Raw genomic sequence first — 288,358 nt, 5'->3', positions numbered from 1 at the left:
ATCACAAGGGCAATTAAAGGTCAAACTAGCATGGAGCAGACCAGGGAAGGATGTCAGGTTTCCTTTCTGAAAGAACACCGATGAACCAGTTGGATTTTTCAGAAACACTCCATGCTCATTTTTGCCGATATCCATGTTGAAGATTCAAAAATGCTATTGTGTTATCAGTACAAAGTATTACAAGCAGTCAAGCAAGAAATAAAGATGAAGTTACCACAGTCAGACCAGATCACAGGGCTGCTCTGTCAATGGAGAGAGGTGACAGATGGTGATTTAACCTGAGGGGTCACTACACCTCAGGGGAGGTTAGAGGTTGAGGAGGACAGTTTTTTCTGGTAACCACAGCCAGTGTGGGAATTAACCCATGATGCTAATGTTACTCTGCATCACAAACTAACTGCCCAGACAACTAAACTAACTGACCCCCAAGTTGTGAGGTAGCAGAAAATGGATAAGCTTTTAATGCAAAGATGTATTTAGTCCATTTTAAATGGACTTTTTTTGGAACATTTCTAGCTCAGAGTAGCAGTTTACATTGTTGTGAGGATGGGAATAAATATAAATTTTACATTATAATTTTTAATCATATCTAATCAACAAGTCAAATATAACATTTGGAAATTGAATACTGTATAGAATTTAATATCTCAACACAGAATAGCTGAGTACGGCACAGTAGCTGATAAAATAATTAACATTGTGTGATAATTCCATGTAAGGTAATTTAACAGACACTCCAAAGTAGGGCCAAGGTATGGGGGTGGGGCTTGGAGGGGAGAGGGTGCTAACAAACCTGAGCAAGGGCTGGGTTGGGTCCTTTTGGTGACCATGAGAGTGAGTGAAGGGGCTTTATTTATGAACATGAGGATGGGAAGGGGAAGATAGCATATACACATGGGCAAGAGGAGGGGGATTTGCTCATGTGGGAAAACAGAGTTTCCTGGTGATAGTGACAGCAGCTGGATGGGGGTGAGGCAGAGATAAAATAAGACAAGAGTTAGCAAAAATTGCAGTGGATGATCAATTGAATGGGGGTGGGGGTGAGGTCAAGGTGATCGGAGTGGTGGTGAACACGGGTATCCTCATCGCAAGTTTGGAATCCTGGAAAGGGATAAAAAGGAAAAAGGATGAGCATGGTCGGTGGATGTATCATTGCATGGAGATAACAGCAAAGAGTGGAGAGGAAACAAACTGAGATCAGAAATGTTGGATTTGGAAGAATTCATCATCAGATACAAAGAAGACATTGTTACATGGAGATACAACAGAATCCTTACAGTAGTGAAATGTGAGGTACGACAATCCAGATCACTGTGGATGGCTGTCGGTTTATAATGTGTATTCATTGACAGCCCATCCCCAGAATTAGAGATAGAAGAATTAAAGAAGGTGAGGGAAGATGGAGAGATACAACACGTGAAGTTGAAAAGGATGATATTCAAAGTAAAGTTGATAACTCTTTCTAGATCTAGTTGTGTGACCAGAAATGAGACTGATCCAGCCATCACCATCATAGCAGGGGGAAAGAAAGGAGTTAAGAAAGGAGCATTTAAAAAGAAATTGAATTTGAAATGGAAATTGGAATTTGGAATTTTAAATATTTGAAAAGATGTTCCACATGACTCTCAAAAAGACAGACATGGCTTGGACCCATTTGGACACCCATAGCAACATTGTTTTCTCAAGGAGGTGACATGAATTTACACCAAAGGTGTTCAATGAGCGAATTGGTTCATCCAGGTCAAAGAAAGTGGTGGTGTTTGAAGACTTGACTGTCCTCCGTCAAGCCTTCAGGCTGTCCTGGTGGGGGTTGGTTGGGTAGAGACATTGGGATGTCCATGGTGAAGAGAAATCATTGAGGGCCAGACCACTGCAAACAATTCCCACTCTATCTCCACTCTCTGGTAATGGTGCAACAGGTACAGTATCACTGTGTGAAAAGCAACTGTACCACCTACTCTGTCACTATGTCATCATGGTGGTTACCTCCACCCCCAGCTGTTGCTGAAATGTAGAACTAAATTAGAAGATGCTGAAAATGCTCAGTGACTCAATTCTCTTCATTGGAATTGTTTAAGAATTGGAATAAAGGGATATATCAGCACATTTTTAAACTGGTCTCTGAATTTAGTCTGGGTCACAGCATAAATACAAGTGTTTGTACAGCAACTCAGGAGCTGCAACATGAATCCCAATTCCTGCACAAAACGATGTACATAAACAGATCGATAACCCAATAACCACATCCGCCTACATAACGTATAAACCATTAACATTGCCCACAACAGGATAAAGTTAGCTGAGATAACAAACAGCAAAATAATGGATTTCCTTCGATTCTCCATCTCTTGGTCTTTGGAACTCTCTGCACTGGTGTGAGCCCGGAGTCTCTGGCGGGCTCTGCTACTCATTAAAATGTGTCTGATGGTGAAAACATTGAGCAGTAGAATCAGGACAAATGGGACGGCTGGGGTTAGAATGTTATGGAGAAACTCAACTATTACCCAGATCCGAGAGAACAAAGTCACGAGTGTTACATCACAAAACCAGGGGTCATTCCTCAGTGAATATTGGCCCATTAACATAAAATACCAGAAAATATTCTTTAATAAGCTTAGGACAGTCACTGTTCCCAGAACCACGGCCGCTGTTTTCTCACTGCAATATTTATTTTTCAGCTTCTGGCAACAAATGGCCACAAATCGATCAAAGGTGAAAGTGACAGTGAACCAGACAGAACAGTCAGTGGCTGCATAAAGCAAGATAGCGTGGATATTACATATAGGAATAGTCTCCTGCAAGTTAATCTCAAAAACAATTGGAATATGCCTCAATATTAAATCGAGTATAACAACCAGTAGATCTGCCGCTGCCATGGCCACCAGATAACGGGTCACACATTTTGACAGACCACACTTCTTCTGAGATAGGATCACAATTGTCACAACGTTAACTGTGAGGAAGAGAAATAAACAGGGAAATTATTCATCAAGCTGAGTTCACATTTACCAATGTGACTGAGGATGAACTAAGATATTCAAATGTTTTACTCCAAATGGTGTTGTATTAAAATTATTGAACCTGTGACGGGGTTATCTGCAAATGTAAATGATCATTAAACAAAATTAATATTCGAGCTAAAATGAGTCATGTGAAGAAAAATTGGTTATAAGAGATTAGGTAAAATTCATTTCACAACTGACACATTTGTTCTTACTCCAGTAAAGAAGAGTGAGCAGGGGCAAGGAATAATAACAAAGTAAGCTTGAGAGCAGTTATAAAAACTGAGCAAAAGAGATATCTAATTAAACAGCAGGAGCAGAAAGGCTCAAGAGCAGCAGAGAGAGTAGGAACAATGTGAGATTAGCAGAGTTGGAAAGACCAGTGGTAAAGCAGGCCAAAGACCAGTGGTGAAAGGAGAACAAAGTGAGGCCAGAGAGCCACTAGAGGGTGGGGGAATATGGGAAAAAGCTGCAGTGGAAGAGGACCATGATTAAGGCTTATTTCGGAACATTTAAACACTGGCACTGAGAATCTTGGTAAGCCAAAACCATGGCCCAGACTCCAGGTTTATATTAATATTGCTCGGTGTTAAGGTTAGAATAGCTAAGAACTGATAATTAATGATATGAAAATACATACAAAAAGTAAACAAAAACTGGGACTGAGGGAAAATGTGTAAATGGGTATAAATCAATAAAATCTCTGGACAAAGAAACTGGGTGAGTCAAGTCGATAAGTGTGCACAGCTTATCCCTTGGCAAAGGGAAAGCAGGATATGCTCTTGCAACTGTTACTTCCAAGCTAAAGCAGGATAACATTTAAAATATTCTCAGAATTGGGGAGGATGGAGGAAGAAACAAACAGAAACATCAATTACTGGAGAAACTCAGCAAGTCTGGCAGCATCTGTGGAAAAAAGCAGAGTTAATATTTCGAATCCGGTGACTCTTCTTCAGGAGAGAGAAAGGTTTGGTTAATTTATTAACATTTGTGGATAAAACTGATGAGAAAGGTCTTCTGTTAAATGCATATGAGACTGAATCAGTCTTTTATAAACTTGGAAAACCATTCTATAGAGTGTGCAGAGTGAAAAAAGCAGACAATGTTCAAAATTGCAACAGTTCCATTTGGAGATATTTAACTGAGTGCTCACCTTTAAATTGAAGTAACTGATCACGGATAGACTCCTAACATTAACTGGAGTTAAACTTTCACAAAGAAACCTGCTTTTGGAAAATGTATCAACACCCTTTAAAAGCTCCTCACAAAATTCATAGAACATAGAAAAATACAGTGCAGTACAGGCCCTTTGGCCCTCAATGTTGCGCCGATCTAAGCCCACCTAACCTACACTAGCCCACTATCCTCCATATGTCTATCCAATGCCTGTTTAAATGCCCATAAAGAGGGAGAGTCCACCACTGCTACTGGCAGGGCATTCCATGAACTCACGACTCGCTGAGTAAAGAATCTACCCCTAACATCTGTCCTATACCTACCACCCCTTAATTTAAAGCTATGCCCCCTTGTAATAGCTGACTCCATACGTGGAAAAAGGTTCTCATGGTCAACCCTATCTAAACCCCTAATCATCTTGTACACCTCTATCAAGCCACCCCTAAACCTTCTTTTCTCCAATGAAAACAGCCCCAAGTGCCTCAGCCTTTCCTCATACGATCTTCCTAACATACCAGGCAACATCCAAAATCATTCCCTGTCGCTTTTTAGTGCAGGTTGGCCAAGGGAGAATTATGACAGGATTTCTCAGTCATGTGCCTGCTTGGCCTTTTCTGAGGGCAGGTACAAGTTCACCACATTTACTGAGAAGCTGGAGTCACAAATATACCAGATGGAGTAAGGATAGCAGTTTCCCTTCCCTGAAGGACATGAGTGAATCAGGTGGGCTTGTACAATAGTCAATGGTGGTGTCATGACATTCTCACTGAGAGCAGCTTTATAAATTTGAGATTTATTAATTACATTCATACTGGACCAGATGTCAGATGCCGGCTGGATCTCGAGACAACGAGTCTAGTGACGCTTACAAAGCACTCTCTCTACCCATTGTGTTACTGTATAGATGGGGCTGGAACCTTGGCCAGGGTAAGACATTGACTATGGCATGATTTCTTCCTTAATGCCAAATGTGAATGTATTTTTTTAAAAATTGTATTCATTTATGGTATGTGCACATCACTGGCAAGACTAACCTTTATTAAAGGGATGTTAAGGCTCAACCATGTTGCTGTGAATCTGCAGTCACATGTCAGTAAGCTTAGGTAAGGATAGCAGTTTCCTTCCTTAGGGCATTAGTTAAAGAGATGGATTTCTAACAATCATTGACAATGGTTTCATGGTCCTCATGAGGCTCTTGATTCCAGATTTTTATTAAATTCAAATTCCACCATCTGCTATGATTTAAACCCAGGTCCCCAGAACAGGAGGTGTTTTTTTCTGAAACCGACTTCAAAAGACAATGGAGTGCTTCATTTCCAACATTAACAGCCTTGGTTGTTGTTACTATTGCAAGTAGAAGTTACACATTCTGAAATCCAGGCACAAGCAGTTGGGACATTGGGCATATTGACAAACTTCCCAACAGCAAATATGAGACAAATTCCCCTCACCTGCTCGTTGGCCAGCCTGTTCTGTGTAAATAACATCAAAACAGGATTCCTCACATAGTTGAACACAGGCCCAGCTCAGAGGCTGTAACACACACACACAGCTCAAAGGTTCAACACAGACCCAGTTCAGAGAGTCTAACACAGGCCCAGCTCAGAGGCTCTGACACAGGCATTCAGTAAATAGGCATAGGGCAAGTTTCAAAGAGATGTATCAAAGCTGCTGCAATGGCTGGTTGATGTCACATTCAGAACTTAAGCCAGGCCCAAGCCCTGCACAGCGAGACGACCAAAGTACACTACATTGGAAGGGTTTGGCAGTGTGACTGACACCATTTCATAGAACCATATTTCCATAAATCCAGGGCAGGGTGCAGTATAGAACTGGAAATCACTGCCAATGGGAGATAGAGAGGAAGAGAAACTCTCTTAAAAAGGCAAATGAAGATGGAGACAAGATCAGCAGGATTGTAGGAAATGGCGAGGACAATGGAAGCAAGTGGATGAGTAAGGCCGTGAGAGATTCAAACACAGGAATGAGAATATTAAAATTTGACTGGGAACTACTATAGCTCATTGACCACAGGGATTGTGGATGAATGGCATTTGGCATGTGTGCTTGTAACTGGGAGGTAGCCTGGATAAGATTGGAAGAGTCAAGCCTATATTTAACAATACACTGATAACATTTTATGTTGGACGAGCAGTTTGGAGAGGTTCGGGTGGGTGATCTTAGAGAAGTTACAGTCAGCCAGATTGGGGATGGGGCGTCTATGGGGTGGAAATCAACTCAGGGTCAAAGGGATCCATCACGAGGTCACAAGTTTCTTTCATCCTCAGATATTGGTTAGGAGGGTAGTCAGGTTAACGGATAGGGACCAGAATTTATGACTGGGACAGAAGTTAATGGCTATGCTCATTCCAAAACATCAATAACAAGAATAGTAACACAGATAGACATGGTTCTCTGAGTCAATATCCAGTCATACAGACTTACCAGGGACACCGACAATAGCCAGGATGGGATAGTAACCTGCTTGAATGACCTGAAGTGTGTATCTGATCCGCCATTCTAATCGTATCCGATCCAGGGAGAGCATGTAGAGAGCTGAGTCTAGACCCCTGTCTATTGCTGGAATGTTCCTGTCCATCGTTCTCAGATTCTGATCTCTCCTTTGCCTGGGGCTACTGATTCCTGTTAATGCTGGAGGTGACAATTCCACTGATACAATGGGATAGCATGTTGAAAGATGGCCTTTTTAATGAGAAGAGGGAAACCCTCCAGTGACACCGTTCGGATCCATGGAGACTGACATTAATCACAGTCACTGAACAAACAGGTTCAGTAACCCCTTTCACTCCAACACTCTTTGTCCCATAATAAAGTGGAACAGTTACCTGGTCTGGATGGGATTTGAGGTTTGCTATGGCCCATGTTGTTCAATCCTCCTGGGTTATGGGAGTGGCGCCAGAGAACTGGAGAGTTGTAAATAGTCATTCTGTTTATAAAAATACAGTCACACAATCAAATACAAGGGTAGTCCACTCAGCCCATCCAGCCTGCTCCCTCATTCAATGAGATTATGGCTGCTCTGACTCTAACCTCCACTCCACATTCCTGCATAACCCACCTTAATTTTTCATTCCCTTGGGAATCAAGAATCGATCTACCCCTACCCTAAAATATTTAAACATTGTGTATCCACTGCCTTATGAGGAAGGGATGAAGAGATGGATAAAACCCTATAACAGTCAGTCTCGTATTAGTGAAACACTAGGGGAGCTGTTTTAACTTCTGCAATCTGGACCAATTTAGTTTGAGATTTAAAAAGCCATGAGTTAATTGTTAACAAGTAACAACGATATGATAATGTAAAGTACAGTCCAACTGACTTATCATAGAATGGAATCGTCCTAGGCTCCCAGCAATGTGGGCTATGGTGAGGTGAGCAGAAGAATTAGATTAGATTACATTACATTACAGTGTGGAAACAGGCCCTTCGGCCCAACAAGTCCACACCAACCCGCCGAAGTGCAACCCACTATTACCCCTACATTTACCCCTATACCTAACACTACGGGCAATTTAGCATGGCCAGTTCACCTGACCTGCACATCTTTGGACTGTGGGAGGAAACCGGAGCACCCAGAGGAAACCCACGCAGACACGGGGAGAATGCGCAAACTCCACACAGTCAGTCGCCTGAGGCGGGAATTGAACCCGGGTCTCTGGTGCTGTGAGGCAGCAGTGCTAACCACTGTGCCACCGTGCCGCCCAATTGGTGAAGATGGTCAGTGAGATCCATTTTGGTATCGAAATCATGTTGTCACATTTTGTCTGATTTTTTTTCAAGCAGTCTGGTGATATTCTAGGCAGTAGTGTGTTTCCAATTGATGCTCATCATTGCTTCTTCAATAGTTTGTTTACAGCCCAACTGACCATGGATTGTGTTGTTAGCAAACACACCATATAAAGTAGCTGCTAGGAAAACTCAACATAGGAACCAGAGTGGGGTTTTGTCAATTTCAACTCATTGCTCCCTCTAAAAGACCTCAATGATGGACACTGGGCACTGACCTTTCAGGAGTTGATACTTGGACTTAGGGAGTTAAATGGAGAGATTCCACAAATTAGGTCCATTTTCTCTAGGATGTAGAAGATTAACAGGTGATCTGATCAAATTCTTCAATATATTAACAAGAAAAGACAGGGTAGATAAAGAAAACCTCTTCCCATTGGTTATAGATTCTTGAACTATGGGGCATAATCTGAGAATTAGGGCCAGAGGTGATCAGAAGGAACTTTAGGGAGCACTGCCACACACAAAGGGTGGTTTATGTTTGGAAGTCTCATCCATTAATGATTTGAAGATGCCGGTGTTGGACTGGGGTGTACAAAGTTAAAAATCACACAACACAGGTTATAGTCCAACAGGTTCAATTGGAAGCACTAGCTTTCGGTGCGCTGCTCCTTCATCAGGTGGTTGTGCCTGATTAACCTGATGAACCACAACGACCTGATGAAGGAGCGGTGCTCCGAAAGCTAGTGCTTCCAATTGAACCTGTTGGACTATAACCTGGTGTTGTGTGATTTTTAACTTCATCCATTAATGGCAGTGGATACTGGCTCAGTTGTTAATTTTAAACTTGAGCTCCATAATTCGTTTGTTAAATAAAGGTATTAAGGGATATGGGCCAAAGGCAGGTTTCTGGAGTTAGGTCACAGTGCAGCCATGATATCAATGAATGGTGGAACAGACTTGAGGGACTGAATGGCCTACTGTTGTTCCTATGACCATCGGCTACATGCATCCCACATCCATGGACAACGGTCTCTGCCTCTAAGAACCCTCATGGTCCATCTCTGATCCACTTACAGGACACTTCTGCACTGCATTGCTGCACCTCAGGCTGGACTGGCAATTCTCATTGTAACACTACAGTAAGGACACTGTATGCTCAGCCCCAGCTTATGGATTGGGCCAGGCTCCATCTCTGGCTGTTTGCTCATTGTCATAAAACTCATTCACTCTGAGGGTACCTGCATGCTCCAGCATCCCTGCATTGGTTTTATCGTGCCTTGCTGTCTCAGCCACAGATGCCAGGTTCCTGCTGGCTTGCTGTGCCAGTAAGGCAGGAATCTTGCCACAATTGTCTTCAGACTTTTGACCAATAAAGGAGCTAGGCTTTGTTCAGGGGATCCCAGAACAATAAGGCCAGTCAGGATGACAGTGGATAGGCAATGGTAAACTTTCAAGGAATGCATGGGGGAACTGCAACAACTGTTTATTCCTGTCTGATACAAAGGCAAAATGGGTAAGAGAGCCAATCCATGGCTTACAAAGGAAATTAGAGATAGTATTGATCCAAGGAAGAAGCATACAGATTGGCCAATAAAAATAATAGGTCTGAGGATTGGGAACAGTTTAGAATTCATCAAAGAAGGACCAAGAGATTGATTAAGAAGGGTAAAATGCAGTACGAAAGTACGCTTGCAGGGAACATAAAGACTTACACTAAGAGTTTCTATGGATACGTGAAGAGAAAGAGGTTGGTGATGATAAATGCAGGTCACTACAGACAGAAACAGGGGAATGTGTGGATTTACAAAGGGGAAATCATTCCTGACAAATTGGGGACAAAGAAATGGCTGAGCAACTGAAGGCATACCTTACTTCTGTCTTCACAAAAAAGGACACAAATCAGATACCAGAGATGTTGGAGAATGCAAGATTTAGTGAGAGGGAAGAACTGAGGGAGATCAATATTAGTAGAGGAATGGTGCTGGATGAATTGAGGAGATTGAAACTGAGTAAATCCCCAGGGCCTGATAATCTACATCCCAGAGCACTTAAGGAAATAGTTCTAGAAATAGCAGAAGCTATTGTCAGTCATCTTCCAGGTTTCCACAGAATCTGGTACAGTCCCTGCAGATTGGAGGATAGCTAACGTCTCTCCAATATTCAAAAAGGGAGATAGCGAGAAACCAGGGAATTATAGACCAGTAAGCCTAACATCGGTAGTGGGGAAAATTCACAAATCCATTATCTAGGACTTTATATTGGACCAGTTAGAAAGCATTGGCAGAATCTGACAGATTCAGTGTGGATTTATGAAGGGAAATCATTCCTGACAAATCTGTTGGAATTCTATGAAGATGTAACTAATAGAGTTGACAAGGGAGATAGCATAGACTTGTAGCCTGTGAGATTGTGGGAACTTATCTTACTCAGCAGCCTTCTGTGCGTTCTGGAAGTCCAGATAAATAGTATCCATTGGCTTTCCTTGTCAAACCTGCTCGTTAATTCCTCAAAGAATTCTAGCAAATTTGTTAGGCATGACCACCTCTTGATTAAACCATGCTGAAGTTGCCCTATTTGATCTTGCACTTCCAAGTATTCAGAAATTTCATCTTTCACAATAGACTCCAAAATCTTACCAACGATTGAATTCGGGCTAATTGGCCTTTAATTTCCCATCTTCTGCCTTACTTCTTTCTTATAAAGAGGGTTTACATCCCTGATACCAGAAAGATCACTACTGAAGCCTCCACTATCTTTTCAGCTACATCCTTCCCAACTCTAGGGTATAGTCCATCTCGTCCAGGTGACCTATCCAACTTCAGATCTTTTGGCTTTTCTAGAGACAAGGAAACTGGAAATGTTGGAATCCAATATAGACAAGCAGGAGGCTGGAAGAGCACAGCAATCCAGGCAGCACCAGAAGGTGTTAAGTTGACATTTTGGGTACAACTCTTCTTCATGAATGGTGGTGGGGGTGGGGGGGGAACTGCAGATAAAAAGAGGGGGGATGGGTATGGGTGGCCAGGGTAGTGGAGTCGTGAAGTGGTGATAGGTGAATGCAGGTCGTAGATACGACTTGATAGGTTGATAGAGAAATGAATCCAGCCGGTAGCTTGATTGAGTGTCAGTCTGAGGGATGGAAGGGAGGAGGTGGGGCTGGAAAGATAGTCAGGGGATTGGTGGGAAGGTTATTTGAAATTGGAGAACTCAATATTGAGTCCCCGGGCTGTAGGATGAGATGTTGTTCCATCAATTTACAGTTGATTCACTGTGGAAATGGAGGAGACCGAGGAGTGACATATCAGAGAGGGAGTGGGAAGGGGAATTGATATGGGCAATGACCATGAGGTCAGACTTGCACTTACAGGCCCATCTGAGATGGTCAGTAAAATGTGCTCTTAGTTTATGATTGCTCTCACTGATGTAGAGAAGACCACATCTGGAGCACCAGATTGATTCAATTAGATTGGTAGAGGGGAAAGTGAACATCTGTCTCAACTAGAAGGGCTGTTTAGGGCTCTGGATTGAGGTGAGGGAAATGGTGTGTCAGCAGGTTTTGCACCTTTTACAGTTGCCGCGGAAGACAATGAGGTGTTCAGGAGAGGGTGGGGGTGAAGGGTTGATGGGGAAGGTGGCGTGAACCAATGATTGGTAATGGAAATGGTGTTGTAGAAGACAGAGAGGGGTAGGGAAGGGAATATATTCTTGGTGGTGGGGTCATGTTTGAGTTGGTGGAAGGAAGATGAAATTGCATTCAGAGACTGGTGGATGGAAAGTGAGGACAAGGGGATCCAGTCTTTTTTTATGTTTGGACAAGGTGTGGTTGAGAGCCATGGAGCAGGGAATGTAGGAGATAAGGTGTCTGGCTGTCTGGATAGCAAGGAGGGTGGAACGCGCTGGGATGCTTGGGAGTGGATGTGATAGAGATGGAGGAATTGGGAAAGTTGAGTTTTTGCAGGATTTGGAGTCAGAGAAGATGCAGTCCAGGTAGTTATGGGATTATTGGTGGGTTTATTGTAAATGTCAATCCATTTCTAATGGAGGTCGATACTGGCGCATCTGTATGAGTGACCACAGAACCAGTTTTTAATCTGACTCCAGCATTCGATTTTGAGCAAGTCACCAACTAGGCTGAGAATCTATACCAGGAATATTTACAGATTAAGAATGCAACTTCAATCCCAGTCTCTTGAAAAGCAACTGGGTCAGTTACCAGAGATTGCAGTGAAAGACTCTGATCCAAGCTTGATGGGACAAAATTGTTTGCAAGAGATTTGCCTGGATTGGCTTGATATATTTCAATTAGTAAATGGCTGCCTGGGCGAAGTCTGAATTAAATATCTTCAAAAAATGTCTCTGAACAATCAGAAGAGATGAGGCCACCTTGCATGTTGGCAATGACACAATTCTGTGAATCTGTAAGGTTTGCCTGGAGCCATTTAGCTTATAGGCCAAAGTACAGGCAGAAATCAGAAGGCTGGAAAGTGAAAGAATCATTAAACCTGTTTAAGTTGCAGAACGTACAGAGGCCTAAGATACTCAGTGGGATGGAGCTGCTGAATATTTTGCTTTAATATTGGGCAGCAAACATTAGAAATTGAACTATTCACTCCAATATGAGAACCTTGTTGCTTTTTCAAATTGGTTGACTATTGAGGCAAATTCCACCCACCCAGTAACATTGAAGGTGTTATTACGTTCACCTTTCCTTTCTTCAACCCCTATTTACACAAACAATGCAATTGTTTTATCCAGTCTTAAAATTTGGTTTCAATTTAGATGCTACTTTGGCTTTCAGTCATTTTCTGCTGAGGCGCCATTACCAGCAAATAATATTTTTCCACCATCGTTAGTGGATAGTGCTTTTTCTGGTTGGATTAAGTTAGGAATAAAAGCTGGGAGATATATGTTGTGGCATTTTTGCATCTTTTCAACAATTAGTTAATACGTTTTCACTTCCTAAAAGCCACTTCTCTGGATGCCTCCAAGTTTGCAGTTTTGTCCATACTTTATTTCAGATTTTCCCCACTCTTGCTAATGATTCTGATTTTGACAACTTTCTTGAATTGCTTTCTTCATTAAAGTGGGCTATTTCTGCTACTTATTCAAACATTCATAAAGTTTGCTCAGATTCACTTGATTCTAGTAAAGGTATCTGCGAGGCAGATCTGGAAGAAGTTAATCCTGGGGATGTATTGGATGAGATTTTACAAAAGGTGCAAAGTATTGTTTTATTCAAAGCAAGATTCTACACCGTGCCCACTAGACCAAAGCTCGACTTGCAAAAATATTTGAGGAGGTGTCTCCGTCCTGTGATCCGCATCAACAAACCCCAGTAAATTATATGCACATGTGCTGGCTTTGCTCTGCTTTAAGTAGTTATTGGACTGATATTTTTGACAGGAAAAGCGCAGCAGGTCAGGCAGCATCCAAGGAACAGGAGAATCGACGTTTCGGGCATAAGCCCTTCTTCAGGAATGAGGAAACTGTGCCCAGCAGGCTAAGATAAAAGGTAGGGAGGAGGGACTTGGGGGAGGGGCATTGGAAATGCGATAGGTGGAAAGAGGTCAAGGTGAGGGTGATAGGCCAGAGTGGGATGGGGACAGAGAAGTCAGGAAGAAGATTGCAGGTTAAGAAGGTGGTGCTGAGTTCGAGGGATTTGACTGAGACAAGGTGGGGGGAAGGGAAATGAGGAAACTGGAGAAATCTGAGTTCATCCCTTGTGGTTGGAGGGTTCCTAGGCGGAAGATGAGACGCTCTTCCTCCAACCGTCGTGTTGCTATGGTCTGGCGATGGAGGAGTCCAAGGACCTGCATCTCCTTGGTGGAGTGGGAGGGGGAGTTGAAGTGTTGAGCCACGGGGTGGTTGGGTTGGTTGGTCTGGGTGTCCCAGAGGTGTTCTCTGAACCGTTCCGCAAGTAGGTTGAGAGAACCGCCTACTTGCGGAACAGTTCAGAGAACACCTCTGGGACACCCGGACCAACCGACCCAACCACCCCATGGCTCAACACTTCAACTCCCCCTCCCACTCCACCAAGGAGATGCAGGTCCTTGGACTCCTCCATCGCCAGACCATAGCAACACGACGGTTGGAGGAAGAGCGTCTCATCTTCCGCCTAGGAACCCTCCAACCACAAGGGATGAACTCAGATTTTTCCAGTTTCCTCATTTCCCCTCCCCCCACCTTGTCTCAGTCAAATCCCTCGAACTCAGCACCGCCTTCCTAACCTGCAATCTTCTTCCTGACCTCTCCGCCCCCATCCCACTCCGGCCTATCACCCTCACCTTGACCTCCTTCCACCTATCGCATTTCCAACGCCCCTCCCCCAAGTCCCTCCTCCATACCTTTTATCTTAGCCTGCTGGGCACACTTTCCTCATTCCTGAAGAAGGGCTTATGCCCGAAACGTCGATTCTCCTGTTCCTTGGATGCTGCCTGACCTGCTGCGCTTTTCCAGCAACACATTTTCAGCTCTGATCCCTAGCATCTGCAGTCCTCACTTTCTCCTGATATTTTTGACACCTTATCTAAGCTATCTGGTGAAAGTTGTACTCCTGATGCTATTACCATATAAGATTGCATACAGTAAGGATGCATGTTTGGGGATAAATGTGTGTTATTCTGGCTTGCAAACAGTGACTAGTGGTACGCCTCAGGGATCGGTGTTGAGATCACAGTTATTTACAATTTATATTGATGATTTGGAGTTAGGGACCGCATGTACAGTGTCAAAGTTTGTAGATGACACTAAGATGAGTGGCAGAGCAAAGTGTGTAGAGGACTGTGAAACTTTGCAGAGGAACATAGATATATTGAATGAGTGGGCAAGAGTCTGGAAGATGGAATACAATGTTAGTAAATGTGAAGTCATTAATTTTGTCGGAGTAACAGTAAAAAATATTATTACGTGAATATTAAAAAGTTGCGGCATGCTGCTGTCCTTGTGCATGAATTACAGAGGGTTGGTCTGCAGGTACAACAAGCAAATAGGAAGCCAAACGGAATTTTTTCCTTCATTGCTAAAGGGATTGAGCTTAAAAGCAGAGAGGTAATGTTGCAGCTATATAGGGCACTGGTGAGGCCAAACCTGGAGTACTGTGTGCAGTTTTGGTCTCCTTACTTGAGAAAGGATGTACTGGCACTGGACAGGGTGCAGAGGGGGGTCACTAGGTTGATTCCAGAGTTGAGGGGGGTGGCTTATGAGGAGAGACTCAGTATACTGGGATTATATTCATCAGAATTCAGAAGAATGAGGGGGTGATCTTTTAGAAACATATAAAATTATGAAGGGAATCGATAAAATACAAGTAGAGAGGATGTTTCCACTGGCCGGTGAAACTAGGACAAGAGGGTATTGCCTCAAGATTAGAGGGAGCAGATTTCAGACTGAATTGAGAAGGAACCTCTTCACCCAGAGAGTGTTAATCTATGGAATTCCTTGCCCAGTGAAGTAGTTGACGCTACTCCAGTAAACAATTTCAAAGTTAAGATAGATTTTTTTTTAAATTACGGAATTAAGGGGTATGGTGAGAGCATGGGTAAGTGGAGCTGACTTCACAAAAAGATTAGCCATGATCTTATTGAGTGGCAGAGCAGACTCGAAGGACTGGACGGCCTATCCCTGCTCCTAGTTCTTATGTCGTTATGTGCTGCTTTGTTTGGGTGTCACTCTCTTTACCTAGTCGTTCTTCCTTGAAAAAAAGACCTGATAGTATTCACTCCCCTATTGGCCAGAAGAGTGATATTGTTGAAATAGAAATCCCTAATTCTGCCTACGCATACACACTAGGTTAGAGATGTGTTATACTTTCTTAAATTAGGAAACATTAGATTATCCTTATCTGGCTCCCCTAACAAATTTACAAGAATTTGCAACCTTTTTCTTTCATATGCTAAGGATGTTGTCTTTTTAACTGTTTCAGACTGAGGTAACTTGTGTTGTGGTGATCTTTTTCTCGTTTCTTACCTTTTCCTTTTGTTAATGCAGTTATCTTACTGCTGGTTTAATTTATTAGTTTATGTGCTTTTATATGTTTGTATTGATGATGGTCGCTTGTCATTTTTTTCTTTATATTTTTGGGGGAGATATGTGCCGTGGGGATGCTGGTTGGGGTTTTTGCTGTTTTTTAATGCTTGTGATTGCACCTTGCTTTGCTGCCATTTTTTGGAGAGAAATCAATTTTAAAAAGTTGCAGAATGGACAACATTGGTCATTCTGATTTTGAAGCCTGATGGGTCATTTCACTTTTGTGATGATTTTAAATGAACTGCAAATCATTTTTTTGCAAATGAATAAGCACTCAACCTCTTGCAGAGATGATTGATATGCAAGGTTGGCAGGGTGGCTGTCCTTCACAAAGCTGATTATAAGCAATGCTTAATTGCAGGTGTGGTTAAATGAGGATTCCCAGAGGTATGCTGCAATTAATACCCATAAGGACTTGTACAAATATACGAGACTGTCTGTTAAATTTTTCAGTGGGTGACAGAGAATATTTTTCAAGTTTTACGCTGCCATTTACTGAGATGATATCCTAATCAAATGGATGTAGCTCTAAGACATTTCTTTTTCTGATGCAGTATATGCATAAAACAGGAGAAAATATGTGTGTTCCAGACTTTTCAAGTCACCTACTTGGGTTGCAGCGTCGACAAGATCAGGTTACATCCATTGGAAGATAAAGTGAGTGTGATCAAAGATGAGCCGGCTCCTACATCTGTCTGTCTGGAAGCTTAAGTCTTTCCTTGGGCTGGTAAAATATTGTGGAAAATTCATGCATACCTGATATCTATTCTGGCATCTTTGAATCAATTCCTAACAGGGGATATATTGGCCTAATTGTATTACGACTGCACTGTTAACCCAGAGACCCAGAGAATGTTCTGCAGACCTCGGTTTGATTCCTGCCACGGCAGATGGCGAAATTTGAATTCAATAAATATCTGGAATGAAGAGTCTAATGATGGGACCAAGAGTGTCATCAGTCAGGGCATTGAGTATAGAAGTTGGAAAGTTTTGTTGCAGTTATACAGGATACTGGTGAGGCCACATTTGGACTACTGTGTTTAGTTTTGGTCACCTTGCTGTAGGAAGGATGTCATTAAACTGCAAAGAGTGCAGAAGAAATTTATAAAGATGTGACCAGGACTCAATGGTTTGAGTTTTAGGGAGTGGTTGGACAAGATAAGACTTTTTTCTTTCGAGCGAAGAAGATTGAGGGCGGACCTTTGTGATGATGCTGCTCCTTTAATAAAGTTATGTTATTCTTGTTTTTTTTTCAGAGAGTTTGTAAAAGACACAGACTCTGAAAAGTCTAAGGTTGAAGGTGTTAGGGCCAATTTGAATATAGTTAACAAATACTGCCTCAGGCAAAAGGCTTTTTAGTTGCAAAAAATATTTGTGCAACGAAAGGGGAGTGGTCCTTTCTCCGAGCTTGGCTTTTCTCTGGTTTGATTTGGTTTTTGGCAGTCTGGCTATTCGCTGAAAGCAGTCAGGCAGCTGGAGCTGCTGGACAAAGAAGCAGGTCCATGCTGATAGTCTCTATCTGACATCTCTCCTGGAAGAAACTGTGTTAGATTTTAACTTTTGTGTCAAGGGTTGTTTTTGGGGATTGTTGCAAGTATTTCAAACGGCATTATTATTTGGGATAATCTGTTTTTTTTTGGATAGGTTACGTTATTCTGTAAGTTATTCCAACCTCACAGAACCAATGTTGATTTCACCAGTTTCCTCATCTCCCTTCTTCCCACCTTATCCTAGATTCAACCCTCCATCTTGGCATCACCCTTTAGAACTGACCTACATGTCGATCTTCCTTCCCACCTATTTGCTCCCCCCCTCCACTCCGAACTATCACCTTTGCCCCCTTCCTTCATCTACCTATTGCATTCCTAGTTACCTTCCCCCCAGCCCCACCTCCTCCCATTTATCTCTCAGCCCTGTTGGGCACCAATCTCCCACACACAAAAAAAAATTCCTGATGAAGAGCTTGTTCGCGAAACTTCAACTCTCCTGTTCCTCAGATGCTGTGTGACTGGCTGTGTTTTTCCATCACTGCACTTTTGACTAAGTTATTCTGTATTCTGTTTTCTTTTATTTGTGTTTCATTCAATAATCTTGTAAATAAATTCTGTTTTGTCTAAAACTAAGTGGTTTGACCAACAGCACTTCTTCTCGAATATCCAATTTCCACTTATTTAAAACAACTGGGCTACTTTCTTGAAATGTTTTGACTGGGTCTAGCCTGATCCATATTAGACGTCTGTAAGATCATGAGAGTCATGGATATGGTGCTGCACACAGTCCTTTTCCCAGGGTTGGGGAATCGAGGACCAGAGGGCATCACTTTAATGTTAGAGGGGAAAGAATAAAAGGAAACCTGAGGGGCAACCTTTTTGCACAAAGGGTGATATACATACAGAATTAGCTGCCAGTGGAAGTGGTTGAGACAGGTACATTAACAATGTTTAAAAGGCATTTGGACAAATACATGGGTAGGAGAGGATTGGAAGGTATTGGGCCAAATGCAAAGAAATAGGGTTAGTGTGGATGGACATTTTGATCAGCATGGACCAATTTGGGCCAAAAGGCCTGTCTCCGTGCAGTGGAACTCTATAACTCTATAACTCTATGATTCTATAACTCTATGACTCTATAACTCTATGACTCTCTAACTCTATGACTCTATAACTCTATAACTCTATGACTCTATAACTCTATGACTCTCTAACTCTATAACTCTATAACTCTATGACTCTATGACTCTATAACTCTATAACTCTATGACTCTATGACTCTATGACTTTATGACTCTATGACTCTATGACTCTATGATGACCAAGAATCCATTGTCGATCATCAGGAAAAAAAATCATATCTCATTTGCTAATGTTCTTCATGGAAGGAGGCTGCCATCCTTACGTTGTATGCAACACCAGACTAAAACAATGTGGTTTACTCTATCCAGTCTGGGAAACTAGGCTCGCCGAGGCAGTGATGCCTTCGTCAGATGAATGAATAAAAACAATGGTCAGCCTTGGAAATAGCTGCATAGACAAGCACTGGCTTTCGCTGAAGTTAAGAAACAGCTGTCATCTCTCAGGTTTTGGCAGCTTATGATCCGAAGAATGATGCAATATTGACATGCAATGCTTCCTCGTGAGGCATCGGGATGGTGTGACCTCATAGGTGGCTCAGGAGAGAGCAATGCCTCATAGTGTGGCTAATGTAGAGAGTACATACACCTTTATAAAAAAAGAAGGATTGGCAGTCTTATTTGAATTAGGAAGTTCCATCAATACTTCCATGGAAAAAAAAACTTGTGATTATCATGGGCCACTAGCTCTATTTGGTCTGCTACCATCTGTAGCATTGGACTGCATTCAGTGGTGGGCTGTCGTATGAAAGGGTTCAATTATAATTTAGAATGCCATCTGGGAAGCTGAGTGATCAATACAAATGCATTGAACTGCCTCCCATTAGCAGATACCCCATTGTTGGTACCACCAATGGAAGAGTCCGTGGTGGTTTAAAATTTCTGGAGACATTGCCAGTCACTGCTAGCAATATCAATCTATTGCCCAAAGAGCAGTACTTAAATACTCTTCCCATGTGTGACAGGCAAAAGACAGGGAACTTACTCAGAAATTACTTAGACTAGCCACTCTATTTAATTCTTTAAACATCAATACTTCATATGAAACATACATTCATTACGACATTTATTTCTAACTAGATCTAAATTACCTTCAACTTTAACTGAGTCAGAGAAAATCACTGGAGATGCTGTAATCTGTACTGAAAGCAACAAATACTGGAGATCATAATGGTTCAGGCAGCGTCCATGGAAAGAGAGCAACCTAATGTTTCAAGTCTAGAGGAATCTTCAGATGGTATTCCCTCAGAATGATTGTCCTGAGCATAGGATATCATCAAATACTAGGTGAACTCCACCAGGCCTATGCAGGGGTCTCCAAAATGAATATGTTAGCACAACATCACATCTGGTGAACAGGCTTGGATGCAGATAGAGTCACGTTGTTGGGGCAGTGCCCAAAGTGTCAATAAGGAGAAAAGTTAATGCCAGTAGGTTCCCCAAATCCGTAGCAATGGCTGAAGAAATCTTGGACTTGTTCTTGTGTCGATTATACAGGTCACTTCATGGGTTCAGTGGTTTTAGCAATTGTAGGTGCCCACTCAAACTGCTTGGATGTACATTGGGTGCATTTGGCAATCATGGGAACGATGATAGAAAAAAAATTGAACATATCATTTTTCAACATGTAGAGTCCCAGAAGTATTGGTCACAGATCATGTGCCATTGTTGCCTGCAGGGAATTTGGCTATTTCTGAAAGAAAAATAGTATTAAGGACAGCTCCATACCAGCCATCAGCCATTGGCTCAGTAGAAAGTGTAGTTCAAACTTTGAAGAAACAATCTATGGCCTCACTAGATAGCAAGCTACAACAGTTCTTAATTGATTATAGGACCACCCTATCTGCAACAACAGGGAGACCACTTGCAGAGTTTCTCAATTGCAGGTTAAGCCCCAGGTTAAGTCTGATCCTTCCAGAACTGGGGGAGGGTGAAGTGGCATCAAGGACTCCAGTGCTGGATAATCCATCAACCGAGAGAGACAGTTGGATAGAGGGGATGAAGATGAAAGATGGTTGAAAGAATTACAGAACAGGCTCACATGGTTAAATGACATGGTCGACTCAAACTTAGGACCAGTGATGTTAAGGTTCAGGTAGGTGTGATGGTCCTGTACAAAGATGTGAACTATATGAAAGCCAAAGTTTCATGTACGGTAAGGGAGCAGAATATGCCCTGCCCCCGAGCAGTCAGAAAAGCTGCTGTAAGCAATGGGATCGCTCTCCACATCAAGTGTTGACGAGTCCTCTGAATCAGAATTGGACATAATGGATGTGGCCACATCAACACCTTTTCTACTGGAAAACAGGAGTGACATTCTACTGAGGTGTTCTTGATGTAAGAGACAAGCTCTGGTATGTTACATGCTGCCTGATTTAAATATGAGTCAGTGCAACCTGGCTGCATGCTTCTCCAAGAAAAACGGACCAGGTCTATGTTCTCAGACTGAGACGGAGTGGGATGCAATGATTGTCACAATGACCACCAGCCAAACCTTATAGAATATGAGTTTCTTGTTTGTGGCTGTTAACCTGGCCCAACAATGGAGTTCTGGCTGACAGAGGCAAAGCGTGAGTGTCAGGGAAACTGACACTTTGGTACCTGAATCTCAATGAAGCAGCACAAAAGTTAAGGACTGTTCATGTGTAAATAAAGGGTGAAAGGATACAGGTATGTGTGGAGTCATTTCAAATAGAGACAGACTTTCTGTTTCCTGAACTTTCATGGATCACACACCGAAACGTCCACCTGAACCCTTTGTTTTCCATCTTCTAAAGATCAGCTCTTGCCAGATACAAATTGATTCTTCTTTTGACTAAGGCATCCTGTTTACTGATTTTTTTTTTCTGATCAACACCTTTGAAGACTTTTTTGTTCCACTTGAGAGCAGTTGGGACTGATTCCAGGTCTCCTGGCTCAGATACAGGGACACTACAACATGACTATAAGAGGTCCACTTATCATATTGACAAAGATCAGGGCCTCTCAGTTTCATCAGCTGTGCCCATTCATTGACTATTTGAAATGACAAATCATTCCAATCGCATTCATGCCGCTCACAACACTCCTATCATTCATCACACGTTGTTCTTACATCTGACAATTATTCTCCAATGAGAAGAGTAGTTTACTGTAATCGACAATTCCTGCTGACTCACTTCATATCCATCAATTTCACCTATCGTGAAAAGCAAATGTTTTCTCCTTCAAGACTTTTATATCAGGTCCACCACAGACCAGCTGTATTACCAGAACCATTTAATTTTTGACCTGCCACTGTATTAAATTGAATAATTGAATACAGTGGATATTTCATATCCTTCATCACAGGTTCTCTGAACTTGGGCAGAGAAACTCCATAAATCAAAGAATTTGTGCAGTAAGTTAAATTGTCGAGCATATATGCAACATGTTTAAATGTATATCCACCATCACTATTCCAGTCATCGTCAATGTAATATAAAATGCACCAGACCCACAGACATATGAAATTGGCAGACATGGTGAAGAGTAACATCATTGAATTTCTTCTACTCTCCAGCTCTGGGTCCCTGTCATTCTCACCCTTGCTCTTACATCTCAATATCTTGCAGTCTCAATTTGCCACTAAAATTTGCCTGATTGTTAGTGTTGAGTAACATAATTAATACAAATGGGAGTCTTGGGGTTAAAACCTTCTCAAAAGTTTTATATCTTCTCCACACAGAGTCAGCAGAATATGCTTTTCTATTAGAACAACCCCATGTATGTTGTCAATGATCTTTGAATGTCTAAATCTAAAGTAGATGAGAACATTTTTTTAAACAGACAGAATGGTTGATGTCGCTAGAATCACAGTTGCAATTTTCTTGGTACAATACTTCAATTTCAGCTTCTGACAACAAATTGCAGTAAATCAATCAAAGGTGAAAGTGAGATTAAACCAAATGGAACAGTCAATGACTGCATGGCACAGGGTATAAAGAGCATTACACACAGGGTAATGTACAGGTATGTTGGTAGGAAATAATCATTGCTCACTTTTCTGAGTATGATCTCAAGAATAATGAACAGTGAATCTGCTGTAGCCATGGCAACAATGTAGCATCTGATACAGGTGGAGAGTCTGCACTTTTCTCGGGATGGGATCGCAATTGAAACTACATTAAATGGAAAAAAAAGAGAAATTTACTGGAGATTGTTGATAACACAACATTAGTGACTGCATCTGAAAAGTAACTGCTATACATCAATATCTCGAAATTCTGAGTTTGAAATCAGATAGACGTTAAATAATGCTAACCATGATTTTAGTGGCATCAGAACTCGGTAGATCAAATTTGTGGTGTGCAAAGAAGAGCCATTACTGGACCTGAAACTTTAATAATGTTTCTCTCTCCACAGGTAAAACAAAATCTGTTTAATTTCTGCAGAATTCTCTGTGTTTCTCTAAGACATCCACCATGACAGTATTTCATTTTCTCAAATCGTATATGACAGGTTTGTTTACGCAAAATGCCAGCAGGACACAAAACCTCAGTAAAATATTTGAATGAAGAATACAAAAAAGGAAATCACATTCTAAATTCAAATATCTCCCGAACAGGAGAGCCTCTTAGCAAATCAGACTGCTTTCTCACATTTTGGACACAGATGCTTCTGGGATCATTCCCTATAGCTAAGTAAACTGGTGACCAAGGGTTAGGGGTGAATAGATAATGTCAGTGTTAAGACAAGTTTAATGAAATTGCAAATGAAAACATGAAACGTGGGATAATTTCTTCTAAAATGATGGAACAATGAATAAATGAACAACATCGCAGGTTTAGTTTGCTCATTTCAATTTTACTTTCCACATCCAAGCATAAAACTATGGGTGTCAATTGTATTAAGAACAAGGAACAAAGAACAATTCAGCATAGAAACAGACCCTTCCACCCTCCAAAGCTGTGCTGACACATTTTGTGCTTTCGTAATAAACTTATCTTCAAATACAGGATCCATATCCCACAATTCCCCTTCACTTCATGGACTCGTCCAGATGTTTCTGGAATGTTGCTGTTGTTAACTTCCACCAGCTCCTCTGGCAGCATGTTCCCGGTACTCGATGTCTATTGTGTGGAAAGCCTGCCTCCTATATTTCTTTTAAACTGCCTGCCCCTACCCCAACCCCTGAACCTTGAACCTGTGTCCCCCAGAAATAGATCCGTTCACCTTTGGAAAAGGTCTCATACATTCCACTTTCATTCATGCCATTCACAATCTGAAAAAACCATCTTTCAGGACTGCCCTCAACCTCCTACATATCAGTGAAAGAAGATCCACTCTATCCAATTTTCTTTTTAGCTAAAATCCTCCAAAGAAGGCAACTTGCTGGCAAATCTTTTTTTAAAGATTCCCTACAGTGTGGAAACAGGCCCTTCGACTCAACAAGTCCACACTGACCCTCTGAAGAGCAACCCACCCAATTCCCCTACATTTACCCCTGACAAATGCACCTAACACTACGGGCAATTTAGCAATTTCAATTCACCTAACCTGCACATCTTTGGACTGTGGGAGGAAACTGGAGCACCCAGAGGAAACTCATGCAGACACGGGGAGAATGTGCAAACTCCACACAGACAGTTACCTGAGGCAGGAATTGAACCCAGGTCCCTGGCGCTGTGAGGCAGCAGTACTAACCACTGAGCCACCGTGCCGCCCTTTTCTACATCATCTCCAAAGCATCCACTGGCTTCAGGCAGGGTGGTAACCAGAACTGTATGCAATATTACAAGTGTGGCATAACTAAACTTCTGGAAAGCTGCTGCCCATAACTTACCTGTCCTTTTATATAATAACCTTTCCAAAAAAAGCAAGCATGAAAAAGGCCTTTTTTACTACCTTATCAACCTGTGTTGCTACCTTCAGTGATCTGTGGACCTGCACACCCAAATATCAGTGGTGAGAGTGAGGGAGCGGTGAGAGCAAGGATTAGCGGTTGTCAGGAAGGTAAATTTCCCTCTAAGTAAGACTTACTTTGAGAGTCAGCATCCTCCATTTTGTAGCAACAATGGGAGCTGTGTGAGTGAGGACCAGGGGCTACCAGGAAGGTAAATTTCATCTAAAAGAACTCACCTCGCGCATTAGCGGCATCCATTTTGCAGCAGCAGGAGGAGAAGTGAGAGTCTATGTTTATCTTCTTGATGCTGTCTTGGAATTCCTGTGATGATTGTACGGAGTGTTTGGATCCACTGCTAAGTTGTTTCAGTTTTTGTTGAAGTTCTTTTCCCATTTTATGTGATGGAGTTCGAGGGAGTGCTTAACGGGTCTAAGTGCTATGTCTGGTTGGTGTACTGTGGGTACATAGAATAGTACAGAGTAGGACAGGCCCATTGGCCCACGATGTTGTGCCGAGGATTAATCCGAATGTAAAGTAAAATAACTTAACCTACGCACCCCTCAATTCACTGTGATCCATGTGCATGTCCAGCTTAAATGTCTCTAATGACTTTGCATCCTCCACCACCGCTGACAACACATTCCATGCATTCACAACTCTCTGCGTAAAGAACCTTCCTCTGATGTCCCCTCTATACCTTCCTCCTAATATCTTAAATCTATGACCCTTCGTCCCACTCAATCCTGCCTTGGGGAAAAGTCTCTGGCTATTGACTCTATCCATTCCACTCATTATCTTGCATAACTCAATCAGGTCACCTCTCTTCCTCCTCCTCTCCAGAGAGAAAAATCCAAGCTCTCCAGTTCAGGCAGCATCCTGGTAAACCTTCTTTGCACCCTCTCCAAAGCCTCTGTATCTTTCCTATAGTAGGGCGACCAGAACTGGACACAGTATTCCAAGTGTGGTCTCACCAGGGACTTGTAGAGCTGTAGCAAAACCTCACAACTCTTAAATTCAATCCCCCCGTTAATGAAAGCCAAAACACCATATGCTTTCTTAACAAGGCAAAAGTGAGGACTGCAGATGCTGGAAACCAGAGTCTAGATTAGAGTGGTGCTAGAAAAAGCACAGCTGGTCAGGCAGCATCTGAGGAGCAGGAAAATCGACGTTTCGGGCAAAAGCCATCAGGAATGGAGGAAGGGCGTCTCCATGGTGGAGAGATAAATGGGGGTGTGGGGCTGGGGAGAAGGAAGCAAAGAGTACAATAGGTGAATGAGGGTGTGAATGGAGGTGATAGGTCAGAGATGAGGGTATAGCAGATAGGTGGGAAGGGAGATTGGCAGGTAGGACAGGTCATGAGGACGGTGCTGAGCTAGAAGTTAGGAACTGGGCTGAGGTGGTGGGAGGGGAAATGAGGAAGCTGGTGAAGTTTACATTGATGCCCTTGGGTTGAAGTTTTCTGAGGCAGAAGATGAGGCGTTCTTCCTCCAGGTGTCGGGTGGTGAGTGAGCAGCGGTGGAGGAGGCCCAGTACCTCATGTCCTCAGCAGAGTGGGAGGGGGAATTGAAATATTGGGCCATGGGGTGGTTGGGTTGATTGGTGTGCCTGTCCTGGAGATGTTCCCTAAAGTGCTCTGTGAGGAGGTGTCCAGTCTCCCTAAAGAAGAGGAGACTGCATCGGGAGTAACGGATACAATAAATGACATTGTTGGATATGCAGGTGAAACTTTGGATGTGGAAGGCTCCTTTGGGGCCTTGGATGGAGGTGAAGGAGGAGGTGAGGGTGCAGGTTTTGCAATTCCTGTGGTCTTGTCAAGAGAGGAGGAGAACTTCTTCAAGGTAGGCATCCTTGCAAGAGGATTTGCAGTAAGATTAAAATCAGCTTGGCAAAAGTGAGGACTGCAGATGCTGGAACCCTGGAGGCTCCCTGGCTCCATTCCTGATGAAGGGCTTTTGCCCGAAATGACGATTTTCCTGCTCCTCAGATGCTGCCTGACCTGCTGCTTTCTTAACAACCTTATCCACTTGGTTGGTTACTTTGATTAATCTATGTACTTGAACACCAAGATCCCTCTGTTCCTCCACACTGCCAAGAATCCTGTCTTTAATCCTATATTCACTATTTGAGTTCGACCTTCCAAAATGCATCAGTTTGCATTTATCCAAGTTGAACTCTATTTGCCATTTCTCAGCCCAGCTCTGCATCTTGTCTATGTCACACTGCAGCCTGCAATAGCCCTCGATACTATCAACAGCACCTTTAACCTTTGTGTCATCTGCAAATTTACTAACCCACCCCTAAAACTCCTCATCCAAGTCATTTATAAAAACTACAATGAGCAGAGGCCCAAGAACAGAGTCCTCCGGGACACCACTCAACACTGACCTCCAGGCAGAATTCTTTCCATCAACAACCACTCTCTGCCTTCTGTCAGTCAATCAATTCTGAATCCAGATAGCCAAATCTCCCAGTATCCCGTACTTCTTGACTTTATGAATGAGCCTATCATGGGGAACCTTATCAAATGCCTTGCTGAAGTCCATATACACCACATTCACTGCTCGGCCTTCATCAACCTGTCTTGTCACCTCCTCAAAGAACACAATAAGATTTGTGAGGCATGACCTGTCCCTCACAAAGCCTTGCTGACTGCCTTTAATCACGCTATGCTTTTCCAAATAGTCATAAATCCTATCCCTCAGGATTTTTTCCAAAATTTTGCTGACCACAAACATAAGACTGACTGGTCTGTAATTGCCAGGGATTTTCTTATTATGTTTCCTGAAAAGAGGAACAATATTTGCCTCCTTCCAATCCTCCAGTACGACTCCTGTGGAGAGTGAGGAGGCAAAGATCTTTGCCAGTGGCTTAGCAACCTCCTTTCTCGCTTCCCAGAGCAGCCTAGGATAAATCTGGTCTGGCCCTGGGGACTTATCAATCTTCATGTTTTCCAAACTTTCGAGCACATCAACTTCATCAATCTTGATCTGGTCAAACCTGTATCCCAGCTCCTCAAAGTTCTCATTCACAACAAGGTCCCTTTCCTTTGTGAAAACTGAAGCAAAAAACTCATTTAGGGCATCAATGGCTTTTGACTAAAACGTCGATTTTACTGCTCCTCGGATGCTGCCTGAACTGCTGTGCTTTTCTAGCACCACTAATCCAGAATCATTTAGGACTTCTCCTATCTGCTCAGACTCCATGCAAAAGTTCCTACGCTATCCCTGATCAGCCCTACCTTCTCCCTGATCATTCTCTTATTCCTCACGTATGAGTAAAATGCCTTTGGGTTCTCCCTAATCCTTCTTGCCAAGCCTTTATCATGCCCGCTCCTGGCTCTCCTCAGTCCATTTCTGAGCTCCTATCTAGCAAGCCTGTAATCCTCTAAAGCTGTGCTAGATCCTTGCTTCCTCCACCTTAAGTAAGCTGCCTTCTTCCTTTTGACGAGAAGCTCCTCTGTTCTCGTCATCCAAGGCTCCTTAATCTTACCCCTTCTTACTTGTCGCAGAGGAACAAATTCGTGCATCTTCGCAACAATTGCACCTTAAATAGTATCCACACATCTGCTGTGCCCTTTCTGTGAAACAATTGTTCCCAGTCTGTACTTCCCAACTCCTGTCTGATAGTGTCATAATTTCCTTTTCCCCAATTAAATATCTTCCCTCTGTAACTGCTCCTTTTCCTTTCCAAGGCTCTCCAAGGCAATGGTAAATATGGTAATCCAAAAAAAATCTGAGGGTTTCCGCTTTCTGTTGTTGCTTTCTGGTTTCATTCTTTGTAGGTCAATCCTTGTCCTTAGTGTGTCTTATTTTGTTGGTTCCACAGTGTGTTGTTTGTACCATTGGTTAGCTGTGGTGTGGGTGACACTCCCTCTGGAGGTAGGTGTCAGTATCTGCAAGGAGTTTCTCTGCTTTCTGAATCTCTTTGGTCTTGTCCATGATGACCGTCACTTTTGCCGTTGCCCGCTGGTATGATGATTATGTTCTTGTTCTTTTTGAGTGATGTTAGAGCTTCTCTCACTTTGCTGTTCAAGTTGTTCATTTGTGTTTTCTTTGTTAGTAGGGGTACACTGGTTTGTCTGACTGCTTGCTGTGCCTCTTTGGTTAGTCTGTTCCTTCTGAGCATACATTCTAGTGCAGCTTAGGAGTCTGTTGGTTTTTGTATCCCTGTGGTGGAAGTTGAGCTAGTATGGCTTTTTCTGTGCCTGAAAGCCATCTGTTGGAGAAGTTTCTTACCCGGGTGTCTGTTGTGTTGTCTTTCTGCTGTTGGTTAGCTTCGTCACTTTGTCTTGTCGTGCTGTTCTCTTTCAGTATGAACCACAGACTTCCTAGCTGGCCTGGAATTTACGCTCAGACCTAATGGACAAACTGAAGAGGCAGAGCAAGCAGTCAGACCAACCTTTGTTTTACTAACAAAGGTAAGGTAAATGAACAGGCTCAACACCATTGAGAGTAAAGCCCTAAAAACACTGAAAAATGACAAGAACATAATCATCGTACCAGCGAACAAGAGCAGAATGATGGTTATCACAGACAAGAGCGAATATGTTCGGGAAGCAGAGAAACTACTTGCAGATACCAGCACCTACCTCCAGAGGGAGTGTAACCCCCACACGACACCTAACCAACAGGGTAAATAATACACTGCAGAACCTGCAAAAAACAGACTAATAATCAGGAGTGACCTACAAAGGATGAAACAAGAAACAACAACACCCCGAGATTTTGTGGATTACACAAAGTACACAAACCAGACATACCACTTAGACACATGGAGGCACTCCCTCAAACTCCAGCACATAAACTAGCAAATGAACTTCAACATAAACTGAGTAACCCAAAAACTGCGTACAATGATCACCTCTACAGAGTATTCACCAAGAACAGATATCCCCATAACTTCATCCCTGGATGCCTAACAGACAAGCAACGCGACAAGGGCATGCCACGAACTAACTCACTAGCCACGCCACCTTATATAAAAATTGTCTCAGAACTGACAGCCAGATTTCTCCAACCACTTGGATCATGACAGTCTATAAGCTGACAGCCACGCTCAGCCGACAACTCACCAGGATAAAAGAGCCAATAGTCAGCATGTGCAAGACAAACGTAGTGTATAAGATTCCATGCAAAGCCTGCACGCAACAGTACACAGGACAAACAGGCAGATAACTAGCAATTCCCATCCACGAACACCAATTAATCACTAAATGCCAAGGCCACTGTCCCTAATAACCACACACACAGATGACAAGGGCTGCAAATTTGACTGGGGTAACATAGCGATCATGGATCAAGCTAAACAGCGGACAGCCAGTGAATTTCAAGAAACATGGCACTCATCCATGAACTGCATCAACAAAAACATACACGTACACCCAACATAGCAGCACTACAATGAACAACAGGAAGTGGCAACTGGAAGCTGCAGGAATGGAACCAAATAACTTCCAGAAGTCACATGACAGCAGCACTTCACAGGAGACTCCAAAGCTCTGAAAATGTCACAGAGAAAGGGAATGAAACGTCTGCAAATCACTGTCCCAGCTCGGCGAACACACCCACAACCACAACAACTGGTACCCGAGCCACAAATCTTTATGCAAGACATGAACAGGCTGGGATTGGCATCTAGTCACATACACAAACACTTGGAATCTCTCAGTTCAGATCAGCATTCACTCTCTCTGAAAGATATAGTACAGGCCTGCAACTTCGTAACGCTGTGCACCCTCAGAAAGATATTGAATAGACATTTTGCATCCGTACAGACAAGAGAAAGGTGTTTTTAAACTAAAGTAGATCATTTCTTGCAGTGAAAATGATAACCTTTTACCCAGCACTCATTTAAAACTGTCACTACAGCATCCACTTACAATGCCCGACAAACCCATCCACCTGGATGAAACTGCAGCTGTTTACTTTCCTTTCTGACTGACCGACCCTACATTTCACTGGAGTGCTATTAGAACCAACTTCTTTGCTTAATCTGGCACAGCCGCGTCTGGTGATCTGCCTGTTTTGTATCAAATTGCATCCTGGAATAAATAATCAAAAACAAGAAATCAGCAACATTTGAGCAAAGCATGTACCAAAGTTCACATTGTTACCACTTCATCTGATGCTGAACTAATAAGCATACAGTTCTAACATGCAGTCCTATATGAGCACGGATATCCTGCAAAATGGGGGTGACAGTCATGTGGAATATTAAATGGATACACAATGTCCTGTCATGATTTTAATAACAGGTTATCAATAAAGGGGGGAAGAAAATGACAGAAAAATGCAGGATTGTACTGAGCCTGTCCTGTGGCTTGGCAGGCTGTGATGAAATACTTCTGAGAAAATACAAATCAGAGGGGGACTGATAGCAACAGAACATAGAAACGTACAGTACAGCAAAAGGTCCTTCAGCCATTCATGTCTGTGCTGGCAATAATTCAATTTTAAACTAATTCCACCTTCCTGCACAGGATCCATATCCCTCTATTTCAGCCAGGACATGTCCCCATCCAAATGCCTCTTAAGTGTTACTATCATGTCTGCTATTGTCACGAGACCTTCTACGCATCTACCACACATTGCATGATAGAAGATCTTGCTCACACACTTGCTTTAAACGTTCTCCCTCTCACCTTGTCTGTGTCGCACAGTATTTGACATTTCCACCTTTGGAAAATTACTCTACCTCTGCACTCTATCCCTGCTTCTCATAATTTTATATACAAATCCTCCATGTCCTTCCTACAGTGTGAAAACCAGGACAGCAAACAATGCTCCAGTGCAGTCTAACTGTTCATTTAAAGTTGCCAATTGGCATAATTTGCCAACTTTTATATTTAATGGCCCAATTAATGAATGCAATCTTGCCATACACCCTGTACAGCACCTTACAGACATGTACACTTGTAGGGAGCTGTGTCCTAGCACTCTGAGATTGTGGGCGGCACGGTGGCACAGTGGTTAGCACTGCTGCCTTGCAGCGCCAGAGACCCGGGTTCAATTCCCGCCTCAGGTGACTGACTGTGTGGAGTTTGCACATTCTCCCCGTGTCTGCGTGGGTTTCCTCCGGGTGCTCCGGTTTCCTCCCACAGTCCAAAGATGTGCAGGTCAGGTGAATTGGCCATGCTAAATTGCCTGTAGTGTTAGGTAAGGGGTAAATGTAGGGGTATGGGTGGGTTGTGCTTCGGCGGGGCGGTGTGGACTTGTTGGGCCGAAGGGCCTGTTTCCACACTGTAAGTAATCTAATCTAATCCTTCTGTATATCAACGCTCCGAAGGATCCTGCCATTTATGGTATTATTTACTTTTGCATTTGATGTCCAAAAATAGAACATTGAAGATGGATCTGTACAGCACAGGAAAGGGTCCCTTAGCCCGCAAAGTTAGAATTGCTGAGGGGGAAATGGAGCGGATGGCCAAAAGACAGGGAAAGAGCAGGAAGGCAGTGCAGGTGTCCCCTGCAGTCATTTTACTCCAAACAGGAATACCATTTTGGATACTGCTGGGGGAAACGACTCACCAGGGGAAAGCAGCAGTAGCCAAGTTCATGGCACCGTAGCTGGCTCTGCTGTTCAGAAGAGGGGAGAAAGAGTGGAAGGGCTACAGTCATTGGGGATTAAATTGTAAAGGGAATAGGCAGGCGTTTCAGCAAACAAAAACGAGACTCCTTTATGGCATGTTGCCTCCCAGGTGCAAGGGTCGGGGACGTCTCAGATTGACTGCAGAACATTCTGAAAGGGGAGGCTGAACAGGCAATTGTCATGGTGCATTTACACACCAGTCATAGGGTAAAAAAACGGGATGAGGTCTCACTAGTAGAATTTTGGGACTTAGGAGCCAGACTATACAGTAGGACCTCAGAGGGACTAATCTCAGGATTGCTACCAGTGTCACATGCCAGTCAGAGTAGGAATGATAGAATAAGTAGGATGAATGAGTGGGCTGACAGATGGTGCATATGGGAGGGGTTCAGGTATTTGGGACATGGGGACTGGTTCTGGGGGAGGTCAGACTATTATAAATTGCAAGGTTTGTGAAGGTTTGTAGCTCAGGTTGAGGTTTAGGGTGTAGGTTTGCTCGCTGAGCTGTAGGTTTGGTATCCAGACGTTTCATTACCTGGCTAAGTAACATCATCAGTGGCGATCTCCAAGTGAAGCAAAGCTGTTGTCTCCTGCTTTCTATTTATATCTTTCTCCTGGATGGGGTTCCTGGGGTTTGTGGTGATGTCATTTTCTGTTTGTTTTCTGAGAGGTTGATAGATGGTATCTAGGTCTATGTGTTTGTTTATGGCGTTGTGGTTGGAGTGCCAGGCCTCTAGGAATTCTCTGGCATGTCTTTGCTTAGCTTGTCCCAGGATAGATGTGTTGTCCCAGTCGAAATGGTGTTTTTTTGTTTCATCTGTGTGTATGACAGGTGAAATTGTGAGACAAACTAAGAGGATAAAGGAAACATACATAAGGTCTAGACAACTGAAGACAGTCAAAGCTTTGGAAGTATAGTGGGAACGTAAGACTAATCTGAAACAAGGAGTAAAGAAGGCTAAAAGAGGTCATGAAATATCTTTAGCAAACAGGGTTAAGGAAAATCCCAAAGCCTTTATTCATATAGAAGGAGCAAGAGGGTAACGAGAGAAAGGGTTGGCCCACTCAATGACAAAGGAGGAAAGTTATACGTGGAGTCAGAGAAAATGGGTGAGAATCTTAATAAATAAATACTTTGCATCAGTATTCACCGAGGAGAGGGACATGTTGGGTATTGAGGTTCGGGATAGATGTTTGATAACTTGAGGTCAAGTCGGTATAAGGAGGGAGGAAGTTTTGACTATTCTAAAAGGCATGAAGGTGGATAAGTCCCCAGGTCTGGATGGGATCTATCTCAAGTTACTGAGGGAAGCCAGAGAGGGAATAGCTGGGGTGTTATCAGACATCGTTGCAGCATCTTTGAACACAGGTTAGATCCCGGAAGACTGGGGAATCGCTAATGTTATCCCCATGTTTAAGGAAGGTAGCAGGGGATAATCCAGGTAATTATAGACCAGTGAGCCTAACGTCGATGTTAGGGAACTGCTGGAGAAGGTACTGAAGAATAGGATCTATTCCCATTTCAAAGAAAATGAGCTGATCAGTAATAGGCAACATGGTTTAGTACAGGGAAGATCTTGTCTTACCAACTAAATAGAATTTTTCGAGGAAGTGATAAAGTTAATCAATGCGAGAAGGGCTGTAGATGTCACTTACGTGGGCTTCAGTGGCGCTTTTGATAAAGTTCCCTGTGTTAGGCTGATGGATAAAGTGAAGTCACATGGGTTCCAGGGTGTACTATCTAGATGGATTAAGAACTGGCTGGTCAAAAGGAGACAGAGACTAGTCATGGAAGGGCATTTCTCAAAATGGAGAACGGTGACCAGTGGTGTTCCACAGGCATTGGTGCTGGGATCACCGTTGTTTGTGATATACAGAAACAATCTGGAGGAAGGTACAGGTGGTCTGATTAGCAAGTTTGCAGATGATACTCAGATTGGTGGAGGAGCAGGTAGTGAAGGGGACTGTCAGAGAATACAGCAGAATATAGGTGGATTGGAGAGTTGGGCAGAGAAATAGCAGATGGAGTTCAATCCGGACAAATCCAAGGTGATGCATTTTGGAAGATCCAATTCAAGAGGGAACTATACAATAGCTTTGACAAAGGGTCAGTTAGACTCGAAACATCAGCTCTTTTCTGTCCTTACAGATGCTGCCAGACCTGCTGAGATTTTCCAGCATTTTCTCTTTTGGGAACTATACAGTAAATGGAAACATACTGGGGAAAATTGCTGTACAGAGAGCTCAATGTGTTAAAGTCCATTGTTCACTGAAGATGGTAACGTACGTCAATAGAGTGGTCAAGAGGGCATATGGTATGCTTTGCTTCATCGGACGGGGTATTGAGTTCAAGAATTACAGCTGTATGAGACTTTGGTTCAGCCACATTTGGAATATTGTGTACAGTTCTAATCGCCACATTACCAAAAGGATGTGGATGCTTTGGAGAGGGTGCAGAGGAGGTTCACCAGGATGTTGTCTGGTATGGAGGGTGCTAGCTCGGAAGAGAGGTTGAATAGATTAGGATTATTTTCATCAGAAAGTCAGAGCTTGATGGGGGACCTGATTGAGGTCTCCAAAACGCTAAGAGGTCTCAACAGGATGGATAGCAAGAAACTTTTTCCCAGAGTGGGGGCTCAATTACAAGAGGTCACGAGTTCAGAGTGATTGGGAAAGGTTTAAGGGAGATTAGTGTGGAATACTCGTGATGTAGAGGGTGGTGGGCGCTTGGAATGGGTTGCCAGTGGAGGTGGTAGAGGCAAGTATGACAGTGTGAATTAAGATGTATCTAGGCAGTTACATGAATTGGCAGGGAGCAGTGGGATACAGATCCTTAGGAAATAGGTGACATGTTTAGGTGGAGGATGTGGATCGATGCAGGCTTGGAGGGTCAAAGGGCATGTTCCTGTGCTGTAATTGTCTTTGTTCCTGCTGTTAAACTTGATGCCAGATTAAACAAATCATTTTTGCCTGCCATATCCTTTTATTCCCTGTGTATTGACATCTAAAAGACCTTTTAACACCCCTATCGTACCTACCTCCAACACCACCCCTGCACGAGCTTAAAAACTCCAACCACGTAAACAAAAATGAACGAACCCCGTCTCACCTTGAATACATGCTCCCCAGTATTAGACATTTCAGTTTAGAGAAAAATATTGCGACCATCAATCCCATTTTATATATTTCTGTCAAATCTCCCCTCAGCTTCTTCCACTCCAGAGAAATCAAGCTAAGTTTTTTAAGGTCTCCTGATAGCTCATACCGTCTAATCCAGACAGCATCCTGACAAATCTTTTTGCAGGGAGGAGAAAGTGAGGACTGCAGATGCTGGAGATTGGAGCTGAAAAATGTGTTGCTGGAAAAGCGCAGCAGGTCAGGCAGCATCCAAGGAGCAGGAGAATCGATGTTTCAGGCATAAGCCCTCCTTCAGGAAACCTTTCTGCATACTATCCAAAGACTCCACATCCTTTTGTAATGTGGCAACCAGAATTGAACGCAATGTTCTACGGGTGGCCTCTTCAGATGCAACAGATGGGTGATGGTCCAATACACATCACTCACATCCGAGTCAGAGACAGAAGAATTGGACCTGAGGTGAGAACATCCAAGGAAAGGCTACATGATAAGAATCAGGCCTTTGTCCCTGGAGCTAGAACCAGGTGGATTGCATTGACTATAAGATTTTTGCTTGGGCTTGTTAACCTGAACCAGACAGTCTTGCCTGATAGGTACATCCTGGAAATTTACAGAATCTCCTCATTCCACGGACTGGCTCTGAGCGAGGTCGGCAGCGTCCATATACTGTTTGGAAAGAAACGGTGACTTGCTGACTGGATACTGATCTTTTTTAGATTAGATTAGATTAGATTACTTACAGTATGGAAACAGGCTCTTCGGCCCAACAAGTCCATACCGACCCTACAAAGAGTAAGCCACCCAGACCCAGTCCACTACCCTATATTTACCCCTGACTAATGCACCTAAGCTATTGGCAATTTAGCATGGCCAATTAACCTGACCTGCACATCTTTGGATTGTGGGAGGAAACTGGAGTACCCGGAGGAAACCCACGCAGACACAGGGTGAACGTGCAAACTCCACACAGACAGTTGATCAAAGTTGGAATCGAACCCTGGTCTCTGGCACTGTGAGGCAACAGTGCTAACCACTGAGCCACCGTGTTGCAGTTATTTCACCCGTCTAAACATTTGTAATTATCAGGTGCCCATATCATATTGATTCACCTGTCTAAATATTAATAATTATCAGGCACATCTACCATTTTGTCTATGTTACCGACACAGAACATAGAACATTACAGCACACCACAGGCCCTTCAGCCCACGAAGTTGCACCAACCTGTGAAACCAATCTAAAGGCCATCAAATTTACACTATTCCATTTTCATCCATATGTTTATCCAATGGTCATTTAAATGCCATTAATGTTGGCAAGGCCACTACAATGGCAGACAGGACATTCCACACCCTTACTACTCTCTGAGTAAAGAACCTACCTCTGACATCTGTCTTATATCTATCACCCCTCAATTTAAAGCCATGTCCCCTCGTGCTAACCATCATATCCAAAAAAAGTTTTTTACTTTCCACCCTATCTAATCCTCTGATCACCTTGTGTGTCTCTATTAAGTCATCACTTAACCTTCTTCTCTCTAATAAAAACAGTGTCAAGGGCCTCAGCCTTTCCTTATAAGACCATCCATCCAGACCAGGCAACACCCAGGGAAATCTCCTCTGCACCCTTTCCAATGCTCCCACTTTCTTCCTACAATGCGACATTCAGAACTGTACACAATACTACAAGTGCGGCCGCACCAGAGATTTGTACAGCTGTAACATGACCCCATGGCTCCAAAACACAATCCCTCTACCAATAAAAGCTAACACACCGTACACTTTCTTAACAACTCTATCAACCTGGGTGGAAACTTTCAGGGATCCATGTACATGGTCACCGAGATCTCTCTGGTCATCCACATAACAAAGAATCTTACCACTAGCCCAGTATTCCATATTCCTGTTACTCCTTCCAAAGTGTAAGACCTCATGCTTTTCTACACAAAAATCCATTGGCCATCTCTCAGCTCAGCTCTGCAGCTTATCTATATCCCTCTGTAACCTGCAACGACCTTCTGCGTTGTCCACAACTCCATTGATTTTAGTGTCATCCACAAATTTATTAACACATCCTCCTACACCGTCTTCCAGATCAGGTGGGACTAGATTGGGTTGGGATATCTGGTCGGCATGGATGGGTTGGACTGAAGGGTCTGTTTCCATGCTGTACATCTCTCTGACTCTATGACTCTATGACAAATATCAGCGGCCCCAAAACAGATCCTTGCAGTACATGACAATTAACTGAACTCCAAGATAAACATTTCCCATCAACCACCACTCTCTATCTTCTTACAGCCAGCCAATTTCTGATCCAATCTGCTAAACTACCCACAATCCCTTGCCTCCACATTTTCTGCACACGCCTCCCTTTCTCAATCGTCATCAACCTAACATTCTACTAAATGTGTGGAATACCTATCATTCAGAACAGTTGCACCTTCTGCCAAAAGGGTTTCCATCGAAATTCATAGATTAAACATGATCTGTTTCCAACTTTGATTTGCATATTCTTCCTGATCTACAATGAAAGTCATTTCAGGAACATTTCAAGTCAACAATCTCGAAATATTTCCAAACCGATTCAGCCATGTTCATTTTCCTGTCTCATCTCCTGTCAACTCAAAAGAATTCCACTGTGTCAGAGACCCTACAGAGTAGAACACTGACCCTCAGCCATACATGGGATGGAACAGAAATGAATGACCATACCCACTAATCTGTCAAGATCACAGATGTATTGTACATTCACTGCATCATAACAACGACAAGAAAGCAGCATTAAGAGAGCAGTCTGACAAGATGACACTAATATGATGTGTTCAGGAAATATAATTAAGAGGGAAGAAGATAACAAAACTTAAATGAAAGAGAGGAAAACACATTGTTGCTCTCCATGTTTATAAAGAAATGCTCCTTGATGACCACAAACACGTACAGATGAAATTGGAGTAAAGACAAAGTAGTGAAGATTATAAAAGGGTGAAACAATGTTGGGTATATGTACCAGCAAGTCTCTAAGCAGCATTGCATTGAGTGAGGCCTCTGGTCACTAATTTCATGAACGTTCACTCTCTGGATATTCTCCAGTGTGTGACTCAGCTCGGGCCATGAATCCTGGTAACACGGCAAATGTGGAACTTCATTCAAGGCTTTCGAGGTTTGAATTAAAGTTTTACAAAATCCAACACCTGAACAATTGAGGAGTATTACCGACCACAGAGTTAGTGTTCTGTCAAAGTTGTGTTTCATGATGTCTCTGAAATATATGCTGTCCATCAAAGAATTACCAGATAATTGAATACAATAAAATAAAGAACTGCAGATACGAGGAGTCTGAATAGAAGAATAAAGGGAGACACAGCAGGTCTGGCAGCATCCTGAACAGGAACTGCATTAATGTTTCAGCTTCAGTGATTCTGCATGGAGTATTTCATGGACAACTCAACAGATAGCTCGTCATTATGCTGTAGTGCAGCACAAAGATTTTCCTGTTCACCATATTGAGCAATGAAAAGTTTTTTTCACTTAATCATATTTGTCGAAAATTATCTGCAGTCTGAACAACTGCTGCACTTTGATATTCTTTGAACAAATATTTAAATTTACATGTACATACCCATCCTATTGATTATATGAGTGATTAATTGTGCCTTAATCAGAGCTCAGAAACTCTTCTGATAAAGTCAGAATTCAGAACAATTTTACTTAACGATTTAGTGCAGCACAAGAATGAGATGTGAAAGATAACATTTCAGGTGTAAGTGTTTTCTGCTGTAGCCCGATATACCTGAAGGATTTTAATGCCTGGGTTCTGACAACAACATGCCGACCGATTTTCTCAGGGAAGGTATTTCAAACGAGAAGAAGATCAGTTTCAGGATGGACGGTGACATGAGAGAAACACCGTCTGTAGCTGAAGTTCACTTCTTATGTTTGAGCTGGAAAGAAATATCAAAATGATTCAAGAAACATAATCAAAACATGAACAGTGCAAAAAGGTACATTCAGTGTGTGAGTTGTGTTTTGGAGGATTGTATTTTGATGACTGAATAACGGTGAGTTTTAGAAACTTTGGCACATTGTCCGATTTGATGACCTGACTTGTTTAACAACTATCGGATCTTATATACCCGGGTGGAATATATGAATGGAGATTGTGGTGCTGGAAAAGCACAGCAGGTCAGGCAGCATCCGAGGAGCAGCAAAATCGATGTTTTGGGAAAAAGTCTTTCATCAGGAAGGGCTTTTGCCCGAAACGTTGATTTTCCTGTTCCTCGGATGTTCATTCTCAAAAATGCCCTTTTCCTTTCATTGCACACCCAGATGTTGGTTACAAAGGAGGTTTGCTCAAAGGAAGATCAATTATTTTCCAAAACAAACAGTGGATCCATTGAATCATTACGTTGTAGAAACAGGCCATTGGGCCCAACATGTCCACACTGACCACCTGAAGAGTATCCCACCTGACCCATTCCCCCACCCTACTATTCTACATTTACCACTGACTAATGTACCTAAACAATGCATCATTAACACCATGGGCAACTTAGCATAGCCGATTCACCTAACCTGCACAGCTTTGGACTATGGGAGGAAACCAAAACACCCAGAGGAAATCCATCCAGACAGTGTCCCACAGCTGGAATCAAATCCAACTCCCTGGTGCTGTGAGGTAGCAGTCCAAACCAATTAGGCACAGTGCCTCCCAAGGCTGACTCTTGTCTAACCATGGCAATGCAGCATTGAATGGACAGGCCAGTCTGCCGCATACTGTTTCTTGCTGGAGTGTGGTTATGTGTCCATTTGATGATAGCAAACTCATCAACTCATGAACAATATCCTTCCCAGCATGCAATTCACTAAGGTAGAAGACAGCAACAACCACCTCCCCTTCCTGGAGATAATGCTGGAACGCAAGGCCAGTGGGGAGCTCCAGACCAATGTATACTGGAAGGGCACCCACACAGAGGAAGTATTCAACTACAACAGCAACCATCCCAACACCCGCAAACAGAGCTGTATCAGACCATTGTTTAAGTGAGTCATAACACACTGCAGCACCCTGGAACTGTGCAAAGCAGAAGAAGAACACCCACACAACGTCTTCAGAAACAAGGTGTGTCCAAAAAGCGTACCGACATGACAGACCAAAACAGGAAGGCACAACACATCCGGACCCATTGGCCACATTGCCATACATTAATGACCTATCAGAAATGACCACCAGACTACTCCAATCTCTGGGCATCGTGGTAGCCCACAAACCAATGACCACACTACAACAGCTACTGACAATGAAAAAGGATCCCATACCCACATACAACAGGATCAAAGTTAGACACAATATACCACATAAAGATTACCAAAAGCTTTACATAGGGCAAATAGGAAGGAAATTAGCCACCAGGGTACACGGACACCAACCAGCCACCAAGAGATATGACCAGTTATCACTTTGACAGACACACGGATAATGAAGGACCCCAATTCGACATAAGATATACATGAATTTTGAAAGAGAGGGTTTGATTAGGTGTAGTCAGCGTGGCTTTGTGCATGGGTTATCAAATTTGTCAGAGTTCTTTGTTGAAGTGACCAGGATGGTTGATGAGGGTAGGGCCATAGAAGTGGTCTATGTGGATCTCACTAAGGAGTTTGATAAAGTTCCACATGGTGAGTTGGTCTGGAAGTTTACATCACGTGGAATCCAGGGGGCACTGGCAAATTGGATACACAATTGGTTGGATGGTCAGAAGCAGAGGGTATTAGTGGAAGAATGTTTGTCAGACTGGAGGCCTGTGAGTAGTGGTGTGCCTCAGTGGTCAGTGCTGGGCCTGTTGCTGTTTGTTATCTAGATCAATGATTTGAATGAGAGTGTACAAGGCATGATCAGTAAGTTTGCAGATGACACTAAAATATGCAATATCATCAACTGTTCTTTCAATTCCCGAGAGTTTGGAAACAAGCCTATTTGGCATAAGTCTACACCGACCCTCCAAAGAGTGACCCACCCAGATCCATTTCCCTACACTATAATCCTGTGTTTACTCCTAATTAATGCACCAAACCTACATAGTGAGGAATATTATCAGAAATTGCAGCAGCATCTTGATCAACTGAGCAAATGGGCTGAGAAAAGGCAAATGATTTTTAATATAAGTAAGTGTGATGTTGTATATTTTGGAACACCAAATCAAGGAAGGAGTTTCATGATGAATGGTAAGGCTTTAAGGGGTGTACTGGAACAGGGAAATTGGAGTTCAAGTGAGCAATTGTCTGAAAGTGGAGTCACAGATAGACATGGCAATGAGGAAGGCTTCTGGCACACTGGCCTTCATCAGGGCATTGAGTAGAGAAGTTGGGAAGTTATTTTGCAGTTTTACAGGACATTGGTTAGTCTGCACATGGAGTATTCGGTTCAGTTATGGTCACCTTGCCAAAGGAAGGATGTTATTAAACAGGAAAGAGTGCAGAGAAATGTACGATGCTGTTTCCAAGACTCAACGATCTGGTTTATAGGGAGAAGTGAGAACATTTTTCTTTGGAGCATAGAAGACTGAGAGAGGATCTTGTAGAACGATTCAAACAAGATCATGTGAGGCATGGATAGGGTGAATGCACTCAGTTTGGTTGGGGAATTGAGGATTAGAGGGCATCAGTTTAAGTTTCGAGTGGAAAGAAAAAAGGGATCCTTAGGGGCAAGTTTTATACACAGAGGGTGGTACACACATGGAATGAGTTACCAGTGGAAGTGTTTGAGGTGGGTACATTAACAACATTTAAAAAACATTTGGTCAATAACATGGATAGGAAAGGATGAGATGGACAAGGGTCCAGTGCAGGGAAATGGGCTGAGTATTGATGAGAATTTTGGTCAGCATGACCCAGTTTAGGCCAAAGGGTCTCTCTCCATCTGTAGGACTATATGACTCTGTGACTGTATAACTGGAACAACGTACCCATCCTGTGACACGCCAGTTACATTCACAGGAATTCCTGGAAGCCTGGCACCAAACCCGGAACTCCATGAACAAACATGTTGAGTTGGGTCCCATATACCAACCACTAAGAAACAGAACCAGCAGCAAAGCTGTAAATGACACGACCAACCCCAGCAGACCCGGACACTTCAACAGCAAACAGGACAGAACACCAATGCTTCACCGGAGGCTCACTGATTCTGTTCCCTAGAATGGTGAGGAAATGTCTGAGAACAAACTCGCCAGCTCAGTGAGCAAGTCAACAACCTCATCCACAACCTGAGCTACAAATTCCCATGAATGGAGAGTCTCGTGACTCTCCATCTAAACTAGAGAATGACCGTGAGAACATATTTCCTGACTTCTGTTGCCACAGATGAGTCCAAAACAGGTTTCTGCTTGGCCCTGGGCACTGGGTTTACTACTTTTCCTTTCTGGAAACTTCAACACGAGGGATGGAATGATCTCCTAATTCTGGAAATGTCAGGAATACCCAACATGGCTTTGTACCTGGGAAATCATGTCTCACAAACATTACTGAGATTCTTGAAGAGGTGACCATGAAGATACATGAAGGCAGAGCGGTAGACATTGTTTACATGGGCTTTAACAAGGTCTTCACCAAGGTTCTGCGTGGTAGACTGGTTAGAAATGTTCAACCACATGGGGTCTGTGGAGACCTTGCCAACTGGATCCAAAATTGGTTTGATTTTGGAGAAGGGATGGTGGTAAAGGGTTTTGGTTAAGACTGGAGGCCTATTACTAGCAGTGTGCTGCAAGGATCAGTGCTGGGTCGACAGTTGTTTGTCATTTATGAAAATGATTTGTATGAGAATATAGGAGAAATGGTTAGTAAGATTGTCAATGATACTGAAATTATTGATATATTGGACATTGAAAAAGGTTATCTAAGCATGCAACGTGATCTTGATCATCTTGTCTGGTGGGCTGATAAATAAAGGATGGAGTTTAATTTAGATAAATGTGTGGAGTTCCCTTTTGGTCAGATAAACCAGGGTAGGTTTACACAGTTTCAGGCGGGGCCTTTGTCTTTAGGTGGGAGTGGAAATATTTAAAACGGAACCACAAGTGGCAACTTTGTCACACAGAGGTTGGTGCGTGTGTGGAACGAGTTACCAGAGGAGGTGGTGGAGACAGGTACAGTTACAACATTTCAAAGGCATCCAGATGGGGACATGGATGGGAAAGGTTTAGAGTGACATGGGCCATACGCTGTCAAATGGGACTACCTCACCTTTTGAAAACCGGTTGGCAGGAACAAGTTGTCTGAAGGGTCTGTTTATGTGCTATATAACTCTTGTTAGACCGCATCAAGGCAGTCTCACTGTGGAGCATCCATGATGCTGAGGAGGTTGTGGATAGCACATTGCGTGATTTGGTCACACCACAGATTGGAATTGCTGAGGGAGACAGTGAATGTGTGACCAAAAGGCAGAGAATGTGCAGCTGTTCCCTGCAGTCATCTCCCTCCAAAACAGATATACCAGTTTGGATCCTGTTTGGGGAGATGGCTCACGAGGGGAGTGCAGCAGTTGCCAGAATCATGGCACCATGGCGGGCTCTGCAGTTAAGAAGGGCGGGAAAAAGTAAGGGTGGTAGATAGGTGGATCTGAGGCCGAAAACAGGACACCCGGATGGTATGTTGCCTCCAAGCCGCTTGGTTCAGGGATGTCACTGATCGTCTGCAGAGCATTCTGAAGGGGGAGAGTGAACATCCAGTTGTTGTGGTGCATATAAGCACCAATGATATAAGTAAAAAAAAAATTAGACGAGGTCCTGAAAGCAGAATTCAGGGAGCTAGGAAAGAAGTTAAAGAGGAGGGCAAGAGACGCTAAGACAAGCCAGGAAATGGGAATCCTGTGCCAACCGCCTAAGCACCACATACGAACAACTCCGGTTCCTGCACGAATGCCGAATACGGGCAACAGGACCTCAAAGGTAGTGATCTTGAGATTGCTACCAGTGCCACATGCTAGCCAGGATAGAAATGAAAGAATAGGCAGGATGAACATGTGGCTTGAGGGATGGCGTAGGAGGGAGGGGATCAGATTTGTGGCTCATTGGGACCAGGTCTGGGGAAGGTGGGACTATTACAAATAGGATGGTCTACACCTGAACCAGACTGGAACTCATGTCCTTGGGGAGTTTTTGCTACTGCTGTTGGGGAGGATTGAAACTAATGTGGCAGTGGGCTGGGACCAGAAGAGAAGACTAGTAAACAGTGAGGTGGAAACCAGAAACTGTAAGGAACAGGATCATGAAGTTGGCATTACCATGGGGAAACGTAGGCAGAGAGCGGATGATTGCAAAGGAACGGGTGGTCTGAAGTGCATATGCTTTAATGCAAGGAGTATAGTGGGTAAGGCAGACAAACTTAGGGCTTGGCTTGGTGCCTGGGAGTATGACATTATTGCGATCATAGAGGCTCAGTTGAAGCAAGGGCATAATTAGCAACTAAATGTTCCAGGATATAGGTGCTTCAGACACGATAGGGAGTGAAGTAAAAGGGGGGAGGGGAAGGAGTTGCATTGCTGATCAAGGATGATATCACGATTGTGCTTAAGGAGGAACAATGGAGGACTTGAGCAGTGCAGCATTATAGGTCAAGCTGAGAAATAAGAAGGGTGAAATTACATTGTTGGGGCTGTATTACCAGCCTCCCAACAGTGAGCATGAGGTTGAAGAACAATTAGGTAAACAGATTATGGGAAAATGTAGTGGCAACAGGATGGTGGTGATGGGAGATTTTAATTTTCCCAACATTGACCGGGATACACTTTGCATCAGAGGTCTGGATGGGGCAGAATTTGTAAGGAGCATCCAAGAAAGTTTTCTAGACTGGTATGTCAATAGTCCAACTAGAGAAGGGGCTATATTGGACCTGGTCTTGGGGAATGAGCCAGGCCAGGTGGTAGAAGTTGAAATGGGGGATTTCTTTGGGAACAGTGACCATAATTCTGTAAGTTTTATAATACTCGTAGACAAAGATGAGAGTAGTCCTAAAGGAAGAGTACAAAACTGGGCCAAGTCCAATTATATCAAATTTGGCAGGAGCTGGGAAATGTCGGTTGGGAGTAGCTATTTGAAGGGAAGTCCACATTTGATATGTGGGAGGCTTTCAAAGATAGGTTGAAGATAGTGCAGGATGGGCATGTCCCTTTGAAAACAAGGGATAGGAAAAGCAAGATTCGTGAACTGTGGATGACAGGAGAAATTGTGCAACTAGCCAAGAGGAAAAGGGAAGCATACATAAGGTCCAGGCAGCTAAGAACAGAACAGGCCCTGGAGGAATATCAGTGGAGTAGGACCAATCTTAAGTGAGGAATCACGCAGGCTAAAAGGGATCATGAAATAACTTTAGCGAGCAGAATCCCAAGGTCTTTTATTCGTATATAAGAAGCAAGAGGGTAACAAGAGGAAGGGTCATTCCATTAAAGGATAAGGAAGGAAGGAAGGCTGCGTGTTGAACCTGAGAAAATGGGTGAGATTCTCAATGATTACTTTGCATCAGTGTTCACAGAGGAGAGGGACATGATGAATGCTGAGATTAGAGATAGAAGTTTGTTTAATCTGGATCGCGTTGATGTAGGGAGGGTGAATGTGTTGGGCAGGCTAAAGGATATTAAGGTCGACAAATCCCCAGGACCAGATGGGATCTATCTCAGGTTGCTGAGGGAGGTCAAGAGAGGAAATAGTTGGGCCCTGACAGAAACCTTTGTAGCATCCTCAAATACATGTTAAGTACCGGAGGACTGTAGAGTTGCTAATGTTCAAGAAGGGTAGTAGGGATATTCCAGATAACTACAGACCAGTGAACCAAATGTCAGTGATGGGAAAGTTGCAGGAGAAGGTACTGAGGGAGAAGATTTCTTTATATTTGGAAGAGAAAGGGCTTTCTGCGTTAGACTACATGATTTTGTGGGGGGGAGATTGTGCCTTACCAACTTAATATTATTTGAAGAAGAGCCCAAGTTGATAGATGAAGGAAGGGCTGTTAATGTCATATACATTGACCTTAGTAAGGCATTTTATAAAGTTCCCCATGGTAAACTAATGGAGAAAGTGAAGTCACATATGCAGGGTGTCCTAGCTCAGTGACTAAAGAACTGGTTGAGTAACAGGTGACAGAGAGTAGTAGTTGGGAGTTTCTCAAAACGGAGAAAGGCGACCAGTGGAATTACACAGGGCCACTGTTTTTGTGATCTACATAAATGATCTGGAAGAGGGCATTGGTGGTCTGATCGATAAGTTTGCAGATAACACAAAGATTGGTGGAGTAGCAGAAAGCAAAGTTTGTGCGAAGATTTGTAGCTCGGGTGCTCGTTGCTGTGGTTCTGTTTGCCGAGCTGAAAGTTTTTGTTGCAAACGTTTCGTCCCCTGGCTAGGCGACATCATCAGTGCTTGGGAGTCTCCTGCGAAGCGCTTCTTTGATGTTTCCTCCGGTGTTTATAGTGGTCTGTCCCTGCCGCTTCCGGTTGTCAGTGTCAGCTGTCCGCTGTAGTGGTATGGTATATTGGGTCCAGGTCGATGTGTTTGTTGATGGAGTTTGTGGATGAATGCCATGCCTCTAGGAATTCCCTGGCTGTTCTCTGTCTGGCTTGCCCTATGATAGTAGTATTGTCCCAGTCGAATTCATGTTTCTTGTTGTCTGCATGCATGGCTACTAAGGATAGATGGTTGTGTCGTTTCGTGGCTAGTTGATGTTCATGTATGCGGATTGTTAGCTGTCTTCCTGTTTGTCCTATGTAGTGTTTTGTGCATTCCTTGCATGGTATTTTGTTCACGACATTCGTCTTGCTCATGTTGGGTATCGGGTCCTTCGTTCTGGTGAGTTGTTGTCTGAGCGTGGCTGTTGGTTTGTGTGCCGTTATGAGTCCTAGGGGTCGCAGTAGTCTGGCAGTCAGTTCCGAGATGCTCCTGATGTATGGTAGTGTGGCTAGTCCTTTTGGTTGTGGTATGTCCTCGTTCCGTGGTCTTTCTCTTAGGCATCTGTTGCATAGGGGACTGTCAAAGAATACAAGAAAATATAGATAGACTGGAGAGTTGGGCAGAGAATTAGCAGGTGGAGTTCCATGCAGGCATATGTAAGTGATGCATTTTGGAAGGTCCAATTCCAGAGCAAACTATACCTTAAATGGAAGAACCTTGGAAAAAATTGATGAGCAGAGAGATCTGTGAGTTCAGGTCTATTGTTCCCTGAAGGTGGCTGCACAGATGGATAGAGTGGTCAAGAAGGCGTATGGTATGCTTGCCTTCATCAGATGGGATATTGAGTATAAGAGTTGGCAGGTCATGTTAAAATTGTACAAGACTTTGGTTCGGCCAATTTAGAATACTGTTTATAGTTCTGGTCGCCACATTATCAAAAAGATGTGGACGCTGTGGGGAGGGTGCAGAGAAGGTTTACGAGGATGTTGCCTGGTATAGAAGGTGCTAGCTATGAAGAGTGGATGAGTAGGTTAAGATTGTTTTCATTTGAGAAAAGGAGATTGAGGGGGACCTGATTGAGTTCTACAAAATCATAAAAGGTATAGCCAGGAAGGATAGAGATAAGCTTTTATCCAGGGTGAGGGATTCAAGAATGATGTGTCACACATTCAAGGTGAGAAGAGAAAGCTTTAAGGGGGAATACATATGGAAAGTGCTTTACACAGAGGGTGGTAGGTGCCTGGAACGTGTTGCCAGCAGAGGTAGTAGAGGCAAGAAAGGAAATAGGGAAAACCCTGGGAACGAAGAGCCTATTCCTGGGCTGAAAATTTTCTTTGTTCTTTGCTCTTTGTTCTTTATAATCTATGATCTGGATACTGGCATCCAAACTAATGGAAACAATGTATAAGGTTACAATAACTGAATGCAATAATCCAATGATTTGCAGAGGTTGAACATTACCTCCATGCTTTCATGATTTATCCCTCTGTTTATAAACCTAACGATCCCCCAGCTCCCCGGTACCAATCCTGTGTTCAGAGAAGCCTGGAAAAGTTATTTTGATGGCATCACAATGTGCTCCCTTAACTCTTTCAACAATCCAGGCTGTATCCTGCCAGGGCCAGGTAATTTCTCACTGGGAGTGCTGCAGGCTTTTCGACTCCTCTTCATTAGCTGTGACTATAAATCCCAGCTGCTCAACACTCACATTTTCAACAAGACCAATGTCACCAATTAGCAATTAGTAATTAATTTAGTAAAGAATGAAGTAATGACCTTCTTTAGTATTTGCTTCAAGGAACATCTGAGCTGTTTCTTTGATATGGGCCACCTCTATCCTTCACTAATGTTTTGTTATTAAAACGTTCAAAGGACATTTTACTCTCTATGTTTACAGCAACCTGCCAGCTTACGACTTTTGATTCATCTTAGCCTTCTCTATTGTAGCCACAAGCTTTCTCCTGCTTTTGAGATTCTCTTTCTGATTTCTGTAGCTATTTTCTATTCTGGTTAGCAATACATGCCTCACCATTCATCTTCATTCTCCATTTTCATATCAACACCATTAGTCATCCAGGGTACTCTTGCTTTGGATAGCCGATATTTATTTCTCATTGGTGTGTACCAGCTTGTACGCGTTTCAACTCTCTTTTGGAAGATATCATTCTTCCTCCCCACAATAACTGATGCCACAGCAGCCCTTCCACATTTGCATACAGGACTGTCCTCTTGTAGATTCTCAGAATGGTAAGTTGGTGTTCTTATCCCTCCCTGGACCAGGCCTCTGTGATGGTACATCACAGTTCCATATGTAAAATTAAGCCTTTGGCATATTTCTATTAACTGTAACACAGCTGCCAGTAAAGGAGAGGCTACCCAGCCTTGTCTAACACGCATGAGACCACATGGCTGAAATGGATCTTGTTTGGTTCATTTTCTGTATGATTCTATGTTTCTTGTCAACTAAGACACTGTTAAATCTGCCCCTGTTGAAATCGTTAAGGCTCCCCCCAAACAGCACTAGGGAGTAAGGTTTTATTTTTGCTTCAGTCAATAAAAGTCTGAGTTTAAATCTCAGTGCAACTCTTGAATTTACATTAAAAACCGACTGTTTTCTACCTACTGCATAGAATTAAACACATGCATCTCAATGAAACAGATGAACTCAACAAAAATGGAAACATATGGTTTCAAAAGTTATAGGATAACCCTCATAATAACCAAACACACACGACTGATAAACACGACAGGAAACATGGAAAGACCCAAACAAGAACAAACGTGCTGGAGAACACAGAGCTTAGTATGAGGGAGGAGCTGAAGGAAATCAGAACATGTGGAAATGAAGTTGTGAACATGATGGGAATTGAAGGCTGATCATAGTGAGGGCAAGGTAGATCAGGGACAGAGGAGGGAACTTGTGCCCGGAATCGGAGGAGGTAGGGGAGGTCCTTAATTAATACTTTACTTCAATATTCACGAGTGAAAGAAACATTGTTGGTTGTGAGGGCAGTGTTGAACAGGCTGATATGCTCGAAGAGGTTGGTGTTTAAAAGGAGGATATGCTGGAATGCTTGAAAAACATATGGTAGACAAGTCCCCTGGACCAGACATGATTTACCCAATGTTACTGCAGGAAGATAGGAAGAGATTACTGCCCCTTTGGCGATGATCTATGTGTCTTCACTGCCCACTGGAGTAGTAACAGATGATTGAAGGGTAGCAAATGTAATTCCCTTGCTCAAGAAAGGAAATAGGGATAATCCTGGGAATTACAAACTAGTCAGTGTTATGTCAGTTGTGGGTAAATTATTGGAGAGGATTCTAAGAAACAGAATTTATGATTACTTGGAAAGCATAGCTTAATTAAAGATACTCAGCATGAGGGGCAGGTCATGCCTCAAAAGCCGTATTGAAGTATTTGAGGAGAAGACAAAACAAATGAATGAAGGCAGAGCAGTGAATGCGGTGTGTATAGATTCGAGCAAAGCATTTGATAAGGCTGTGTGGATACAGAATTGGCTCGCCCATAGAAACAGAGTTCGGTAGGTGATTGAAAGTATTGATCCTGGAGCTTCGTGCTCGTGGTATTCTGCAGGGATTGGTTCTGGGACCTCTGCTCTTTGTGATTTCTATAAGTGACTTAGATGAGGAAGTGGAAGGGTAGATTAGTAAGTTTGCTGATGACGCGATGGTTGATGGAGTGGTGGATACTGTGGAAGGCTGTTGCAGGTTGTAGAGGTGGGCTGATAATTGGCAGATGGGGTTTAATCTGGATAATTGTGAAGTGATTCATTTTGGAATGTCGAATTTGAATGCTAACTACACGGATAGAGGCAGGATTCTTGGCTGTGCGGAGTAACTGAAGGATCTTGGGGTCCATGTCCAGAGATCCCTCAAAGTTGCCACCCAAGTTGATTGGGTTGTTGAGAAGGCGTGTGCTGTTGGCTTTTATTAGCAGGCGGATTGAGTTTAAGCCGTGAGGTTACATTGCAGATCTACGAGACCTGATTAGACCACACTTTGAATATTGTGTTCAATTCTGGTTGCCTCATTATAGGAAAGGTATGGGAGCTCCATAGGATTCTGTCTGGACCGGAGGAGAAATTTCATGAAGAAAGGTTGAGAGAGCTAAGGCTTTTCTCATTAGAGCGAAGAAGTATATGAGGTGACTTGATGGAGGTGTGCAAGATGATGAAAGGCATAAATACAATGTGATGGACAAGGCCAAACCACTCAAAACATTCTTAAGCAGCCAGCTCAGACTGTAACTTTGAAATTTGTTTCAGTAAGTGTACAGTGAAAATCACCCAGAATACATTTGCGAGATTGACTACCACGTTAAAAACAGACAAAATTTATTCTCAAAATTATGCAATAAAAACAAAGAACAGAATAAAGAACCCCTGCAGAACTCAGTTTATCCAAGCTAGACTTAATTTTGCTGTTCCGAATACATACAGCAGTCCCAATAATCAAAGCCCCTTAGAATCAAGTATAAATGAATGGAACAAACGTTTATAGGTTGAAGTTAGAAGGGCAGAGAGCGAGAGAGAGTTTGTTTCCACACAGCTCAATTTTGAACTCCCAACCAGTTCTGAACTAAACTAAACAGCTCAACTAGAGAGCTAACCATTCCCCTTTCAATATGTAGGTCACTTCTGAAGCATGAGGTAAAAACAATGACTGCAGATGCTGGAAACCAGATTCTGGATCAGTGGTGCTGGAAGAGCACAGCAATTCAGGCAGCATCCGAGGTCTTTGGCAAAATCGACGTTTCGGGCAAAAGCCCTTCATCAGGAATAAAGGCAGAAAGTCTGAAGCATGGAGAGATAAGCTAGAGGAGGGTGGGGGTGGGGAGAGAGTAGCATAGAGTACAATAGGTCAGTGGGGGAGGAGATAAAGGTGATAGGTCAGGGAAAAGGGGGTGGAGTGGATAGGTGGAAAAGGAGCTGGGCAGGTCGGACAAGTCCGGACAAGTTGAGTTGCAGAAGGTTAGAAGCTAGGATGAGGTGGGGGAAGGGGAAATGAGGAAACTGTTGAAATCCACATTTATGCCCTGGGGTTGAAGTGTTCCGAGGCGGAAGATGAGGCGTTCTTCCTCCAGGCGTCTGGTGGTGAGGGAGCGGCGGTGGAGGAGGCCCAGCACCTCCATATCCTCGGCAGAATGGGAGGGGGAGTTGAAATGTTGAGCCACTGGCCGATTTGGTTGATTGATGCGGGTGTCTCTGAGATGTTCCCTAAAGCGCTCTGCTAGGAGGCGCCCAGTCTCCCCAATGTAGAGGAGACCGCATCGGGAGCAACGGATACAATAGATGATATTAGTGGATGTGCAGGTAAAACTTTGATGGATGTGGAAGGCTCCTTTAGGGCCTTGGATGGAGGTGAGGGAGGAGGTGTGGGCACAGGTTTTACAGTTCCTGCGGTGGCAGGGGAAAGTGCCAGGATGGGAGGGTGGGTCGTAGGGGGGCGTGGACCTGACCAGGTAGTCACGGAGGGAACGGTCTTTGCGGAAGGCGGAGAGGGGTGGGGAGGGAAATATATCCCTGGTGGTGGGGTCTGTTTGGAGGTGGCGGAAATGTCGGCGGATGATTTGGTTTATGCGAAGGTTGGTAGGGTGGAAGGTGAGCACCAGGGGCGTTCTGTCCTTGTTGCGGTTGGAGGGGTTGGGTCTGAGGGCGGAGGTGCGGGATGTGGATGAGATGCGTTGGAGGGCATCTTTAACCACGTGGGAAGGGAAATTGCGGTCTCTAAAGAAGGAGGCCATCTGGTGTGTTCTATGGTGGAACCGCTCCTCCTGGGAGCAGATACGGCGGAGGCGGAGGAATTGGGAATACGGGATGGCATTTTTGCAAGAGGTAGAGTGGGAAGAGGTGTAATCCAGGTAGCTGTGGGAGTCGGTGGGTTTGTAGAAAATGTCAGTGTCAAGTCGGTCGTCACTGATGGAGATGGAGAGGTCCAGGAAGGGGAGGGAGGTGTCAGAGATGGTCCAGGTAAATTTAAGGTCAGGGTGGAATGTGTTGGTGAAGTTGATGAATTGCTCAACCTCCTCGCGGGAGCACGAGGTGGCGCCAATGCAGTCATCAATGTAGCGGAGGAAGAGGTGGGGAGTGGTGCCGGTGTAACTACGGAAGATCAACTGCTCTACGTAGCCAACAAAGAGACAGGCATAGCTGGGGCCCATACGTGTGCCCATGGCTACCCCTTTGGTCTGGAGGAAGTGGGAGGATTCAAAGGAGAAATTGTTAAGTGTGAGGACCAGTTCAGCCAAACGAATGAGAGTGTCGGTGGAAGGGTACTGTTGGGAACGTCTGGAGAGGAAAAAACGGAGGGCTTGGAGGCCCTGGTCATGGCGGATGGAGGTGTAGAGGGATTGGATATCCATGGTGAAGATGAGGCGTTGGGGGCCAGGGAAACGGAAGTCTTGGAGGAGGTGGAGGGCATGGGTGGTGTCTCGAACATATGTGGGGAGTTCCTGGACTAGGGGGGATAGGACAGTGTCGAGGTAGGTAGAGATGAGTTCAGTGGGGCAGGAGCATGCTGAGACAATGGGTCGGCCAGGGTGGTCAGGCTTGTGGATCTTGGGAAGGAGGTAGAACCGGGCAGTGCGGGGTTCCCGGACTATGAGGTTGGAAGCTGTTGGTGGGAGATCTCCTGAGGTGATGAGGTTCTGTATGGTCTGGGAGATGATAGTTTGGTGATGGGGGGTGGGGTCATGGTCAAGGGGGCGGTAGGAAGAGGTGTCTTCGAGTTGGCGTTTGGCTTCAGCGGTGTAGAGGTCAGTGCGCCAGACTACCACTGCGCCACCTTTATCTGCTGGCTTGATGGTGAGGTCAGGATTGGAGCAGAGGGATTGGAGGGCCGCGCGTTGTGAGGGTGAGAGGTTGGAGTGGGGGAGCGGGGTCGACAGGTTGAGGCGGTTAATGTCCCGACGGCAGTTGGAAATGAAGAGGTCGAGGGCAGGTAATAGGCCAGCGCGGGGTGTCCAGGTGGATGCAGTGTGTTGGAGGTGGGCGAAGGGGTCCTCGGAAGGTGGGCGGGAATCCTGATTGTGAAAGTAAGCTCGGAGGCGGAGGCGACGGAAGAATTGTTCGATGTCACGGCGTGTATTAAATTCATTGATGCGTGGACGGAGGGGGACAAAGGTGAGTCCTTTGCTGAGGACTGATCGTTCGTCCTCCGTGAGGGGGAGGTCTGGGGGGATGGTGAAAACTCGGCAGGGCTGGGAGCTGGGATCTGGTGTGGGTGTAGAGCTGGGAGTGGGGTCGGAGCCAGTACCTGGAGTGGGTGTGATGGTGGGGGGAATGGGGGTAGAGTCATGAGCAGGGGTAGTGTTCCCCTCGGGGTTCTGGGGGGTGGGGATGGTGACAGTGGGGTCTGTGGGGGGCGTGTCAGCAGAATGCAGGTGAGTGGCGCTGGTGGGGGCAGAGGTGGTGGCAGACATGGCAGTAGGGGTGGCGGAAGTCACTGAGCGTGTGGCATCAGCGATGATGTGAGGGCCGGAAGTGGCTGTGGGAGTGGCCATGATGGGGGCAGAAGTGACATCATCAATCAGCGTGGGGGTGGTAGCTGCATCAGCCGCATGGCTAATGGTGTTTCCGAGGCCAGGGGAATCTTCTGGAATGTTTGAGGAGCGCTGGTTATGGAGGTGGGTAGATAAAAGTTTGTTGTACTTACAGTTTTTGATGTTTGAGATGGAATTGAAATACTGTTTGTTGAGAGTATGAATTCTCCTGAGGATGTAGTACAGAGTGGGTCCTTTGCAATTCTGAGAGAGTGTGGCCCTCAGCTGAGGCAGGGCAGACTGTAGAGAGGTTAGGTGCCGGCGCATTGCTGCAAGCGTGGAGCGGAGGATCTTGAAGGAGAACTGTTGCTGGTGTTTTTGAATCTGTAGTCTGTACTGTTTGTCCTGTTCGGGTCCGAACTCTGCTGGTTTAAAGGTGGTCCGGAGTCCGTGTGGGATGAGGTGGTTACGGAGACAGGCACTGAGGAAGCAAATGTGGCTGTGATAGCGAGTTTGTTTCAGAACATGGTTGAAGAGCTTCAGGGCTGAGGAAATGACCTGGGAGTTGCAGTGAGAGAGAGACTCCCTGAGATTCTTGTAGAGAGAGGAGGAAAACTTCTTCAAGGCAGGCATCCTTGCAAGAGGATTCGCAGTAGGGTTAAAATCAACGAGGTAAAAACAATGACTGCAGATGCTGGAAACCAGATTCTGGATCAGTGGTGCTGGAAGAGCACAGCAATTCAGGCAGCATCCGAGGTCTTTGGCAAAATCGACGTTTCGGGCAAAAGCCCTTCATCAGGAATAAAGGCAGAAAGTCTGAAGCATGGAGAGATAAGCTAGAGGAGGGTGGGGGTGGGGAGAGAGTAGCATAGAGTACAATAGGTCAGTGGGGGAGGAGATAAAGGTGATAGGTCAGGGAAAAGGGGGTGGAGTGGATAGGTGGAAAAGGAGCTGGGCAGGTCGGACAAGTCCGGACAAGTTGAGTTGCAGAAGGTTAGAAGCTAGGATGAGGTGGGGGAAGGGGAAATGAGGAAACTGTTGAAATCCACATTTATGCCCTGGGGTTGAAGTGTTCCGAGGCGGAAGATGAGGCGTTCTTCCTCCAGGCGTCTGGTGGTGAGGGAGCGGCGGTGGAGGAGGCCCAGCACCTCCATATCCTCGGCAGAATGGGAGGGGGAGTTGAAATGTTGAGCCACTGGCCGATTTGGTTGATTGATGCGGGTGTCTCTGAGATGTTCCCTAAAGCGCTCTGCTAGGAGGCGCCCAGTCTCCCCAATGTAGAGGAGACCGCATCGGGAGCAACGGATACAATAGATGATATTAGTGGATGTGCAGGTAAAACTTTGATGGATGTGGAAGGCTCCTTTAGGGCCTTGGATGGAGGTGAGGGAGGAGGTGTGGGCACAGGTTTTACAGTTCCTGCGGTGGCAGGGGAAAGTGCCAGGATGGGAGGGTGGGTCGTAGGGGGGCGTGGACCTGACCAGGTAGTCACGGAGGGAACGGTCTTTGCGGAAGGCGGAGAGGGGTGGGGAGGGAAATATATCCCTGGTGGTGGGGTCTGTTTGGAGGTGGCGGAAATGTCGGCGGATGATTTGGTTTATGCGAAGGTTGGTAGGGTGGAAGGTGAGCACCAGGGGCGTTCTGTCCTTGTTGCGGTTGGAGGGGTTGGGTCTGAGGGCGGAGGTGCGGGATGTGGATGAGATGCGTTGGAGGGCATCTTTAACCACGTGGGAAGGGAAATTGCGGTCTCTAAAGAAGGAGGCCATCTGGTGTGTTCTATGGTGGAACCGCTCCTCCTGGGAGCAGATACGGCGGAGGCGGAGGAATTGGGAATACGGGATGGCATTTTTGCAAGAGGTAGAGTGGGAAGAGGTGTAATCCAGGTAGCTGTGGGAGTCGGTGGGTTTGTAGAAAATGTCAGTGTCAAGTCGGTCGTCACTGATGGAGATGGAGAGGTCCAGGAAGGGGAGGGAGGTGTCAGAGATGGTCCAGGTAAATTTAAGGTCAGGGTGGAATGTGTTGGTGAAGTTGATGAATTGCTCAACCTCCTCGCGGGAGCACGAGGTGGCGCCAATGCAGTCATCAATGTAGCGGAGGAAGAGGTGGGGAGTGGTGCCGGTGTAACTACGGAAGATCAACTGCTCTACGTAGCCAACAAAGAGACAGGCATAGCTGGGGCCCATACGTGTGCCCATGGCTACCCCTTTGGTCTGGAGGAAGTGGGAGGATTCAAAGGAGAAATTGTTAAGTGTGAGGACCAGTTCAGCCAAACGAATGAGAGTGTCGGTGGAAGGGTACTGTTGGGAACGTCTGGAGAGGAAAAAACGGAGGGCTTGGAGGCCCTGGTCATGGCGGATGGAGGTGTAGAGGGATTGGATATCCATGGTGAAGATGAGGCGTTGGGGGCCAGGGAAACGGAAGTCTTGGAGGAGGTGGAGGGCATGGGTGGTGTCTCGAACATATGTGGGGAGTTCCTGGACTAGGGGGGATAGGACAGTGTCGAGGTAGGTAGAGATGAGTTCAGTGGGGCAGGAGCATGCTGAGACAATGGGTCGGCCAGGGTGGTCAGGCTTGTGGATCTTGGGAAGGAGGTAGAACCGGGCAGTGCGGGGTTCCCGGACTATGAGGTTGGAAGCTGTTGGTGGGAGATCTCCTGAGGTGATGAGGTTCTGTATGGTCTGGGAGATGATAGTTTGGTGATGGGGGGTGGGGTCATGGTCAAGGGGGCGGTAGGAAGAGGTGTCTTCGAGTTGGCGTTTGGCTTCAGCGGTGTAGAGGTCAGTGCGCCAGACTACCACTGCGCCACCTTTATCTGCTGGCTTGATGGTGAGGTCAGGATTGGAGCAGAGGGATTGGAGGGCCGCGCGTTGTGAGGGTGAGAGGTTGGAGTGGGGGAGCGGGGTCGACAGGTTGAGGCGGTTAATGTCCCGACGGCAGTTGGAAATGAAGAGGTCGAGGGCAGGTAATAGGCCAGCGCGGGGTGTCCAGGTGGATGCAGTGTGTTGGAGGTGGGCGAAGGGGTCCTCGGAAGGTGGGCGGGAATCCTGATTGTGAAAGTAAGCTCGGAGGCGGAGGCGACGGAAGAATTGTTCGATGTCACGGCGTGTATTAAATTCATTGATGCGTGGACGGAGGGGGACAAACCTCATAGTCCGGGAACCCCGCACTGCCCGGTTCTACCTCCTTCCCAAGATCCACAAGCCTGACCACCCTGGCCGACCCATTGTCTCAGCATGCTCCTGCCCCACTGAACTCATCTCTACCTACCTCGACACTGTCCTATCCCCCCTAGTCCAGGAACTCCCCACATATGTTCGAGACACCACCCATGCCCTCCACCTCCTCCAAGACTTCCGTTTCCCTGGCCCCCAACGCCTCATCTTCACCATGGATATCCAATCCCTCTACACCTCCATCCGCCATGACCAGGGCCTCCAAGCCCTCCGTTTTTTCCTCTCCAGACGTTCCCAACAGTACCCTTCCACCGACACTCTCATTCGTTTGGCTGAACTGGTCCTCACACTTAACAATTTCTCCTTTGAATCCTCCCACTTCCTCCAGACCAAAGGGGTAGCCATGGGCACACGTATGGGCCCCAGCTATGCCTGTCTCTTTGTTGGCTACGTAGAGCAGTTGATCTTCCGTAGTTACACCGGCACCACTCCCCACCTCTTCCTCCGCTACATTGATGACTGCATTGGCGCCACCTCGTGCTCCCGCGAGGAGGTTGAGCAATTCATCAACTTCACCAACACATTCCACCCTGACCTTAAATTTACCTGGACCATCTCTGACACCTCCCTCCCCTTCCTGGACCTCTCCATCTCCATCAGTGACGACCGACTTGACACTGACATTTTCTACAAACCCACCGACTCCCACAGCTACCTGGATTACACCTCTTCCCACTCTACCTCTTGCAAAAATGCCATCCCGTATTCCCAATTCCTCCGCCTCCGCCGTATCTGCTCCCAGGAGGAGCGGTTCCACCATAGAACACACCAGATGGCCTCCTTCTTTAGAGACCGCAATTTCCCTTCCCACGTGGTTAAAGATGCCCTCCAACGCATCTCATCCACATCCCGCACCTCCGCCCTCAGACCCAACCCCTCCAACCGCAACAAGGACAGAACGCCCCTGGTGCTCACCTTCCACCCTACCAACCTTCGCATAAACCAAATCATCCGCCGACATTTCCGCCACCTCCAAACAGACCCCACCACCAGGGATATATTTCCCTCCCCACCCCTCTCCGCCTTCCGCAAAGACCGTTCCCTCCGTGACTACCTGGTCAGGTCCACGCCCCCCTACGACCCACCCTCCCATCCTGGCACTTTCCCCTGCCACCGCAGGAACTGTAAAACCTGTGCCCACACCTCCTCCCTCACCTCCATCCAAGGCCCTAAAGGAGCCTTCCACATCCATCAAAGTTTTACCTGCACATCCACTAATATCATCTATTGTATCCGTTGCTCCCGATGCGGTCTCCTCTACATTGGGGAGACTGGGCGCCTCCTAGCAGAGCGCTTTAGGGAACATCTCAGAGACACCCGCATCAATCAACCAAATCGGCCAGTGGCTCAACATTTCAACTCCCCCTCCCATTCTGCCGAGGATATGGAGGTGCTGGGCCTCCTCCACCGCCGCTCCCTCACCACCAGACGCCTGGAGGAAGAACGCCTCATCTTCCGCCTCGGAACACTTCAACCCCAGGGCATAAATGTGGATTTCAACAGTTTCCTCATTTCCCCTTCCCCCACCTCATCCTAGCTTCTAACCTTCTGCAACTCAACTTGTCCGGACTTGTCCGACCTGCCCAGCTCCTTTTCCACCTATCCACTCCACCCCCTTTTCCCTGACCTATCACCTTTATCTCCTCCCCCACTGACCTATTGTACTCTATGCTACTCTCTCCCCACCCCCACCCTCCTCTAGCTTATCTCTCCATGCTTCAGACTTTCTGCCTTTATTCCTGATGAAGGGCTTTTGCCCGAAACGTCGATTTTGCCAAAGACCTCGGATGCTGCCTGAATTGCTGTGCTCTTCCAGCACCACTGATCCAGAATCTGGTTTCCAGCATCTGCAGTCATTGTTTTTACCTCGTTGATTTTAACCCTACTGCGAATCCTCTTGCAAGGATGCCTGCCTTGAAGAAGTTTTCCTCCTCTCTCTACAAGAATCTCAGGGAGTCTCTCTCTCACTGCAACTCCCAGGTCATTTCCTCAGCCCTGAAGCTCTTCAACCATGTTCTGAAACAAACTCGCTATCACAGCCACATTTGCTTCCTCAGTGCCTGTCTCCGTAACCACCTCATCCCACACGGACTCCGGACCACCTTTAAACCAGCAGAGTTCGGATCCGAACAGGACAAACAGTACAGACTACAGATTCAAAAACACCAGCAACAGTTCTCCTTCAAGATCCTCCGCTCCACGCTTGCAGCAATGCGCCGGCACCTAACCTCTCTACAGTCTGCCCTGCCTCAGCTGAGGGCCACACTCTCTCAGAATTGCAAAGGACCCACTCTGTACTACATCCTCAGGAGAATTCATACTCTCAACAAACAGTATTTCAATTCCATCTCAAACATCAAAAACTGTAAGTACAACAAACTTTTATCTACCCACCTCCATAACCAGCGCTCCTCAAACATTCCAGAAGATTCCCCTGGCCTCGGAAACACCATTAGCCATGCGGCTGATGCAGCTACCACCCCCACGCTGATTGATGATGTCACTTCTGCCCCCATCATGGCCACTCCCACAGCCACTTCCGGCCCTCACATCATCGCTGATGCCACACGCTCAGTGACTTCCGCCACCCCTACTGCCATGTCTGCCACCACCTCTGCCCCCACCAGCGCCACTCACCTGCATTCTGCTGACACGCCCCCCACAGACCCCACTGTCACCATCCCCACCCCCCAGAACCCCGAGGGGAACACTACCCCTGCTCATGACTCTACCCCCATTCCCCCCACCATCACACCCACTCCAGGTACTGGCTCCGACCCCACTCCCAGCTCTACACCCACACCAGATCCCAGCTCCCAGCCCTGCCGAGTTTTCACCATCCCCCCAGACCTCCCCCTCACGGAGGACGAACGATCAGTCCTCAGCAAAGGACTCACCTTTGTCCCCCTCCGTCCACGCATCAATGAATTTAATACACGCCGTGACATCGAACAATTCTTCCGTCGCCTCCGCCTCCGAGCTTACTTTCACAATCAGGATTCCCGCCCACCTTCCGAGGACCCCTTCGCCCACCTCCAACACACTGCATCCACCTGGACACCCCGCGCTGGCCTATTACCTGCCCTCGACCTCTTCATTTCCAACTGCCGTCGGGACATTAACCGCCTCAACCTGTCGACCCCGCTCCCCCACTCCAACCTCTCACCCTCACAACGCGCGGCCCTCCAATCCCTCTGCTCCAATCCTGACCTCACCATCAAGCCAGCAGATAAAGGTGGCGCAGTGGTAGTCTGGCGCACTGACCTCTACACCGCTGAAGCCAAACGCCAACTCGAAGACACCTCTTCCTACCGCCCCCTTGACCATGACCCCACCCCCCATCACCAAACTATCATCTCCCAGACCATACAGAACCTCATCACCTCAGGAGATCTCCCACCAACAGCTTCCAACCTCATAGTCCGGGAACCCCGCACTGCCCGGTTCTACCTCCTTCCCAAGATCCACAAGCCTGACCACCCTGGCCGACCCATTGTCTCAGCATGCTCCTGCCCCACTGAACTCATCTCTACCTACCTCGACACTGTCCTATCCCCCCTAGTCCAGGAACTCCCCACATATGTTCGAGACACCACCCATGCCCTCCACCTCCTCCAAGACTTCCGTTTCCCTGGCCCCCAACGCCTCATCTTCACCATGGATATCCAATCCCTCTACACCTCCATCCGCCATGACCAGGGCCTCCAAGCCCTCCGTTTTTTCCTCTCCAGACGTTCCCAACAGTACCCTTCCACCGACACTCTCATTCGTTTGGCTGAACTGGTCCTCACACTTAACAATTTCTCCTTTGAATCCTCCCACTTCCTCCAGACCAAAGGGGTAGCCATGGGCACACGTATGGGCCCCAGCTATGCCTGTCTCTTTGTTGGCTACGTAGAGCAGTTGATCTTCCGTAGTTACACCGGCACCACTCCCCACCTCTTCCTCCGCTACATTGATGACTGCATTGGCGCCACCTCGTGCTCCCGCGAGGAGGTTGAGCAATTCATCAACTTCACCAACACATTCCACCCTGACCTTAAATTTACCTGGACCATCTCTGACACCTCCCTCCCCTTCCTGGACCTCTCCATCTCCATCAGTGACGACCGACTTGACACTGACATTTTCTACAAACCCACCGACTCCCACAGCTACCTGGATTACACCTCTTCCCACTCTACCTCTTGCAAAAATGCCATCCCGTATTCCCAATTCCTCCGCCTCCGCCGTATCTGCTCCCAGGAGGAGCGGTTCCACCATAGAACACACCAGATGGCCTCCTTCTTTAGAGACCGCAATTTCCCTTCCCACGTGGTTAAAGATGCCCTCCAACGCATCTCATCCACATCCCGCACCTCCGCCCTCAGACCCAACCCCTCCAACCGCAACAAGGACAGAACGCCCCTGGTGCTCACCTTCCACCCTACCAACCTTCGCATAAACCAAATCATCCGCCGACATTTCCGCCACCTCCAAACAGACCCCACCACCAGGGATATATTTCCCTCCCCACCCCTCTCCGCCTTCCGCAAAGACCGTTCCCTCCGTGACTACCTGGTCAGGTCCACGCCCCCCTACGACCCACCCTCCCATCCTGGCACTTTCCCCTGCCACCGCAGGAACTGTAAAACCTGTGCCCACACCTCCTCCCTCACCTCCATCCAAGGCCCTAAAGGAGCCTTCCACATCCATCAAAGTTTTACCTGCACATCCACTAATATCATCTATTGTATCCGTTGCTCCCGATGCGGTCTCCTCTACATTGGGGAGACTGGGCGCCTCCTAGCAGAGCGCTTTAGGGAACATCTCAGAGACACCCGCATCAATCAACCAAATCGGCCAGTGGCTCAACATTTCAACTCCCCCTCCCATTCTGCCGAGGATATGGAGGTGCTGGGCCTCCTCCACCGCCGCTCCCTCACCACCAGACGCCTGGAGGAAGAACGCCTCATCTTCCGCCTCGGAACACTTCAACCCCAGGGCATAAATGTGGATTTCAACAGTTTCCTCATTTCCCCTTCCCCCACCTCATCCTAGCTTCTAACCTTCTGCAACTCAACTTGTCCGGACTTGTCCGACCTGCCCAGCTCCTTTTCCACCTATCCACTCCACCCCCTTTTCCCTGACCTATCACCTTTATCTCCTCCCCCACTGACCTATTGTACTCTATGCTACTCTCTCCCCACCCCCACCCTCCTCTAGCTTATCTCTCCATGCTTCAGACTTTCTGCCTTTATTCCTGATGAAGGGCTTTTGCCCGAAACGTCGATTTTGCCAAAGACCTCGGATGCTGCCTGAATTGCTGTGCTCTTCCAGCACCACTGATCCACTTCTGAAGCATGACTACTTTGGCCTGAAGTCTCACCTGTTAACACAGAAACAAAAAGTCCTCTCAATTCCCTTTAATCTCTGCAGCAAACCAGACTAATTGGCACCGAGAGCGGTTTGTTACCCCTCTGAAAAAAAGCAAGGACATAGTATCCTTGAGAAAAGGATACTTTAGAAAAAATGAAACTGGCTTTGTGAAAACAGTGCATAGCCAGAGACCTTTTTCAAGGGCTGAAATGGCTAGAACAAGGAGGCATAATTATAAAGAGATTACAAATATGTCAGAGGTCTGCTCTTTACACAGAGAGTGGTTGGTGCATGAAATGCACTGACAGTAGAGTCAGATTCATTCAGGACATTGAAGTGATTCTTGGAAAGGCACTTGGATGACAGTTGTTTGATCTGAGAGTAGGATAAAATGTCAGCACAACATTGAGGGCCAAAGGGCCTGTACTGTGCTGTACTGTTCTATGTTCCATGTAAATCTGCAGGACCTGGAAGTCAATAACTAAAAGCACATAAGGAAGTGACTCTATAAATCATGGATGCATTGGAGTTAATTTTCGAATATCTATTGATTCTGGAACAGTTCTTACATTCTAGAGCATCGATAATGTAGCTGCATTATTTAACAAGCATGTAAAGTCACAATACAAAGTTTTAAATCTTACAGACTGACAGCTGTAGTGGAGAAACTGTCAGAGTCTATGATAAAACATTAGTGGGCGGCACGGTGGCACAGTGGTTAGCACTGCTGCCTCACAGCGCCAGAGACCCGGGTTCAATTCCCGCCTCAGGCGACTGACTGTGTGGAGTTTGCACGTTCTCCCTGTGTCTGCGTGGGTTTCCTCTGGGTGCTCCGGTTTCCTCCCACAGTCCAAAGATGTGCAGGTCAGGTGAATTGGCCATGCTAAATTGCCCGTAGTGTTAGGTAAGGGGTAAATGTAGGGGTATGGGTGGGTTGCGCTTCGGCGGGGCGGTGTGGACTTGTTGGGCCGAAGGGCCTGTTTCCACACTGTAAGTAATCTAATTTGAGATGGAAGGATTGGAGAGAGTCAGGATGGATTTACAAAGAGGAAAACATGTTTGGCAAATCAACAAAAATTAGTTGTGAATGTGACTAAAAGTATTTGTCAGGGAGAAACATGGATGTGGTTTATTGGTACTGTCAGAAGGCTTTCCACAGAATCAAAAGTAAGACATTATTTGATTAAATTGAAAGTGTATTAGATTGGGGAATTGCCCTGACATGAATAACGAACTGGTTGGCTGACAGGGAATAAAGAAGAATTGTTACAATACAGGGATTGTAGGTGAAACCAAATCAAACTCACTGTCACTGGATTCACAAAACAGTAATCTTTGAAATTGCCTTAGTTTTCTGACCAGACTTTGTAAAGCACAGATTTTAAACACCAGAGTTATACATTAATCAATAAGAATTAATTCTAATTAAGACCATGAGTTTATTAGGACAAAGCTAAAGAACAAGGTAACTGAAATAATATGTACGATTAAAACCAAATCATGGTTGAAGTTATTCCCCCTCTCATACACAGACTGACGAAAAGGCACAATTGAAGCATAAGATTTTAATCGAATAAACCAAAAATTGGTAACTTCAATGTAAAAGTTTCAAACGATGGCTGTTTCATGTAATCTTTGATAATGAGTTGCTCACATGCAGAAAGTAATGTGTCTCAGTTTGAAGTCACTGTGCAGTGCAAAACTCCCGAAGGCTGTCCAGACACCCCCTGCTTCTACTTTTTATCTTTCAATGATTTAATAGATCAAAACTTTGAAAGTCTGTTTGACTGAACATTGAAAATAAAATTGAAAGTTTATAACCACTACTCCAATTTCTTGGACATTCAGATTTGGAAATGAAGGATCACAGTCACTGATTCATTGTAATAACGCGGAGTGGGCGAGTGTTTGCGGGAGAAAATCGATTTTAATATAGAGCTGGATGGACTCGTCCACACTCCTTGTACTTTCCAAACATTCTCCTTCACTTTTCGCGTCTAACGTTGTCTATGCCGTATTTCACCCACCTCCCCATCTTCCAAGTGTTGTCGTTTTATGAAGAAGAATCACTTGACTTGAAAATATGTTCTTTTCTGTCCACGCAGGCTGCCAGTCCCCCTGAGTATTGCAAGCATTTTGTTTCTTGTTTTTTTTTTTCCCCTTTATTGATTATTGCTTGCTTTGTTCACATAAGGGCATTCTTATAATTGTGCAACTTTTACTGTGTTTTACCCCGAAGAAGGTTAACTCAGAATACAACGGGATCTTGATCAGATGGTCCAAGGGGCTGACGAGTGCCAGATGGAATGTAATTTAGATAAATCTGAGGGGCTGCATTTTGGTAAGATAAATCAGGGCAGGACTTTTACACTTCATGATAAGTTCCTGGGATGTGTCACTGAACCAAGAGACCTTAGAGTGCAGGTTCGTAGTTCCTTGAAAGTGGAGTCGTAGGTAAGTAGGATAGTGAAGAAGGGGTTTGGTATGGTTGGCTTTATCGCACAGAGCATTGAATATAAATGTTGAGGCATCATGTTCTGGCTGTACAGGACTTTGGTGATGTCACTTTTGGAATTCATAGGTGCAATTCTGGTCTCCCGGTTGTAGGAAGGATGTTGTGAAACTTGAAAGGGTTCAGAAAAGATTGGCAAGTTTGTTGTCAGAGTTGGAGGGATTGAGTGAAAGTGAGAGGCTGAATAGTTTGGGGCTAGTTTCCTGCGAGAATCTGCGGCTGAGGAGTGACCTTATAGAGGTGAATAAGATCTTGAGGGCATGGATAGGGTAAAGAGACAAAGTCTTGCCCCCGGGATAGATTTTTCCCTAGTCCAACTTTAAGGTGGGAGGAGAAAGATTCGAAAGGGACCGAAAGGGCAACTTTTTCAAGCAGAGGGTAGCGCAAGTCTGGAATAAATGGACAGTGGAAGTGGAGGCTGGTAGAATTACAACATTTAAAAGACATCTGGATGGTGACATGAAAATGAAGTATTTAGAGAGATATAGGCCAAATGCGGCAAATGGGATGAGATATATTTTGGTAATCTGGTCATCAAGGACATGGTGGGCTAAAGGGTTTGTTTCTGTGCCATACGTCTCAATGACTCTAAGACTCTAGCATGTATTTTAAGGACAGGCTTGAACTATACCGGATCAAAGATCAGATGTCGTTGGGAATGGGATGGGGTGAGAAGAGTTGGTATGATGTTGAAAATGCCAGTGGTCCTTATTTCTCTGCCGTCTGATTGGATCAATGAGGTTTGCCCAGATCAGTGCTTGATTCCACTTGAAGGCTGAGCTACAAGATGAACAGAGAGACGATCTGATCTGAAAGGTACAGCTATCTGCAGTTATGTTTAACAAACCGGACCATATCCCACTCCAGCGGATGGATTAGACAGCCCACCAACATTGATTGGGTTGTGTTTGCTGCTGCAGAACTGTGATTCTGAGGTGAGCCCACAACAGGGAGGGATTTCTGTGAACAGCAAAGGATTCACAGCCTGCACAAGTCCCGAGCTGCTGTCTGATTCTGAGTTGGCACAGTCCCAAATTGAAGGCTCCAATCTGTACTGAGGGATGGAGATGCCACCAGACACTAACTGGAACGTGACATTGAAAGACACCAGATGTCAGCAAAAGGGGGATTTTGCAATGTACTGATTCCGAGCTAGCAAATTGGCATGATCTCCCCTCATTCGTCTGAATCCAGCAAAAAGTATTCCAACCTCGTCAACCTCTCCTCATACATCAGTCCCACCATCCGCTGGAATCAGCCTGGGAAACCTTCACTGAGCTCCCTCGAGAGCAAGAGCATCCTTCCTCAGAAAAGGAGACCACAACTGCACACAATACTCTGGGTGTGGCCTCACCAAGGCCCTGTATAACTGCAACAACACATCCCTGCTCCTGTACTCGAACCCTCTCACAATGAAGGCCAACATGCCATTTCCCTTCTTCACTGCTAGCTGCACCAGGATGCTTCCCTTCAGTGCCTGGAGCACAAGGACACTCCCCTCTCCCAATTTACAGCCATTCAGGGAGGAATCTGCCACCTTGTTTTTGCTTCCAAAGTGAATAACCTCAGAATTATCCATATTATACTGAATGTGCCATTGATTTGCCCACTCACCTTACTGGGCCAGTTCATTATTAAAGATCTCTGCGCCCTCATCACAGGTCACTCTCCCACCAAACTTGGTATCACCTGCAAACTTTGAGATTTTACATTTTGTTCCCTCATCCAAATCATTAATATATATAGAGAGAGAAAATTGTTGGGGTCTCAGCACTGATTCCAGTGGCACCCATAAAATTACTGACTGCCGATTTGAAAAAGACTCATTACTTCCTACTCTTTGTTTCCAAGCCTTCGTTTCTTCTCTGCCAACCAGTTTTCCATCCATCTCAATACACTTCCCATGTCCCATGCACTTTAAACTTGCACAATAATCTCTTCTGCAGGACTTTGTCAAGCGTGTTCTGAAAGTCCAAATATCTAATCAGCTGTCTTCCCCTTGTCAATTCTACTAGTTACATCTTCATAGAATTCCAAGAGATGTGTCAAGCATGATTTCCCCTTCGTAAATGCAGAACACCGGATTAAAGGCAGGATTCTTGGCAGTGTGGAGGAACAGAGGGATTTTGGGGTCCATGCCCATAGATCCCTCAAAGTTGTCACCCAAGTTGACAGGGTTGTTGAGAAGACGTATAGTGTGTTGGCCTTCATTACCGGGGGATTGAGTTTCAGACCTGCGAGGTTATGCCTCAGCTCCATAGAACGTAGGTAAGCACATGGTTGATGATGGGATAGTGTAGGGGGAACGAGCTGAAAATAGTTCACAGGTTGGCGCAACATTTGGGCTGAAGGGCTTTTCTATGCTGTATTGTTCTATGTTCTATGTTCTATGTTCTAAGACTACACTTGAAGGTAAAAAGGGAAATTGAAACACAGATTTCTTACAGGTAGGAGGGAACAACCTCTTCAAAAGAATTGAGAATACTGCCTTGTTAAGATATTTTATTCATTATTATTTCAGTTTCATTGTTGCTCTAAAATGTGTTTCTTCCCACAGATTACTGTCAGAACCGTGTGGATGCCACTTGAACTTTTCATTGCCTGCTTGAAAGTAAAGAACAGTGAGTGTGCGGACCTGAGGTTTGCAACCATTTGTTTAGTCAGAGACCTTGAGTCTTGTTTCAAGAAGCTTTGTTTTTCGTGAATTCACTGAGAGACTGCCCCACAGCCTCCACTGCCCCACCGCACTCTCTCGAATTGAAGATTCAGCCAAATGATACAAATAACTTGTTTAAATTCTGCACTTTACAACAGTTTAAGATAAAGATAAGCACAGTGCAGCTATCGCCTTGTTGCTCCAGGACAGAGAAACTAATCAGCTCAGGAAGCACCCCCAATAACAATCCCATGATATACTCGCTATATTTCGACAGATTATAATTACACAACCTCAGTCGTTAACTCCAGCTGAGAGCTAAAACAGCTTAAGGGTGGCAAGAAAATGGGACATATAGGATCAGTTATAGTCGGGTTGATACCAATCTCAGAATCGGGCCAAATTATTCCCTGCTGACTTCCCCTTCTACACGTCCTCAGAGTTATCGCGTCCGTCTGAAAAGGTTCGGCATATTAGCCATGCAGCAATTTCAGGCCAGCTAAAGGTTACAGGCCATAAAGGGATACCCCCTCCCCCCATGAATGGGTCGGCATATGGGCACATACCCAACAGCCAGCTTCTTTTCCCACTGTACAGGTGCTTTGATAGGCTGGATACAAGGAGGTATAATGGTCTATGGATCATTTAGTCACTTGATTCTTGGAACAGAGGGAAAGCTGTTTCTCTGAGCCGCACTCTCTGGCACCTGAGGCTTCTCTAAAAGCTGAACCCGAAACCCCAGGCACCAGAGCAAGGGGTTTTTCCCAGGGAGTACTACACAGGGAACATTACACTCTGCCTCCCCGAACCCTGGATTGACAAACCCAGTGTATCACACGAGAATTGTCAGTGATCTCAGTATGGGATTGGGAGCAATTCAAATCACATCTCTGCCTGACACATGTCTGGGAGTTGTCCCCTCCTTTCATGTACTTGTTGGAAAACCCTTTTAGTTCCCATATCTTCCCAGCACCGGATTCCTTGTGGGTCATGACCTCACATCCCCAAGACGAGCTACAAGAGAATCCTGGGAAATCCACCAGAAAGCGGAGGCTTCACTTCCAAGAACCAACATTGCGAAGTATCAGGTCCCCTTTTTGACCTCTTACTGCAGTGGAGGAAAGATGGTTAACGCTGCCCAGACCCTGACTCATCCCTTGTATATTCCGACTCAAAACAGCATTAGAGGGTGATACACATTGTATTCTGTCTTCATTACAGAACTGACGGGTACTTTTGGTACACCCTCCACAAGGCCGTACATCTCTAGGTTCAGTTGTTTGCAGGCTGAGGAGGCCCAGGAATTGCATCCCCAGATTTCTATCATTTGCTTTAGTAGTTGCTGATTTGGTGAGGTTCTGTATGTTACAGTTGGCCGTGTGCGCTCACACCTTATGTCCTTCCAATTTAACGGTAGTTTGTGTGGTCAGTAACACTTGATACGGTCCCTTCCACTTAGGAGAGGCAAAACCTTTATTAAGACACTTAACATACATGAATTTGCCAGGTCTAAAACTGCGTGTGTTTGACCCATGGTTTTGGGCATGGCCTCTATTATCTTTGAATGATTCCCCACGACCATTTCACTCAGGGCTTGGGTGTATTGTCTGGTTAACCCATCCATCCATATCATGTCTATTTTTGATGTTAGACAGAGGGGGTCAGGTACAAATAGTCAGGGGTCTTCCCATAAGAGTTTCAAACAAAGTGAGACCAGTGGTTCTATTAACCTGGTTTTGGAGGGTGTACAGGGTAATACGCAATGCTTCATGCCACTTTAGTCCAGATTCCTGGCATGTCATTGAACATTGCACACAAATCCCAATATTGCACACAGTGCTGTTCCTATTTTCCCAGTTAACTGGGTAACCCTGTCACTATTCATTGTCCTGGTAATCTAAATCAGGGCGTTATATCTTTCATAATACATTTACTACTTTCAGGTATCATTTCTTCTGGTGAGAAATGCCTCTATCCATTTAGGGAACCTCATTGGTGAAACCCTCTCATTCACTAACATAGAGGATGAAAGGTTTATGATAATCGAGTAAGCCCAATGCTGGGGCCTGTGTCAGAGTAGTCTGGAGTTCCTCAAATGCTCACTGCCACTCGGGGTCCAATCAATAGAATGAGGCTGAACCTTAAGGCTAACCTGAGGCAAAATCACATCCATGCACCAATATTCAGGCGAAAGTGAGGTCTGCAGATGCTGGAGATCAGAGCTGAAAATGTGTTGCTGGAAAAGCGCAGCAGGTCAGGCAGCATCCAGGGAACAGGAGAATCGACGTTTCGGGCATAAGCCCTTCTTCAGGAATCCTCCCTGAAGAAGGGCTTATGCCCGAAACGTCGATTCTCCTGTTCCCTGGATGCTGCCTGATCTGCTGCGCTTTTCCAGCAACACATTTTCAGCACCAATATTCAGGCACCCATTGGCTTCAATAGTTCACCACGCTGAGGAAAGATAGCATCTCCTGTTGTGTGGTGGGTCACGGGGCATTCACAACAGCAGCAACATGATCAGGATCCAGGTGCCAGGTCCCGTTCTCCAGGATGCAGCCGCGATATTGTACCGAGGAATGACATGTTTGTATCTTGGCAGCAGAAACACGGTGCCCACTGGGGGCTAAGTGGATCAACAAGGTCACAGAGTCCCACTGACAGTCAATGTGGGACCGTGAGGTGACGAGGAGGTCATCAGCATATTACAACACAGTGCTGCCCCAAGGCAGAGAGAGCTGAGGCAGATCCCTTCACCCTGTCACTGCACACACTGTCCGGCTTCCCATAGCTGAAGGCTATCCTCATGCAGTGGAATGGAGCAAAACACTGAGCAGTGTCACTGACAGTGGGACAAGCCGAATCCGGGGGAGGGGGGAGTGAGGAAAAGATGACATTGGTATCAGGGACGACCGGTGCCATGGGGATAATAATCTGATTTACTTCACGCAAATCCTGAACAAACCGCCACTCATTGTTCCTGCCCGGTATGGGAATTGGTAAAATGGGATTATGACAGGACTGTGAGTAGGACACAACACCCCCTGAGAGAGCAGACCATCAATAAAGGGTGAATGTCTATTTCAGCATCAGGGGACAGTCTATATTGACGTCCTCAAGGGAGGACTGCATCAGGACGGACAGGAACACGGTGCAGCGGAGGAGAAAGCACCAACACCACATGATTTTTATGGATTGTCCTCAGGGAAAAGGGAGGCGGATACTCGGAGCAGTGGGGCATATAGTCATGGGGTGAGGGTGGCTGATTACCAGCCAATAGAATTACCAGCCAATAGGCAGATGGGAGCCAGACACAACTGGCCTCATCAGAGAATACAGTAATCTGGAAGGTCCAGCAATGGGTCTCCCTTAGAGATTCACCACAGGACAATGAATGGATCATAGGACCAACTTCCTCAGGCCAATTTGGGGACCTTACAGACACAGTGATATGGGGCACTGAGGTGGGAGCCATCACAAACAAAGCTGATTGGACAGTATCAAGCTGTACTGAAGGAACTTGCCCACGTGACTGAAATTAACCTGCCCATTCAACTTCAGTGAACCTGACTAGGGCATTCCTGAAGAAGGGCTTATGCCCGAAACATCGATTCTCCTGATCCCTGGATGCTGCCTGAACTGCTGCGCTTTTCCAGCAACACATTTTCAGCAGTGAACCTGACTAGCCTAACCAAGGGGTTGTGAGGCTTGCATATAAGTCAGGGACCAGACAGTGGGTAAAATGGGCTGTGCAATGCATCATTATGGGAAAGCGGGATGTAAAGAGAAGGTGATAGAGGAAGCTTAAGCAGGGATCAGAACTTCCTTCTAAATCCACTATCAGGGGGTGCAGGAGAGGTTCACGGGGTTGTTCTGTAGTTGCCAGCAGTACAACAACGCCTGTGTGACAGGGTGAGAGCACTGCAACAGCAAACTCAGGGCCTACACCACAGTGTGATCAGGGAGCTCCAGGAACAGGCCCTGATCAGACCAGTGGATCGAAGCACCAAGTTTACACAGGGCTTGGTGACCCACCAGGGAAACAGCTGGGTTCTTGGCAATGACAAATGTCTCCCGGACCTGGAGCTGACCTATCTGAATGGGAGCAGGTTTGGAGAGCGATTCCACAATGTGAATTCAGGGTATACTGATAGCGGAGATGGAGGGGAGTACAGACAAAATACCCGCACTGGAATTGACTAAACCTTAACACGCTTCCCCTGAACATCAAGACCTTTTGTTATAAGATTAGTGATAGTGGAAAAACTGGCCCTTAGGACCCACAGAGCTCTTAACAAATAGACCTTGTTGGTCCATATTAGTGAGAGAGGTAATTACAGCCCCTCAATTCTGCTGTTGCCAAGGGAGATTGGTAAGTTTGAAAGTCTGAGCTATCTGGGGCTCAACGCAATTTTACAAAGTCTCTACCACCAAAGAATTGTTTCCTTCCAGAGGGACTCCCACAGATTATTCCCACATGTCCGTAAAACCGGCGATGAAATCAACACGGGGTTTCCCTTTTGCTTGAAGGCATTGAGTGACCTCCCTAAAGTCGCTCTGATGCCTGGTCCCATTCGAGCTGGTCTGCACAGCTCGGTTCTGGAGCCCCGGGGAATATTTCCCTGACCCCGCTGCTCCTCTGTGGATTCCTCTATCCAATCCACATTTTCCCTGGCTGGGACTGAAAAGGAATCCTTAACAGCCATCCAGACGGTGCCATGGCAACTTTGTGTTGGAACAGAACATCCCCAGGTAAGGGGTTATAAATTTGGCATGTTTGGACCAGCCAGTTATGGATGGAGATTGGCTTCTTTAATGGGTAAGCAGCCTCATCCATCATGCTTCTAACATCAGAGGGGGACCAAGGCTTCAGGACAGCTATATCACTGACCATCAGTTGGGGCAGTTGGGTGTTGGGAGCGATGGAACTAGAAGGTTTATTTGCATCAGAGACAGTGGAGAATATTCCAAATGCCATATTTGGGTGATGCATTTTAGTCTGACTGTGAGTCTGCACCGTAGTGAGTTGGATAGAATCAGGTGGGGCTGCAGGTAGGCCAGGAGTATGGACTATATCCGGGTCATGGGGAGGTTGAAGAGACTGGGGCTGCTGTTCTCGCACAGCTGCTGCCAGGAGGATGTTCTCCCTAACTGTATCCTCCTGAGAGTCAAGCTGGGAAATAGCCCCCTCGAGGCACTTGAAGGTGTCTCCTTCTGTGAACCAGCATCTTTCTTAGGTTTAGATTTGGGAGGTTGATGGCGCATAGCCACCTCTAACCATTTAACGAAGCAATGCATCATATAACATTTGTCCCAATTGGGATTGTCACCACCTTCCTGAATAATTCCTTGCCATTCCTTAATTTACTGAAATCAAAAGAGCCTCCATTGGGCCAACACCTGTGGGACCATCGATAAAGATCACTACAAAAAGGAATGACTTACCCGGAATCTCATGTTTCACGAGCACCGATGATCCTGGTGGAACAATGGGGTCTCCTACCTCTTGCTGCGATCTTATCACCTTACAATGTCTTTGTTGGCTTTTCCAGCTTTGGGCCATCTTCAGGGTGCCTCACATCCATGTTCCCAGCGAGGCACTGATTGCTGGCTCCATTTCCCATTTCCATAATCTACAAATAAAATGTCACCCACCAAGGAAGGAAAGAGAAAAGAAAACCTGTTACCTGTGCCCGCATGCACTAATATACTATAAGCACTCACTGGTATTTCTCTTCTGTCCACAAGTTCTCAAAGTCTCCAGATGGAAGTGAGGACTGCAGATGCTGGAGGTTAGGGTCAAGGGGCCTCATTCCTGATGAAGGGCTTTTGCTAGAAACATCGACTCTCCTGCTTCTCGGATGATGCCTGATCTGAAGTGTTTTTCCAAGGTAAAAACAATGACTGCAGATGCTGGAAACCAGATTCTGAATGAGTGGTGCTGGAAAAGCACAGCAGTTCAGGTAGCAACTGGGGAGCAGTAAAATCGATGTTTCAGGCAAAAGCCCTTCATCAGGAATACAGGCAGAGTGTCGGAAGGGTGGAGAGATAAATGAGAGGAGGGTAGGGGTGGGGAGAAAGTGGCATAGAGTACAATAAGTGAGTGAGGGAGGGGATAAAGGTGATAGGTCAGAGAGGAGGGTGGAGTGGATAGGTGGAAAAGAAAATGGGCAGGTAGGACAAGTCATGGGGACAGTGCTGAGCTGGAAGTTTGGAACTAGGGTGAGGTGGGGGAAGGGGAAATGAGGAAACTGTTGAAGTCCACATTGATGTCCTGGGGTTGAAGTGTTCCGAGGAGGAAGATGAGGCGTTCTTCCTCCAGGCGTCTGGTGGTAAGGAACGGCGGTGAAGGAGGCCCAGGACTTCCATGTCCTCAGCAGAGTGGGGGGGGCGGGGGGGGGGGGGAGGGGGGCGGGGGGGGGGGAGTTGAAATGTTGGGCCACGGGGCAGTGTGGTTGATTGGTGTGGGTGTCCCGGAGATGTTCCCTAAAGCGCTCTGCTAGGAGGCTCCAGTCTCCCCAATGTAGAGGAGACCGCATCGGGAGCAACGGATACAATAAATGATATTAGTGGATGTGCAGGTAAAACTTTGATGGATATGGAAGGCTCCTTTAGGGCCTTGGATAGAGGTGAGGGAGGAGGTGTGGGCGCAGGTTTTGCAATTCTTGCGGTAGCAGGGGAAGGTGCCAGGATGGGAGGGTGGGTTGTAGGGGGGCGTGGACCTGACCAGGTAGTCACGGAGGGAACGGTCTTTGCGGAAGGTGGAAAGGGGTGGGGAGGGAAATATATCCCTGGTGGTGGGGGTCTGTTTGGAGGTGGCGGAAATGTCGGCAGATGATTTGGTTTATGCCAAGGTTGGTAGGGTGGAAGGTGAGCACCAGGGGCGTTCTTTCCTTGTTACGGTTGGAGGGGTGGGGTCTGAGGGTGGAGGTGCGGGATGTGGACGAAATGCATTGGAGGGCATCTTTAACCACGTGGGAAGGGAAATTGCGGTCTCCAAAGAAGGAGGCCATCTGGTGTGTTCTGTGGTGGAACTGGTCCTCCTGGGAGCAGATATGGCGGAGGCAGAGGAATTGGGAATAGGGGATGGCATTTTTGCAGGAGCTGGGGTGGGAAGAAGTGTAATCCAGGTAGCTGTGGGAGTCAGTGGGTTTGTAAAAAATGTCGGTGTCAAGTCAGTTATCATTAATGGAGATGGAGAGATCCAAGAAGGGGAGGGAGGTGTCAGAGACGGTCCAGGTAAATTTAAGGTCAGGGTGGAATGTATTGGTGAAGTTGATGAATTGCTCAACCTCCTTGCGGGAGCACGAGGTGGCGCCGATGCAGTCATCAATGTAGCGGGGGAAGAGGTGGGTAGTGATGCCGGTGTAACTACGGAAGATGGACTGATCTAAGTAGCCAACAAAGAGACAGACACAGCTGGGGCCCATACAGGTGCCCATGGCTACCCCTTTGGTCTGGAGGAAGTGGGAGGATTTGAAGGAGAAATTGTTAAGGGTGAGAACTAGTTCAGCCAAACAATGGAAGGGTACTGTTGGGGACGTCGGGAGAGGAAGAAATGGAGGGCTTGGAGGCCCTAGTCATGGCAGATGGAGGTGTAAGGGATTGGATATCTATGATGAAGATGAGGCATTGGGGGCCGGGGAAACGGAAGTCTTGGAGGAGGTGGAGGGCGTGGGTGGTGTCTCAAATGTATGTGGGGAGTTCCAGACTAGGGGGGATAGGACAGTGTTGAGGTAGGTAAAGATGAGTTCACCACACTCTCATCTCCAAGTCTCCAGCCTATTTCAGTTGGGCACCAACCACTATATCCACTATTTTCTCATTTACTTTTGTTTTTTCGAATATCCACCCAATTATTTGTCTGTGAAACATTTGAAAATCTTTTAATTGGACTCAAACCAAATACAATTATTTTATACTTTTTCAATTATCTGAATTCTGAAATACGTTGCCCAGCCAATGACACAGCACAAAGTGTACTAAACCAGGTAACACTGATGGCATGGCGACTCAGTGGTTAGCACTGCTGCCTCAAAGCACCAGGGACCTGGGATTGATTCCAGCCTCAGGTGACTGTCTGTGTGGAGTTCACATATTCTCTCCGTGTCCGCCAGGTGGCTCAGTTTCCTCCAACAATCCAGAGATGTGAAGTTCAGGTGAATTGGTCATGCTAAACCGCCCATAGTCTTAGTTGCATTAGTCAGGGATACATAAAGGGTAGGGGAATGTATCTGAGTGGGTTACTCTTTGAAGGGTTGGTGTGGACTTGTTAGGCAAATGGCCTGTTTCTATATTGTAATCTAAATGTAACACTTTGGCAAAACAGCTAGCAGCAGGTGGGTTGCCATGAGACAAAAACAAGTTGAAATTTAGCCAATCAGTTTCAATTTTGCCCCAAGTTACCAAAATCCAATCAAGTTTGAATTTAGTATTTTAATAATATTAAAATCAATGAATTGATCCGATGTTTTGGACTACAAACAGGTCAGTTTTGAAAAGTTGAAAGAGAACTGCAAAAGATCAACAAACGTAGGCTGCCAACTCAAGACCTCGCTGAGAGGTATCTGTCCGTGGAAGGGGTTTGCACAGCAGAACATCGAAACTGACCTGCAGAAAATCGACAGAAGAAATTCGGCAATGCTGACTGGTTTCAAACATGATTTTTCTTTGTAATATTTAATGGGGATTTTTTTTATCAGACTAGTATTGAAGAATGGGAAGTAAAAGATAGGTTTAAGAGGAAGGAGTTGTAAATAGTTACTGGTTTTAATATTCTCTGTTGGACTTAAAGAATAAAGTTGTTAATTTTTACTTTAAATAGTAACCTCTGAGATAGTTCTTTGTCTCTAGAATTTTAACAGATTACAGCACTGGGCGATTTTTTCTGTGTTGCTGGGTTAGATTAGCAGAGGGGTTTACCCCGTGTTGTAACAAAGGCTACCATTCTATCACTACACTTGATGAATGAACAGATCATCCTGATGTGCAGAATTGTATCAAGTGCAATGAGGTATAACAAGGTTGTATTTATCAATAAAAATATATTAATTAAAACATATTAAATTAATATCATGTCTTTGTTGATCTGATTGTATTCATTACCTTTACTCGTTGACTCTTATGTCCAAAATAATGCTCTTCTGTTATAAATGTATCTGGGAGTTTGGCAGATGTTAAGAATTTATAGCAGCGTACATTCTCTCGGAATTTTACATTTAAGTTTGATGCCATTGGTTATGCAACATGACAGCACACTATTTTGTGAATAAAGGAGACGATGTTTTGCAGTAATATCCAGCTAATGTAACTGAAGTACCAGTTTGTAGCTGTAGGTGGCGGCCAGCAACAGAGTGATGGGACATCAGCAAACAGGCATTGCTCAGATATTGTGAAAATTAAATGCTGTTGGTTTACTCTGAGAACTTTCTCAATTTCAGCAGCAAAGCTTATATGACAGTGAGAACTAAATGTAATACAATGATGTTCCTGTGCAATGCTGTAGAGACTATACATGCACTCACACTCCTCTGGCCCTAAGCATAAATATTGGTTCAAATACTTATTTGAGGAATAATATTTATTCTTCATTTTGCAACAAATTTCTCTTTTTCTTTACTTCCCTGACTCACACAACAGTGCACCTTTTTACTATCAGCTGCATTTAGAGGTGCAATGTATTTTTGTTCATTCCTGGAGCGTGCTCGCTGAGCCAACATTGATTGCCCATCACGAGTTTTATTTAAATTCATTCCCAAGATGGGGATTGGCCGAATAGGCTCCCACTTATTGCCTACACGAGAAGAGGTTAACAGACCACCCCATTGCTGGAGGTTGGGATGACTTTTTCATCCACTAAAAGGCTTTTTCTGACAATTGATTCATGGTCATCGTTAGTCTCTTAATTGTAGATTCCTTTTAAATTGTATTCAAATTCCAACATCCACTGAATTGGAAACCAGTTCTCCAGAATACGATTTGTGTTCCTGGATTAACTGTTGTTTCCTTCTCTGAGACCACAATACGGATGTGGATGAAGATGCATAGGAGGCAATTAGACCTCTGTAAAACCACAATTAATTTATTCATTACTGAAAGCAAATAACACACCCTTTTAATGACTAGACATATAAATTACTGCCTTTCACCCTGATTTCTGCAAGTAAACCCAAACTTTTTAACCTGTGAATAAAACATAGAACATTTGGCCCTCGATGTTGCGCTAAAATGCGAAACCAATCTGAAGCCCATCTAACCTACACTATTCCATTCTCATCCATATGACTATTCAATGACCATTTAAATGCCCTTAAACTTGGCGGTTCTACTACTGTTGCAGGTAGTGCATTCCACACCACTACTACTCTGAGTAAAGAAGCGACCTCTGTCCTACGTCTATCACCCCTCAATTTGAAGCTACGTTCCCTCGTGCTAGCCATCATCATCTGAGGAAAAAGGCTCTCACTGTAGAACCTATGTAACACTCTAATTATCTTATATGTCTCTATTAAGATTTCTCTCAACCTTCTTCTCTCGAACGAAAACAGTCTCAAATCCCTCAATCTTTCCTCGTAAGATCTTCTCTCCATATGAGGCAATATCCGAGTAAATCTCCTCTGAACCCGTTCCAAAACTTCTGCATTCTTCCTATAATGTGGCAACCAGAATTATATGCAACACTTCAAGTGCGGCCGCAATAGAGTTTTATACAGCTGCAGCATGATGTGATGGCTCCGAAACTCAATCCCTCCACCAATAATACTAACACACCTTATGCCTTCTTCACAACCTTATCAACCTGGGAGGTAACTTTCAAGGATCTACCTGGATACTGAGATCTCGCTGCTCATCGACACTGCTAAGAAACTTATCATGAGCTCAGTATTCTTTATTCCTGTTACTCCTTCCAAGGTGTATCACCTTACACTTTTCCACATTAAACTCCATTTGCCACCTTTCAGCCCAGCTCTGTAGCTAATGTATGTCCCTCTGTAACCTGCAACAGCCTTCAACACAATCCACAACTCTATCGACCTTAGTGTCATCTGTAAATTAACTAACCCCTCCTTCCGTGTCCTCATCCAGGTCATTTATAAAAGTGACAAACAGCAGTGGCCCCAAAACAGATCCTTGCGGCACACCACTATTAATTCAACTCCAGGATGAATATTTCCCATCAACCACCACCCTCTGTCTTCTTTCAGTGAGCCGATTTCTGATCCAAATCGCTACATCACCCTCAATCCCAGGCCTCTGTATTCTGGACAATAGCGTACCGTGGGGAAACTTATCAAATGCCTGACTCAATTCCGTACACACCAGATCGACTGCATTACCTTCACCTACCTGTTTGGTTACCTTCTCAAAGAACTCAATAATATTTGTGAGGCACAACCTAACCTCCACAAAAATGTGTTGACCATTCCCTAATCAACTTATTCCTTTCTAAATAACTATACATTCCATCTCTTACAGCCTTGTCCAACACTTTACCCACAACTGAAGTAAGGCTCACTGGTCTATAATTACCAGAGTTTTCTCTGCTCGCCTTCTTGAACAAGGGAATAACATTTACTATCCTCCAGTCTTCTGGCGCTATTCCTAGGCAATGATGACATAAAGATCAAAGCCAAAGACAAGACAATCTTCTCTCTGGCTTTCCAGAGAATCCGAGGATAAGTCCCATCTGGCCCAGGACACTTCTCTGTTTTTACACTTTACACAATTGCTAATGCCTCCTCCTTATGAACCTCATTCCCATCTAATCTAATAGCCTGTATCTCAGTATTCTTCTTGTCTTTATTCAGTCTGAGTACTGGCCAAAATATTCATTTAGTGCTTCCCCTATTTCCTCTGACTCCATGCACAACTTTGTACGACTATCCTGATTGGTCTTAATCTTGCTCTAGTCATTCATTTATTCCTGACATACTTGTAGAACACCTTATGATGTCCTTGATCCTATCCACCAACTTCTCATGTCCCCTCCTGGCTCTTCTGAGGTCTCTCTATTGATCTTTCCTGGCTAACTTGTAACTATCGAGTGCCCTAACTAAGCCATCATATCTCATTCTAACATAAGCCTTCTTCTTCCATTTGACAAGCAATTCAACTTCCACGGTAAACTACAGTGCCCTCGCTGGACAATATCCTCCCTGCCTGACTGGCACATACTTATCAAGGACTGGCAATAGCTGTTCTTTGAACAAGCTCCACATTTCAATTGCGCCCAGCCCGTGCAGTTTCCTTCCCAACACGATGTATCCTAAATCATGCCTAGTTGCATCATAATTGCCTCTCTCCTAGCTATAACTCTTGCCCTACAGTATATGCCCAACTCTTTCCATCACTAAAGTAAATTTAACCAAATTGTGGTCGCTATCACCAAAGTGCTCACCTATCTCCAAATCTAACATCTGGCCAGGTTCATTCCCGGTACCAAATCAAATGTGGTCTCATCCCTCGTTGGCCTGTCCATATACTGTGTCAGGAAAAACTCCTGTACACATTGGACAAAAACTGACCCATCTAAAAGACTTGAACAGTAGTGTTCCCAGTCAATATTTAGAAAGTTAAAGATCCCATTACAACTACCCTGTCAATCTCGGTCCGATCAATGATCATTCTTGCTATCCTATCTTCCATATCTCTGGAACTATTCAGAGGCCAATAGAATAATACCCACCAGAGCGACCTCTCCTTTCCTTTTTCTAATCTCAGCCCATGCTACTTCAATAGACAAGTCCTCAAACATTCTTCAACAACACTAATACTGTCCTTGACTAACAATGCCAAACCCCTGACCATACCCATCACCCCTTTACCATTTTCTCTGTTCTTACTGAAAAATCTATATCCCGGAGCCTGCAACAACCATTCCAGTCCCTGTTCTACTCATGTCTCCGAAATGGCTACAGCATCGAAATCCCAGGTACCAATCCATGCTGAAAGTTCATCCACCTTATTCCGAATGCTCCTGGCACACTTTAAATTACGCACACTTTAAACCAACTTCTTGCTTGCCGGTGCCTTCTTGTGACTTTAAACCTTATTTCTGATCTCACTACTCTCAACCTCCTGTACACTCGAACTACAGTTTAGGTTCCCATTCTCCTGCTGAATTAGTTTAAAATCCCACGAGGAGCATTATCAAATATTACCCCCAGGATATTGGTATTCTTCTGGTTCAAGTGATGACTGTCCTGATCGTAGAGATCCCACCTAGCCCAGAAAGACACCCAGATATCCATGAATCCAAAACCCTCCCTCCTACACCATCCCTGTAGCCACGTGTTCACCTCCTCTCTCTCCGTATTCCTCACCTCACTAGTATGTGGCACGGGTAACAAACCAGAGATAACAAGTCTGTTGTTCTTGCTCCAAACTTCCACCCTACCTCCTTGAATTTCTCACTTAAATCCTCATCTCTTTTTCTACCTATGCCGTTAGTATCTATGTGGACCACGACTTGGGGCTGCTCCCTCTCTCCCTCAAGGATCCCGATAGTGTCCTCCCCCAACAGTGTCCAAAACGGTATACTTGTTATTGAGGGGATCCCTGCACTGCCTACCAGTTGCCTTTCCTACCCCTGACAGTAACCCATCAATCTTCTTCTTTTACCTGAGGTGTGACTACCTCCTTGCAACTCCTCTCAATAACACCCTCTGCCTCCCGAATGATCCAAAGATCATGCAGCTCCAGCTTGAGTTCCATAACACGGTTTTCAAGGAGCTCGATTTGGGTGCATTTCTCACAGATGAAATCAGCAGGGACACTAATGGTGATCCTTACCTCTCACATTCTGCAAGAGGAGCATTCAACTGCCCTAATCACCATTACCAATATTCTAAGTTCCCAACGAGACTACTGAATAATAGACAATAGACAATAGGTGCAGGAGTAGACCATTCTGCCCTTCGAGCCAGCACCACCATTCATTATGATCATGGCTGACCATCCACAATCTGTATCCTGTCCTGCCTTATCCCCATAACCCTTGATCCCACTATCATTAAGAGCTCTATCCAACTCTTTCTTGAAAGTATCCAGAGACTTGGCCTCCACAGTCTTCTGGGGCAGAGCATTCCATACACCACTACATAAATAAAAGAAACTAGTCACCTTACCAAGGCGTACAGAACTTTTTTCTGGTTAGAGGAGGAGGACGGGTGGGAGACACTCCCCGAGTAGGGTTTCGGTTAAAGCGAAAACCCGAATATAAACCCTCACTTACCCAGTAGTCCCGTGTCCGCTCCTGCTCGGTGTGCGCTCCTGCTCGGTGTGTGCTTCGCCGAGACAGAAGGTAAGTTATTATATATTTTAAACTTACATTTCTGTCGGGCCTCTGGTCCTCGCTGTCGTTCCTCCCACTCCAACTGCCACCAACAAAATGGAGTATGTGCACAGCTGGTCAGGCTAAAACTCTATCCAACGGCTTCACCAAGCCTCCAGACGTTGGATACCTTCTTTCACAATGTTAGTCTTCGAAATGATGTTGAGCAAGGGGATTTCTTCAAGCTCTTCCTACATGAGTCTCTGTGCCTTAACCAACATTTTTCATCCTTTTGATCCAAAGATTTACCTGAGGATCATCTCTATTGGGTTTGCTACATCCTCCAGGGAATCTCCAGACAGTGGTAAGCACACCTCCTTACAATGATTCACGCTCAACAGCATTATTTCAGTTGTGTTATCTGAAATGGCATTGAGATCATTGTACTTATCAAAATTATAGTCATAAAAATGAAAAGAGTTACAAATCAGTCTCATTCCATCGCAAATAATTTATTGTACACATTTCACATCTTGTAAGATTTACAGAACTTGAATACCAATGACAAATGAATGAATAGTCAGATATACCACAAAGCACTTATGTTTACATAATAAAAGCAAATTACTGCGGATGCTGGAATCTGAAACCAAAAGAGAAAATGCTGGAAAATCCTTCCTTTTTGATATCCTGAGGCTGCTGTAGTGACATAGTCGGTGCTTCTTATTAAGGCATACTTCAGAAATATTTGGTTATTCACTGGCAGGATAGACAATGAACTGTTCTCATCAGCCCTTCTGTGATCATGTCTTCTGAACGTGCCCAGTGATTTCCCCCTTGATGGTATTGAGACACGTCTACCACTCTTTTAGATATCTCTTGAACTGTAGCATGGATTGTGGGTTACTTAATCGTGTCCAGGTTCCTTGCCTATATTTACCCACATTATGAACTCGCATTACGGTGTTCTATAGGCCTCCAAAAATTTCCAGAGATGTAAAGGAAAGGATTGCAATGATGATTCTGGATAGGAGTGAAAGTAACAGGGTAGTTGTTATGGGTCTTTAACTTTCCAAATATTGACTGGAAACAATATAATTTGAGTACTTTAGATGGGTAATTTTTTGTCCAATGTGTGCAGGAGGGTTTCCTGACACAGTATGTAGATAGGCCAACAAGAGGCGAGGACACATTGGATTTGGTACTGGGTAATGAACCAGGCCAGGTGTTAGATTTGGAGGTAGGTGAGCACTTTGGTGATAATGATCATAATTCGGTTACATTTATTTTAGCGATGGAAAGGGATAGGTACATGTGGCAGGGCGAGAGTTATACCTGGAGGAAAGGCAATTATGAGGCAATTAGGTCAGCGTTAGGATGCACAGGATGTGGAAGAAAACTGCAGTGGTTGAGGACAATTTAAATGTGACTCTTGTTCAAGGAACAGCTACTGTGTGTCCTTGATAAGTATGTACCTGTCAGGCAGGGTAGAAGTGGTTGAAGAGGGAACTGTGGTTTATTAAAGAAGTTGAATCTCTTGTCAAGAGGAATAAGGAGGTTTTCGTAAAGATGAGGAATGAAGGGTCAATTAGGCGCTTGGGAGATACAAGTTCGTCAGGAAAGACCTAAAGAGAGAAGTAATAAGAGCCAGGAGGGGACACGAGAAGTCTTTCACAGGTAGGAACAAGAAAAACCCTTAAGCTTGCTATCGGTATGTCAGGAGTAAAATAATAACCTGAATATGATTAGGGTTGAAACATGCGGTGCTGGAAAAACACAGCAGGTCAGGCAGCATCCGAGGAGCAGGAGAATCGACGTTTCGGGCACAAGCCCTTCTTCAGGTGTCCCAAGCGGGCTGTGATAAAAGATGGGGGGAGGGAATTTGGGGGAAGGGCGCTGGGAATACGATAGGTGGAAGGAGGTGAGGGTGAGGGTGATAGGCCGGAGAGGGGGTGGGGGCGGAGAGGTCGGGAAGAAGATTGCAGGTCAAGAGGGCGGTGCTGAATCCGAGGGTTGGGACTGAGATAAGGTGGGGGGAGGGGAAATGAGGAAGCTGGAGAAATCTACATTCATCCCGTGTGGTTGGAGGGTTCCTAGGCGGAAGATGAGGCGCTCTTCTTCCAGGCGTCGTGTGGCCAGGGTCTGGTGATGGAGGAGGCCAAGGACCTGCATGTCATTGGCGGAGTGGGAGGGGGAGCTAAAGTGTTCAGCCACGGGGCGGTTGGGTTAGTTGGTGTGGCTGTCCCAGAGGTGTTCCCTGAAATGTTCCGCAAGTAGGCGGCCTGTCTCCCCAATGTAGAGGAGACCACATCGGGTGCAACGGATACAGTAATATGATTAGGGTCAGTCAAGGAATGTAGTGGGAAGCTGTGCATGGAATCCAAAGAGATAGGAGAGGTGCTAAATGAAGTTTTTTTTGTCAGAATTCAGACAGGAAAAGGCAATGTTGTCGATGGTAAGATTGAGATACAGGTTATTAGACTAGAGGGGATTGAGGAGAAAGTGAGGTCTGCAGATGCTGGAGATCAGAGCTGAAAATGTGTTGCTGGAAAAGCGCAGCAGGTCAGGCATCAAGCAGGGAACAGGAGAATCGACGTTTCGGTCATGGGGATTGAGATTCATAATGAGGAGGTGTTAGCAATTCTGGAAAGTGTGAAAATAGATAAGTCCCCTGGGGTGGATGGGAGTTATCTGAGGCGTCTCTGGGAAGGTAGCGATAAGATTGCAGAGCCTTTGGCTTTGATCTTAATGTCGCCATTTTCCACAGGAAAAGTGCCAGAAAACTGGAGGTTAGCAAATGGTGCCCCATTGTTCGTGAAGGGGAGTAGAGACAACCCTGGTTATTATAGACCAGTGAGCCTTACTTTGGTTGTGGGTCAAATGTTATAAGAGATAGAAATATAATAATCTCAAAAGGAATACTTTGATTAGGGATAGTCACCACGGTTTTGTGAAGGGGAGGTGGAGCTTCACAAACATTATTGGGTTCCTTGAGAAGGTGATCAAATGGTGGAAGAGGGTAAAGCAGTTGCTGTGGTGTATGTGGATTTCGGTAATGCATTTCATAAGGTTCCCCATGGTAGGCTATTGCACAAAATACAGAGGCATGGGATTGAGGGTGATTTAGCATTTTGGATCAGAAATTGGCAAGCTGTAAGAAGGCAGAGGGCGGTGGTGATGGGAAATGTTCATCCTGGATTTCAGTTCCGAGTGGTGTACTAGAAAGATCTATTTTGGGGCCACTGCTATTTGTCATTTTTATAAATGATCTGGATGAGGATACAGAAAGATGGGTTAGTAAATGTGTGGATGACACTAAAGTTGGTAGCATTGTGGACAATGCAGAAAGATGTTACAGGCTACGGAAGGACATTGATAAACTGTCGAGCTGGGCTGAGAGGTGGCAAATTGGGTTGAATACGGAAAAGTGTAAGGTGATTCATTTTGGAAGGAGCAACAGGAATAAAGAGTACTGGGCTGATGGTAAGATTCTTAGGAGTGTGGATGAGCAGAGAGATCTCAGTATCCATATACATAGATCCCTGAAAGTTTCCACCCAGACTGATAAGTTTGTTAAGAAGCTGTAAGATATGTTAAGTTAAAAATCACACAACACTAGGTTATAGTCAAACAGGTTTAATTGGAAACATTAGCTTTCAGGGCACTGCTCCTTCATCAGGTGGCTAGTTTTCTGTCTGTTTGTCCAATGCAGTGTTTGTTGCAGCTCTTACATGGTATTTTGTAAATGACATTCATTTTACTTGTTGTCTGTATGGGGTCTTTAAGTTCATTAACTGCTGTTTTAGTGAGTTGGTGAGTTTGTGGGCTACCATGATGCCAAAGGGTCTGCGTCGTCTGGCAGTCATTTCCAAGATGTTTGATGTAGGGGAGCGTGGTTACATTGGACAAACAGGCAGAAAACTAGCCACCAGGATAAATGAACATCAACGAACCACAAAACAACATGTCCCTCTCTCACTAGTATCCTTACATACAGATAAGGAAGGACACCACTTCGACTGGGACAACACACATATCCTAGGACAGCCAAACAGAGACATGCACAAGAATTCCTAGATGAACGGCATTCCAACTGGAAATCTATCAAGAAACACATTGATCTGGACCCCATTTACCACCCCCTGAGAAAAAGAACAAGAAATGACATCACCATAGGAAATGACATCATCACAGGAAATGGAATCACCAACCCAAGGAAACCCAAACATGTAAATAGAAAACAGGAAACACTGCAGAACTTCGTCTGGAGGATCACTGCAGATGTTACCGAGTATGGTGAAGAAATGGCTGAAAATGAACTTTGCAGCTCAGCGAGAAAACCTACATCCAGTGCTACAAGTCTTCTCAAATCAACTTAAACTACAAACCTTCTCAAAATTTGGAATTGTGTTCCGAGAGTAGAATGTCAAATACTCTGAGGCATATGTCTAAGGTCAAGATTAGAGTGGTATTGGAAAAGCACAGCAGGTAAGGCAGCATCCGAGGAGCAGAAAAATCAATGTTTCAGGCAAAAGCCCATCATTCCTGATGAAGGGCTTTTACCCAAAACGTCAATTTCCTGCTCCTTGGATGCTGCCTGACCAGCTGTGCTTTTCCATCACCACTCTAATCTTGGCTCTGATCTCCAGCATCTGCAGTCCTCACTTTCACCAATATGTCTAAGGTGACAGGGGAAACATTTGAATGAGATGTTTGAGATAAGTGTTTTCTTCACTTAGGGGATGGTAACTGCCTGGAAAGCATTGTGAGGTGTATTGATAAAACAGACGTGATGGCTATGTTTATGAACCATTTAGACAGATACATGACCAGGCAGGGAATAGAGAGATATAGACCACGTCCAAGCAGATGGGATTAGTTTGGAATGGCATCACTGTTGCCACAGACATGGAGAGCCAAAGGACCTGTTCCTGTGCTGCGCTGGTTTATTTTCTAAAATGACCTACAGCCGTTCAGTGACATCCCTGAACCAGGCACCAGGAGGAGGGTAATGGGGCGGAGATGGGAGTAGGGTGAGGGTGGCTGTGAGGGAGGTGTGTGTGACACTGTCCAGAAATGACTCTCTGGTCCCTTTATAAATGAAACAAATCTCTAAAGTATGACTTTCCTCTCCTTCTTTCTTCCCTCTTGTGTATTGGGCCCACAAAAATGCCATGAAATTATTTCCCATTGCTTTCCACTGCCCGGTCTGCTATATTCGGCAATCACTATATGGTCTGCTCACATTGATGGGGGAAACGGAGACTGTGTCAACATTTTGCAGGACATTGACTGTGCATCTGCCACTTCAAGACACCATCATGTTCTCTGACCAACATCACTGTCTCAGGTTTGCCACACTGATTCAGTTAAAACAAGCTTGGGATTCCTGCAGCATTCAGAATTCAATACCAAGTTCAATAATTTTAGGGCCTGAGCACCTTCTCCTCTGGCCTTCCCCTCACCCCCGATATGCTCAGCCTTGTCATCACATCGGCTGTTAGACAGCAATCCCACTGGTCCACATCAGCAACTATTGATCTTCCCAGACAAACCTCTACACATTCATGTGTCTGTCCAACTGATGTTCTCTCTCTGTATACTCCATCTCCACATGACATTTACACCTTCCATCTCCTGCCATACCTTCAGCATGCAAACCAACCTTTTCACGTTGTAATCAGTTCTGAAGAAGGGTCACTTGATTCAAAATGTTAGCACTGCATTCTCTCCACAAATGCTGCTAGTTTGCTGAGTTTTCCCAGAAATCTCTGCTTCTTTTTATGCTCCATCTATGACATGATTTATTTTCTTCACTGCATCCACATGACTACTGGATGGCCTCGAACTCAAATCATTGTTTTATCAGCTTTGAAGCTTCTCTATTCTAGCCATGTAACATTTATTCTTCCTGAAAGTATACTGTTTCTTTCTATTGATTCAATTTCATTTCTTCTAACAAGGCAACACTTCTCGTTCTGCACATTTGCCTCTCCCTGAGATGGGGTGTGTATTCTTGGACATTTAATTCCCCTCGCAGCAATGTCTCTGTGATGCCTGCAGCATTTTACCAGCCAATTTCAAAAGTGTTTACCTTGTTGCAAATACAGATACTGCATGCACATAGGTCTAACACACTCAAACCTGCATTGACCACCCCTCTTCTCATAGTTGTGCCTGAAGTTTGATTCCTGAATGTTCCCACCCTTTCTGTCCGTCTATTTGTTCTGGGAACTTTAATAATCTCCCCTAAAACTCCCTCCTGCTTTACCTAGTTTAAAGTCCTTGTGACACATATTTTGCCTTTGGACTGGGAGTCTGTTCCCAGATCAGTTCAGGTGGAGCCTGTCCCAGTGGTGCAGTCCCCTCCTGTCCCAACGTAGACAGCAGTGTCCCAGGAATGTGAATCCCTCTTTCCCACATCTGGCTATACCCATGTATTTACTTCCCTGATCATCTCACCTCTTGGGTATTTTACATGTTTTTTAGGTAATAGTCCAGTGATTATATCCCTTGAAGTCCTTTTTAAACAGATTTTGTTCCTAATTACCTAAGTACCTCTTGTATGTTCCTGCCTATGTTTTTGGTGCTAACAGGCACCATGATACGGCACGGTGACTCAGTGGTTAGCACTGGCGCCTCACAGCAAAAGGATCCTGCGTTCAGTTTCACCCTTGGGAATGTAAAGTTTTCATATTCTCTGCATGTCTGCGTGGGTCCCCTCTGGGTGTTCTGGTTTCTTCTCGCATTCCAAAGATGTGTACATGAGGTAGATTAGTGATGCTAATTTGTCCATTGTATCCAGGGATGTGTAAAATATGTGGATTAGACTATGGTGAATGCAGGGTTACAGGTTGGGGGAGTGTCAGGGTGCGATGCTCTTCTGAAGGTTAGTATGGACTCAATGGGCCAAATGGCGTGCTTCCACACTCTGCACATTCTATGATTCTGTGCATCAACTAAATCCTCCTGTTCGTTCTCCAGTATCCTCTCAGTTCCGCTCGTGTTGTGCTTCACAATGGCATCAGACAGACTGTCCCCCATCCGATCTTTTTCAGTGATTAAGTTGTTAGACAAGAAGTTATTGCCCATCTCTAACTCTCTGAGGGGGTTGTGAGGAGCAAACCACATTGCTGTATGTTTAGAGTCGCATGTAGTTCAGAAAAGGGAAGGATGGCATTTTCCTTCCTGAAATGAAGTTATTGAACTAAGTTAGATTCCCTACCGTATTGAAACAGGCCCTACAGTATTGAAACAGGCCCTACAGCCCAACAAGTCCACACCGACCATCCAAAGAGCAATCTAACCAGCCCCAGACCCATTCCCCTACCTTACATTTGCTCCTGACGAAAGCATCTAACGCTATGGGCAATTTAGCATGGTCAATTCACTAGGAAAGCACATCTTTGGATTGTTGGAGGAATCCCACGCAGACACAGGGAGAATGTGCAAACTCCACACAGACAGTCACCCCAGTACAGGAATTGAACCTGGGTCACTGGTGTTGTGAGACAGAAGTGATGACCACTGAGCCACTGTGCCACCCCAGCGATGCATATTATTTTCTGATAATTGGCAATGGGCTTCATCAGAACCTTAATTCCAGTTTTGTTTCAAATTGGATTTTGTTCACCATCTATCATGATGCGATTCAGACCCTGAAACTCAGAACATTACCTGGATCTTGTGAGTAATATTCTTTTGTTAATATCACTGGGCCACTCCCTCCTTATCTGTCGCCCAAAGGATGCAATCTGTCCTCCTAATTAAAACATTGCCAACCATTATCACTTTCATTGCTGCTCTCCCAGTTGAATGGCTTGGTTAACATCTGTACACTGCACAGTTTGGTTATACACTCTGCAGAGCACTTCCTCTTCTGCAGCGGCTATCTTTAAAATGGTGAGGGATGGTGTGAGGAATGTTAGAAACAGTAACTCCATTACGTTCCTGTACCGTTATGAGTATGAATAATTACCCATCCTTAGATCAGACTTGTCCAGTTGTAATGCATGGTTGCCAGTCAAATTAATTCCCCGTTCTAAATCTATTTCAACATCAGGGAATTAACCCAGCTGCTGCATTCTGTTTATTCAAACATTACGACAGAAATAATGTTGTAACCTCAAATCCCGAGAGAGACCATGCAAGTGATATAAAAAAAATCGTAAAATATCAGAATATGATTTACGTTGACACCCTGACACTTGAAGGAATGTATCATTTCTGATAGAAAATGCATCTTCCCATTCAGACAGTCAGGAACATATTCTATCTGATCCTTGGTATAATTGGCTTTCCTGGTAAGTGACTATAACCGTTGGGGGTTCTGCATAATTCTGAGTGAACTGGTTTCTGCCATTAAACAGTGATTGAGAATGTCGCTTGCTAATCTGTTGGAACTGTTGGAAGGACAGTAATTCAACAAAATATTTTTGTTAATTCAAATATCCTCTGTTCTAACTATTCATATATTGCTACATCAGAAAAGGAAGAGTTCAGTAAGGACGACAGGTTGAAGGAGTTAGAACTGTTCTTCCTGAAGGGAAGGAGGCAGAGGTGAGATTTGATTGTGATTTCCAAAATCGTGAGCCAGGTGTAAAGAACAGATATGAAGAAGCTGTTGTTGCTGGTGAAGTCAAAAGAAAAATGAGAGGGGAACAATTTAATGTATAATGTGGATTTTGATTGATGTTATAAGAAATTAGTTTTCACACAGGGCCACTCCTTCCTTATCTGTCGCCCAAAGATGCAATCTGTCCTCAGTAATTAGGGTAAAGTGTGTGGAAATGTAATGGAAACATGTTCAATCGAAGCGTTCAAAGGGGCACGGGATCATTATTTGGATTGAAATAGTTTGCAACATTCTGTAGGAGAGGCAGGGGATCGGTATCAGGGGAAGCTGCCAGTTTGAGCGGGCTGTGCAGACACAGACGGGTGAATGGTCTCCTCATGTGCAGTACCAATTCTGCAATTCTGTGACAGCCTCCTATTGAAGTGCTATTAGCTGGAGAGGTTCATACATTGCCTGTGGTTTTACTCTTGCTACAACTCTCCTTATTCCAAACCAACTTGGGAAGGCTGTGTGAGTCATCACAGTGCAGGGTTTTGTCCTGTTGAATGTGAAAGGACACTGTGAGGGAGAGTAAGACTGGAATCATCTTTCAGTGTAGAATATCACCGAGCGTGTGTCATCATCATTGTAAGGGCATGTCAACAAATGTCCATGGGTTCATGGCACTAACTGCCCGCTAACAATATCAGGAGTGAAGTAGACTCCCTGGAATAGAACTAATGCCCAGAGACTGTGTATTATCTCTAGTAATTAGTATTGAATATTTACAAGCATCGTCGTAGATCATCACACCTTCTCTGCAAGTTCAGCTCGACTTCGACTTATCTGGGATTGATTAATAATCCTTCCTGAACAAGGCCATGAAGTCCTTTCATTCATGGGTAGACACAGCTTTACCAAATATCTTTATGTGGAAGCACATCAATAATCATCAGATTTAATGTTATAATAGATACAAAAGTATGGGGAAAATACTGATTAAATATTCAAGCCAAGTAATTGCAGCACACAAACAGTTCATTCTGCATAACTCTGTTCTGTCTATCTTGAAGCTTCCTATATGAATGGACTGTTTTCTTCAAAGGCTGAGGTGTGACCTGATAGAAGTATATATTATGAGAGGCACACTTATATAAAATATTATGATTTATTTGAGTAGGATATTCACATAATCTTCTGCAGGGTGGAAATATCAAATACTGGAGGGTATAGTTTTACGTTGAAATGGCGACACGCTGAAGGATATGTGTGAACTAAATCATTTGTTTTGACAGAGAGAGCGCGAGGTGTCTGGAATGTGCTCCTGGGGAGATGATAGAAATAGATAAGATAACAATGTTTAAGCCTCATTTACACAGACACAAAGAAAAGCAGACAACAGAGGGTTATGGAGCATGTGCAGACAGATGGGATCTGTTTAGAATGACATCATGTTTGTCACAGAAAGATTGCCCATAAATTCCATTCCTGTGCTCTGCTCTTTTGCAATTTCAGGCATACCTTTCATTGGTTTGAGGCTTTGCCCATCCATTCAAAGGAGCTATTCAATGGACACAATCCACACCACGTTTCCCAACATTTTTTAATATCTCAGGTGCTGTGTGATCATTTAATAGAACATTGATACATGCTCCGAAATTCAATAGTTTTATGAAGTGAAGATGAGTACTGCATAAAGTAATCAAGGGGTATGTGCCTCCAAAGTCTGCATTATCATGATATCACGATCATCCTCAAGAATTGAAAACCAGTTCTTGGAGCATACCTTCACAGGTGTTAGAAGTTTAATCTTAAACATTTATTGTCTACACCCTGCTATCCGTTATGCACCAATCATCGTGTAATGTCCGAGAAAGCCGAGGGCCTGAAGCCTGACTGTGTTGTACTAAATTGGAAGGAAGGTTCCCTAATCCCAGAAATGATCCAAGAGGACGATGGTGATACCATCCCATCCCAGGGAATTTGTTCAACCTCAGCAGCTGTCTCTCAGTGACCTGCCTTTGGTTTCTTTATCACACTGCAGCTCTGCCTCCTGGGAGCAGCTGATTGGATATCCCATGTCAGGTGTGTCAGACTGAGAGTTGCACGCTTTGTAGCAATGTTGAGTTCATGTTTCAGATTCAATAAATTCTGCTCTGATTGGAGTTTGTGTGGTTTTACAAACTTTCATCAATTACTAAGAAACTGAATTGATTCTTATCCATAATTTATAATCATGTTTCCCTTTTCTCTCTCTTATAGTGAATTTAGTGGCCATCCTAATCTTGTCCAAGGGAAAATGCGGTGTTTCCCCTTGCACCACACGCTATTTGGTGGCAATGGCAACGACAGATCTACTGTTCATTATACTTGAGATTATAATGTACCGATTCAATAAGTACTTTTTCCCTCGGAATTTCCTGGACATTACCCCTGTTTGCAGTGTTCGTTATGCCCTCCGCCGTGCGGTCACAGATTGCTCTGTCTGGTTCACTGTCGCCTTTACTTTTGACCGTTTTATCGCCATTTGTTGCTCGAAGCTGAGATCAAAATATTGCAATGAGAAAACCGCAGTTGTGGTTCTAGCAACTAGTGGCATTCTGCTCTCGCTGAAAAATATTCCAATCTACTTTAGATTTAGGCCTTCTGAGATTTTCAACAATGTACCCTGGGAATATGTGAACACACGAGCGTATTATCGTGATCCTGTTTGGAGGGGATTTAAACGATTTGAAAAGGTTCTAACCCCAATACTCCCATTCATTTTAATTTTGCTGTTGAACACTCTAATTATCAGACACATTGTTGTAGCCAGTCGTGTTCGTAAAGTACTGATGGGTCAGAAACAGAGGCAGGATCACTCTGACACTGAGATGGAGAGCAGAAGGAAGGGTATGGTTTTACTGTTCGCCATATCTGGCAGCTTCATCATTCTGTGGCTGTGGTACCTCTTACATTATTTTGGAGTTCTAAATCACATGTTAGATGATGACTCTGAATATAGGTTTGAAAAAATTGCATACATGCTTCGGGATTTGGGTTCCTGCACAAATACTATTATTTACGTAGTGACACTGTCCAAGTTTCGGGAGAAAATTCGGAACACAGTGAAAGCTCTTTTCTCCTGAGTTCTTTAATGAGACCCGCAACAAAATCAATTGGGAGCAATGGGGGTTTAATGCTGATTGCTCGAAATCGGAAAGAAAATGCCTGGATGAGGAACTAAAAAAAATATTAGTTTTTGCAAGGTTTGTGAAGGTTTGTAGCTCAGGTTGAGGTTTAGGGTGTAGGTTAGCTTGCTGAGCTGTAGGTTTGATATCCAGACGTTTCATTACCTGGCTAGGTAACATCATCAGTGGCGACCTCCAAGTGAACCGAAGCTGTTGTCTCCTGCTTTCTATTTATATCTTTCTCCTGGATGGGTTTCCTGTGGTTTGTGGTGATGTCATTTCCTGTTCATTTTCTGAGGGGTTGATAGATGGTATCTAGATCTATGTGTTTGTCTATGGCGTTGTGGTTGGAGTGCCAGGCTCTAGGAATTCTCTGGCATGTCTTTGCTTAGCCTGTCCCAGGATAGATGTGTTGTCCCAGTCGAAATGGTGGTTTTTTTTCATCCGTGTGTAGGGCTATGAGTGAGAGAGGGTCGTGTCTTTTTGTGGCTAGCTGGTGTTCGTGTATCCTGGTGGCTAACTTTCTTCCTGTTTGGCCTACGTAGTGTTTGTGGCAGTCCTTGCATGGAATTTTGTAGACGACGTTGGTTTTGTCTGTGGGTTGTACTGGGTCTTTTAAGTTTGTTAGTTTTTGTTTGAGAGTGTTGGTTGGTTTGTGTGCTACTAGGATTCCGAGGGGTTCAAAGTTTGTGAGAAGATTTGTAGCTCGGGTGCTCGTTGTTGTGGTTCTGTTCGCCGAGCTGGGAATTTGTGTTGCAGACATTTCGTCCCCTGTCTAGGTGACATCCTCAGTGCTTGGGAGCCTCCTGTGAAGCGCTTCTGTGATCTTTCCTCCAGCATTTGTAATGGTTTGAATCTGCCACATCCGGTTGTCAGTTCCAGCTATCCGTTTCAGTGGCCTGTATATTGGGTCCAGGTCGATGTGCTTATTGATTGAATCTGCGGATGAGTGCCATGCCTCTAGGAATTCCCTGGCTGTTCTCTGTTTGGCTTGTCCTATAATAGTAGTGTTGTCCCAGTCAAATTCATGTTGCTTGTCATCTGCGTGTGTGGCTACTAAGGATAGCTGGTCATGTCATTTCGTGGCTAGTTGGTGTTCATGGATGCGGATCGTTAGCTGTCTTCCTGTTTGTCCTATGTAGTGTTTTGTGCAGCCCTTGCATGGGATTTTGTACACTACATTGGTTTTGCTCATACTGGGTATCGGGTCCTTCGTTCTGGTGAGTTGTTGTCTGAGAGTGGCTGTTGGTTTGTGTGCTGTTATGAGTCCTAGTGGTCGCAGTAGTCTGGCTGTCAGTTCAGAAATGCTCTTGAGGCATGGCACTCATCCACAGATTCAATCAATAAGCACATCGACCTGGACCCAATATACCGGCCACTGCAGCGGACAGCTGGAACTGACAACCGGAAGCGGCAGATTCAAACCACTACAAATACCGGAGGAAAGATCACAGAAGCGCTTCACAGGAGGCTCCCAAGCACTGAGGATGTCACCTAGACAGGGGACGAAACGTCTGCAACACAAATTCCCAGCTCGGTGAACAGGACCACAACAATTCAGAGGGGTCTTAGTAGCCTGGCTGTCACCAGACAGAACCACCATTTTGACTGGGACAACACATCTATCCTGGGACAGGCTAAGCAAAGACATGCCAGAGAATTCCTAGTGGCCTGGCACTCCAACCACAACACCATAAACAAACACATAGATCTAGATACCATCTATCAACCCCTCAGAAAACGAATAGGAAATGACATCACCACAAACCCCAGGAACCTCATCCAGGAGAAAGATATATATACTTGGAATAAAAACTGATTGGCAGAGAGGAAACACAGAGTAGGAATTAATGGATCCTTTTCAAATTGGCAGGTAGTAACTAGTGGGGTACCACAGGGATTGGTGCTAGGACCACAGCTATTCACAATATATACTAATGATGTGGATGAGGGAACAAAATGTAACATCTCAAAGTTTGCAGGGACTCCTACAGAGATGTCCTGGAGCTGAGATGACTGACCCTCGGCAACCATCTTCCTTTATGCCAGGCATGATTCTAACCACCAGAGAGTTTGCCCCGCTACCCATTGATTACAATTTTGCCAGCACTCATTATGCCATACGTGGTTGAATACAGCCTTGATGTCAAGGGCTGCCACTCTCACCTCACCTCTGGAATTCAGCTGTTTTGTCCATGTTTGAACCAAAGCTGGAATGAGATCAGGAGCTGAGTGACCCTGGTGGAACCCAAACTGGGCATCACTGAGCAGGTTATTGCTGAGCAGGTGCTGCTGGGTAGCACTGTTGATGACCCCTTCCATCACTTTACTGATAATGGAGAGTAGACTGTTTGGATGGTAATTGGCCAGGATGGATTTGTCCTGCGCTTTGTGTACAGGACATTCCTGGGCAATTTTCTACATTGTCGGGTCGATGCCAGTGTTGTAACTGTACTGGAACAGCTTGGCGAGGGGAGTGGCAAGTTGTGGAGCACAAGACTTCAGTGCTATTGCCAGCATGTTATCAGGGCCCATTGCCTTTGTAGTTTCCAGTGCCTACAACTGTTTCTTGATAACATGTGGAGTGAATCGAATTGGCTGGAGACTGTATCTGTGATACTGGGGATCATTGGAGGAGCCCGTGATGGATTCACCTCTAGGCACTTCTGACTGAAGGTTGCTGTGAATGTTTTAGCCTTACCTTTTGCACTGATACGCTGGGCTCCTCCATCATTGAGGATGAGGATATTTGTGGAGTCCCCTCCCGCAGTGAGTTGTTTAATTGTCCCCCACCATTCACAACTGGGGATCGCAGGACTGCAGAGCTTCGATCTGATGCGTTGGTTGTGGGATCACTTAGCTCTGTTTATTACTTGCTGCTTATGATGTTTGGCACACAAGTAGTCCTTTCTGGTGGCTTCACCAGCTTGACACCTCATTTTTAGGTATGCCTGAAGCTGCTCTTGTCATTAGATTAGATTAGATTAGATTAGATTACAGTGTGGAAACAGGCCCTTCGGCCCAACAAGTCCACACCGACCCGCCGAAGCGAAACCCACCCATACCCCTACATTTACCCCTTACCTAACACTACGGGCAGTTTAGTATGGCCAATTCACCTGACCCTGCACATCTTTGGACTGTGGGAGGAAACCGGAGCACCCGGAGGAAACCCACGCAGACACGGGGAGAACGTGCAAACTCCACACAGTCAGTCGCCTGAGGCGGGAATTGAACCCGGGTCTCTGGCGCTGTGAGGCAGCAGTGCTAACCACTGTGCCACCGTGCCGCCCACTCCTGCACTCTCCATTGAACCAGGGTTGATCCCCAGGCTTGATGGTAATGGTTGAGTGCGGGATATGCAGGTTACAGATTGTGCTGGAGTAAAATTCTGCTGCTTTTGATGGCCTAGCCTTGAGCTGCTAGACCAGTTCAAAGTCTGTCCCATTTAGCATAGTGATAGTGCCACACAACATGGGGAGGGTATTCTCAATGTGAAGGTGGGACTTGATCTCCAAAACGGTGTGTGGTGGTCACTCTTACCAATACTGTCATGGACAGATCCATCTGTAGCCATCAGATTGGTAATGATGAGGTCAAATATGTTTTTCTCTCCTGTTGATTCCCTTAACACCTGCTGCAGACCCAGTTTGGTAGCTGTGTCCTTTAGGACCTGACCAGCTCGATCAGTAGTACTGCTGCTGAGCCACTCTTGGTGGTGAACTTTGAAATTCCCCCACCCAGAGTACATTTTCTGGTCTTGCCATCTTCCATGCTTCCTCTAAGTGATGTTTAACATGGAGGAGTACCCATTCATCAGCTGAGGGAGGATGGTACCTGGTAATCAGCAGGAGGTATCCTTGCTCGTTTTAACTTGAAGCCACGAGACTTTGTGCGGTCCCAGAGTCAACGTTGAGGACTCCCAGAGCAACTTCCTCCTGACTATATCCCACTGTACCATCCCTTCTGCTGGGTCTGTCCCAGGATAGAACATATTCAGGGATGGTGATGGTGGGGTCTGGGACATTGTCTGGAAGGTTTGATTCCGTGAGTATGATTGTGTCAGATTGTTGCTTGACTAGTCTGGGAGACAGCTCCCCCAGTGTTGGCACCAGCCCCCAGATGTTAGTGAGGACGACTCTGCAGGGTCAACAGGCCTGTTTCTGCTGTTGTCCTTTCTGGTGCCCAGGTCAATGCCAGGTGATCCATACAGTTTCATTTCTCTGAGACATCGTAGCAATTGGTACAACTGAGTGGCTTGCGAGGCCATTTCAGAGGGCAGTTGAGAGTCAATCACATCACTGTGGGTCTGGAGTCACATGTAGACCAGACCAGGTGAGGATGGCAGATTCCTGTCTCTATTCCCAGAACCACAAATGCAGTGTGAGAGTGAGCCTAACAGGGCATTTGGAGAGAATAAATAGAACGGGTTGGAGACCAGCAAAAATGTCAGTGTGTCTGACAGTTTGGAGGGGGAGGGAGGAGGGTAGTGACAGTTTGGAGGGGAAGGGAGGAGGGTAGTGACAGTTTGGAGGGAAGGGAGGAGGGTAGTGACAGTTTGGAGGGAAGGGAGGAAGGTAGTGAAAGTTTGGAGGGGAAGGGTGGAGGATGGTGACAGTTTGGAGGGGAAGGGAGGAGGTTAGTGACAGTTTGGAGGGAAGGGAGGAGGGTAGTGAAAGTTTGGAGGGAAGGGAGGAAGGTAGTGAAAGTTTGGAGGGGAAGGGTGGAGGATGGTGACAGTTTGGAGGGGAAGGGAGGAGGTTAGTGACAGTTTGGAGGGAAGGGAGGAAGGTAGTGAAAGTTTGGAGGGGAAGGGAGGAGGGTAGTGACAGTTTTGAGGGAAAGGGAGGAGGGTAATGATAGTTTTGAGGGAAAGGGAGGAGGGTAGTGAAAGTTTGGAGGGGAAATGCATCATTAACTCTGAGGGTTATAGACTGTGATGTGCGTTGAAGCAGGGAGATGGTACAAGGTGGTTTTGAATAGCCAGTCTCCTGCCTACGGTATATACACTGCCCATGGGGAGACTGAATGTTAACGGTGTCCCACATCCACCAACACCAGACCCACTCCCACAGGCAAGGTCAGGAAACCCATCACAGAAGAGGAAGTCTCAATACAACACAGTGTGTCCAATTCTGGCCATCCCCCTTTCGGAGGGATGGGAAGGTTTTACAAAACAACACAATATCCTTTTATTGTCATGTGTCCTCCATTGGTGGAGCACACTGCAAAGTTTTTACAGTGTCTGCTGCCTTGTAGCAACATCTGAGATACAAGTCCCCAGGTACAATTCTTGGATACAGCGGAGGGAGAAAAGTAGATGCATTACTCAGCGTTGAAAATAAGTTAAAAACAGGACATCATTAAAGGGTTGACATTACAGTAAGGTCAGAAATTTCAAGTAGACATTATAGTGTAGCAGCTCAGCACAGGGTCTCCACACGTGGTCTGACCACCCACACCAGAGCCCACTCCAACAGCTGTCCCTGCCCCCCGCTCCAAGCCTCAGACCGCTCTGTACCAGCACTCAGCTGCTCCGAGGTAAGTGCCAGGATTGCCTCCCTCACACCAGACTCCACCCGGGACTCACCGCTCCCGGCATTCCGGAGCTCGTAGCCTGAACCAAGTATTTTTAGTGCTGGATGTTTAAATCTAACTCCAAATTAATGAACTCCACTGTTCCCTCTCTACCTTGCGTCCTAAAACTATCCCTATTAATATTCAGGTCGTTAAAATTCTTGCTATTGCTGCTGTATTATTCTGGTACTCCATTGAAATTTGAATGTTTCGTCTTCTCTCTCTCCCTGTCTGGAGACTGTTTGATTATCGTACACACTTAATAGTTTGTTTGCCCTTTTTCTGTTTCCAACTCTACCCATATGGCCTCATTTGATAATCCTTGCAAGATACCATCCCTCCTGATTGCTAGAGTGTGTGTAATGAATGGCTGTCAGTGAGAGCATTCCATTATGAAAGAGGAGAAATGTTGAGAGGACAGTTGATAGAGGACTTCACAATGATGCAGGGTGTGAGGAACAAAATATGGAGACACTATTCCATTTAGTAGAAGGATCCAAGATCCAAAGGGCACAGATATAAGCGGACTGACTAAAGAAATAATGGCAACATGATGGTAAAGTATTTGATGCTGATATGTTGTTAATCTGGCACACGGTCTGATAGAGGAGTAAAGGCAGATTCGATTGTGACATTCTCTCCCTCTCTCCCTCTCTCCCTCAGTAGGGAATGGGATCATTATCCGAAGAGAAAAGCATTTGAAAAATTACAGGCAAAGGATAGGCTAGTGGGACTGGCTAGCTTCATGTTGCAGAGGGCTGCATGCAAATGATGGGCCAAATGGTCTCCTTCTGTGCTATAACCAGATTGTGATTCTATTCACATCGACAGCTTGTTTCAGGAAACAATTCTAAAACACACTCGATTGCAATCTACAGAAACGCACCAGCTCATATTCACAGAGAAAAAAATTCCTTCCAGAACTCAATAAGAAATCTCTGTCTGTCTGACTAACTGGGTCACTCTCAGTCACATTCTCTATCATTCTCATTCTCTTTCTGTGTCCCTCTCTGTCTCTTTGTCTAACTCTTACATTATCTGTCTCATCTCTCACTCACACACACTCACTCACTCACACACACACTTTTTGTCTCTTGCAGCATCTTTCTCCTCCTTTCTCTCTCACTGTCTGTCTGTCTCTCTGACTTTCTCAATTTCTCACAATTTAGTTCCCTTTCTCTCCATCCGTCCATCTCTCTCCCTCACCCACTGACTTATTCTGAGTCTCTCACATGAGATTGTGTCTCATCTTAAATACAAGCTCTGCAATTGGAAGTTTTAGCTCATACACTATCACTTTCAAAACATCTTCAAAATTAAAACAAGGATGTTAGAAATTACAATGTTCTTGTCACATTAACAAAATATAGATCATTAATATATAAACACACACCCAGTATCTCAGCTATCTTCTATATTCTGGAATTTCCATTTTTCCAAGGCTGTCTCTTTAAATAGTTTCTTTGTGTCTGTTCCATCTCCTCAGGGTCACTTTGTTTTCAATCTCTCACTGAGTGATTGTTCAGCTGAAGCAGCTAAGGGGCTGATTAGCAGCTGATTAAAAGGGCCTGTGATTTAGTCCCTACCCTCCCCTTCACTGTTTGATCACACAGCACTGCCCTTTGATGTGAAGGGCAGTGCTTGTCACTGGCCACCCGGGTGTTTTCCTATCTTCCTGGTGGTGGAAATTGAATAAAGATTCGTGCACCTTGTGTCTTTCACTGTGTCTCACACCTGCACACACACACCATGGGTGCTGGGGAAAAAATAAGCACTACCGCACTTAGGTGGTAGTGTGGGGGTTAAAGGGGAAAAAAAAAATAAAAAAAAAATAAACAGGAGTTCATGCCTGGTGGAAAAAAAATAAAAGGGCCTGTGATTTAGTCCCTACCCTCCCCTTCACTGTTTTGATCACACAGCACTGCCCTTTGATGTGAAGGGCAGTGCTTGTCACTGGCCACCCGGGTGTTTTCCTATCTTCCTGGTGGTGGAAATTGAATAAAGATTGGTGCACTTTGTGTCTTTCACTGTGTCTCACAGCTGCACACACACACCATGGGTTCTGGGGATAAAATAAGCACTACCGCACTTAGGTGGTAGTGTGGGGGTTTAAAATAAAAAAAAAGTTAAAAAAGGTAAAAGGGCCTGTGATTTCGTCCCTACCCTCCCCTTCACTGTTTTGATCACACAGCACTGCCCTTTGATGTGAAGGGCAGTGTTTGTCACTGGCCACCCGGGTGTTTTCCTATCTTCCTGGTGGTGGAAATTGAATAAAGATTGGTGCACTTTGTGTCTTTCACTGTGTCTCACAGCTGCACACACACACCATGGGTTCTGGGGATAAAATAAGCACTACCGCACTTAGGTGGTAGTGTGGGGGTTAAATTTTTAAAAAATAATGTAAACAGGGATGTTGAAGGGCAGTGCTTGTCACTGGCCACCCGGGTGTTTTTCCTATCTTCCTGGTGGTGGAAAGAAAAAAAAACAAAAAAAAAGAGAAGAAAAAAAAAATAAAAGGGCCTGTGGGTCAGGAGCTGCCCTTTCAGTTCGGGAGGCTGTGTGGATAGACACCGCTCTGTAGCTGTGAGGGACAAGGACAACTAGTACAGAGAAGGGGGATTGCTAACAGATACAAGTCTAGCTTGCTCTTGGCAGGGGGAGAAACCTTCTCAATGTGGGTTTGAGCATCAAAGAAAATGTTCAGGCCCTTCCTCAGTCTGGGAAACCAGTGGAAGCTTGTTGGAGCAGCTTGTTCCTGGCCAACAGCTGGTGTCTACTCAAAATCATGTTTCTCCTTTCCTGTCTCTCTGCATTCCTACCAATCCTCCAATTTCTAGAGTGGTTTAAAAAAAAAGGTCTCCATCTGGGGAGGAAAGGAATTGCTTTATGAAAGTTAAAGACTCTGTCAGATGAATTAGGGATTAGAAGGAAGAGCAACTACTCCAAGTGTCTATTAATTACATTGAGGCACACTGCCTCACTGAGGCAAAGCAAAAATACTACTGGTTTTTGTTTAAGTCTAGTTGTGGGCGGCACGGTGGCACAGTGGTTAGCACTGCTGCCTCACAGCGCCAGAGACCCGGGTTCAATTCCCGCCTCAGGCGACTGACTGTGTGGAGTTTGCACGTTCTCCCCGTGTGTGTGTGGGTTTCCTCCGGGTGCTCCGGTTTCCTCCCACAGTCCAAGATGTGCAGGGTCAGGTGAATTGGCCATACTAAATTGCCCGTAGTGTTAGGTAAGGGGTAAATGTAGGGGTATGGGGTGGGTTTCGCTTCGGCGGGTCGGTGTGGACTTGTTGGGCCGAAGGGCCTGTTTCCACACTGTAATCTAATCTAAAAAAAAATCTAAAAAAGCTATCCATACCCAAATGCTCAGCACCATGTTGATGGCTACACTTGAACTAGCACTAGCTACACTGAAGTTACTTAATTCAGTCTGAACACATAAGGATTCTATTTATCCTTGGAATCTCTGCTCAGAAATCAGTTCTATGAGCATGTCTAGTCATGTGTTACTTGGAGTGAAGCCTGTCTATCTAATTATGTACTTGTCATGATGACCTTTAATTTTATTAATTATGCTTTGAAAGGAATGAATCAACATGAACTAACTGCTCTCAACAAATTCATTGTCAGACTGCGAGTGACTTTGATGTGAGAATGGAGTCAATCTTTACCAGACTGGGTAAAGATGGAATATACCCTTTGGAGGATATTGGGGAACTGATGGCTGTTCACGGTTCCATAGCTCCCTTGTTGTTGAACTCTAATGCCACCCAGCTGGCATTCTGTTCTTTGCCCTTTCAGTGGGGTTTGACAAAGATGGGCCACCTGTACTTCCCACTGTGATGCTGTAATTTCTTGGCAATCCTTATGCCTTTTAATCTGTGCATTTTTTCCAGCAGACTTTCATTTGAGAGAGATGGGACAGTCTCCATTGGTTTATGATGTCAATGTAACTTTTTAATATATGGTCTGCCTTGAGTCAGTGGTTTTCATGGATTATAAATTTAAGTCTTTGGAAGATCTCTTTAAAAACTGTATCAGTTCATGAATTGGAGACCATGTCTTTCTTAAAATAACCAATTCCAAACCCCTGCCTTTTCAAACTAACCGATTTGGTAGACTCTAACTCCCTTCAATGTCTTATGGTTAATAACAGATGTTCAAATCTGTACAGGGTTCTAGGGTTTCATGTTGCACCAATGTATGAGGGTTTTGCTCGGATTTCTCACATATTCCAACTTCTTTTAAAACCTTCAACTGAAGAAGCTCCTCTAACTTTCCCAAATTCCTTTCCATATAGAAATGGGAGGAGGCCTGGCCCACTCTGTTGATGGGAGATTCCAGGTTCTCCTGATTAATGATTGCAATGGGAATGTGTCACTCAGTCTCAGTCTCAGCATCCCAAGGCCACCATCCCTGTTCCTTGGGCAGATGATACCATCTGTTGTATCATGGGGAAGATGATAGACCACGTTTTGTAAAATTGCAAATATTTTGGTGATATGTTTGGATATTTTGAGATGTTTCTGTTTAAAATCGGATGGTACACCTGTCAAGAAGTCACCCCTCTTGTTAATCCCATTAGCTTGATGGTAAGATGTTTTTGTCCACATTTCCATCTCACACCTTCTTTGGTGAACTGTCCTCCTTCTCAAACTCACCCGTGACATTGACAATAACCACCAAACCTTTTCTGGAAGATAATGTCCAACTTTCTTCATCATTCATCATCAGCTCTTATCTAAGCTTCTACATACGTTTTCTAACCATATTTACCAACATGTTCATACAATTTCTCAACTATCTTTTAATGCCATTTAATTCTCATTTGTAACTGCAGGGCACCAGCTGGAGGTATGTGGAAGTGTTTCATATGGGACAGTACATCTCTGACAAGCCTTACTTCCTACAGACCATTAATGGCTCAGGGTTGTTCTAGTGGATTTAAATTACAAAGCAGAAGAATACTAATAAATCTGGAGGTCTTACTAATTATTTCTGTCTTTATCCACACTTTGGAGATTCCACTGTCCTTGAAGTATCTCACTTGCCTCCATTGCCTACAGCTATTACTAAATAGGCTCACCATTATCTTGTTCTTCCCCATCATCTACACCATCATCTGGTCATATTTCTTGAGGAGCCTTTCATTTTGCCAGCATCCTTAGAACTATTGCTATTGCTTTCTTTGCTGTATTGAAAGAAAATGTGGGTTACATTATCAATTGGCTTTTCCAAGGCTTCATGTTTATTTTCATTATTGCGACATTTGTATTTCCGATCTAGGAATCCCCAATCCAATGTGGCAAATGTAAAATTTCTTTGATAACTTGGAATAAGAGTGTAAAAGTTTGAGACGATTCCTTTGAAAACCAGATAGTAATACATCCTCGGGGTTATCTAAGTTTTTTAAAAAGTCGATTCATTGTCAGGTGTATGGCTGATGGTTTTAAGATTTTTTGTCCATTCTTTCAACATATCTTTCCACTTGACCCCGCCCAATGCCAATTCATGGATCTATTTGTGCTCTTAAATATTTTGTCAATTTCCCCAGGACAATGGATTGGGCCTGATTCTTGCCAATCTTCCAGTTCCTTTGACCTGTATGTATAAGGTCTATTTTTATAAAAGAAATGGAACCCTCCAGTTTTTGTGTTAATTGACAGTCTGGCAATCTCTCAAGTGTTGGACAATCTTCAAATTACACGCCCTACCCGAGTGGGTCTCACTGAGAAGTGCCGTATCATCAGCAAATGCCAGGGTCACATGGTGGATAAGATCATCTTTAAAATTCATAAAAATACCTGACTTCCCTCCCAACGTACTAAATCAATCCATAGCAATATTAAACAATAAGGGACAAAGGATACCCTGCTTTACGCTACAAGCTATGTTTATAAACTGTCTTGAAATTGTTGCCCTCTATCACTGTCATAATTTGTATGATGATTTATCATTGTATAAAATCCTCAGGCTACTCTGTAATGATATTTTAAAAATGTAATTTGTGCCCTGTCAAATCGAAGGCCTACAACTGCTAAATCTCTACTGTTTCTCTTTGTCCCATTAATACCATTTATTTACAATCTCCATATTTTCACTGCAACTAAGGGTTGTCCCAATGAAACCTTCCTGTCTCAGGGTAAGTTTAAGTACTATGTTGAGTCATTTTGCAATTTTTTTTTGTAAATATACAAAGCAGAAGTGGCCCTATAGTCACTGGTTGCCAGTTATTGGTGGTCTTGGGGACTAGCACTGTCCTCCCATTCTCTAGCATTTCTAGTGTAACATCAGTTTGGAGCCACAATGAAACCACAATGAAACTGGGCAGATGAGGACTATCAACCATATGAATGGACTCTCTCTCCTTTTAACATAATACCATCAGGTCCTGCCGCTGTTTTGGGATTCCTCTGCCAAATGGCATCTTCCATTTCCCTACTCCATAAGGTGATCAGTGAAAGTAATAGCTCCATACGACTTAAGTCACATAATAATATGAGCCTTATCATTTGGCACTGAGAGTTTATCCTGAAACACCTTTTTCTAATTCTACTTTAACAAGAAAGCAAAAATCTATTAACTGGTGCCCCATCATCTCTCTTGCTATTTGCTTATGTTTAGTTTTGTGCAAGAGCTGTGATCTTCTAAAACAGGCTTTCTTCACATATCATCATTGCACCCCATTATTATTACACATCTTCCTTACTTTATCTGGTCTGTACTGAGATAGTTAGGATGTGAGTGAAGAACAAAAATAGGGAATGGTGTGTCTCAATCAGCTGTTCACGAACAACAGACCCTGTCTCCGAGCTATAGAATTCCCATTACTAGTGAGGAATATCTCTGCTTGCTTTAATAGCTTTTCTAGTTTCTGATGTTTTGGGACACCATCTACATGTTCCACATGAGTACCAGTTATTTCTCCCTGGCACTGATCTTTAACTCTTCTAACATCCTCAACCACTAGGTTTACAGATACGACTCAATCAGGCACAACTTCTTTTAGCCAATGAAGAAACCTCCTTTTATCCAATACTTGCTTTGGATCTTTTACCCATTAACATTCCAGTTATCTGCTTATTAATCTGTTTACTTACTTTAAATTTAATTTCTAACTCTAAACTAAACTAACCTCATCCTCTGACCAGACACTATCTTTTCTACCCCCTTACTCCTCCTCAACCACAATACTAATCAATAACATACTAACACTGTTATGTCCGTTGGCCTAAACTACGCTTAGTACGAAAACTGATATCACATTAGAAGCATTCAAACCCTATATTTACAATCTCTTTACAAATTTTTCTACACTTTGTATAGTTACATGCTATGGCATGAAACTCCCCAAATCTCCCACACTTGGAACTTCTAACTGAAATCTTTGATTGTGTTTTTAACATGAGCTAAAAGCTCCCATTATAGGGAATGGTGTCTGATATCTATCATAATACATTCTATCTAGGACATAGAACATTGCAGTGCAGTACAGGCCCTTCAACCCTTGATGTTGCACTGACATGTGAAACCAATCTGAAGCCTATCTAACTTACATTATCGCTTTCTCATCCATATGCCTATCCTATGACCCTTTAAATGCCCTTAAAATTGGCAAGTCTATGACTGTTACAGGTTGTGTTTCACATCATACTACTGAGTAATACTCCCTCTGACATCTGTCTATATCTATCACCTCTCAGTTTAAAGCTATGCCCCCTTGTGCTGGCCGCCATGATCTGAGGAAAAAGGCTGTCCCTGTCCACCCTATCTAACCCTCTGATTATCTTGTATGTCTCAATTAAATCACCTCTCAACCACTTTCTCTCCAATGAAAACAGCCTCAAGTCCCTCAGCCTTTCCTCAGAAGACCTTCCCTCCATACCAGGCAACATCCCAGTAAATCTCCTCAGAACCCTTTCCAAAGCTTCCACATCCTTCCTATAATGCAGTGACCAGAACTGTACGCAATACTCCCAAGTGCAGCTGCACCAGAGGTTTGTACACCTGCAGCATGATCTACCATTCCAAAACTCAATCCTTCTTCCAATAAAAGCAAATACACCATATGCCTTCTTCACAACCCTATCAACCTAGGTGGCAAATGTCAGGGGTCTATGCACATGGACACAGATCTCTCTGCTCATCTACACTACCAAGAATCTTACCATTAGCCCAGTACTCTACATTCCTGTTACTCCTTCCAAATTAAATCACCTCACATTTTTCCACTTTGAACTCCACTTGCCACCTCTCAGCCCAGCTCTGCAGCTTATCTATTTCCTGTTTAACCTACAACATCCTTTGGCACTATCCGCACCTTTACTGACTTGAGTGTCATCCACAAATTTACTAACCTGTCCTTCTACACCCTCATCCAGGTCATTGATAAAAATGACAAACAGCAGTGGCCCCAAAACAGATCCTTGTGGTACATCACTTGTAACTGAACTCCAGGATGAACATTTCCCATCAACCACCACCCCCTGTCTTCTTTCAGTTCACCAATTTCTGATCCAAACCACGAAATCACCCTCCATTCCATGCCTCTGTATTTTGTGCAATAGCCTAAATAGGGAATTTTATCAAAATGCTTTACTGAAATCCATATACACCACATCAAGTGCTTTACCCTCATCCACCTGTTTGGTCACTTTCTCAAATAACTCAAGGTTTGTGAGGCATGAGCTACCCTTTACAAAAACCATGTTGACATTCCCTAATCAACTTATTCCTTTCTAGATGATTTATAAATCCTATCTCTTATAACCTTTTTCCAACACTTTGCCAACAACCACAGAACAGCACAGTGGAGGCCCTTCAGCCTTCAATGTTGCGCTGACCTGTGAAATCAATCTGAAGCTCATCTAACCGACATTATTCCATTCTTGTCTATATGCCCATCCAATGTCCATTTAAATGTCCCTAAAGTTAGCGAGTCTACTACCGAAGTAAGGCTCACTGGTCTATTATTACCAGGGTTATCTCTACTCCCCTTCTTGAACCAGGGGATAACATTTGCTATCCTCCAGTCTTCTGGCACTATTCCTGTAGACAATTTTGACATAAAGATCAAAGCCAAAGACTGGGCAATCTCCCTCCCTGGCTTCCCAGAGAATCCAGGATAAATTCCATCCAGCCCAGGGGACATCTATTTTTCACTTTCCAGAATTGCTAACACCTCCTCCTTGTGAACCTCAATCCCATCTAGTCTAGTAACCTGTATCTCAGTATTGTCCTCACCAACATTGTCTTTTTCTAGTGTGGGTACTGACGAAAAATATTCCTTTAGTGCTTCCCCATCTCTCCTGACTCTATGCACAACTTCCCATTATTTATCCTTGATTGGCCCTAATCTTACTCTAGTCATTCTTTTATTCCTGCTATACCCATAGAAAGCCTTATGGTTTTCCTTGATCCTATCCTCCAATGATTTTTCATGTGCCCTCTTGGCTCTTCTTAGCTCTCTCTTTTTAGATCTTTTCTGGCTAACCTGCAACTCTCAAGCACCCTAACTGAGCCTTCACATCTCATCCGCTGCCTCCTTCTTGACAAGAGATTCAACTTCCTTTGTAAGCCACTGCTCCTGCACTCGACAACTTTCTCCCTGCCTGACAGGTACATACCGATCAAGGAACAGCAGTTGTTGTTCAGTGAATAAGATCCACATTTCAATTGTGCCCATCCCCTGCAGCTTCCTTCCCCATCCTCAATACCCGAAATCTTTCATACTATCTATTGGATAATCCATGATTACCTTGTTTAAATTACTTCTATCCTGAGAAGGCAGGATGGATTTAAAAATCATGGGTGAATCTTTGCTTGAAGGTTGTCTTCTCTAAAACGTCTGTAGAATATTGGAGTCTGAACCTCCCAATACAGGGGCTAGCATACTGGGTTCCTCTACAACAGGGTTAATGTCACTCTCTGATCTATTCACTGACCTGATGGGCTTGCAACCTGGTATCAGCAACAGACACAAATCTGTGGGTCTCCAGCAGTCAGTTAGTGTTGAAATGGTAGTCATTTTTCTGGTGTGGTTAATATTTGTCACAATATCCCCAGCACAAGTGAGCTTACAGGGTGTGGCCAGGTATCTGTCCATCCGGAACTCGGGAGATTGACTAAATCTCCCATTATTTATTTAATAGCACCATCCAATGGCAGTGCCTACAGTCCACACGGGTCAACAGTGGATCGAGCCAGACCAAGCCAACCAGTTGTACCACAAACCTAAAGCCAGTAAAAAGACCAGTAAAACCAACTAAAAATAAGCAATAAGAGTTAAACAGGTACACTTGTCCACTGCCATTAACCAGGGGAACCATGAGGTACAACCAAACATCGTGAGATAAAAATCGGAACAAACACTCTCTCAACAGTGACTACACGAGCAAGGCTTCCGGGGAGACCCCATCCACAAATAAAGCCACAGTCACATCCCCTGCCATTCCCAAAATGGGTTTAGGAGAAAGTGAGGACTGCAGATGCTGGAGATCAGAGCTTAAAAATGTGTTGCTGGAAAAGTGCAGCAGGTCAGGCAGCATCAAAGGAGAAGGAGAATCGACATTTCGGGCATAAACCCTTCTTCTGAAGAAGGGCTTATGCCCGAAATGTCGATTCTCCTTCTCCTTTGATGCTGCCTGACCTGCTGCGCTTTTCCACCAAAATGGGTTTAGCCTACACTCCTGTTAGAGGGCAATTGCTGTGTGATTTAGAATATAAATCAGCAATTAGTTGAATAAATGATTTAGGGACACAAACCTTCTGAAGTTTTTAACACCAGCAGTTTGCGATGGAGTTGAAGGCTGTAGCCAGTTCCAAGACAATGGAAAGATCCTTTCTATTTCTCTGGGCTCCTTTTGAATATTTTGTAAGAAGGTTTTTGTAAGAACGACATAGATAGGAAGAGGGGTGGGGAGGTCATTCAGGAGCTCAGGGAGTTAGGCTAGGAGCTAAAAGCTAGGACGGACAGAGTCGTCATCTCTGGGTTGTTGCCGGTGCCACGTGACAGTGAGGCAACGAATAGGGAGAGAGTGCAGATGAACACGAGGCTGCAAGGATGGTGTAGGAGGGAGGGCTTCAGGTATTTGGACAATTGGACTGCATTCTGGGGAAGGTGGGACCTGTACAAGCAGGATGGGTTGCACCTGAACCAGAAGGGCACCAATATCCTGGGAGGTAGGTTTGCTAGCATTCTTCGGAGGGGTTTAAACCAATTTGGCAGGGAGATGGGATCCGGACTTGTAGTCCAGCAAGTAGGTTAGCTGTTTTTCAGGATGTCCAAGAATGTAGGGAGGCTATGGAGAAGGTAGCACTGACAGGGAATATTTGCGGACACAGAGATGGGTTCAAATGTGTATACTTCAACACAAGGAGGATCAGAAATAAGGTGGGTGAACTTAAGGCGTGGATCGGTACTTGGGACTATGATGTTGTGGCCATCACGGAAACATGGAAAGAAGATGGACAGGAGTGGTTGTTGGAGGTTCCTGGTTACAGATGTTTCAGTAAGATTGTGGGGGGTAAAAAAGGAGGGGGTGTGGCGTTGCTAATTAGAAATGGTATAACGGCTGCAGAAAGGCAGTTTGAGGGGGATCTGCCTTTGGAGGTAGTATGGGCTGAAGTCAGAAATAGGAAAGGAGCAGTCACCTTGTTGGGTGTTTACTATAGGCCCCCCAATAGCAACAGAGATGTGGAGAAACAGATTGGGAAACAGATTTTGGAAAGGTGCAGAAGCCACAGGGTAGTAGTCATGGACGATTTCAACTTCCCAAATATTGATTGGAAGCTCTTTAGATCAAGTAGATTGGATGGGGCGGTGTTTGTGCAGTGTGTCCAGGAAGCTTTTCTAACTCAGTATGTAGATTGTCCGACCAGAGGGGAGGCCATATTGGATTTGGTACTCAGTAACGAACCGGGACAAGTGATGGGCTTGTTAGTGGGTGAGCGTTTTGGTGATGGTGACCACAATTCTGTGACTTTCACCTTGGTTATGGAGAGATATAGGTGCGTGCAACAGGGTAGGTTTTACAATTGGGGGAAGGGTAAATACGATGCTGCAAGACAGGATCTGAGGAGCATAAATTGGGAGCACAGGCTGTCAGGGAAGGATGTCGTTGAAATGTGGAACTTTTTCAAGGAACAGATACGACGTGTCCTTGATATGTATGTACCTGTCAGGCAGGAAAGAGATGGTCGTGTGAGGGAACCTTGGTTGACGAGGGAGGTTGAATGCCTGGGAAGGAAGAAGAAGGAGGCTTACATAAGGTTGAGGAAACAGGGTTCAGACAGAGCATTGGAGGGATACAGGATAGCCAGGAGGGAGCTGAAGAAAGGGATTAGAAGAGCTACGAGAGGGCATGAAAAATCTTTGGCGGATAGGATCAAGGATAACCCCAAGGCATTTTATGCGTATGTGAGAAACATGAGAATGACGAGAACGAGGGTAGGTCCGATCAAGGACAGTAGTGGGAGACTGTGTATTGAGTCGGAAGAGATAGGAGAGGTCTTGAATGAGTACTTTTCTTCAGTATTTACAAATGAGGGACCGTATTGTTGAAGAGGAGAGTGTGAAACGGACTGGTAAGCTAGAATAGATACTTGTCAGGAAGGAAGATGTGTTAGGCATTTTGAAAAACTTGAGGATAGACAAGTCCCCCGGGCCTGAAGGGATATATCCTAGGATTATGTGGGAAGCAAGAGAGGAAATTGCAGAACCGTTGGCAATGATCTCTTCGTCTTCACTGTCAATGGGGGTGGTGCCAGGGGACTGGAGAGTGGCGAATGTTGTACCCCTGTTCAAAAAAGGGAATAGGGATAACCTTGGGAATTACAGGCCAGTTAGTCTTACTTCGGTGGTAGGCAAAGTAATGGAAAGGGTACTGAGTGATAGGATTTATGAGTATCTGGAAAGACACTGCTTGATTAGGGACAGCCAGCACGGATTTGAGGGGGGTAGGTCTTGCCTTACAAGTCTTATTGAATTCTTTGAGGAGGTGACCAAGCATGTGGGTGAGGGTAGAGCAGTGGATGTAGTGTACATGGATTTTAGTAAGGCATTTGATAAGGTTCCCCATGGTAGGCTTATGCGGAAAGTCAGGAGGCATAGGATAGTGGGAAGTTAGGCCAGTTGGATAGAGAACTGGCTAACCGGTCGAAGTCAGAGAGTGGTGGTAGATGGTAAATATTCAGCCTGGAGCCCAGTTACAAGTGGAGTTCCGCAGGGATCAGTTCCGGGTCCTCTGCTGTTTGTAATTTTTATTAATAACTTGGAAGACGGAGTCGAAGGGTGGGTTAGTAAATTTGCAGACGATACGAAGATTGGTGGAGTTGTGGATAGTGAGGAGGGCTGTTGTTGGCTGCAAAGGGACTTAGATATGATGCAGAACTGGGCTGAGGAGTGGCAGATGGAGTTCAACCCTGTCAAGTGTGAGGTTGTCCATTTTGGAAGGACAAATAAGAATGCGGAATACAGGGTTAACGGTAGGGTTCTTAGTAAGGTGGAGGAGCAGAGGGATCTTGGGGTCTATGTTCATAGATCTTTGAAAGTTGCCACTCAGGTGAATAGAGCTTGTAAGAAGGCTTATGGTGTATTAGCGTTCATTAGCAGAGGGATTGAATTCAAGAGTCGTGAGGTGATGTTGCAGCTGTACAGGACTTTGGTTAGGTCACATTTGGAGTACTGTGTGCAGTTCTGGTCGCCTCATTTTAGGAAAGATGTGGAAGCTTTGGAGAGGGTGCAGAGGAGATTTACCAGGATGTTGCCTGGAATGGAGAATAGGTCGTTAGAGGAAAGGTTGAGAGTGCTAGGCCTTTTCTCATTGGAACGGCGAAGGATGAGGGGTGACTTGATAGAGGTTTATAAGATGATCAGGGCAATAGATAGAGTAGACAGTCAGAGACTTTTTCCCTGGGTACAACAGTGTGTTACAAGGGGACATAAATTTAAGGTGAAGGGTGGAAGGTATAGGGGGGATGTCAGGGGTAGGTTCTTTACCCAGAAAGTGGTGGGGGCATGGAATGCGCTGCCTGTGGGAGTGGCAGAGTCAGAATCATTGGTGACCTTTAAGCGGCAATTGGATATGTACGTGGATAGGTGCTTAAGCTAGGACAAATGTTCGGCACAACATCGTGGGCCGAAGGGCCTGTTCTGTGCTGTATTGTTCTATGTTCTAAGGCTGTATTTCCATTACAGCCCAGTGTTGCTGCATTACAACCATTCTGTCTAAAATTCAAACTAACAGCCTGATTGAGCCTCCTCGCTAAACTCTCAGGAAAAAGCTTGTTAAAATCAGGCCAATAGTAATAGGTCTCTGTTTATCAATTACTTTAAGGCTGTCCTTGTCATCCAGTCATAGAGTCATAGAGATATACAGCATGGAAACAGATGCTTCGGTCCAACCCATCCATGCCGAACAGATATCCATACCAATCTAGTCCCACCTGCCAGCACCCGACCCACATCCCTCCAATCTCTTCGTATTCATATACCCATCTAAATGCCTCTTAAATGTTGCAATTGTACCAGCCTCCACCACTTCCTCTGGCAGCTCATTCCATACACGTACCACCCTCTGCGTGAAAAAGTTGCCCCTTTAGGTCTCTTTTATATCTTTCCCCTCTCACCCTAAACCTATGCCATCTAGTTCTGGACTCCCCCACCCCAGGGAAAAGACTTTGCCTATTTATCCTATCCATGCCCCTCATAATTTTATAAACCTCTAAGGTCACCCCTCAGCCTCCGATGCTCCAGGGAAAATAGCCCAGCCTGTTCAGCCTTTCCCTGTAGCTCAAATCCTTCAATCCTGGCAACATCCTCGTAAATCTTTTCTGAACCCTTTCAAGTTTCACAACATCCGATAGGAAGGAGACCAGAATTGCACGCAATATTCCAACAGTGGCCTATGTTCATATCCAAATCATTTATATAAATGACGAAAAGTAGTGGACCCAGCACCGATCCTTGTGGCACTCCAATGGTCACTGGCCTCCAGTCTGAAAAACAACCCTCCACCACCATCCTCTGTCTTCTCCCTTTGAGCCAGTTCTATATCCAAATGACTAGTTCTCCCTGTATTCCATGAGATCTAACCTTGCTAATCAGTCTCCCATGGGGAACCTTGTCGAACGCCTTACAGAAGTCCATGTAGATCACATCTACTACTCTGCCCTCATCAATCCTCTTTGTGACTTCTTCAAAAAACTCAATCAAGTTTGTGAGACATGATTTCCCACGCATGCCGAATTTTCTGCGCCACCTCAGGAAAAGATGCATTGTTATGCATTCTTGACTGTCACATCTATATAAGAAGCCCAGGACATGTTGTTGGCTATCGTCACTCCTAGGAACTTGATGTTCTCAACCTCTGCTCCTTTGATGTGGATGGGAGTGTGGTCTCCTCCTTTTCTTTCAGAAGTCAATGATCAGTTCTTTTCTTTTGCTGACATTGAGAGAGAAGTGGTTGCCATTGCACCATGGCACCAAACCCTCTATCATCTTCCTAGTCTTTGGAAGTAAAACAGTTCTATTTACCATTGAATCAGGTACCGCTCCTGATGATCAAGAGAGAACCTTGAGGTGAGCAGTGACTCTGTGAATGTTAATGGCCTCCAGGTTCATCCCATTGGGTCCTGGGACAAGTTTCGGATTGATCTCCTCAATCGCTGTCTTGATTTCACTTCTTTCTATGGGGCTCATCAGGAGCTTGATATTCTCCCTGATGGTATATGGCTAGAACTAACGTCTCAGCTTCATGATTGGGAATGGATCATTCCCCACTGTATACCCTTTCCAGCTCCTCACTGGGTAGAGGACAGAGGGGAACAGTCAGTGCCCCAGAGTTTACTGGGTACATTATCTCCTATTGTTATTCAGTATTTGAGTCTCTTTAATGGGATTTCTTAGCCAAATGTTTCCAGGCAACACTATTGATGTCCTCTTTCTGCCTTCTCTTACTAGTCCTCCGTGACCACCTTCCATGGTCTGCTTTCCTCCCTTTTCCCTGAAGTTGTTTCTCCTTGAGTCAATGATTCCATGTTCTGAGCCCCAGCTCTTGTTTCTGGGTCCTTTTTAACTGATTAATTCTTCTCCTGGAGTTAATTGTTCTTCAATATCTGTATGGGATTATAGGCAGGTCATTGAATAACCTCCTTAGCAACTCCAAGGTGTTTGATTTGCTGAACTGATTGCATACCTAAATTTTCTTCAATCATTTCCAAATGTCCTTCTGGAACAGGGTAGGGGCTAGAGCTCCATGGAGTTGTGAATTACTGGTTCAGTAACACTACCATTATACCACCATCGCCTCACCTGTCAGTCTAGGACAAGTAGATGGGCATTGACTGGGATCGGCATGCTGGGTAAATTCTCATGTACCACTGAGATGCTGCTGAGTCGTTTCCAGCCTGAGTCATACAGCACAGAAACTGACCCTTCGGTCCAACCCGTCCATACTGACCAGGTTTCCCGATCTGAACTTGTCCCACAGGCCTGCATTTGGCCCATATCCCTGTGAGCCTTCCCTATTCATGGACCTGTCTTTAAATGATGTATCTGCCTCTCCCACTCCCTCTGGCAGCTCATTCCATATGTGCACCAGCCTCTGAAAATAACGGAGATGCAAATGGAACATTGCTCTTCATTCCATTAAACTGATGGAACACTCCCGTGTTATACAAAGCAGATGGCTTTCTGAATAAAGCATCCTCTGAGCTATCGCAATATTAGACCACACTGACGACCAAGTGTGACCATGTTTAAAATCCTGTCGTCAGCTCTCCAGTGGGACTGACTTCAAAGTGAGTGGAGAGAGGCCAAGTACATACTTCAGGGCCACTGGGGTCTTCAATAGTGACCGTGCAGGATGGGGTTTTGTGACTGTGTCTGTAGACCAATTCCATTTTATAACAATCTCCATGTAATGCCTTTCCTAGTGGAAGGATTTGAAATTGAAATTCAAATTAATTTCTTGTAGTCAATGTTTGTTTTTTCTGGGATGTGGGTATTATTGAGAACACTGGTGTTTGTTACCACCCCTAATATCCCTCATCCAGTAAGCTGCTCAGTTCAATGTTGAAGTCTGTTCAGAGTCAGCCATGTTGCTGTTGATCTGGACTGTGGGTGGCATGGTGGCACAGTGGTCAGCACTGTTGCCTCACAGTGTCAGAGACCCAGGTTCAATTCCTGCCTCAGGCGATTGTCTGTGTGGACTTTGCACATGCTCTCCGTGTCTGCGTGGGTTTCCTCCGGGTGCTCCGGTTTCCTCCCACAGTCCAAAAATGTGCAAGTTAGGTGATTTGGCCGTGCTAAATTGCCTGTAGTGTTAGGTGAAGGGGTAAATGGATCTGGGTGGGTTGCGCTTCAGTGGGTCGGTATGGGCTTGTTGGGCCGAAGGGCCTGTTTCCACACTGTAGGTGATCTAATCTAATCTGGAGTCACATGCAGACCCAGACCAGGTAGAGACAGTAGATTGTTTTCCCTGGAAAGCTGTGTGTAAACTAGAGGCTTGCTGAACATTTGTTGTCTCGGTCCCCAGTCCTCAGACCAGCTTTACATTCCTGACTTGTCAGCTGAAAATCCATTGGCCTGCCAAGACACAGTATTTGAATCCATGTTCCCAGAGCAGTAGCTGAGCCTGCTGGGTTGCGAGTCCAGTGACACTGCCATCGTACCAGCATCATCCCCATCACTCCGCCCTCCCCTTCAAAATGAAGGAGGGTTCTACCTGAAATATTGACCTCTCCTCCTCCTCCTGATGCTCCCTGGCTTGCTGTGTTCCACCAGTCTACTGCTTGTCCACTTTCTCGTCAAAATGGCCATAAAATTGATGAACTGTATCTACTGCTTCCTGTAATGATTTGCTATCCAGTTGTCTGGTAAGCTCTTCAAATCTCTCATCTCATATGGCACTGCAACAAGTTTTATCTTGGAGGGTTTCAGTAACGTTTTGTACTGTTCAGGTTGCTTGCTGCACTGGTAAATTTGTTCTCAGATGTGATGTCACCATGCTAGGTATCATCAGTGAAAATTTGCAGTCAACCAAAGAAATTGCCTCAGATTTTTACAGAATGATGTTTATCAAAAGGCATAGAGCCATAGAGATGTACAGCATGGAAACAGACCCTTCGGTCCAACCCATCCATGCCGACCAGATATCCCAACCCAATCAAGTCCCACCTGCCAGCACCCGGCCCATATCCCTCCAAAGCCTTCCTATTCATATACCCATCCAAATGCCTCTTAAATGTTGCAGTTGTACCAGCCTCCACCACATCCTCTGGCAGGTCATTCCATACACGTACCACCCTCTTTGTGAAAAAGTTGCCCCTTTGATTTCTTTTATATCTTTCCCCTCTCACCCTAAACCTATGCCCTCTAGTTCTGGACTCCCCGACCCCAGGGAAAAGACTTTGTCTATTTATCCTATCCATGCCCCTCATAATTTTGTAAATCTCTATAAGGTTACCCCTCAGCCTCCGACGCTCCAGGGAAAACAGCCCAGCCTGTTCAGCCTCTCCCTGTAGCTCAGATCCTCCAACCCTGGCAACATCCTTGTAAATCTTTTCTGAACCCTTTCAAGTTTCACAACATCTTTCCGAGAGGAAGGTGATCAGAATTGCATGCAATATTCCAACAGTGGCCTAACCAATGTCCTGTACAACCACAACATGACCTCCCAACTCCTGTACTCAATACTCTGACCAATGAAGGAAAGCATACCAAACGCCTTCTTCTCTATCCTATCTACCTGCGACTCCACTTTCAAGGAGCTATGAACCTGCACTCCAAAGTCTCTGTGTTCAGCAACACTCCTTAGGATCTTACCATTAAGTGTATAAGTGCTGCTAAGATTTGCTTTCCCAAAATGCAGCACCTCGCATTTATCTGAATTAAACTCCATCTGCCACTTCTCAGCCCATTGTCCCATCTGGTCCAGATCCTGTTGTAATCTGAGGTAACCCTCTTCGCTGTCCACGACATCTCCAATTTTGGTGTCATCTGCAAACATACTAACTGTGCCTCTTATGCTCGCATCCAAATCATTTATGTAAGTGACAAAAAGTAGAGGACCCAGCACTGATCCTTGTGGCACTCCACTGGTCACAGGCCTCCAGTCTGAAAAACAACCCTCCACCACCACCCTCTGTCTTCTACCTTTGAGCCAGTTCTGTCTCCAAATGGCTAGTTCTCCCTTTATTCCATAAGATCTAACCTCGCTAATCAGTCTCCCATGGGGAACCTTGTCGAACGCCTTACTGAAGTCCATATAGATCACATCTACTGCTCTGCCCTCAACAATCTTCTTAGTTTTTTGAAGAAGTAACAAAATCAAGTTTGTGAGACATGATTTCCCACGCACAAAGCCATGTTGACTATCCCGAATCAGTCCTTGCCTTTCCAAATACCTGTACATCCTGTCCCTCAGGATTCCCTCCAACAACTTGCCCACCACCGAGGTCAGGCTCACCGGTCTATAGTTCCCTGGCTTGTCTTTTCCGCCCTTCTTAAACATTGGCACCACATTTGCCAACCTCCAGTCTTCTGGCACCTCACCTGTGACTATCGATGATACAAATATCTCAGCAAGAGGCCCAGCAATCACTTCTCTAACTTCCCACAGAGTTCTAGGGTACACCTGGTCAGGTCCTGGGGATTTATCCACCTTTAACCATTTCAAGACATCCAGCACTTCCTCCTCTGTAATCTAACATTTTGCAAAATGTCACCATCTATTTCCCTACAGTTTATAATCTTCCATTTCCTTTTCCACAGTAAATACTGATCATTTAGCATCTCCCCCATTTTCTGTGGCTCCACACAAAGGCAGCCTGCTGATCTTTGAGGGGCTGTATTCTCCCTAGTTACCCTTTTGTCCTTTAATATATTTTTAAAAACCCTTTGGATTCTCCTTAATTCTATTTGCCAAAGCTATCTCATGTCCCTGTTTTGCCCTCTTGATTTCCCTCTTAAGTATACTCCTACTTTCTTTATACTCGAAGGATTCACTCGATCTATCCTGTCTATACCTGACATATGCTTCCTTCTTTTTCTTAACCAAACCCTCAATTCCTTTAGTCATCCAGCATTCCCTATACCTACCAGCCTTCCCTTTCACCCTGACAGGAATATACTTTCTCTGGATTCTTGTTATCTCATTTCTGAAGGCTTCCCATTTTCCAGCCATCCCTTTACCTGCGAACATCTGCCTCCAATCAGCTTTCAAAAGTTCTTGCCTCATACCATCAAAATTGGCCTTTCTCTAATTTAGAACTTCAACTTTTAGATCTGGTCTATCCTTTTCCATCACTATTTTAAAACGAATAGAATTATGGTTGCTGGCCCCAAAGTGCTCCCCACTGACACCTCAGTCACCTGCCCTGCCTTATTTCCCAAGAGTAGGTCAAGTTTTGCACCTTCTCTAGTAGGTACATCCACATACTGAATCAGAAACATTTCTTGGAGAAATTCCTCTCCATCTAAACCTTTAACACTATGGCAGTCCCAGTCGATGTTTGGAAAGTTAAAATCCCCTACCATAACTACTCTATTATTCTTACAGATAGCTGAGATCTCCTTACAAGTTTGTTTCTCAAATTCCCTCTGACTATTGGGGGGGTCTATAATACAATCCCAATAATGTGATCATCCCTTTCTTATTTCTCAGTTCCACCCAAATAACTTCCCTGGATGTATTTCCGGGAATATCCTCCCTCAGCACAGCTGTAATGCTATCCCTTATCAAAAATGCCACTCCCCCTCCTCTCTTGCCTCCCTTTCTATCCTTCATGTAGCATTTGTATCCTGGAACATTAAGCTGCCAGTCCTACTCATCACTGAGCCATGTTTCTGTAATTGCTATGATACCCCAATTCAATGTTCCTAACTATGCCCTGAGTTCATCTGCCTTCCCTGTTAGGCCCCTTGCATTGAAATAAATGCAGTTTAATTTATTAGTCCTACCTTGTCCCTGCCTGCCCTGACTGTTTGACTCACTTCTGTTCTCAGCTGTACCTGTCTCAGATCGATCTCTTTCCTCACTATCTCCCTGGGTCGCACACCTCCCCACCTTACTAGTTTAAATCCTCCCAAGCAGTTCTCGCAAATTTCCCTGCCAGTGTATTAGCCCCCTTCTAATTTAGGTGCAATCCATCCTTCTTGTACAGGTCACTTCTACCCCAAAACAGATTCCAATGATCCAAAAATGTGAATCCTTCTCCCATACACCAGCTCCTTAGCCATGCATTCATCTGCTCTATCCTCCTATTCCTGCCCTCACTATATCGTAGCACTGGGAGTAATCCAGATATTACTACCCTTGAGGACCTCCTTTTTAAAATTCCTGCCTAACTCTCTGTAATCTCCCTTCAGAATCTCAGCCTTTGCCCTTCCAATGTCGTTGGTTCCAATGTGGACAATGACCTCCTGCTGGCCCCTCTCCCCGTGAGAACATTCTGCACCCTCTCTGATCTTAACGTTTCAGCAAAGGTTCTTTTTCTTTTGATCATAGAAATATCACAACTGCCAGGTGAAAGTAACATGAGTTGAGTTAATTTTCTAATGGCCTCTCATCCAAAATGGCTGCAAGCCAACGAAATTGGGGGCTGGGGGTTGGTGGAGGTTGTTGAAGAGCATGTTGGTGTATGTCTAGTGAAGAGTTGGAGCGTATCAATATTTTACCTGGAATAAAACCAATACTGTGAAGGGATCCACTGGAAGAGGAGGTTGTTCAGCCCATTGGCCAGTTCCTGGGGTTATCTCATCAATCTCGGTCCTTCTGAGGTTTATATTTTTTGACTTAGCATTTTCAAAAATTGGATCTGCTTCCAGCATTCCCTTTTCTGGCAAGTTCATTTTTTTATAAAAGGTTACTTTCAGAGGGATGGCAGTGAAGGCAGTGCAATGTTCCTCTTGCAACATGTTTGAGGTGAGGGATGCCATGGACGTCCCTGCTGATTACACTTGCAGGAAGTGCACCCATCTCCAGCTCCTCCAAGACCGTGTTAGGGAACTGGAACTGGAGTTGGATGAACTTAGGATCATTCGGGAGGCAGAGGGGGTCATAGATCGGAGCTTTAGGGAAGTAGTAACTCCAAAGATGGCAGATAGATGGGTGACAGTGAGGGGGACTGGGAGGAAGCAGCCAGTGCAGGGACCCCCTGCGGCCGTTCCCCTCAAGAACAAGTATACCGTTTTGGATACTTGTGGGGGGGGACGACTTACCAGGGGCAAGTAACGGGGCTCAGGCCTCAGGCACGGAGCCTGTCCCCGTTACTCAGAAAGGAAGGGTGGAGAAGAGCAGAGCAATAGTAATTGGGGACTCGATAGTTCGGGGCACAGATAGGAGGTTTTGTGGGAACGAGAGAGACTCACGTTGGTATGTTGCCTCCCAGGTGCAAGGGTACGTGATGTCTCTGATCGTGTTTTCCGGGTCCTTAAGGGGGAGGGGGAGCAGCCCGAAGTCGTGGTCCACATTGGCACCAATGACATAGGTAGGAGGAGCGCTGAGGATGTTAGGCAGGCTTTCAGGGAGCTAGGTTGGAAGCTCAGAGTTAGAACGAACAGAGTTGTTGTCTCTGGTTTGTTACCCGTGCCACGTGTTAGAGAGTCGAGGAATAGGGAGAGAGAACAGTTAAATGCGTGGCTACAGGGATGGTGCAGGAGGGAGGGATTCCGGTATTTGGATAACTGGGGTTCTTTCTGGGGAAGGTGGGACCTCTATAAACAGGATGGTCTACACCTGAACCTGAGGGGCACCAGTATCCTTGGTGGGAGGTTTGCTAGTGCTCTTGGGGGGGGGGGGGGTTAAACTAACTCTGCAGGGGCATGGGAACCCAGACTGTAGCTTTAGGGTGCAGGACCTGGAGTGTAGGGAGGTTAGGAACATGGCATCAATTTCAAAGGAGGGTGCCTGTAAACAGGAAAGTGGCTTGAAGTGTGTATACTTCAATGCAAGAAGTATACGAAATAAGGTAGGTGAACTTGCAGCGTGGGTTGGTACCTGGGACTTCGATGTTGTGGCTATTACGGAGACATGGGTAGAACAGGGACAGGATTGGCTGTTGCAGGTTCCAGGGTTTAAATGTTTTAGTAGGGTCAGAGGTGGGGGTAAAAGAGGGGGAGGTGTGGCATTGCTTGTCAAAGATAGTATTACAGCTGTGGAAAGGACGATGGATGAAGACTCGCCATCTGAGGTAGTTTGGGCTGAGGTTAGGAATAGGAAAGGTGAGCTCACCCTGTTAGGAGTTTTTTACAGGCCTCCTAATAGTCCTAGAAACGTAGAAGAAAGGATTGCGAGGATGATTCAAGAGAAGAGTGAAAGTAATAGGGAGGTTGTTATGGGGGACTTTAACTTTCCTGATATTAATTGGGAAAGCTATAGCTCAAGTTCGTTAGATGGGTCAGTGTTTGTCCAATGTGTGCAGGAGGGTTTCCTGACACAATATGTAGATAGGCCAACAAGAGGTGAGGCCATACTGGATTTGGTTCTGGGTAACGAACTAGGCCAGGTGTTAGAATTAGAGGTAGGTGAGCACTTTGGGGACAGTGACCACAATTCGGTGACTTTTACTCTAGTGATGGAGAGGGATAAGTGTGCACTACAGGGCAAGAGTTATAGATGGGGGCAGGGAAATTATGATGCTGTGAGGCATGACCTAGGATGTGTGGCCTGGAAAAGTAGGCTTCAAGGCAAGGGCGTAATTGATATGTGGAGCTTGTTCAAGGAGCAACTATTGAGTGTCCTTGATAAGTATGTGCCCATCAGGCAGGGAGGAAAGGGTCGTGTGAGGGAGCCGTGGTTTAATAAGGAATTGGAATCCCTTGTTAAATGGAAGAGGGAGGCCTATGTAAAGATGAGGCGTGAAGGTTCAATTGGGGCGATTGAGAGTTATAAGGTAGCCAGGAAGGACCTGAAGAGAGAGCTAAGAGCAGCAAGGAGGGGACATGAAAGGTCCTTAGTTGGTAGGATTAGGGAAAACCCTAAGGCTTTCTATAGGTATGTCAGGAATAAAAGAATGACTAGAGTAGGAATAGGTCCAGTCAAGGATAGTAGTGGGAAGTTGCGTGTGGAGGCTGAAGAGATTGGGGAGACACTGAATGAATACTTTTCGTCAGTATTCAATCAGGAACAGGACATTGTTGTCAATGTGAGTACTGAGTCACAATTAAGTAGAATGGATGGCTTTGAGGTATGTAGAGAAGAGCTGTTGGAAATTCTGGAAAGGGTGAAAATAGATAAGTCCCCTGGGCCTGATGGCATTTATCCTAGGATTCTCTGGGAAGCAAGGGAGGAGATTGCAGAGCCATTGGCCTTGATTTTTATGTCCTCGTTGTCTACAGGAGTAGTGCCAGAAGATTGGAGGCTAGCAAATGTGGTTCCCTTGTTCAAGAAGGGGAGTAGGGATAACCCTAGTAACTATAGGCCGGTGAGTCTCACTTCTGTTGTGGGCAAAATCTTAGAGAGAATTGTAAGGGATAGGATTTATGAACATCTGGATAGGAATAATGTGATCAAGGATAGTCAGCATGGTTTTGTGAAGGGCAGGTCGTGCCTCACAAACCTTATTGAATTCTTTGAGAAGGTGACTAAGGAGGTGGACGAGGGGAAAGCGGTAGATGTGGTGTATATGGATTTTAGTAAGGCGTTTGATAAGGTTCCCCATGGTAGACTACTGCAAAAAATACGGAGGTATGGCATTGAGGGTGAGTTGGAGGTTTGGATTAGGAGTTGGCTGGCTGGAAGAAGACAGAGGGTAGTAGTTGATGGCAAAGGTTCATCTTGGATTGCTGTCACTAGCAGTGTTCCGCAAGGATCTGTTTTGGGACCATTGCTTTTTGTCATTTTTATAAATGACCTGGAGGAGGGGTTTGAAGGTTGGGTGAGCAAGTTTGCGGATGATACGAAAGTCGGAGGAGTTGTAGACAGTGAGGAAGGATGTGGCAGGTTACAGCGGGATATAGATAAGCTGCAGAACTGGGCAGAAAGGTGGCAAATGGAGTTCAATGTAGCTAAGTGTGAGGTGATTCACTTTGGTAAGAGTAATAAAAAGATGGGGTACTGGGCTAACGGTCGGATACTTGGTAGTGTGGATGAGCAGAGGGATCTTGGTGTCCATGTACACAAATCTTTGAAAGTTTCCACCCAGGTAAATAGTGCGGTGAAGAAGGCATATGGCGTACTGGCTTTTATTGGTAGAGGAATTGAGTTCCGGAGTACTGAGGTCATGTTGCAGTTGTATAAGACTCTGGTGCGGCCACATCTGGAGTATTGTGTGCAGTTTTGGTCGCCATACTATAGGAAGGATGTGGAGGCACTGGAACGGGTGCAGAGGAGGTTTACCAGGATGTTGCCTGATATGGTAGAAAGATCGTATGAGGAAAGGCTGAGGCACTTGGGGTTGTTTTCATTGGAGAAAAGAAGGTTTAGGGGTGACTTGATAGAGGTGTATAAGATGATTAGGGGTTTAGATAGGGTCGACAGTGAGAATCTTTTTCCACGTATGGAGTCAGCTATTACAAGGGGGCATAGCTTTAAATTAAGGGGGGGTAGGTATAGGACAGATGTTAGGGGTAGGTTCTTTACTCAGCGAGTCGTGAGTTCATGGAATGCCCTGCCAGTAGCAGTGGTGGACTCTCCCTCATTATGGGCATTTAAGCGGGCATTGGATAGGCATATGGAGGATAGTGGGCTAGTGTAGGTTAGGTGGGCTTGGATTGGCGCAACATCGAGGGCCGAAGGGCCTGTACTGCGCTGTATTCTTCTATGTTCTATGTTCTATATCAATACTTGCTGAATTTAACATTTACTTTCTTTACTGAGCCCTTAAGTTATCAATATAATCTGTGTACCTCTTCAGATTTAAAAAAAAACTGGCCAATTATTTGTTGATGCAATTGAGAGCCAGTCCTCCTGTACCAGACTGGTTTGAGATCTAGACCATCTCTAGTAACATCCTCATCCAGCAGTTATGACCTGCTGAGAGACCTGTTGCTCATGTTGACAGATGGTTACAGCCCGTCACTTAACATCCTTCAGCAACATGTTGCTCCAGGAAGGTCAGGCTGTAGTAAAGGAGAGGCAGGTGATGCCGTGGGCACATCCCAGGCTAATAGAGGGAGCAGGGTCTTCCCCTGGTGACAGGGATATCCTCCCCCTGCAGGAAGTGGCACTACCTGGTCATGATAGTAGCTTCCTTTCCCCTGCCAACCTTAGGATTTGTCCCAACACCATCAGCCTGGGCAGGCTAGGGCCTAGTCATGGGAGCAGGATCCCGACACTGATTCCCACAGGATGGTGTTTGGAGCCGGTCATTCCAGAGCTTGTGTTTCCCCTGCCGGGGTTGGGAAGGCCGGGGCTGAGTCTGGATGTGTTGGGGGCACAAGGAGATACATCTGGGGGTAGCCTCTGTGTTTGGTTTTACTCTGCACCACCTTTTTGGCCTGACCTCCCCTCCCCCACCCTCACTAAAGGCTGCAGTACCAGTGACCTCAGGCTTGGGCCCTGTTTGTGGGTCTCCTGGTGTTACTCTAGGTGGCAGGGGGTTTGGGGGTGGCAGTGGCACTTGCAGCCCCTGGTGTAGCCTTGGTGACCTTCAGGGTGGGTGATTCCTCCTCCTATGCCCCACCTCCTTAAACAAGTGACACTGCACACAGTCCAGAAGGTGCAGTAGGCCGCCCCGTCATGGAGTGCAGTGAGGGGGCCATACCCCTGCCATCACAGGGAGCAGTGAGGGGGCCATACCCCTGCCATCACGGGGCGCAGTGAGGGGGCCATACCCCTGTCATCACGGAGCGTAGTGAGGGGGCCAGGGGTTGCACCCTCCCAAGCTAGGCAAATAAAGACCTGTCATTGGAAGGAGGTAAATGTGCTTCAAGGCCGGGTCCTTCAGCCCTTTGAGGAGCTGAAGGGGTGACAGGTTCATTGCCTTGAGGATAGCTGTGGTTCAGGGAAGGAGACTGAAGTGTGGGTGGGGGGGGGGCCACGGTTGGGGACAGTAACCAAGAGGCAGGGGGATGCCCATGCTGCCACACCCTCTGAGGGGTAGTAGTTTGGGTTTGTGGCAGCAGCACCAGTCCATACATAACAGGCCCAGGCAGAACAGAAAGGACACAGGGTCCTGTGTCAGCAGAGCCTATGCAGTAGTTTAGCCTGTGACAGTCCAGTCCAGCTGGTAGGCCCCAGGCAGCAGAGACAGGCCACAGGCAGTAGGAGCCCAGGGCAGGGCCTACGCAGTGGGACCAGCGACAGTGACAGCTCATGGTTGGTGCCCAGGGAGCAGCAGTACAGCCTTGTGTCAATGTCTCTGTCCCCTAGGAACTTCCCTCACAGGACAGTGTCTGTGGCCAGCCAGTCCAGAGAATGATGACACTCCTGTTTATGGTTATTTTATTTTGCTACCCCCACTCTGCTGCATAATGATAGGACTTATTTCTCTCTCAGCACAGCCTGTCGTGTGTAAGTGCAGGGTCTTGTAAAAACACATTTATTTTATGTGCACTCATCCACCATCAGGAAACCCCCATGTGTCAGGGAACTAGTAACTTGTGCAGCCTGGGAGGGGCAATGCTTATGTGAAAGAAGTGAGGAGGGGAGTAGGGACCGAGTTCAGATGGAATTGTGTACAGTTCACATCACTCCCTGTAGTGCACACCTCTCCCTAAATGCGTTGAGAGTGGGAGACACCAGTGCTCCTTCTCCAGGGACACCTGGGCACAAACGTAGGCACAGAACGGGCAGGCACTTGGCCCTAACGACCCCCTCCACGGCCTGCTGCCTGGACCTGTTTATGGCCAGTTTGACCAGGCCCAGGAGCAGGTCCACATGGAGATCCTCTGACCTACCCTCCCTGCTCCTCACCAAGTGCCCAAAGATCAGGAGCATGGGGCTGAGGTGCAACAAGAAACCAGAGTTCTTCAAACCACCTAAAGAATGTAAATGTGTTACACCCAATACACACATGGCCCACAGACTCCACAGCACCACAAAACAAAGTTGGGCTGGGAGGCTATTGTTGACGTTCTGAGACAGTGAACCAGAGAGAGTGAGACAGAGAGAGATGGTAAAATGGCTGTCAGTGTCTTTATTTGGAGAATTTGCTGTACAGGTTTCTGAGCAGAAGCTACAGCATTGAGTGGAAGGGGCTTTTGTAAACCAGGTCATAACAACAGCTCATTAATGGGCCTAACATTTATAAGAAGCCGTTATCAGTTCATTGAAATGATTTTCTTTGTGGTTTGTTTGTTTAATCTCCTAAAGAACTTCAAACTGACCCATTCAGACAGGGACTTGTCAAATCGGGTCTGTCAGTGATGTGGTTTAGACCAAACGTGTAAATGCTCTGCCAATGCCCCTCCTACATGCTCAAAGGGGTTTTACTGTGTTCGATGGTCACTCCTACCTGCTCTCTTTAGTTCCCTTTTATCACTATTGTTGCCACTGAAAACATTGATTCTTATCGAATGACGTTTCCCTGATTCAATTAATTCACTCCTTTTGTTCTTTCCTACCCTGTGGGCTTCTGCTGAACCCCATTAACTGTGGTAATGGGTTGTTTTAATTTGGTTTATCGTGTCAAAGTAAAATATATTACCAAACCGGGGATTTATGAATGAGACAGTGTTATAGTAGGGATTTATGAATGAGCAAATATAACGTGCTGGAGTGGTTTAGTGAAGAGACAGATAATTGCGAATCTCTCACTGTGAACCATTGCAACCTGCAGTTACATGGGACTGCTGTGTGTAACACCCTCCAACGCAGATCCTCGAAGGAAAAGGGAAGGAGCTCTCCACTGAGGATCTTCCCAGCCCCCCCCGGTGGGGAATAGACACACCAAGGCGTGTCTGGGATGTGGGTGGAGAAGTGGTGGACGGTGTGCAGCAGCAGTCTGTACATGGTCTGCCATTTTGTTTCTCTAAAAGACACAACATGTTTTGGAGGTGGCCCAGGTTGTTGGGTACAGGCTCCCAGAGTTAGGTACGGGATCCTGGGGCCAATGTGAAATTCCATCTGAGAAGGGGTACACGTAAATGATAGCCACTACCCCCTGACAGTGGGTGGGTCCAGACCATGATCAGGTCCTGGTAAAAGACAGGCAGTGTCCTGAGGGTGACCTCCAAGCCGTCACGGTCAATAAACAGGAGCAGCGTGTCGTTAAAAAAACGTTATCACCAGGGCTCACTGCCTGAATATGTATACATCTCCATTTCCTCATCAAAACTTTCCTTTTTAAGGTAGTAATGTTCTGGGATATGCTCAGATTCTGTGCATGCTTTTTGATAAAAATGCTTTATCTTTCCATCTTTGTAATTCAGTTAACTTCTCTGAATTAAAAATATCCTCAGGCAATACCTCCAATTGCCTGATTTTCCACTAGTGTTACAATCACAGAAGGCAGCCCTCCCAGCTGTATCATTGCCAAGGATAGACTGTGAGCAGAATTTCTCTATCACTACTCCCACCACTTCTATTCTCACTAGACTCTCCAACCTCCCCTGTTATATAATGGATCATTGCTTTGCTCTCCCCTCCTTGAATCCCTCACCTTACCAGCTTTCTGCCTATACTCCTCTTGAATGACATATCCTCTTATCTCTCCTCCAACGATTGAATTGCTTCTGCTTTCCATAAAATCTTGATTTCTTTACCTACACCACCACCTGGTACAAGGCAGTAAACTTTACCCACAAGCAAATTCTTCAAAAAAAGTTCAACAACTGCTGACCAGTCTGGTTTCCAGCTCTTTAGCTTCAGCAGTGCTTTGTTGCATCACTTTACCAAACCCTGACCCTGTTTTCTGACATCCATCTTACTGGTGCTTTCTTTTTAAACCACTGACACTGACTTTGTGTCCTCCTTTATTGCAGTAAAAACACGTGAAGTTTTCTTTTAAACTTCGTGGATGGATCCAAATATTTGTACCTGAGTTCCAAAAGTCAGCGCACGAATTTGGAATCTTAATCCAGTAGTTTTTTTGGGAATGCTGTAACACGTGGATGACAGTTTGGGCATTTGTTAATTGTGTTTGGACTTCATCCAACTTCAGTGTGATGAATGTCATATTTCTCAAACAACTTCTGGAAATCTCCTAGTTCATGATGGGTCTCACTGGTCTCTCCTGTATGTCCGTTAACTCTTAGCCTGTGCGAGCAGGAATGTGGGGATTGAATGATAAGGTAGTGTCTATGATATTGCTGGTGGAATCCCCATATTGATAGTCATCAAATGAGGATGTTATCCATGATTCTCCCTCAATGCTGAGAGAGATCTGTGTGACTTCCCTCTAGAGATCCTAGCTTCGAGAATGCAGTTTATATTGCTCTGTTTTAAAACCACAGACAGCATGTTCTTTAGGATGTACAGGTTAGCAGCAAACAATGGTATGGTTTATTTGTGAGTGCTCTCTGTCCATTGTCCCCTCTCTCTCTCCCATCACGTATGGGACGGTGTTATGGTAATCTATCCAATAACTTCCAATATTTTTTGACTTCAAAGGTCCTCAGACCAACTTTGTCCCATGGAATAATTGGAGTCCCAGGCCCCAAGCCCAGTGTCTCTCTGTCCCTGCAGCTGTCAGCAAACCACATCTTGGTGAGCTGTGACTGACTCTGAGAGATGTTAGCTGAAAAACGTGTTGCTGGAAAAGCGCAGCAGTCAGGCAGCATCCAAGGAGCAGGAGAATTGACGTTTCGGGCATAAGCCCTTCTTCAAAATTCCTGCTCCTTGGATGCTGCCTGACCTGCTGCGCTTTTCCAGCAACACATTTTTCAGCTCTGATCTCCAGCATCTGCAGTCCTCACTTTCTCCTTCTGAGAGATGTTAGTATGGGTTCTCTCTCAGAATGAATGTCCAAGCTGCTCATTACTAATCCAGGATGGCACCTTCCCTTGGTTCTCCCTCAGCTATTCAATCATCCAGTTCCTGTGTTTCCCTGCACAGGGGGCAGTTTTGATGCTCACCGTTATCCCTGATTGGGCCCTGGATGATCTGGTTACTTGTCTTGGTGTGACCCTCCAGTATGGTAACTAAGTGGTGGCTAGCCTATTCTTCGGCAGGAGTCGTTGCCGGATCACTGAGACGGTTGATTATTTGAACTTTTAATCCCCTTCTGGTTGATATCTTGAGCGCTGTGTTGCCTCCGGATGAAGAGCTGTTGTTGTGATCTGTCTAGAATTTACACTCTTCTGTCTGTGATGACTGGTGCTTCTATTTCCAGTTTTGTACTATCATGGTCTGTAGTTGGAGGTCTAATTTAACAGGCTTGTTTATGGCACCAGTGGATAAATACTAGGCCTTCAGGAATTCCTGAGCTTGTTTTTCTTTTTTGCCTGTCCCAGTATGGGAATGTTGTCCCAGTTGATTTTTTATTTGATTCATTTGTGGGACTTGGGCTTCATTGGCTGGCCAGCATTAATAGCCCGTTCCTATTTGCTCTTGAGAAGGTAGCGGTGTGTTGCCGCCTTGAACAGCTGCAGTGCATTTGCTGTGGGTTGACCCACAATGCCATTAGGGAGGGAATTCCAGGACTTTGACTCAATGACTGTCAAGGAGCGGCAGTATTTTTCCAAGTCAGGGTGGTGATTGGCTTGGAAAGGAATTTGCAAAGGATGTTGTTCCTGAGTACCAGCTGCCCTTGTCCTTCCAGATGAAAGTGGTTGTGGGTTTGGAAGGTGCTGTCTAAGGATCTTTGGTGAATTTCTGCAGTGCATCTTGTAGATAGTACACACTGCTGCTACCTAGCGCTGTTGGTGGAAGGATTGAATGTAGATGTGGTGTCAAGCTTCTTGTGTTGTTGGAGCTGCACCTCTCTCTAGGCAAGTGGGGAGTATTCCATCACTCTCCTGACTTGTGCCTTGTAGATTGTGGATAGTCTTCGGGGTGTCAGGAGTTGCGTTACTTATCGGAGTATTCCTAGTCTCTGACCTGCTCTGAGAACATAGAACATTACAGCATATTACAGGCCCTTTGGCCCTCCATGGTTTCACAGGTCGCAACAATCTAAAGCCCATCCATCCTACATTATTCCAACATCAACCATATGTTTATCCAATGGCCATTTAAAAGCCCTTAAAAGTTGGCAAGTCCACTACTGTTGCAGGCAGGGAATTCCACACCCTTACTACTGAGTAAAGAACCTGCCTTTGTCATCTGTCCTATATATATATATATCACCCCTCAGTTTAAAGCTATGTCCCCTTGTGCTACCTGTCACCTTCTGAGGAAAAAGGCTCACGGTGTCCACCCTATCCAACCCTCTGATCTTGTTTGCCTCTATTAAATCACCTCTTCACCACCTTCTCTCTAACGAAAACAGCCTCAAGTCCCTCAGCCTTTCATCATAAGACCTTCCCCTCCATACCAGGCAACATCCTCGTAAATTTCCTTTGCACCCTTTCCAATGCTTCCACATCCTTCCTATAATGTGGCTTGTTTGATTAGACAACAAGATAATGCAGAAGAGATTCAATAACTCATCTCATTTATTTTCTATTTCCCTTTGAATACACTCCACAAATGAAATATCCCACATAGTTTTTGCTATGTCCATGCATGTCAAATAACAATGTCCAAGTGTGGACAAGAAATCCGGAAGAATCTCCAGAACAGCTGGGGCACAGATTTAAATACCCCAAATGAACATGAATGCCCATCCCGCCCACATGTTTTGGGCTGAGGACAAACAACACATGGGCCAAACAGAAAGGGAACTTACTGCATATTGCAAATAAAAAGATAATAAGGTTCTGTGGAAATCAGAAGTATTTGCTGGTTCTGTCCCATCTCCCTGCATGTCTGAAGTCTACAGTGTTAAGTTGTCATGTAACAGGAGTCCTTGTAGCTTGTTTCAATCAGGCTGCCTTTGCCAACCTGCAGGCATGATCACTTCACACAACACCAGGTTATAGTCCAACAGGTTTATGTGGAAGAACTTGTTTTCTTGTAGACCTGCACTTGGTGTCCTTCATACGTCAATACACACTGCCAAAGGGAGAACTGGTTATTTTATTGCAAGCTGATGGTCGTATATTACGGTGGTGAGTTTCCTGCCCATTTGTCCTATGTAATGTTTCTCTCAGTTGCTGCATGGTGTTTTATATATTGCATTGGTCCTGCATGTTGTGAGTTTGGGGCCCTTTGTCCTGGATAGTAGCTGGTGAAGTGTGGCTGTTGGTTTTTGTGTACTTTCATTATTCCCAGACGATGCAGGAGTTTCATAATCAGTCCTGAGATGTTTCTAATATAGGGCAGGGGGGGTCACTGTGTTGGGGAGTACAGTGTCATCTTGGTGTTTGTCTGCTAGGCATCAGTGTATGAGGCTGTTACGTATCCATTGTTAGCGAAGACTTGTACAGCTGTTCCTCCTCTTCTCCCTGGTCTTCTGTTTCTGTATCTAATCCTCGAGCTCATTTGACTCATTGGATCAAGATCCTGAGTTCTTTTATTTTCCAAATTGTGGGGTGTGCCCATTGATACTCCTGCCCTGTCAGCAGTGGCCAGATCATTAAGGAGCTCCCTTCTCTTTTTGTCTATCAGCTGCTGGTCTGGGTTATCCCTCCTCTTTCGCTGTATGTCATCCCATTGTTCTATGGTTTAGGTGGAATGTCAGCATTTTAACCCACTCCAGTAACTGTATCCCTGATGTATCTCTTCTCCCTGGCATTAGCTGATGGTGAATATTGTGAAACAGGATTTTACCTGTGGATGTAATTACTTATCCATTGGGAAGGCTCGGGGTGTGAGTGTGTGTGTGGGTGGGACAAGCTGGGCGGAGCCTTCACTGCTGGTCTTAGCCAGTTTGGAGTGTCATACTAGAGGAATTCAACCTGCTGGAGTTTCCTTGGGGCATTGCCATTCTAACTCTGACCCCCCCCCCCCCCCCCCACCCCCCCCACCCCCCCCTCTGTCCTGGCTATGACCACTCCCAGACACCCATTCTCAAAGAAATCCCACCAAGTATCTGTGAGCCGCCCCACACTCCTACAACACAATGTGGGTCTCCCATTGGGCTTCCTGTGCACTATCAGCTTATGGTTACACCCAAATCCCACTGACTTTCACAGGGTGGACCTAGAGGATCCCATTTACACCCACCGCAGTATCTGGTGTGTTGTACCACATGTATCCTGAGTACAGCTTTATCCTTTATGTTCACGCTACATTTTGAGACACTCCTTATTATAAGGCATATAATACACAATAAACGCTCGAAGGGTTGTCTCATTGTTTCGAAGTCTCGGTTCCAGTGTACTGTCTTGTTATAAAAGAGTAATTTCTGTAAGTATCTTGGTCCACTATCTGACAATGGTGTTCTACTTTACATTACAGAATTGTTACGTTTTTCTAAATTGTTATCCATTCCTGGACTCCCTTTTTGTAAAACTAAAAACAAAACCCACAAGGGGTTCTAGAACAATTGTGCCCTGTGTGCAGGATGCAGTGGGATGGTTTATTAGACAACGTGCAGGGTGGCTCACCCTCCATATCTGGATTGTCTGAACTTTATTGGGCCATCCCCATTGGGAATGAGGAAAGGAGCTCCTGTCCCCTGTGTCTTTGGTGCTGCAGCCTCCCTGTTGATGACTCTGTATCCTGGGCAGTGGGGGAGGGGCTGGGCTGGGCTGTCACTGGGGAGGGAGTGCGTTACCCCACTCAGTCCCGGGGTATCCGGAGAGGGTTCATCGCAGTGGTCATCCCTGAGGTGTTGTTGGAACGACTCCTCATGAGGCCTGTACTGGGATATATTGTCTAAAAGCACATGGAAGGGACGATGAGAACTGCTCTTTGGGGAATTGGCCTTCATCTGACTGAGGTAGCAGCCCATTTTATTCGGATCCAGCAGGAGGTTATAGACACAGGGCCTGACTTCTTCAATAATGGAGCTGGATCCAGAAAATCTGGGAACATGGAAAGATTCAGGTTGGTACACTTGGAGCAAGACCTGTCCAACATCATCCGAAGAATGCACTTTCACATCAACCCGACTCTGGTTTTGTTAAGTCCCGATTCTAACAGCTGCAGCCATTTGTGTGGGCTTGATGTTTTCCAGGAGAGAGCAGGCAGCAGCTTACAGTACAAAGGAGTCGGAACCAGATTCTGACAGGTCCGCTCCCAGCAGGGGCTTCAACACCTTTGTCTCGGCCTGTCACTGGAAAGTGTGGCCTGGAGGGGGGTCCAGTTTCTGACCCACAAGAATACAAAGGGCAGTATTACATCCCATGTTGTGCTATTCTGTCCAGTTGATCATATGATGTCGGGAAGAAGAGGAGGAACTACAGCGGGACTTCAGAGAGCTAGGAAGAAGGCTGAAAAGCAGGACGTCCAAGGTGGTTATCTCCGGTTTGCTTCCAGTTCCTCGGACTGGTGTGGCCAGAAACAGGGAGATAATGGACTTGAACGTGTGGCTGGGGAACTGGTGCAGGAAGCAAGGATTTAAGTTCTTGGATCACTGGGGTATATTTTGTGGTAAGCATAAATTCTACAAGAGAGACGGTTTGCACCTTACTAGGTTAGGGATCAGCATTCTGGCAGGCAGGTTTTCTACTGCAACACCGCTACATTTAAACTAAGTAGCGGGGGGGAGGGAGGGGACAAACTGGATGTTTAAAAAGGAAATTGAAGGGAAAGTTAGAACAAGAGAAGTAAAGAAAGACAACTGTATCAATGAGGCAGAAAACTCGGAAAGGCATCACGCTGTAAGGTTAAGTGAAATAGGAGTTGATGGGAAGGGTGAGGGCAGTAACGAATTAAAAATACTATATATGAATGCACGAAGCATTAGACATAAGGTGGATGAGCTCGAGGCTCTTTTGGAAATTGGCAGATACGATATTGTGGGGATAACTGAGACGTGGCTTCAAGTGGACAGGGCCTGGGAAATGAATATTCAAGGCTACACGTGCTATCGTAAGGACAGACTGACGGGCAGAGGGGGTGGGGTGGCCTTGTTGGGAAGGGAGGATATTCAGTCCCTTGCGCGGGGGGACCTCGAGTCAGGGGATGTAGAGTCAGTGTGGATAGAGCTGCGAAATACTAAGGGTAAAAAGACCCTATTGGCAGTTATCTACAGGCCCCCAAACAGTAGTCTGGATGTCCGATGTAAGTTGAATCAGGAGCTGAAATTGGCCTGTCACAAAGATGTTACTATAATTGTTATGGGGGATTTTAACATGCAGGTAGACTGGGAGAATCAGGATGGTATTGGACCTCAAGAAAGAGACTTTGTGGAGTGCCTCAGAGATGGATTCTTAGAACAGCTGGTGCTGGAGCCGACCAGGGAGAAGGCAATTCTGGATCTGGTGTTGTGTAACGAACCAGAATTGGTCAAAGACCTCGAAGTGAAGGAGCCATTGGGAAGTAGTGACCATAATACATTAAGCTTCAATCTGCAATTTGAGAGGGAGAGGGTACAGTCGGAAGTGACAGTACTTCTGTTGAATAAAGGGAACTATGGAGCTATGAGGGAGGAGCTGGCCAAAGTTCAATGGTGCAATACCTTAGCAGGGATGACCGTGGAGGAACAATGGTGGATATTTCTGTGTATAATGCAGAAGATGCAGGATCAGTTCATTCCAAAAAGGAAGAACGATCCCAGGAGGAGGCATGGGCGGCCATGGCTGATGAGGGAAGTAAAGAAACATATAAAGTTAAAAGAGAAAAAGTATAACATAGCAAAGATAAGTGGGAAAACTGAGGACTGGGAAGCTTTTAAAGAGCAACAGAGGATTACTAAGAAGGAAATACGCAGAGGAAAAATGAGGTACGAAGGTAAACTGGCCAATAATATAAAGGAGGATAGTAAAAGCTTTTTAAGTATGTGCAAGGCAAAAAAATGGTTAGGACTAAAATTGGGCCCTTGAAGACAGAAACAGGGGAATATATTACAGGGAACAAAGAAATGGCAGAAGAATTAAATGGGTACTTCAGATCTGTGTTCACTGGGGAAGACACAAGCAATCTCCCTGAGGTAACAGTGGCTGAAGAACCTGAACTTAAGGGAATTTATATTTGCCAAGATTTGGTGTTGGAGAGACTGTTAGGTCTGAAGGTTGATAAGTCCCCGGGGCCTGATGGTCTCCATCCCAGGGTACTGAAGGAGGTGGCTCGAGAAATCGTGGATGCGTTGGTGATTATTTTCCAGAGTTCGATAGATTCGGGGTCGGTTCCTGAGGATTGGAGGGTGGCTAATGTTATACCACTTTTTAAGAAAGGTGGGAGAGAGAAAGCAGGAAATTATAGACCAATTAGTCTGACCTCAGTGGTGGGAAAGATGCTGGAGTCTATTATAAAGGATGAAATTACGGCACATCTGGATAGTAGTAACAGGATAGGACAGAGTCAGCATGGATTTATGAAGGGGAAATCATGCTTGTCTAATCTTCTTGAATTTTTTGACGATGTAACTCTACTGGACGAGGGAGATCCAGTAGATGTAGTGTACCTAGACTTTCAGAAAGCTTTTGATAAAGTCCCACACAGGAGGTTAGTGAGTAACATACAGGCGCATGGTATTGGGGGCAAAGTACTAGATTGGATTGAAAATTGGTTGGCTGATAGGAAACAAAGGGTAGTGATAAACGATTCCATTTCGGAATGGCAGGCAGTGACCAGTGGGGTACCGCAGGGATCCGTGCTGGGACCGTAGCTTTTTACAATATATGTTAATGATATAGAAGATGGTATCAGCAATAACATTAGCAAATTTGCTGATAATACAAAGCTGGGTGGCAGGGTGAAATGTGATGAGGATGTTAGGAGATTACAGGGTGACCTGGACAAGTTAGATGAGTGGGCAGATGCATGGCAGATGCAGTTTAATGTGGATAAATGTATGGTTATCCACTTTGGTGGCAAGAACAGGAAGGCAGACTACTACCTCAATGGAATCAATTTAGGTAAAGGGACAGTACAGAGAGATCTGGATGTTCTTGTACACCAGTCAATGAAGGCAAGCATGCAGGTACAGCAGGTAGTGAAGAAGGCTAATAGCATGCTGGCCTTCATAACAAGAAGAATTGAGTATAGAAGCAAAGAGGTACTTCTGCAACTGTACAGGGCCCTGGTGAGACCACACCTGGAGTACTGTGTGCAGTTCTGGTCTCCAAATTTGAGGAAAGACATTCTGGCTATTGAGGGAGTGCAGTGTAGGTTCAGGAGGTCAATTCCTGGAATGGCGGGATTACCTTACACTGAAAGACTGAAGCGACTGGGCTTGTATACCCTTGAGTTTAGAAGACTGAGAGGGGATCTGATTGAGACATATAAGATTGTGAAAAGATTGGAAACTCTGGCAGTAGAAAGCATGTTTCCGCTGATGGGTGAGTGCCGAACCAGAGGACACAGCTTAAAAATACAGGGTAGACCATTTAGGACAGAGATGAGGAGAAACTTCTTCACCCAGAGAGTGGTGGCTGTGTGGAATGCTCTGCCCCAGAGGGCAGTGGAGGCCCAGTCTCTGGATTCATTTAAGAAAGAGTTGGATAGAGCTCTCAAGGATAGTGGAATCAAGGGTTATGGAGATAAGGCAGGAAGAGGATACTGATTAGGAATGATCAGCCATGATTATATTGAATGGCGGTGCAGGCTCGAAGGGCTGAATGGCCTACTCCTGCACCGATTGTCTATTGTCTATATTAACTCCAAGAGTGTGGTTCATACATTTTACCAACCTACTGGATTGTGGGTGGTAGGCAACGTGAAATGTGAGTAACACCAACCAGAGGCGTGCCTTCCTGCATGAACTGGATGTGAAATGGGTACCCTGATCTGACTCTATGCTGTGAGGTAAGCACCATCTTGTAAATATTTGTCAGGACTTTGGCTGTGATCTTGGCAGTGTTTGTACGTGTGGGAAATGCTTTGACCCACTGAGTGAAGGTGTCAGAAATAACCAAGATGCAGTTAATGCCACCAGGACAGATGGGCAGGGAGCCAGTGTAGTCCATTTTGGAGGTTAGGCCAAGGTCCCTCTCCTGGTAATGTGTGCCAAGTATGCTTTATTACTATCACAGTGAGGGTTGGTCTCTGTACAATCAAGGCAGGTGTCAATGTAATGTCTGACTTTGTCTAACACAGACCACCAACATGAGGCTTAATTTTATCTCCAGGAGTGTCTCTGCCTTGGGGGCTGTGGGTATCATGGAACTGGGAGATAATTTGGTTGTGGACCCTAAAGGGATACTTATTCAGATGGAGGCCATTGTTTAGTGGAAGGTTAGTTTGCCAATGTTTGTATTTGTTGACTTACTTCCCCTGGGAGATCTGTTGGAAGTCAGGGTCAGAGCTTTGGACCACCTTGTGATCTTCAGTATTGGTCTGTTTAACAGAAATAGCTATTGGAGAGTCAGTGGCAGTGACTTCTAGCACAAAGGGGAGTCAGGATCCAGGATGTGTGGGGTTGGTGTCTGGGCCAAGCCTTGTTTACGTTCCAACACTGTCTGGCTGTGTTGCTCAGTCCAATTCCACGTGGTGTCCCTGTTTAACACGGGGAGCAGCCTTTGTTGTGAAGCCATCGATATGGCTGCAGCAATACCCAACCACTCTCAGCAAGGAGCACAGTGTGTGAGCATCTGTGGGTCAGGGTAATGTGGTGATGGTCCCGATGAGCTTCTGTTCAACCTGATGCTTACCATGAGCAATAGTGGTGCCTGAGGAGGAGACTTGTTTTCATGATCTGGGCCTTTTTTAGGGATTATCATTTGAAGCCTAAGGGGGGTAACATGGCCAATAATTCTGTCAATAATGTGAGGTGTTCTTCTTCTCTCTAATGGTGGTCTTTAATAGATCATCCATGTCCTGTATGAGGCAGTCTGGCTTAGAAAAGGATTCTAAACCTTTCTAAACGGCTGACAATGAACCTTCCAGCTCAGTGAGCAAACTTACTCAACCTGAGCTACAAACCTTCTCAAAACTCATTAAGGGCATTTAAATGGTCATTGGATAAACATACGACTGAAAATGGAATACTGTAGGTTAGGTGGGCTTCAGGTTGGTTTTACAGGTTGCCAAAACATTGAGGGCCGAACGGCCTGTACTGCTCTGTCATGTTCTATGTTTGATGCTCTATTCAGGTGCCTCTGTTGTCAGCCTTCTGCAGGGACCATTCCCTCCGTGAAAACATGGCCCCCTCCTTCATCACTCTCAACAGATCCCCACAGCCTCACTGCAGGTTCCCCTGTAACAACTGCCCATTAACTCCCTCTCTGTTCAGTGTCCATGATCCCACACATATCTTCTGCATCAAGCAGCATTTCATCTGCACTTCACTCGATCTGAATTCCCTGATAATAGTGTGGTCACCTCTACACTGGGCCTGGGTTTTGGACAGGTTTTAAAGGAACTCAGATCTGGATGATCAGGTCCAGGATCTGGATGGATTTGGAGAGGGTTGAACAGTTTTAGATAATGGAAGGTCCCAGCAGATTTAAACACACTTGTAGATTTAGTATCTTAAATGTCAAAAAACAAAATAAAACATAGTTAAGAAAACCTGTTTAATTTCTGATTCGATTAAAAGTGAGAGAAATGTCCATTTCAGTTAGTAAATGTATTCTGGGATGGAAGAAGTGACTTTGGGAGTTTTAAAAAAGGTGAACAAGGAAAAGGTGCTGCAATTCTAGACTTAGTGCTCGGAAACGAGCCGGGGCAGGTATCAGATCTTGTGGTGGGAGAGCATTTTGGTAATAGTGACCACAACTGCCTCACATTCTACATAGCTATGGAGAAGGAGGGGATTAGGCAAAAATGGGAGGATATTTAATTGGGGAAGAGGAAACTATGATGCGATTAGACATGAGTTGGGAAGCATGGACTGGGAGCAATTGTTCCACTATAGACATGTGGAGACTGTTTAAGGAACAGTTGTTGCGAGTGATGAATAAATATGTCCCTCTGAGACAGGCAAGAAGGGGTAAGATAAAGGAACCTTGGATGACGAGAGCGGTGGAGCTTCTCATCAAAAGGGAAAAGGTAGCTTACATAAGGTGGAGGAAGCTAGGGTCAAGCTCAACTCTACAGGATTACAGGCAGGCAAGGAAGGAGCTCAAAAATGGTCTGAGGAGAGCCAGGAGGGGGCACGAGAAAGGCTTGGCAGAACGGATTAGGAAGAACACAAAGGCATTTTACACCTTTGTGAGGAATAAGAGAATGGTCAAAGAAAGAGTAGGGCCGATCAGGGGTAGCATAGGGAATTTGTGTGTGAAGTCTGAGGAGGTAGAGGAAGCCCTAAATGAGTTTTTTGCTTCTGTCTTTACGAAAGAAACAAACTTTGTAGTGAATGAAACCTTTGAAGAGCAGGTGTGCATGCTGAAATGGATAGAGATAGAGGAAGCTGATGTGCTGAAAATTTTGTCAAACATTAAGATTGACAAGTCGCCAGGTCCGGACCAGATTTGTCCTCGGCTGCTTTGGGAAACGAGAAATGCAATTGCTTCGCCGCTTGCAAAGATCTTTTCATCCTCGCTCTCCACTGGAGTCGTACCTGAGGACTGGAGAGAGGCAAATGTAATTCCTCTCTTCAAGAAAGGAAATAGGGAAATCCCCGGCAATTACAGACCAGTCAGTCTTACGTCTGTCATCTGCAAGGTGTTAGAAAGGATTCTGAGGGATAGGATTTATGACCATCTGGAAGAGCATAGCTTGATTAAATGCAGTCAACACGGCTTTGTGAGGGGCAGGTCATGCCTCACAAACCTTATCGAGTTCTTTGAGGATGTGACTACAAACGTTGATGAGGGTCGAGCTGTGGATGTGGTGTATATGGACTTCAGCAAGGCATTTGATAAGGTTCCCCATGGTAGGCTCATTCAGAAGGTCAGGAGGAATGGGATTCAGGGGAACATAGCTGTCTGGATACAGAATTGGCTGGCCAACAGAAGACAGCGAGTGGTAGTAGAAGGAAAATATCCTGCCTGGAAGTCTGTGGTGAGTGGTGTTCCACAGGGCTCTGTTCTTGGGCCTCTACTCTTTGTAATTTTTATTAATGACTAGGATGAGGAGATTGAAGGATGGGTCAGCAAGTTTGCAGACGACACAAAGGTTGGATGTGTCGTTGACAGTATAGAGGACTGTTGTAGGCTGCAGCGGGACATTGACAGGATGCAGAGATGGGCTGAGAGGTGGCAGATGGAGTTCAACCTGGATAAATGCGAAGTGATGCATTTTGGAAGATCAAACTTGACAGTTGAGTACAGGATTAAAGACAGGATTCTTGGCAGTGTGGAGGAACAGCGGGATCTTGGTGTGCAGGTACATAGATCCCTTAAAATTGCCACCCAGGTGGACAGGGTTGTTAAAAAGCATATGGTGTTTTGGCTTTCATCAACAGGGGGATTGAGTTTAAGAGTCGTGAGATCTTGTTGCAGCTCTATAAAACTTTGGTTAGACCGCACTTGGAATACTGCATCCAGTTCTGGTCACCCTATTATAAGAAAGATGTGGATGCTTTGAAGAGGGTTCAGAGGAGGTAAACCAGGATGCTGCCTGGACTGGAGGCCTTTTTTTATGAGGAGAGGTTGACTGAGCTCGGACCATTTTCATTGGAGAAAAGGAGGAGAAGAGGGGACCTAATTGAGGTTTACAAGATAATGAGAGGCATCGATAGAGTCAGTAGCCAGAGACTATTTCCCAGGACAGAAATGACTAACACGAGGGGTCATAGTTTTAAGCTGGTTGGACAAAAGTATAGAGGGGATGTCAGAGGAGGGTTCTTTGCACAGAGAGGAGAAAGTGAGGTCTGCAGATGCTGGAGATCAAAGTTGAAACTTTATTGCTGGAACAGCACAGCAGGTCAGGCAGCATCCAGGGAACAGGAGATTCGACGTTTCGGGCACAGGCCCTTCTTCAGGAATCTTTGCACAGAGAGTTGTGAAAGCATGGAATGCGTTGCCAGCAGCAGTTGTGGAAGCAAGGTTATCGGGGACATTTAAGAGACTGCTGTTCATGCATATGGTCACAGACATTTGAGGGTGCATACATGAGAATCATTGGTCGGCACAACTTCGTGGGCTGAAGGGCCTGTTCTGTGCTGTACTGTTCTATGTTCTATGTTCTAATTGTCAGACAAGCTTGAGCTGGGGTTGCCTGGGTATCAGTATTCCAAATGTGGCCGAACCAAAGTCTTATACAACGGTAACATGACCTGCCAATTCTAGTACTCAATACTCTGTCTGATGAAGGAAATCATGCCATATGCCTTCTGGACCACTCTATCGACCAGCGTTGCCACTTTCCAGGAATAATGAACCTGAACACCCAGATCTCTCTGTACATCAATTTTCCCCAGGGCTTTTCCATTTACCATACAGTTCACTCTAGAATTGGATCTTCCAAAATGCATCACCTCGCATTTGCCCGGATTGAACTCCATCTGCCATTTCTCTGCCCAACTCTCCAACTTATCTATATTCCGCTGTATTCTCTGACAGTCCCCTTCACTGTCTGCTTATCTTAGTGTCATCTGCAAACTTGCTAATCAGACCACTTACACCTTCCTCCAGATCATTTACGTATATCACAAAAAACAGCGTTCCCAGCATGGATCCCTGTGGAACACCACTGGTCACAGTCCTCCACTTTGAGACACTCCCTTCCACTAGTACTCTGTCTCCTGTTGCCCAGCCAGTTCCCTGTCCATCTAGCTACCATACTCTGGATCCCTTGGACCTTTACTTTTACCATCAGCCGACCATCAGAAACCTTATCAAATGCCTTGATGAAGTCCATGTATATGACATCTAAAGCCCTTCCCTTGTGGCAGAGCTCGTGACAAGTTTGCAGCGCTGTCAGATGAGGGGTCAAGAGACTATGCAGATGTCAAACAGGCTGTTTTGAGTGCTTCTGAAGTGGGAACAGGCGTGTATAGACATAGGTTCAGAAACATAAAAAAGGAACCAGGTCAGACTGATGACAAGCTCGAAAGAATTAAACACAGCAATTTTGAGAGATGGTTGTGGTCTGAAAAATAGACAAGGCACATAAAGCTCTAAGAGATTATTCTGCTGGAGGAGTTGTAAAATCTCACTTGCAGAGATAGTAAGTGCCTATGTGGATGAACAGGAAGCTCTAAATGTGAGAGAAGTGGCAGAGATGACAGGTGAATATGCAATGGTGCACAAGGCAAAATTTATCTTCTGACAGGGATTTCATTCTCTGAGGCATAGAAATTGGGAGAAGGGGAGATCATTCACTACGAAACAAAGAGTGGATTACACTGGGAATAGTTCACCACAGATGAGAAACAAAACCCACGAGAGTGGGGAGCAGGTGAAAGGCCTCAGTTGTTTTCACTGTAATGGAGTGGGACACAGAAAGTTAGCATGCCAGTGATTTCAGAAGGGCACTGGGAGAAGGTGTGCTCACTGCCACGGGGTGGGACACATAGGTTCACAGTGCTGGTCATTGAAGAAAGGCACAGAGAGACAAGATGTGGTAAGAGAGGGGAAGTCAGTGGGATTAGTGGAAGGAGGAAAGGAAACCTCACGAGAAGTCAAGGAGCTGCAGGAAAATGCAGAGCCTAAGCAGGGGCTCCGTGATGAGTTTGTGGCCAGTCTCTACAAAACCTTCACCTCTGTGGGTAAAGTTTACTCCGGAAGAACAGCGAGGAGGACAGAAAGAAATTACCGTCTTAAGAGATATGGGATCAGGTCAGGCTCTAATACTAAGAGATGAAAATATTTGCACTCCTCTGAACACTCACCTGAGAGGATGATAATCTGTGGAATAGATGGACAGGAATTTAACGTTCCCCTGGGTCAGATCGGGGTGGAGAGCTCAAGAGTGGGGAAGTGGTAGTGGGAGTGATTGACAGTGTCAGTTCCAAGGTAACAGTTTGTTCTTGGAAACTGTACAGCAGGACCCAAGGTGAGAGGGATGCCTGTTGTGATGGAGAAGCTAAAGGAAAACCAGGGAACTGAGGAGTTAAAAGAACAATACCCTGGAATTATTTACTGCTATCTGATGTGCTGCAGATCCTTTCTGTGTCAGTGTCAGTCTCTGTCTATGTCCCATACAATGCAAGGAACAGGGAATTGTTCATTCCCACCTGCGCTAAACAGCTTGCGTGTGTCTCAGTGCCAGCTCTGTCCACGTCCAGTACACTGTAGGGAAGAGAGAGAGCCTCACTCCCAGCAGCTGCTGTTCAGCTCGTGTGTGTGTGTGTCTGTGTGTGTGTGTGTCTGTGTGTGTGTGTGTCTGTGTGTGTGTCTCAGTGTTACGCTTTGGATGTTGGTCTGGATCGAGCGTTTGGTGCTGGAAAAGCACAGCAGGTCAGGCAGCATCTGAGGAGCAGGGGAATCGATGTTTCAGGCATAAGCCCTTCATCAGGAATACATGTTGGATGTGTATATTAAGTAATAAAGACTGATTTATGCCCATCTGCTGCTTTACAGTGAATGTGCCATCTACGTTCACAATGCAAGAAGCATGAAGATTTTTAAAATATTGTTCCAGTTTCACCCCTCCTCTCTTCCAACATCCTCCTCAACCTAATTCCCATTGTCTCTCCCTGCCTTGCCCATCAGCCATGATGGTTGACTATTTCTGGGACAAATCCCTTGGCGTTCAACTAAGTAACAGTTTCTGCCATGGAACTGACCAGCTGCCATTTGTCTTTGGGTTTTGGACTTCTTTTAAACCAGATTACAAAGAAACGAGCTGCGACTTCAATATGAACCACAGTCCACCCATCAGTCTCGAAATGCAAACAATCGGGTGGTCAGGACAAGTCAGGGAACTATAGACCAGTGAGCTCGATGTTGGTGGGCAGCTGTTGGAGGGAATCCTGAGGGACAGGATTTTCATATATTTGGAAAGGCAAGGACTGATTAGGGATAGTCAACATGGTTTTGTGTGGGAACTCATGTCTCACAAACTTGATTGAGTTTTTTTGACGAAGTAACAAATAGGATTGATGCGGGCAGAACAGTAGATGTGATCTATGTGGACTTCAGTCAGGCATTCAACAAGGTTTCTCATGGTTAGCAAGGTTAGATCTCATGGAATACCTGGAGAACTAGCCATTTGGATGTAGAAGTGGCTTGAAGGTAGAAGACAGAGAGAGAGGGTGGTGGGGGAGGGTTGTTTTTCAGACTGAAGGCCTCTGACCAGTGAAGTGCCACAAAGACCGGTGCTGGGTTCACTACTTTGTCATTTATAGAAATGATTTGGACGTGAACATAGTAAGTTTGCAGATGACACCAAAATTGGAGGTGTAGTGGACAGCGAAGAAGGTTAATTCAGATTACAATGGGATATTGATCGGATGGGCCAATGGACTGAAGTGGTACATGGATTTTAGATAAACGTGAGGTGTTGCATTTTGGGAAGGCAAATTTTAGCAGGACTTATACACTTAATGGTAAGATCCTGGAGAGTATTGCTGAATAAAGAGACCTTGGTGTGCAGATTCAAAGCTCCTTGAAAGTAGAGTCTCAGGTGAATAGGAACGTGAAGGCAGTGTTTGGTATGCTTTCGTTTATTGGTCAGAGTATTGAGTACAGCAGTTGGAAGGTCATGTTGCAGCTGTCCAGGACATTGGTTAGGCCACTTTTTGAATATTGCGTGCAATTCTGGTCTCCTTCCTATCAGAACAATATTGTGAAACTTGAAAGGGTTCAGAAAAGATTTACAAGGATGTTGCCAGGGTTGGAGGATTTGACCTATAGGGAGAAGCTGAACAGGCTGGGGCTATTTTCCCTAGAGTGTTGGAGGCTGAGGAGTGACCTTATAGGTGTTGTTAAAAGCATGAGGGACATGGATCGGGCCAATAGACAAGGTCTTTTCCCTGAGGTGGGGGAGTCCAGAACTAGAGGGCTTAGCTTTTGGGTGAGAAGGGCAAGATTTCAAAGACACCTAAGGGGCAACTTTTCCACACAGAGGGTGGTGTATGTACAGAATGAGCTGCCAAAGGAAGTGGGGGAGGCTGGTACAATTGTAACATTTAAAAGGCATCTGGATGGGAATATGAATAGGAGGGGTTTGGAGGGATATGGTCCAGGTGCTGGCAAGTGCTACTAGACTAGGTTGGGATATCTGTATGGCATGGATGAATTAGTCCAAAGTGTCTGTTTCTGTGCTGTATGACTCTATGACTCTAATCATATGCTCCCTTTCCTTGTCAGTATTGTGCAGATCGATCAACAGAGGATGGTTAGATTCTTAATGTCTGAGAATATTCATTGCCCCATGTGTGTCTGGAATTTGACTTTCCCAGAATGAAGCCAATCCTCATTATTGTCAAGAGTGCACCCTATTTGGATGGGGACAGCTTCAGTCATGAGGAGTCACGAATGTTGCTGAACATTTTGCAATCATCAGCGAAAATGCTGATCCAGGCACATTATTGAGGGAACAGGCAAAAATGTTTGGGCTAACGACATTACCCTGAGGAGCTCCTGCAGAGATGACTTGGGAGTTCAGATGACCACCTTGAACGACCACAAGCATCTTCCTCTGCCAAGCACGGCTTTAGCCACTTGCCTGATTTTACTCTCTAACCTGTTTATCCACAACTGTCAGGATGCCTTGATGCAAAACTCAGGCAAATTTCATTCAACGTAAAGGGCAGTCACTCTCTCCTCACCTCTACAGTTCATCTCTTTTATCCATGTAGGTGCAGGGCCCTTAAAAAGGTCAGGAACAAAATGTGTCTGTCTGAACCTACTCTCACCGTCATTGAAGAGGTTATAGTTGAGTAGACACTACTTGCTAGCACCTGCTGATGACAGGACCATCAGTTGTGGATCAGTTCAGTGAATAACCAATAGGGCAACAATTAATGGAGTTAGATATTATTCACTTCGTGGTGATAGGACAAAGCCAGATTATTTGTCACACTTCCGCAGAGATGTCTGGTCTAACTGTTCTGGATGTTTGGTTCGAGATGCAGCTGGAAATGGAGCGCACATCTTTAGTCCCATTGTCGAAATGGTATTACTGCGTATAGCATTTGGAAGATTATATGCCAACTGGTGTTTCCTAATTTCTCCTTCAGTGAATAGAATTGACTGAACGCAGGGAGATACAATCCTGATGACCTCAGCAGAATGTAGAAGTGAACAAGTCACTATGCTGGTCCAGATCAAGGTGATTGCAAATTCTTCAGTGTGATCTTTTGTATTGATGTACAGAGTTCACAAAGTGACACTGTTTTTGAATTCTTCCATGGCAATAACTTCCTGCGTATTCTTAAAATCTTGTCCAGCAACTTTTACCTTCTTCCCACTTCAAAGATCACTCAGTTCATTCTTCCCAATTCTGCAGGTATTCCCTTTTCTCCATCACACATTTCTGAACTTGAGTGTATACAGCTTTCTGCAAAGAAGTTTAAATCTTTCTGAAAGAGATGAGTGCTCAAGAACTTTCCTTGTGAAACCAGGTCGTTTCAGCATAGCGTGACAACAGGAAGAGGAACTTCAAATTCATGGCATTTTCATTAATACACACAATGTTGTTTACTTGCTCACCGAGGTTAGGTATGAAGCAAATATTCCTCCCTGAATATATGACTGAAATCCTACAGGGTGTAAACTGACCATTTCTCTGAACAAGTCCACACCGGCCCTGCGAAGAGTTACCCAGCCTGATCCATCCCCCTCCCCCACCACTCTAGATTTACCCCTGACTCATGCACTGAACCTACACATCCCTGAATACTACAGGCAATTCAGCATGGCCAATTCACCGAACCTGCACACCCCTGAATACTACAGGCAATTCAGCATGGCCAATTCACCGAATCTGCACACCCCTGAATACTACAGGCAATTCAGCATGGCCAATTCACCGAACCTACACACCCCTGAATACTACAGGCAATTCGGCATGGCCAATTGGTTTGTGGGAAGAAACCCACAAAGACACCCACAATGTGCAAACTCCACAGAGACAGTCACCCAAGGCTGGAATCAAACCTGAGTCCCCGAGTGCTGTGAGACACTAGTGCAAACCACTGAGCCTCCGTGCTGCCCACAAAGGTGAAACGTTTGCTTATTTGGTTGGATAAAGCATTTTTTTCAAGATTATCCTCATCTTTCATGACCAAGGTGAGTTCATGTAAGTCGATACCTCTTGTTTCAGGACTATTTCCTCATGTTTCAATCTTTATCCTTTTTGTTTTAATTTGTCATTTCCAGATCAAACATGAAATTAACCTCTCTATTAATTCAAAAATGATTGTTTATTTTACATTTTAAAATTCTGTTTACTGCCTAACTAATTTTACCAAAGACTTAAAATCTCAGCTTGGAATTAAGACTCAAGTAATTTAACACCATCTTCTGTCTTAATAAAACAGAATTTCAGACAAGGAAATTAATTTTCATTGCAACTGCGCTGATACTGTCACTTTGAGATTATTTTTTTTGTTCTGTTTTGTTTTGAGGACAGGTGTAAGGCAGAGGCACTGACCTGATGACTGAAGTCATGATGTGGAGGTGCCAGTGTTGGCCTGGAGCGGACAACATTAAAAATCCCACAACACCAGGTTGTAGTGTTGCAGAATTGTATTTGGATTCTATTTTGTTCAATAACACACACAATCTGGAGCCAGTCAATATGTTCCTAACCCATGTGCAATTTTATAAATTCCTGTTTTGGAAATCAAACCAGTCTGACTCAACATTGGAGTACACATAGACTCTAACCCCATGTGCATCGTCTGAGCTGAGCTGTCATTTTTAAAATGTAAAACCTGAATTTATCTTAAGCATGTAACTTGAAAGGAGTTCTGGGATTTACATATTTATGAATTGAAACCTGCAACCCTTTCTAAAAGATGAAAGACTGTACAGCAATCTTGGTTTGTTCAATATATTGCATCAGTTGCATGGTCTTTGCTATAAATTCTGTGTTCTATGATCCTGCTCTACTAGCTCCCAGATGAAGGAGCAGCGCTCCGAAAGCTTGTGCTTCCAAATAAACCTGTTGGACTATCACCTGGTGCACTGTGATTTCTAACTCTGACTACTGAAGTCCACTTGAGTGAACAGCTGAGGAGGCCTTGGATTTATTTTAAATGCAGCCTGAACGTGTGTGCCCAGCGCTCTCAGAGCAGGATCTCTGGGTATCATCAGAATCGATTGGGATCTCAACAGAGTTGGAAGCTTCAGTGAATGTCTCCTGGCTGTTCCTCTCTCTGAAATTTCTCTTGATGTTTCTTTTTCCCTTCTGAAGTGGAGAATTCCATGTGAGAATCTGTGACTGAATTTTCCTATTTTTCCCAAGGGTGTGTTTATGGGACGTTACTATATTAGCATCATTAATTATAAATGGCTACTGTATTCATTATTCTGTGAAATTATGAGTTATGTTGCTCCAAATTTCTCTAAGACACAAGTGAAGTTAAAGAGTGTTTAAATAAATTGTATTTTGCTGAATGTTCAGTCCTTTAATCATTCACATTCCATCTCAAACAGCTGCTTCCGATTTGCCTTTAAAATAAGAACACCGTTGGCTTTCGGCTGTCCACTTCATATATTTTGAGGAGGTCTGGTCTGGGCCATAACCTAACCTTCAGATTCACATTTGGCGATTGTTGCACAGCAAAAACAAACATTCTCTCTGTGCAAAGCTCTGAGCATCAAATGGACGGGTGTTGACCCATCACTAAATGTATCAATAATCCATTTGAAATCATGTTTGCGTTCCAAACTGTTTCAGGGAACAAGAGAGATTTCAGAGCTGAATTAGCAGAGAGGCTGTTATGTAACTGGAATATCTCTGTTAGTGACCCAGAGTGTCACTACATAATTCTGGACACACATTCACATTTTACTGGAGCATGTACATAGAACATAGAATATTGCAGCGCAGAACAGGCCCTTCGGCCCTCTGTTGTGCTGACCTGTCAAACCAGTCTGAAGGCCAACTAACCTACACTATTCCATGTACGTCCAAATGCTTGTCCAATGACGACTTAAATGTACTTAAAGTTGGCGAATCTACTACCGTTGCAGGCAAAGCATTCCATACCCTTACTACTCTCTGTAGTGATTTAAAAAGAATAATAATTTAATGAAGATGATCGGGAATTTAAAGCGGGACTAATGGCGACAGTGTAATTATTGTCGATAGCCAATAAAAATCCCTGGTGTCCTAATTGGCTTGAGGGACTGGGATGCCCCATTCTAATCTGGGGAATGCAGATTCCAAACAATGGGGTTGATGTCACCGCTGGGCAGTTCCAGACAAGCGATCCATGTTCACCTCGCCCGAAATTCACTGCCAGCTATTAATTATTGATATTAAACAATGTTGCACCAAGTCACCATTCAATTCATATTTGTTGCCCAATAAATTGCACCTTGGGGATTGATAAAAAGAAGAATTGTAAATGTGTGAATAATTTGTTGCTTATATTAAAAATGGTGAACAAAGTAGAACAACAAAGGACAGATCAGATAAGGTGAGTTATGGATCTGGAGTTAAGACTGACAGTCACCATCCCTTGAGGAGGAAGGAAACTCATGGTAATACCAAATGTTGTTCGGGACACTGTGTTGGTATAAGAAATAGAATTTAAAAAAGCTTGTTTATGACTTTTTGGGAGCTCTGGTGAAAATGAGATGGAACTATGTTTTTAACGTGGAGGTGTTCATGGGAATCGAGTTCTGCTGCTTGAACACGGCATGGCGGCATGGTGGCACAGTGGTTAGCACTGCTGCCTCACAGCGCCAGAGACCTGGGTTCAATTTCCGCCTCAGGCGACTGACTGTGTGGAGTTTGCATGTTCTCCCTGTGTCTGCGTGGGTTTCCTCCGCGTGCTCCGGTTTCCTCCCACAGTCCAAAGATGTGCAGGTCAGGTGAATTGGCCATACTAAATTGTCCGTAGTGTTAGGTAAGGGATAAATGTAGGGGTATGGGTGGGTTGCGCTTCGGCGGGGCGGTGTGGACTTGTTGGGCCGAAGGGCCTGTTTCCACACTGTAAGTAATCTAATCTAATCTAATAAAGGGAAGGTGTGAGGCAGGCCTAAACAGAGCAGATATTTCAAAGGACCGTGGAAACCATATGTTAGGGGTCTATCAATGTAATAAAGTGAAATTCAGCCTGATGCTTTGAGATGGAAATTAATACTATCTGAGAAACTGAAATATGGGAGTTGGAGTCTCTATAGGAAGAGGTCGATTGTATGAACTCCTCCAGTGTGTAAGAGAGCTAGGAACAGGAATAAACTTCAAAGTTGTTTGAATATTTCAGCTCAGTGTGAAAGAAACATAATCTCACAGACATCACCAGTGGTGTACACGACGTAGATAAAAACACAGGATGGCGAGGCCAGGATAGAAACGATTTTACTGGAATGAAAGTGATTCGTAATCTCTCCAAACTTCCCAGTTCTGGAGGCCACACTTGAGGAACGGCTGAAGGGTTTCAGACAGTGCACAGAAAATGGGTCAAGGGTGAGGGCTGCATCAAGTTGGTGGGTTGGATAAGGACAATGTTTTGCCCAGAGGGAGGCGGAACTTGAGAGGAAGTGTGATAAAGATCTTCAAATCATGGAGTCTTCAAACATTCTAAATCAACAGAAAAACAAGACAAGGAGTCAAAATAAAATCACAACAATTTGGGGATTGAAGGAAGAAGCAAATAAATAAATTTTTTTATACGTTGTTTAAAATTTTTGTTTTCATTGGATGTGGCGTCATTGGCTGGGCCAACGTGTCTTACCCATTAGATGCGGGGGGCAGCACAGTGACACAGTGGTTAGCACTGCTGCCTCATAGTGCCAGAGACCTGGGTTCAATTCCCGCCTCAGGCAACAGTGTGTGGAGTTTGCACGTTCTCCCCGTGTCTGCGTGGGTTTCCTCCAGGTGCTCCGGTTTCTTCACACAGTCCAAAAATGTGCAGGTTAGGTGAATTGGCCATGCTAAATTGCCCGTAGTGTTAGGGGCAGGGGTAAATGTAGGGGAATGGATCTGGGTGGGTTGCTTTTCGGAGGGTCGGTGTGGACTTGATGGGCGTAAGGGCCTGTTTCCACATTGTAAGTGATCTGATCTAATCTAATCTAATTTAATCTAATCTAATCTAATCATTCTCCATTACCCAGAGGGCAGTCAATCACACAGTTATGGGACTGGAGTCACGTGTAGCCATAGACCAAGATGCCACAGCACATTTCCTTCCCTAATGGACAATAATGATGTGGAGATGCTGATGTTGGACTGCTGTGGGGAAAGTCAGACGACCCCAGGTTCTAGTCGAACAGATTTATTCAGAACCTCCCGCTTTGGGAACGCTGCTCCTACATCAGTTGAAGCGCTTCCTGTTGTGATTTGAAATAAATCTGTTGGATTATAACCTGGTGCCATGTGACTTTTGCCTTTGGACAGTAATGAAGAAGATGGGCTTTTCTGACATTCGGAACTTGTTTCCTGTTCAGTATTAGAACCTTAATCAATAGTTAAATAAAAATATAATTTCAAACCCCATGTTGATGCCATCCCTGTATTTAAATGCAGATCCCCACGAAAACATAAACTGGTTCTTTTGAGCAATAATCTAGTGACAATAACATTGTAAAGTCACCTCATGGCGTTATCTGAAATGAAGGGGCTGATAACATTCAGAGGCCAAATTCAATCAGAAGCCAATTCATTGACAGATAGAGGCAACAATGTCCCACAGGTCAATGGGGACGAGGAGGGGCCTGGTACTAATGAAGTTGTCCTTGCAGTGATTCGATAAACCTCATGAGAACATTGCGTTGCACCACCTCATCGCTAAACCTGTCCCATCAACAAGGAATAAGGCAACAATCGCAAGCTGTTTGCTCAAATGAGGCGAAAACAGGTTGAGCAATGTTGAAACCTCAGTGTCCCAGTGGATAACTTTTAGGGCATAAGATACATGCTCTGGAAATGAGGGTAATTCAGTGATTTGCCCATCGACACGAAGGGATAGAATAATTCATAACGAAAATGCATCGACCAATTCAGTTGGTCAGAAAAATATATTACCTGATGCTGGCGGTCATTGGGATACCTGGTAAGTGTCTGTAAACCATGAGGCTGCAGAATGATGTGCATGAGGTAATTCCTGTTCTTGCCCTGTGACTAACACTGGGACATGTTCAAGTCAAAGTTAACAATAGCTGATGTTAGAAATCAGACTTTAAAAAGGATGGTGTGGAATTACTCAACAGCTCGAGCTGCTTCCGTGACCGTGGAAATAGCTTGACATTCTCAAATGTCATCTGTCTCTTCATGTGGAGCTTGTTGTGCTATCTATATGGACGTAGTCAGGAATATCATTACATTAATGCTGTCATTGTGAATAACTTGTGTGAATTAATCTGTTGGCTCAACTGCCTGTATTTCAATTCTGTTCTCTGTTATAACATTTTATACTTTTTGGGATGTCATGCACGGTTAAATCAATGGTCCCTGTGTGAACCCATTCTTATTGGCCGCATTGAGTATGTTATAATTTTACCGAGTTCAGGCCCGAACGGGAATACAAACCTGACTGCAGTGACCCTCTGGGTTTCTGAAGGACAGTTCAGTCCAGGATGCTTTTCAGGGCAGGGCAGAAATGGACATTTCTTCCAAGTAGTGTTACTGTTGTACTCACTGCTGCTGCCTGAACTATTCCTCCACCAGGAAGCTGCCAATTTGGGGTCATGAGCAAGCTGATGTAATGATTTAAATATTATGTAAAATATTATATTTGCAAACATTTAGTATACCAGTTTTCCAGAGTTTGAGAGATTTCGCTTCCTTTATACAATTATTCATCTCGTTTACTGCACATGGCAGACACTCCATTTTCTCACAACTCTTTGAGTATAGGATTTATTTGAATTCATTCGAGGATTTCTGAGAGACTGTCTTTTATTGGTGAAATTCAAACTGGGCGCCCACAGTGTCGTCATTATGTTACCCCACATTCCATTTCTAAACACTTTGTTATTTATATTGTCTCTGATGGTTCATGACTAATGTCTCTCATATGCGCTGAACAGAAACACATCTAACAAAAAATGTCCTAATTTCTGCAATCTCTCAAATATAATTTGAATATGTGACCAGACCAATTACCATAACCCCACCATCCCAAACCTCTCAAAATATACTCCGGAGACAGCCTGAGCCGAACTCTTATTTATCTGAATGTAAGTGTAAGGCGCTCTATTCCAAATGTGGTTCAATCATTCGGCTTGAAGCAGAACACACATTTGTTTTATTTAACCATGTTATGAGGCTAATGAAATCAAGAACAGACATAATTTTAATTTTATTGAAATATTGAACAAAATAATCTATGACTTAACCGTAGCCGTGTCCTCATGCATTTTGTTTTAAATCTCACCCCTGTAGTCTTGGCTTTAATCGGGAAACTGTCAGTGATATCACATCTCAGTTCTGCTTTGTTCTGTTTCTCTTTGTACAGTTGATGTATTGGCAATTGTGGTTTTATCGCAGGGAAAGTGTGGCCTTTCTCCATGCATCACTCTGTACCTGGTTGCCATGGCAGCAGCGGATCTATTGGCAATAATCACTGATGTCATACTTAATCGAATCAATGACTATTATTTCCCATTAAATTTCCTGAGAATCTTTCCTGTATGCAGTGTTCGTTATGTCTTGCTCCGTGCAGCTATCGACTGTTCTGTCTGGTTCACTGTCTCTTTCACCTTTGACCGATTTGTAGCCATTTGTTACCAGAAGTTGAAAATGAGATATTGTAACATGAAAACTGCAGCCGTGGTTCTAGCAACAACAGGCACTCTGCTCTGTTTAAAAAATATTCCCATCTACTTCAGATTTAAACCTAAAATGATAATTGATAATGTACCATTTTTCTGCTCTAATAAGCGAAGTTATTTTACTGACCTGAGATGGATTGGATTTCGGAAGTTTGAAAAGGTTTTAACCCCATTGATACCATTCGGGTTAATTCTGTTCCTCAACATTCTGACAGTCAAACACATTTTCAAGGTCAGTCGAATCCGAAAGAGCCTAAAGTATCAAAACAAGGCCCCGGACCACAGTGACCCAGAGATGGGAAACAGAAGAAAGTCTGTGATTTTACTCTTCAGCATTTCGGGCAGTTTTATACTTCTTTGGTTAGTGTATATTTTATATATTTTTGGTGTCTCTTCTTACCTAGATAAGTATTCCTTCTATATCTTTGAAAATGTTGCCTATATGCTGCGGAACCTGAGCTGCTGCACAAACACATTTATTTACGTGGTGACTCAGGCCAAGTTCAGAGAGCAGTTAAAAAGTTCAGTAAAATGTTTGGTGACGTCGATTGTTAAATTCTTTATAAAAAGGTGCAAACCGACAGTTTCGGTTTCTTCAGCAGATCAGGGGAAAATTGTCAAATAGAAATTCTGAAAGATGACAGCTGGAGGTACAACCCAATGTCAACAACACTGACCATCCCACCTTCAGCTCAATCACATCGATCGTCTATTCTTCATACCTACTCAGGGAAAAAATAATTAAACTCAGTATGAAATCAAATATTCCATTCGTTGGGAATGTTGACTCAAATTATTATTCTCATTTTCGTATTATCGCTACTTCTGTTATTATAAACATGTCTTATTATTAACAGTAGTTATGGTCGGGGTTAGTGAGGATCGAGATGGCTGTGGATAAGGAAACATAATGATTTGAAAAATTTGAGCTGAGCATATTACTCATGGGGTGCACATCAGAGAGAATTCCCAGATTCTTGGACAGTCAAACTGTCAGTGGAGGAGATTTCTGTTCTCAAGTAATTCAGGGTTGAAACAGTGTCCCAGAGTTCGAATTCACAGATGCCAATCAAACTGTGGGCTGTGTGGAAAAGAACAGCCCAGTGTTTTTAATCCAGTGTATAATCTAGAGCTATATAACAACGTGCAACAAGGAATAAGGTGAAATTATGTAGCTGCTGTAATTACCTCACAACGTACTGAAGCTATCCAGCCAGTGACAGCCAGTTACTTTGTTGTCTCAACACTCTTGTCATGTGTGAATCTGAGAGAATTGAATTGAATTTATTGTCACGGGCACCGAGGCACAGTGAAATGCTTTGTCTTACGAGCAATAAAGGCAGATCACAGAGTTAAGTAGCATAGATAGTAAATAACAGGTAAACAGCAGCAAAAACAAAAACACAGGTACAGCTGAATGTTAAGAGTTTGTGAGTTCATTCAGTATTTGATCGAAGTAGGATAGAAACTGTTACGAAACCGGCTGGTGCCTGTGTTCAGGCTTCTGTACCTTCTCCCCGATGGGAGAGGCTGTAGAAAAACATTGCCAGGGTGGGATGGATCTTTGAGAATGATGGCAGCCTTTCCTTGACAGTGGGCCTGGGAGATGGATTCTATAGATGGGAGGTTGGCCTTTGTGATTGTCCAGGCCGAGTTCACCACTCTCTGTAACCGTCTCCGATCTTGAATGGTACAGTTACCAGAGTGATATACCCAGTCAAAATGCTTTTGATAGCACACCTATAAAAATTGGCAAGGGTATTCACCATCATGCCAAATTTCCTCTGCTGCCTGAGGAAGAAGAGATGTTAGATAGAACATGGAACAGTACAGCACAGAACAGGCCCTTCAGCCCATGATGTTGTGCCGACCATTGATCCTCATGTAAGGTAAACCTAATGTACGAACTCTCAAATTTCTGTGACCATATGCATGTCCAGCAATCTCTTAAATATCCCCAATGACCTCGCTTCCTCAACTGTTGGCAATGCATTCCATGCTCTTTCAACTCTCTGCATAAAGAACCTGCCTCTGATATCCCCTCTATACTTTCTGCCAAACAGCTTAAAACTATGACCCCTTGTGTTAACAATTTCTGCCCTGGGAAAAGGTCTCTGGCTATCGACTCTATCTATGCCTCTCATTATCTTGTACACCTCAATTAGGTCCCCTCTCTTCCTTTTTTCCAATGAAAAAAGTCCGAGCTCAGTCAACATCTCTTTATAAGATAAGTCTTCTATTCCAGGCAGCATCCTGGTAAACCTCCTCTGAACCCTCTCCAAAGCATCCACATCTTTCTTATAATAGGGCGAACAGAACTGGACACAGTATTCCAAGTGCGGTCTAACCAAAGTTTTATAAAGCTGCAACAAGATCTCACGGCTCTTAAATTCAATCCCCCTGTTAATGAAAGCCAAAACATCATATGCTTTCTTAACAACCCTGTCCACCTGGGTGGCAATTTTAAGGGATATATGAACCTGCACACTAAGATCCCGCTGTTCCTCCACACTGCCAAGAATCCTATCCTTAATCCTGTACTCAGCTTTCAATTTCGACATTCCAAAATGCATCACCTCGCATTTATCCAGGTTGAACTCCATCTGCCACCTCTCAGCCCATCTCTGCATCCTGTCAATGTCACGCTGCAGCCTACAACAGCCCTCTATACTGTCAACGACACCTCCAACCTTTGTGTCATCTGCAGACTTACTGACCCATCCTTCAATCCCCTCATCCAAGTCATTAATAAAAATTACAAAGAATAGAGGCCCAAGGACAGAGCCCTGTGGAACACCACTCAACACTGACTTCCAGGCAGAATATTTTCCTTCCACTCCCACTCGCAGTCTTCTGTCGACCAGCCAATTCTGTATCCAGACAGCTAAATTTCCCTGTATCCCATTCCTCCTGACCTTCTGAATGAGCCTTCCATGGGGAACCTATCAAATGCCTTACTGAAGTCCATATACAGCACACCCACTGCTCGACCCTCATCAACTTGTCCAGTAACATCCCCAAAGAACTCAAGATTTGTGAGGCATGACCTGCCCCTCTCAAAGGTAAAAACAATGACTGCAGATGCAGGAAACCAGATTCTGGATTAGTGGTGCTGGAAGAGCACAGCAGTTCAGGCAGCATCCAAGGAGCTTCGAAATCAATGTTTCGGGCAAAAGCCCTTCATCAGGAATAAAGGCAGTGAGCCTGGAGCATGGAGAGATAAGCTAGAGGAGGGTGGGGGTGGGGAGAAAGTAGCATAGAGTACAATAGGTGAGTGGGGGAGGGGATGAAGGTGATAGGTCAGGGAGGAGAGGGTGGAGTGGATAGGTGGAAAAGGAGATAGGCAGATAGGACAAGTCCGGACAAGTCATGGGGACAGTGCTGAGCTGAAAGTTTGGAACTAGGGTGAGGTGAGGGAAGGGGAAATGAGGAAACTGTTGAAGTCCACATTGATGCCCGGTGTTGAAGTGTTCCGAGGCGGAAGATGAACCCACCAACTCCCACAGCTACCTGGATTACACCTCTTCCCACCCTACCTCTTTCAAAAATGCCATCCCGTATTCCCAATTCCTCCACCTCCACCGGATCTGCTCCCAGGAGGACCAGTTCCACCACAGAACACACCAGATGGCCTCCTTCTTTAGAGACCGCAATTTCCATTCCCATTTGGTTAAAGATGCTCTCCAACGTATCTCGTCTACATCCTCCTCCCTCAGACCCCACCCCTCCAACCGTAACAAGGACAGAACGCCCCTGGTGCTCACCTTCCACCCTACCAATCTTCGCATAAACCAAATCATCCGCCGACATTTCCGCCACCTCCAAACAGACCCCACCACCAGGGATATATTTCCCTCCCCACCCCTTTGCGCCTTCCGCAAAGACCGTTCCCTCTGTGGTCAGGTCCACGCCCCCCTATATCCCACCCTCCCATCCTGGCATTTTCCCTTGCCACCGTAGGAACTGTAAAACCTGCGCCCACACCTCCTCCCTCACCTCTATCCAAGGCCCTAAAGGAGCCCTCCACATCCATCAAAGTTTTACTTGCACATCCACTAATATCATTTATTGTATCCGTTGCTCCCGATGCGGTCTCCTCAACATTGGGGAGACTGGGCGCCTCCTAGCAGAGCGCTTTAGGGGACATCTCCGGGACACCCGCACCAATCAACCACACCGCCCCATGGCCCAACATTTCAACTTCCCCTCCCACTCTGCCGAGGACATGGAGGTCCTGGGCCTCCTTCACCGCCGCTCCCTCACCACCAGACGCCTGGAGGAAGAATGCCTCATCTTCCGCCTCGGAACACTTCAACCCCAGGGGAATAATGTGGACTTCAATAGTTTCCTCATTTCCCCTTCCCCCACCTCACACTAGTTCCAAACTTCCAACTCAGCATTGTCCTCATGACTTGTCCGGACTTGTCCTATCTGCCTATCTCCTTTTTCACCTATCCGCTCCATCCTCTCCTCCCTGACCTATCACCTTCATCCCCTCCCCCACTAACCCATTGTACTCTATGCTACTTTCTCCCCATCCCCACCCTCCTCTAGCTTATCTCTCCACGCTTCAGGCTCTCTGCCTTTATTCCTGATGAAGGGCTTTTGCTCGAAATGTCGATTTTGAAGCTCCTTGGATGCTGCCTGAACTGCTGTGCTCTTCCAGCACCACTAATCCAGAACCTGCCCCTCTCAAAGCCGTGTTGACTGCATTTAATCAAGCCATGCTCTTCCAGATGTTCATAAATCCTACCACTCAGAATCCTTTCTAACACCTTGCAGACAACAGACGTGAGACTAACTGGATTGTAATTGCCAGGAATTTCCCTATTTCCTTTCTTGAAGAGAGGAATTACATTTGCCTCTCTCCAGTCCTCAGGTACGACTCCAGTGGAGAGCGAGGATGAAAAGATCTTTGCAAGCGGCGAAGCAATCACATTTCTCGCTTCCCAAAGCAGCCGAGGACAATCTGGTCTGGGCCTGGCGACTTGTCAATCTTAATGTTTGTCAAAATTTTCAGCACATCAGCTTCCTCAATCTCTATCCATTCCAGCGTGCTTACCTGCTCCTCAATGGTTTCATTCACTACAAGGTCCTTTTCTTTAGTAAAGACAGAAGCAAAAAACTCATTTAGGGCTTCCCCTACCTCCTCAGACTTCACACACTAATTCCCTATGCTATCCCTGATCGACCCTACTCTTTCTTTGATCATTCTATTATTCCTCACATAAGTGTAAAATGCCTTTGGATTCTCCCTAATCCTTCCTGCCAAGTCTTTCTTGTGCCCTCTCCTGGCTCTACTCAGACCATTTTTGAGCTCCTTCCTCGCCTGCCTGTAATCCTCTAGAGATGAGCTTGACCCTAGCATCCTCCACCTTACGTAAGCTGCCTTCTTTCTTTTGATGAGAAGCTCCACTGCTCTCGTCATCCAAGGTTCCTTTATCTTACCCCTTCTTGCCTGTCTCAGAGGAACACATTTATTCATCACTCGCAACAACTGTTCCTTAAACAGTCTCCACATGTCTATAGTGCCTTTACCATGGAACAATTGCTCCCAGTCCATGCTTCCCAACTCACGTCTGATAGAATCATAGTTTCCTTTTCCCCAATTAAATATCCTTCCATTGTGCTGGGCCTTTGTAACCAGTGCGTCCACATGGAGAGTCCAAGAAAGCTTGTTGTGGATGACCACTCCCAGGAGCTTGACACTCTCCACTCGCTCCACCTCTGTGCTGTTAATGTGTAGGGGGGGCATGAGTAACATCCTGCTGAAAGTCAGTAATGAGTTCCTTGGGTTTGCTGACATTGAGAGTTAGGCTGCTCTCAGTGCACCATTTTTCCAGGTGTTCCACCTCCCGTCTGTAGTCTGTTTCGTTGCCATCTGAGATTCGACCGACTATGGTGGTGTCACCAGCAAACTTGTGAATAGCATTAGTCTGTATTTGGCGACGCAGTCATGGGTATAGAGTGAGTACAGTAGGAGGCTGAGTACGCACCTCTGGGGGGCTCCAGTGTTGAGTGTTAGTGAGGATGAAATATTGTCCCCAATCTTCACTGATTGTGGCCTGTGGGTCAGGAAACTGAGGATCCAGTTGCAGAGAGTGGGGCTTAGTCCGAGATCACTAAGTTTAGTAATCAGTCTCGAGGGGATAATAGTGTTGAAGGCCGGACTGTAGTCAATGAGTAGGATTCTTACGTAGCTGTTCTTGGTGTCAAGATGTTCTCGGGAGGAGTGAAGGGCAAGTGATATGGCATCTGACATGGATCTGTTGGTCTAAAAGGCAAATTGGAATGGGTCAAGAGTAGTGGGGAGGCTGGAGTTGATTAATGCCATGACCAGCCTTTCAAAGCACTTCATGATCACCGAAGTTAGGGCCACTGGGCGGTAGTCATTGAGACAGGCTGCAAGTGCCTTCTTAGGCACAGAGATGATGTTGTCCCTCTTGGAACAGGCAGGGACAGTGGCCTGCTGCAGGGAGAGGTTGAAGATGTCTGAGAAGACCTCTGCTAGTTGATCTGCACATGCTCTGAGTGCACGGCCTGGTACTCTGTCTGGTCCTATTGCTTTCCTTGGATTCACACAAAGGAAAACTGATCTGACTCTGATGCGGTGACTGTTGGGCTAGATTCGTCAGAATAGGTGTTACCTCTCCGCCGAAATTCTGCTCAAAGCGAGCACAGAAGGCATTGAGACGATCCGGGAGGGATGTGTCGTTCTGCTATCTTGCACTGTCTCTTTTTAGAACCTGTGATGTCATTCAGTCCTTGCCATAGTTGCCGGGTGTCTGTCTGGGTCTCTAGTTTGGAGCGGTATTGGTCCTTGGTTGTCTTAATGGGTCTGCGAAGGTCATACTTGGATTCCTTATATTTAAGTGGATCTCCTGATCTGCTTGGACTCTTGTGAAAAACAGTATCTCACAAAGTGACTTAGATAATGTTACAATGTGTTACTCTAAATCCTCTGCTCAGGAAAACTAAAACACTCAGAAAAACTCATCTCACCTCACAATCTGTTAAATGTGAGAGTGAAGGAAAGAAAACCGCTTGATTTCCACAGCTTAAAGAAAATAACAGTTTATTTTTTCTAATTCTAACAGTGGATACTAATAAAAAAAATGCTTTTAACAGACCCAAGCTCCCTCTGTTGTTCAGTAATCACTGTCTGATCCCAACTCTATAAAAATACTACTGCAATAACACAATTCTTAAACATTAAATCAACTTAATCTCTCCAAATCCATCCAATTCCTTCTGCTGTCTTCCTTCTGTCCATCCCAATCTGCTGTATTCCTCTGTCCTTCCAAATTACGGTTTTCTCCCTGGGCTGTCAGCTTTGAGGTTTTTTTTCTCTTTTCCGACCAGTGCCTTTGTGTAAAATTCCTTGGTCTCTGTAATAGATGGGGCCTTCTGGGGGATTTCGTTTGAAGCTTTGAGAACCTGTTTCAGATGAAATGTACTCTCTGGTTTGATGAGCAGTTCCCTCTCATTAATTTTCAAAATGTCCTTCCTTTCCATATCCCCAACATCGTACCCTCTCATTGGTCTGATGTCATCAATACTATAAAATGTAAATTCAATTGGTTTTTTGCATCCTGGGCATAATTATGAATTGGTTAAATTCAAATCCGGTTACCTTCACATCAAAACACCCCCCCCCAAGCTGATTGACACATATTATCAATGTCGAGCCCTCTCTGCACCCGTCAGCTAGTCACAGACACATGTGATGTTACAATCTCTCAGCTCATAAAGGACAACTCTCTCTTCAAGTGACCACGCACTCTTTCGACATGGTAACAAGAATAACAGGTCACCCACAGGTCGATGCTCAGTTTCCATCAGAATTTAGGTCTCAGTGCTCTCTGTATTCACAGTTGGCAATATGTGAAGGTGTCGTTATTAGCCTGGGGTGGGAAAAGGCCAAAGTTACACAATATCAGCCGATAGTCCAATAGGTTTAATTGAAATCCCAAGTGTTTGAAGAGTTACCCTGTTGTTAGGTGCAGTGAGACAGAAGCACACAGCCACACCATTTATAAGCAGAGAGATTAATGACCAGAGAGAACAAAAGATCAGACAAATGGGGTGAGTGACGTGTTGAGAGGCTGAATAATGGACATCTGCATTTGATCAAGAGCATCACGCCCTGTAAGAAAAATATCAACAGGTGGAATACAAGTGGAAGGCTGACCGATGTACCCATTAAATGAGGTAGAGAGATAATTAAAAAATAACGTGATGCTGGAGACGAATAAAATAACTGGAATAACACAATAAGTAGGAGAGTCTCATGTGAATGTTTTAAGCAATGTAGTAAGTCATTAAAAACTGTACAGATCAAACAATTTATGAAGATGCTGGTGTCAAAATAGGACAGTAAGGAAGATTTTACAAATACAGCGCAGTCTGGTAGTGTCATGTGTATCGCAACATGAACCCAGGACCACAGTTGAGGCTGCCTTCATGGGTACATAATCTTAGCTGTCAGTTTCTGCTCAGCGATTCTATGTTGTTGTGTAAATCAAAGTTCTCAGCCGAGGGCTCAATTTCTGTCCCACGGACAAAGTGTCTGCCCCACTGGTCTTATGTTAGACACAGGGGAATTCGTAAGGCAAATGAGGTTTAGGGAATTCTTCCACAAACTGAAAGATGTCAGCAGTGAGCCCAATGAGGGAACCAATGAACCGGAACAGTTGATGGAGAGATCCATGGCGCAGCCACTAAAGAAGAAAGAGTTGAATTGGACCCCTGCAGAAGGCCCTCTGCCCTCGGCTCGCCATGTCTGCTCAATCAGCCTGGAGATGTGGTAAAGCCAGATTCATCAGCTGCACTCACAAGGCAGTGCAGAATGTCACCGACGCACAACACAACGCCATCCATGCTCTCATGGCCAGACGCAACATTGTTTTCAAACCAGCGGAAAAAGGAGGAGCCACCATCATACATAATAGAATGGATTACTGCACAGAAGCATAGCGACCAGTGTACACCCAGGAACACGACAGACAACTACCTACTGAACCAAGCAAAGAACACACACATCAACTCAATGAACTGATCAAGACCTTAGACCCAGATCTTCAGAGTATCCTCTACACTCTCGTCCTTCATACTTCTCACATCGAGACCTCTCCTGCCATCTGAAGACACACAAAGCCAACACACCTGGTCAGCCAGTCGGATCAGGCAATAGGACACTGTGTGAGACCCTTTCTGGTGATGCCGAGGCCATCTTGAAACCCATTGTATGATGAACTTCCAGCTTCTGTCACAACACGATAGAGTTCCGAGAGAAATTCACCATCCACAGACCAGTGATACCAGGAACATTCCTCATCCTAATGGACGCTTCAGCGCTCTGAACCAGCATCCCCCACGGCAACGGCATTGCTGCAACAGCTCAGTACTCAACACCATTAACTGCTAATTTCCAAACCCATCCTACAACTCATCTGCTTCATCCTCGATCACTGTATCTTCACCTTCGATAACCAGTTCTTTAACCAGACACACGGAACAGCCAATAGAGGTTGGATCTGCACCCCAATATGCCAATATTTTCAGGCACAAGTTCAAGTGAGAATTCTTGGCTGCACAGGACCTCCATACAACGCTGTCCACCAGCTACATCGACGACATTTTCTTCCTACGGACTCATGGTAAGGAATACCGAAAGGGCTGCACAGTGATATCAGCAAGTTTCATCACAACCATCAGACTTACCATGAACTGCTCTTCAGAATTGGTACTGTTTTTAGATGCACGCATATCCAGAAAGGACAAACACCTCAGGACCTCACTCTACTCCAAGCCGATGGGTTCTGCATTTCTCCAGTTTCTACCCTCAGGGTGTTAAAGAAGCAATTCCCTACAGACAAGCCATACACATGCATAGCATATGAACAGATGAGGAGGAACGTGACGGATGGATAAAGGTTTTAAAGGACACCCTCAATACCATGAGACACAACGCTCAACTCATTGATTGCCAGTTCCGACTTGCCAAAACGAAAATGACCTCCTCAGAAGACAGACACAGAATACATCACATCAAGTACCTTTCATCATCCAGTACATCCCCAGAGTAGAGAAGCTACACCATGTGTATATCACAGCCTTCAACATGTCATCAATGACAACGAGCATCTTGTCAAAGCCATCCCTACACTGCCACTTCTCATCTTTAAACACCCACAAAACCTCAAACAGACTATCGTTCACCTCAAACTACCTAGCTTTCAGGAGAACATTGAACAAAACACCACACAACCCTGTCATAGCAACCACTGCAAAGCATGTCAGATCATCAACATCACACGTGTTAACACCACCGCCACATACACTGCAAGTACTCATGTGTCTCAGTCAATGCTGTCTATCTCTCACGTGCAGACAAGGTGCCCCTTCATCAAGTGGTTGTGCACTCTGAAAGCCAGTGCTTCCAATTGAACCTGTTGGACTATAACCTGGTGTTGTGTGATTTTTAACTTTGTCCACCCAGTCCAACACCAGCATCTTCAAATCAAAACAAGGGCACAGTATCCTTAAGAAAAGGAGCAGCTTTGTGACATATCCCCCTTAAAAAAAAATCAAGCTCCAAAAATCTGACAAAAAACTGGATGGTAGCTGAAACACACAGACACATGATACTAACTACACCCCTGCAAACATACACAGGCACATGCAAATTCAGGGCTGGGGCACACCCTGCACTGAACACCTCCGTGTCTCATTCGAGTCTCGATAACGCATCAGCAATCCCGTTTTCGCGACCTGCCACATGCACAATTGCCAAATGGAAGGGCTGCAGCAACAAGCTCCATTGAAACAATCTGAATTTCTCCACAAATGGCAATGGCTGATGATCAGTGAATACGATTGTCTCAGATACGTTGCTGGTAATATAGACACTGAAATGTTATAATGGCAACACCAAGCTCAAAGTCTCTTTATCCACCGTTGAATATTTCTGTTGAACGTTCAACTTCCTGGAAAAATACCCAATGGGTCTTTCTATTCCCCCATCGTCCTCCTGGAGGAGCACCGCACCGACACCCACATCACTGACATCGATAGGCACCTTCAAAGGCTTCACGTAAACAGGTGTGGCTAACACTGGGGCAGTGGCTAACACAGAACTTAGGCTGTCAAATGCCTTTTGACAGTCTGCTGTCCACTGAAACTTGCCCTTTATTGAACAACTCAGTGAATGGATGATCCACACTGCCAAAATTTGATACAATCCACTCAAACCCAGTAATGGTCGTGCTGCTCCTGTTGTCAATGCTGTGGGAAATTTCCCAATTACTTTTGTTTTCACATCCCGTGGGGCCATTTGTCCGTGTCCAGTAACATGGCCCAGGAAGGTGACATGGACTTTGGCAAATTCACCTTTAGCTCGGATTACCACCAAGCCTGCCTTCTGAAGTCAACCGAACAAGTCTGATAAAACTGTAAATGTTCCTTCCATGAGTGACTAAAAATCACCAGGTCACCATGGCAGGTTAGTGTCGAGGAGAAGTGGGCAGAAGTGAATCAGATTGTGTTGCCGGGACCGTACAGACAGGAAGTGTTACAGGTAGCATCAGGAGGCGGTCACCTAGGTGTGAGGAAGACTCAGGCTAAGATCCAAAATCATTTCTATTGGCCTGGGCTGCACAAGGATGGTAATAAATTTTGCCGTACCTGTCCTTCTTGCCAAATGGTAGGGAAGCCACAGGCAGTAATAAAACCAGCGACTTTGTTGCTAATTCCTGCATTCGAAGAATCTTTGGCACGGGTTATCATTGATTGTGTAAGTCCTCTTCCTAAAACTAAAAGTGGGAACCAGAGCTTTCTAACCAGAATGGATGTGTCCACCAGATTTCTGGAGGCAATTCCATTGTGGAGTATTTAGGCCAAAAGGGTGGGAGAGGAGTTAGCAGCTTTTCTTTACGGGGTACGGGCTACCCAGAGAGATTCAGTCAGACCAAGAGTCTAATTTTAATACTAGGCTGTTTAAAGAAGTCATGGACAGCTTAGACATACAGCACTTTAAATAAAGTGCATACCATCCTGAATCCCAGGGAGCTTTGGAAAGGTGGCTTCAGACCTTGAAGACCATGTTAAGAGCATACTGTCAGCCAGGGCTCCCTGATTGGAACAGGTTAACAGCCCCAATCAGGGAACTCCTATTCTATGAAATCCACCTGGCTGACCTTGTTACAATCACTACACTCCCTAGAACCCAAATTAGGGCCTCAGTTTTCTATTATATTTATTAATGACTGACAGTAATCCCTCAGTCATACTCTTTAAATAAAATTTGTTTTTAAAGCTTACAAAAAGATATCAAAATATTCAGGTTTGAGATGAAGGCCAATGAACCTGTTGGACTATAACCTGGTGTTCTGTGATTTTTAATATTGTACACAACAGTCCAACACTGGGACCTCCAATCATGTCCTGTTTGTGTCTGTGTTGGAGATTTTAATAAGCTATCCTGAATTACCCACCCATGAGTTAAACACATTGATCAGGACTTTGGATCCAGTCCTTCAGAGTTCCCTACGTGCCCTCATCCCACGTACTTCTCATGTAGGCGACTTCTACTGCTTTCCAAAGGTACACAAAGCCAACACACTAGGATGTCCTATCGTATCGGGCAATGGGACCCTGTGTGACAATCTGTCCAGCTATGTTGAAGGCAACTTGAAACCCATTGTAAAGGGGATCCCCAGCTTCTGTCGCGACGCTACGGATTTCTTACAGAAACTCAGCATCCACAGACCAGTTGAACCTGAAACATTCCTCGTCACAATGGATGTTTCAGCACTCTACACCAGCATCCCCCACAATGATGGCATCGTGGCAACAGCCTCAGTACTCAACACCAACAACTGCTCATCTCCGAGCACCATCCTCCAACTCATCTGCTTTATCCTCGATCACAACGTCTTCACCTTTGACAACCAGTTCTTCATCCAGACACATGGAACAGTCATGGGAACCAAATTTTCACCCCAATATGCCAACATCTTCATGCACAGATTCGAGCAAGACATCTTCTCTATGCAGGATCTCCAACCAACATTGTACACCAGGTACATTGATGACATTTTCTTCCTCTGGACCCACGGCGAGGAGTCAATGATAAAACTACACAGTGACATCAACAAGTTTCATCCCACCATCAAACTCACCATGGACTACTCTCGACTGTCTGTCTCATTCTTGGACACATGCATCTCCATCAAGGACGGACACCTCAGCACCACACTCTACCGCAAACCCACAGACAACCTCACAATGCGACACTTCTCCAGCTTCCACCCAAAACATATTAAAACAGCCATCCCCTATGGACAAGCCCTACACATACACCGGATCTGCTCAGATGAGGAGGAACGTGAAGGGCACCTGGAAGTACTCAGGAATGCCTTCACAAGAACGGGGTATGATGCCCAACTCATAGACTGCCAGTTCCGACGTGCCACAGCAAGGAACTGTAACGACCTCCTCAGGAGACAGACATGTGCTGCAACTGACAGGGTACCCTTCGTTGTTCAGTATTTCCCAGGAGCTGAAAAACAACGCCATGTTCTTCGTGACCTGCAACACATTATCAATGAGGATGAGCACCTCGCCAAGACCTTCCCCACACCTCCACTGCTCACCTTTAAACAACCACCAAGCCTCAAACAGATCATTGTTCGTAGCAAGCTCCCCGGTTCTCAGGACAATTCCATACAACCCTGTCACGGTAGATGCTGCAAAACATGTCAGAGTGTGGACATAGATACCACCATTACACGTGGAGACACCTCCCACCTTGTACGTGGCAGGTACTCATGTGACTCAACCAACGTTGTCTATCTTATACGTTGCAAGTAAGGATGCCCTGGGGTATGGTACATTGGGGAAACCAAGCAAAGGCTACGACAACGGATAAATGGGCACCGCACAACAATCAACAGACAGGAGGGTTCCCTCCCAGTTGGGGAACACTTCAGTGGTCCAGGACATTCGATCTCGGACCTTCGGGTGACCATCCTCCAAGGTGGACTTCGGGACAGACAGCAGCGAAAAGTGGCCGAGCAGAGGTTGATAGCTAAGTTCAGTACCCATAGGGAGGGCCTCAATCGGGACCTTGGGTTCATGTCACATTACAGGTGATCACCATTGCACTATACACACACACACACAGATATTCCTACACACACACACACACACAGGCACTCCTATACACACATACACACGGACACACATATACACAGACATGCACACAGACACTCACACATACCCTTATAGACACACACACTCCCACATTCACACATGCACCCCCTCACAGACTTAAGACACTCTGCACTCACCACACACACACACATAAGACACTCTCACACTCACAACTCCCAACCCAGACAGACACACACACAGAGACAGACAAAGACCCACATGCACACACATATTTTGTGGGGTGAATTTGTACTTGCAGAGTTACATTGTACTTTGCTCAAAAATTGCATGAATTAATGTAAAAGTCTGTTTTTTTAGATTAGAATCAATCTAAACATCATGGTATAGACAGAGAACACAGGGAGCTAACACCTTCAACATATTGTCTAGCTATCACCCATTGCTAACAGCTAACCTGAGAATGCAACTTTTAAAAAAAGGTTTTGTGATTTACACATGAAAGGAGTGAAACTATCATGGTATTCAAACAGATGAAAGACTCAACAGACAATCCAGGTGTTTTTCAATGTATTTCAGTTACATCAACTGTAAATTTTTGCTATAAATTCTGTGCCTTATAATTGTGTCCTCGACAATCACCTGATGAAGGAGCAGCGCTCCAAAAGCTAGTGCTTCCAATTAAACCTGTTGGACTATAACCTGGTGTTGTGTGATTTTTAACTTTGTGCACCCCAGTCCAACACCGGGACCTCCAAACCATGTCCTGTTTGTGTCTGTGCTGGAGATTTTAATAACCTATCCTGAGTTCTGCACTCTTCCCTCTTCCTTTGATTCGTGTTCTCTAATTTCCCCTATAACTGAGCTCCCCCCGCCCCCCCCACTAACTTACAGCATGGTGGCAAACAGTGTGGAGTCCATTTAGTGGAATCCTACACACTGGCAGTAGTGGAGCGCTGAAGATTTCTTCAGGCTCAGCTTTAAGAAGGCTGCAAGTGCAGACAGACCGCAGCTGAAAGAGCTGAACATTAGAGAACCATTACAGAATAACCGTGTGACAAGATTCTACAAGGCGAAAACAACAGCTGAGGATTAAAGAAAAGAGCATTTCAGCCCTCACAGTTGAGTTTAAAACCCTGTCTACAGCCCTACTTATGTGATTCACTCGGTCTCTGGTCCCTCCGGACCAGCTCCTTTCTTTCCCAAAACCGATGCCAATGTCTCAATTCTACCAGATTCTCCCACACCAATTTTTGAGCCATGCATCTACCTGCTTAATCTTATCAACCCTGTGCTAATTAACTCATGGCTCAGGTAGTAATCCAGAGACTGCTACCTTTTTGGTCTTATTATTTAGTTTAGCTCCTAGCTGTTAATACTACCTTAGCAGACTGTCTGCCCCAGTGTTATCTATGTCATTGGTACTACATGGACCACAAACACTGGATCTTTACCCGCCCACGTGCAGCCCAGATGAGCTATCCCAGACCCAAGCTCTAGGCAGGGAACACAACCTTCAGGATTCTCAATCCTGGTCACAGAGAACAGTGTCTATGCCTTTACCTGTACTATCTCCAATTACAATAATATTTCTCTTCTCTTCCTCCACTTGAATGGCTCCCTGCACTGTGGTGCTGCAGTCAGCTCATTCTCCCTGCGGTCCCTATTCCCGTCCACACACAGGGAACAAACATCTTGAACCTGGTTGACAAGGACAGGGGCTGAGGCTTCTGCAACTCTACCTCCTGGATCCCTCAACCTGTCTCACGCACAGCCACATTCTCCTATCCCTGATTACATCCCGCTTTTCAGCTCTTTCCTAACTTTCTACACTCACTCTGCAGGACCTCATCCCTCTTTTTACCTATGTCATTGGTACCAATGTGCACAATGACCTCTGGCTTCATACCCTCCCCCTTAAGAATTTCGTGCAACAATTCAGAGATGTCCTTGACCCTGAAACCAAGGAGGGAACATACCATCCTGGAATCTCAAACGCGATTACAGAAATGCCCGCGTGTGCCCCAACTAGCGAGTCTCCCATCACTGTCACTTGTCTGGATCTTGACAGACCCTGTTTTACAATAGAGCCAGTTGTGGTGTTACAAATCCAGCTGCTGCTGTTATACTCCCCTCTGAGGCCAGCCTCCTCAGCAATATCCAAAATGGTGTACCTGTTAGTAGGGTCTACCACACACTCTGCCCACTGTATGCTCCTCAGTGTGTCCAACTGCTGCTCCAACTGAACAATGTGGTCTGTGAGGAGCTGCAGCCTGTCACACTTCCTGCAAACATAGTCGTTAGGGCCACTGGACTGCTTCCTGATCTCCCACGTCTGGCAGGGGGAGCACACCATTGACCTAACTACTAGATTGGATGGGATTGAGGTTAACAAGGAGAAGGTGTTAGCAGTTCTGGAAAGTATAAAAATAGGTAAGACTCCTGAGCTGGATGGGATTAATCCTAGGATTCTCTGGGAAGCCTGGGTGGAGATTGGCACTGATCTTTATGTCATCATTGTCTACAGGAATAGTGCCAGAAGACTGGATGACAGCAAATGTCGTTCCCTTGTTCAATAAGGGGAGTAGAGACAACCCTGGAAATCACAGACCTGTGAGCCTCAGTTTGGTTGTGGGTGAAGTATTGGAAAGGTTATAAGAGATAGGATTTATAATCATCTAGAAAGGAATAGGTTGATCAGGGATAGTCAACACATTTTGTGAAGGGTAGGTCATGCCTCACAAAACTTATTCAGTTCTTTGAAAAGGTGACCAAACAGGTGGAGGGAGTAAAGCAGTTGATGTGGTGTATATGGATTTTGGTAAGGTGTTTGATAATGTTCCCCATGGTAGGAACTACAGAGGCATGGGATTGAGAGTGATTTAGCAGTTTGGATCAGAAATTGGCTAACTAAAAGATGACAGATAGTGGTGATTGATTGGAAATATTTATCCTGAAGTTCAGTTACTAGTGGTGTACCGAAAGGATCTATAGATAGAATAGAATTAATAGAAGAATACAGCGCAGTACAGGCCCTTTGGCCCTCGATGTTGCGCCGATCCAAGCCCACCTAACCTATACTAACCCACTATCCTCCATATACCTATCCAATGCCCGCTTAAATGCCCATAAAGAGGGAGAGTCCACCACTGCTACTGGCAGGGCATTCCATGAACTTACGACTCGCTGAGTGAAGAACCTACCCCTAACTTCAGTCCTATATCTACCCCCCCTTAATTTAAAGCTATGCCCCCTTGTAATACCCGACTCCATACGCGGGAAAAGGTTCACACTGTCAACCCTATCTAACCCCCTAATCATCTTGTACACCTCAATCAAGTCACCCCTAAACCTTCTTTTCTCTAATGAAAACAGCCCCAAGTGTCTCAGTCTTTCCTCATACGATCTTCCTTCCATACCAGGCAACATCCTGGTAAACCTCCTCTGCACCCGTTCCAGTGCCTCCACATCCTTCCTATAGTATGGCGACCAAAACTGCACACAATATTCCAGATGCGGCCGCACCAGAGTCTTATACAACTGCATCATGACCTCAGGACTCCGGAACTCAATTCCTCTACCAATAAAAGTACGCCATATGCCTTCCTCACTGCACTATTTACCTGGGTGGCAACTTTGAGAGATCTGTGTACATGGACACCAAGATCCCTCTGCTCATCCACACTACCAAGTATCCGACCATTAGCCCAGTACCCCATCTTTTTGTTATTCTTCCCAAAGTGAATCACCTCACACTTAGCTACATTGAATTCCATTTGCCACCTTTCTGCCCAGCTCTGCAGCTTCTCTATATCCTGCTGTAACCTGCCACATCCTTCCTCACTGTCAACAACTCCTCCGACTTTCGTATCATCCGCAAACTTGCTCACCCAACCTTCTAACCCCTCTTCCAGGTCATTTATAAAAATGACAAACAGCAATGGTCCCAAAACAGATCCTTGCGGAACACCGCTAGTGACGGCACTCCATGAAGAAACTTTGCCATCAACTACTACCCTCTGTCTTCTTCCATCCAGCCAATTCCTAATCCAAACCTCCAACTCACCCTCAATGCCATATCTCCGTATTTTCTGCAGTAGCCTACCATGGGGAACCTTATCAAATGCCTTACTAAAATCCATATATACCACATCTACCGCTTTCCCCTCATCAACCTCCTTCGTCACCTTTTCAAAGAATTCAATAAGGTTTGTGAGGCACGACCTGCCCTTCACAAAACCATGCTGACTATCCTTGATCACATTATTCCTATCCAGATGTGCATAAATCCTATCCCTTACAATTGTCTCTAAGACTTTGCCCACAACAGAAGTGAGACTCACCGGCCTATAGTTACTAGGGTTATCCCTACTCCCCTTTTTGAACAAGGGAACCACATTTGCTATCCTCCAGTCTTCTGGCACTACTCCAGTAGACAAAGAGGACATAAAAATCAAGGCCAATGGCTCTGCAATCTCCTCCCTTGCTTCCCAGAGAATCCTAGGATAAATGCCATCAGGCCCAGGGGACTTATCTATTTTCACCTTTTCCAGGATTTCCAACACCTCTTCTCTACATACCTCAAAGCCATCCATTCTACTTATTTGTGACTCAGTATTCACATCGACGACAATGCCCTGTTCCTGAGTAAATACTGAAGAAAAGTATTCATTCAGTGTCTCCCCAATCTCTTCCGCCTCCACACGCAACTTCCCACTACTATCCTTGACTGGACCTATTCCTACCCTAGTCATTCTTTTATTCCTAACATACCTATAGAAAGCCTTAGGGTTTTCCCTAATCCTACCGACTAAGGACCTTTCATGTCCCCTCCTTGTTGCTCTTAGCTCTCTCTTCAGGTCCTTCCTGGCTACCCTATAACTCTCAATTGCCCCAATTGAACCTTCACGTCTCATCTTGAGATAGGCCGCCCTCTTCCATTTAACAAGGGATTCCAATTCCTTATTAAACCACGGCTCCCTCGCACGACCCTTTCCTCCCTGCCTGACAGGTACATAATTATCAAGGACACTCAATAGTTGCTCCTTGAACAAGCTCCACATATCATTTACACTCTTGCCTTGGAGTCTACTTTTCCAAGCCACACATCCTAAGTCATGCCTCACCGCATCATAATTTCCCTGACCCCAGCTATAACTCTTGCCCTGTAGTACACACTTATCCCTCTCCATCACGAGAGTAAAAATCACCGAATTATGGTCACTATCCCCAAAGTGCTCACCTACCTCTAATTCTAACACCTGGCCTGGTTCGTTACCCAGAACCAAATCCAGTATGGCCTCACCTCTTGTTGGCCTGTCTACATATTGTGTCAGGAAACTCTCCTGCACACATTGAACAAACACTGACCCATCTAACGAACTTGAGCTATAGCTTTCCCAATCAATATCAGGAAAGTTAAAGTCCCCCATAACAACCACCCTATTACTGTCACTTATCTCCTGAATCACCTTCCCTATCCTTTCTTCAATGATTCTAGGACTATTAGGAGGCCTGTAAAAAACTCCTAACAGGGTGAGCTCACCTTTCCTATTCCTAACCTCAGCCCAAACTACCTCAGATGGCAAGTCCTCATCCATCGTCCTTTCCACCACTGTAATACTATCTTTGACAAGCAATGCCACACCTCCCCCTCTTTTACCCCCACCTCTGACCCTACTAAAACATTTAAATCCTGGAACCTGCAACAGCCAATCCTGTCCCTGTTCTAGCCATGTCTCCGTAATAGCCACAACATCGAAGTCCCAGGTACCAACCCACGCTGCAAGTTCACCTACCTTATTTCGTATACTTCTTGCATTGAAGTATACACACTTCAAGCCACTTTCCTGTTTACAGGCACCCTCCTTGGAAATTGATGCCATGTTCCTAACCTCCCTACACATCTGTTTTGGATCCACTGTAGTTTGTCATTTTTATAAATGGATGAGGGCATAGAAGGATGGGTTAGTAAATTTGTGGATACGTTAAGGTTGGTAGAATTGTGAATAGTTCTGAAGGATGTTGCAGGTTACAGAGGGACATAGATAAGCTGCAGAGCTGGGCTGAGAGGTGGCAAAAGGAGTTTAAAGTGCAAAAGTGTGAGGTGATTCACTTTGGAAGGAGTAAGAGGAATACACGGTACTGAGCTAATGGTAAGATTCTTGGTCGTGTCAATGAGTAGAGAGATCTCGGTGTCCAGGTACATAGATCCTTGAAAGTTGCCACCAGGGTTGATAGGGTTGTGAAGAAGGCATATGGTGTGTTCGCTTTTATTGGTAGAGGGATTAAATTTTGGAACCATGAGGTCATGCTGCAGTTGTACAAAATTCTGGTGTGGCTGCACTTTGAATATTGTGTAGAGCTCTGGTTACTGCATTATAGGAAGGATGTGGAAGCTTTGGAATGGATTCTGAACTTATTTACTAGGATGTTGCCTGGTATGGAGGGAAGGTCTTATGAGGAAAGGCTGAGGGACTGGAGACTGTTTTTGTTAGAGGCAAGAAGGTTGAGAGGTAACTTAATTGAGACATATAAGATAATCAGATTTGGAGATGCTGGTGTTGGACTGGGATGTACAAAGTTAAAAATCACACAACACCAGGTTATAGTCCAACAGGTTTAATTGGAAGCACACTAGCTTTCGGAGCGACGTTCCTTCATCAGGTGATTGTGGAGGGCTCGATCGTAACACAGAATTTATAGCAAAAATTTACAGTGTTACGATCGAGCCCTCCACAATCACCTGATGAAGGAGCGTCGCTCCGAAAGGTAGTGTGCTTCCAATTAAACCTGTTGGACTATAACATGGTGTTGTGTGATTTTTAACTAAGATAATCAGAGGGTTAGATAGGGTGGACAGTGAGAGCCTTTTTCTTCAGATGTTGATCGTTATCATGAGGGGACATAGCTTTAAACTGAGGGATGATAGAAATAGGACTGATGTCAGAGCTAGGTTCTTTACTCAGAGGTAGTCAGGACGTGGAATGCACTGTCTGTAGACTCACCATCTTTAAGGGCATTTACATGGTTATTGGATAGGTACATGGACGAGAATGGAATAGTGTAGGTTAGATGGGCTTTTGATTGGTTTCACTGGGTCAGCGCAACATTGAGGGCCGAAGGGCCTGTGCTGCGCTGTAAGGTTCTATGTTCTATAAATAGCTCAGCCATTAATGGGTTAAAAGTAACCCTTTTTCAGATGGGTTTGATCCAGTTTCAGTTCAAGTTTGCTTCCCCTAATGGTGACCTGTTATTTGACTCCGTGCTCTATGCCTCAGCACACACCTTCCCCTTTACTGGGTCACTGCCTGTTTCTGTCTTCCCCTTCAGCCCTTTGCTACATTCCCCTGGGACCTTCATTTGTTGAAGGTACAGGCTGTGATGGGTAAAAATGGTAAAGTCATCATTATCCAGAGGACCGTAGGACTGCTCTCCCATTAGGGAGAGAAGACTGGTGATGACTTTAATCTAAAGGACACTATGCCTCAAATAAGGTTCTAGCTTGAGTCAACAGCTTGTTCATGGTGACCTTAGCTGGGACAGGAATTGAACAGGATGGTGGTCAGTCAGCTCAGTTGGTTGGACAGCTTGTTTATGATGCACAGTGGGTTCAATTCCTGTTCCAGCTGCCATTGTGTTTGTGCTCACAGGGAACTGCCAATGTTATGGTAGGGGTCCATTGCATGAAGAAGAGAGAGTTCAGCTTGCCTCCCTGCCAACCTTCTACTGTGAATCAGAGTCAATACACTGAGATTGGAATGAAAGAATCATGACATCCAGCCTCCGGCTGCTGAGCCACTCACAGAACACGAAATGTGGGCCTTGGATAGTTTGCCAATTGGAAGGAAAAGGTTGATCTGGTCATTATCACATTGCTGAGTGTAGAAGCTTGTTGCTGGCAAATTAGCTGTCACACTTTCTACTTTATAAAACTGCTTAATTGACTGCAAAATATTTTGGTACATCCTAACGTGGTGAAACAAATTAAAGGCTTTCTCGACCTGACTGTATTTTGGCTGCATTTCAAATTAAAGTGCAGTGGAGGTTACACATTGAGTTTCATTTGAAGACTGGAGACTGGGAGAGCTCTTCCTGATCCTCAGGTCGGGGTATTATATGGAACAGTTTCAGTGTGTCAACTGCAGGTTATTTAGATGTAGAATGAAGCAAGATGAGCCGCAGTGTGGGTTAAGTCTTGTTCTGTCATCAAACCTCCTTTCATCTGTACAGCAGCTGATTGTCGTTAAAACAATGAACATTTCCTCTTCAATGCTGCACATTGTATCTTTCAATAAATTCAACTGTGAGCAGGATTGAATAATTACAGAGTCTTCTGGTACTTTTGTTTAAACATTATAACCAGACTTTATAACTGAACACTTGGTAGGGTGAGGCAATGACATTAGTAAAGAAACATAGTCAACAACTTGGGGCATGGGCTGGGAGGGATTACTGAGCAAATATGGGGGAACTAGATTAACACGTGTTGAGACACAAGGACAGACTGAGTGATAATCTGAGAGAGTTTTATTTACATCACTTGAAATACATTTGGTAATACAAGATGATGGGGCAGAGGTTACTAAATGACAGAATTCGGAAGCTGGATTAACATCCTTACAATAAACTAACTGTTATCCACTCTCATAGACTCTGTTGTGCAACTAATTTGTCTCCTTGCTCACTCAGGATGTTTTGGTAGGGGGAGTGATGGAGCCCTTTGTTTTCAGTTTTGCTTGAGAGTGAGTTACTGAAAGTTTGTACAATTGGTTGTGGTGAGTAATGAGTTAGAAAGTTAGTGACTGAGAATAGACTGTGGTGGGCAGGATTGTCAATCCTTATTGCATGAGAGAAAAATTTCAATTTTTCCCTCAATCCCGGGACAGGTGAACAAACTTCAGAAAGCAAAGGTCAGTTCTGAAGAAGGGTCATTAGACCCGAAACATTAACTCTGCTTTCTCTCTCCAGATGCTGCCAGACCTGCTGAGTTTTTGATTCTCATTTCTAGCATCTGCAGTTCTTTGTTCTTTTATCAGAAAGAAAAGGTTTTGGCACAACAGATACAGTGAGTGGAATGAGGGCCAGGTGGATATTGTTGAGTATGAGATCCCTGATTGGGAGCCCTGGCTGACAAATATAAACAGAAGTCTCTGAGATCCTCCTCTTTATAGGGACTGGCTCTGAGCGAGCTGGTCAGAGTCCATGTACTTTGCATATGTAAACAAAGGGTGACTTGGTGATGGGATACCGACCTCTGGGATTTATTTCAAACTGAAAACATGAATTTCAGATGAAAAAGTTCCAAAGCAGTAAACCAATAATTGAATTAACAAATAAATAATAAAAATGGCCATGAAAAAGTGCCAACGTAGAACTCAGATTTTTTTTCTTTTCAATTAACAAGCAGACTTACAAAGAGATCCCCAGAATAGGCCCAAGTCCTGATCCCAAAGAAGGGGAAAGAGTGTAGCCAGGGAGTTGGGCTATTTTACACTAATCTTTGTTCACTTTCATTGATGCACACTCTGAGCTAGCCTTGGAAGAATTCAGATGATAATGGGGATTGAAAGTGGGTTAATTTGGGGTTTCTCCCCTGCTGTGTAGATTGGGTTCTTGAGAAGGGAGGAAGAGGAAGGAAAGGTTGTGAGTGCTTGGATCACTCTAATTTTCAAGGTTCACACACTTTTTCCTTCTCGTGTGCACATTCTTCCCTCTCCCTCCCTCCTTCTCACTCTCTTGTTCTCTCATTCCCATATACTGCCAAATTTCCTGTTCCTTCCTTTCTCCTCCTCCCAACACACATATACATGCCCTCAATGTCCCTCCTTCCCTTTCCTGCATCCACCCTTTCTCCCTCATCCATATACTCTCTGTCCATCACACATACCCTCTATCTTGCTCTCCCCTACTCACACACACATACTCTCTCACCCTCACTCCAACAGATATATTCTCTCTCTTCCTCACTCACTATCTCCCATATACAGGAGGTCATGCTAGAAAATGCAAGCTTTAACTCTGCAACAGTATCCCCTAAACCCCCTGCCCTTCAGATCTCGGTAGATGAGATGGAAAGGGTGCTGATGTAGGAGGGAAACTATGATGCACTAATCTTTGCAGAAATAAGTAGGAGTGACAGTGCACACTTAATGGAAAATACAGTGGCTCAACAGAAAGACCGAAGGGTGCAAACATAGAACTTAAATATTTTGAGTGGAAATTCAATAAAGTCACACAAATGGCCCATCACTATTTCTGGTTTCATTGATAGGGTTATAGTGTACAAGAATAAACAATTAATGGTATATTGCAGAAAGTGTAACAATATTATGGATACCCCATTATGTACGTTTAAACTATGATAGATGTATAGATTTTTAAAGATGATGCCATTCCCGTAAACTATAGTTATGGGATGATATTGGAAATATTGGGATCCGATCAATCAGAGCTGTAAAGGTTAGGAAAGATTTAATAAGGGTATTTAAAATTATAAAAACTTTGTTCAGATGAAGAGGTAAAGACTGTTTCTTTCCTGAGTTAGATGGTAAGATATTCCTTTTTGGGTTAGGAGCTCAAATTTAGCTCGGTACTGTAAAGAGCAGTCACCAATCAACGGTCCAGAGGGTATGCTGACTGTCCAGTGAAGGATGTGGCTGGGCTTTCAAAGCCGGAGGAACTGTGAGACCTAGCAGTACAGAAATACTGAGTCAGTATGGGGGTGGCACGGTGGCTCAGTGGTTAGCACTGCTGCCTCACACCTCCAGGGCCCTGGGTTCGATTCAACCCTCTGGTCACTCTCTGTGTAGAGTTTGCACATTCTCCCCATGTCAGTGTGGGTTTCCTCTGATAATCCAAAGATGTGCAGGCTAGGTGGATTAGCTATGGGAAATGCAGGGTAACAGGGATGGGGGTGGGTCTGAGTGGGATGCTTTTTGGAGGTTTGCTATGGGCTGAATGGCCTGCTTCCACACTGTAGGGAGTCTATGAGAAGGAGCTGCACCCTGCCATGGCAATGTAAGGGAGAGACAGGTAGCTTTCTACTTGAAGCATTCTCTCAGCATTTATAGAAGGTTTCCATTAAAGAAAATGGGCACAGCAACCAGCTCAATATTGTGGAGGGAAACCTGCAGCCACTGGGGCACCTCAGGCTGGCTGGACTGGCAATCTGCCACCTCCAGACCATCTCCAGACAGGCAGCTCAAACGCTATCCATGCCCTCTGGGTAAGGGGGGAAAAGGGTGTGGTAGAGAGTGACTACACACAGACTGAAACATTTCTCTGAGGCGTCTCTGATCAATCCTTTTCACTCTCCTTTTAGTTACATTCACTGCTTGCTGCTTCAGAACAGGTCGCCATTCCAACCATGACTCAGCCTTTCGGGAAGTGGCTCAGGTTTAGGCTATTGCTGGAAAGATGGCACACCACCTCAATGATGTGATAATAAACCCACACATTCACTTCTTTGCCCACTGCCATATCAGGGCAGAGTGTGAACAAAGGGATTTCTTTGCACAGACGGGTCGGACCTCTGCTGTACATCCCTATGACTCTATAACTGACCAATGTCAATGTCCATGTTCCACATGAGCCTATTCCCAGGCTCCTTCATCTCACCCGATCAATGTCTCCTTGTATTCCTTCTCCCTCATGTGTTTATCTAGCTTTCCTCTTCGATGCAGCAACGTTATTCACCTCATGCATCCCCTCTGGTGGTGAGTTCCACATTCTAACCACTGTAAGTAAAGGTGTTACATCAATAAAAATAAATGCAAGCTCCGATGGCTTCATTGAGTTATACAACTGCTCAGAAAACATAGCTTAAGGGAGGATGGAGTGGGTGTAAGAAGGATTATAATAAACCTACATCCATAAATAAAGGTATGTGGTGTGAACTCAAAAATAATAGCATTGGCTTTCCATGTGATTTCACCTGATCGAGACTTAAAACCTCCCACAAACATCACAAAGGAACTGAAACCCCCAAATGAAACTGGAAATTAGGAAACTGAAATGCTGCTTGTGATGAACATAAATGGGAGATAAAAAGGGCAAATATTGATTTTTTTGTCACTGACTGGAAGGGTATTTATGAGGGATCTGTCGGTGTGATCTGTAAGAGTGGAATTTATTGGTAGCATTGAATGTCAAAGGCAGATCATTAAATTCCCTTTTGTTGAAGATTGGTACTCAGATGGTATAAATGTTACAAGCCTTACAGATCACACACACAGATCCCTCATTAATATCCCGGGGCATTGACCAAAAGCTGGGCCAGCCACATACATATCATAGCTCCAGCAGCAAGTTGGGAATTCGATCACAACTGACTCACCTCTGACTCCCAATGTTACCACCATCAACAAGGCACAAGTTGAGCATGTGTTTGAGTGCTCTCTACTTGTCTTGATCACTGTCACTCCAGCAACATTTAATAGCTTGGTACCTCAGGGCAAAGCAGATCATTTCATTGATAACCTATTCTTCAACTTAAACTTTTATTCTCTCCACCATCAGCATAATGTGGCTGGAGTGTGTTCCATGTGCTCAATGCACTGCAAAGCTCTCCACGCCTCTTCCTAGAAATACTTATGAAGCCCACAATCTCTACATCCAAGAAGGACAAGAATGTGTCCAGTTCTTGCTTCTTTGGCCATGACCTGCTTCAATGATGTGAATGGTGGTGAACATTGCACCAGCATCAGTGGACATCCCCACTTCTGACCTTATGATAGAGGAAAGATCATTGATGAAGCAGATGGTTGGTCTGAGGACAGTCCCAGAGGAACTCCTCTGGTGTTGTCCCTGGACTGAGCTGAGTGACAGCCAGCCATCGCATCTCCAACCAGAGAAAGTTATGCCCTGATTCCTCCTGATTTCGGTTTGGACAGGGCACTTTGTGCCAGCTTTGGCAAATGGCACCTTAGCATCAACACAGTCACCCTCAGGTCACATCCAGAACATCGGGGACTAGATTGGATTTGTCCTGCTTCCTGCAAATAACAGGACATGAAGATGGCCAACAATCCACATTGCCCAAATGATGTGACAATTGAACCTATACTGAAAATTGTTCTGAATTAAACAATGTAGGATAATGTGTAAGTCCCGTTATGCTAATCAATACTACACAATATCAGTGATGCCTGTGAGAGGCGACATTTTCAAAATTCAGATTGAGTCTGCAAGATTTTAAGAATGTTGTTCCCTAATTATTGAAGCACAAAGTGTAAATAGTTAATAAATGTTGCTCACCAGAATGAGCAACTTGTTTCTCTCTCCAACCTCAGTAATAATAGGTTTATAGAATGATTACAAAACAGACAGATCTCACTACAAATGATATTCGATTAATCATTGGTAAGGCCTTATTTAAAGGTTTGATATGGTGTCTTTATTCTCTGCTGTTGTTTGTGAGGCAAGGATTCAAATTCATTTTTTAAAGAAAACCTTCTGACTTTGCCCCACAACCTGAAGTCTGAAAGTATTTCAGAATAAAGGTGTTCCTCACATGAAAGACGAAGGGAGCACGAGTCACTAACCATGGGGGAGGGAGGGTACTCGATCAGGGATATGCAGTGGGACAGAGTGCCTAAAAGCAGGTTATGGTGATGGGAAGCCTGGCACAGAGAGAGGCTGTGTGGCATGGTTTAGTGACAGCAGGCTTGAAAGTAACCATGCAGGTAGGAGCTAGTGAGCTGACAGGAAGGCAGGAAGTGGGCCTGTGAACGAAATGAAACATTCTGAAAATGTAAACATTTTAGAGGATACTGCAGCTCCACATTGGAAGGAATTTGAAAAATACTGCCACCTGTAAAAGCAGCACGGAGATAGAGAAAATAATTTGCATTTATCAGGTAACTTTCAGAACAATGTAAATATATTTGTTGTACAGTTACTTCTTTGCTGGAGATAATAGGTCAGCCAATTTGTGCAAAGCAATGTCCCCCAAACAGCAATGTAATCATTTGTTGGCTGAGAACTTCCAGGTTCCTCTTTGAATAGCTCCATGGTAACCATTACTTACCCAAGGGGAGATGAGACCTGGCCTTGACTTTCTTCTGAAAGACAGCAGCTCCAACAGTCAGCACTCCCTCAGGTTTTTGAGCCTTGACTCTGTGCTCATATCTCTGGAGAGAGATTTGAACTCATGACCTTTTGGCTCAGAGATGTGAATGCTGTCTACTGGGCCACAGCTACGAATACAAGATCACTACAGACAGTGGACACTTACAGAATTGAAATTCCAAGAGTGTGATTTATGTCATAGGTGTGCCCAATTTGTCACAGTGGGTGTGAGAAAGTGCACATCGATACACCTTATGTAGAACTAATCCATCTCATGTAGCATTGCCACGTGAAATTAAATCCAAGTGTGGTCTTTAACTGAAGTCGGGTTATCAGTGAACTACAATTCACTCAAAGAATACAGATAGAGTTCAGTCCCTACTCTGGGCCGGAGCCTTTTTCTGTGCTGTAGATTTCTATGACTCTTTAAAGTCTGCCCTTTTGCCACAGGCAGGAGAGTATCATGATATGGTCAAGTTTGTGTTGACATTTTGCATTGTAAATGTTGACATCAAAATTCCCAGGACAGTAGGTTTTCAGGAGAGCAGTGTTTCTGTGTCAAATATTATCAGGAAAATTAACCTATCATCTATTGGGATCTGGAACCATTTGGTAAAGGATCGTAGGTCTGGCAGTGCCAGGACAAGAGATACAGGTTTCGTACTGTTTGGAGTGTCACGGTACAGATTCTCCAGAATGATACCAGGGCTTAAAGATGAATTTTGGTGCAGTTTAATCAAGGATAAGAATTTGAAGGAGGACTTCAAAACAATGGAAAATAATCTGAGGCTTGGAGCTAGGCCAGTGGGAACAGGTTATGAATTTTCACACAGAGGAAGAGAAGAGAAAGTCACACTCCCACAAGGTGCAGGATGTCAACTGAATTCTAAGACTTTAAGTGGTTCGTTTTTGTTAGTTAAGAATATTAAGGTATATGGTTCAAACACAAGGAAATAGAACTAAGATACACATTAACCACAAAGTAACTGAAAGGAGATGAAAGACAGCCTTCTGCTCCTATTGGGCGAATCACATGTCCTTGGTGGAGTGGGAGGGGGAGTTACAGTATTGGGTCACAGGGCAGTGGGGGTGGTTCCGGTGTCACAGAGATGTTCTCTGAAATGTTCCGCAATTTGCCGTCCTGTCTCCCTAATGTAGAGGAGACCACAACGGGTGCAACGGACACAGTAGATGAGTTATGTGGAAGTTACAGGTAAATTTCTGTTAGATGTGGAAGGCTTCTTTGGGGGCTTGAATGGAGGTGAGGGGGGAGGTGAGGGGGGAGGTGTGGGCGCACGTTTTGCACTTCTTGCGTTGGCAGGGAAAGGTGCTGGGAGTGGGTACATTCTTTTAAGTCTGATATGGTGGAGAATGAGCATTTGTTGAGTGTGTGAATTCTCCTGAGGATGTAAAAGAGCAGAGGTCCTTTGTAGGTCTGGGAGAGCGTGGACCTGAGCTGTGGCAGTGCTGACTGAAGGGAGTGTCGGTGGCAGTGCATGGCTGTGAGTGTGGACCGGAGGATCTGCAAGGAGAACCATTTCTGGAGGGTTTGGATTTGTAGCAGGTACTGGTCACCCTGGTCAGGTCCAAATCGTGTTGGTCTGAATGTGATCCGGAGTCCATGCGGTCCAGGCACTGATGAAGGAGATGTGGCTGTGCTGGTGAGTCTGCTTCAGGAAGTGGCTGAAGAGCTTCAGGGCAGAGGAGATGACCTGGGGGGGAGGGGGGTGGTGGGGGGGGGGGGGGGGGGGGGGGGGGGTTGTGCAGTGAGAGAGAAGCAGTGAAGACAGAGGAGGAGAACTTCTTCAAGGTAGGCATCCTTGGAAGAGGCTTCGCAGTTAAGGTTAAAATCAACTCGGAGAAATACATTCTTTTACGTCCCATAAGGTGGAGAAGAAGCGTTTGTTGAGTGTGTGAATTCTTCCTGGAAACCACTTTTAGAAACATTGCCTCAAGTGAATTCCAAGGTCAAAATGTCCCAGTTAGTAGTTACATTTCCTTGTGATGCTGTAGGTAGCATTCCAGAAAAAAATATAAAGGTTAATAACATCATGAGGGGCACAGATAAGCTGAATAGCAAAGGTCTTTTCCCAAGGATAGCGGAGTTCAAAACTCGAGGGCAGAGGTTTAAGGTGGGAGGGAAAAGATTTGAAAGGGACCTGAGGAGTAACGTTTTTGCAGACAGGGTGAACCGTGTATGGAATGAACTTCCAGAGGAAGTGATAGATACAGGTACAGTTCTAACATTTAAAAGACATTTGGACAGGTACACAATAAGAAAGGTTCAGAGCGATATGGGCCAGAGGCAGGCAAATGGGACTAGTTTAGTTTGGGAAACCTGAGTGGATGGGTTGGGCCGAAGGATGTGTTTCCATGATTCCCTGATTCTAATTCCTGTCTAATTGTGGTCGGGCTGAAAAGACTGCCACTAGAAGACCTCTTGTCCGCGGAGAGTTCATTGGTAGAGCACCATCTGCTGCTTAATAGTTTTACGCTTGGAAATTTTAAACAGCATATTTGCCACCTAATTACTTTTAAATTTGATATTAATGATGGTTTGCTGCCTTTGTAGGTCTTGGCTCTGATCATGCTGGTTCTTCCTGGTTGATCTTCCTTGCCCCTCTTTCCCTGAATTTGGGGGCAATGCCCTAAATCCTGTTTGTCCCAGCCTGTAATTTGGTCTTATTCATTCCTGGGATGTGGGCATCATCGGCTGGGCCAGCATGTGTTGCCCATCCCTAATTTCTCTCAAACTGTGTGGCTTCATCGAGCCACTTCAGAGGATGGTTAAGAATCAATTGCATTGCTGTGGGTCTGGAGTCACATGTAGACCAGAACAGGTAAGGACGGCAGATTTCCTTCCTCACAGGACATTAGTGACCCCAACGGATTTATCCATCATTTGTTACATGGTCACTATTAGACTAGCTTTAAATTCCAACTTATTTTTATTGAATTCAAATTTCATCATCTGTGATGGTAGGATTCAAACCCAGGATCCCAGCACAATGTATCTGGGTTTCTGGATTACTACCGCAGTAGCATTACCAGAACATCACCACCTCCCATCATCCTCTCATCCTGAATACTGACTCCCCGTGTATTGCTGTGAGTGGCTTTTGTTCCCAGGTTGCCCAAGCTCATGGCTGCAAACTTCCCTTTCATTGGTTTACTTTCGAGACAGTCCCTCATTTATCTGAATATTTTGACATCACCATTCCTAGTCAGAATGAAAAGGACTGGAACATTCCCAACAAAAGGGAAGGTGATGGCCGTGAGGTATTATCGCTGGATTGTAGATCCAGGGGAAGGTTGGGGGCTCAGGTTCAAATCCCATCAGGGAAGATGGTGGAAATTGAATTCAATAAAAATCTGGAATTAAGAGTCTAATGATGACCATGAATCCATTGTTGATTGTCAGGAAAAACCTATTTAGTTCACTAATGTCTGATAGAGAAGGAATCTGCCATCCTTACCTGGTCTGGGCAATAAATTCTGGCCTTACCATTGACACCCTCATCCTGTGAATGAATAAAGAGAATTACATCTGGAGACCTCCCTGCTGTGAATGCTTGGATTGGTTTTACACCGGTATTTACCGAACTATCCTGTCCTCACTGCATTTGGTTGCAGAAATAAATCTCCTTTTTTTGGGTAATTCCTGGGAAAGGTTTGGTCATAGGTTTTATTTATTCTCGTGTGTAGCAGAGACCCTGCTGTCCGATAAACTGCTTGCTATACCCATCCTGCTCCAAAATCTGGCTGACATGATATTAATAATCTTCAAAGATGATAGTCCAACTCTTCATCTCTTCAGAGAGAAAAAGAGACAGAATAATAAAAATGAATAAAACAAGAATAACAAAATATAATAATAAATTTCCTTCTATGTGTTACACAAGGACATAGTCAGAGATTGGTGGGGGATGCTCATTTCAGGAATGAAGAGGGAAGGAAGAGGTAGAATTTAGTAAAAGAAGAGAGACTGGGGTAAGGTTTACTGAATACACTGGTGACAGAATGAGATTAACATTTAGGGAAAGACAGCACTCATCAAAAGGAACATCACAAGCGAACTATTTTGTACGTTACAATATTACATCTACACACATGATAACTTGCTATGTTTTCATTCATATTGAACGCTACCCATAGAGACTTGTTACATTGTCACTATTCCATCCCCCGACTTCAGGCTGACATCTCAATTTAGCATCTCCCTCAGGCTGGAATACAAAACTTCCAGGCCCAAACTGACTGTTTCTCTGCACTGCCATAACCGTCACTAACCAACTGAATAATAATATTCAAATACAAACAAATAAGCTATGATTTTGAAACAAGGCCTTGCACCAGTGTGCTCGATTGGAAATATCCTCACACTAAAACCTTGCTTAATCTGAAGAGAGTATTTGCTCTTCAGGAGGCCCTGGGCAATGTCACAGGAGGTTTTGTGGTGCTTTATTAAAACCCTGACATCTGCACACAATTCTAGCCCATGAAGCTGCACTGTTATAATTCAACTTGTCACATCTGCATATCAACTTGTTTAATTATATAAAGTTTCATGCCCAGATTTGTAATGGAACTTTTCACTATGTAACTGAACAAACTGACAACCAAGTTACATTGACTGAGATTTTCTCCATTAATTGCTCAAACTTAATTTTTAAACATTCTTGTGAAACCATTTGATGCATTTATTTTGTCCAGTGTTGAAACTTTGCAAATAAATATTACATATTTCACAATAACTTAGTCTTTGAGAATTCATGTTTGTGAGTGACACCATTCAATTGCTAGAGTTCTTGGTTCTGATTATACTGTTATAATTTAAATTCAGAGCTGTTAAAGGTCCACCTGCAGAAATAACTGGTAAAACTAACTGGAAAGGTATCCCACATAATCAACCAGTCCATGTGACAGTTTCTTAAAGTTCTCAATATCAGAAATGAGTTATTAAAAATTTACTTTCCATTCTTTCTCAGGGTAGGATACAGCAACAATCTCATTGATGTTTCCCCTTGGCCTTCAACTACCTTTCTCAATTATAGTGTCCTTCTGCAATCACTTTGTTTTACATCACCCCAGTTCCCCAATCCATTCAGTGCCAAGTCACTTTGTTACACAAAGTGGCTCAGTGGTTAGCACTGCTGCCTCACAGCGCCAGGGACCTGGGTTCAATTCTCATCCTGGGCAAATGTCTGTGTGGAGTTTGCACATTCTCCCCATGTCTGCGTGGGTTTCCTCTGGGTGCTCTGGTTAGGTGAATTGGCCATGCTAAATTGCCCCATAGTGTTAAGGGTAAACGTAGGGGAATGGGTCTGGGTGTGTTGCTCTTCGGAGAGTCGGTATTTACTTGTTGGGCCGAAGGGCCTATTTCCACACTGTAGGAAATCTAATCACATTCTGCTCATTCCATCTTTGGTTGACTCCCATTTGACCAACATTTACAGTTATTCCTCTGTTTCCACGAGGATTTCTGGGAACTCCCACAAATGAGGAAATTTCAGAGTGCGGAGCTCTTTTAAAACAAAGTTCAAAACAGGTTAAAAATTGTGAGCAGATGCTGAAATTTGTGGATACCTTTCTCGGTGTGAGAGGTGAATTGATGATTCGTGATTTTGTGGATACTGAGGATTTACTGTATAGAGTCATAGAGATGTACAGCATGGGAAGAGACCCTTCAGTCCAACCCGTCCATGCCGACCAGATATCCCAACCCAATCTAGTCCCACCTGCGAGCACCCGGCCTATATCCCTCCAAACCCTTCCTATTCATATACCCATCCAGATGCCTCTTAAATGTTGTAATTGTACCAGCCTCCACCACATCCTCTGGCAGCTCATTCCATACACGTACCACCCTCTGTGTGAAAAAGTTGTCTCTTAGGTCTCTTTTATATCTTTCCCCTCTCGCCCTAAACCTATGTCCTCTAGTTCTGGACTCCCCGACCCCAGGGAAAAGACTTTGTCTATTTATCCTATCCATGCCCCTCATAATTTTGTGAACCTCTATAAGGTCACCCCTCAGCCTCCGACGCTTCAGGGAAAACAGCCCCAGCCTTTTCAGCCTCTCCCTGTAGCTCAGATCCTCCAACCCTGGCAACATCCTTGTAAATCTTTTTTGAACCTTTTCAAGTTTCACAACATCTTTCCAATAGGAAGGAGACCAGAATTGCATGCAATATTCCAACAGTGGCCTAACCAATGTCCGGTACAGCCGCAACATGACCTCCCAACTCCTGTACGCAGTACTCTGACCAATAAAGGAAAGCATACCAAATGCCTTCTTCACTATCCTATCTACCTGTGCCTCCACTTTCAAGGAGCTATGAACCTGCACTCCAAGGTCTCTTTGTTCACCAACACTCCCTAGTATATCTCAAACAACACCACTAAAAAGCTATAATTAAGGGAAAATACTATGGATGCTGTAAATCTGAAGCGAACAGGGAATTCTGGAGAAACTCAACAGGTCTGGCAGAATCTGGGGACAGCGAAACAGAGTTAATATTTAAGAAAAAGAATTAAGAATAGGTCAGGTATAGACAGCAGGGATCGAGTGAATCCTTACAAGAGTATAAAGGCAGTAGGAGTTTACTTAAGTGAGAAATCAGGAGGGCAAAAACGGACATGAGGTAGAAATTAGGGCTAAGGGGAATCCAAAGGAATTTTATAAATATATTAGGGACAAAAGGGTAATTAGGGATAGAATAGGACCCCTCAAAGATCAGCAAGGTGGCCTATGTGTGGAGCTGGAGGAGATGGGGGAGATACTAAACGAGTATTTTGCATAAGTGTTTACTATGGAGAAGGACATGGAAGATATAGAATGTGGGGAAATAGATGGTGACATCTTGTAAAATGTCCATATTACAGAGGAGGAGGTGCTGGATGTTTTGAATCGCATAAAAGTGGATAAATCCCCAGGACCTGATCAAGTGTACCCGAGAACTCTGTGGGAAGCCGGGGAAGTGATTGCTGGGACCCTTGCTGAGATATTTGTATCATCGATAGTCACAGGTGAGGTGCTGGAAGACTGGAGGTTGGCTAACGTGGTGCCAGTGTTTAAGAAGGGTGGTAAGGACAAGCCAGGGGACTATAGACTAGTGAGCCTGACATTGTTGGTGGGCATGTTGTTGGAGGGAATCCTGTGGAACAGGATTTGCATGTATTTGGAAAGGCAAAGACTGATTAGGGATAGTCAGCATGGCTTTGTGCGTGGGATTTCATGTCTCACGAACTTAAATGTGAAGTGCTGCATTTTGGAAAAGCAAATCAGGGTAGGACCTAAACACTTAAAGGAATGATGAAGGGCTTTTTGTCCAAAACATCGATTTTCCTGCTCCTCGGATGCTGCCTGACCTGCTGTGCTTTTCCAGCACCATTCTGATCTAGACTCTGATCTCCAGCATCTGCAGTCCACACTTTTACCTAAAGTGACCTTGGAGTACGGGTTCATAATTCCTTGAAAGTGGAGTCGCAGGTAGATAGGAAAGTGAAGGAGGTGTTTGATCTGCTTTCCTTTATTGGTCAGAGCATTGACTATAGGAGTTGGGAGATTGTCTTGCGGACGTATGGGATATTGGTTAGGTCACTGTTGGAATATTGTGTACAATTCTGATCTTCTTCCTATCAGAACGATGTTGTGAAACTTGAAAGGGTTCAGAAAAGATTCACAAGGATGTTGCCAGTTGGAGGATTTGAGCTACAGGGAGAGGCTGAATAGGCTGGGGCTGTTTTCCCTGGAGTATCAGAGGCTGAGGGGTGACCTTATAAAGGTTTACAAAATCATGAGGGGCATGGATAGGATAAGTAGACAAGGTCTTCTCCCTGGGGTGGGGAGTCCAGAGCTAGAGGGCATAGGTTTAGATTGAGAGAGGAATGATTTAAAAGAGATCTAAAGGGCAATTTTTTCATGGAGGGGGTGGTATGTGTATGGAATTGGCTGCCAGAGGAAGTGGTGGAGGCTAATACAATTGCAACATTTAAAAAGCATCTGGGTGGGTATATGAATAGGAAAGGTTTAGAGGGATATGATCTAAGTGCAGAGGCAAGTGGGACTAGATTGGGTTAGGATATCTGGTTGACATGGACGAGTTGGACTGAAGGGTCTGTTTCTGAGCTGTACATCTCTATGACTGTAGTATAATAAAGTTATTGCAATTACCTAGTTCCACCATGATGGCATCACTCCTTACATTTTTAAAAAGTAAAATGATGTGATTTATTGTGATGCTGTTCATTTACTTGAGTTGCCATTGAGGTGTACAGCATGGAAATAAACCCTTCGGTCCAACTCGTCTACACCGACCAGGTTCCCCAAACTAAACGTGTCCCATTTGCCTGCATTTGTCCCATATCCCTCTAACCCTTTTCTATTCATGTCCTGGTCCAAATGTCTTTTAAATGTTCTAACTGTACCTGCATCGCCCACTTTCTCTGGCTGTTCATTTCACACACCAACCATCCTCTTTGTGAAAATGTTGTCCCTCAGATCCCTTTCAAATCTTTCTCCTCTCATCTAAAACATGTGCCCTTTAGATTTGAAGGCCCTACCCAAGGGGACTGATTTGACACTTGAAACAGTCATGTTGAGAATACACCAGATAGAAGTGTCACAAGATTTCTTCACATGGATTCAGACAGTCAGTAAAGGCCCTTCAGCCCAACGAGTCTGTACCGACATAACTACCACTCAGAGTGCACTAATCTTAATTTCCTCCATTTGTCCCATATCCTTGAATGTTATGATACTTCAGGTGCTCATCCAAATATTTATTTAAAGGTTGTAATGTTCCGACCTCCATTGCCTTCCCAGGCAGTGCATTCCAGATTCCCAGCACTCACTGAGTGAAACGGTTTTTCCCAAAATTCCTCTGAATCTCCTGCCCCTTAAAACTATGCCCCTTATGATTGATCCCCTCAGCCAAGGGGAACAGCTGCTCTCTACCTTCCTGTTCATATCCCCCATGATCTTATGCACCTCAATCGTGTCCTCCATCAGGCTTCTCTGCTTTTAAGAAAATAATCCAAGCCCATCTAATCCCTCCTTAGAGCTCAATTTCTCCATCCCAGGCAACATCCTGGTGAACCTCCTCTGTACCCCCTCTCGTGCTATCATATCCTTCCTGTAGTGAGGTGACCAGAACGGCACACATTGGCCTAATCGATGCTGTGTACAATTCCAATATTACTTTCTTGCTCTGATGCCATGGCTGATGAAAGCAAGTGTCCCGTGGGCCTTCTTATCCTATTCATGTGCTCTGCCACCTTCAGGGATCTGTGAATAATTACCCTCAGATCCCTCTATTTCTCTTAGCTCCCCAGTGTCCTGCCATTCATTAAATATTCCCTCATCTTGTGTCTTCTTCCAAAACACATTCCCTTGTACTTATCAGAGTTAAACACCATCTGGTCTGCTCATCTGATCAACCCATCGATATCTTCTTTACAATTAACCACTTTACCAATCTTGGTGTCGTCCAGAGCAACATCTGTTTTTCTCAGTATTAATTGCAGGATGTTTGACAGAAGCTTTTAATGGAATGGAACTCCCTGAGGGAATGTTAAATATTGTCTGTTGATATTGTATGGAATTTGATGAGTGGACATCGTGGACATTGGGTGAATGGCTATGGAGGAATCACGTGTGCATGGAGTAAGGAGTCGGGAGGGGAGATTTCTGGAGCTTTTAAATAATGTCAGGCATCATGTTCCAGTTGTGAAAGCTGTGGGGGTGGGGGAGGGGATCTCTGCACCCCTACTCCTCCAATGGCTCACAAACTGCATCGGAAACCCAAACTCTGAGGGAAAACAACCAGAAATATCATGGGAAACTTCACACTGCAGTTGGGAGGGTGGTTTGTGAGCTGTGAGAGCTCTGACTGGGAGAATGGTCCTCCAAGAGAAAAATCCAGCTGACTCAAAACATAAAAATGCACAAAACATTCAAAACAGCACAGAAAAGGTGTATCATGGATAGTAATTTACATTCTTGTTTTAACTCAATTTATTTCTCATCATTATATTAAAATTTTAATTATCTTTCTGGAGAATGGTTTGTCTTCTTGTGTGTTCTACCTTCTAGATCACCCCAACTCCCAACAAGTGATTAAACTGCACTGCTGTCCCAGACTCTGTGACACACCTGCTTTGCTCTCATTCAGCCATCGACAGTGTTGTTACCCAGTCTCCTTCTGCATCCTGCCCTGTCTTGACTGTGCTGTTAGCCTCTCTCCCTTTCTGTGTTGCAGTGCCTTTCCTTTTACCGAGTTTCTTACCATTGTCTGCTACCCATTGGCTCAGTCTTTGGCTGCTGCTGTGGTTCCATCTCATTCAGTCTCTCTTTGCTGTACCACCTGCCTGCTCTTTCTGCTCAAAGTTTCCCTTCTCATTCAGTTACTTAGTACTGTGCTAGCTGCTGGGTCTTCTGTGTTGTACAGTTTCTCTTTGCTCTGTGTTTTGCTTGGCCCCTTTCTATTAGCTTCCATGTACTTCTGAACATTCAGCCTCTCTTTACTGGACTCTCTGCTTACTCTGCCTGTGTGTGTTACAGCTCCATTTCTACTAGTTAGCCTCTCTTTGCTCTGCTGTCTGCTTACTCTCTTTCTGTTGTCTGCAGCATTGTTTTGGCCACTGGATTTCTCTCTGCTATGTTCTCTGCTTTTCCTGCCTCTGTGCGCACTCTCCTGGATATGCTGACTGTGTGCTCTGCCTCTGTCTGGTGGAGGAAGCCTCCCCCCTTTGTTTCTGAATCCTTTCTTTCTTTGGTGGTGTGGACTGTCAATTGACAGTCAGGTGAACTATCCAGTAAATATACCAGATAGAGAAAAAAGGTATCGAGTATGCCATGTGACCGTGTTGACACCGTACTGTATTGGAGAGAAAGAACTGGAGCAAAAGGTGTTAGTTACTGTCCCACAGAGTGAGGAATCAAATCCAGATGGTGTGAATTTTGATGTGCCTCAAAATAGATTAAAAAGTGAAGAAGTCCTTGAGGAGTGGGATAGGTCAGTGAGCTATCTGCCTCAGGAGCATAGAATGCAGTTGAAAGATTTGTTATTCCCCTTTAAGGACATATGTAAGAATCAGATTGGGAGGACTAATGCTATTGTACATGAAGTAGACGTAGGGAATACTGCTCCGATAAAACAACATCCCTCTCAACTTCATCCTTTCAATGCCATACAGGTTCAGGTGGAGGTGAAGGCCATGCTTGACCAGTTATCGTTGAACCGAGCCAGAGTGAGTGGAGTTCACCAATCGCCTTAGTTCCCAAACTAGACGGGACTCAACGATTCTGTCTCGATTCTTGGAAGGTCAATCCCATTACAAAATCGGAATCATATCAAGTTCCTAGTTTTGAGAACTGTATCATGAAAGTTGGACAAGCCAGTTACATCACCAAGTTGGAATTACTGTGGGGTTACTGGCAGGTACCTTTATCAAAGACAGCGAAAGTAAGTTTTGCATTTGTAACCCCAAATGGCCTATATCAGTTTAAGGTGTTGCCCCTTGGAATGAAGAACACACCCACCATATTCCAAAGACTCAGGAACAGGGTTGTGGCTGGGTTAACAAACTGTGCAGTCTATTTGGACGATGTAGTGATCTTTAGTAAGTCCTAGAAAGATCACATGGTACAGTTAGCAGGGCTCTTTGAATGATTAAGAGAAGCAAAACTGGTGACAAACTTAAATAAAACTGAATTCACAAAAGCAGAGGTGACATTCTTGGGACATAACATCGGTCATGGAAGGTTGACCCCACAGAAAGATGAAGGCCATCGAGGAATTTCCATGACCAACTTTGAGATTTGAGGTGCTTCGGTTTTTCGGACTCAGTAGATTCTATCGGAAGTTTGCTCCAAATTTCAGCAGTGTAGTGGCACCGTTAACTCATTTGCTGAAGAAGAACACAAAGTTTCGGTGGACAGAACAATGTCAGGAGCCAATCAACCATTTGAAAGTAATATTAGTCACCAAACCAGTTTTAATTAGATAAAACTTTTCAAAACCTTTTAAAGTCACCATTGATGCTCGTGACCTAAGAGTTGGAGCTGTACCCCTCCAGGAAGATGAGGATGGGATTGAGCTGCCAGTTGGTTACTTTTCAAAGAAGATCAACATCCACCAGAGGAAAGACTCCGCAACCGAAAATGAGCTATTGGGTTGGTGCTGACCTTACAGCGGTTTAATGTGTATGTCACAAACAATGTGTTGGAGGCAGTTGTGTACACGGATCACATTCCACTTACCTTCTTAGAATACTTCAAAGACAAAAATATAAGAGTATTTCGTTGGAGTCTTGTTTTACAGACTTTTAATTTAAAAATTGTATATTGCGGGTTGTAAGAATGTAATTGCAGATGCATTATCACTGATCTAACTGATAATGTTGGGATGAGATTTGTATTTATCCAGTGTTTTGTATGGTATATATATTTGTGTATATAGGAAGAACTTAAGGTGAACTTAGATGAAAGTTATCTGTATTTTATGGTAATGTGTTTAAAAAATAGAGAAAAAAAGAAGCCTTTAATTTTATTCTGATGGTTGCTTTTATTCTTTGGGGGAGGTGTTATGAAGGTGGAGATCTCTACTGTACCTTTAAGAAGAGTTGAAAGACTTAGCAAGCACAGAAGTATTGGAAAATATAAAATGTTACATTTGGTCCAGCAGCTCGCAGTTCCTGCGTTGCTTTGAGACAAAAAAAAATCACATTCAGCCAATCAGTTTGAATTATGCCCCAAGATACTAAACTCCAATCAAGTTTGAATTTGGTATTTTGACAATATTGAAACCAATGAAACAATCAATGCTTAGGAGTATAAATATTAAACAAATTGAACAGTTGGAGGAGAACTGCCAAGTCACCAGCATGTACAGACTGCCTGAGAAATGGCTCTCTTTAAGGTACCTTTATCTATCAACGACCTGTGAAACATAATTCCTAAGAAGAAAATCTACAGAGGAGGATAGAAAGAGAAGATTCAACAGCTGGCTGGTTTTAAAAATTGAATATTCGATAAATCATAATCATGGTTTTTATTGGACTAGTTTTGTAGTGAGGAATATAAAAGACAGGTTGGAGAAAGGAGTTGTAAATAATTGTCAGTTCATTTTTCTCTGAGAGACATTTACGTAAAAATAAAGTTATTAATTTTTACTTTAAATAGTGACTTTTGTGAATAATTCCTTGCCTCTTGAATTTTAACAGATTACAGCATGGGTTAAATAATTTCTGGGCTGCAGGTTTAAATTAGCAGGGGGGGAGTTTACCCCATGTCATAACACTCCAAATGACCAGCAAGGTACCTTCCAATTTAATATCCATGCTATCCTTCCATTCATTTATTAATAATCAAGACTATTTCTCACAATTCTTCTTCCAAAAAAGGTTTACTGCCTGTTCACAAGAGGCCATGGTGGCACGGTGCCTCAGTGGTTAGCACAGTTGTCTCACAGCACCAGGGACCCAGGTTCGATTCCAGCCTCGGGTGATTGTCTGTGTGGAGTTTGCACATTCTCCCCGTGTCTGCATGGGTTTCCTCCGGGTGCTCCGGTTTCCGCCCAAAGATGTGCAGGTTAGGTGAATTGGCCAAGCTAAATTGCCCCTCGGGTCCAGGGATGTGCAGGTTTTATGCATTAGTCAGGGAGAGTGGATCTGAGTGGGTTGCTTTTCGGAGGGTCAGTGTGGACTAGTTGGGCTGAAGGGCCTGTTTCCACACTGTAGGAGTTCAATGAGGCCACATCCCAGGTCCCTAGTACAGAGGGTACAGAATCAAGACTAAAATGTTATAAAAATAGTATAATAAAATGTTTAAATAAAAAAATTACAGTCATTAGCAACATATCTAGAATGTCCACATTGACTTATTTCAGATTTTAGAAAATTTAATCAGCTAATGTCATGTTCTAAAATTTAAAAAGTACCGACAGCATCGTCAGATATTTTGGCTGTTGGTCTGTCTGTTAATACCCAACGATTAGATTCCCTACAGTATGGAAACAGCCCTTCAGCCCAACAAGTCCACACTGACCCTCTGAAAGGTAACCCACCCAGACCCATTTACCACTGACTAATGTACCTCACACTGTGGGCAATTTAGCATGGCCAATTCACCTAACCTGTACATTTCTGGACTGTGGGAGGAAACCGGAGCACCCGGAGGAAACCCACATAAACACGGTAAGAACTCCACACAGTCATCCGAGCTTGGAATCGAACTCGGGTCCCTGGCATTGTGAAGCAGCAGTGCCAACCACTGAGCCACAATGCTGCCCTATGATGCAATTTTCCAAAGAGTGACCTTACTTTCGTAACTTCTGCTGTATTATAATAAATTAATCCTTTTTGAAATGTCAGTAATACATTCCATTTGAACATCTATGTGAATTCATGCCTCCATACTACTCAGAAAGAGCAGTGTGATCCCAACAATTAGACTTGCCTTACTCCGAGGCAAGCTTTTCAAGTAAAAATATAAAGTTAAAAATCAAGTGGTAGTGATGCAGGAGCAGTGCTCCGAAAGCTAGTGTGCTTCCAATTAAACCTGTTGGACTATAACCTGGTGTTGTGTGATTTTTAACTTTGTACACCCCAGTCCAACACCGGCATCTCCACATCACTAGTCAAAATGTTTCAGTGCCAGGGCTTTGCATGAAGAACACAGAGAGTCTCACTTTCCTTTCACGTTTCTTCTCTTGCTCTGCTACCTACACTTTCCCTCATGTTGCTCTAATTTCTAATGCCAAATGGATGTTAAAAAGCTCAATCTGTATAAAAGTCAATCAAACTTGTCAAGTCATTCTGATTTTGCAATTCAAGAATAATAAAAATGGTGCAAAAAAACCCCAAAAATAACCAAGTTCTATAATTGAGAGATCGGCGTTGAATAAATGGCTGAGAAATTGCACTATCAATTAAGAATAACAAACAGACTTGAACATTCCAAAATGAATAAAATATGGTTAGGTTTGTATTCAGAAAATTGGATTGTCCTAATAAGTGCACACTAGCTAAAATTCAGTCTGTATCAAAATTACTCAAATTCCACTCAGTGAATAGAAAACTTTTTTTAAAAACTGTAAAAGAAGTTAAAATTAATCAGAAACACTTGAGTAAAACCTCCTGTGGACAATAAACATAAGACAAGTTGGTAATAAAACTATGAAACTATCCCGTATGAAACTAGACAGTGACCAAAGCAGAGTTGACAGAAATAAAACAGTCCACACCCAAAGTGTCTTTGACGCTGCATTCAAAAAACAAGTGAAAGCAATTTAAAGCGTGCTGAAAAGCCGGAGTCGCTGAAGGTTAGATTTAAACGACTGGAATTCAAGTTTACCCCTCATTAATCTCACAGATTTTAAAAGATACAAAACCGAGAAATAAAAATTCTAAAGGTTAAGGCCAGACAGGAAATGAATATTTTAATTTCAGTGAGAACAAGCTAAGTTGTAAATTTAGAGAGAAAAGATTAATCATGTCATTTCTTAAAATAAAAAAGGACAAAATCAAAAATGAAAAAGTGTCATTAACCTGATAAATTTGAAAATAAACTAAAAAGTGATATAACAGATAATGATTAGAATTATCAGGTCAATCTGTACATTGCAGAAGCTGAATTGTATAAAAATAACAATAAAGTCAAAATCACTGCTTCACTGGCTATCATAATCATAATTAAATATTTAGAATAAATGACATATTTGCATGTTAAACTATCTGAAAGGGTCAGGAATAGGGTCAAGAAACAAAAAAAAATCCATATCACAGGAATGGTGTCAGAAGACTGGAGGGTACCAAATGTTGTCCCCTTGTTCAAGGAGGGCAGTAGAGACAACCCTGGGAATTATAGACCAGTGAGCATTAGTTCGGTTGCGTGTAAAGTGTTGGAAAAGGTTATAAGAGTTAGGATTTATAATCATCTAGAAAGGAATAAGTTGATTAGGGATAGTCAACACAGTTTTGTGAAGGCTAGGTCATGCCTCACAAACCTTACTCAGTTTTTTGAGAAGGTGACCAAACAGGTGGGTGAGGGTAAAGCAGTTGATGTGGTGTATGTGGATTTCAGGAAGGTGTTTGATAAGGTTCCCCACAATAGGCTACTGCAAAAGATACAGAGGTATGGGATTGAGGGTGATTTAGTGGTTTGGATCTGAAATCGGCGAGCTGAAAGAAGACAGAGGGTGGTAGTTGATGAGAAATGTTCATCCTGGAGTTCAGTTACTAGTGGTGTACCACAAGGATCTGTTTTGAGGCCACTGCTGTTTGTCAGTTTTATATACGACCTGAATGAGGCGAGAGAAGGATGGGTTAGGAAATTTGTGGATGACACGAAGGTTGGTAGAGTTGTGGATATTGCAGATGGATGTTGTAGGTTCCAGAGGGACATGGATAAGCTGCAGAGCTGGACTGAGAGGTGGCAAATAGAGTTTACTGTGGAAACGTGTAAGGTGATTCACTCAGGAGTAACAGGAATGCAGAGTAGTTGGCTAATAGTAAGATTCTTGGCTGTGTAGATGAGCAGAGAGATTGTGGTGTCCATGTGCATAGATCCATGAAAGTTGCTACTCAGATTGATAGGGTTGTTAAGAATTCATACAGTATGTTATGAGTTATGTTTTATGAGTAGAGGGATTGAGTTTCAGAACCATGAGGTCATTCTGCAGTTATACAAAATTCTGGTGCAGCTGCACTTGGAGTATTGCGTACAGTCCTGGTCACTGCATTATAGGAAGGATGTGCAAGCTTTGGAAAGAGTTCAGAGGAGATTTACTGGATGTTGCCTGATATGGAGGGAAGGTCTTCTGAGGAAAGGCTGAGGGAACTGAGGCTGTTTTCTTTGGAGACAAGAGGTTGAGCGGTGACTTAATTGAGACATATAAGATGACCAGAGGGTTAGATAGGGTGTACAGTGAAAGCCTTTTTCCTCAGATGGTGATGACTAGAACTAGGGGACATAGCTTTAAATTGTAGGTTAGATGGACTTCAGATTGGTCTCACAGGTCAGTGCAACACCAAGTGCTGAAGGGCCTGTACTGTCCTGTAATGTTCTATATTCTAACCATGAATACTGGCTGAAATGCTGACATCTTAATTCCACAGCAGAAGATGCATCTCCCGCAAAATCCAAATATCGTTCAAATTCACCCCCACATCTCCATCAGCTTTCTCAGAAAGTCAAAAATGTGAACAAAATTTAGTTCAAAAGTGACTGCATTCCTGGAAATAAAAGATTAGTTTATCCTATTTGGAAATTAACTCTGGCCAGAAAATGAAATTCCAAATGTGATAAAATCAAATTCCAAGAGATAAATTGAACCAATGTTTCCACTCTAATCTCTTTTAATGAACCTATCCTGGCAGATACAGATGTAAATTAGTGCAAAAATTCCTTCAAAAGGGAAAAAAACATGAAACATGCACGATCAAAACTTATAAAAGGCCCAGAAAACATATTAAAATCAACAAGGATTTCCAAAATGTCGACTTAAATCAAAACATTCCCAGATCAGGAGTTCCAGGGGACAGAAAAAACAAAGATTACATAAGACCACAAGTAATCACTAATGAACAAAAAGTACATTCAAAATAGACCACAAAGAGTTAACACTTCACAGCAAGTCTCTCTCTCTCTGTCTCTCTCTCTCTCTCTCTATCTCTCTCTCTGTCTCTCTCTCTCTCTCCATCTCTCGGTTCCCTTCGCCGAATGGAAGAATTCATACTTTCTGCCAATTGTTTTATTCAATCTCAATTAAATGTGCCATCAGGTGGCAGTGGCTTCTCAGTTTATTCTGTCCATTTCACCCTTTTTTTTGAATAAGTCATAGTTTTGGAATCATTTCCCCATGCATGTCTCTCACATGCACACTATCACAATCATTCAATGATTCAAACAGAGTGTCCTTTAAAATGTCAATTAAAATTTAGCAAGTTGCTCAATTCATGCAAAAGGATTTAACGAATGTCCAATTTATCTGAGGGGTTTCCAAACACCAGGAATCATTTTCCTGATCAGATATCATCTCATACATAGTTGAAAGGGAGAAGTCTTTCCAACTGCATCGAGGGACTGTCCTGTTGTAGCTTATGACTCCGTGCTCAACAAAATAAAAATCAACCGGCCTTGTCCTCCTTTCTCTATAACCTCATAACTTCAACCGATCATATTAACCCAACGGAATGTCTCATATCTCATAATTTCCACTGGCCATATTAACACAACTGAGTGAGAAAATTACTTAGACTCCCTTCCATTTTCAATTATCTAAAAGGTTCTCCTGGCCATATCTGATAGTCAGTTCTCTGTGTGGAACACAGAAACGCCAGGTCACCCCACAGTAAACAAAGAGACATTTCAGCCGGACACATAAACAAAAAGTCTCACATTTCAAACGGCCATATTAAACAAAACATATCAAATTTCAACAGATGATATTAAACAAAAACAGAATCGACTTAAAGTTACCGAAAACTGACGGACCAAATGGTCCTTTTTATCCCTTCAAGGTACAAGTCTCACTCGGCAAGGGGCAGATCATCTCTTGGGACACAAAGACTGGTCTGAAGGTAAAATACCTAAGGGTCCCCACCTCAGGGTTGAGTCTGACACAAACTTTCAGTTGTTTAATCAGCCTAGAGAAATGTTCCCTATGTTGGGAACCGAGTCACGGCACCAGATGTGAACTTGGGAATTTTCCGACCACTCAGAGTTTGCAAAGGAGCACTCTTGTATTGTTAGCAAGCCAGCTGAGAGATCAATAGGCAAAAAGACTAGGTTATCAATCAGATATGACTGATAGGTTATCTCTAATTCTCAGGGAAAGAGGCAGCATAATTTATACCCAATCATATCATTTTTCTCCAATTCCCACCGTATAATGTTTAATTAGATTCTCATGAGGTAATTAATACATTAGTGTTGTTTTGCATGTAAAATAAACAATCCTGTAAATGTGGTGTTATTGTGTCACTGAGATAATACCGAGGTTACAATCTGTATGACGTTATAGCGACTGTCTGGGAAACAGGCAGTTACTTCATTATGCCAAGATTCATCCATTCCTTATTCCATTCTCGTGGTCACTGTGCTTGGCCATTTTAACAGGCAAGTTATTATTGTGAAAAGGAGACTTACAAAATGGAGGATTTTAGCTATTATTTCCCTAAACATCATCACTCTCACACGTATTAGACAAGGCTGAACAAACAGCAAAGATGCTCATTGAAGCAAGGGGTAGAGAGCTAAAGAAGAGGAGTTGAAAAGCCTGCAGCACTCCCAGTGAGAAATTACCTGGCCCTGGCGGGATACAGCCTGGATTGCTGAAGGAATGGAGGGAGCAAATTGCAGGGTCATTGAAAGAAATTCTCCAGGATTCTCTGAACGCAGGATTAGTGCCAGGGAACTGGAGGATTGCAAATGGGACACCATTGTTTCAGAAAGGAGCAAAGATTAATACAGCAACTTATATACATGTTATCTTGGCATCAATAGTGGGATGAAAATGTGTTGCTGGAAAAGCGCAGCAGGTCAGGCAGCATCCAAGGAGCAGGAGAATCGACGTTATGCCCGAAACATTTTCAGCTCTGATCTCCAGCATCTGCAGTCCTCACTTTCTCCTCCATCAATAGTGGGAGAATATAATAGAGAATATAATACGGACTAAGGCAAATACCCACTGGATAAAAATAAGTTAATACCAGATAGACAACATGGCTTTGTCAAGAGCAGGTCATGTCCAGAAAGAAACTTGAGTTCGTTGATGAGGTGACACAGGCAGAGAATGAGAGTACTCCTGTGGATGTTGTATATTGGAACTTTCAAATAGCATTTGATGCCACACAGCAGGATGGTTCCCAAATTAGAAATGTCTGGGATTGAGTCCTCGGCAGCACGGAATAGAAGTTGGCGAAATGAGAAGATACAGGGTGGGGCTGTAGGTGGGCATTTTCCAGTTTGGAGATGAGTTGAAATGAGTGTTTCCCAGGGATTGGTATTCAGACCCTTGTCTCATCTGATTGAGAGATGGGTGTTGTTGCAAACTCTCCAAATGTGTCGATGATACCACGATAGGGAGAATGGTGAATTGTGAGAATAGAGTCATGCAGCATGGAACAGACCCTTCGGCCCACCCAGCCCATGCTGACCATGTTCCCAAACTAAACCAGTTCCACCTGCCATATTAAGGCCCATATTGCTCCAATGCTTTCTTATTCAGGAACTTATCGAAACCGATCAACTCCATTGGTCCACGACAAGTTGGTCAAAACGCAAATGAATGTCAATGCTGAGAAATGTGAGGGAGTGTATTTTGGTCCAATAAATACAGACAGAAACCACAGGCTCAATGTCACAATTTTGTGGGGAATACAGGAGCTGAGGGACTGAGGGGACCATGTGCATAATTCTATGAAGGTTATCCGGCAAGTGGCAAGAGCAGGTAATAAGGCTTATCGGATCGTTGGGTTTATAAACACAGGGATAGAACATGAAAGCACGGGAGTAATACTACACCCTGGCAAATTATTGGTCAGACTACAATTGGATTATTGTATTCAGTTGCTGGAACCTTATACATTGTTTCCACGAGTTTGTCTGTCAGTATCTGGATGATAGATTACAGAGTTATACAGCACGTACACTGAATCTTCAGTATAACTTGCCCATGCCGACCAGATTTCATAAAGTGCAGCAGTCACATTTGACAGCGTATGGCCCATGTCACTCTAAACCTTTCCCATCCATGTCCCCATCTGGATGCCTTTTAATGTTGTAACTGTACCTGTCTCCACCACCTCCTCTGGGAGCTCGTTCCACACACGCACCAACTTCTGTGTGAAAAGATTGCAGCTCGAGTTCTGTTTTAAATATTTCCCCCTCACCTAAAGACAAAGGCCCTGCCTGAAACTGTGTAAACCTACCCTGGTTTATCAGAGCAAAATGGAACTCCTCACATTTATCTAAATCAAACTCCATCTGCTATTTATCGGCCCACCAGCCCAGTTGATCAAGATCATGATGTTTGCTTAGATAACCTCCTTCACTGTCCATTTTACCATTAATTTCGGTGTCATGTACAAACCTACTAACTATGTCTCTGAAATTCATATAACATAATTTACTGCCAGGCGCAGACCTCCAGTCTTAACCAAAATCCTCTACCACCACCCCGTCTCCTACAATCAAACCAATTTTGTATCCAGTTGGCAAGGTCTCCATAGACCCCATGTGATTGAACATTCCTAACCAGTCTACCACGCAGAACCTTGACAAATATCTTGCTAAAGCCCATGTAAACAATGTCTACTGCTCTGCCTTCATGTATTTCCTTGACCACCTCTTCAAGAATCACAATAAGGTTTGTGAGACATGATTTCCCAGGTACAAAGCCATGTTGGGTATTCCTGACGTTTCCAGAATTAGGAGATCATTCCAACCCTCGTGTTGAAGTTTCCAGAAAGGAAAAATAGTAAACACAGTGCCCAGGGCCAAGCAGAAACCTGTTTTGGACTCATCTGTGGCAACAGAAGTCAGGAAATATGTTCTCACAGTCATTCTTGAGTTTAGATGCAGAGTCACGAGACAATAGTAATAGGGTGGTTGTTATGGGGGACTTTATGGGGGCCAGGTGTTAGAATTGGAGGTAGGTGAGCACTTTGGGGACAGTGACCACAATTCGGTGACTTTTACTCTAGTGATGGAGAGGGATAAGTGTGCACTACAGGGCAAGAGTTATAGCTGGGGGCAGGGAAATTATGATGCAGTGAGGCATGACCTAGGATGCGTGGCTTGGAAAGGTAGGCTTCAAGGCATGGGCACAATTGAGATGTGGAGCTTATTCAAGGAGCAACTATTGAGTGTCCTTGATAAGTATGTACCTGTCAGGCAGGGAGGAAAGGGTCGTGTGAGGGAGCCGTGGTTTAAAAAGGAATTGGAATCCCTTGTTAAATGGAAGTGGGCGGCCGATGTAAAGATGAGGCGTGAAGGTTCAATTGGGGCAATTGAGAGTTATAAGGTAGCCAGGAAGGACCTGAAGAGAGAGCTAAGAGCAGCAAGGAAGGGGACATGAAAAGTCCTTAGTTGGTAGGATTAGGGAAAACCCTAAGGCTTTCTATAGGTATGTCAGGAATAAAAGAATGACTAGGGTAGGAATAGGTCCAGTCAAGGATAGTAGTGGGAAGTTGCGTGTGGAGCCTGAAGAGATTGGGGAGACACTGAATGAATACTTTTCATCAGTATTCACTCAGGAACAGGACATTTTTGCCGATGTGAATATTGAGTCACAATTAATTAGAATGGACGGCTTTGAGGTATGTAGGGAAGAGGTGTTGGAAATTCTGGACAGGGTGAAAATAGATAAGTCCCCTGGGCCTGATGGCATTTATCCTAGGATTCTCTGGGAAGTAAGGGAGGAGATTGCAGAGCCATTGGCCTTGATTTTTATGTCCTCGTTGTCTACAGGAATAGTGCCAGTAGACTGGAGGATAGCAAATGTGGTTCCCTTGTTCAAGAAGGGGAGTAGGGATAACCCTAGTAACTATAGGCCGGTGAGTCTCACTTCTGTTGTGGGCAAAGTCTTAGAGAGAATTGTAAGGGATAGGATTTATGAACATCTGGATAGGAATAATGTGATCAAGGATAGTCAGCATGGTTTTGTGAAGGGCAGGTCGTGCCTCACAAACCTTATTAAATTCTTTGAGAAGGTGACTAAGGAGGTAGACGAGGGTAAAGCGGTAGATGTGGTGTATATGGATTTTAGTAAGGCGTTTGATAAGGTTCCCCATGGTAGGCTACTGCAAAAAATACGGAGGTATGGCATTGAGGGTGAGTTGGAGGTTTGGATTAGGAATTGGCTGGCTGGAAGAAGACAGAGGGTAGTAGTTGATGGTAAAGGTTCATCTTGGAGTGCAGTTACTAGCTGTATTCCGCAAGGATCTGTTTTGGGACCATTGCTGTTTGTCATTTTTATAAATGACCTGGAGGAGGGGCTAGAAGGTTGGGTGAGCAAGTTTGCGGATGATACGAAAGTCGGTGGAGTTGTTGACAGTGAGGAAGGATGTGTCAGGTTACAGCGGGATATAGATAAGTTTCAGAGCTGGGCAGAAAGGTGGCAAATGGAGTTCAATGTAGGTAAGTGTGAGGTGATTCACTTTGGTAAGAGGAACAAAAAGACGGGGTACTGGGCTAATGGTCGGATACTTGGTAGTGTGGATGAGCAGAGGGATCTTGGTGTCCATGTACACAGATCTCTGAAAGTTGCCACCCAGGTAAATAGTGCGGTGAAGAAGGCATATAACGTACTGGCTTTTATTGGTAGAGGAATTGAGGTCCGGAATCCTGAGGTCAAGTTGCAGTTGTATAAGACTCTGGTGCGGCCTGGAGTATTGTGTGCAGTTTTGGTCGCCATACTATTGGAAGGATGTGGAGGCACTGGAACGGGTGCAGAGGAGGTTTACCAGGATGTTGCCTGGTATGGTAGGAAGATCGTATGAGGAGAGGCTGAGGCGCTTGGGTCTGTTTTCATTGGAGAAAAGAAGGTTTAGGGGTGACTTGATAGAGGTATACAAGATGATTAGGGGTTTAGATAGGGTTGACCATGAGAACCTTTTTCCACGTATGGAGTCAGCTATTACGAGGGGCCATAGCTTTAAATTAAGGTGTGGTAGGTATAGGAAAGATGTTAAGGGTAGATTCTTTACTCAGCGAGTCGTGAGTTCATGGAATGCCCTGCCAGTAGCAATGGTGGACTCTCCCTCTTTATGGGCATTTAAACGGGCATTGGATAGGCATATGGAGGATAGTGGGCTAGTGTAGGTTAGGTGGGCTTGGATCGGCGCAACATTGAGGGCCAAAGGCCCTGTACTGCACTGTATTTTTCTCTGTTCTATGTTCTATGTTCTAACCTCTGATCACAGTATTCATGGGAATTTGTAGCTCAGGTTGTGGATGAGGTTGTTGACTTGCTCACTGAGCTGGCGAGTTTGTTCTCAGACATTTCCTCACCATTCTAGGGAACAGAATCAGTGAGCCTCCGGTGAAGCATTGGTGTTCTGTCCTGTTTGCTGTTTAAGTGTCCGGGTCTGCTGGGGTTGGTCGTGTCATTTACAGCTTTGCTGCTGGTTCTGTTTCTTAGTGGTTGGTATATGGGACCCAACTCGACATGTTTGTTCATGGAGTTCCGGGTTCAGTGCCAGGCTTCCAGGAATTCCTGTGAATGTAACTGGCATGTCACAGGATGGATACGTTGTTCCAGTTATACAGCCATAGAGTTATATAGTCCTACAGAATGGAGAGAGACCCTTTGGCCTAAACTGGGTCATGCTGACCAAAATTCTCATCAATACTCAGCCCATTTCCCTGCACTGGACCCTTGTCCATCTCATCCTTTCCTATCCATGTTTTTGACCAAGTGCCTTTTAAATGTTGTTACTGTACCCACCTCACACACTTCCGCTCATTCCATGTGTGTACCACCCTCTGTTGCCTCTCAGGGTCCCTTTTATTCTTTCCCCTCGAAACTTCAACTGATGCCCTCTAGTCCTCGATTCCCCAACCCTGGGGGAAACAACCTGATGCATTCACTATATTCATGCCTCTTATGATCCTGCATAAGACCCTTCTAAAAGATCCCCCCCTCACTCTACTACGCTCCAAAGATAAACGTTTTAGCTTGTCTAACCTCTCCCTGTAACTCAGACCGTTGGATCTTGGCAACAGCTTCGTACATTTCTTCTGCACTTTTTCCTCTTTCATAATATCGTTCTGACAGCACGGTAACCAAAACTGAACACAATACTCCAAGTGCGGCCTCACCAATGTCCTATAAAACTGCAACATAACTTCCCAACTTCAGTACTCAATGCCCTGACTGATGAAGGTCAGTGTGCCTAAAGCTTTCTTCTCTGCCCTGTCTGCCTGGGACTCCACTTTCAGAGAGCCATGTACCTGAACTCCAAGGTCCCTCTGTTCCACTACACACCTTAAGGCCCTACCATTCACTGCAAAACCCCTTCCTTCATTTTATTCTCTTAGATGCAAGACCTCATACTTATCTGTATTAAACTTCATTTGCCATTTCTCAGGCCACTTCCCCAGCTTATCAAGGACCTTCTGCAATTTCTGATAACATTCCTCACTGTTGATGATATTGTCTATTTTATTATCATCTGCAAACTTACTAATCATGTCTTTACATTCTTATTCAAATTATTGATGGAGATAACAAACAGTAATGGGTCCAGCACTGAACCCTGAGGCATTCCGCTAGTCACAGGCCTCCAGTCTGACAAACATCCTTCCACTATTACCCTCTGCTTCCTACTATCAAACCAATTGTGTATCCAATTTGCCAGCTCCCCCTGGATTCCATGCGACCTAACCTTCCAGAGCAGCCTACCATGTGGAACCTTATCAAAGGCCTTTCTGAGATCCACATAGACTACTTCTTCTACCCTTCCCTCATCAACCGTCCTGGTCACTCCTTCAAAGAACTCTAACAAATTTGTGAGGCTTGATCATCCAGCCACAATGCTATGCTGAATACTCCTAATCAAACCCTCTCTTTCCAAATACATGTATATCTTATGTTGAATTGGAGTCCTTCATTGTCTGTGCGTATGTCCAAGTGATAACTGGTCATATCTCTTGGTGGCTGGTTGGTGTTCGTGTACCCTGGTGGCTAATTTCCTTCATGTTTGCCCGATGTAGTGCTTTTGACAGTCTTTATGTGGTATTTTGTCTCTAATGCTGGTCCTGTTGTTTGTGGGTATGGGATCCTTTCTCATTGTCAGTAGCTGTTGTAGTGTGGGCCACCATGACACCCAGAGATCGGAGTGGTCTGGTGGTCATTTCTGATGGGTCATTGATGTATGGCAATGTGGCCAATGGGTTCGGATGTGTTGTGCCTTCCTGTTCTGGTCTGTCATGTCGGTGTTCTTTTTGGGAACCCCTTGTTTCCGAAGACGTTGTGTGGGTGTTCTTCTTCTGCATTGCAGAGTTCCAGGGTGCTGCAGTGTGTTATGACTCACTTAAACAATGGTCTGATACAGCTCTGTTTGTGGGTGTGGGAATGGTTGCTGTTGTAGTTGAATACTCACTCTGTGTGGGTGCCCTTCCAGTATACATTGGTCTGGAGCTCCTCCTGGCCTTGCGTTCCAGCATTATCTCCAGGAAGGGGAGGTGGTTGTTGCTGTCTTCTACCTTAGTGAATTGCATGCTGGGAAGGATATTGTTTGTGAGTTGATGGGTTTCCTTGGCAACAAATGGACAGATAACCACACTCCAGCAAGAAACAATATGTGGCAGACTGGCCTGTCCATCCTATACTGCATTGACATAGTTAGACAAGAGTCAGCCAGTGGCTCAGTATTTAGCACCTGCTGAGAATGAAAATAACACAAACATCATCATTCATAACTTGTTTATAAAATTAGTATATCATATTAAAATACAGAAAGTGCAAGAGTAATGAACAATTAATATCTGAACTTTGGTCTAGGTTTGGCTGACAACCAACTTATCTAACTATATAAGAGGGCTGGAATATTCTTTGATGATCTAATTGGTTAATTGGCAATGTTTCATTCCAAATAGCCTGACGTTACATTGATATATTCCACCCGGGTACATCGGACCTGATAGTCATTAAATATGTCAGGTCACCAAATCGGACAATGTGCCCACGTTTCTGAAACTCAGCCTTTTTCAATCATCACAATAGAGCCCTCCAAAACACAAATCACAAACTGACTGTATTGTACCTTTCCAACACTGTTTGTGTTTTGATTGTTTGTTGAATCATTTTGATATTTCTTTTCAGCTCAAACACAAGAAGTGAACTTCAGCTACAGACGGTGTTTCTCTCATGTCACCGTCCATCCTGAAACTGATGTGGAGATGCTGGTGTTGGACTGGGGTGTACAAAGTGAAAAACCACACAACACCAGGTTATATCCAACAGGTTTAATTGGAAGCTCTAGCTTTCGGAGCGTCGCTCCTTCATCATGACAACCACCTGATGAAGGAGCGACGCTCTGAAAGCTAGAGCTTCCAATTAAACCTGTTGGATATAACCTGGTATTGTGTGGTTTTTAACTTTGTCCATCCTGAAACTGATCTTCTTCTGGTTTGAAATACCTTCCCTGAGAAAATCGGTCGGCATGTTGTTGTCAGAACCCAGGCATTAAAATCCTTCAGGTATATCGGGCTACAGCAGAAAACACTTACACCTGAAATGTTATCCTTCACATCTCATTCTTGTGCTGCGTTAAATCGCTCTGTAAAACTGTCCTGAATTCTGACTTTGTAGAAATGATTTAATCCAAAAGAGATACTGAGCTCTGATTAAGGCAACATTAATCGATCAGATAATCAAGAGGAAGTGTATGTAAACATAGATTTAAATATTTATTTCAAGAAGATCAAAGCACAGCAGTTGTTCAGACTGCACGTAGTTTTTGAGTGATATCATTAAGTAAAAAAATACTTTTCATTTCTCAATATGGTGAACAGGAAAATCTTTGTGCTGAGTTGGCCATGAGATACTCCATGCAGAATCACTGTCTCTGAAACATTAATGCAGTTCCTGTTCAGGATGCTGCCAGACCTGCTGTGTCTCCCTTTATTATTCCATTCAGACTCCCCGGATCTGCAGTTCTTTATTTTATTGTATTTAATTATATGGTGATTCCTTGATGGACAGTATACATTTCAGAGACATCATGAAACATGGCTTTGATTTGACAGAACATTAACTCTGTGGTCGGTAATACTCCTCAGTGGTTCAGGCATTGGGTTTTGTAAAACTTTCATTCAAACTTCGAAAGCCTTGAATGAAGATCCACATTTGGCTCAAAGTTGCCGTGTTGCCCCAGAATTCATGGCCCGAGCTGAGTCACACACTGGAGAATATCCAGAGAATGAACATTCGTGAAATTAGTGACCAGAGGCCTCACTCAATGCAATGCTGCTTAGAGACTTGATGGTACATAAACCCAACATTGTTCCACCCTTTTATAATCTTCACTACTTTGTCTTTCCCCCAGTTTCACCTGAACACATTTGCGGTGATGAAAGAGCGTTTCTTTATAAATATGGAAAGCAACAATGGGTGGTCTTTCCTTCCATTGATGTTTTCTTCTTCCCTTGTCAGATTAGCGGGTTTGATCATTCATTTCTGTTCCGTCCTGTGTACGGCTGAGGATCAATGTTCAACTCTGTGAGAATTCTTTTGAGTGGACAGGAGATGGAAAATGAACCTGGCTGAATCTGTCCGGAAATATTTCAAGATTGTTGAAATTAAATGTTCATGAAATAACTTTCTTTATGGATAATGATACCTTTGCAAATCAAAGACAGAAACAGATTGTGTCTCATCAGCGAATATCGATGGAATGCATTTTTGTCAGAATGTGCAACTATTCTGCATGATAGATATTCCACACGTTTGCAAGAACAATAAGTTGCTAACCAATGAGAAAGGCAGGATGAGATCGACAAAATGGGAACTGAAGAATCAATATGATAGGTGTGCCTGATAATTATAAATATTTAGACAGGTGAAGTAACTCCAACGAGACTGGTACCCAGTCAGCAAGTCACCTTTCCTTTACACGTGTACGGTACATGGAGTCTGCCTCCCTCTCGCAGAGCCAGGCCCTGGAATGAGGCGATTTTCTGAATCTCCTGGATGTACCTATTAGCCAGGGCTCTCTGGCCCAGGGGAACAAGCCCAGGCAAAGATCTCATTGTCAATGAAATCCACCTGGCCCCAGTCCCAGGGATGGAGGCCTGTTCCTCATCATGTAGCTTCTCCTGGGATGTTCTCACCTCAGGTCCAATTCTTCTGTCTCTGACTCGGACACGAGGGGCGTGTATCGGACTGTACCACATCTGTTGTATCTTAAGAGGCCACAGTTAGAGCTTTGCATTCAGTTCTATATGCCACATTACAAAAGGGAAGTGGAGGCTTTGGAGAGAGTGCAGAAGAGGTTTGCCAGGATGCTGTCTGGATTAGAGGGGATGAACTATAAGGAAAGACTAGAAAACTTAGGTTGCTTTCTCTGGAGTGGCAGAAGCTGAGGGGAGATTTGATAGAAATATATAAGATTATGGGATGTACAGATAGGATTGATGGTCACATTATTTGCCTCTGAATTGAAATGTCTAATACTGGGGAGCATGCATTCAAGGTGAGAGAGGGTTAGTTCAAGATCTTTCTACACAGAGAGTGGTTGGAGACCTAAACGCACGGCCAGGGGTGGTGATGGAGACAGGTACGATCGGGATGTTTAAGGATCTTTTAGATATAAGTATGCATGAATATGCAAGGAATGGAGGGCTATGGCAGGCAGAAATGATTAGTTTAATTTGGCATCAAGTTTAACACAACTTTCTGGGCTGAAGGGCCCATTCCTGTGCTGTACAGTTCCATGTTCTGTGTTCTATTTTTGGAGGTCAAATGCAAAAGGAAATAATACAGTAGATGGCAGGATCCTTCGGAGTATTGATATACAGAGGGATCTCGGAGTGCCAGGATACAGCTCCCTACAAGTGGAAGTACATGTCGATAAGGTGCTGTAGAGGGTGTATGGCATGCCTGTGTTCATTCATTGGCACATTGAATAGAAAAGTTGGCAAGTCATGCCGGTTGGCAGCTGTAAGTAAACAGTTAGGTTCCAGTGCAGTTGGGAATGCTGTTCTGGTTATCCCACGGTAGGCAGGACGTGGAGGCTTCGTGTGTAACATTATGAGAAGCAGGAATGGAGTGCAGAGTCGGAGTCATGTTTCGAGGATGGAGATGTCAAATACAAGGTTTTATTGATAAGGTGAGAGGGAGAAAGTTTAAAGGAAGTGTGTGAGGCAACAGTTTCTTTCCTGCGATATGTGGTAGATGCCTAGGAGGTCCCGGGATAGCAGCAGACGTGAAAGTAACGCCTGAGAGACATTTAGATGGGGATGTGCCCAGGCTGGAAGAGAGGGAAATGGGTCCTGTGCAGCCAGATGGAATTAGATTAACATTGAATTATTGTCAGCAGAGACATGATTGGCTGAAGGGCCTTTTGCTGTACTGTGCTATGTGCTAGTATGACCACACTAATTTGATTTTTTTAAGAAAACTTTCATCCCAGCCTGCCAAGTCAGACGACTGCCTCAGTGCAATCCTGTATTTTTCTGTCTTTTTTTTCCCTTTATTAGAGTCAAAGAATCCTCGAGATATACAGCCTGGAAACAGACCCTTTGTTCCAACTCGTCAATGCTGAACAGATATCCTAACCTAATCGAGTTCCATTTGCCAGCACTTGGCCCATCTCTCTCAAACCCTTCCTATTCATATACCCACCCAGATGCTTTTTATTGTCCCAGCCTCCACCACTTCCTCTGGCAGCCTCATTCCATACATGCACTACCCTCTGCATTAAAAGGTTGTCCCTCAGGTCCCTTTTAAATCTTTCCACTCTCACCCTAAACTTATGCCCTCTAGTTCTGGTCACCCTCACCCAGGGAAAAGACCTTGTCTATTTACCCTCACATGCCCCTCAATATGTTATAAACCTCTCTCAGCTCACCCCTCAGCCTCCAACGCTCCAGGGAAAACCCTCCAACCCCCAACCCCCAGCAACATCCTGGTAAATCTATTATGAGAGAGAAGTCAATATTTCAGGTGGAATCGATCTTCAGTCCTGAAGAAGGGTGAATACCCGAAATGCTAACTTCTCCACCTGCTGATGCTGCCTGGCTGGCTGTGTTCTCCCAGCCTCCTGCTTGTCTACTTTGGATTCCAGCATCTGCCATTTTCTTTCTCTCTAATGAATGGCAGAAAGGACCCGACGGGCCGAGTGGCCAAACTTCTGCTCCAATGGCCTTGTGATCTGAGGTTTCTGTGGATCATTTCAGTCCCAGGCTCAAGGAGCTGCAGCGCTCACTGGGAGCAAAGCTCATAGAATCCCTACAGTGTGGAAACAGGCCCTTCGGCCCGACAAGTCCACACTGACCCTCCGAAGAGTAACCCGCCCAGACTCAATCTCCTAATCTATTATTCTACATTTACCCTCTGACTAATACACCACAACTACACATCCCTGAACATTACGGGACAATTTAGCTTGGATAATTCACCCTAACCTGCACATCTTTGGACTGTGGGAGAAAACAGGGACACCCAGAGGAAAGCCACGCAGACATGGGGGGGAGAACATGCAAACTCCACACAAAGAGTCACCCTGAGGGTGGGATCGAACCCAGGTCCCTGGTGCCGTGAGACAGCGGGGCTAACCATTGAGCCACCATGCTGCCCCTGAGCCACCGTGGGGTGGGGGTGGGGGGTTGGGTGAAGGAGGGGTTGGGGGGTCAGTCCGGTAGAAAACTAAAAAAGCCCACCGACTCTCCCACTGCATCCACTGTCTTGTTAAACTGTTATTAAAACCATGCCAGGACATCTTGTTCTTGTTTAATGTTCCACATGACTGTCAGCCCCATTTTCAGGATACCTGGGCTCGGACATGACTGTATATTAGAGGCGTATGCTTATTACTTCAGCATCAGATGAAGTGGTAACAAGGTGAAGTTTGGTCCATTCTGTGTGTACATGTTACTGGTATGGACTAGGCCAGACCACTCAAAACATTCTGAAGCAGGCAACCCAGAACAGAACCTTTCAATTTGTTTCGGTTGGTGTACAGTGACAATTACCCGGAGTAAGTTCACTCAGTTGACTACCAGGTTTCAAAACAGGAAAAAATGTATTCACAAAATTACACAATGCAACACATAGAACAGAATAAAGAACCCCTTCAGAACTCAGTCTATCCAAACTAAACTTAATTAGGATGCTCCGAACATACACAACAGTTCCAATATGCAAAACAGCTTTAAAACTTGGTAAAAATGGAACCAATGCTTACAGAAAAGCAGAAAGAGAGAGAGCGAGAGTTTTCGCAGCCTATTTCCACACAGCTGAGTTCCTAACTAGTTCTGGACTGAACTACTCAGCTAGAGAGCTGGCCACTGCCCTATCATTATACAGGTCATTTCTAAAACATGACCACTTTGGCCTGAAGTCTCATCTGTTGACACATAAACAAAAAGGCCTCTCAATACTCTTTAATCTCTGGATCAAACCAGTCGAATTATAACCAGGAGCTATTTATAACTCTTCTGAATAAAACCAAGGACACAGTATCCTTGGGAAAGGCAACAGCTTTTAGAGAAATGGACCAGCTTTGTGACGTTGCTGATTTATTGTTTTCGATTATTTATTCCAGGATGCAGTTTGATACAAAACAGGCAGATCACCAGACGTGGCTGTGCCAGAGTAAGCAAAGAAGTTGGTTCTAATAGCACTCCAGTGAAATGTAGGGTCGGTCAGTCAGAAAGGAAAGCAAACAGCTGCAGTTTCATCCAGGTGGATGGGTTTATAAAGGGATGCTGTAGCGACAGAGTTTGAGACAGGTGCTGAGTAAAACGTTAACATTTTCACTGCAAGAAATGATCTACTCTAGTTCAAAAACACCATTCTCTTGTCTGTACAGATGCAAAATGTCTGCTTAACATCTTTCTGAGGCTGCACAGTGTTATGAAGTTGAAGGTATTAATCATGTCTCACGAACTTGATTGAGTGTTTTGAAGAAGTAACAATGGAGATTGATGAGGGCAGAGCGGTAGATGTGAACTATATGGACTTCAGTAAGGCATTCAAGCAGTTTCCCCATGGGAGACTGGTTAGCAAGGTTAGATCTCATGGAAAACAGGGAGAACTAGCCATTTGGATACAGAACTGGCTCAAAAGTAGAAGACAGAGGGTTGTGGTAAAAGGTTGTTTTTCAGACTGGAAGCCTATGACCAGCAGATTGCCACAAGGATTGGTGCTGGGTCCACCTTTTCATCATTTATATAAATGATTTGGATGTGAACATATGAGGTATCAGCAATTTTGCAGATGACACCAAAATTGGAGGTGTAGTGGACAGCAAAGAAGACGACCTCAGAGTACAATGGAATCTTGATAAGATGGGACAATGGGCTGAAGAGTGGCTGATGCATTTTAACTTAGATAAATGTGAGGTGCTTCAATGTGGGAAAGCAAATCAGAGCAGGACTTATTGACTTAATGGTAAGGTCCTAGGGAGTGTTGCTGAACAAAGAGACATTGGAGTGCAGGTTCATAGCTCCTTGAAAGTAGAATTGCAGTTAGATCGGATGATGAGGAAAGTGTTTGGTATGCTTGACCAGAGTACTGAGTACGGGAGTTGGGAGATCATGTTGTGGTTGTACAGGACACTGGTTAGGGCACTTTTGGAATGTGTGCAATTCTGATCCCCTTCCTATTGGAAGGATGTTGTGAAACTTGAAAGGGTTATGGAAAGTTTTACAAGGATGTTTCCAGGATTGGAGGATTTGAGCAGTAGGGAGAGGTTGAATAGGCTGGGATTGTTTTCCCTGGAGTGTCAGAGGTGACCTTGTAGAGTTTTATAAAATCATGAGGGGCATGGATAGGATAAATAGACAAAGTCTCTTCCCTGGGGTGGAGGATTCCAGAACTAGAGGGCATAGGTTTAGGGTGAGAGGGTAAAGATATAAAAGAGACCTAAGGGGCAACATTTTCACACAGAGGGTGGTAGGTGTATGGAATGAGCTGCCAGAGGAAGTGGTGGAGCCTGGTACAATTGAAACATTTAAAAGGCATCTGGAGGGGTATATGAATAAGAATGTTTTGGAGGGATATGGGCCAAGTACTGGCAGGAGGGTCTGGATTGGGTTGGGATATGTGGTAGGCATGGACAAGTTGGACCGAAGGGTCTGTTTCCATGCTGTACATCTCTGTGACTCTGCAATTCTGTATGTGCTATATCTTTCAGAGAGAGTGAATGCTGATCTGAACTGAGAGATTCCGAGTGTTTGTGTATGTGACTAGATGCCAATCCCAGCCTGTTCATGGCTTGTGTAAAGATTTGTGACTTGGGTGCCACTTGTTGTGGCTGTGGGTGTGCTCACCGAGATGGGACGGTGATTTGCAGATGTTTCGTTCCCTGTCTCGGTGACCTTTTCAGTGCTTTTGGAGTCTCCTGTGAAGTGCTGCTGTCATGTGTCTTCTGGAAGTTATTTGGTTCCATTCCTGCAGCTTCCAGATGCCATTCCAGTTGTTCATTGCAGTGCCGGTGTATTGGGTGTATGTCTATGTGTTTGTTGATGGAGTTCATGGATGAGTGCCATGCTTCTAGAAATTCTCTGGCTATCCTCTGTTTAGCTTGTCCTATGATCATTGTGTTATTGGAGTCGAGTTTGCAGTCTTTGTCATCTGTGTGTCTGGTTACTGGGGACAGTAGTCATGGCGTTTAGTGCTTGGTGGTGTTTGTGGATGTGGATTGCTAGTTTTCTGCCTGTTTGTCCTACACAGTGTTGTGTGCAGGCTTGGCATGGAATTCTGTAAGTTACATTTGTCTTGCACATGATGGGTAGAGGCTCCTTTGTCCTGGTGAGTTGTTGATTGGGCGTGGCTGTCAGTTTATGCCCTGTCATGAATCTGAGTGGTTGAAGAATTCTGGCTGACAGTTCTGAGGTGTTTTTTATAAAGTGTAGCGTGGCTAGTGGGTTAGTTCATGGCCGTGTTGCGTTGTTTGTCTGTTAAGCATCTTTGGATGAAGTGTTATGAAGGTGTAAGGGGTTTTGTATCTTTAAGAGAGTTGAAGGACTTAGCAAGCACACAGACAGCTGGAGAATTTACAATGTGACATGTGGTCCAGCAGCTAGCAGTACCTAGGTTGCCATGAGACAAAAAAAAAACAAATTCAAATTCGGCCAATTTTAACTATGCTCTAAATACCAATCTCCAATCAATTTTGAATTTAGTATTTTGACAACATTAACACAACTGAAATGGTCCGATACTTTGGGGTATCAAACCGAAACAAAAATTGAACAGTTGGAGGAGAACTGCCAAAAGACCAACAAATGTAGGCTGCTGGTGAGAACTCTCTGAGAAGGACCTGTCCAGAGAAGGAGTTTGCACAGAGAAAACCATCAACACTGACCTGGAGAACAAATCTACAGAGGAAGGTACAAGGAGAAGATCCAGCTGTTGGCTGGTTTTGAAATTTGAATTTTCCGGTAAATCTGAATCGGGGGTTTATCGGATTAATATTGTAGAGGGGAAGGTAAAAGATGGGTTAGAGAAAGGAGTTGAAACTGGTTGTTAATTAATTATTCTCTGTTAGACTTTTAAAAAATAACCTTCTTAATTTTTACTTTAAATAGTGATTTTTGGGAATAGTTCCTTGCCTCTCAAATTTTAATAGATTACGGCAGGGATTGAATCATTTTGGTGTTGCAGGTTTAACTTAACAGGGACGGAGCGGGGCTAACCCTTGTAGTAACAGAAGGTACAGGGATATCTGCTCTTGGGGAATACTCTGTCGAGGTGTTCTTCTTCTTCCCTTGGTGGATGGGGAGCGCTGCGTTGTGTTGTAGCCCTTTTGAAGAGGGTCCTAATGCAGCTTTGTTTGTGTGTGTTCGGCTGGTTGTGGTTGTAGTTCAGGACGTGGTCAGTGTGTGTGCCTTTCCTGGATAGGTTTATGGTGCATTCACCGTTCTGTGTTCTTTCTAACATCACATCCAGGAACGGCAGTTGATAGTTATCTTTTCCCTCTCTCATAAATCTGACCCTTGAGTATGGGATGGATAATCCGGTGTGGGTGCTCGATTTCTGTTGTCTTCATGATAAAAGTGCAGTGAATGTATCTGATCCAGAATTTGGGTTGGATTTGTTGGAGAGCTGTTTGTTCCAGTCTCATTGCTTCTGCTGTCAGCCCAGAGGTGTCCCATTGATCTGTTCATATTTTTGGTTGTTGAAAGTGAAGTGTGTCATCAAGCACAGGTCTAGTAGTTTGAGTGTGCACCATAAAGTCATACAGTTGTACAGCACAGAAACAGACCCTTCGGTCCACCTCGTCCATGCCAACCAGACATCCCAACCAAATTTCGTCTCACTTGCCAGCACCTGGCCCATATCCCTCCAAACCCTTCCCAGTTATATACCCATCCAGATCCCTTGTAATTGTACCAGCCTCCACCACATTCTCTGGCAGCTCATTCCACACACCAACCACCCTCTGTGTGAAACAATTGCCCCTGAGGCCTCTCTTTTACATCTCTCCCCTCTCACCCTAAACCTATGCCTTCTAATTCTGGATTCCCCCACCCCAGGGAAAAGACTTTGTCTATTTATCCTATCCATGCCTCTATAAGGCCGCCCCTCAGCCTCTGACGCTCCAGGGAAAACAGACCCAGCCTGTTCAGCTTTTCCCTGTAGCTCAAATCCTCCAACCCTGGCAACATCCTTGTAAATCTTTTCTGAACCCTTTCAGGTTTCACAACATCTTTCCAATAGGAAGGAGACCAGAATTGCATGCAATATTCCAACAGGGGCCTAACCAATGTCCTGTACAGCCACAACATGACCTCCCAACTCCTGTACTCAGTACTCTGACCAATAAAGGAAAGCATATCAAACACCTTCTTCACTATCCTATCTACCTGTGACTCCACTTTCAAGGAGCTATGAACCTGCACTCCAAGGTCTCTTCATTCAATAATACTTCCTAGGACCTTACCATTAAGTGTATAAGTCCTGCTAAGATTTGCTTTCCCAAAATGCAGCACCTCACATTTATTTAAGTTAAACTGCATCAGCTCCTTCTCAGCCCATTGACCCATCTGATCAAAATCCTGTTGTAACCTGAGGTAACCTTCTTCGCTGTCCACTACACCTTTAATTATGGTGTCATCAGCAAACTTACTAACTATACCTCTTATGCACACATCCAAATCATTTACGTAAATGATGAAAAGTAGTGGACCCAGCACCGATCCTTGTGGAACTCCACTGGTCACAGGCCTCCAGTCTGAAAAACAACCCTCCATCACCATCCACTGTCTTCTACCTTTGGTTAAGAAAAAGAAGGAAGCATACATCAGGTATAGACAAGATAGATCGAGTGATTCCTTAGAGTAATAAGGTAGTAAGAGTATATTTAAGAGGGAAGTCAGAAGGACATAAAAGGGACATGAGATAGCTTTGGCAAATAGAGTTAAGGAGAATCCAAAGGGTTTTTACAAATACATTAAGGACCAAAAGGTAACTAGGGAGAGAATAGGGCCTCTCAGATATCCTTGTTGATAGGTTTCCCATCATGTCTGTTCTGTTTGTCCAGGAGTTTGGCGATTGTCTCTCTGGCTAGAAGGCAGAAGTGAGGACTGCAGATGCTGGAAACCAGAGTTTAGATTAGTGTGGTGCTGGGAAAGCACAGCAGGTCAGGCAGCACCCGAAGAGCAGGCAAATCGACGTCTCGGGCAAAAGCCCTTCATCCTGATGTCGGGCTTTTGCCCGAAACATCGATTCTCCTGCTCCTCGGATGCTGCCTGACCTGCTGTGCTTTTCCAGCATCTCTCTGGCTAGGGTTATGTCAGTTGAAGTGAACAGTGCCGTTATATCCAAAGAGACCATTGCTTCACCCTTGTCTATGTTTAAGTTCTTGATGTTGTTTCGGAATTCCTGTGATGATTGTACGGAGTATTTGGATCCGCTGATAAGATGTTTCAGATTTTGTTGAAGTCCTTTTGCCATTTTATGTGATGGAGTTTGAGAGAGTGCCTCAATAGGTCTAAGTGAGATGACTGGTTGGTGTACTTTGGGTAATCCAGAAAATCTTGGGGTGTTATTGCTTTCTGGTTTCATCCTTTGTCGGTCAATTCTGGTTATGAGTCTGTTTTTTGTTGGTTTTGTAGTGTGTTGTTTATTCTATTGGTTACTGTGGTGTGAGGTCACACTCCCTCTGGAGGTAGGTGTCAGTATCTGCAAGTAGTTTCTCTGCTCTCTGAATATATTCGGTCTGGTCCAAGATAACTGGCATTCTTACCCGGGTGTCTGTCGTGTTGTCTTCTCTGCTTTGGTGAGCTTTGTCATTTTGTCTTGTCGTGCCGTTTTCTTTCTCTATAGACATAATTGTTCATTCTGAGTGATTGTCGGGTGTCTCTAATTTTGTTTGTGTCCATCGTGTGATAGCGTTTGGTAGATAGACTGTCCCGTTCTGTCACTTCCGCCTGAGAATCTTCTATCTTTCAGAAACGACTCCTCTCAATCTTCCAAACTCCAGCTCCAGTGGATTACTGTTGGTCATAAACTGATGTTACACACAATAGGAAACCCTTCTGCTAATTAAACAAAACACACAGAAAAGCTCACCATGCCTCCTCATCTGTTAAAGTAGGAGTGACAGAGAATTAGGTAAAAACAAGGACTGCAGATGCTGGAAACCAGAGTCTAGATTAGAGTGGTACTGGAAAAGTACAGCAGGTCAGGCAGCATCCGAGGAGCAGGCAAATCGACGTTTCGGGCAAAGGCCCTTCATCAGGAATAGAGGCAGGAAGCCTGCAGAGTGGAGAGATAAATGAGAGGAGGGTGGGGTTGGGGAGAAAGTATCATAGAGTACAATAGGTGAGTGGGGGTGGGGATGGAGGTGATAGGTCAGAGAGGAGGGTGGAGTGGATAGGTGGAAAGGAAGACAGGCAGATCGGACAGGTCATGAGGGTGGTGCTGAGCTGGAAGGTTGGAGCTGGGGTGAGGACGGGAACGGGTCATGAGGGTGGTGCTGAGCTGGAAGGTTGGAGCTGGGGTGAGGACGGGAACGGGTCATGAGGGTGGTGCTGAGCTGGAAGGTTGGAGCTGGGGTGAGGGGGGGAGGGGAAATTAGGAAACTGGTGAAATCCAGAGAACTCCCCAAGTTCCACTGTTGAAAGGAAAAAATATCAATTTTATTCTTTAACTCTAAACATGAACATTAAAGAACAACTACTTGCAACTTTATACCCCCTTTCTCTTAAAGGTTTATTATTTACCTCTCACTCTGTAATAATATACTGATCCAATAAAAGCCCCGAATAAAATTACAGCAACTTAATTTTCAAAACCAGGCAGTGGCTGTGGTCTCCAGTGTCCGTCTTCCTCTGTTTGTAGATCATCTTGAATCATCTTCACTCTTCTGCTGCACAGATATTTCTCATGAAAATGGTATCTTTGAGTGTTTTTCATGTAGTCTCTCAATAGCCGTTGGCGCTCTCTCTCTCTGGCTAACTTACAAAATGTCAGATTATTTATACCCCAAACATCATTCATCTCAGTGGTTTGATGCTGTCAAAACAATTCAAAATTCAAAATTGATAGGGATTTAGTATCCTGGGACATAGTTTGTGAAAACATTTGTAGCTCGGGTGCTCGTTGTTGTGGTTCTGTTCACCGAGCTGGGAATTTGTGTTGCAGACGTTTCGACCCCTGTCTAGGTGACATCCTCAGTGCTTGGGAGCCTCCTGTGAAGCGCTTCTGTAATCTTTCCTCCGGCATTTATAGTGGTTTGAATCTGCCGCTTCTGGTTGTCAGTTCCAGCTGTCCGCTGCAGTGGTTGGTATATTGGGTCCAGGTCGATGTGCTTATTGATTGAATCTGTGGATGAGTGCCATGCCTCTAGGAATTCCCTGGCTGTTCTCTGTTTGGCTTGTCCTATAATAGTAGTGTTGTCCCAGTCGAACTCATGTTGCTTGTCATCTGTATGTGTGGCTACTAAGGATAGTTGGTCGTGTCGTTTCGTGGCTAGTTGGTGTTCATGGATACGGATCGTTAGCTGTCTTCCTGTTTGTCCGATGTAGTGTTTTGTGCAGTCCTTGCATGGGATTTTGTACACTACATTGTACACATGAGCAAAACCAATGTAGTGTACAAAATCCCATGCAAGGACTGCACAAAACTCTACATAGGACAAACAGGAAGACAGCTAACGATCTGCATCCATGAACACCAACTAGCCACGAAACGACATGACCTGCTATCTTTAGTAGCCACACACGCAGATGACAAGCAACATGAATTCAACTGGGACAACACTACGATAATAAGACAAGCCAAACAGAGAACAGCCAGGGAATTCCGAGAGGCATGGCACTCATCCACAGATTCAATCAATAAGCACATCGACCTGGACCCAATATACCGGCCACTGCAGCGGACAGCTGGAACTGACAACCGGAGGCGGTAGAGACAAACCACTATAAATGCTGGAGGAAACATCACAGAAGCGCTTCACAGGAGGCTCCCAAGCACTGAGGATGTCACCTAGACAGGGGACGAAACGTCTGCAACACAAATTCCCAGCTCGGCGAACAGAACCACAACAACATCCTGGGACATAATTTAAACTCGAGAGTGTGGTACTGGAAAAGCACAGCTGGTCAGGCAGTATCCGAGGAGCAGGAGAATTGATGATTCCCTTGTTCCTCGGATGCTGCCTGACCGGAGGTGCTTTTCCAGCGCCACACTCTCGACTCTGATCTCCAGCATCTGCACTCCTCATTTCCTCCTAGAATAATTTAAACAGATTGGTTAAATTCAAAGTGTGGTCTAAACAACTGAGGTATAGTTTACAGCCAAATGTTACATATTTTCAATTTTCCGGTATATTCTGAGACTGCTAGTCAGTCACATGACAGCTGCCTGCACATTCTCACTGCCAAAGCAGTTTCACTCTCTCTTAATGGTAGACTCCATGCTTTCAACTTCATAACACCACCCCCTTAAGAAAGAAATGAAGCATTATAAAGAAAAGATTGTTTCATTTTCCCCTGATTCTTAACCCAATTACAATGAAATACATACAATATATGTACAAAACATCAGTATCTGTTCAATCTTATCTATACTTTATCTGTTAAATTCTCGATAATGTATCTGCTGTCACATTCTTACAACCCGCGACATGTACAATGTATAAATTAAAAGTCTGTAACACAGGACCCCAATGAAATGGTCTCATTTGCTTGTCTTTAAATCATTCCAAGAATGTAAGAGGATTGTGATCTGTGCACCCAACCGTCTCCGACACATTGTCATGACATTAACATTAAAACGTTGTAAGGCCAGTACCAAGCTCAATAGTTCCTTTGCAATCAGAGAGTATTTTCTCTGGTGGGTATTGAGTTTCTTTGAAAAGTAACCGACTGGCAGTTTAATTCCATCATCACCTTCCTGTAGCAGTTCCAACTCCTATGTCACTAACATTGATGGCAGTTTGAAGGGTTTCAAAACGGTTGGTGTCGCTGAAACTGGTGCGGTGGTTAATACTGCTTTCAAATAGTCCAATGCCTCCTGGCATTGTTCTGTCCACCAAAATGTTGTCTTCTCCTTCAGCAAATCTGTTAACGGTGAGACTACACTGGTGAAGGTTGGAACAAACTTCCAGGAAAATCCGCTTCATCCACAAATCGAAGCATCTCTTTCTTCAAGGTTGGTCGTGGAAATTCCTCGGTATCCTTCATCTTTGTGTTCCTTCGGCTCAATCTTCCATTACCAATGTTATTCCCAAGAACATCACCTTTGCCTTTGCTCATCCTGTTTTCTGTAAGTTTATTATCAGTTTTGCTTCTGAGAACTGTTCAAAGAGCTCTGCCAACTGTACCATGTGATCGTTCCATGACTCACTAAAAATCACTACACCATCCGGACAGACTGCACAGTTTGTTAACCCACCTTTCCAATGTCTGTTCCTGAGTCTTTGGGATGTGGTGGGTGCGTTCTTTATTCCAAAGGACATCACTTTGAATTGATGTAGCCCATGTGGGGTTACAAACGCAGACATTTATTTCACTGTCACTGATAAAGGTACCTGCCAATACCACGCAGTAAGTCTAACTTTGTGATGTAACTGGTTTGCCCAACTTTCTCTATACTGTCCTCCAATCTTGGTCCTGGGTTCGAGTCTGATTTTGTTACAGCGTTGACCTTCCAATAATCCACACAGAATTATTGAGTCCCGTCGGGTTTGGGAAGTTAGGCGATTGGTGATCTCCACTCACTCTGACTCAGTTCGATGATATCCTCATTGAGGATCTCATGCACCTCCTTCTAGACCTGTGTGTCTTTGAAAGGATTAAGTCTGTAGGGGTGTTGTTTTATCGGAACAGCATTCCCTACATCTACCTCACGTACAATAGCATTAGTCCTCCCCATCTTATTCCTGCATATGTCCTCATACTGCTGCAAAAAGCCTTTCAGCTGGGTTCTTTGCTCCTGAGACACAGCTCACTAACCTATCCCACTCCTCAAAGACTCCCTCATTCTTTAATGTAATTTGAGAAACATCAAACTCCCCGACATCTGGATTGGATTCCGCACTCTGTGGGACAGTAACTAATACCTGTTCCTCCACTTCCTTCTCTCTATTATCATAAGGTTTCAACATCTTCACATGACAGACCCGATACAGATTGTTTTTCCGATCCAGCATCTTTCCCAGATAGTTTACCTGGCTCAGCTTTTGCTCAATTTGATCAGGACCGTTAAATCTTGCTTTGGAAGGATCTCTGATCACTCGTGACAATATTAATAAGTCATCCCAACGGGAAAACATCCAAATTTCAGAATGTTCACTGACACCTGCTTCATTCTACACTGTGCCCTCTTCAGGTGCTGTTTCGCTAACTCACCAACCTGATTTCCTCCCTCCCTCACCTCCGATACATAATCCAAGTGCGAGATCTCGACTTTGCTCCTGTCAGATTCTCTTTAATTAATTTCAAAGACCCTGTCACATCACATCCAAATATAAACATAAAGGATTTAATCTGAGTAGATTCATTTGGGGTATCTCTAATGGAGAACAATACAAATGGGATACCTTTATCCCAATCATTCGGGTCATCCTGACAGGATGGTCTTCCCATGATCTTCAGGGTGTAATGACACCTTTCTACAGCTCCCTGGGATTCAGGGGGATACACACTTGATTTAAAATGCTGTCTGCCGAAGCTGTCAATGACTTCCTTCAGCAGCCTGAGAGACAAAAAAAACCCCGCGGATGCTGGAATCCAAAACAGACAGGCAGGAGGCTGGAAGGACACAGCAAGCCAGGCAACATCAGCAGGAGGAGAGTCAATGTTCCAGATATAACTCTTCTTCAGGACTCGGGGTCGGTGTGGGAGGAGCTGCAGATAAGTGGTGAAGATAGGTAGAGGGTATGAGCTGGTTTTGTCAATGGGAGGAATGAATCGGTTGGGGGCAGGGAGCATTGGAAGGGAGGGGTGAGGCTGGGAAGGGATTTGGGGGATGAGAAGGGAGGTTATTTGAAATTGGAGAACTCAATATTGAGTCCTCCAGGCTGTAGGCTGCCGAGGTGGAAGATGAGGTGTTGTTCCTCCAATTTGCACTGTGGTTCATTGCCACAATGGAAGAGGTCATGTTTGAAAGGGAGTGGTTGTGGGAATTGAAATGGGTGGTGACCGGGAGGTCCGGTTGGCCTCTGTGGGCCAAGCTGTGATGCTCGGTGAACAGAATGCCTAAGTTTACATTCGGTCACCCCGATGTAGAGAAGACCACATCGGGAGCACCTGATGCAGTAAACTAGTCTGGAAGAGAGGCAGGTGAATCTTTGTCTCACCTGGAAGGAGTGTTTGTGGCCCTGGATGGAGGTGAGGGGGCTGGTGTGCCAACTGGTTTGGCATCTTTTCTGGTTGCAGGAGAAGGTACCTGGGGGTTCGGGGGGGGGGGGTCGGTGGGGGGAGTGGGCACAAACCCAGGATTGCTGAAGGCAGAGAGGGGTGGGGGAGGGGAAGATGTGCTTGGTGGTGGGGTCTAGGTGGAGTTGGCGGAACTGTTTAAGGATGATGTGTTAGATGCGGAGACTGGTGGGTGAGGATAAGGGGACTCTGTCTTTATTGCAATAGGGGGTGTTTGGACCAGTGGAACAGGGAATGGAGATGGTGTGGAGGAGGACTGTCTGGATAACGAAGGGAGGAAAGTCACTTTGTTCAAAATATGTGGATATCTGGGATGCTCGCGTGCGGAATGTCTCCTCGTCAGACCACATGCTGCAGACGCACAGGAATTTGGAGAATGGGATGGAGGGCACTGGGTGGGAGGGGGAGTACTCCAGGTAGTTATGGGAGTCTGTGGGTTTGTCACTGGAGTCTGTCACCGGAGATGGAAATGGTGAGGTCAAGAAAGGGGAGGGAGTTGAGATGGACCGAGTGAGTTTGAGGGCAGGGTGGAAGTTGTGGGTGAAGTTGATGAGCTGGTCCGGTTCAGCCTGGGTGCAGGACGCTGCACCGATGCAGTCACCGATGTAACGGTGGAAGAGTTGAGGCACAGTGCCTGTGTAGGTACTGAAGAGGAACTGTTCGACCATAACTCGGGTGAAAGGGTCTTCGGGCTGTGGGAATTGGCAACAAAGGTGCTGGTTTTATTACCGCCTGTAGCTTCCCTACCATTTGCCGTGTATGACACGTACAGTAAAAGTTAACCACATCCTTGTGCATTCCAGGCCAATAGAAATGTTTTTGTACCTTAGCCTGAGTCTTCCATACACCTGGGTGACCTCCTCCTGGTAATTCGTGTGCTACCCCTCCCCCCGTGTCACTTCCTGTCTGTATGCTCCCAGCAACACAATCTGGAGCACTTTGGTCCATTTCTTCTGCACTAACCTGCCGTGGTCTCCATTTTCATCTTGAAGATAATGACCCTCAGGAATAGTCTCTGCCTCCTTTTCGGAGTGTGCATCAACTTTTATTGCCTTGTCTTTCTGCTGTAAGTCTGTAAGTCCGTTAGCCTTTCAGGACCAAACACTTCTGCCTGACCCTCTGTCTGTCCAGGTTTGTCCTGCACCGTTACGTCAAACAGGGGGTCTGCTCACTGAACCTCAACTCCTTCATCTTGCTCTTTAGTTTTTGCTTCGTGCTGTGACTTATGACAGTGGGATCTTGTTACTCCACAGTCTGGGAAAATTCCAGGATATTTTTTCTTTTAATTCCTCAGTTCCCTGGTCTTCCTTGGATTTCTCTACAACAAGGAATCTCACTCCCACCCTGGATCCTACTACATTGTTCCCAAAAACAAACTGGATTTGTAGCTCGGGTGCTCGTTGTTGTGGTTGTGTTCGCCGAGCTGGAAGTTTTTGTTGCAAACGTTTCGTCCCCTGTCTAGGTGACATCCTCAGTGCTTGGGAGCCTCCTGTGAAGCGCTTCTGTGGTGTTTCCTCCGGCATTTATAGTGGCCTCTCCCTGCCTCTTCCGGTTGTCAGTTTCAGCTGTCCGCTGTAGTGGCCGGTATATTGGGTCCAAGTCGATGTGTTTGTTGATGGAGTTTGTGGATGAGTGCCATGCTTCTAGGAATTCCCTGGCTGTTCTTTGTTTGGCTTGCCCTATAATGGTAGTGTTGTCCCAGTCGAATTCATTTTGCTTGTCGTCTGCTTGTGTGGCTCCTCAGGATAGCTGGTCGTGTTGTTTCGTGGCTAGTTAATGTTCATGTATGCGGATTGTTAGCTGACTTCCTGTTTGTCCTATATAGTGTTTTGTGCAGTCCTTGCATGGGATTTTGTACACTACATTAGTTTTGCTCATGCTGGGTATCGGGTCCTTCGTCCTGGTGAGTTGTTGTCTGAGGGTGGCTGTTGGTTTGTGTGCTGTTATAAGTCCTAGGGGTCGCAGTAGTCTGGCTGTCAGTTCTGAAATGCTCCTGATGTATGGTAGTGTGGCTAGTCCTGTGGCTAGACCTGGACCCAATATACCGGCCACTACAGCGGACAGCTGAAACTGACAACCGCAAGCGGCAGGGACAGGCTACTATAAATGCCGGAGGAAACACCAAAGAAGCGCTTCACAGGAGGCTCCCAAGCACTGAGGATGTCACCTAGACAGGGGACGAAATGTCTGCAACACAAATTTCCAGCTCGGCGAACAGAACCAAAACAAACTGGATTCCTGGAACTGATGCTCTGTCAATCACTCCCACTGTAACTTCCCCAGTCTAGAGTTGGCACTCCAACCTGATCTTACATAGGGGAAGGTATGGACGTTAATTCTGGCAGTTATGTAGTTAACTTAGTGCTACAATGTATGCCCGGGATCATTCTGCAGGGCTCCAGTAACAGATAATGGTAGAGCATTGTGATTGGTTAGTTAAATCACTGGGAGATGAGTTAATGCTGAAGATGATGGTGTTGTAATGTGACAGGGTAAATGTGATGGAGGGAACTAGTGTGGCAGACGACGATCAGATTAGAAAGGCAAAGCAAGCCAGTGTGATTGGGGATGCTAATGCTATCAGATAGACATGGGAAGGATAACTGTATGAATTGCAGGAGATCAAAGAGACTGTGGGGAGTCAGGAAAACATTTTGCTGGCTCCCACAGTTTTAATTTTGCAAGATTAAGGTTTAATTTCATGAAGGGTTTTTTGCATTTCCCGGTAATTTTTTAAATAGAACATTGAGTAATTCTTCCACAACAAACGCTAAATTTCTGTCCATCTGTACCACAACTTAGCATTCTGTTGGGTAACAGGTCAGACAGAGTGCAAATAAGTTCATCTCTTAATATTAGGGACTGGTTAAATTCTGTATCTCTCAAAATTATAACTTCTTTCCTTTCTCCCTCATTCTTCGTGAGTAATCTTTACCCACAGAGGTGAATCCTTTATCGAGATCAGACAGTAGCTCCATACCCAGCCCCTGTGTATGCTGTGCACTCTCCTGCACTCCTCAAATTGTTTTGAGTTTCCTTTACTACTTTCACTAATGCCACTGGCTCAGCCTCTTTTCCCACAATGCCTTTCTTTACTGACCAGCACTGTGACTGGCTATGTCCCACTTTACCACAAGGAAACACATGAGGCCTTTCACCTCCTTTCCACCCTCTTTTAACCGGTGGTAAACAATTCCCAGTGTTCTCTACTCTGTTGTAGTGTAGGACCTCCCCTTCTCCCAATTTCTCACCCTCACAGATGGAATTCTTGCTGGAAGCTAAACATTGCCTCATGCACCAATGTATATTCATCCGCCATCTCTGCTGCTCGACTCAATTCTTGAATTTTCTGTTCATCCACGTGAATTCTTATTACCTCAGGAGGGAGCTTTTAAATTCCTCTTGCTGAATAATCTCTCTTATAGCCTCATAAGTCTTATCTATTTTAAAAAATTACCGTGTTTAATACTTTCAAAGTCAACATAAGTCTGACCTGGTTCTTTCTTTGTGTTTCTGAATCACTGTCTATATGCTGCTGGTACCAATTCATAAGCATTCAAAACAGCTTGTTTGACATCTGTATAATCTCTTGACCCCTCATCTGTCCGTGCTGCAAGTACCTCACTCGCTCTGCCGACCAGCTCAGTCTGAACCAGCATTACCCACAAGTCCTCTGACCACTCCATCTGAGAGCCAATTTTTCAAATGAAATGAAGGAGGCTTCGACACCGTTCTCATCAAAATGTGACAGAGTTTTAACATATTTATATATATCACAACCTCCTCATTTCATCTCCATCCTGTTCACTTGACTTTCCTGACGAAATCACAACTTCTGAAGTTCAAATTCTCTCTCCTTTTCTCTTTCTCACTTTCTTTTTTCTTTCTCACTTTCTTCTCTCTCTTTGCTCAGCTAAGAACTTCTCTCCCTTTTCTCCTGTCTCTCGTCTTTTTCCTCTCTCTTTTTACTCTGTCCCTCTTTCTTCTCTCTCTCTTTCTCTCTCCCTTTGTTTATTGTCGAGCTACATTTTCTTCAATTGTGCGTTATGTTTTTCTAACTGTACTGCACTTGTCTATTTCTCTGACACACCTACGTGCTTGAGTAACAAACTCTCAATTCCAGCTTTACTTTTGTCTTTTGTTAAACCCAATTCTAACTCTTTGCTAATTTGAAAAGTAAGGTCTTTTTTTCTTTCAATCTAAACTTTCTTGGCAAATTTGGGAATCAAACCCAGAACCTCTTCAGTAATTTTAAGAGTCATTTCTCTCACTTTTAATTTAACCAGCCACAAGTAACTGACATGAAACTAATTGTTTCACCTACATTTCATTTAAAGATCTAGGACACTGTTCCGCATGTGTTTAAATCTGATGGGATCTTTTACTCCAAATCTGTTCAAATCCATCCAAATCTCAGACTGGATCTGTCTAAACCTCTCCAAATCATGGACCAGACCCCTAAAACCGATATGACATGGTGGGAAACCCTCCTGCAAATTCAACTCGATGCTCAGAAAAGCTCACCTTGCACTGCTGCCTCACAGCGCCAGAGACCCAGGTTCAATTCCCGCCTCAGGCGACTCTCTGTGTGGAGTTTGCACATTCTCCCCGTGTTGTGTGGGTTTCCTTGGGTGCTCCAGTTTCCTCCCACAATCCAAAAATGTGCAGGTTAGGTGAATTGGCCATGCTAAATTGCCTGTAGTGTTATGTGTAGGGGTAAATATAGGGGAATGTGTCTGGGTGGGTTACGCTTCGGCGGGTCAGTGCGGACTTGTTGGGCCGAAGGGCCTGTTTCCACACTAAGTAATCTAAGAATCCTAATTTGTTAAAGGGGGAGTGTCAGAGAACTCCCCAAATTCCACAATTTAAAGAAAAATCTTTTCCATTCTATTCTTTGATTCTAAAAAATAACATTAACCAACAACTATTTCCAACTCTGCACCTCCTTCCTATTAAAGGCTTGTTATTGATCTCCCACCCTATAATAAAATACTGATCCAATAACACCACCTGTTAAAATCACAAGAAATTAATTTTCAAATCCAGACAGTGGCTGTGGTCTCCAGTGTCTGTCTTCCTCTGTTTGGAGATCACCCCTGGGTCGTCTTCAGTTCTCTGCTGCAAAAGTATTTCAGATGAAAAAGGTCTCTTTGATATAGTGTGTTTTTCAGGCAGTCTCTCAATGGCCATTGGTGCTCTCTCTCTCTGACTAACTTTCAAAATGCCGCTTATTTATGTCCCAAACATCATTGATTGTTGTCAAAACAGTAACATGCAAATTGGATTGAGTTTTAGTTTCCTGGAGCATAATTTAAACTGACTTGTTAAGTTCAAATGGTGGTCAAAACAACGGAATTATCCATTTCACAGCCAAATGTTACATATTTTCAAATGTCTAATACACTGAGACTGCTCGTCAGTGACATGACAGTTCACTGTGCATTCTGACTGCAAGCAAACTTCACTCTCTCTTAAAGGTACAGTACATACCTTCAACTCCATAACACTGAACTGAGCGCAATGTATGAATATTGTCACAACATGATGAGTTTAGGGCCTAGAATTCTGCCAATGACATACAAATGATACCAATAATGATAGGAATGATGACAATCATAACTGTGGTAATTATGATCATAATAACGGTAGTAAGAATGATACTAACAATGGCGATAACAAGAATTGTCCCAAGAGGCTCTCTGATAGCGAGCAGAATTTGCTTTTGCAAGAATATGTTGTTCTTTCTGAATAGAGATGAGGAGCTGACAAGTCAAACATTGCAGTTGGAGGATGGACTGTACACATGATTTTCCTCCCAGTGCTGCAGGGTCTGTCATTCCCACCCGCTGGACTCTTTCTGATCACTTCTTCAAAGCTTAGCTTATTTAAGCCACTCACCATGTTTTCCGTGACTAATTTCTGCCATTCTCGTACCTGTAGGTCACAAGATTAAATGTATTTGATTGTCCTATTGATCTTTTTCCTCCTCACTGACTTGAGGTGCCCCGGGTGTCAGCTTTCATAACGGCTCTCTTCAACATCCAGCTAATGCTGTGAGTTTATTTCCAACTGTCCATTCCAACGTAACTGCTCACACAGTCAATAATTATAATTTACTCATTCCTCCTCCAGGCATTTTCTTTCCGGTTTATAGCAATCAGCATTAGTCCCCCATTGCTCCCAAAGGATTTTGCTGCAGGTCCCATTGAACAACTCAGGAGAAAAGAACTTTCACCGTGTTCCTAATTTTCTCCTGAAACTTGGACAGTGTCACTACGTAAATAATAGTATTTGTGCAGGAACCTAAATCCCGAAGCATGTATGCAATTTCTTCAAACCTATATTCAGAGTCATCATCTAACAAATGCTTTAAAACTCCAAAATAATCTAAGAGGTACCACAGCCACAGAATGATGAAGCTGCCAGATATGGTGAACAGTAAAACCATACCCTTCCTTCTGCTCTCCATCTCAGTGTCAGAGTGATCCTGCCTCTGTTTCTGACCCATCAGTACTTTACGAACACGGCTGGCTACAACAATGTGTCTGATAGTTAGAGTGTTCAACAGCAAAATTAAAACGAATGGGAGCATTGGGGTTAGAACCTTTTCAAATCGTTTAAATCCCCTCCATACAGGATCACGATAATACACTCGTGTGTTCACACATGCCCAGGGTATATTGTTGAAAATCTCAGAAGGCCTAAATCTAAAGTAGATTGGAATATTCTTCAGCGAGAGCAGAATGCCACTAGTTGCTAGAACCACAACTGCGGTTTTCTCATTGCAATATTTTGATCTCAGCTTCGAGCAACAAATGGCGATAAAACGGTCAAAAGTAAAGGCGACAGTGAACCAGACAGAGCAATCTGTGACCGCACGGCGGAGGGCATAACGAACACTGCACACAGGGGTAATGTCCAGGAAATTCCAAGGGAAAAAGTACTTATTGAATCGGTACATTATAATCTCAAGTATAATGAACAGTAGATCTGTCGCTGCCATTGCCACCAAATAGCGTGTGGTGCAAGGGGAAACACCACATTTTTCCTTGGACAAGATCAGAATAGCCACTAAATTCACTATAAGAGAGAGAAAAGGAAAAAGAGATTAGAAATTATTGATCAAAGTCAATTCCATTTCTTAGTAATTGATGAATGTTTAGAAGGCCACACAAACTCTGATCAGAGCAGAATTTATTGAATCTGAAACATGAACTCAACATTGCTACAAAGCGTGCAACTCTCAGTCTGAAACATCTGACATGGGATATCCAATCAGCTGCTCCCAGGAGGCAGAGCTGCAGTGTGATGAAGAAACCAAAGGCAGGTCACTGAGAGACACCTACTGAGGTTGAACAAATTCCCTGGGATGGGATGTTATCACCATTGTCCTCTTGGATCATTTCTGGGATTAGGGAACCTTCCTTCCAATTATGTACAACACAGTCAGGCTTCAGGCCCTTAGCTTTCTCGGACATTACACGATGATTGGTGCATAACGGATAGAAGGGTGTAGACAATTAATGTTTAAGATTAAACTTCCAACACCTGTGAAGGTATGCTCCAAGAACTGGTTTTCAATTCGAGAGGGCGATCAATAAACAGAATGAAATTTCACAATGACACAGACTTTGGGGAGCACAAACCTTGATTATATTATGCAATACTTGTCTTCACCTCATAAAACTATCGACGTTTGGAGCATGTATTCGGTATCATGATCACACCGTGCCTGAGACGTTTAAAAAAATTGCTGGGAAACTTGGAGTGGATTGTGTCCATTGAATAGCTCCTCAAACCAATGAAAGGTATGTCTGAAATTGCAATAGAGTAGATCACAGGAACTGGATCTATGGGTAACCACAGCGCAATTCTGAACAAATCCCAACTGTCTGCACATGCTCCATAACCCTCTGCCATCTGCCTGTCTCTGTGTCTGTGTAAATGCATCTTAAACATTGTTATCTTATCTATTTCTATCACCTCCCCAGCAGAACATTCCAGGCACCGAGCACCCTCTCTGTAAAAAACAAGTGATTTAGTTCACACAGATCCTCTAGAGATTCACCACTTCAGCGTCAAACTATGTGCTCGACTTTTTGACATTTCCACCCTGCAGACGATATTGTGACTATCTACCTCACATAAAATCATAAAATAATTTGTAATGGTGTTTCTCATAATATATACTTCCATCAGGTCACACCTCAGCCTTCAACGAACACAGTCCATTCATGGAGGAGGTTTCAAGACTGACAGAGCAGAGTTTTGCCGAATGAACAGTTTGTGTGCTCGAACTCCTTGGCTCGAATATTTAATCAGTATTTTCCCAATGTTTTTGTATCTGCGATAACATTAAATCTGATGATTATCGATGTGCTTCCACATAAGGATACTTGGTAAAGCTGTGTCTACCCACGAATGAAAGGACTTCATGGCCTTGCTCAGGAAGGATTAGTAATCAATCCCAGATAGGTCTAAGCCAAACTGAGCTCACAGAGAAGGTACGATGATCGAGGAGGATGCCTATAATTATTCAATACTAATTACTGGAGATAATACATCATCTCTGGGGCACAGAGATGCGTTCTATTCCAGGGAGTCTACTTCACTCCCGATATTGTTAGCGGGCAGTTAATGCCATGAACCCATGGACATTTGTTGACATGCCCTTACAATGATGATGACACACGCTCGGTGATATTCTACACTGAAAGATGATTCCAGTCTTACTCTCCCTCACAGTGTCCTTTCACATTCAACAGGACAAAACCCTGCACTGTGATGACTCACACAGCCTTCCCAAGTTGGTTTGGAATAAGGAGAGTTGTAGCAAGAGTAAAACCACAGGCAATGTATGAACCTCTCCAGCTAATAGCACTTCAATAGGAGGCTGTCACAGAATTGCAGAATTGGTACTGCACATGAGGAGACCATTCACCCGTCTGTGTCTGCACAGCCCACTCAAGCTGGCAGCTTCCCCTGATACCGATCCCCTGCCTCTCCTACAGAATGTTGCCCACTATTCCAATCCAAATAATGATCCCGTGCCCCTTTGAACGCTTCGATTGAACATGTTTCCACTATATTTCCAGACACTTTACCCTAATTACTGACCGTGTGAAAAAGCTTGTCTTACAAATCAATCATAACCCACATTACACATTAAATTGTTCCCCTCTCATTTTTCTTTTGATGTCACCAGCAACAACATCTTCTTCATATCTGTTCTTTACAGCTGGCTCATGAGTTTGGAAATCACTATCAAATCTCATCTCTGCCTCCTTCCCTTCACGGAGAGCAGTTCTAACATCCTCAACCTATCATGACTGAACTTTTCCTTTTCTGGTATGGGCTTATACAGAGCATTTAGAGCAGAGGATATTTGAATTAATGAAAATGTTTTGTTGACGAGCTGTCCTTCCAACAGTTCCATCAGATTAGCAAGTGATGTTCTCAATCACAGTTTAATGGCAGAAACCAGCTCACTCAGAATTATGCAGAACCCCCAACGGTTATAGTCACTTACCAGGAAGGCCAATTATACCAAGGATCAGATAGAATATGTTCCTGACTGTCTGAATGGGACGATGCATTTTTTTATCAGAAACGATACATTCCTTCAAGTGTCAGTGTATCACCGTAAATCATATCCTGATATGATACAATCTCTTTTTATATCACCTGCCTGGTCTCTCTCAGGATCTGAGGGGACTGCACTCTTTCTGATGTAATGTTTGAATAAACAGAATGCAGCAGCTGGGTTAATTCCCTGATGTTGAAATATATTTAGAACGGGGAATTAATTTGACTGTCAACCAAACATTGCAACAGGACAAGTCTGATCTAAGAATGAATAATTATTCATACCCGTAACCGTGTTGGAAAGTAATGGAGTTACTGTTTCTAACATTGCTCACACCATCCCTCACCATTTTAGAGATGGCCGCTGCAGACGAGGAAGTGCTCTGCGGCGTGCATCATCAAACTATGCAGTGTATTGTTGTAAACCCAGCCATTGGACTGGGAGAGCACCAATGAAAGTGATAATGGTTGGTAATGCTATAATTAGGAGGACAGATAGCATCCTTTGAGTGACAGATAACAGGGGGGGAGGGGGGGGGGGGTAGTGGCCCAGTGGTATTATCAAAAAGAATATTACTCACAAGACCCAGGTAATGTTCCGAGTTTCAGGGTCTGAGTCTCCTCATGACAGATGGTGAACAAAATGCAATTTAATAAACCCTGGAATTAAGGGTCTAATGCTGCCCATTGCTGATTGTCAGGAAATAATATCCATCGAGTTCAATAACTTCCTTTCGGGAAGGAAACTGCTATCCTTACCGTTTCTGACCTACATGCGAGTCCAGACACACAGCAATGTGGTTTACTCCTAACAGCCCTCTCAGCAATTAGGGATGGACAATCAATTCTTTCCGAGCCACTGAATCATTAAAAAAATCAGATGGGGACCTGTGTGTCTGATGCCACTGTGAAGCACAACACGAGTGGAATTGAGAGGATACTGGTGAGGGAACAGGAGGGTTTCATTGTTGGACAGAATCATAGAATATGCAGAGTGTGTAAGCAGGCCATTCAGCCCATTGAGTCTACACTGACCTTCAGAAGAGCATCACTCACAGACTCACCCCATTCCTGTAACCACACAATCCCCATAGGCTAATCCAACTATCTTACATATTAAGGGATACAGTGAGCAAATTAGCATTGCCAATCTACCTCACGTTCGCATCTTTGGACTGTGGGAGGAAACCAGAACACCCAGAGGGACCCACGGAGACACACGGAGACTGTACAAACTCCACACCCCGAAGGTTGAAATCGAATGCAGGGTCCTAGCGCTGTGAGGCACTACTGAGTGACCGTGCTGTATCATGGTGCCTGTTAACACTAACTACATAGGCAGGAACAGGCAAGAGGTACTGTTTGGGGAACCTCAGTAATTAGGAACAAAATCTGTTTAAAAAGGACTTCAAGGAATGTAATCGCTGAATTATTACCAGAAAATGTGTAAAATGCTAAAGACGTGAGAAGATGAGGGAAGTAAACACATGGGTGAAGGAGTGATGTGGGAAAGAGGGATTCACATTCGTGGGACATTGATGTCTTCATTGGGACAGCTTGAGACTGCACCATTTGGACGGGCTCCACCTGAACTGATCTGGGACATAAGGATGTAAGCACCAGGAGCAGGAGTAGGCCGTCCGGCCCTTCGAGCCTGCTCCAACATTTAATAAGGTCATGGCTGATCTATTTGTGGGCTCAGAACCACTTACCCACACTCTCACTGTGTCCCTTAATTCCTTTAGGTTTTCAAAATAAAAAAATCTACCTTCGCTTTAAAAACGTTTACTCAACCAGCATCAACTGCTTCCCTGGGCAAGCAATTCCATAGATTAACACTCTCTGGGTGAAGAGGTTCCCCTAATCTTGAGGCAATATCCTCTTGTCCTAGTTTCACCGGCCAGTGGAAACATCCTCTCTATTCCTATCTTAACCATTCCCTAAGATACACCCGCATTCTTCTGAATTCCAATGAATATAATCCCAATTTACTCAGTCTCTCCTCATAAACCAACTCCCCCCCCCCCCAAAACTCCGGAACCAACCTAGTGACCCCCCTCTGCACCAACCCCAGTGCCAGAACATCCTTTCTCAAGTAAGGAGACCCAAAGTGCACACAGTCCTCCAGGGGTGGCCTCACCAGCACCTTGTACAGCTACAACATAACCTTCCTGCTTTTAAACTCAATCCCTTTCGCAATGAAGGACAAAATTCCATTTGCCTTCCTAATTCCCTGTTGTACCTGCAGACCAACCCTCTGTGATTCACACACAAGACACCCAGGTCCCTCTGCACAGCAGCATGCTGCAATTTATTACTGTTCAATTTATAATCCTTGTTCCTGTTACTCCTCCCAAAATGGATGACTGCACATTTACCAACATTGTATTCCATCTGCAGAATCTTTGTCCACTCACTCAATGTATCTGTGTTGGAAGATCGAACATTACCAGCGCAGTACAGGCCCTTCGGTCCTCGATGTTTTGCTGACCTGTGGAACCAATCTGAAGCCCATCTATCCTACACTATTCCATTCTTGTCCACATGCCCATCGAATGACCATTTAAATGCCCTTAAAGTTGGCGAGTTTGGCTACTGTTGCAGGCAGTGCATTCCATGCCCCTCCTACTCTGAGTATAGAACCGACCTTGGAGATCTCACCTATATCGATCACCCCTCAATTTAAAGCTATGTCCCTTCATTCTAGCCAGCGTCATCTGAGGAAAAAGACTCTCACTGTCCAAACTATCTAACCCTCTGATTATCTTATATGTCTCAATCAAGTCACCTCTTAACCTTCTTCTCTCTAACAAAACAGCCTCAAAGTCCCTCAGGCAAAAGTGCAGATGTTGGAAACCAGAGTCTCGATTAGAGTGGTGCTGGAAAAGCACAGCCAGGTCAGGCAGCATCCAAGGAGCAGGAAACTCGAAGTTTTGGGCAAAAGCCCTTCATCAGGAATGAAGGCGGGGAGCCTCCAGGGTGGAGAGATAAATGAGAAAGGGGTGGGGGTGGGGAGAAGGTAGCAAAGAGCACAATATGTGGATGGGGGTGGGGATGAAGGTGATAGGTCAGAGAGGAGGGTGGAGAGGATAGATGGGAAGGAAGATTGGCATGTAGGACAGGTCATGAGGACGGTGCTGAGCTGGGTGCTATTGCTATTCTATCGACCTATTGTGCTCTTTGCTACCTTCTCCCCACCCCCACCCCTTTCTCATTTATCTCTCCACCCTGGAGGCTCCCTACCTTCATTCCTGATGAAGGGCTTTTCCCCAAAACGTCGAGTTTCCTGCTCCTCGGATCCTGCCTAGTCTCCAGTCGCTCAGCTTTTTCTCATAAGACATTTCCTCCAGACCAGGCAGCATCTTAGTAAATCTGCTCTGAACCTTTTCCGAAGCTTCCACATCCTTCCTATAGTGCGGTGACCAGAACTGTGTGTAAAACTCCAAATGTGGCCGTACCAGAGTTTTGCACAGCTGCAGCATGATCCCATGGTTCCAAACCTCAATCCCTCTGTCAATACAAGATCACACACCGTGTGCCTTCTTCATGATCCTCTCAACCCGAGTGGCAACATTCAGGGATCTGTCTGCCTGGACACTGAGATCTTGCTGCTAATCTACACGACCAAGAATCTTACTGTTAGCCCAGTACGCTGCATTCCTGTTACTCCTTCCAAAGTGAATTACCTTACACTTTTTCGCATTAAGCTCCATTTGCCACCTCTCAGCCCAGCTCTGCAGCTTTTGTGAGTCCCTCAGCACAGTGGTTAGCACTGCTGCCTCACAGCGCCAGAGACCCGGGTTCAATTCCCTCCTCAGGCGACTAACTGTGTGGAGTTTGCACGTTCTCCCCGTGTCTGCGTGGGTTTCCTCCGGGTGCTCCAGTTTCCTCCCACAGTCCAAAGATGTGCAGGTCAGGTGAATTGGCCATGCTAAATTGCCCGTAGTGTTAGGTAAGGGGTAAACGTAAGTGAATGGGTGGGTTGCGCTTCAGCGGGGCGGTGTGGACTTGTTGGGCCGAAGAGCCTGTTTCCACACTGTAAGTAATCTGATCTAATCTAAACCTGCAATATCCTTCAGTACTATTCACAACTCGACTGACCTTTGTGTCATCTGCAAATTTACTAACCCATCCTTCTATGCCCTGATTCAGCAAGGTTCCCCATGGGAAACTGATTAGCAAGGTTAGATCTCATGGAATAAAGAGAGAACTAGCCATTTGGATTCAGAACTGGCTCAAAGGTAGAAGACAGAGGGTGGTGGTGGAGGGTTGTTTTTCAGACTGGTGGCCTGTGACCAGTGGAGTGCCACAAGGATCGGTGCTGGGCCTCTACCTTTTTTCATTTACTTAAATGATTTGGATGTGAGCATAAGAGGTACAGTTAGTAAGTTTGTAGATGACACTAAAATTGGAGGTGTAGTGGACAGCGAAGAAGGTTACCTCAGATTACAACAGGATCTGGACCAGATGGGCCAATGGGCTGAGAAATGGCAGATGGAGTTTAATTCAGATAAATGCGAGGTGCTGCATTTTGGGAAAGCAAATCTTAGCAGGACTTATACACTTAATGGAAAGGACCTAGGGAGTGTTGCTGAACAAAGAGACCTTGGAGTGCAGGATCATAGATCCTTGAAAGTGGAGTTGCAGGTAGATAGGATAGTGAAGGCAGTGTTTGGTATGCTTTCCTTTATTGGTCAGAGTATTGAGTACAGGAGTTGGGAGGTCATGTTGCGGCTGTACAGGACATTGGTTAGGCCACTGTTGGAAAATTGCGTGCAATTCTGGTCTCCTTCCTATCGGAAAGATATTGTGAAATTTGAAAGGGTTCAGAAAAGATTTACGAGGATGTTGCCAGGTTTGGAGGATTTGAGCTACAGGGAGAGGCTGAACAGGCTGGGGCTGTTTTCCCTGAAGCATCGGAGGCTGAGGGGTGACCTTATAGAAGTTTATAAAATTATGAGGCGCATGGATAGGGTAAATAGACAAAGTCTTTTCCCTGAAACATGAGAGTCCAGAACTAGAGGACATAGGTTTAGGGTGAGAGGGGAAAGAGACCTAAAAGAGACCCAAGGGGCAACTTTTTCACGCAGAGGGTGTTATATATATGGAATGAGTTGCCAGAGGATGTGGTGGAAGCTGGTACAATTGCAACATCTAAGAGGCATTTGGATGGGTATATGAATAGGAAGGGTCTGGAGGGATATGGGCCGGGTGCTGGCAGGTGGGACTGGATTGGGTTGGGATATCTGGTTGGGGTGGACAGGTTGGACCGAAGGGTCTGTTTCCATGCTGTACATCTTTATGACTCTATGACTCTATCCTCCAGTCTTCTGGCACTATTCCTGTAGACAATGACGATGTAAAGATCAAAGCCAGAGGCTCTCCAATTTCCTCCCTGTTTAGTTTAGTAGTCAGTATCTCAGTATTTTCTACAACAACATTGTCTTTTTCTGGTGTGATTACTGATGAAAAGTATTCATTTAGTGCTTCCCCCCTCTCCTCTGACTCCATGCACAACTTCCCACTATTATGTTTGACTGGCCCTAATCTTTCTCTTGTCATTCTTTTATTCTTGATAAACCGATAGAAAACATTGGGGTTTTCCTTGATCCTATCCACCAATGACTTCTCATGCCCCCTCCTGGCTCTTCTTAGATCTGTCTTTAGGTCCTTCCTCACTCACTTGTAACTCTCAAGCGCCCTAACTGAGCCTTCACATCTCATCTGAACTTAAGCCTTCTTCTTCCTCTTGACAAGAGATTCAACTTCCTTAGGAAACTCTGGCTCCCGCACTCAACAACTTCCTCCCTGCCTGACAGGTGCATACCTATCAAGGATGCGTAGTAGCTGTTCCTTGAATAAGCTCCACATTTCAATTGTATCCATCCCCTGCCATTTCCTTCCCCATCCAATGCATCCTAAATCTTGCCTAATTATATCATAATTGCTTTTCCCACAGTTATAACTTTTGCCCTGTGGTATATACTTATCCCTTTCCATCACTAAAGTAAACATAACCGAATTGTGGTCACTATCACCAGAGTGCTCATCTATCTCCAAATCTAGCAACTGGCCTGGTTCATTACTCAATACCAAATCTATTGTGGCCTTGCCCTCCTTTTGGCCTGTTGACATCCTCTGTCAAGAAACCCTCCTGCACACGTTGGACAAAAACTGACCCATCTAAAGTACTTGAACTATAGTAGGCCCAGTCAATATTTGGAAAGCTAAAGACCCCATAACAACTACCCAGTCATTCTCACTCCTATTGAGAGCGAGAGCTGCCTATGTTCTTAGTCCCAACATGTACCACAACAAGTGGATCCTCCCACCCCCGCTCCAATATCCCTTCAAGCCGGTCAGCGATGTGCAGTATCCTGGCACCAGGCAGGCAACACACCATGTGGGTCTCTCGATCCGGTTCACAAGGGATACTATCTATCCCCTAATTATAGAAGCCCCAATAACAAATACTTGTCTTTTTGCTGCTCCCCTCTAGAATGGCCTTCTACACCTTGGTGTCATGGTCAGCTGCCTCATCCTCCCCACTGTCCTTTTGCTCATCCACCTCATATCTGTTGGATAAGGTCAAAAGCTGAGACTCCTCCACTCCCGAGCTCAGGATCCCCCTACCTGCCTCACGTACAGTCACACCCTGCTGTCCCTGATCACTGACTGAATTTGAATTACTGAATCTACCAGGTGTGACTGCCTCCTGAAACAAAGTGTGCAGGTAACTCTCCCCCTCCCGGATGTGCCGCAGTGTTTGAAGCTCAGATTCCAAATCATCAACTCTGATCCGGAGAACTTCCAGCATCCAGCATTTGCTGCAGATGTGGTCACTGCCGTTCACAATGGGATCAGTCAGCTCCCACATCGTACAGCTACAGCACAGCACCTGCCCAGACACCTCGACTCAATGTATTAATTTATACAAATTGATGAGTTAAATCATTTCTAGTACATCTCTGCTCTGGTCTTATTCAAATGAAGCTGAAAATGTGTTGCTGGAAAAGCGCAGCAGGTCAGGCAGCATCCAAGGAACAGGAGAATCGATGTTTCGGGCATACGCCCTTCTTCAGGAATGAGGAAAGTATGTCCAGCAGGCTAAGATAAAAGGTAGGGAGGAGGGACTTGGGGGAGGGGCGTTGGAAATGCGATAGGTGGAAGGAGGTCAAGGTGAGGGTGATAGGCCAGAGTGGGATGGGGGCGGAGAGGTCAGGAAGAAGATTGCAGGTTAAGAAGGTGGTGCTGAGTTCGAGGGATTTGACTGAGACAAGGTGGGGGGAGGGGAAATGAGGAAACTGGAGAAATCTGAGTTCATCCCTTGTGGTAGGAGAGTTCCTAGGCGGAAGATGAGGCGCTCTTCCTCCAACCGTCGTGTTGCTATGGTCTGGCGATGGAGGAGTCCAAAGACCAGCATGTCCTTGGTGGAGTGGGAGGGGGAGTTGAAGTGTTGAGCCACGGGGTTGTAGGGTTGGTTCGTCTGGGTGTCCCAGAGGTGTTCTCTGAAACGTTCCGCAAGTAGGCGGCCTGTCCCCCCAATATAGAGGAGGCCACATCGGGTGCAGTGGATGCAGTAAATGATGTGTGTGGAGGTGCAGGTGAATTTGTGGTGGATATGGAAGGATCCCTTGGGGCCTTGGAGGGAAGTAAGGGGGGAGGTGTGGGCGCAAGTTTTGCATTTCTTGCGGTTGCAGGGGAAGGTGCCGGGAGTGGAGGTTGGATGGTGGGGGGTGTGGATCTGACGAGGGAGTCATGGAGGGAGTGGTCTTTTCGGAACGCTGATAGGGGAGGGGAGGGAAATTTATCTCTGGTGGTGGGGTCCGTTTGGAGGTGGCGGAAATGATGGCGGATGATACGCTGTATATGGTGGTTGGTGGAGTGGGAGGTGAGGACCAGTGGGGTTTTGTCCTGGTGGCAGTTGGAGGGGCGGGGCTCAAGGGCGGAGGAGCGGGAAGTGGAGGAGATGCGGTGGAGGGCATTGTCGACCACGTCTGGGGGGAAATTGTGGTCTTTGAAGAAGGAGGCCATCTGGGTTGCACGGTATTGGAACTGGTCCTCCTGGGAGCAGATGCGGCGGAGACGAAGGAATTGGGAATATGGGATGGCGTTTTTACAGGGAGCAGGGTGGGAGGAGGTGTTCTATGTAACTGTGGGAGTCGGTTGGTTTATAGTAAATGTCCGTGTCGATTCGGTCACCCGAGATAGAAATGGACAGGTCTAGGAACGGGAGGGAGGAGTCTGAGACGGTCCAGGTGAATTTGAGGTTTCCAGCAACACATTTTCAGCTCTGACCTCCAGCATCTGCAGTCCTCACTTTCTCCTCTTATTCAAATGAACAATTATTAGATAAATTAATAAGAAGTAATTGTTTTAACTAAACACAAGATACAGCAGAAATGTACATAGAAAACCCTTACGTTACCAACCCACCAGAGAGCCCTTTGTTTTGGTTCGAGGGGGAGGGCGGGTGGGAGACGCGGCATGTTTAGTGTCTCAGGTTCAGCCGCTGCCCAAATATACTCCCATCAGCCCCTTGGTCCTTGCAGCCACCTCTCGCTCTGCTGCTGTCTATAAAATAAAGGCTGCTCACGCTCAAGGTCAGTCCTTGAAGTGGGAAATTGACCTTCCCAGCAGCCCCCACCTCACCCTCTGCTTTCAAACTGACCAATCTCCCCTGGCAACAGCAGAATTGGGGAACTGGGGGAGGTGGGGGTGGAACCAGGGAAGCAAGTGACTGATTTAAAATCTTACCTCGAGTGTAGGGCCCTGCACCTTTGTTTAGCTGCAGGAAGAACAGGAGTGACGATCGGGGGCTGACGGGAAGGTGAATCATTGATTTAAAAACTTACCTGGTGAATAGGCGGAGCGCACGCTGAGCAGGAGCAGACTCGGGACTGCTGGGTAAGTGAAGGAACATATTTGGGTGGTTACTTTAACCAAAACACTACTCAGGTATTGTCTCCCACTCATCCTCATCCTCCAATCAAATATAGATTTCTGTGTGCCAGGTTGATAAGATAACTTTATTTTTCTTTATTTTTCAGTAGACTTGTTGGGAATGGAGAATAGTGGGAATGGAGGTGAGGGCAGTTAAATGTTCCTCCTACAGAACGTGGGAGGTAAGGGTGACCCACTCGTGTCCTTACTGACTGCATCTGCGGGAAGTGCACCCAACTCCAGCTCCACGAGAACTGTGTAAGGGAACTGGAGCTGGAGGTGGATGAACTTGGGATCATTCGGGAGGCGGAGGGGGTTATTGAGAGGAGTTACAGGGAGGTAGTCACACCTCAGGTACAAGGAGGAGGTAGATGGGTTACTGTCAGGGGACTGAAAGGGAACGGGCAGGCAGTGCAGGGATCCCCTGTGGCTGTTCCCCTCAATAAAAAGGAACCCATTTTGGATACTGTTGGGGGAGGGGGGGGAAATGACTTACCAGGGGTAAGCAATGGGGCACAGGTCTCAGGCAGAGTCTGTCCGTGTTGCTCAGAATGAAACAGGGAAAGGAGCAGAGCATTAGTCATTGGGAACACCATAGTTAGGGAAACAGATAAAGGTTCTGGGGGAACAAGGGAGACTCACGGTTGGTGTGTACCCTCCCAGGTGCCAATGTCTCAGATCGGGTTTTCAGGATCCTTGAGGGGGAGGGGAGGGGGAGCAGCCCCAAGTCGTGGTCCACATTGGCACTAACAACCTAAGTAGGAAAAGGGATGGGGATGTAATACAGAAATTCAGGAGCTAAGCTGGAAGATTAAAGCTGGTTGTTAGCTGTGCCACATGCTTGAGGGGGGTGAGGAATAGGGAGAGAGAGGGGTTGAACACGTGGCTACAGGGATGATGCAGGAGGGAGGGATTCAGATTCCTGGATAATTGGGGCTCATTCTGGGGTAGGAGGGACCTCTACAAACAGGATGCTCTTCACCTGAAACAAAGGGGTGACAATATCCTGGGGGGAAATTTGTCAATGTTGTCGAGGAGAATACGGAGATACAGGCAACTAAACGAGACAAGATTGAGGCTCACAAGGAGGAGGTGTGAGCAATTCTGGAAATAATGAGAATAAATAAGTCCCTTGGTTTGGATGGGATTTATCCTCGGATTCTCTGGGAAGCCAGCAAGCACATTATACAGCCTTTGGCTTTGATTTTTATGTCAAACTTGTTTACTGGAATAGTGCCAGAAGACTGGAAGGTAGCAAATGTGGTTCCCCCTGTTCAAGAAGGGGAGTAGAGACAACCCTGGGAATTATAGACCAGTGAGCATTACTTCCGCTGTGGGTAAAGTGTTATAGAACATATAACATAGAAAAATACAGCGCAGTACAGGCCCTTTGGCCCTCGATGTTGCGCCGATCCAAGCCCACCTAACCTACACTAGCCCACTATCCTCCATTTGCCTATCCAATGCCCGTTTAAATGCCCATAAAGAGGGAGAGTCCACCACTGCTACTGGCAGGGCATTCCATGAACTTATGACTCGCTGAGTAAAGAATCTACCCCTAACATCTGTCCTATACCTACCACCCTTTAATTTAAAGCTATGCCCCCTCGTAATAGCTGGAAAAGGTTATAAGAGATAGGATTTGTAATCATCGAGAAAGCAATAAGTTGATTAGGGACAGTCAACATGGCCTTGTGAAGGGTAGGTTGTGCCTCACAAACGTATTAAGTTATTTGAGAATGTGACCTTACAGGTGGATGAGAGTAAAGCAGTTGAGTTGGTGTATATGGATTTCAGTAAGGTGTTTGATAACATTCCCCATGGTAGGCTGCTGCACAAAATACAGAGGCATAGGATTGAGGGTGATCGAGGGGTGTCAATCAGAAATTGGCCAGTTGAAAGAAGATAGAGGATGGTGATTGATGGAAAATGTTCATGTTGGGGTTCAGTTACTATTAGTGTACCGCAAGGATCTGTTTTGGAGCTACTGCTGTTTGTCAGCTTTATAAATGACCAAGATGAGGGTTTAGAAGGATGGGTTAGTAAATGTGAGGATGACACTAAGGTCGGTAGAGTTGTGGATAGTGCGGGAGGATGTTGTAAATTACAGAGAGACATAGATCAGCTGCAGAGCAGGGCTGAGAGGTGGCAAATTTCATTTAATGCAGAAAAGTGTGAGGTGTTTCACTTTGGAAGGAGCAACAGGAATAAAGAGTACTGGGCTAATGGTAAGATTCTTGGTCATGCAGATGAGCAGAGAGACCTCAGTGTCCCATGTATATAGATTCCTGAAAGTTGCCACCCACATTGATAGGATTGTTTAGAAAGTATAGAGTGGTTTTATTGACAGAGAGATTGGGTTTTGGAGCCTGGAGGTTATGGTGCAGCTGGTAAAAACTCTGGTGTGGCTGCATTTGGAGTATTATTGGGACGATGTGGAAACTTTGGGAAGGGTTGAGAGGATATTTACCAGGATGTTGCCTGGTCTGGAGGGAAGATCTTATGAGGAAATGCTGAGGGACTTGAGGCTGTTTTTGTGAGAGATAAGGTTAAGAGGTGACTTAATAGCAGCATGCAAGATGATCAGAAGGTTAGATAAGGTGGATAGTGAGAGCCTTTTTCCTCGGATGGTGATGGCTAGTGGGAGGGGAGATGGCTTTAAACTGAGGGGTGATAGATATAGAACAGATGTCAGAGGTCGGTTCTTTACTCGGAGAGCAGTAAGGGCATGAAATCCCCAGCCTACAACAGTAAAAGCCTTGAGAACTTTAAGGGCATTTACATGGTCATTGGATAAACATATGGATGAGAATGGAATAGTGTAGGTTAGATAGGCCTCAGATCAGTTCCACAGGTCAGTGCAACATCGAGGGCTGAAGGGCCTGGACTGTGCTGTAATGTTCCATATTCTGTGTTCCATGTTTAAAGTCCCTGAAGATATTACCCAGCTCATTTAGATGGGGAGGCAGGGACCGTATCGGTCCGAGGATAGTGTGGGTGTGCTCGGAAGGCCATTGGGCGAGAGACTGTCGGCTGCAGTTGGCTCCTCCTCCTGCATCGACAGGACTCCTGCCCTCTGTACATCCCCCAGCGTTTACACTCACGGGCCCCTTCCAGACGACACAATCAGGGTGCCACGAGGGGTTTCCAGTCCAGGCTGCCTTGATCCAGCTACCTTCTCCCCTCAAAGACCCAATAACAGAAATTGATGCTCAGGGGAAGCGTGGTAAGGTTTCAGTTGACTCAGGCATGACTATTTTATCTGTCCACCCCGTCCGTCTCCACCGTCAGTATACCCGGAATTCACATTGTGGAATCGCTCTCCCAACCTGCTCCCATTCAGATAGGTCAGCTCCAGGTCCGGGAGACATTTGTCATTGCCAAGAACCCAGCTGTTTCCCTGGTGGGTCACCAAGCCCTGTGTAAACTTGGTGCTTCGATTGACTGGTCTGATCAGGGCCTCTTCTTGGAGCTCCCTGATCACACTGTGGTGTAGGCCCTGAGTTTGCTGTTGCAGTGCTCTCACCCTGTCACACAGGCGCTGTTGTAGTGCTGGCAACTACAGAACAACCCCGTGAACCTCTCCTGCACCCCCCGATAGTGGATTTAGAAGGAAGCACTGATCCCTGCTACAGCTTTCTCCATCATCTTCTCCTGACATCCCGCTCTCCCATAATTACCCATTGCACGGCCCTTTTTACCCACTGTCTGGTCCCTGGTTGATGTGCAAGCCTCATGACCCCCTTGGTTAGGCCAGTCAGGTCACTAGAGTTGAATGGGCGGGTTTATTTCAGTCCCATGGGCCTAGCTGCTTCCGTCCACCTTGATACTGTCCAATCAGCTTTGTTCACATTGGGTCCCACCTTGGTGCCCCATGTCACTGTCTCTATTAAGTCCACGCATCAACCTGAGGAAATTGGTGCTATGATCCAATCCTTGTCTTGCAGTGAATCTCTTCGGGAGACCCATTGTGGGAACTCTCAGATTACTGTATTTCCTGATGAGGCCAGTTGGGTCTGTCTATTGGCCAGTAATTTCACTCCAGTATCAGCCTCTCTCACCCCATGACTCTGTGTCCCACCGGTCCTCGCATCCACACCCCTGTCCCTAAGGTCACTCCATAAAAATCATGTGGAGTTGGTGGTTACTCCTCCACTGCACTGTGTTCCTGTCTGTCCTGGTGTGGTCCTCCCTTGAGGACGTCAATATAGACTGTCCCCCTGATGCTGAAATAGACATTCACCCTTTACTGATGTTCTGCTCTCTCAGGGGGTGTTGTGTCCTACTCACAATCCTGTCATAATCCCATTTTACCGATTCCCATACTGGGCAGGAACAATGAGTGGTGGTTTGTTCAGGATTTGCGTGAAGTAAATCAGATTATTATCCCCATGGCACCGGTCGTACCAATGTCATCTTTTCCTCACTCCCCCCTCCCCCGGATTTGGCTTGTCCCACTGTCAGTGACACTGCTCAGTGTTTTGCTCCATTCCACTGCATGAGGATAGCCTTCAGCTATGGGAAGCCGGGCAGTGTGTGCTGTGACAGGGTGAAGGGATCTGCCTCAGCTCTCTCTGCCTTGGGGCAGCACTGTGTTGTAATATGCTGATGACCTCCTCGTCACCTCACAGTCCCACATTGACTGTCAGTGGGACTCTGACCTTGTTGATCCACTTAGGCCCCAGTGGGCACCGTGTTTCTGCTGCCAAGATACAAACATGTCATTCCTCGGTACAATATCGAGGCCGTACCCTGAAGAACGGAACCTGGCACCTGGGTCCTGATCATTTTGCTGCTGTTGTGAATGCCCCATCACCCTCCATACAACAGGAGATGCTGTCTTTCCTCAGCGTGGTGAACTATTGAAGCCCATGGGTACCTGAACATCAGTGCATGGATGTGATTTTGCCTCAGGCAAACCCCATTGTTCTGGATCACCATTGTACTGTTACCGCCCCTCATGCTGCTTTGCTCCTTCTCAATTCGGCTGCTACTCTGCATTTCCCAGCAGCCCGTGGGACTGGGTATGAGGTCATACTGTTGTCCAAACCCAATCTATCATTCTGCCACACCCTTCAGTGAATCCTGCTTTCCTCCTTCCTGAGACTTGGAATTCTACCATCATAGCTCCATGACCTGTCCTCGCTCTCTTTTATCCTCCATGACCCCTGACAATCCTGACCTTGTCTTGTTCACTGATGACTCATCCATGCATCCGTCTGGTGATCATTCCCTGACGGTTACTCCTCTCGAAATGCTGGAGGTGCGCACTTTCCCATTCGGGGCTTCAGCCGAGGTTGTTGAACTCTTTGCCCTTACCCATACACGCATCGTTGCCATGGGAACGCCCGTTAACATTTGTACTGAATCCCTGTGCCTTTGGGGTGGTTCATGACTTCGGTACACTCTGGAAAAATCGTGGGTTTATTACCTCATCCGGTAAACCTACTCAACACGTGACTCTTAACAACAATCTATTGCGGACAGTACTTTACCCTGTACGTGTCGTGGTTGTCAAATGGAAAGCTCATACTACCTTTAAGGGTGAGGAGTCCCACGGCAACGCTGCCACAGATGCTGCTGCCCGTGAGGACACTCAAACATGTACAGTCATGGTCCCCTCCTTCATTAAGGTACAAGTCCCCTCCACCATCGACCTTACAGCAGCTCTCCAGGTGCAGGGCGCAGCTGCAGGTGTGGAATGCGGGTTCTGGCCTCATGCTGGTTGCTCCCATGATGCCTCTGGTCTTTGGCGCCACCCTGATGGTAGGGTGGTCTGTCTGTGTACTGTCCTCCATGTCCCCCTTGCCCAGCTGGCGCATGGACAGGGGCGTGTAGGAAAAGGAGGGATGCTACATCAAATTTCCCAACAACGGTTTACTCCCGGCCTATTGACTACTTTAAAACAAAGAGCCGAAACATGCGTCATTTGCCAACAGGACAATACAGGAAGGACACCTGTACAGTTTGATCATTTACCGATCCCTGAAGGGCCATTCAGGAACTTGCAGATTGATTTTGTCCATGTGACTCCCTCAGGTGGGTTAAATACATACTGGACATAGTCGATATCTTCGAGATAGACAGAGACATTTCCCAGCAGCAGGGATGATGCCTGAACAGTAGTAAATGTCTTATTAAAGATATAACTCCCTGATTGAGAATACTGGGACAAGTGAATAGTGACGGGATACCCACATTCCTGAGAAATGAGTAACAGCACTGTGTGCAACATTGGGATTTGTGTGGAAGGTTCATATCCCCCATCAACCCCAGTCCTCGGGAATAGTGGTACAAACCGACGGGATGCTAAAAAATACCCTTCCAAAGACAGTGTCAGGAAACTGGACTAAAGTGGCCTGAAGCCTTGTCTATTTGTCTTAACACCCTCCGAAACCAGGTTATTGGAACCACTGGTCTCAGCCTGTTTGAAACTCTTATGGGAAGACCCCTGGATGTAAATCCTGGGCCTCCTCAGCCTGCAAACGACCGAACCTAGAGATGTACGGCCTTGTGGAGGGTACCAAAAGTACCCGTCAGTTCTGTAATGAAGACAGAATACAACGTGCATCACCCTGTAATGCTGTTTTGAGTCGGAATATACAAGGGATGGGTCAGGGTCTGGGCAGCGATAACCATCTTTCCTCCACTGCAGTGAGAGGTCAAAAAGGGGACCTGATACTTTGCAATGTTGGTTCTTGGAAGTGAAGTCTCCGCTTTCTGGCGGATTTCCCAGGATTCCCTTGTAGTGCTTCTGGGGGGGATGTGAAGGGAGGTCATGACCCACAAGGAATCTGCCCAGAATGCCTGCAGACACCTTTAGGGACTTCCTTGATCCTATCTGCCAACGACTTCTCATCTCCCCTCCTCGCTCTTCTTCGCTCTCTCTTTAGGTCCTTCCTGGCTAACTTGTAACTCTCAAGTGCCTGAACTGAACCTTCACATCTCATCCCGACATAAGTCTCCTTCTCCTGACAAGAGATTCAACTTTTTAGTAAACCACGGCTCCCTCGCTCGACAACTCCCTCCCTGCCAGGTATATAATTATCAAGGACACACAGTCGCTTCTCCTTGAATAAGCTCCACATTTCAATCGTACCCATCTCCTGCAGTTTCCTTCCCCATCCTATGCATCTTAAATCTTGCCTAATCACAGCATAATTTCGTTTTCCCCATTCTAACTCTTGCCCTGCGGTATATACTTATCCCTCTCTATCGCTCAAGTAAGCATAACCGAATTGTGGTCACCATCACCAAAGTGCGAACCTGCTTTCAAATCTAACACCTGACTGGGTTCATGACCCAGTATCCAATCCACTGTGGCCTGGCCCCTTGTTGGTCTGTTTACATACTGGGTCAAGAAACCCTCCTGAACAAATTGGACAAAAACTGACCCATCCAAAGTACTCAAACTATAGTATTTCCAGAGCTGAAAATGTGTTGCTGGAAAAGCACAGCAGGTCAGCCAGTATCCAAGGAGCAGGAGAATCGATGTTTCGGGCATGAGCCCTTCTTCAGGAGGGTCCACGGGGTCCACGGCTATCGGGAACAACACCGTTTCTGCCGTCGCCACAGCCACTTCCACCCCAGTGACATCACTCACCTGAAAAACGACCACGCCGATCTCCGTCACCACGCCTAACCCCGCCCCCACACCGATCTCCGTCACCACACCTAACCCCGCCCCCACGCCGATCTCCGTCACCACACCTAACCCCGCCCCCACGCCGATCTCCATCACCACGCCTAACCCCGCCCCCACGCCGATCTCCATCACCACGCCTAACCCCGCCCCCACGCCGATCTCCATCACCACGCCTAACCCCGCCCCCACGCCGATCTCCATCACCACGCCTAACCCCGCCCCCACGCCGATCTCCGTCACCACGCCTAACCCCGCCCCCACGCCAATCTCCGTCACCACGCCTAACCCCGCCCCCACGCCGATCTCCGTCACCACGCCTAACCCCGCCCCCACGCCGATCTCCGTCACCACGCCTAACCCCGCCCCCACGCCGATCTCCGTCACCACACCTAACCCCGCCCCCACGCCGATCTCCGTCATTCTCCTGCTCCTTGGATGCTGCCTGACCTGCTGCGCTTTTCCAGCAACACATTTTCAGCTCTGATCTCCAGCATCTGCAGTCCTCACTTTCTCCTATAGCATTTCCAGTCAATATTTGGAAAGTTAAAATCTCCCATAACAACTACCATGTTACCCTCAGTCCTATCCAGAACCAGTTTTGTAATCCTTGCCTCTACATCTCTGGAACTATTCAGAGACCCATACAAAACTCCCACTAGGATGACCTCTCCTGTTTCTAACCTCAGCCTGTACTACCTCAGTAGGGGAGTCCTCATCAAACATCCTCTCTGCAACAGTAATACTGTTCTTGACTAACAATGTCACACCACCCCGTCTTTTACCATCTTCTCTACTCTTACCCAAACATCTAAACCCCAGAACCTGCAACAACCATTCCTGTCCCTGCTCTATCCATGTCTCCGAAATGGCCACAACATTGAAGTACCAGGTACCAATCCTTGCTGCAAGTTCACCCACCTTATTCCTGATGCTCCTGGTGTTGAAGTAGACACACGTCAAACCACCTTCCTGCTTGTTGGTGCACTCTTGCAACCTTGAAACCTTATTTCTGACCTCACTGCTCTCAACCTCTTGGACACTGGAACTACAATTTCGATTCCCATCCCCCTGCTGAATTAGTTTAAACTCTCCCAAAGAGCATTAGCAAATATCCTCCCCAGGAAATTGGGATCCCTCTGGTTCAAGTGTAAACAATCCTGTTTGTAGAGGTCCCCCCTACCCCAGGATGAGCCCCAATTATCCAGGTAACCAAAACCCTCCTTCCTGCACCCTCCCTGTAGCCAAGTGTTCAACTCCTCTCTCTCTGCCTGTTCCTTACCTCACTAGCACGTTGTACAGGTAACAAACCAGAGATAATAACTCGGTTTGTTCTAGCTCTAAGCTTCCACCCTTGCTCCCTGAATTTCTGCCGTCCATTCCCATCCCTTTCCCAACCTCCGTCATTGGTGCCTCTGTGGACCACAACCTGGGACTGCTCCCGCTCCTGCTTAAGGATCCCAAAAACACGATCTAAGACATCATGAACCCTGGCACCTGGGAGGCAACTCCCCAACCGCGAGTCTCTCTCATTCCCACAGAACCTCCTATCTATCCCCCTAACTATGGAGTCCCTAGTGACTCATGCTCTGCTCCTTTCTCCGCTTTCCCTTCTGAGCAACAGGGACCTGTGCCAGAAACCTGTACCCCACAGCTTACCCCTGGTAAGTCATTCCCCACCATACTCCCCCAATAGTATCTAAAACCGAGACTTGTTTTGAGGGGAATGGCCACAGGGGAAGCCTGCACTGCCTGCTGGTTCCCTTTCAGTCCCCTGACAGTAACCCAGCTACCTCCTCCTTGTATCTGAGGTGTGACTACCTCCCTGTAACTCCTCTCAATAACCCCCTCCACCTCCCGAATGATCCCAAGTTCATCCACCTCCAGTTCCAGTTCTCGAGGAGCTGGAGTTGGGTGCACTTCCCGCAGATGTAGTCAATAAGGACACGAGTGGTGACCCTTACCGCCCACATTCTGCAGGAGGAACATCCAACTGCCCTAACCTCCATTCCCACTATCCTCAATTCACACAGTGATTACTGAAAAATAAAAAATAAAACCAGTAACCTTACCAATCTGGCGTACAGAACCTTTTTCTCGTTAGAGGAAGAGTAGGGGTGGGAGACACTGTCGAGGTTGTGTTTCAGGGACGCACTGTGTTATGAATGTATAGAAGTGTAGTGTACCTTTCAGAGAGTGAAGGACTCGGAGAGAGAAACTCACGGTGCTGGAGAAGTTACATCGTAACCTTTTAGTCCAGCAGCTAGAGTAGCTGGTTGCCTGGATACAAAAACATACTTGAATTTGACCAGTTTAAATTATACCCCAAAATTACAAAACGGACGATGAACAACAGGTTAGAGGAAACAATTTGGGGGCTTTTGTCTGGGATTTGAACTGGTTTAGACAGATTTGAATAAATTTGGGGTGTGAGAAGTCCCAACAGATTAAAACTCTTGCATGTTAGTGTCCTATACCTTTAAATAAAATGGAGCTGAGACAATGTGTTTACTTTCGGTGACTTGTGGTTGGTTCCATTAAAAGTGAAAGAAATGGCTCTGAAAATTGCTGAAGTGGTTCTGGGGTTTGAAGATGATTCTCAAATTTGCCAAGGAAGTTTAGAAGGGAAGGAAAAGGCCATACTTTTAGAATTAGCAAAGAGGTTAGATTTGGATTTCACCAAGGACAAAAACAAAGGAGGAAATTGTTCGGGAGTTACTCAATTAGGTGTCAGAGAAACAGATAAGTGCAGTGGGGTAGAAAAACTTCAATTACAATTGAGGAAAATGGAGGGAGAAGATAAACAGAGAGGGAGAGAGGTTCTTCGCTGAGCACAAAGAGAGAGTGACTTTGAACTGAAGAAGTTGTGACTTTCTCAGCAAAGTCAAGTTAACAGGATAGAGATTGAAAGAAGGTAGTGAGTGATTTATACAAATATGGCAAAACTCTGCCATGTTTTGATGAGAAAGATGTTGAAGCCTTCTTTATTTCATTTGAAACATTGGCTCATCAGAGAGAGTGGCCCAAGGATTTGTGGGTAATGCTGGTTCAGACTGAGCTGGTCGGCAGAGCCAGTGAGGTACTGACTGTGCTGTCAGATGGGGGGTCGAGAGATTATGACGAGGTGAAACAGGCTATTTTAAGTGCTTATGAATTGGTACCAGACGCATCTAGACAGTGGTTCAGAAACACAAAGAAGGAATCAAGTCAGATTTACGTTGAGTTCCAAATAATTTAAACATTTCATGTTGATAGATGGACGCGTGCTTTGAAAATTGATTGGACTTTTGAGTCTTCACAAGAGATTATTCTGCTGGAGGAGATTAAAAACTAACTTCTCGAAATGGAAAGAGTTCACGTGGAGGAACAGAAAGTTCAGCAAGTGAGAAGGGCAGCAGAAATGGCAGGTGAATACATGTTGGTGCATCAGACAAGCTTTCAGCCAGAATGTCGTCCTGTGAGGGATAGACTTTGGGAGAAGGGCAGATCCTACACTACGAAAGAAAGAATAGAGAACACTGGTAAGAATTTCCCACAGGATAAAGAAGCCGCCGAAGAGGGTGGGCAGGAGGTGAAAGGCCTCAGGTGTGTTCACTGTAATGGAGGGGGACACAGAACATTACAGTGCTGGTGGCTTCAGAAGGACACTGGGAAAAGGTGTTTTCACTGCCAGAAGGTGGGACACATGTCACAGCGCTGGTCGTTAAAGAAAGACATTGTGGGAAAAGAAGCTAAGCCAGTGGCATTAGTGAAGGGAGTAAAGGAGACCCCAAGAAGAGTCGAGGAGCTGCAGGAGAGTGCACAGCCTCAGCAGGGGCTGGGTATGGAGTTAGTACCTGATCTCGACAAAGTATTCGCCTCTGTGGGTAAAGTTTACTCAGAAAGAACAAAGGGAGAAGGAAAAGAATTTTGAATTTGAGATACAGGATCTAACCAGTCGCTGATAGTAAAGGATGAGCGAATATGCATTCGTTCTGATCTGTTACCCGAGAGAGTGGTAATTTGGGGGATAGATGGACAGAAAGTTAACGTTCCCCCATGTACAATCAGGTTGGAGTGCCAACTCAAGACTGGGGAAGTTACAGGGGGAGTAACTGACAGAGTGGCAGTACCAGGAATTTAGTTTGTTCTTGGGAATGATTTGACTGGATCCAAGGTGGAAGTGACACCCCTTATTGTGGGGCAGCCCAAGGAAGACCAAGAGACTGGGGAGTTAAAACAGGACTATCCTGGTATACTCCCAGACTGAGTAGTAACCGGATCCACTGTCTTAAGTCACAGAATGAAGTGAGAAGTAAAGAGAAAGATGAAGGAGTGGAGGCTCATATCCAATCCAAGTTCTACGCTCATACCCAGAAAGTCAGACAAGCCAGTTACACCAAGTTGGACTTACTGTGGGGTTACTAGCAGGTAACCTTTACCAGAGTTGGTGAAAAGAAATGTCTGTGTTTGTAAACCCAAATGGCCTTTATCAGTTTAAGGTGATGCCCCTTGGAATGAAGAACACACCCACCATATTCCAAAGACTCAGGAACAGGGTTGTGGCTGGGTTAATAAACTGTGCAGTCTATTTGGACGATGTAGTGATCTTTAGTAAGTCCTGGAAAGATCACATGGTACAGTTAGCAGTGCTCTTGGAATGACTTCGAGAAGCAAAACTGGTGACAAACTTAAATAAAACTGAATTCGCAATAGCAAAGGTGACATTCTTGGGACATAACATCGGTCATGGAAGGTTGATCCCATGGGATGCAAAGTCCATTGAGGAATTTCCATGACCAACCTCGAAGAAAGAGGTGCTTTGATTCTTAAGACGCAGCGAGTTCTGTTGGAAGTTTGTTCCAATCTTCAGCAGTGTATTAACTTCATTAACTGATTTGCTGAAGAACACCAAAGTTTCAGTGGATAGAAACTTTTATATGGGCAGTACGATGGTACAGTGGTTAGCACTGTTGCCTTACAGCGCTAGAGATCTGGGTTCAATTCCCGTCTCAGGCGACTGTGGAGTTTGCACATTCTCCCCGTGTCTGCGTGGGTTTCCTCCGGGTGCTCCAGTTTCCTCCCACAATCCAAAAATGTGCAGGTTAGGTGAATTGGCTATGCTAAATTACCCGTAGTGTTAGGTAAGGGGTAAATGTAGGGGTATGGGTGGGTTGCGCTTCGGCGGGGCGGTGTGGACTTGTTGGGCCGAAGGGCCTGTTTCCACACTAAGTAATCTAATTATTGGAGACTGGCAAAATTCAATTGCAAATCCAACAGCTTGAATTGGAGGCTTTGGCGAGGGATGAAGAGGAAGAAAGCTTGTCCCAGGCAACAAACAAATAAAGAGAAAAGGAAATTTGAATTACAATTTGAATTACAGTTTGAATTACAATTAAAAACAGGAGAAACAAAAGGGAAGGATGGACCTTACAGAAGAAAAGGAGAAAGAGAGAGCTCTTGTACTTCAGATGTTGGAACATGCAAACAAAAAGTTTAATTTAAAATGGCAGAGACAGAAGTGAAAGGATTGATGGGGATGGTGGAGAGTGATCACATCATAGCCAAGGGGTGGTGAGGATTGGGTTAAATACAAGGAGGCAGCAAGGACTGTAGATGCTGGACAGAGTCGATAAAGTGTAGAGCTTCACATGGAATTCATCGGTTTCCAAATCTCTCCTCCCAAATCCAACCCTCCAACTCGGCACTGCCCTCTTGACCTGACCTACGTGCCCATCTTTCTTCCCACTGACCAATCACAATCACATCCTACCTTAGCCCACCCTACCTTCCCCCTAGCCCCATGCCCCATTTCTCAGCCCCCTTCCCTCTCCCCCAGTCCTGATGAAGGGTTATGCCTGAAACATTGACTCTCTTGCTCCTCAGATGCTGCCTGACCTGCTGTGCCTTTTCCAGTGTCACACTTTATCAAATCTATTTAAATATGTTCAAGTGTTGCCTCAATTTGACAAGAAAAATGTAGGCGGCTTTTTCATTTCATTGAAGAAAGTAGCTAAACAAATGAAATGGCCAGTGACCATGTGGGTATTGTTGATCCAAGTGACGTTGGTAGGTGGAGCTGGTGAAGTATTTGTGTCATTATCAGGAGGTATCTGGGGAGTATCAGGTGATGAAAAAAGCCATCTTCAGTGCATAGGAGCTCCAACCAGAAGCTTACAGGCATTTTACAACCTAAGGAGGGGCCTGGTGTCACAGAGTTTGAAAGGATCAAACCAAGTAACTTTGATCGGTGGATAAGAGCATTGAAAATCAGACATGGGACAATCTTAGAGAGACAATTATCAAGGAGGATTTCAAAATTCACTTCCTGAAGTAATGAGAACTCACGTGGAAGAGCGAGTTAAGATTGCAAGGTTATCAGCGGAAAAGGCAGATGATTGTGAGTTGGTTCATAAATCTAAGTTTGGCTTCCAACATCAATTTCAATCTGAGAGGGATAGAAATTGGGGAAAAATGGAAATCCTCACGTGGTAAGGGAAAAGGGACATCTTGTTGACGATATTAATGATAGTTCACCACAGGGTAAACAGGAAACCTTTGAGGGGAAAGGGAAGTAAGAAAGCTCAGCTGTTTTCTCTGTAATAAAGTAGGCCACATGAGGAAGGGAATTAATGGGATAAGGTCCTACAGGCAGAATTTAGGAAGTTAGAGCCAAGTTACAAAGTGGAACCTCAGAAGAAGTCATCTCAGGATTGCTCCCAGTGCCACGTGCCAGTCAGAGTAGAAATGAAAGAATAGGCAGGATGAATACGTAGCTTGAGAGATGGTGCAGGAGTGAGGGGTTCAGATAACTTCAGTCACTGTTTCCAGTTTTCATCCTTCTCCCCTTCACCAGAACCATTTCCAAGTCTGCACTTCCCAAACTTCTCTTTCAATTTCTGGGGATGTGCAGCCCCTGGGGTACAAACGGTTTGACCCACCAGATGCGGGTGAATGAAGGATGGTGTGCTGTCGGGATGCCCCAATAAAAGTATCATAGTCGGGTGTAACAATCAGCGAGCAGTGTACAGAAAAGGAAATGGAAGCTCAAGTGACTGTTACCGGAGTGTAGCAATCACGGGTGATTGGTGGGGATTCTCCAGCAATGGGTGTCCCCGAGACAGGAGGCTTACCAAGAGGTCCAGTAATGGGATTGGAACTCTGGCAGCGATATCCCAGGAAACTCAAAAGGGAAAGTTCATTCTATAAGAGATTAGGAATGGCCTGAAACCAGCCGCAAAGGCACCCTAACCCTTTTGTCTTGAAGCCACATCCGCTTCACAATACAGACTAGTTTTAAAACTAATTGGGAAAGTCCTGCATGAAAACATCCCCATGAATTGGCACCTGTGGTGGTGAATTTAGCAGGAACCCAACTGCCGAAATGGTGCTCCCTCCAGCTTCAAACACTATCGTCCCAGTTATTGGTGGGACACTGGGAGGCAGAGATAGGGACAGATGACAGAAAGACCAAACCCGGGACAGAGATACAACATAAAAGGGAAATATTGAATGACTTAGCAACAGCACATGGGGCAGGAGCATCAACCAGTCATGCCCTTGATTTGGCCGCCCAGGACAATAAGCTCAGAGTCCTCACCCAACAAGGGAAACAGACTTTGGACACTAGTAATGAGCAGGATGCCAACAAGGAAATAGTTGGGAATAAAGCCAGCAGCCTTGTTGGGTGATGTGATGATAGATTGATTTGTTTGGTTGGTCTCCCAACTGTGCCTGTGTCGTCACCTTCGTAATCGTTGTTATATATTTTTACCGGGTGCAAAGTTGGTCGAACCGCCGTGTGGTTCCCCTGGAAATGGCCTGAGGGAGGAAGCTCAATAACAGAGGAGTGGTTTTAGCTTGCTTTATGTGGTTTTACTGGTGTGGATTTTATCATTGGTTTTATCCAGCGCTGTGCAGCCACTGGTGGTTTTAATTTACTCTTTCTGTTGCATGAGCACCAGGTCGGTTAATACGACCAGAGCAAAAACACGAGACGGCTGGTGACCTGTCGCTCAATTTTAGAAATGCCTTTTATTTTGGCAGATTGGTGATTATGTCGAGTTCCAAAATTTCCGGTTGAGTGGGAGACCGGGAAAATAACCATCCCGCACGGTTGCTATTGGCGGCACCGTGTGCCAAATGCATTAGCCAAATAAGGACTCGACCGTCCGTTTCTATGCAAACAGAAGAGACCATAATTGTTACTCCGGCACGACCGCCCTCAGGCAGGCATGAGGGAGCCAGGAAAAGTGCCGAGAAATGTCATGATCGAATTAAAGGAGTCATAGAGAAGGCCCCTCTAGAATCTAGTTCTTTTAATAGTTGGACAATTTTTAATTCGAATTTTAAAGGGCCCTTTAATTTTAGTCAAAACAGAGAATCAGAGAGCGACAGAGAGAGCAGAGAGAGTAGGGGTTTTCCTCCGATTGTTACTGAGAAAGATAAAATATAAATAATAATAGAGTACACGATAAATAATTTCATTTGTAAATTTTGTAACAACATTTTTAATACGACAGGACTATTTAGAAAACACTTCAATCAGTGTCAGGGGATAAAAGCAGTAAGAGTTAAATGTAGTAAATGTGGCTGGGAGGGTAGTTACCCCTCAGTCGCTTGTCACTATCTGAAATGTAACAGTAAACAAAGTAGTAATGAAGTAGATAAACTATTCCAATGTGAAATTTGGCCACTTAGATTTACAACAGCCATAGGTTTAGGGCAGCACGAGAGGCATGTGCACCCAAATTTAATGAATATTAAAAGAAATAAAGAAAAGAAAGGCAATTTAGAAAAGGTAGAGAAAGGTAGGAGTTTGGTCCAACTCCGAAATAGAAATGGTAAAAGGGTTAGAGCAGGAACTCACAGGCTGTAAAAATATTCATAAACTTTTCACAGAAAAACTAAGAACTAAAACACCAAAACAAATCTCCGATAAAAGAAGATTACTCAAAACAAAATAGGACGAGCGATAAGGAAGTGGGCACTAAGTCAAGAAATAGTCCCCATTAATGATAATAGAAATGAGGAGAATAGGGACATGGATTTAGATACTCCAATGGAAGGTGTAGTAATAGAAGGGAATAGTCATCAAGGAAATATTAATACTAATGGGAGTTCAGAATCTATAACTCGGCCACTAACAGAATTATTAGAGATGATGGAGGACAAAATAAGTATAAGCAAAAGCAACAGTAACTGACGATGACAGCGTTATGGATATGGTAATTAGTAGATTAATGAGAGTAATAAAGCAAATAAAATGAAACATAAAAAGGATTTAATTACTAAGCATAAAGATATTAGACAAAGATAATACAAGATTAAACAATGCTAAGAGAAGATATAGTAGGAAAGAAGGAAAATTTAAAAGAGATTCAGGTTTTACTCAAAAATAAAAGACAGTACCGAGCTAGAACTATGATGGGAGCTCCATCCAAATGGGAATGCCCACTCAGCAAGGAGGAGCTAGAAGATTATTTTAAAAATAGATTGTCTATTCCTAATGATAAAAGTAACTTAAGAGGCTTTGCCAGGTATAAAGATCAACTTGAGGGGTCTCTCTGTGATATTCAGACCAGCCCAGTCACGGTGGAAGACGTCAATCAGGCCTTAAAGGTGATGGATGTGAAAACCGCGGCGGGACTGAAACAGATGACATTCAAATGTGATTAAAATATTTAACAAAGATAATACAGTAATCCCCAGAATTTATACAATCTGACTTAAAATAGGCAGTATCTCAGATGTATTAAAGATAAGCAGAACTATATTAATCCCTAAAGTCAGTGATGAGGTCTGTTTAAAGGACATTAATAATTGGAGACCCATCACAATGGGCCGAATGTTGCTGAGAATGTTTACAAAAAATTATAGCAAATAGGTTAAGTAATAAATGTAAATGAACGGCTAAAAGGTTTTTTGGCAGGGGTCGCAGGTTGTGGAGAAAACATCAAAATACTTGAGAACATTATCAATGGAGCTAAGAAAAAGAAAATTGACTTAGCTGTGGTATTTGTCGACCTGGCTAAAGCCTTTGATACCGTTGGGCACAAATTGATAATTAATGCCCTCAAAAGAATTCAACTTCCTCCAGATTTTATTAAATTAATAAGTTTATATAATAATTTTAGTCGAATTGAAGGTTTTAATTGTAAAACAAGTTTGATCAAGGTTTTAAAAGGAGTTAAACAGGGTGACTCCTTGTCACCGATTCTTTTTAATATAGTTATGGACCCTGTCATAAACACTATTGAAGAGGGTTAAAAAGGAATAATTTTAGGTCAGGATAGGGAGAGGCACCATGATGCAACCCTAGTGTTTACGATGATACAGCATTTATCAGCCAATCCTATGAAGGAATGGCTTACAATTTAAAACTGACAAAGATTTTGCAATATTACTGGTGTGGAGGTTAACGTAAGAAAAACTAAAGGATTTTACGTTGCTTATAAAAATGAAACTTTTATTTATAATAATAGGGATAACTGGAAATTTTATGAGGGAGAGATACAGTTTATAGATCCTGGAAGCGCCAAAAAATACCTAGGTGCAAAAATTGATCTATGGATTGGGATAAGCCAATCGCATTGTGAAGACCTGCTAGGAGACTGGATAGATAATCTTAAAAGATCTCTTAAAACCCGTACAGAAATTGGAACTCTTGAAAGTATATTTTATCCCTAGACTTTATTATTATTAATTTTATCAGAAGCATCACTAAATTATCTTAATAGACTTGATAATATAATTGAAAGTGCGGTTAAAGAATTATTACATCTCCCACAATCTATCGCAGATGGGTTTTTATATACTAGGACTCGCGATGGAAGCCTTGTGCTGAATAAACGATCTACATTTATTCCAATTGCCATTTTAAGGAAATATGAAAAGTTATACAGATCCAAGGATGAAATTTTACATGCCACATTTTCATTCAAGGGTTCCTGTCTTACGACAAAAATGCCAAAATTTAGTAATGTGAAACCGTTAAAGGAAATCTGGAATCCAAATATAAATGGGCAATTGGAAGAAATGGTTATTACTGATGAGGAGAACAATGGTATAGAAGAGTTTATTAACAAGAACTATACCAACTGGAGGAATATAGAACATCAGAAATGGGTGGCCTTGCCCTGTCAAGGAGCGGGCACCCTTTACTTCAATACCATCTCCAATAATTGGTTGACAAAACTTCAGCTTACGAAGACATCCAAAGTAATAAACTCGATTTTATTACGAACAAATTTATATCCTACAAGGGCGTCGTTAACCTATGGAGGGCCATTTAACATCCAGAATTGTCAGCGTTGTAATGAGACCTCAGGAACGGTCGCGCACATTTCGGGATGGTGTCCCTACTTAAAAAAATGAGGATTAAGAGACACAATAGAATAGCGGAATTAACAAAGTTTGTTAAGATGAGAGGATGGATAACATATGTGGAACCACGTACAAAAGACAAAACTGGGAAATTATGGATCCCAGACTTAATCTTGAAGAAGGAAAATCGCGTTTTGGTGATAGACGTAACAGAATGAACATGCAACCTAACTCACTTGAACAGGCTTGGGAGGAAAAGAAAGAAAAATATAAACTTCGAGAGTGTGAAATTATTGCCCTCACAAAAGGAACAAGAGTATCCTTTTATGGATTCGTAACGGGATCCTGAGGAAAATGGTTTGAGAAGAACAATGAACTAATGAAAGACCTCGGGATTGGGAAATTTAAAACTTTTGCCCAAAACATCACGAATCTAGTTTTTTCTTTAACTCTTGAGCTTTTAAGGATTTTTATGGACTCATAGGATTCTCTATTTGACATTATTTAATAACTTTAGAATATTTAAATGTTTAATTTTAGATTAATTTTAATTAGGTTATAGGTTAAATTTTATTTAGTATTTTAACATTTTAATGTTTTAATAATAAAAGTAAATTATTTTACTTCACTAATTAAGGGTGGTGGGTAACACTGGTGTAATTTAAACACAACAAATGATGAGCAGTAATATAACCGCACGGTTGAAAAGCCCAGCTCATTCCTCACTTTAATCAGTGATTCTGGTTTATAATATTTTATCCCGTTCCCTTTAAGATCATCTGGCTGCGGTTAGCGAGATGGGGTACACTTACGTCAACAAGTGACGATAAAACTTGTAAAGGACACGATCCATTCACATGGCGAGTGGGTGAAATTAGCTGGGCTGGAAGGACATTCCAAAACAATACACCAGATGATGAGGGAAATTAGAAGATGACAGCATGTAACAGAACTGGGCCCTGTGCAGCATACATGGACAGTGGGTGATAGACAGGGACAGGGTCCATTCTGGAGCAGCGATGAACAGATCGAATAATTATTTAAGGGAAAGAAACACTCCAAATGATCAGACTGCCAACGGAGGCAACTGACCAGAGTCTGGCTCAACAGAGACTGTAAAGGGACTCCTGGGAAAGCATTAGGGATGGTGTTAGGATTCCCAATAATGACACACAACAGAATTGGACAAAAGGTGCCTGAGGCAGTAAACACAGGCATGATTCGTGAGGATCTATGGATAGGAGAGTACGTAGTAGAGAAGAATAGGAGGTTCATAGGCACCACTTTGGACAAATATCACCAAATTAATCCTGTGATAACAGGCCTGTACCCAATTTATTCAAATTCACACGCACTGTGTGGCTTCAAGACAAACATCAGCCTGAATTGCCCCAGAAAGGTTCGCAATCTGGGCACCAACATAACCCGGGGTGGGGGGGGGGGGGGGGAAAATACTGCCCCAACCTCCTCTCGCCCTTATCAGTATGGGACAGCCCAATGCAATGTCAGCACCACCACCACCTTCTGTACCAGGCCCCACATCCCTGCCAGAATAGGCCAAACTCAGCTGATAAATAGACACAAAAGGGACAGGGTGGAATTCAATGGGAGTGAGAAACTCAGGCAAATGCTGCAGGAATACCCGGTGAAGTATAATCCCGGTCTCCTGCCCCTGCCGGAGGAGTCACAGCAGATTCAAGCCCGGTTGGACACAGCCCATAGAGCCATCACCAAGGCGATACAGCAGGCCCATGATACCAACAAACAGGTAAAGGAGACTCGAGTAATGACTTGGTGGGAGGATTTCTGGGACTGGGGCTCCAACACACAAATCCATCCCTGTGTCTGCCTTCCTGACAGTGAGAACGGTGTGTGTTGCTGACTCTGGTGAGCCCAGTGTACATCACCAGTCCTCACTGTTACATTTACCCACTGGAAGAACAAACTGTCAAACTCTCCGTCCACTTCCGGTCTCCCCCAGCCTATTGAAACCTTGTCGATATTTGATTAGACCCAATTAAATCAGTCTTCGTTACCATTGTGCATACAATGTTCTGCGATATTTGTTTCCTTAGCGAATTTTGAGATTTAAACCATTTGCTTGATATTCCCATTTTCCACTCTCCAACATATAAAGTATTTCCCGGTTTTTATAACGTTTCTTCACTTTCCAGTTTCCAGTTATGAAACATTTTGTTAGAAATTTGTTTCTGATTTTAGAACTTGTTTCGCTTTGTCATTTCATTTGTTGTTTGATCAGGCAAGTGAATCTTAGCCACCCTTGTGCACGAATACGGTTTGATTTTCTTTTATTATTAATGACGTTATAACGTGTGGCCATTGTAGTTTCCCTCTTGTTTTGTATTTGCTCATGTTTCCGATAACTTATTTATTCCAGTTTCTGATACGAGTTACATGTACCTTTCTCATGCCATCTGTAACACTCCAGTTGGTTATGTATGTATTGTGCTTTACCCGAGTCGGAATGGTTTTATACCCACCGGACAGAGACTGGTCTTCTATTATTGGTATGAGCTTTTGTTCAGGATCAAGAGGAGGGACTGTGGCCGAAGATTCCCAAACTAATTGATTTCTGATGAAATTCAACAATGCCAGATTGAAAGAACCCTGTACCATGTGAATATAGCGGAAAATGTGTTGCTGGAAAAGCACAGCAGGTCAGGCAGCATCCAAGGAGCAGGAGAATTGACGTTTTGGGCATGAGCCCTTCTTCAGGAATGAGGAATGTGTGTCCAGCAGGCTAAGATAAAAGGTAGGGAGGAGGGACATGGGGGAAGGGGCACTGGAAATGCGATAGTTGGAAGGAGGTGAGGGTGATAAGGTGAGGGTGATAGGTCGGAGAGGGGGTGGGGGAGGAGAGGTCAGGAAGAAGATTGCAGGTTAGGAAGGTGGTGCTGAGTTCGAGGGATTTGACTGAGACAAGGTGGGGGGAGGGGAAATGAGGAAACTGGAGAAATCTGAGTTCATCCCTTGTGGTTGGAGGGTTCCCAGGCGGAAGATGAGGCACTCTTCCTCAAACTGTCGTGTTGCTATGGTCTGGCGATGGAGGAGTCCAAGGACCTGCACGTCCTTGGTGGAGTGGGAGGGGGCGTTCAAGTGTTGAGCCACGGGGTGGTTGGGTTGGTCGGTCCAGGTGTCCCAGAGGTGTTCTCTGAAACGTTCCGCAAGTAGGCGGCCTGTCTCCCCAATATAGAGGAGACCATATCGGGTGCAGTGGATGCAGTAAATGATGTGTGTGGAGGTGCAGGTGAATTTGTGAATTTGTGGCGGATATGGAAGGATCCTTTGAGGCCTTGGAGGGAAGTAAGGGGGGGGAGGTGTGGGCGCACGTTTTGCATTTCTTGCGGTTGCAGGGGAAGGTGCTGGGAGTGGAGGTTGGGTTGGTGGGGGGTGTGGACCTGACAGTGGAGTCACGGTCGGAGTGGTCTTTTCAGAACGCTGATGGGGGGAGGGAAGGAAAATATATCCCTGGTGGTGGGGTCCGTTTGGAGGTGGCAGAAATGACGATGGATGATACGATGTATATGGAGGTGGTGGAAGATGAGGCGCTCTTCCTCCAGCCATCGTGTTGCTCACTTTCTCCTCGAAGATCTCCAGCATCTGCAGTCCTCACTTTCTCCTCAAACCACAAGGGATGAACTCAGATTCGACAAGCCATTCGACAGACCAGCTACCAGCATCTGGGAAGGATTTTCAGTTTCTAAAGAATCAGATAGTTCAAAATAAATAGTTGGTCAAAGTTTGAACTTGAACTCTTAACCTTGGTTCAAATAAAGTTGAGACCTGGTTCCCTGCCTGCAGACTTGTGCTGTGTAGCCCCTTCCGAACACACCCCATGGTGCCTGGGGAAGTTAATATTGTGTACATTGGTTAAGGTGTCCACAGGGTCTTAGAGGCCCCCTGTTCCATATAACATTTTGGCTTCAGTACAAAGTGACCCTTTACGTCCTTTTAACCTGAACTGCCTTCCTTGCCGGTATCTTGCACGTTCAGCCTGAGCTGGTCTTGAAGAGAGCAGCTGCCCCACGTGAAGGCCAGGGTATAAACTGAACATGAGAAACACTGACACTGACCACCATGGAGCCTTAAACTGGGACAGGCAAAGCACGGGCCGGGTAACTACACTGGATCCTCATTTTCCTTTTAAACGGATTGATTAAAGGACGACATAAACCTGTTAAAATGACAAGGGATCCCAATGGCAAAAACAGCAGGACACCCTGAAGGAATCTCTGTGTGAAATGTCCCAAAGGGGCAGCATGTGCCAGGGAGCCAGCCTGGCGTTGGGGTGAAGGTTCCCTGGTCCAGGAGCTGTGGGGAGAAGCCCATTGGGAAGTGGGGAAGAAAGCTATAAAGCTTATCCCAGTGATTGCTGCTGCCTGCAGCTGGGACAGACTCCCCAGGGGAAGGCAGCATGGGATCCAGGCAATCCCAAACTCAACTCAACACTAGAACAGAGCAGAATGCAAGGCTCGAGCTCTTCAACAAGGAACAAGACTGAAAGTTACAGGAAAGCTTGATCCATGTGGAACAGTTCCAGCCACCATTTGGAAATGCTTATTCTAGTGAGGGGAGGGTCACTGGGGACCAGGAGACAGCCTTACTGTACATGGACTGATTGAGACAACATTCCAGTCAGCTCCAAGGGACTGTACCGGTCTCCTCCAAGTCTGTAACATGGAGTGATACGCATCTGACCCTAACACAGAACAAAGTCCCAGGAACAAATCCAGTCCCCAGGAGGAACCGGTCTCAGCCCAGAACGGGCTAACGGGCAGCTTTGGGGTTCTCCCTCCCCATGGAGATAAGTGAGAGGCTCGACACTGACCCAGCCACACCTGATCCCCCTCTGGCCCACAGACAGGGAGCCCCACCATCTTTCCCCAGGGTGACTGTGCCCCCAGCACCCACCCCCTGACCCATGTACCCAGGGGAAGGGAAGACCCAGGTCTGTTTTTTGATGAAATCTATCTCCAGGCTGTCACACACTGATTGGACACTGAGGGTCACATGCCTCAGGCCAGCAGGCCATTCAGACCCACCCTGAGAACCAGCAACTCAGGAGGGAGACTCTTGACACCAGGAACTGAGGTCCTCCCTGCCATCGGGCAAGATAAGGCAGACCCCATCGAGGTGCTAGACAAATGCAGCCAACCAGGCAAACACTCCAACAGTTTTGCCCAGAGACTAACCCACAGGCAAAAGCTGGGTCCACACCTTTGTCTCCCATTACCTCAAAAAGGGGGAGGGAGGGAGGGAGGGGTCTGTGGAATTCAACCCCTCTAACACCTCCTGTAATGAGGCCTGGGTCATCCACAAATTGATTGCTGTAGGAGAGAGTGACATGAGGACACAACAGCCATCCAGGAAAGTCAGTCCGTCTAAGTGTGGTTCAGACTTCCTACAGCCAACCCCCTCCAACTGGCAGGAATGGGAGAAGGGGCAGGAATAGGTGAAGGGGCAGGAATATACCACAAAGCCCCTGACAGACCATTACTGCTGGAAGAGGAGGAAATTCTCGAGATGCTCCGGATACAAGGAGAGGAACTACAGTCCGGTACAGGCCGTGTCAGAGTCCGCATCAGAGGGACCGGAGCTGGGGTGGAAACGTCACAGGAAAAGCTACAAGAGGAGGTGACCCAGTCCCCTGCGGAGGGTGGGGGGATTTGTGTGCTACAAGGTCCCTGATTGGCCTGGGCTTGAAGACCCCAATCAGGAGGCCCTGATTAACAAAAATAACTTGGAGAAGGTGGGTAGGCCATCCTGACCACTGTCACCCCTGGCGGGTTCCCGGGGCGGGCTGTCCTAGAGGTGGTCGAAAGGTGTGTCAGGGCGGACTGAGAACTGGAAGGGGCATGGGGTGGACCGAGAACCGGAAGGTGGGTAGGGACGGGCTGCCTTAGAGTGGTCGGAAGGTGGGAGGGGCGGGGGCTTGCTGGGTCTGTATTGTCTGCACTTATGTAACAGTACTGTGTAATGTACAACTGTCATTGCTGTTGTCTCGAAATATCTTTGTGAAACTGGGATTTGAGGTTTGTCCTCATGTCCCTGTAAACTGTTTGAACGGGAGGGTTTGGGGCCTGGCTTTGCTGCTCCTCTCCCTTGTAAAATTGCTGTCTCTTGTATGCAGCTGTAAATGTAACTGTTTGTTGTAAACTGTTTTTGTAATTTGTTTAATAAAATAAAAAAAAATAACTTGGAGATTGGCCAAACTGGCCATCAACAGGTCCAGGCACCGGCCCCAGGAGGGGAGGGACTCTCCAGCAGCGCGCCAGCGGGAGTGAGTGCCTGTGCTCACGTGCTGGGACTCTCCTCCTTAAGGGGCACTGCCAGGAAGGAAGGAAGGAAGGGGCAGGAGGTGGGAGCCGGGAGCCTTTTTGGTCTGGCTCCTGCCTTTGGAGCTGCAGCCTGGGCCTCGCCACTGCTGGTCTCTGGGGCCCTGCCCGGACCTGCCTTGGCTGTTGCTGCTTGGGGCCTGACTCGCTGCAGCCTGGGACTTGCCTTGGGGCCCCTTGCTGGACCTCCACCGCTGCTGCTGTCGTCTGAGGCCTGCCTCCGCCACCGCTGCCTGGGACTCGCCTTGGGGCTGCCTGGGACTTGACTTGCCTTTGGGACCCTCCCTAACAGGTCTGCCCCCACCGCCGTGACTGAGGGCCAAACTAGGACTCGCCCGAGGCCTGCTGTTATCGCCTGAGGCCTGCCTCCTCCACTGCTGCCTGGGACTCGCCTTGGCCCCTCCCTACAACCCCCACCACCACTGCTGCTGCCGGAGGTCCACCTCTGCCACTGCTGCCTGGGGCCTGCCAACGTCCAGCAGCAGAGTATGGCGAGCCTGAAGGTCGCGGGGCCCAGCCGCACCTATGCCGGGGTAGCCGCTGCCTTGGGCTCGGCTGTCCCAACCCCGGCTGCGACGTCAACCCCCTTCAGGCACCTGACCAAACGCCTGGGGGTCAAGGCCTAGCCCCACCCCAACATGACCATCGAGGCCTGCAGCAAGGCCATGGCTAGTGTGGTCGGCCCACTGGCCATCATCGCTGCGGCCAGGATGTACGGGAAGGCCGTATTTTTCCTAAAGACTGAGCAGGCGGTCCACCTGGCCGTGGAGAGGGGGCTCGCTGTGGGCGGGACACATCTGCCCGTCGACCCTCTGGAGGTTACGGCCCAGAGGGTCGTGATCTCTAACGTCCCGCCCTTCATTGCCAGCGAGCTCCTTCTCCCCCACCTCACCACCCTGGGGGAAATCCGGTCAGGGGTCCAGCCGCTCCTGCTCGGTCTGAAGGACCCTGCCCTCAGACACATCTACTCCTTCCGGCGCCAGGGGTTTATTTGCCTGGCCCGGGAGGAGGTCACCGAGGGCACTTTCACCGTCCTCCATGAGGGCGTGGCCTATCGCGCCTTCTGGACGGCGGACGGCGTGCGGTGCCACCTGTGCCGCGAGGTGGGGCACATACGGAAAAACTGCCCCACCCAGAAGGCCGCCCAGCCCGCGCCGATGGCTGATGGTGGTGCCGCCGCACCCACTCCCCCTCCCCCGAAGTCAACACCCCCAGCCCCGGCACCGGAGGCTAAGCCGGGGGCTGGCAATGCTCCAGCCTCTGGCAGGGAGGGGGGTGAGCGTCCGGCCAGACAGAAGGCGCAGAAAAAGACGCGGCGCGTCAGGCCCGCCCACGGGGAGACCACCCTATCCCCTTCCCCGGAACCTAGCCCACCACCTGCCCCGCCCCGGCACAATAATGCCCCTGCGGCCGTGCCAGCGTCGCCCCGGCGCGGGACCCCTGACCCCCACACTCCCGAACCCTTACCTGACCCTAACCCCACTGACCCCACATCCACCCCCCACCCCGATGGAGAAACCCCTCGGGCTTTAACGCCCGACCTTGGCGCCGTGACACCTGGCCCGGGGGCCCCTGAGCCCGAGCCCGAGCCCTGCCCAACCCAGCCACGCCCTGGCACTAACCTGGGGGGAACCACCGTTGGCCCACCTCCTGCAGCGACCATGTCTCCGGGCCCCGGAGAGGGAACTGGGCCCCTGCCCTGCCCTGCCCACCCTGCCCACCCTCACCTGATAAACCTGGGGCGGCGCAGGAAGTGACACAGCTGGCCCTCCCCACCCTGGCCACGCCCCCTGTCTTCCCCCAGCCATTCGTATTCCTGGAAAGGCTGGGGGGAGGGACCCCGGGCCCCATGACCACCGAGGCGGGCGGGGAGGGGAAGGCCCATAAATCCCCCCCGGTCTCTCTGGGGAAGAGGCACCGGCCCTCGGAGGGGAGGGACTCTCCAGCAGCGCGCCGGCGGTGCTGCCCCTCTCCGGGGGACGAACCAACGGTGCCCCACGACTGTCCCGCACCGCGGCCCGACTCGCCCAAACCCCCAGGGGCTACAGCAGGGCCTCCTGCTGCCTCGACTCCTCCGGCCCCTGGGGAGGACCTCAATGACCACGAGGGCCGTGGTGCGGGCGACGACGGAGGACCCTCTGCTGGGTCGTCGAGCGGTGGAGGGGAGGAGGGTGTTATCCTCGCTCCTCCCTCCCAGACTGTTTTTCCGGGGGCCTTGGCCCTGGGGGATGACCTTTTCCTGGGGGATGACCTTTTCCCCGAGGAGCCAGGCGTCCCGGTGTCGGGAGAGGAGCGGGGCCCCGAGCCTCTGCCGCCCGACGACCCGAACTCGGGGCGTTCCGGGAAGGGGTGCGTCGAGGAAGGTACCGCCGGTGACCCTGGGGGTGGGTCGCTGGGGGTTTGAGGCCGGTTGGCGGCGCCGGACCAGCCCCCATCCTCTCGGTGGGGGAGGGGTCGGTGACTGAGGGCGACCTCCCGGAGGGGGGTTTGGGATCGGTGGCGGACACCGGGGACGACGCGGACTCCGTCTGCAGTGACGTTTTTGAGTCCCGGGTGCCCCCCACCGATCTCCCCCTCATCCCCCTCGAGGAACTCCGGGAATTTGTCGAGGAAACTCGGAGTCGCCGGGATAGAGCCCAACTGGCGCTCAACCACTGGAGCTCCTTTGAGAGAGTTTACTGGTCGACCCTCGCTGCCCGCCAGGCGCCTGGGCTCGACATTAACGAGCGAAAGCGAGTCAGGAACTTCCTGGGGGCACTCCTGGTGAGGGTGAGGGACTTCAGTGCCCCTCCCTCGTCCTCCCTGTAAATATATACACGGGCTTGTTAATTGTACCGGTGGTGGTTGCACAAAGCTTCCGACATGGAGACGACTATAGCCAGCCTCAACATCAACGGCAGCAGGGAGTCGCAGCGCAGATTCCAGACCCTCTCGGTCCTTCGGGACGGGAGGTATGCGGTGTGCTTCCTGCAAGAAACCCACACTACCCCGGGAGACGAAGCCACCTGGCTCCTGGAGTGGCGAGGGGGGGTCTACATGAGTCACCTCACCCGCAGATCTGGCGGGGTGGCTATCCTGTTGGCCCCGCATTTTCAGCCGGAGATCTTGGGGGTCAGGGAGCCAGTGCCAGGCCGTTTGCTTCACCTGACGGTTCGGCTGGGGGGCGCGGTGCTTCACTTGGTGAACGTCTACGCTCCCCCGGCCGGGCCGAGGCAAGCGAGCTTCTTCCAAGAAGTGTCCGCTCATCTCGCTTCCATCGACGAGGGCCAGTGCGTCGTCCTCGGGGGAGATTTTAATTGCGTCCTCGAGGGCAGGGACCACGGCGGTGCCCGCACTGACCGCGCGTCAGGGAAGAGGTTGGGGGACCTGGTCAAGTCCTTCGACCTGGTGGACGTCTGGCGGAATCTCCATCCCGACTCCATCGCCTTCACCTTCGTGAGGCCTGGGGTCGGAGTGTCCAGAATCGACCGCCTGTACGTTTCGCGGGCGTACGCCTCCTGTTTCCCGAAGGCCTCCATGCGGCAGGTGTCGTGCACGGACCACCACCTGGTGTGGGCGGAACTCCTTCCGTTCGGCGCCAGGCTCGGCTCCGCGTACTGGCACTTTAACAACCTGCTGCTGGAGGACGAGCGGTTCCGGGACTCGTTTCGTCGCTTCTGGGCCGGCTGGAGAAGGAAGCGGGGAAGCTTCCCCTCCCTGAGGCTATGGTGGGACGTGGGCAAGGCTCACGTCCGCGTCTTCTGTCAGGAGTACGCGAGGGGGTCGACGAAGAGGCGGAAATCCAGGATCGGGGAGTTGGAGAGGGAGTTGCTCGACCTGGAGTCACGCCTCGGTCAGCCCGACGCGGACCCGGCCCTGCGCGGGGTGTACGAAGAGAAGAAGGCCGCGCTCCGGGACCTGCAGCTCGTCGGGGCTCGGGGCGCGTACGTGAGGTCGCGGATCCAGCTCCTCCAGGACCTGGACCGCGGCTCCCCCTTCTTCTACTCGCTGGAAAAAAGGCGTGGCACCCGTCAGCAGCTCCTTGTGCTGCTGGCCGACGACGGGTCCCTCGTCTCGGATCCGGAGGGCGTCAGGGCCCACGTCCGAAACTATTACACAGCCCTGTTCTCTCCGGATCCGTCCAGCGAGGATGCTCGCAGAGTTCTGTGGGAGGACCTGCCGCAGCTCGGCCCGGAGGACGCCGGAAGGCTCGACGCTCCCGTCACTTTGGAGGAGCTGACCGGCGCCCTCGACCGGCTCTCGAGGGGCAAAACCCCGGGGCTGGACGGGCTGACTGTGGAGTTCTTCAGGGCGTTCTGGGACGTCCTGGGGAGCGACTACGCACAGGTCCTGGGGGAGTGTTTAAATGCCGGACAGCTGCCCCTTTCTTGGCGCAGGGCGGTCATCGTCCTGCTGCCAAAGAAGGGGGACCTTCGTTCCTTAAAGAACTGGCGTCCGGTCTCCCTCCTCGGCACGGATTACAAAATCTTCGCCAGGGTGTTGTCTTCTCGCCTGGCCTCCGTGCTGGCCCACATGATCCACCCGGACCAGTCCTACACGGTCCCGGGCCGGAGGATACACGATAACGTCCACCTGGTCCGGGACCTGATCCATTTCTGTCGACGGGCTGGTCTGCCGAGCGCCTTCCTGTCTCTCGACCAGGAGAAGGCGTTCGACAGGGTCGATCACGAGTACCTGCTCGGGACTCTGCGGGCATTCGGGTTCGGGGCGCAGTTCGTCGCCCGGATCCGACTTTTGTACGCCGCCGCAGAGTGTCTGGTTAAAGTTAACGGGTCCCTGACGGCGCCCCTTCGCTTCGGGAGAGGAGTGCGTCAAGGCTGCCCCCTGTCCGGCCAGCTGTATTCCCTGTGCGTGGAGCCTTTCCTGCGCCTCTTGCGGAGGAGGTTGTCGGGGCTGGTTCTGCGCGGCGCGGGCACGGGGGTGGTCCTCTCGGCCTACGCCGACGACGTGCTCCTCACTTTCACCGACCCGGCTGACCTGGGGAGGATGCGCGAGTGCCAGGCCGTGTACTCGGCGGCGTCTTCCGCCAGGATCAACTGGGCCAAATGTTCCGGACTACTGGTCGGCCCGTGGCGGGTGGACTCTCTGCCGGAGGAGTTACGGGGGTTCAGCTGGAGTACCACCCATCTCCTCTACCTGGGGGTCTACCTCAGCCCGGCTGAGGAATCCTGGCCGGCCAACTGGCAGGAGCTGGAGGCCAAAGTCTCGGCTCGCCTAGGCCGCTGGACAGGACTGCTCCGAGTGCTATCTTACAGGAGTCGAGTGCTGGTCATAAACCAGCTGGTGGCCGCCATGCTGTGGTACCGGCTGGTCACTTTGGTCCCTCCTCTTGGCTTTGTCGCTGGCATCCAGAGAACGTTGGTCGATTTCTTCTGGGACAAAAAGATGCACTGGGTCGCCGCGCAGGCTCTGAGTCTCCCTATTGAGGAGGGCGGTCAGTCGCTGGTGTGCGCCCGCACCCAGGTCGCGACGTTCCGCCTTCAGACCTTGCGGCGATACCTTTACGTCGAGCCTCCTCCTAGATGGTGCGCCCTGGCGACGTATTTTTTCCGCCAGGTGCGTAACCTCAACTACGACACGCAGCTCCTGTTCGTCGACCGTGACGGTTTGCAGGTCGCCCTCAAGACGCTGCCTGTCTTTTACCAGGACCTGATCACTGTCTGGAACATGGTCGAATCGCGTCGCGCCTACCCTCCGGCTGGAGTAGCGGCTGTCGTCAGGGAGCCGTTGCTCAGGAATCCGCACCTCCGTACTCGCGGGTTCGAGTGGCTGTCGGAGGAGAGGGCCGCGGCGGCGAGGGTGACCAGGGTCGGGGACGTGCTGGGTGCCGGGGGCCTGGGCTGGACGCTGCCGCAGGACATAGCAGGCAGGGCGGCGGTAGACGTCCAGTACGTGGCCACCGCCATCCGACGCCTCAAAACGGCGGTGCTCGGACCCGACGTAGTACACCAGTTGGAGGACGCTCAGGTGTGCGGTGGGATCCCGTCCGAGCTCACCCCAGCCCGGACGGAATTTCACATTGGCCCCAAGGTCCCGTACTTCCCGCGGGAGCCTGTGCCCCACAACCTGAGCCGCCTCCGAAATTTTAACTTTGTTTCGTTTAGGGAGGTGAACAGGAGAGCCCTGTACAGACTGCTGCTGCACACCGTCCACCTCTTCTCCCTCATCCACCGTCCGGACACGCCTTGGCGTGCCCATTTGCCACCGGGCGGTGGGGATCCCCAGTGGAGGGCTCTCTACGCGGGAGTCCTCCCCCTTTCTCTCGGGGATCTGGGGTGGAGGGTGCTGCACGCAGCAGTCCCCTGCAACCGCAGATTGCGGTGGTTCACGGACTCCCAGCCCAACTGCTTGTTCTGTGGCGCTGTGGAGTCCGTGGACCACGTGTATATTGGGTGTGGGCGTTTGCACTCCCTTTTTGATTTTCTGAAAAACCTTCTCCTCTGTTTTTGGCTGCACTTCAGTCCCACGCTCCTGATCTTTGGGCACCCGGTACGGAGGAAGGAGGGCAGGTCTGAAGACCTCCTCGTGGGTCTGCTCCTGGGCCTGGCCAAACTGGCCATCAACAGGTCCAGGCAGCGGGCCGTGGAGGGGGTCGTTAGGGCCGACTGCCTGCCCCTCTTCCGCGGTTACGTTAGAGCCCGGGTGTCCTTGGAGAAGGAGCACGCGGCGTCGACCAACACCCTGGAGTTGTTCAGGGAGAGGTGGGCGCCGCAGGGAGTGGAGTGCATCATTTCTCCCTCCAATTCTATTTTGATTTAGTCCCTACCCTCCCCTTCACTGTTTTGATCACACAGCACTGTCCTTTGATGTGAAGGGCAGTGTTTGTCACTGGCCACCCGGGTGTTTTCCTGTCTTCCTGGTGGTGGAAACTGAATAAAGATTCGTGCACTTTGTGTCTTTCACAGTGTCTTACACCTGCACACACACACCATGGGTGCTGGGGATAAAATAAGCACTACCGCAGTTAGGTGGTAGTGTAGGGTAAAGAAAAAAGAAAAAAAAAAAAAAAAAAAAAAAAAAAGAAAAAAGAGAAAAAAAAAAAAAAAAAAAAATAAATCCCCCCCGGTCTCTCTGGGGAAGAGGCACCGGCCCTCGGAGGGGAGGGACTCTCCTGCAGCGCGCCGGCGGTGCTGCCCCTCTCCGGGGGACGAACCAACGGTGCCCCACGACTGTCCCGCACCGCGGCCCGACTCGCCCAAACCCCCAGGGGCTACAGCAGGGCCTCCTGCTGCCTCGACTCCTCCGGCCCCTGGGGAGGACCTCAATGACCACGAGGGCCGTGGTGCGGGCGACGACGGAGGACCCTCTGCTGGGTCGTCGAGCGGTGGAGGGGAGGAGGGTGTTATCCTCGCTCCTCCCTCCCAGACTGTTTTTCCGGGGGCCTTGGCCCTGGGGGATGACCTTTTCCTGGGGGATGACCTTTTCCCCGAGGAGCCAGGCGTCCCGGTGTCGGGAGAGGAGCGGGGCCCCGAGCCTCTGCCGCCCGACGACCCGAACTCGGGGCGTTCCGGGAAGGGGTGCGTCGAGGAAGGTACCGCCGGTGACCCTGGGGGTGGGTCGCTGGGGGTTTGAGGCCGGTTGGCGGCGCCGGACCAGCCCCCATCCTCTCGGTGGGGGAGGGGTCGGTGACTGAGGGCGACCTCCCGGAGGGGGGTTTGGGATCGGTGGCGGACACCGGGGACGACGCGGACTCCGTCTGCAGTGACGTTTTTGAGTCCCGGGTGCCCCCCACCGATCTCCCCCTCATCCCCCTCGAGGAACTCCGGGAATTTGTCGAGGAAACTCGGAGTCGCCGGGATAGAGCCCAACTGGCGCTCAACCACTGGAGCTCCTTTGAGAGAGTTTACTGGTCGACCCTCGCTGCCCGCCAGGCGCCTGGGCTCGACATTAACGAGCGAAAGCGAGTCAGGAACTTCCTGGGGGCACTCCTGGTGAGGGTGAGGGACTTCAGTGCCCCTCCCTCGTCCTCCCTGTAAATATATACACGGGCTTGTTAATTGTACCGGTGGTGGTTGCACAAAGCTTCCGACATGGAGACGACTATAGCCAGCCTCAACATCAACGGCAGCAGGGAGTCGCAGCGCAGATTCCAGACCCTCTCGGTCCTTCGGGACGGGAGGTATGCGGTGTGCTTCCTGCAAGAAACCCACACTACCCCGGGAGACGAAGCCACCTGGCTCCTGGAGTGGCGAGGGGGGGTCTACATGAGTCACCTCACCCGCAGATCTGGCGGGGTGGCTATCCTGTTGGCCCCGCATTTTCAGCCGGAGATCTTGGGGGTCAGGGAGCCGGTGCCAGGCCGTTTGCTTCACCTGACGGTTCGGCTGGGGGGCGCGGTGCTTCACTTGGTGAACGTCTACGCTCCCCTGGCCGGGCCGAGGCAAGCGAGCTTCTTCGAAGAAGTCTCCGCTCATCTCGCTTCCATCGACGTGAACCAGTGCGTCGTCCTCGGGGGAGATTTTAACTGCGTCCTCGAGGGCAGGGACCACGGCGGTGCCCGCACTGGCTGCGCGTCGGGGAAGAGGTTGGGGGACTTGGTCAAGTCCTTCGACCTGGTGGACGTCTGGCGGAATCTCCATCCCGACTCCATCGCCTTCACCTTCGTGAGGCCTGGGGTCGGAGCGTCCAGAATCGACCGCCTGTACGTTTGGCGGGCGTACGCCTCCTGTTTTCCGAAGGCCTCCACGCGGCAGGTGTCGTGCACGGACCATCACCTGGTGTGGGCGGAACTCCTTCCGTTCGGCGCCAGGCTCGGCTCCGCGTACTGGCACTTTAACAACCTGCTGCTGGAGGACGAGCGGTTCCGGGACTCGTTTCGTCGTTTCTGGGCCGGCTGGAGAAGGAAGCGGGGAAGCTACCCCTCCCTGAGGCTATGGTGGGACGTGGGCAAGGCTCACGCCCGCGTCTTCTGTCAGGAGTACGCGAGGGGGTCGACGAAGAGGCGGAAATCCAGGATCGGGGAGTTGAGAGGGACTTGCTCGACCTGGAGTCACGCCTCGGTCAGCCCAAACTGGCCATCAACAGGTCCAGGCAGCGGGCCGTGGAGAGGGTAGTTAGGGCCGACTGCCTGCCCCTCTTCCACGGTTACGTTAGAGCCCGGGTGTCCTTGGAGAAGGAACACGCGGTGTTGACCAACACCCTGGAGTTGTTCAGGGAGAGGTGGGTGCCGCAGGGAGTGGAGTGCATTATTTCCCCCTCCAACTGTATTTTGATTTAGTCCCTACCCTCCCCTTCACTGTTTTGATCACACAGCACTGTCCTTTGATGTGAAGGGCAGTGTTTGTCACTGGCCACCCGGGTGTTTCCTTGCTTCCTGGTGGTGGAAGCAGAATAAAAATTTGTGCCCCTTGTGTCTCTCACTGTAATAAGGAAAAATATTAAACAGGGGATGTCATACATCATGTTGGAGAGAGCTGGCTCTGAGGGAGTTGGATCAGTGTCAAGGACTTCCCACATACAAAGAAAGGATGACTTGGTGACAGAACACCATCCTTTGTGGAGTTATTTCAGCAATGTGCGACATTTTACTTTCCTGACCCAAGGAAAAAAACCCTTAATTGATTATTACTTCCATGAATTCTGCCAGTAATAATAGCAAATTTATATACTCATTTTCAAAAAAGGTACAAAGCAGGGAGATTTGTTATCACCTGTTTTCAATATCTCTTTTCACCCTCTTAAGTACTCGAGAAGAGCGTAATAAAGGGATTTTTAAAATCCCACTGGGGACAACTCTCATTGCATTAGTAAGTCGTACGTACGAAGGAATGGCATTTAACCTTAAAATAGAGCAGAAATTGAGCGATTACAGAATTGGATGTAAACATCAGGAAAACGAAAGGGTTATATTTTATTTGTAAAAATAACATGTTTATAATAGGAATAATTGGACTCAATAATATATTAAAGTTCATCGAGCCTGGAATTGTAGAAAAGTATCTTGGAGCTGAAATAGGTCCATGGCCGAGTATAGACATGGCCAATTAGGAAGGGGTATTCAGACATTGGGTAAGGAATTTAAAAAGATCCTGACTTAAATAACTCTGCTTTCTGCACCTGTTTCAAACATTTTATCCCCAGATTATACAACTATTTAACATTTAGTTGGGATGCCATCGACGTCCCTGCCGATTACACTTGTAGGAAGTGCACCCATCTCCAGCTCCTCCAAGACCGTGTTAGGGAACTGGAGCTGGAGTTGGATGAACTTCGGATCATTCGGGAGGCAGAGGGGGTCATAGATCAGAGTTATAGGGAAGTAGTAACTCCAAAGATGGCAGATAGATGGGTGACAGTGAGGGGGACTGGGAGGAAGCAGCCAGTGCAGGGACCCCCTGCGGCCATTCCCCTCAAGAACAAGTATACCGTTTTGGATACTTGTGGGGGGGATGACTTACCAGGGGTAAGTAACGGGGCTCAGGTCTCTGGCACGGAGCCTGTCCCCGTTACTCAGAAGGGAAGGGTGAAGAAGAGCAGAGCAGTAGTAATTGGGGACTCGATAGTTAGGGGCACAGATAGGCGGTTTTGTGGGAACGAGAGAGACTCACGATTGGTATGTTGCCTCCCAGGTGCAAGGGTACGTGATGTCTCTGATCGTGTTTTCCGGGTCCTGGAGGGGGAGGGGGAGCAGCCCGAAGTCGTGGTCCATATTGGCACCAACGACATAGGTAGGAGGAGTGCTGAGGATGTTAGACAGGCTTTCAGGGAGCTAGGTTGGAAGCTCAGAGTTAGAACGAACAGAGTTGTTGTCTCTGGTTTGTTACCCGTGCCACGTGATAGAGATTCGAGGAATAGGGAAAGAGAACACTTAAATGCGTGGCTACAGGGATGGTGCAGGAGGGAGGGATTCCGGTTTTTGGATAACTGGGGTTCTTTCTGGGGACGGTGGGACCTCTATAAACAGGATGGTCTACACCTGAACCTGAGGGGCACCAGTATCCTTGGGGGGAGGTTTGCTAGTGCTCTTGGGGGGGGTTTAAACTAACTCTGCAGGGGCATGGGAACCCAGATTGTAGCTTCAGGGTGCAGGGGTGTAGGGAGGTTAGGAACATGGCATCAATTTCCAAGGAGGGTGTCTGTAAACAGGAAAGTGGCTTGAAGTGTGTATACTTCAATGCAAGAAGTATACGAAATAAGGTAGGTGAACTTGCAGCGTGGGTTGGTACTTGGGACTTCGATGTTGTGGCTATTACGGAGACATGGCTAGAACAGGGACAGGATTGGCTGTTGCAGGTTCCAGGATTTAAATGTTTTAGTAGGGTCAGAGGTGGGGGTAAAAGAGGGGGAGGTGTGGCATTGCTTGTCAAAGATAGTATTACAGTGGTGGAAAGGACGATGGATGAGGACTTGCCATCTGAGGTAGTTTGGGCTGAGGTTCGGAATAGGAAAGGTGAGGTCACCCTGTTAGGAGTCTTTTACAGGCCTCCCAATAGTCCTAGAAACGTAGAAGAAAGGATAGGGAAGGTGATTCAGGAGATGAGTGACAGTAATAGGGTGGTGGTTATGGGGGACTTTAACTTTCCTGATATTGATTGGGAAAGCTATAGCTCAAGTTCGTTAGATGGGTCAGTGTTTGTTCAATGTGTGCAGGAGAGTTTCCTGACACAATATGTAGACAGGCCAACAAGAGGTGAGGCCATACTGGATTTGGTTCTGGGTAACGAACCAGGCCAGGTGTTAGAATTAGAGGTAGGTGAGCACTTTGGGGATAGTGACCATAATTCGGTGATTTTTACTCTCGTGATGGAGAGGGATAAGTGTGTACTACAGGGCAAGAGTTATAGCTGGGGTCAGGGAAATGATGCGGTGAGGCATGACTTAGGATGTGTGGCCTGGAAAAGTAGACTCCAAGGCAAGAGTGTAAATGATATGTGGAGCTTGTTCAAGGAGCAACTATTGAGTGTCCTTGATAATTATGTACCTGTCAGGCAGGGAGGAAAGGGTCGTGCGAGGGAGCCGTGGTTTAATAAGGAATTGGAATCCCTTGTTAAATGGAAGAGGGCGGCCTATCTCAAGATGAGACGTGAAGGTTCAATTGGGGCGATTGAGAGTTATAGGGTAGCCAGGAAGGACCTGAAGAGAGAGTTAAGAGCAGCAAGGAGGGGACATGAAAGGTCCTTAGTCGGTAGGATTAGGGAAAACCCTAAGGCTTTCTATAGGTATGTTAGGAATAAAAGAATGACTAGGGTAGGAATAGGTCCAGTCAAGGATAGTAGTGGGAAGTTGCGTGTGGAGGCGGAAGAGATTGGGGAGACACAATGAATACTTTTCTTCAGTATTTACTCAGGAACAGGGCATTGTCGTCGATGTGAATACTGAGTCACAAATAAGTAGAATGGATGGCTTTGAGGTATGTAGAGAAGAGGTGTTGGAAATCCTGGAAAAGGTGAAAATAGATAAGTCCCCTGGGCCTGATGGCATTTATCCTAGGATTCTCTGGGAAGCAAGGGAGGAGATTGCAGAGCCATTGGCCTTGATTTTTATGTCCTCTTTGTCTACAGGAGTAGTGCCAGAAGACTGGAGGATAGCAAATGTGGTTCCCTTGTTCAAAAAGGGGAGTAGGGATAACCCTAGTAACTATAGGCCGGTGAGTCTCACTTCTGTTGTGGGCAAAGTCTTAGAGAGAATTGTAAGGGATAGGATTTATGCACATCTGGATAGGAATAATGTGATCAAGGATAGTCAGCATGGTTTTGTGAAGGGCAGGTCGTGCCTCACAAACCTTATTGAATTCTTTGAAAAGGTGACGAAGGAGGTTGATGAGGGGAAAGCGGTAGATGTGGTATATATGGATTTTAGTAAGGCGTTTGATAAGGTTCCCCATGGTAGGCTACTGCAGAAAATACGGAGATATGGCATTGAGGGTGAGTTGGAGGTTTGGATTAGGAATTGGCTGGATGGAAGAAGACAGAGGGTAGTAGTTGATGGCAAAGTTTCTTCATGGAGTGCCGTCACTAGCGGTGTTCCGCAAGGATCTGTTTTGGGACCATTGCTGTTTGTCATTTTTATAAATGACCTGGAAGAGGGGTTAGAAGGTTGGGTGAGCAAGTTTGCGGATGATACGAAAGTCGGAGGAGTTGTTGACAGTGAGGAAGGATGTGGCAGGTTACAGCAGGATATAGAGAAGCTGCAGAGCTGGGCAGAAAGGTGGCAAATGGAATTCAATGTAGCTAAATGTGAGGTGATTCACTTTGGGAAGAATAACAAAAAGATGGGGTACTGGGCTAATGGTCGGATACTTGGTAGTGTGGATGAGCAGAGGGATCTTGGTGTCCATGTACACAGATCTCTGAAAGTTGCCACCCAGGTAAATAGTGCGGTGAGGAAGGCATATGGCGTACTGGCTTTTATTGGTAGAGGAATTGAGTTCCGGAGTCCTGAGGTCATGATGCAGTTGTATAAAACTCTGGTGCGGCCGCATCTGGAATATTGTGTGCAGTTTTGGTCGCCATACTATAGGAAGGATGTGGAGGCACTGGAACGGGTGCAGAGGAGGTTTACCAGGATGTTGCCTGGTATGGAAGGAAGATCGTATGAGGATAGACTGAGACACTTGGGACTGTTTTCATTAGAGAAAAGAAGGTTTAGGGGTGACTTGATTGAGGTGTACAAGATGATTAGGGGGTTAGATAGGGTTGACAGTGTGAACCTTTTCCCGCGTATGGAGTCGGGTATTACAAGGGGGCATAGCTTTAAATTAAGGGGGGGTAGATATAGGACTGAAGTTAGGGGTAGGTTCTTCACTCAGCGAGTCGTAAGTTCATGGAATGCCCTGCCAGCAGCAGTGGTGGACTCTCCCTCTTTATGGGCATTTAAGCGGGCATTGGATAGGTATATGGAGGATAGTGGGTTAGTATAGGTTAGGTGGGCTTGGATCGGCGCAACATCGAGGGCCAAAGGGCCTGTACTGCGCTGTATTCTTCTATTTCGTAGCTTCACAAAATTATCATTCCAGATTAGATATGATAATTCAGGGTTTTATTAAAGAGAGTTTACATCTGCCAGTCGATTACAGATGGCTTTTTACATGCCCGTAATAGAGGTGGTGGACTCAGACTAAGTTAACGATTCTAATTCCAATCGCAGTAATACGAAAGTACGAGGCATTTACAAGATCCTCTGACAAGATACCTCACTCCAATGTAATGAATCTGAAATATCGGAAAGAATTAGGGAATCCTCGAATTAGTACCCAGTCAGGTGGATCAGGGACTACGCAGCTTACAAATAATTGTGAAGAGATAGAGGAGACCATTAGTAACAATTATGATAAATGGAGGGAATTAGAGGTAGAGAAGTGGATGGTGTTGCCCAGTCAAGGGGCTGGCGTCCACTACTTTAAAAATGATCGCCTAATAATTGGCCTAGATCATGGTTATATACAAAGACATTGAAGGTTATCAACACTTTTCTACTTAAAACCAACTCATATCCCACAAGGTCAACTCCTATCCTTTAAGTAACAAGAATTGTAGGTGATGCAATGTAGCCATGGAAACGGTTCCTCGTATTGAGATTAGATTCGATTCCCTACAGTGTGGAAACAGGCCCTTCAGCCCAACCAGTCCACACCAGCCCTCCAAAGAGTAACCCACCCAGACCCATTTCCCTCTGACTAAAATCACAACACTATGGGCAATTTACCACGGCCAATTCACCTGGCCTGCACATCTTTGGACTGTGGGAGAAATCCGGAGCAAACCCACGCAGACACGGGGAGAATGTGCAAACTCTACACAGACAGTCGCCCAAGGCTGGAATTGAACCTGTGACCGTGATGCTGTGAGGCAGCAGTGCTAACCACTGAGCTACAGTGCTGCCTCTAAATTGGTGCCCCATGAACATGAGGATTAAGAGCCATAACAAAGTTGTAGAAGAGTTCACTCAATTTACAAAGGAAATGGTTGGACAATCTTTATTGAAGCTCATTTAAAAGATATGGAAGGGACGCTGGGGATTCCTGCCCTAAATCGTGCCTAAGGTTAATTGAGCAGTATTGGTGGGCATCACTGATTTGAAAATGAAAATGATTCTTTGCAATTAGTATGGGAAGTGAAGGTAAAGAAGGAACAACATTGAAAGGAGGAGATTTTGCACCGAACTAAAAAGGTGCCAATATATCCTTTTCTGGCTTCGTGATAGGATCAAGGGGGTAGATGGCACGAGAATAATGAATTGATGAAGATATTAGGAATTAAACATGACAAGACATTTACCCAAGAGATCATTCATCTTACAACTTCCCTAACAGTTAATTCACATTTTTATGGACTTTTTAAAATCGGCTCGCTAACTTTAATTATAAATTTTAAATTCTCAATTATAGTTGTTTTAATACATTTTAATATTTTACGTTTAATTTTAGTCATAAAGTGTTATATTTTAGAGTTGCCTATCTAAATCTGTGGTAACACTAGATTGGGGTTCGGTCTCACATCGACGAGAGACGACAACAAAACTCTGAACAGACACGACCCATACAATAGATGGCGAGTGTTCAATGTAACTCAATGTCTCGCCATCTAATTATTGATGCGCATGAATGGATGAATGAGATTCCCACTGTCCCTACCTACTATCGAGCAAAAACACAGCCAAGGGAACGGGTTTGGCAGCATTAGTGGGAAAAGAAGAATTCTCAATGTCTGCACTGTTTTAAGGTTAAATGCCATTCCTTGAGGTTGCTAAGGAGATTATGCAATTACCTGCCTATTGTCTAATACAGATCCTGAAGAACAACTAACTCAGGCAGAATAATTAATCAGTTAAAAAGGATCCAGAAACAAGAGAGCAGGGTCTGGGCATCAGAACACGGAATCATTGACTCAAGGAGAAACAACTTCAGGGAAAGGGAGGAAAGCAGATCATGGCAGGAGGGCACAGAGGACTAGTAAGGGAAGGCAGAAAGAAGACATCAATAGTGTTGCCTGGAAACATTTGGCTAAGAAATCCCAATAAAGAGACTCAAATACTGAATAACAATAGGAGATAATGTACCCAGTAAACTCTGGGGCACTGACTGTTCCCCTCTGTCCTCTACCCAGTGAGGAGCTGGAAAGGGTATACAGTGGGGAATGATCCATTCCCAATCATGAAGCTGAGCCGTTAGTTCTAGCCATATACCATCAGGGGGAATGTCAAGCTCCTGATGAGCCCCATAGAAGGAAGTGAAATCAAGACAGCGATTGAGGAGATCAATCCGAAACGTGTCCCAGGACCCAATGGGATGAACCTGGAGGCCATTAACCTTCACAGGGTTCCCCTGTGGTCGTTCCCCTAAAAAATAAATATACAGCTTTGGAAACTGTTGGGGGGGACAGCGTTGCAGGTGTAAGCTGCAGTGAAGGGGTCTGTGGCTCTGAGACTCAGAAGGGAAAGGGGGAGAGGAGGAGAGCACTAGTTATAGGGGACTCTCTAGTTAGAGGGACGGACAGGCGGTTCTGTGGACATGGACGAGACTCACGGATGGTTTGTTGCCTCCCGGGTGCTAGGGTCCGAGACGTCTCAGACCGTGTCTTCAGAATCCTTAAGGGGGAGGGTGTGCAGCCAGAAGTCGTGGTGCACATTGGTACCAACGACATAGGTAGGAAGAGGGGTGGGGAGGTCATTCAAGAGCTCAAGGAGTTAGGCTGGAAGCTAAAAGCTAGGACAGACAGAGTCGTCATCTCTGGGTTGTTGCCAGTGCCACTTGACAGTGAGGCAAAGAATAGGGAGAGAGTGCAGTTGAACACGTGGCTGAAAGGCTGGTGTAGGAGGGAGGGCTTCAGATATTTGGACAATTGGACTGCATTCTGGGGAAGGTGGGACCTGTACAAACAAGACGGGTTGCACTTGAACCAGAAGGGCACCAATATCCTGGGGGGTAGGTTTGCTAGCACTCTTCGGGGGGGTTTAAACTAATTTGGCAGGGGGATGGGATCCGGACTTGTAGTCCAGCAAGTAGGTTAGCTGTTTGTCAGGATTCCCAAGACTGTAGGGAGGCTGTGGAGAAGGTAGCACTGACAGGGACTACTTGCGGACACAGAGACGGGCTCAAGTGCGTATACTTCAACGCAAGGAGTATCAGAAATAAGGTGGGTGAACTTAAGGCGTGGATCGGTACCTGGGACTACGATGTTGTGGCCATCACGGAAACGTGGATAGATGTGGGACAGGAATGGCTGTTGGAGGTTCCTGGTTACAGGTGTTTCAGTAAGATTAGGGAGGGTGGGAAAAAAGGAGGGGGGGGTGGCATTGCTAATTAGAAATGGTATAACGACTGCAGAAAGGAAGTTTGAGGGGGATCTGCCTCTGGAGGTAGTATGGGCTGAAGTCAGAAATAGGAAAGGTGCAGTCACCTTGTTGGGTGTTTACTATAGGCCCCCCAATAGCAGCAGAGATGTGGAGAAACAGATTGGGAAACAGATTTTGGAAAGGTGCAGAAGCCACAGGGTCGTAGTCATGGGCGACTTCAACTTCCCAAATATTGATTGGAAGCTCTTTAGATCAAGTAGATTGGATGGGGCGGTGTTTGTGCAGTGTGTCCAGGAAGCTTTTCTAACTCAGTATGTAGATTGTCCAACCAGAGGGGAGGCCATATTGGAT

At 45.5% G+C, this 288,358-nt stretch overlaps 2 protein-coding genes across 2 annotated transcripts; one reads left to right on the top strand and one right to left on the bottom strand.

Annotated features, from left to right (window-relative positions):
• Window positions 1-2,060: 2,060 nt before the first annotated feature.
• Window positions 2,061-6,777, bottom strand: LOC148141834 (putative G protein-coupled receptor 139). The gene is made up of 2 exons (XM_087977668.1): window positions 6,624-6,777; window positions 2,061-2,953 (listed from the first exon to the last, which is right to left on the bottom strand). Exons 1-2 carry the CDS (start codon window positions 6,775-6,777, stop codon window positions 2,061-2,063), a joined length of 1,047 nt encoding a protein of 348 aa, XP_087833794.1.
• Window positions 6,778-153,352: 146,575 nt separating this feature from the next.
• LOC148141833 (putative G protein-coupled receptor 139) lies at window positions 153,353-155,764 on the top strand. Its single transcript, XM_087977667.1, has 2 exons — window positions 153,353-153,419; window positions 154,824-155,764. Exons 1-2 carry the CDS (start codon window positions 153,353-153,355, stop codon window positions 155,762-155,764), a joined length of 1,008 nt encoding a protein of 335 aa, XP_087833793.1.
• The last annotated feature ends 132,594 nt before the right edge of the window (window positions 155,765-288,358 follow it).

Source organism: Chiloscyllium plagiosum, unplaced genomic scaffold (assembly GCF_037043375.1).
Source record: "Chiloscyllium plagiosum isolate Xiang-an unplaced genomic scaffold, Cpla_swu_hap1 HiC_scaffold_32, whole genome shotgun sequence".
In the NCBI taxonomy this organism is placed as follows: Eukaryota; Metazoa; Chordata; class Chondrichthyes; order Orectolobiformes; family Hemiscylliidae; genus Chiloscyllium; species Chiloscyllium plagiosum.
Note: the sequence above shows the minus strand (reverse complement) of the source record. Positions and strands in the feature narration are given on the sequence as shown.

Bases quoted from the DNA above. Each gene is read 5' to 3' on its own strand.
- LOC148141834 (XM_087977668.1), bottom strand. From the start codon at position 6,777: ATGGACAGGAACATTCCAGCAATAGACAGGGGTCTAGACTCAGCTCTC. The intron at 2,954-6,623 runs GTAAGTCTGTAT...TCTTCCTCACAG, and splicing joins GGCTATTGTCGGTGTCCCTG to TTAACGTTGTGACAATTGTG.
- LOC148141833 (XM_087977667.1), top strand. From the start codon at position 153,353: ATGCATCGACCAATTCAGTTGGTCAGAAAAATATATTACCTGATGCTG. The intron at 153,420-154,823 runs GTAAGTGTCTGT...CTCTTTGTACAG, and splicing joins GGCGGTCATTGGGATACCTG to TTGATGTATTGGCAATTGTG.